Below are 288358 nucleotides of genomic sequence, written 5' to 3' on the forward strand. Positions count from 1 at the left end.
CGGCCCTTCCAAGAAATTCCTGACATGTATGGGTGATAACTTTCTCCTACAGAAAGTGGTGGAAGGAACTAGAGGATCGGCAATCCTTGACTTGTTATTGACCAATAGGGATGGCTTAGTGGATAAAGTGGCAGTTACGGGAACTCTGGGGGAGAGTGACCACGTCATTCGTGAATTCTTGATTATGAAGGAGACAAAAGTCGAGCGTAGCCATACACATACTCAGGATTTTAGGAAAGCTGATTTTAATAAACTCATAACTATAATAAGTAAGGTCCCGTGGCAAGGGAGCCTAATGAGAAAAGGAGTGCAGGATGGGTGGGAGTATTTAAAAAAGGAAATTTTAAAGGCACAGTTACAAACAATTCCAACCAGGAGAAAAGATAGAAGACAACAGAGGAAACCAATGTGGCTCCACAAAAAGCTTAGAGATGACCTGAAAACAAAAAGGGGTACATATAGGAAGTGGAAGGAAGGCCAGGCTACAAAAGAAGAGTACAGACAAGTGGCGCAGAAGTGCCGAAATGGCGTCAGGAAGGCTAAAGCTGTGAATGAGCTGAGATTAGCGAGGGATGCTAAAAGCAATAAAAAGGCTTTCTTCAGATACGTGAGTAGAAAAAGACAGAGGAAAGAAATGGTGGTTCAACTGCTTAACGAGGATGGCAAATTGATAACAGACGACAAAGAAAAGGCTGATTCCTACTTTGCCTCGGTCTTCTCCCAAAAGCGGGTCTATGACCCCCCTGGAAAAAGTGAAGCAGAAGTTGAGGGGGCAGGATTGCAGTTTGAGATTGATAAACAAATGGTCAAAGAACACCTAATTTCCTTGAATGAATTCAAATCTCCAGGGCTCGATGAACTTCATCCTAGAGTAATGAAGGAGCTAGCAGAAGAACTCTCAGAACCTTTGTCTATTATCTTTGCAAAATCATGGAAGACGGGTGAGGTGCCAGACGACTGGAGGAGGGCTAACGTTGTCCCTATCTTCAAAAAGGGCAAAAAGGAGGAACCTGGGAACTACATACCAGTCAGTCTGACATCCATCCCTGGGAAAATTCTGGAGCAGATTATAAAGAAGTCAATCTGTAAACACCTTGAAATCAATGCAGTGATTACTAGAAGCCAACATGGATTTGTCAAGAACAAATCCTGTCAGACTAATTTGATCTCATTTTTTGATAGGATAACCTCCCTTGTGGACTGTGGGAATGCTGTGGACGTCATATATCTTGACTTCAGCAAAGCTTTTGACAAAGTACCACATGACATTCTGATTAACAAACTAGCTAAAAGTGGGCTAGATGGAACAACTATTAGGTGGATTCACAGTTGGCTACAGAATCAGACTCAAAGAGTACTTATCAATGGAACTTTCTCAAACTGGGGAGAGGCAACGAGTGGGGTGCTGCTGGGCTCAGTCCTGGGCCCAGTGCTCTTCAACATTTTTATTAATGATTTGGACGAGGAGGTGCAGGGAACGCTGATCAAATTTGCAGATGACACAAAATTGGGTGAGATAGCTAATACCCTGGAAGACAGAAACAAACTTCAAAGTGATCTTGATAGGCTGGAGTGCTGGGCTGAAAACAACAGAATGAAATTCAATAGGGATAAATGCCAAGTTCTACATTTAGGGAATAGAAACCAAATGCACAGTTACAAGATGGGGGACACTTGGCTCAGCAATACTACAAATGAGAAAGATCTTGGAATTGTTGTAGATCGCAAGCTGAATATGAGCCAACAGTGCGATATGGCTGCAAGAAAGGCCAATGCTCTTTGGGGCTGCATTAATAGAAGTATAGCTTCCAAATCATGTGAGGTACTGGTTCCTCTCTATTCGGCCCTGGTTAGGCCTCATCTAGAGTATTGCGTCCAGTTCTGGGCTCCCCAATTCAAGAAGGACGCAGACAAGCTGGAGCGTGTTCAAAGGAGGGCAAGCAGGATGATCAGGGGTCTGGAAACAAAGCCCTATGAAGAGAGACTGAAAGAACTGGGCATGTTTAGCCTGGAGAAGAGAAGATTGAGGGGAGACATGATAGCACTCTTCAAATACTTAAAAGGTTGTCACACAGAGGAGGGCCAGGATCTCTTCTCGATCCTCCCAGAGTGCAGGACACGGAATAACGGGCTCAAGTTAAAGGAAGCCAGATTCCGGCTGGACATCAGGAAAAACTTCCTGACTGTTAGAGCAGTGTGATGGTGGAATCAGTTACCTAGGGAGGTTGTGGGCTTTCCCACACTAGAGACATTCAAGAGGCAGCTGGACAACCATCTGTCAGGGATGCTTTAGGGTGGATTCCTGCATTGAGCAGGGGGTTGGACTAGATGGCCTTGTAGGCCCCTTCCAACTCTGCTATTCTATGATTCTATGATTCTAAGAAGTGGAACTCTAGTTGGTGCTAGAAAACAGTAATTCATTTTTAAATAATGCATTTTGACCCATAGACTTTCCTCTCCAATTTGTTTGATATAATTGGGATGTTGTATATTTTGAAACAATTGCTGATAACTGTTCATCCTTCTTAAAAAAATCATTTAAAAAAATTAACAGGGTTGACATTACTATTTATCATCATCTCTCTTTTCTTACGAGTGGTAGTCTTTCTACATGAACATGATGGGCTTTACCAACTCATGCTGTCTTTTACTGATTCAGAAATTTCCTGACTATTGAACATGTTTTAAGTGTGACAGCTTTCCTGATATTGGTGTGGATGTATTTTAAGAACATAAGAAGCGCCATGCTGGATCAGACCAAGGGTCCATCTAGTCCAGCACTCTGTTCACCAGCCATCGGTCAGGGATGAACAAACAGGACATGGTGCAACAGCACCCTCCTTCCCATGTTCCCCAGCAACTGGTGCATGCAGGCTTATTGCCTCAAATACTGGAAATAGCACACAACCATCAGGGCTAGTAGCCATTGATAGCCTTTGCCTCCAGGAACTTATCCAACCCCCTTTTAAAGCCATCCAGATTGGTGGCCATCACCACATCCTGTGGTAGTGAGTTCCATAACTTAACTATGTGCTGTGTGGAGAAGTCCTTCCTTCATGCAACCAATTAGTAGGCCTAATTTCTGAATGTTTTCTGTAAAAGAATAAAGAAATATGGTGTGTTGCTGGTGACTAACGGAATACATGTAACTTTCCCCTATTGCCATAGTTCTTTAACTTCCATAGCCAGTGGTGTTAATTTCAGATACACTGAATGTCTCCCGTTCTTTATTTCAGTGATTTTAACATTAATATGTTATGTAGAACAGTTTTGTCTTAATTATGTGCTGTGAAAATCTTTAAAAAAAATCCCTGGCCGAACCACCTAATGAAATGTGCTGCGCACGCCTATGGATATTGATCAATTAACTGAATAACCAGAAAAATACAAAATGTATTAATCAGTTGCATCAATGTCAACACAGATGACTGGAGTTCAGAAATAAACAATAAAAGATCATCATCTTAAAGAACAATTTTATATTCTCAACCATCATGCACAAATCCATGAATGCTACCATTCTGTTTGGTAGCACAAGCCAGAGGTTCCAAACATAAACCATGGGCACATTTTTAAATTTTTAAAGCACAGCTTCTGTGCTTTAAAAAATTCACATATCTTTCCAGCTGTGTGGCTGGGGCACTATGTCAGATGTTTGTTTTGGGGAAAAGGTGGATTCAGTTAGGTTAAAAGCTTATTAAAACTTAATTGCAAAAAAATGTATTTTGAGTTTCTTGACCTTCATATTATATTATGCAATATCATATAAATATATAAAACTATGCATTTTATACCTAACAGTAATTATAGGAATGTTGACAGCACAGGACAGTTAACCCTACCCTCACTTAAAAAAAAAAATCTTTGAAAGTAAGGGTTTTGTGCCTTTGATGTATTGTACTTGGTACATACTCCCATTTAACTCTTTGTTAACTCTTCTCCAACCTGGCACAGACACAGCCATCCTTTCCTTTCCTGCCTTTGTTCTCCTTTCTTCCCCCCCCCCTTTTCTAAACCGTTCCCTTAACTCAATGTAGTTGGAAAGTCACAGAAGCTTAGAAATCGACTCCAGGTGGACTGTGCAGGAAGTTTAACTTGGTATGCATAAAGTGGCAAAGGCAATCAAGCTTTAATTTTCCTAATTAAAAAAGCTGGTGCAGATCGTTTCCAATCCCAGGCGGGGTCTCGGGTTAGTGATTCCCTTCCTGGTGTGATTGTAGGGAAGGGGGCGGGCGGGGCTGCTGTTGCCGCTGCCTGGGGAGGGGATCCGAGGTAGCGAACGTCCTCAGGCCCAGCAACAAGCAGCTGTTTCTCAGGCTGGAGGACATGCGGAAACAAACATTTTAGAATCTTCAGACCCAGCTGATTCCCCCACCCCACCCTGGAGTAAAAACAAACACGGTGTATGTGTGTGTTACACTGCAAGGAAATTCCCAGTTTTATTCCTTCGTTTCTTCCTATCCTTAAAGCCCCGTCATCTCTAATTTGGCTCCTGCTGGGTGGCTGGGGAAGGAAGAGCACTATGAGCTCCATCACACCAGCATTGTAATGCACTCTCGACATGCCTGGTGTCCAGTTTTGCAGTGCAGCACTGACATGATGTTGTACCCATCCTGCTGTGATCCCACTGTTTTCCCCTCCTCTTCCGTTTGGGAAAGTCTGGTTCTTTTCGCCGTGTGCGCAATAACATCGCTGTCACGTTCCCGTGTAATTTCCTTTTTGATGCTATTTCGGATTGTCCTACTTTTCTGCTGGAGGTGTGTCTGTGGAAAGGTGTGTGTGCAGGGTGGTGTTGCTGATGAAAGCAGAGGGCAGGGTGGTTCTTCTCCAGTGTGCCATTTCAATTTCCTTTCTTCATCATTCTCATTGTGAACACCTGCTGAATGGTTGGCACGGAGTTCACTGAGTCGGTCCATCCTACTTTTGGTCCTCCAACTCTGTTTATAAGGATCCTAGGAAAAGCGTTATGTATTCTTTTTCTCTCCCCACGCCTTTCTCCTAAGTTTTACAGTGCTTTCCTTCGTTGAAAGGAGGATAGGTAGACCAGTCTGTGGACATGCAAGGGCTTGGCTTTCCCTAATCCCTTGCCTCATTACACCATTTCAGCCTACCAGAATTGCATTCAATTGCATTCGCGCAGAAATAAAAATAATAAAACATGGGGAAATCAGAATTAGGGGAGGGGAAGGAACCCACGTCCATCTCAAAGTCCTTCCCTGCCACAGCAACCAATGAACTGCAAGGGAAGGAGAAGGGAGGAGACAGGGTGCTATGTTAGCGCTGCAAGCCTGCACAGGTGAAAGGATGCACACACTGAAATCGCACAACAATGCACACGCTTGAAAGTGGTCAGCGCTTGACATGCTGTCAAAATGTAGGCGGATGGTGTGGGGACAACCTCAGGGCGGGGGGGGGGGGGAGAACCCAGTGTGATGGAGCTCTACAAGTTTACTCCCCTTCCTTCCCCACCCATTTTTCCTACGTCAGGAGCAGAGGCATCAGAGCTGGGGGTGGAGCAACTAGTTCACCCCTGTTGCTGTCACCGTACTTACTTTAAGGAAAGGCACTTTTCACATAAAAACGGTTATCGAATCACACTGGAAATTAAGATATGGATGCAGTTGTAAGACGACTTCCTGGAAAGTAAACTTCATCAAAACCTATAAGACTAGGGGAGTCTGTATTTTAGAATGGGAGCGTTAATGTGAAATGCACTCCCAAAATGATATATTTTGTTGTCAAAATTGAGCCTGAAGAAGCCTTAGCTCAACAGTAATCAAACACTAAACTATCTGATCCAAGTACACACATACTTCTCTCTTCATGACTTTGCTCCTTCCTCAAGCCCTTTTTGATCAGTGGTGATCCCAGAGGAAAACTACTGCTGGGGGTGGGGCACGGAGGAGGCCAATGTCATGTCTGGCTTTGTTCCGCAGGTGCAGTTCTTTTAATGTGTTTTCTGCCCTTTGTGCACAACCAAAGAGGGGGAAATGACTCACATGATGATGTGGGATCTCCCCACCCCGCACCCACCTTTCGGCAAAACCCTTGCCAAGAGGAGGGATGGGATGTTGCTGGGCTCTGTATCGCTCTTCAAGGGGCTTCTGCACTTAATTTAAGAGAGACCAGTGTGGCCATTTCTGGAGCCTGTTGCACCTGCTCTCTTGGCGAGAGGGAGAGAAGGGGGAGGTTTTCAGATAGTGCTATTTAAAGCTACTTAAAGTGGCTGCAGCTGCTGCTTTAACAGAGTCAGATCGCAATGATGTGCGGAGCCCAATCCAATCCTCTTTTCCTCTTGCAAAGAGAGGAGGTGGATCACTGGGGGTTGCTTCCTTTAAAAGTGCCCTAATGCAGCTATTTCAAGCATGGCAAATGCTTGATACTATAAAGGTTTTGCTGAACTCATCTAATTCTCATTTTATATACACATGTAGATCTAGAGATGTGTTTTGCTGAGCTTTAGTACCAACACCATTTATACTGCCTTAACTCTGGAAAAAAGGACTGATAATGAAGTAAATCTAGTGTTCTCTATTCAGAAGCCATTTAGTCCCTTGCTCAAATTGTTTTAGTAAGATAAACTGCCTACTACTCAAATGAAACCAAAATAAGATACCCAACATTTTAAATAGTTTTACAATGATGACCAAGACCGTAAGTGTCATTTTCCCCTTTTCAGTTTTTCTTTAATAGAAGAAATTGGAATAAATATGCCTCTTCAGCCTATTCCTAATTTGGTATTTGTAAAGGAAGTCAGGATTCACCTGACAACCCTGCAAGGTAGACTCCTGGACCAAACGTCCTGAACTCCCCAGTTGCCCACCTCCCTGCCCTGTCCACAACTGGGATGAGCCAGATGTTCAGGGGAATAAACCACAGACACACATTTAAGGACCAAATCAACTTTATTGCAATCACTAAAACTAACACGTAAAGCCTTAGTTGTAAAACAGCCCCTTAAAAGAATAGGAAGGGGAAGAATAAGGGAAGGGGAAGGGAAAGGGGTGTGGACAAGGAAGAGTGAGGAAAGAAGTGAGGAAAAGCTCTAATACTTAGCCATTACCCCAAGAAGCATTCATATGACCCCACACCCAGCCGAAGTCTGGCTGGCCTTCTCCAGAATACTCACACACGTTAAAACATAAAAAAACTTTCTAACTTCGGGCAACCTCCGTGGTTGCCACGGACCTGACCTTCCCACTTGACATATGCATGCACCACAAAGGAAGATGAAGGAACTCCATCATAAAGCTTTTCATCTCGTTTTGGGACCCCTGGTCCCATGATCTGAGTAAACCAACCAGTGCCCTTCCCGGGCTATAGCCCACCCAACCCCCGTAGGGGCCAAGCCACCTCTTTTCCCACAGCTGAATCCCATTAGTTTGTCCAAGGCCACTTCAGCTCATACCCTCTTTAATTACCATGTGATAAGAAAGCAGCCAAGTTCAAGCTGCACTGGCAATGCTAGCAAGGCAGGTCAGAAGATGCAGAAACACGTGTTGCTGTTGTTAGCTATTGCCTTGGAGTACATTTCTGTGACTTGAATTCTAAGTATCAAAATTATTGACATGTTTAAAGCTGTACTCGATCAAAATGGAGAGGCGGGCAAGAAATTTATTATTATTATTATTATTATTATTATTATTATTATTATTATTGTTACTCTCATTGTAGACTTAACAAATAGCAGAGGGAGTTCAAGAAAGTGAAAAAAATAGTTTTGAAAAAATAACAACCTGTTGTACTAAAAGTTATGCTTCCAGTCAGACCCCTGAATAGGTAACTATCATAAATCTTCTCAAAAAGTTTACTAAATGGAGATGAGGAAATTTCTAACTATTTGAGTAGAGTTGTAAACATCTCAGATGTCTGCTGAATGCTACCTTGAAATCTGGGTTCTTCTGCAAGAGATTGCTGACAGCAGGAGGGACCATGTGATCATGACAGTTCCTAGGGCAACAGGACTGCTATGCACATTAGCTTTTTAGATGTACACCTAAGATGGTTTAAGTCCAAATGTGGTATGAACTACAAACGGGGGCAAACTTGTACTTGCAAATGTGTATCACACACCAAATAACGGAGCTGTTTCAGGTGCTTAGGAACCTGCTTGGTACAGACCAGTGAGTCAGCAGCTGGAACCGCCACAGGCCTGTTGTGATACATTGGCATTATTTTTTGCAGATAAAATTGTTCATACTCACTCCAATGTGGATGCCACTGTCTTGACAGAATCGGAGATGATTGTAGCCATGGTACTACAATGTTATGGATACTTTTCAGTATGTGCTCCCTGAAGAGTCGCTTGGAGGACTGAGGCCTACCGCTTGCTCTTTAGAACAAATAACACAACATCAGAAGTGAAGTAGCATAGCATCAGAGAAGTGAACCGCCCAGAGAGCTTCAGCTATTGGGCGGTATAGAAATGTAATAAATAAATAAATAAATAAATTAAATAGCATCAGAGAAGCTAAGTAATACAACATTGTAGAAGCAAAGTAGTGCAGCAGTAAGGAAGTGCATAATTACAGCAATGGAACAAGCCTGAAAAAGGAGTGATTTGTGGGGAGGGGCAGCCCCACCCCTTAACCACATCACAGGTGACAGAGGCACGCCTAGGATTCGATGTGGCTGAACAAGGGCACATTGCAGAGGAAGCACCTGGGAGCTGCTTTAACTAATAAGAACAAAGTAAAACAACGCTCAGATACTGTGGCCTTTTGAGATGGAAGCAGCTGGTTGGGAGTACGCTGGCCACAAGAACATTTGCTGCAAACGATCTCACAACATACCCAAGCGTCGCAGGAAATCCCCCATGAAGATAGCCCCATAGAAAAACATTGCCACTCAGCAGAGATTGGCAGAGTAGAAACAGAGATGGATTTCAAAAAACTCACGCACCTCAGTTTGAACAGTCTTTTGCCTGTCTCTCTAGATCCATGGGATCTGGGTTGTTTCCAGCGATGGTAAAATCTCCTCTGACAGAAGCATTTCCTTCTGGCTCAGTAATGTCATTGGGCTGTACAGTACATCATTTATATACTATGAAATGATTGAATTTCTATCATGTACTATTCACATGTGATAAGATGAAGCTGGGCTTACAATATGGATATCAGAACTAGTCAGTGCTTCATTAAGGGATGGTGACTTTGAAGAGGGGTTCTCATATGAAACCAGTGGCAGCACCAGAAAAAAAAAAATTCAGGGGGGGCACAGAAGGGGCAAAGCATATTTCTAGGTGGGCGGGCTGCTGCGTCCCGCGTTTTAAGATCTCTGAAAGTCCTCATCTTGATGACAACGACAATGCTGTGTGCCAAGTGCGCTGCAGCCACATTGACGCTCCTTCCAACCATCTACATCGGAAGGAGCGCAGTTGAGGGCTTTCCAGGTGGCTGGTCCTGGGGGCGCCCCCCTTCTATGGTTAGTGGGAAAAAGGGGGACTGGTGTGTGGGGTTTTTGTTTTGTTTTTTAGCTGTAAATGCGAAGGATCACACTTACAGCGAACTGGGCGGCGGGGGGGAATAAAGAGGGAGGAATGGGGTGCTCCCTCCCTGGCAGGATTTCCAACACCCCTTTAATTTTTAATTATTTTTTTTTGTTAACCTCCTTGTGAGGGTGGTGCACCATGAAAGGTGGGTTAAAATCTCTCAAATAATGAAATTAATTTTAAAAACAACAACACTATGTGGAGCTAGCTGGTTCTTGTATTTTTAATAGCAATCCCAGAGTTGATGGTCTGTATTACTTACTTCCCATTCCCATTCAGGCATGCATTTCAAAGCAATAGGAAGATCTTTGTTGCTGCTGTAAAGCTCATTTTGTGTCCGCCTGGCAAGCTGTGAATAGCCCAGAGAGGCGCCTAAGCATCTGACGATGCTCATAGTGTTATTTCCTGCATTTTATTCTACATTCATAATGATTTGACTCAAGGAGCTCCATCAGATGAGTGTTTTATTCCACACGTTACTGGGCACTCATAGATCCCTCTGATGACCTCATCTTCCTCCCGCCCCTTCTAGCCTCCTTTGCGTGACAGAAAAACCACCCCAGTAAGTCCAATTTATTTTTTGAGATGGAACTTGCCTCTATCCTCTACTGTGTGCAGGAGAAGCAGAGTGATCAAACTGGCCCACTGAGTGGGCCACATGCACATTGTTTACTTCCTCTTTTGAAGTAATGAGGGACAAGCGTGAAGACGGAGAAGCAATGATAAGGGAACGCGATTTCCCCCTGTGTGATGATGCCCTAGGTCAGTGGTTCTCAACCTTCCTAATGCCGCGACCCTTTAATACAGTTCCTCATGTTGTGGTGACCCCCAACCATAAAATTATTTTCGTCCTTCTCTACACGATCCATTGTCATGGAATGGTTTGCTAATGAAAATAATACATAACAATAGCTTTAATAATACAAAAGATGATACATGACATAGTTCAGTCAATACAGTTTCCTAAGACCATCGGAAATATGTGTTTTCCGATGGTCTTAGGCGACCCCTGTGAAAGGGTCATTCGACCCCCAAAGGGGTCCCGACCCACAGGTTGAGAACTGCTGCCCTAGGTGTAGCTCTGGCCCTGTACCTAAATGGCAGGGGCTGTTTCAACACTGCTCCTGAATCCCTGTCCCTGGAATCTCACATTAGTTCTTCTATGCAATAGGGAACACATTGCCCCACTTATGTTTTGGGGCCTATAAATCTTATTACTGGCTGTCATAGTTTCTTGGATTGCATGAGTTGTATTTAGGCATTCATATCTGAGCATGGCTTGGCTCCATGCTGTACTAGTGAAATGCTGGTAGGCTCCACCTCCAATGTTCGCAGCGTTGTCCTGAAGAGCAGAATGGTGGAGGGCAGGAGGCCAAAGGAGGTGCAGGAGGACACTCCAAACTGATCCTTGTCAGTAGTGACGTTAACACTGGACCACCCAACACTTGCCCTCACAAAGCGGGAATGTAGCGTGATGTGAGAGATGTATGGGGAGGTGATAGCAGTTTCACTGTATGTCCTCAAAAGATACTGCATTTCCCCCCTTCTAAAATAACAAGGAAAAGGGGCAGAGTAGATATGAGACAACAGCTGCACGGCAATGGCATCATGTAAAGCTCATGGGAAATCCGTGACAAAGGACGATGATTGCATGAAAAAATGCCCTTCTGAAGGAGCCCCAAATCTCCATCCCAGAAAGTCTAGACTTGTATCCCTACTTGGAAGGAGTAGGTGTTCTTGATATAGTGGGCTTAATGGCCTGTTAGCCTCAGCCCCACCTTGCAACCTGGCGCTGATAGTAGACCTCACTGCAGGGTTGGTCTGTTTTACTGCCAGGATGTAGCTGTTGGAATTTGTGTAATATTAACTTAGCAAGGCACTCTCTTTCGTGCCCCACTCCCATCTGCAATATGGTAATAGTAACACTGGCAGCAAAAGAAACAGATATTGGGAAGACACAGAGGGGACAGAATGCAAGTGAGGGCTTTATCCCACCCCTCAGCACTGAGTATGTGAAGAGGATTTATGAAGGACACTGCAAATGAAAGTCAAGGGACACACTGTATTGATCCAATTCAAATGCCCAGATTGAATCTGTGGTCTAAAAACAATGGCAAAGTACCAGGGAACGAAGTGCAAATAGCCTGTGAATATCCAAAACCCTCCCTGCAGCTCCTGGCAAGTGCAAGCATCCGAACTGTTTGAGTAAAGGGCTTTAGCCACTGTCTACTTCTAATTGATTACTACAGCTGCTCATTTGAGGTGAGGCAACTATGAAACATGTTTTTGCGAACACTGTGGTGAGACTCTTCTTCCAGGCGCAGCATGTGTGATAAGTTAATTTCAGGGAATGTGAAAAGTTCAAATTTTGGGGGCTTCCACACACAGTCTTCGGGGTGCCCCAAAAGCGCTTCAGGGTGCCCCGAAACTCCTAGTGTAGCTACCTGGTCAGAAGAGACGGAGGAAGAGGCAGCGGCGGCGGCGGCGAAAAGAGCCACCCGGGTTGGAGAGCTTGGCGGAAGAGCCCGCCTTCTTCCGCCGAGCTCTCCAACCCGGGTGGCCCTTTTGCCGGCAGCAGGAGGCCGGCAGGGAGTTGGGCTCGGCGGCAAGGAAGCCGCCGAGCCCTGGGAACTTTTCGCCGCTGCCGCCTCTTCCTCCATCTCTTCTGACCAGGTAGCTACACTAGGAGTTTCGGGGCGCCCCGAAGTCTGTGTGTGGAAGCCCCCCAGGTTTACTCCCATGACCATTAGTCCCTACTATCCACAAGCTTACAGCCTAGCTGAAATATTGTTACATGAACATAACCAAACTAATTATAATAACAAAGGCAGCTGGAGACAAATGCCTTTGAATTATTAAATTCTTAGAACACACCAAATAGGGTTTTGCTTCCCTGGAAAGTCATGAATGGAAAGCTCAGTCACCATACCAGCAAAGAAAAGATTTTTACATCCAGCAAATCATGAGATGCTGAAGCAGAAGAGGCCAGAACTAAGAAGTATTATGATCAAAAACACAAAGCCACTGAAACCTATCAAAAGACATTCTAAAATGGTATAGAGAGATGGTTTGGAAAGAAAAACAAATTGGATAGGCATCATAAGCAAGTTGGCATAAGACTGTGGAACCCTTTGCCAAAGTGGCTACTGGGCTATCTTCCTGAAGTAGCTCTCACATGAACAATGGCACCGACATCCATCATACTGACATCAAACTATAGGTTTTTGCATGTAACATCCCAAGCTTATCATTGAGCCTTTTGAATCATTGAATCAGGAGGGAATGGAGATGAAAGCCCAGAGGAAAGGACTACAGGTGAGGGCTCCTGCCCTATGGAAAGAACTGGGAGAGCAGCTGTTGTGGGGCCTGTTATATCTCTTAATAAAAATTCAGGGAGGTCATTGGAACACAAAGTTCATGGCTTTCCGGGTCTTTATATTAATGCTCTGATCAGCATGAAGTCTTAATAAAAGAAGGTAAATATAACTTAATAGGTATAACTGAGATTTGATGTGATAACTCCCATGAGCGGAACATAGCAATTGAAGGATATGACTTGTTCAAAAAGAATAGAAAAGGGTGTGTGTTGGGTGTGTGGGGGGGGAAGGAGGTGGACATATGTAAGAAATGTACATACCTGCACAGAAATTCAAGAGAATGAAAGTATGGTGGGTTAAAATAAATGGAGGAAAGAATAAAAACAATATGGTGGTTTCAGTCTACTGCCAACTACCCAACTAAGGAGAAGATGTGGATGAGGAGTTCAAGAGGAATGGCAGTTCCTAAAAAAAGAGATACTAAAGGTGCAATCAGAAACAATTCCAATGAGAGCAAAAAATAGAAGACAACAAAAGAAGCCTATGCGAGTACACAAACAGCTTAGCAATTATCTAACGGACAAGTTGCTAAAGAAGTGTGCAGGCAGAATTGCAGAGATGGTGTCGAGAAGGCTAAAGCTCAGAATGAGCTGAGGTTGGCGGGAGATGTGAAGAATAACAGAAAGGGCTTCTTCAGATATGTTCGAAGTAAAAGGAGGACAACAGTAGCAGTAGATCAGCTGTGCAGCGAAGATGACAAAGGGCTGACAGGCAACAAAGGAGACACAGAATTGCTCAACTCGTATTTTGCTTCAGACTTCTCCCAAAAGAGGATCTGAGTATTTATGTGCTATACATGGCATATATGACGAACATGCTGAAAGGGTAGGAGTGCAGCTTGAGGTAGACAGAGACATGGTCAGGAACTATCAAACTCCTTAAATGAGTTCAAGTCCCCAGGTCCAAATGAATTACATCCAAGGTTGTGGAAAGAGCTAGCAGATGGACTCTCAGGAGCTCTATCTATATTTGAGAAATCTTGGTGAAGTGGAGGAGGATTGGAGTAAGGCCAGTGTTGTCCCTATTTTGAAAAAAGTGTTAAAAGGAAGCTCCAGGGAACTGTAGACCAGTCAGTCCAACATCAATAGCTGGGAAGATTCGAGAGCAGATTATAAAGTGCCCAATTGCAGGCACCTTGACGCTAATCCATTGATCACTGGAAGCTGGCATGGGTTTGTCAAGAACAAGTCCTGCCGGACTAATCTCATTTCATTTTTCAACTGGAAAACTTCCTTAGGGCGCAATCTTCCTTAGGGCACTGTCTAGATGGCCATAGGATTCTTCGGTTTCTGGGAACTGAGGCCAGAGCCAGGGTGTCGAGGAATAGCATCGCCAAGAAGGGGTGGTAAGAGGCTGTCAGTGGATGTGCCCAGCTCTGGCCAAGCCTGCTGGGACTGCCTCGGCCCATGCTTCTCACCCACCAAGTGCCCCATCAGGAGCTGGGGCTGGGACAGGCACTTCTCCTCCCCTTTGTCAGGTCTGTTTCTGGGCATGTGTAGAGTGCCTCACCTTCCTCCCTCCCTCCGAAGGGTGAAGGCTGCATGTGTGCTTCTCTCAGTTTCTGAGAAAACAGCAATATCAGGATGAGGTGCCTTTGAGCATATTCAGAGTTCAGCCTCTCAAAGACATGCTGTTGTATCTAGTTATGATTTTAAAACCACACATGGCAGGTTTTATGTGGGTTGTTTCCTTACATGTGGAATTGGGTTGACTGACTTTAGGAATCGCAATGGCCACCAAAGCATGCTGGGAGTTCCACCCAGGGCATGCTGGGAGTTGTAGGTGTAAACTTATGTTTTTATTATATTCTTTAAAAAATACTTAAACCCCCAAAATTCATGTTTTTAGATTTTTTTCTGATCCATGTACACAAAGACCTGTCTGGGTGAACAGCATTAAGGCAGTACCTTATGTGGAAGTGGGTAAACATTTTGAGGCATACATGTCACACACTTACTTTCTGCTATATACTTCTGAATGCCCCCAGACTAAAAGATATTTGTTATTTCATCCCAAACAACAGTGTGAAAAAGACTGTACAGGTCTTCAGTAGTTAAGTAAAACCAAACAGAGAGCAAAATTGTGTTGGACTACTGCAAACTTTACAAACTGTTAAATAGAAACGGTTATCACTATAGAAATATAACATTCATGCAAGATAATATATATTCATGTATATTTCTAGTGCCCTAGGACATATTCATGTGAGGGATTATGCACCACTGAAAATTGTTGGGTTTTATCTAATGTCACTCAAGCTGAAAGAACTGAATTTCAAAGGAAAAGAAAGAGGCAAACATCACATTTCTGCTTAACCTAATAATCTGTTTAACCTAATTAAGAGAACAAACTTATAGCAATTGCAGAGGGAATAGCTGATTAGTCAAAATCCATCAATTTTACACCCTGTTCTTGTTACTTTAACTTTAAAGAACCAGACTAAAAATACTTCACATTATTATTAGGCCAAGTAGTGTTATTGAGTCCTTTAAAGAGATGTAGGCTGATGTAGGCTACCTGTCCCAGAGCCCTGTTCCTTGATACTCACAGGCTGCTGGTTCTTATGGTAAAGGAAAGGTATTTTGCATATACTCAGAGGAAGTGCAGTACTAACTGACTGCACTTGAGATGACTTAAAATTTACACAAACTCTCCCGCCAATCTCTCTCTCTCTCTCAAAAGAGGAAATAATAAGAACAGTATTCTCCCCAATTCAGAATTCATCTCAGCCATGAACTCACTAGGAAGCCTGATGGTAACCACTAGCGTTACCATATTTTAGAAACCAAAAAGGAGGACAACATGGCCACCTCCAACGGGGCGTGCCCACCAACATGTCCAGCCCCCAAGGGGGTGTGCTCTCCAACATGCCCAGCCCCCAATGGGACATGCCCACACAAACATGGCCTTGGTTACAGGTCTGATTTCACAGCACACAATTAAGACAAACCTGTGCTACAGAACATCTTAATGTTACTATCACTGGAATAAAGAACAAGTGAAAAATTCAATGTATCTGACATTAACTTCACTCATTCTTACTTTTGTAGCTTTTGCTGTACTTTGAAGCTTTTGCTATACTCTGTGGGATACAGTCTCCCCTTCCCTCAAATATATTTTCTGACTGCAAATCCTTCACTGGATGACCATAGTCTTACCTTTCCTAACATTTAACACTCTTTCCCCATCACCTTTCTCATACCCATACTCACACATTCAGCATACTGCTACCACTGAACAAATGAAGCAGTTGACAAGTACAGAAAAATCTAGTACAACAATCAAGGAACCAAGCATTCAGAAAGAGTATAAACTATTACCTTGCAAATATTAGCCATGGAACAAAATGGACTAAAGGCTAGCACCTCTTAGCTTGTTTCAACTTCAACCAGACATAACAGTCAAAAACAACCAAGAAAAACACATCTACCTCATTGACATAGCGATACCTAATGACAAAAATGTTGCAGAAAAGGAAGAGGACAAGAGAGAAAAATATACACCACTGGCTATGGAAGTTAAAGAACTATGGGAACAGGAAAAAGTTACAATTCTTCCATTAGTCACATCAATCACCAGCATCACATTATTATTATTATTATTATTATTATTATTATTATTATTATTATCAGAAAACCTTCAGAAATTAGGCCTACCAAAATACATGCATGCCAACATCCAGAAAGCAGTTATACTTGAAACATGTTCAATAGTCAGAAAATTTCTGAATCAGTAAAAGACATCATGACTTGGCAAAGCCCATCATGTTCTTCTAGAAAAACCACCACGAGCAAGAAAAAAGAGATAGATGATGATGATGATGATAATAATGGCAACCCTGTTAATTTTTTAAAATATTTATAAGAAGGATTAGCTTCAGCAAATTTTACAAAATATACACGATGCCAATTATATCAAACAAATTGGAGAGAAAGGTCTATGGGTCAAAATGCATTATTTAATAGGAATATCACCTCCAAATCATCCCCCCCAACTCACACACAGAAAATTACCATCCTCCCCACCCACTGCAAACATGCACATTATTATTATTATGGTTATTATTATGATTATTATTTGCATTTTTATACCTCCCAATAGCCGAGGCTCCCTGGGCGATTCACAAAAACTAAAACAATTCAAAGTGTAAAACAAACAGTATAAAAACATGAGATAAAATACACATTAAAATGAATTAAAACATACCATACATGATTAAAACATCCTGAAAACATTATAAAATTTCACTGGATAGGCCTGCCAGAATAGATCAGTCTTTATTGCTTTTTTAAATTCTAAAAGACTGTCAAGTTGACGAATCTCCTCCGGCAGGCCATTCCACAGTCTGGGAGCAGCAGAATAGAAGGTCCTCTGGGTAACAGTTGTTAATCTAGTTTTTGCTAGCTGAAGTGGATTCTTCCCAGAGGACCTGAGTGTGCGGGGCGGATTGTACGGGAGAAGGCGATCCCACAGGTAGCCTGGACCCAAACCATGTAGGCGTCCTCCAACCCTTTTCCCTGGTAAATTGGGGCTCATTCCCGGTTGCCCCAAAGATCTCCATTTTTCTGGAGGTCTCCAGGGTTTTCCAGTGCATCTGGTCACCCTACTGTCTCAGACCTCAATAACAATATGGAAATAATTATACTGACCCACCTTACAGGTTTTTCTAATGCTACTGCTGGCTTTTAAAAAATAAAATATGCTGTAGAAATCCCCATCTGCAGGACATTTACCATATGGATACCTTTAATTATGCCAAGTCTTTCTGCAATATTACTGCACATCCTTACAAGCAGCTGATACTAGCATGGGCAGTCTCCATGCAATTTGGGGTAATCCATGTGGTAAGAACACTGAGAATCAGCAGCAGGCAGTGAGGCAAACTGTCATCATAAACACATCTTAAGACTATTTGAAGTGGGGATGGGGGAGAAATTAATTTTATTCACATCTTAATATTCTGGAACCCCCTAACCCACATGTCCAGCTCCAATACATGAACTGAAACACAAATTATTCTTCAATATTTGCATTTCTCTGTTCTCCAATCCAAAAATGCATATAAACATTTGTACATTGAAAAAATGCATAGATTAGTGAAAAACATAAACCACAACATGTATTACGGGGGGAAAGTTTGCAAAAACTGTGTGTATAAGACAAATGTGCATATAAAGACATGTATATTATAAATGTGCATGAAATGCATATTAATTTTCATGCAGACTTTTAAAAATTTGCAAGCTAATGCAAGAACAGAACAAAACATACATTACATTTGAAAAAATGGGAAATTGAGGGAAACAAATCATAGAATCATAGAATAGTATAGTTGGAAGGGGCCTATAAGACCATCAAGTTCAACCCCCTGCTCAATGCAGGAATCCACCTTAATGCAGGAAACTACCTCAACGCATCCCTGACAGATGGCTGTCCACCTGCCTCTTGAATGTCTCTAGTGTGGGAGAGCCCACAACCTCCCTAGCTAACTGGTTCCATTGTCGTACTGCTCTAACAGTCAGGAAGTTTTTCCTGATGTCCAGCTGGAATCTGGCTTCCTTTAACTTGAGCCTGTTATTCTGTGTCCTGCACTCTGGGAGGATCGAGAAGAGATCCTGGCCCTCCTCTGTATGACAACCTTTTAAGTATTTGAAGAGTGCTATCCTGTCTCCCCTCAATCTCCTCTTCTCCAGGCTAAACATGCCCAGTTCTTTCAGTCTCTCCTCATAGGACTTTGTTTCCAGACCCCTGATCATCCTCGTTGCCCTCCCCTGAACACACTCCAGCTTGTCTTCATCCTTCTTGAAGGTTGACTGATTCATCCATCCCAATTTGATGGCATGTAAAACCTTTAGGGAAGTACAGATTTTGTTATATCCATTCTATTTGTATTTCGTGGATTGGCAAGAGTCTTTCATTCACTATCTGCTCATTGACTGAATTGGATTTTTTTAACCACAATTTTGCTTTACTTAAGCTAATTCACATTAACGCTAATTCATATTAATACTAATGCATACTTGCACAAATGCACTAATCCACATTCATGCTAATGTGATTTAGTGCAAATCTCCCCACTCCCCAAGTGAAAAGCCAAACCGCAAGTCTGTGACTAAGAAAAAACCAGCCTGCTGCAGAATCCACATGTTGGATTCAGAGAAATCTGAACTCCTTTAAATCCACTGCAGATTTCTCAACGTCCCTAAAATTCCATTTACTCTTTTATGGGTTTGTTATTGTTTTTCTCATAAATGTGAAGCTGACTACTCTATACCTTGAAAAATTAAGGCTGAAATGAGGGAGACGTTCAGCTCATACTCTCCCAACCAGAAAGATCTCTATCAAGAGACTTAAATATGCAGTCCCTAATAATGATGCTGCCAAAAGGAACATCTTGAATGGTAAATTATTTAAAGTCAGTTGCCAAAAGCAGAACTGGATTCAAGTACCGAATAACAGAAGGGTTTTTGTTTCATTTTTTGTTTTAATGAGAACTGAATTGTAAAAGCTGTGCAGCTATGTAAGAAGTCAAAGTGGACTGACACTGATCTGGTTCGCATATAACTCTGCATAGTTGAATTCTGGGTTATCATGATGTGTGGACCATGAACAATGCAGAAAAAGAACCCATGGGTTGTGGACTCTGGATTACTTAAACCATTGTTGGTTGCTACATAGGAACCCAGAATCATGGGTTGTGCATGGGTTGTTTCATCAGGCTACAGAGACAGTGGGTAGGAGTGGTAACAAAAATTCAGCTGCTCTATGTGTCCTAACTATAGCACAGTAAAGGCATTTGGGATACAGGGAGAGAGCAGGGAAAGGAGGAGGGAAACGAACAATACTCTCACAGACAAACCCTGGATAGGGCAACAAACCATGGGTTAAATATTCCAGGGTTAGCATTATGTGTGAACCAGGTCATTGTACCATACTAGATAACTACCTGTGCCTTTGACATCTGTGTAACATAAATCAAAAGCTCAGAAAGTGAGGCTTCCTGCCTTACTGTATTGGTATGCAACTTGGAGTGACATAATCTGGTGGTCCCCTATAAAATCCTTCGCCCTAGACAGCACTGAATCCAGACTTTCCCCAGGACTCCCCAAAACACCTCCACCTACTGATTTATAGAGCAGAAGGATTCCCCTCTTTGTAGCCTTACCAGATATGCCAGTCTTCAAATCTACCCAGAACAGAACATAGTTATTTAGAAGTATAAACATATATTTATTGAACTTGTCAACAATCAAAACAAACAACAACTGAATAACTACTACTACAACAACAACAACCTTATATAAAAATATGGTAGTGTAAGTCTTAGTTTTAAATTGAAGCTTGGGCAGTGTAGACATGCAGAAAATTTTGAAAGTTCAAAAACATTCAAAACTTGAGCTTTAATAACCAATCAGTATATTTCCACACCCTGGCCAGGAGCTTGAGGCAGTCAAGGAACTACAGCTCCCACATAGCTCTGTGCTGTGCAGGCAAGCAGGGAGGAAAACACAAAGGTGGGGATGGAATGATGCCTGCCATGTTGCAAAGGTGGCTTCTTTACAGTCCCATTTGTGCAACATAGCTTTTACAGAAATCCTGAGCCACCATTTCTACACAAATGGCGGCTTGCTATGGGGACAGGCTGCTGCTGGACCTGCTCGTTGGGCATGTGGTTGCTCAACAAGCAATTCTGGTGATGGGGTGAGCAGCACTGGAGGTGTGGTGAACGCCCACAGGGACCAGATGGGGATGAATCCATCCATCCCTATTAAAGGCCCATGAACTTTTCAAGAAAAAGGTGATACATCTACCCCACATATGTGTGAACAGTCCCATAAATCCATTTGGCTTAAACCTGTGTGTATGCAGCCACTTTCCCCCTATGCTGAGACCCTTGAGAAGCCTAAAAGCTGTATTGTACTATTTATAATTTCTACAGTACTTCTGTTGTTTAAAGAGTGCATTGCGAGCTTGTGCTTTTGAGCTCCATCACACCAGTGACTTATCACACTCTTGCCATGCCTGGTATGTGTTTTTGCTGCATGGCACTCACATGATGTTGTCCCTGTCCTGCACTAATCTCACTTCTCCTCCTCCTTTTTTCCTCTTATTTTGGGACAGGGAAAGTCTGATTCCCCCCCTCCCTGCACAATAAAGCCACTCCTTAGTCCCATGTATTGTTGTTCTTGTCATTTTAAAGATAAAGAGATTCAAACATCAAGTTTGAATCAGATCTGTTTGTGCCTTGACTTTTAGGGATTTTTAAAATAGAAATTAACAAAAATGTTTACATCTGCATAATTTTTTTAACGATAAAGAGATGAAACTTGGCACCTTGATAGCTCTTAGGGAGGGATTTAGCCAAGCCAAGTTTGTATCAAATCCGTTCATGCCTTGATTTTTAGGATTTTTTTAAAAAAATTCTCCTCAAACCATTCTCCTGATACTCCACCAATGCAAAATTACACCTGTTTGCATTAGTGAAGGATCTGTTTTCCTTTACTTTGATAATGTGCAGCTGTGCATTTCCAGTTCCTAAAAAGAGAGATCTATAGATGGAGAAAAGATGGAGGGTGTTTTCTTACCATCCTATATCAGCCCATCATGCTGGTTAACAGTGTACCAGGCACAGCTATGGATGTTTCCAGGCTGGTGGCTCCTATCCCACTCAATCATTGTTTTTCTAATATAAGTTACATACAGAATTGCAACATAGTAAGGGATCGTAGAAAAGGCCCAGCCTCATTCAGTATCATTACTTGCCCAGGAATTATTACAATTAAAGGTGTGCACCGACCCGCAGCTTCCAGTCAGAAGCCAATTTGGTATTTCAGAGAATGGCCTGATTTGGCTTTGGAGTCCACCACTTCGATTGGGTACTGAACCTGAGCTGAGATTTGGAAAACTGAAGCTTCATGTTTCCCATTGACTATCAAGGGGGAAAAATAGCCATAACTTTTTTTTCTCTTTGTCAGAAATAGATATTTGGAGGCATAGTAACCCTTAGGAGGAAATTATGTCTGTCAAGTAGCAGAAAAATAGGTGCAGATTTTTTTTTGTGCTACATGTTTTTATATTGGATTGTTTTCAGTTTTTTTGCTCAATTAGTTTTGATTTTTTTAAAGGAAACTTTTGATAACCCTTTTCTTGGCAGAATTGGATGAAATGTGCAAGGATAATTGCCCCTTCTGAGTTTACATGAAAAGAAGACGCATTTATCCTCCGATTCTTGTGGATCATTGTTCTGAAAATGACAGACAGGCTAGAAGAGTCCCTATATAAGGAACCTGGATAATTTCAAAAGATTAGATTTTGCAGTTCGTGTGGAAAGGGAGTCCTCACATTTGCGGGGGGGGGGGGGGGAAAGTAATTTGCTTCTCTTTTCCTCTCCCTGACACTGGTTTTTGAGTAATTTGTATAAAATTGGTCCACATCATAGAGGTGTCTCTAGGAAAGAAACCAGAAAGACTTCAGAAGGATAGGTGCAGAGGCCAAGAAGTTGTGATGACTGAAAACCAGCTTGAAACATTTTTGATACAGAAGCCTGGTGTGTTGAATGAATGGTCATCTCATGCTCCCATCCTTGCCCACTACTGAAGCACAATGATTGGACACCCTGGTAAAAGATGTCCTAGGATTAGAAGGTGGATTTGGCAGTCACTCAACCACATGACCTCTATACCCCTGTTCATAAACAGCATTTAGAGAAACCAAACCAAAAGATGCTATATGCAGGAGGCGTAAAGACACCTGGATCTACACTACTGCTTTAAAGCACTTTAAAAAGCTTCATAACAGTTTTGACAACTGTCTATGGAGTGTGTTCTGGGCCCCAACAGTTGTCAAAACTGTTAAAAAGTGCTTTAAAGTGCTTTAAAGCAGTAGTGCACATCACAGCAGTATTCAACAGCAAATTGTGACTTAACTATCCCAGGATTTGCAGTATTAACTTTGGCTCATTTAACTCACAAACAACCCAAAGTATCTAGGTTTGGTCATCACGCTGACAACCTACAAATGGGTCATTTATAGGTTGGAAGCATGGCTCACACACAAACTGTGGGTTAATGTCACTATGACATGTGAACCACCCCAAAGTTTGTGCATCTTCAAAACATGAATCGCCTACGAAGCCTCATTCTAAAGTGGGTTTGATACTATTGGCTTTGGAGGGAAGCCCACTTGGAAACCAACAGAGGCTTCAGGCTTTGCACACCCTATGCCTCCAATGAACGAACCTTAATTCTAAGGCACAAACCATCTTAGGAACTCAAGTGGAAATGTGTCAAAAACTTATTCCTTATTTACCTAAATATTGTTGTTACTGTTATTGCCTTCTCCATGCTAAATATAGACATATATTTGGTTCTCACCAGCTGGTGCTTATCTCATCTGCCCTTGCCCAGCATCTATCCACAGTATTCTACTCAGAATCTGCCAGTGATAATCAAGATGCAGCCTCCAAGTGTTTACAGTTGTCTGGAATGCTGTACTTGATTTATCAGCTCTGGCTATGCCCTGTGTATAACTTTAAAGCAAGAATTTTGTACCTCACTTTTAAATAAAATTTAATGGAGATACATGTCTTCCCTTTTTATATGAGACAGTTTTGATATAGACAAAGAATTCTAAAATCCACCTATATTGTTTGTTATTCTTCCATTTTTCTTCCAGCACCATATGGTTGATCAGTATTATCCCCCCCCCCCATTGCAGATGGGATAATAACATAAGAATATAAGCGCCATGCTGGATCAGACCAAAGATCCATTCAGTGCAGCACTCTGTTCAGACAATGGCTGCCCCCATGGGAAACACACAAGCAGGACCTGAATGCAACAACACCCTTCCACCCATGTTTCCCAGCAACTGGTGTACATAGGCATGTGACCTATGATACTGGAGGTATCACACCCTCAATAATTTGGTGTTTATATCCCTCCATTGGAAGAATTTTACCATTTATTCCTTTGCTTTCTATTCTTTAACCAGTTACTGATCCATAAGTAGACCTCTCCTTTTATTCCATGGCTGCTAAGTTTGCTCAGGAGCCTTTGGTGAGGGGCTTTATCAAAACCCTTTTGGAAGTCCAAGTAAACCATGTCCACCACATCACCCCTGTCTACATCTGTTGACATTCTCAAAAGAACTCTTGGGGGCTAATCTACACCTGCAGCCCTTTCACAACGGAAGAGGAACAACTCGTGATGAACAGCAACAACTACTCAAGGGAGGGCACACTGGTTGCTGACCTCAGGATTGTTGCAAGAGGGGGGAAAACTGTGACAAATCCAGTCAGGGATACCCCAGAATAACTGAGTGGTGGACCTGAGTTCACAGCGGAATCAGCTGTGGATCATGTTGCACGGTAGGGACAACTTCGATATTGTTATGGAATAAACAGCTGGGGTAGACAAGGCTCAGAAGATTAGTGAGACAAGACTTACCTTTGTGGAAGCCATATTGCTTTTTTTTCAGCAGGGCTTGTCCTTTAATATGCTTACTAATTTTGTCTTTAATAATGCTTTCAATCAATATAGCCAGAACAGATGTTAAGCTAACAGTCCTGTAATTTCCTTGATCCCACCTGGTTCCCTTTTTAAAAATTGGTGTTATATTGGCCATCCTCCAATGGCACAGAAGCTGATTTTAGAGACATGGTGCATATTTTTGTTGGGAGGTGAGCAGTTTCATATTTGAGTTGTGTTTTTTTAAAAGGAACTTTAGAATGGATTCAATCCGGACCTGGTGTTTATTAACTTTTAATTTTTCATTAAGATTTAGAATTTCATCTTTTCTCACCATTATTTGCCTCAGTTCCTCAGATTCCCTTTTTGGAATCTGACAGACTCCCTAGGTGAGCTGATGGAGGTGGTCTCGGCTGCAATGCTGAGATCCCCCAGACTGTTGGTTCTGGGGGATGTCAACATTCATGCCGAGGATGCCTCATCCGGGGCGGCTCAGGATTTCATGGTCTCCATGACAACCATGGGACTGTCCCAACATATGTAGCAGAGCATACTCTTGACCTGGTTTTCACAACTGGACATGGAGATGGTGATCTGGAAGTGGGGGACCTTACATCACTCCCTTTGTCATGGTCGGATCACTGCTTGCTGAGGTTTAGACTTACAGCAGCTTTTCCCCTCTGCAAGGGTGGGGGACCTATTAAGATGGTCCGCCCCCGGAGACTAATGGATCCGGATGGTTTCCAAAGGGCTCTGGGGAGTTTTCCGGCTGATAGGGCTGGCTCTCCTGTCGAAACCCTGGTTGATCTGTGGAATGCAGAAATGACCCGGGCAGTTGACAGGATTGCTCCCGAGCGCCCTCTCCTGAGTAGAGCTCGTACGGCTCCGTGGTATACCCCAGAGCTGAGAGCGATGAAACAAAATAGGAGAAGGCTTGAGGGCAGGTGGAGACGAACTCCTGGTGGATGCAATCAAATATTGGTAAGTGCCTATAGTAAGGCATATTCAGGGGCACTGAGGGCAGCAAAAAAACAATACTTTGCTGCCACTATTAAATCTTCAATTTGCCGCCCAGCGGAGCTTTTTAGAGTTGTCCGGGGGCTACTACATGCTGGCCCCAAGGACATGGTAGAATCATCTGAGGCCCGCTGTAATGAATTTGCCAGGCACTTCCAGAATAAAATCTTTTGCATCCGCCAGGACTTAGACTCCAGTGTTATAGCAGGTGAATTTAGTGAGGTGTCCAGAGTACAGTCTTGTCCTGTAATCTTGGATGAGTTTCAGTTGGTACAGCTCAAGGATGTGGACAAGGTGCTTGGACAGGTCCGCGCGACCACCTATGTACTGGATCCTTGCCCCTCTTGGCTAATAAAAGCTAGTAGGGATGGAACAGCCGGCTGGGCCAAGGAGGTGATTAATGCCTCTCTACGAGAGGGAGTGGTCCCAGACCGTCTGAAAGAGGCAGTAGTGAGACCACTCCTGAAGAAAACTTCCTTGGACCCGGAAAATCTTAGTAATTACAGGCCGGTAGCAAATGTTCCATTCCTGGGCAAGGTCCTTGAGCGGGTGGTGGCGGGACAGCTCCAGACACTTTTGGATGAGACTGGTTATCTGGATCCATTTCAGTCGGGTTTCAGGCCTGGTTTTGGCACGGAAACAGCCTTGGTCGCCCTGTATGATGACCTATGTCAGGAGAAAGACAGGGGGAGTGTAACTCTGTTGATTCTCCTTGATCTCTCAGCGGCTTTCGATACCATTGACCATGGTATCCTTCTGGAATGTCTGGCTGAGCTGGGAGTGGGGGGCACTGCATTGCAGTGGTTCCGCTCCTACTTAGCAGGACGGCTCCAGAAGGTGGTGCTTGGGGGACATTGCTCGGCCCCGTGGACTCTTCGGTATGGGGTTCCACAGGGGTCGGTCTTGTCCCCCATGCTGTTTAACATGTACATGAAACCGTTGGGTGTGGTCATCCAGAGATTTGGAGTGTGCTGTCATCAGTACGCTGATGACACGCAGCTCTACTGCTCCTTTTCAACTTCATCAGGTGTGGATGTGGAGGTGCTGAACCGGTGCTTGGCTGTGACAATGGACTGGATGAGGGCTAATAAACTGAAACTCAATCCAGACAAGGCTGAGATGCTGCTGGTGGGTGGTTCCTCTGATCGGATGGGGGGTGTTCAACCGGTTCTGGATGGGGTTGCACTCCCCCTGAAGGAGCAGGTTCGTAGCTTGGGGGTTCTCCTAGAACCATCTTTGTCACTTGAGGCACAGGTGGCCTCGGTGGCACGGAGTGCCTTCTACCAACTTCGGTTGGTGGCCCAGCTACGCCCCTATCTGGACAGGGATAACCTAGCTTCAGTTGTCCATACTTTGGTAACTTCCAAATTAGATTACTGCAACGCCGTTTACATGGGGCAGCCTTTGAAGACGGTCCGGAAACTGCAGCTTGTGCAAAATGCGGCGGCCAGATTGATAGCTGGAACAGGAAGATTTGAGCATATAACACCGATTCTGGCCCGCTTGCATTGGCTGCCTATATGTTTCCGAGCCCAATTCAAGGTGCTGGTTTTAACCTATAAAGCCCTACATGGCTTGGGACTGCAATACCTGATGGAACGCCTCTCCCGACATGAACCTACCCGTACACTGCGCTCAACATCTTAAGGTCCTCCTCCGAGTGCCTACTCCGAGGGAAGCTCGGAGGATGGCAACAAGGGAGAGGGCCTTCTCAGTGGTGGCCCCCGACTGTGGAATGATCTTCCCGATGAGGCTCGCCTGGCGCCAACGTTGTTATCTTTTCGGCGCCAGGTCAAGACCTTTCTCTTCTCCCAGGCATTTTAACAGCATTTTAACAGCATTTAATAACGTTAAGTTTGTTTTAATGGACCCCAGAATTGTTGTTTCTAAATGGATATTGTTGTTGTTTTTATACTGTTTTTATGTTTTTTAAATTTTTTGTATACTTTTAATGTCTACTATTTTTAATTGTTGTAAACCGCCCAGAGAGCTTCGGCTGGGGGGCGGTATATAAATGTAATAAAATAAATAAATAAATAAATTTGAAAACATTAGTTCAGGCACAGGAATCTGACCTATATCTTCTGCAGTGAGGACTAACTCCATAGCCATCCCGCAGTCCAACTGCCTACCTAGCAGGTTTCTTGCTTTTGCTATATTTAAAGAATTCTTTGTTGTTGGTCTCGATATTGTTAGTGATTTGCTTTTCAAAATGCTTTTTTGTATCTCTTACTGCCTTTGTGCAAGTTTGTGCTCTTTTTTATTTTCCTTAGTTGCCTTCTTTTCTCTAATAGCTTTCTTGACACTGTTGTTAACCATGCTGGTGACTTCTTGGACTTGGCGCTACCTTTCCTAACCTGTGGCATACATTTTAGTTGAGCTTCTATTATTATGGTTTTGAGTCACTTCCAAGCATTTTGAAGGGGTTATTTAACCCTCTTGACTCCCCCTTTAACTTCTTTTTCACCAGTTTTAGAGAAGTTTCCTCTTTTGAAGTCAAATGTGACACTGTTGGACTTCCTGGGCAGTTTCCCACTTAAATATATATTGAATCTGGTAGCACTGTGGTCAGTTTTGCCAATTGGCTCAGCAACAATTACCACTTGTATTAGATCCTGGGCGACACCAATTAGAATTAAATTCAGGGTCATCATCTCCCCTCTGGTTGGTTCCTTCACCAACTGTTCTAGGGTACAGTTGTTTAGGGCTTCAAGAAATTTAACCTCTTTCTCATGACTGGAACATGTATTTATCCAGTCAATGTGGGGGTAATTGAAGTTACCCATTCTGAGACCAAGGGATATTGATATGCTTAAGAACAGATTGTGAGTTCATGGCAGAGGCAAGATTTAAACCAGGGACTTTCACACTTTAGAGAAGATTGAGGGGAGACATGAGAGCACTCTTCAAATACTTAAAAGGTTGTCACACAGAGGAGGGCCAGGATCTCTTCTCGATCCTCCCAGAGTGCAGGACACGGAATAATGGGCTCAAGTTAAAGGAAGCCAGATTCCAGCTAGACATCAGGAAAAACTTCCTGACTGTTATAGCAGTGCGACAATGGAATCAGTTACCTAGGGAGGTTATGGGCTCTCCCACACTAGAGGCCTTCAAGAGGCAGCTGGACAAGCATCTGTCAGGGATGCTTTAGGGTGGATTCCTGCACTGAGCAGTGGGTTGGACTCGATGGCCTTGTAGGCCCCTTTCAACTCTGCTATTCTATGATTCTATGATTCTATGAGATCAGTGTCTTATGGATGCTTCCAGGCTGGTGGCTTCTTCAGATTCAGGTCAGGGCTCCTCTATCTTTAACAGTTGTGTAGAAAGGGGAATTTCAGCAGGTGCCATTTGTATGCATGCAGCACCTGGTGAAATTCCCTCTTCATCACAATGGTTAACGCTTCACTAACAATACTAGAGTGACCAGATACAAAAGAGGACAGGTCTCCTGCAGCTTTAACTGTTGTGATGAAGAGGGAATTTCACCAGGTGCTACATGCATACAAATGACACCTGCTGACATTCCCTTTTCCATGCAACTGTTAAAGATACAGGAGCCCTGACCTTCTTTTCATATGGTCACCCTAACAAATTATAACACTGCTAACTTCCAATCTCCATCTGCCCTATTCCCATAGTGGATAGCACACACTTTTTCAGAATCTTGACTAGGAGGACCAGGGCGGTAATATGGGGGCAAGTAAGATTCGTCAGAATCTACCCATATCACAACATACCGAAAAACTTAATTAAGAAAAGCAAAGAACATAGAAACGAAGTCAATGAAATGTGGGTCACCAATGTGTGTGTCAGGAATATAAACTTTCTGTTTCTGTCTTCAGGGAACTTCTTAAGTGTCAGATGAATGCAAATCACCTATTGGTGTTTCCAAACTCTATTTATTAAGTGATAACAAAGAATTAAAAGAAAAATTCCCTGCATCTGAAATGCTCTCTTTACTGGTTGATTTTCTTTTTTAAAAATGTTGGCAAGAAACCATTAAGAAGAAGAGATTGTAATTTATAATTGATGGTTTGCAAGTATCTTAGAACTTAGAGCAATTAGGCCCAAGGTACAATATTATTTATTCATCACCTTCTGGGAACTTACAACTTGGTAAGCCCTGCTATGTTTGTTTCTTTAGCAGAAATGTTTAGCAATGAAGGCCTGCATTATGCTGCAGGAAATAAATATTTCATCATAGTTGTGCTTAATGTAGCCAAGCCATGACATGTTGTGTGGCCAGGGCAGTCGGGCAGGCTGATAAAGCAAAGTGGAAAGAAGGACACGGCATACTACTTTGAAGGTGGTGATGCTTTCTGTTTTGCTTTGACTCCCAGTTGAAAAATAAAAAAAGTTATAGGTGTTTATTTCTCCCAATGCATTGCTATGGGAAAAATGTGTGATCTGAATCATGATTCAGACTAGGCATGTGCTCCGCTCCGATTAGGAGCGGAGAAGCAGTAGCGGATTGGCCTGCTCCGCCTTACGCAGAGGCGGAGTAGAAGTGGACCGCGGACCTCTAGAAGCAAGGCGAAGAGAAGCGACCATTTTTCGGAGCTCCTAGTTCAGGCGGAGCGCTCCGGTCGCCATCTTGAAAACATTTCGCCATAGGATTGCATTGCGGGAAATAATCGCGCATAACTAGGTTGTTTTTGAAGCTATTGTTCTGGAAATTCTTGTGCACAGAGAGTCGTGGATGGGGGTCATTTTGAGACTACTCTCACCTCTCTGCATCATGCGGGTCGCGTGCTATATTTTTTAAAAAATCGGGTCAACAAACATTACAAACAGGGACAGCGCGGGTCAAACAGAGGTTTTTGCCCATAGGATTGCATTGCGGAAAACAATCGGGGATAACTGGGGGGGGGGTTAAGCTATCGTTCTGAAAATTCTTGTGCTTAGACAGTCGTGGATGGGGGTCATTTTGAGACTACTCTCACCTCTCTGCGTGGTGCGGGTCGCGCGCTAGAATTTTTTTAAAAATCGGCAGGAAAAATACCTTTTTCAAAGGGCTGAGGGGCAGAGTCAGCTCCTGGTCATGATCACATGATCCCAAAGTTAGAGGAGGGCATAGGCAAAACAGGTAACTTGGGATTCTGGGAAACTTCTCTTTCTTCATCTGAACGGACTTTTCCCAGTGTTTTTTAACACAGTAGCCCCACCAAATGCACAAACATAACCTGAAATCATATACTAAGCCAAGAATAAGAGATAGAAACACAGCACTGCTACCCACCCTAACTTTGGGGAACAACTGAAAAGATGTGGTGCAAGGGGATGAGCTCCCCTAGGGCATCTCATCGTGGACGTGCCCCCACTCTCTCCTGTACTGGAAGGCCATTAGAGCCTTCCAAAGAGAGTAAAACGGTGGAGCAATGCCTATCATGAGTCGAAGTGAGCGTTTACTTCTTAGTGGTGGAGCGATGCCTATTATGAGTTGAAGTGAGCGTTTACTTCTCAGAGTTCTTGGCGAAGCAATGGCTGTCTTGAGTTGAACTGGCAGCTGCTTCCCTCTCCCCTGGGCACGTCCCCCTATTACTGGTAAAAGACAGATAAAGCCTTTTTTAAAAAGTTCTTCTTGTTGTTTATTCAGCAACACTGCTGCTTTTAATTCCACCCCTCCTTCGTTTATTTGTTTATTTATTCCATTTTATTTGCATTACTGGCTTATCCTTGGCTCACTTCCTTATGCCCCCAGAAATGCCAGCTGCATGCCTGCCTGCCTTCCCTCCCTCCTCCCCTGCCCACCTCGCAGGGATGTTGTGTGTGTGTGGCTTTGACTCAGGGGAGAAGTCCTTCCTGTGCTCACTTGGAGTTTTGGAAGTTCCAAATTTTGCAGGTTTAAGCCCCGCCAAAAAACAGGGGATGATGGGACTGCCTTGAGTCTCGGCGTGCGGCGTATGTATCCCTGGATAAGCTGTCACGGTGGTGAGTTTGAGGGGTTTTTTTAACGTGCAAAATTGACGGAGCTATGGAAAGGGGTGTTGGATTTTCATAAATTCCCCAAAAATCAGGGGATGATGGGACTGCCTTGAGTCTTGGCGTGCGTATGTATCCCTGGATAAGCTTTCATGGTGGCGAGTTTGAGGTTTCTAACGTGCAAATTGACGGAACTATGGAAAGGGGTGTGAATGCAGTGCCTGATTTTCAAAAATTCCCCAAAAATCAGGGGATGATGGGATTGCCTTGAAACTTGGTGTCCATGTGGATACATGGATAAGCTATCATGGTGCTGAGTTTGAGGTTTCTAATGTGCAAATTGACGGAACTATGGAAAGGGGTGTGAATGGGGTGCCCGATTTTCAAAAATTCCCCAAAAATCAGGGGATGATGGGATTGCTTTGAAACTTGGCGTGCGTGTGTATACCCCCATGAGGTGTCATGGTGCCAAACATGAGGTTTCTAACTTGAACAGAAAAAAAGTTGTATAATTTTTTAGCTTTCAATGCAAGCCTATGGGGGGGAAAACGGAGCTCCGATCCGGATCCGGAGCTCCGAAAATCCCGGATCTGCAAGTGAAGCGGAGCGGGGGGTCCGTGCACACCCCTAATTCAGACCTCTGAATTTCGCTTTGGAGCTGGGTCCAAGGCAGGTCAGGGGGTCCGGAATGGTCTGAGGTGGATTGGGGCCGATTCAGAAGCCCTAGTTCTGAGCACTTCTCGAATGTGCTGGGCTATGGCTGGGGCGGGGATAGTCAGACCTCATTTTGGTTGGCTGCTCAAGCCTCACACATCAATTGTTTTATGGCTGGGATTAAATTCCGCACTGTCATTTTAAGAGCGGTTAGCTCATCGAAGAGCTTCTTCACTAGTCACCCCGGCAATACACCATCCATTGTATGCTACACTGTAAACTGTATGAAACACCTAGGAAAAAAATATTTAGAGAAGCTCTTAAGGCTGATTCCTACCCTCAGTGATATGGACAAGGCTCAAAATAAACTTTTGAAGATGCCTAAGATAAAAAAAAAACATCCTGCACCTACCCTTCTGTAATTTAGCAAATAATTAATTATGATGATGATGATGATGGCTCTTTTCTGCCATGTTGGGTACTTTCACAGAAATTGGCAATCAAACAAAAGGGAAGAATTAGCCATTTGTTTTACCCCCACCCCACCCCACCCCACCCCACCATTGTAAAGACCCTCCTTGCACAAAAGTTACAATCATCTGTGAATTTCTTGTGATAGTCAATGAGAAGCAATACATGGGCATGAAGATTTCTGAATTCTCTCTTCAAATTCAGCCATGGGCTGAACTGGGTGACTGCAGAAATGTCAGAGTTTAATCAGGTAATAGCAATGTTATCATGATTAGTAAGGCTGTGCATGGACCCCCCCGATCCACAACTTCCGGATCGGGTCTGCTCTGCCTCGCGTTGATCCGCCTATGCTCCACTCCACTCCACTGCGGGGCTCATGATCCGGATTGGAGCTCCGTGTCCCCCCCATAGACTTGCATTGAAAATCAAACGCCTATAACTTTATTATTTATTTGTTTATTTATTTATTACATTTTTATACCGCCCAATAGCCGAAGCTGTCTGGGCGGTTCACAAAAATTAAAATCATAGTAAGACAATCAACAGGTTAAAAGCACAAACACACAAATACATTCTGGTTCCTGACTTGGAGCTGAGCAGAAGCAGGGAAGAGCAGCTGGCCCAGCTCAAGTAGGAACTATAAAAGTAAGCCAGATTCCCAGGGAGCGAGCGAACAGGAAGAGCAAACAGGAGTTTGACAGGGGGAGTTCGGCAGGGGACGTCAAGGGGGAGGCCTCTAAAAAACAACAACAACAACAACTAAAAAATAAATAAATAAAAATAAAATAAAATAAAATAAAATAATAAAAAAACAACCAAAAGATCTTACTTTCCCTTAAGACATCCTCATACAGTTGTGTATCTTCAGAGAGGACACAACAAAGCAAAGGCAATTCTACTATAATCAAAAAGGAAAAAATCAAAGCAGAAATCGACAATATGGATGGAAAGGAGTCCCTAGAGGTGGTGACCTGCAAAGGGTGTGCAATGTTCGTGTTTCTGCCTGAGCAAGCTGGTGGCACTTTTGGAAGAAAAAGTGAGAGGACTTGAGCGGCGAGTGTCCACCCTCCAAGGAATAAGAGAAGTCGAGGAGTTCTTAGACCGAACGGTGGAACTGCAACAGCAACAAGAAGCACATGAGATTGAAGAACAACAGCCAGCTGAAGCAGAAGTGGAGTATGCTGAGGGGAGGAAAGCCAATGAAGAGGAAACTCCCTGGAAAAGAGTGACAGTTAGGAGAGGAGGAATTAGAGGGCGTTCTGCACCGGTGGAGCCATTGGAGTTAAGCAACCGCTTTCAGCTTCTGGAGAATGAGACTGAAGGACAGCTTGCAGAGGAAGAAGTACAGGAGACACCATGCAACAGTGACCAAGAGGCAGAAGGTAGGTCAACCAAGAAGAAGAGAAGAGTAGTCGTTGTGGGAGACTCCCTGCTGCATGGGATTGAAACCCAAGGATGTCGTGAAGACCCATGGACTCGCCAGGTGTGCTGTCTCCCTGGAGCACAGATTAGAGATGTGACTGAAGGGTTACCAAAGCTCATAAAGCCCACGGACACATACCCCTTTCTTCTCATCCATGTGGGAACAAATGATGTCGCCAAGCAGAGCTACGAAGACATCATTTCAGACTTTGAAGCTCTGGGAAGGAAACTGAAGAACTTTGGGGCCCAGGTAGTTTTCTCATCCATCCTCCCGGTTCTTGGAAGAGGATTAGAAAGGGAAAGAAAAATACTCCGGATGAACGACTGGCTTCGAAGGTGGTGCCGTCGTGAGAGTTTTGGATTCTGGGACCACGGGCTACGCTACTTGGAACATGGACTGCTGGCAAGGGATGGGTTGCACCTCACAAGGGCTGGAAAGAATGAGTTCGGCCACAGCATGAAGAACTTGATCAAAAGGGCTTTAAACTGAATCTTACGGGGGCGGGAGACGTAAATTTTGAGGCAAGAATGGATGAAGGCCAATGCACCACAGTACAGAGAACAGCTCCAATAGTGTCCCAAAATAGTGTCTGCAACAATGTAGGAACAAAGCCAGACTATAAAACACATGGTCTTCGATGTCTATATACTAATGCCCAGAGCATGGGAAACAAACAGAATGAACTTGAACTCTTATTACATGAAGGCAAATACGACTTGAGAGGTATAACTGAAACTTGGTGGGATGACTCCCGTGACTGGAATATAGCAATTGAAGGATATAACTTGTTCAAAAAGAACAGAAGAAATAGAAAGGGAGGTGGAGTTGCACTATATCTTTGGGGACTGGAAGCTTAAGAGGCAGGCTCCTACTACCTGGGTTTTTGACCATCTGATCCAGCCAGGAGAGGAAGGCCTGCAGAGCAAGGGACCAATCAGCGGCTGCTGTTGTCCTGCCTAATCTGCGGAACCTCCAACTGCCTCCTAGCAGACTCAGGCTCCCAGCAAAGAAACATCTCACCCCCAGCTGCAACATCTTTGGGGGACTGGGAGCTTAAGAGGCAGGCTCCTTTGGGGGCGGGCTCACCGCCAAAAGGGGGACTCCAAAGGGGTTTGCCAATTTGGGGAAGCCACTTCAGGGCAGTACACAAGGGTGAGGGCCTGTCCCCTTGTTTGTTTTGTTTTGTTTCTTTTCTTTTCTCCTCCCCCCCCCTACTTTCGGCCTGCTTCCGTTTAGTCGTGTTTAGGGTTCTGCCAGGCTGTCATGAACATCTGCTTTCCTGGGAGTGGAGATGATGAGAATCCGGGAGCAGCCATCACAGTTATACAGGGCAGAGGGAGATACAGGGCGGGGAGACAGCTGCACTGTCATAAGAGAGAGTGCAATGACAGGGTGTTGGTTGTCCCCAAACTTCCCCCCAATTCAAATAATTTGGATGGCCCTGGCAACAGACCTCCTGGGTTGAAATTGCTGCTGGTGAACGCCAGGTCGGTTAATGGGAAAACAACTGCTATCCAGGACTTGATCCTGGATGAGCATGCCGACCTGGCCTGTATCACAGAGACCTGGTTGGATGAAGCTGGGGGAGTTAATCTCTCTCAGCTTTGCCCCCCAGGGTTCTCTGTCGAGCAGCAAGCAAGGCTTGGAGGGCGGGGAGGTGGAGTGGCAGTGGTCTATCGGGATTCCATCCCCCTGACCAGGTGCCCTGTCCCACAGTCTGCAGGGTTTGAATGTGTGTATCTGAAGGTGGGTGCCCGGGATAGAATAGGGATTCTGTTGGTGTACCGTCCACCCCGCTGTTCAACAGTCTCCCTTCCTGAGCTAGCCGGGATAGTCTCAAATTTGGTGTTGGAGTCCCCACGGCTTGTTGTTCTGGGGGATTTCAATATCCATGCTGAGGCTGCCCTGTCGGGAGCGGCTCAGGGCTTCATGTCAGCCATGACAACTATGGGTCTGTCCCAAGTAGTATCTGGCCCCACCCATGTTGCTGGGCACACTTTGGACCTTGTTTTCTGTGCTGGATGGGGTGACAGGGATCTGAGAGTGGAGGAACTTTATATAGTTCTGTTTAGGCATGTGCTCCGCTCCGATTAAGAGCGGAGAAGCAGTAGCGGATTGGCCTGCTCCGCCTTACCCAGAGGCGGAGTAGAAGCGGACCGCGGACCCCTAGAAGCAAGGCGAAGAGAAGCGACCATTTTTCGGAGCTCCTAGTTCAGGTGGAGCGCTCCGGTCGCCATCTTGAAAACATTTCGCCATAGGATTGCATTGCGGGAAATAATCGCGCATAACTAGGTTGTTTTTGAAGCTATCGTTCTGGAAATTCTTGTGCACAGAGAGTCGTGGATGGGGGTCATTTTGAGACTACTCTCACCTCTCTGCGTCGTGCGGGTCGCGTGCTATATTTTTTTAAAAATCGGGTCAACAAACAGGGACAGCGCGGCTCAAACAGCAGTTTTCGGCTTTTCGCCCATAGGATTGCATTGCGGGAAAGAATCGGGGATAACTGGGTTGATTTTTAAGCTATCGTTCTGAAAATTCTTGTGCACAGAGAGTCGTGGATGGGGGTCATTTTGAGACTACTCTCAGCTCTCTGCGTGGTGCGGGTCGCGCGCTAGAATTTTTTAAAAAATCGGCGGGAAAAATACCTTTTTCAAAGGGCTGAGGGGCAGAGTCAGCTCCCGGTCATGATCACATGATCCCAAAGTTAGAGGAGGGCATAGGCAAAACGGGTAACTTGGGATTCTGGGAAACTTCTCTTGCTTAATCTGAACGGACTTTTCCCAGTGTTTTTTAACACAGTAGCCCCACCAAATGCACAAACACAACCTGAAATCATATACTAAGCCAATAATAAGAGAGCACTGCTACCCACCCTAACTTTGGGGAACAACTGAAAAGATGTGGTGCAAGGGGATGAGCTCCCCTAGGGCATCTCATCGTGGACGTGCCCCCACTCTCTCCTGTACTGGAAGGCCATCAGAGCCTTCCAAGAGAGTAAAACGGTGGAGCAATGCCTATCATGAGTCGAAGTGAGCGTTTACTTCTTAGTGGTGGAGCAATGCCTATTATGAGTTGAAGTGAGCGTTTACTTCTCAGAGCTCTTGGTGAAGCAATGGCTGTCTTGAGTTGAACTGGCAGCTGCTTCCCTCTCCCCCGGGCACGTCCCCCTATTACTGGTAAAAGACAGATATAGCCTTTTTTAAAAAGTTCTTCTTGTTGTTTATTCAGCAACACTGCTGCTTTTAATTCCACCCCTCCTTCGTTTATTTATTTATTTATTTATTTATTCCATTTTATATGCATTACTGGCTTATCCTTGGCTCACTTCTTATGCCCCCAGAAATGTCTGCTGCCTTCCCTCTCTCCTCCCCTGCCCGCCTTGCAGGGATGTTGTGTGTGTCTGGCTTTGACTCAGGGGAGAAGTCCTTCCTGTGCTCAAGTTCCAAATCCTTTTTTCAAGTGTGGAAGAAGATTCATATAGGTTGATCTCTACTCCCCAATTCATGGCATGTTGGGATTTCCTTTGAAATGGCCCCATTGAGAGGTCTGCAGGTTTAAGCCCTGCCAAAAAACAGGGGATGATGGGACTGCCTTGAGTCTCGGCGTGCGGCGTATGTGTATCCCTGGATAAGCTGTCATGGTGGTGAGTTTGAGGTTTCTAATGTGCAAATTGACGGAGCTATGGAAAGGGGTGTGAATGGGGTGCCCGATTTTCAAAAATTCCCCTAAAATCAGGGGATGATGGGATTGCCTTGAAACTTGGCGTCCATGTGGACACATGGATAAGCTATCATGGTGCCAAGTTTGAGGTTTCTAACGTGCAAATTGACAGAGCTATCGAAAGGGGTGTGAATGGGGTGCCCGATTTTCATAAATTCCCCAAAAATCAGGGGATGATGGGATTGCCTTGAAACTTGGCATGTGTGTGGACACATGGATAAGCTATCATGGTGCTGAGTTTGAGGTTTCTAATGTGCAAATTGACGGAGCTATGGAAAGGGGTGTGAATGGGGTGCCCGATTTTCAAAAATTCCCCTAAAATCAGGGGATGATGGGATTGCCTTGAAACTTGGCGTCCATGTGGACACATGGATAAGCTATCATGGTGCTGAGTTTGAGGTTTCTAACGTGCAAATTGACAGAGCTATTGAAAGGGGTGTGAATGGGGTGCCTGATTTTCATAAATTCCCCAAAAATCAGGGGATGATGGGATTGCCTTGAAACTTGGCGTGTGTGTGGACACATGGATAAGCTATCATGGTGCTGAGTTTGAGGTTTCTAATGTGCAAATTGACGGAGCTATGGAAAGGGGTGTGAATGGGGTGCCCGATTTTCAAAAATTCCCCTAAAATCAGGGGATGATGGGATTGCCTTGAAACTTGGCGTCCGTGTGGACACATGGATAAGCTATCATGGTGGCGAGTTTGAGGTTTCTAACGTGCAAATTGACAGAGCTAAGGAAAGGGGTCTGAATGGGGTGCCTGATTTTCAAAAATTCCCCAAAAATCAGGGGATGATGGGATTCCCTTGAAACTTGGCGTGCGTGTGTATACCCCCATGAGGTGTCATGGTGCCAAACGTGAGGTTTCTAACTTTCACAGAAAAAAAGTTGTTTACTTTTTTAGCTTTCAATGCAACCCTATGGGGGGAAAAAACGGAGCTCCGATCCGGATCCGGAGCGCCGAGCGGAGCGGAAATGGGCGGAGCGGGGGCGGGGCGAAGCGGCCCGCTCCGAATATGGCGGATCTGGAAGTGAAGCGGAGCGGGGGGTCCGTGCACACCCCTAGTTCCGTTGTCATGGACAGATCACTACCTGGTGGGGTTTAGACTTGCTGGCACTCAGAACCTCTGCAGGGGTGGAGGACTGATTAAGATGGTCCGCCCCGGGAGGCTGATGGATCCGAATGGTTTCCTGATGGCTCTTGGGGATTTTCCTGTTGCCTCGGCAGGTGATTCTGTCGTTGCCCTGGCTGATCTGTGGAATGCAGAGATGGCCAGGGCAGTGGACACGATTGCTCCTGAGCGCCCTCTCTCACGTTGTGGAAAACCAGCCCCCTGGTTTTCCAGTGAGCTGGCAGCAATGAAACGAGTGAGACGGAGGCTAGAGCGACGTTGGCGGAAAACTCGGAGTGAATCTGATCAAACACAGGCTGGAGCCTATTTGAAGGCCTACTCTGTGGCAATTCGGGCAGCGAAAAAACTTTTTTTCTCTGCCACTATTGCGTCTGCAAAGAGCCGTCCAGCAGAGCTGTTTCAGGTGGTCAGGGGCCTTCTACACTCTGGCCCCAAAAAAGTGGTTTCAGACCTTTCAACAGCCTGCTGTGATCAATTTGCCCAGCACTTTGCAGACAAAATCGCTCGGATCCGCTCTGACTTGGATGCTATTGTTGATGCAGATCCAGTGGATGTAACTTTGGCACCTGCTTGTCCAGTATTATTGGATACCTTTCAATTTGCACAGTCCGATGATGTGGACAGGGTCCTTGGATTGGTGAGAGCCACCACGTGTATACTAGATCCTTGCCCTTCCTGGCTTATAAAAGCTGCCAGAGGGGGACTGGCTGAGTGGGTAAGTGGAGTGGTCAATGCCTCCCTTCGCCAAGGAAGGGTCCCAGCCTGTTTGAAGGAGGCAGTGGTAGGACCCACACTGAAAAAGCCCTCCTTGGCCCCCACTGTATTGGATAACTACTGGCCAGTCTCCAACATCCCATTTTTGGGCAAGGTATTGGTGTGTGTGGTGGCCTCCCAACTCCAGGGATTCCTGGATGAGACGGATTATCTAGATCCATTTCAGTCTGGCTTCAGGCCTGGTTATGGGACAGAAACAGCTTTGGTCGCCTTGGTGGATGATCTTCGCCGGGAACTGGACAGGGGGAGTGTGTCCCTGCTGGTTCTGCTGGACTTCTCAGCGGCGTTCGATACCATCGACCATGGTATCCTTCTGGGCCGCCTTGCTGGGATGGGTCTTGGAGGCACTGTTTTACAGTGGCTCCATTCCTTCCTGGATGGACGGACCCAGAAGGTGGTACTGGGGGACTCCTGTTCGACTCCTTGGCCGTTGGCCTGTGGAGTCCCTCAGGGCTCTGTTTTGTCTCCCATGCTATTTAACATATACATGAAAACGTTGGGAGAGGTTATCCGGAGTTGTGGGGTGCGGTGCCACCAGTACGCTGATGACACCCAACTCTACTACTCCTTTCCACCCAATTCCAAGGAAGCAGTTTCTGTGCTAAACTGGTGTTTGTTGACAGTAATGGATTGGATGAGGGCGAACAAATTGAAGCTTAATCCAGATAAGACAGAGGTGCTCCTGGTCAGTCGAAAGGCAGATCAGGGAATAGGGATTCAGCTTGTGTTGGATGGGGTTACACTCCCCCTGAAGACGCAGGTCCGCAGCTTGGGTGTACTTCTGGATTCAGCCCTGAGCCTGGATACCCAGGTTTCGGTGGTGGCCAGGAGTTCATTTGCACATGCCTTGTAACACATGCCTTAGTTACATCCCGATTGGATTACTGTAACGCGCTCTACGTGGGGCTGCCTTTGAAGAGTGTTCGGAAACTCCAGCTGGTTCAAAGAGCTGCAGCCAGATTGTTGACCGGGGCTGGTTACAGGGAGCTTACAACTCCCCTGTTAAAACAGCTCCACTGGCTTCCAGTCTGTTTCCGGGCACAATTCAAAGTGCTGGTTATGACCTATAAAGCTCTATATGGCTCGGGTCCAGGTTATTTGAAAGAACATATTCTCCCTTATGAGCCTGCCCGTGCTTTGAGATCTTCTGGAGAAGCCCTTCTTTCAGTCCCACCTTCTTCACAGGCACGCTTGGTGGGAACATGGCAGAGGGCCTTCTCGGTGGCTGCTCCGGTGCTCTGGAACTCTCTTCCTGGGGAAGCTAGGCTGGCTCGCTCCTTGATGGGCTTTCAGAAGCAGGCTAAAACGTTTTTGTTCAAGCAGGCCTTTGGAGAATAATCCAGCCCTCCATCTATGTTAATGTTTTATAATTTTGTTGTGTATTTTTTAATTGTTTATGGTATTGTTTCCCTCCCCCCCCCCTGTATATTTTAAACTTTATAAGGCCGCCTTGAGGCCCAGCATTGGGCAAAAGGCGGGATACTACTACTACTACTACTACTACTACTACTAATAATAATAATATATGTTAAAAATACCTATCCCTGCACAGGAGTACAGGCAGAGGAGACTGGGAGCCCCGTCGAGAGCGTCTGGATTAAAATAAATGGGGCTAGGAATAAAAAGAATATGATAATCGGAGTCTACTACCAACCACCCAATCAAGGAGAAGATGAGGACGAAATTTTGAGAAACAAATTGCCAGTGTTTCAAGGAAGTGTGATGTAGTAGTGATGGGGGACTTCAATTACCCTGATATCTGTTGGGAGACCATTACTGCCAAAAGCGGCCCTTCCAAGAAATTCCTGACATGTATGGGTGATAACTTTCTCCTACAGAAAGTGGTGGAAGGAACTAGAGGATCGGCAATCCTTGACTTGTTATTGACCAATAGGGATGACTTAGTGGATAAAGTGGCAGTTACGGGAACTCTGGGGGAGAGTGACCACGTCATTCTTGAATTATTGATTATGAAGGAGACAAAAGTTGAGCGTAGCCATACACGTACTCTGGATTTTAGGAAAGCTGATTTTAATAAACTCAGAACTATAGTAAATAAGGTCCCGTGGCAACAGAGCCTAATGAGAAAAGGAGTTCAGGATGGGTGGGAGTATTTAAAAAAGGAAATTTTAAAGGCACAGTTACCAACAATTCCAACAAGGAGAAAAGATAGAAGACAACAGAGGAAACCAATGTGGCTCCACAAAAAGCTTAGAGATGACCTGAAAACAAAAAGGGATACATATAGGAGGTGGAAGGAAGGCCAGGCTACAAAAGAAGAGTACAGACAAGTGGCGCAGAAGTGCCAAAATGGCGTCAGGAAGGCTAAAGCTGTGAATGAGCTGAGATTAGCGAGGGATGCTAAAAGCAATAAAAAGGCTTTCTTCAGATACGCGAGTAGTAAAAGACAGAGGAAAGAAATGGTGGTTCAACTGCTTAATGAGGATGGCAAATTGATAACAGACGACAAAGAAAAGGCTGAAGTGCTCAATTTCTACTTTGCCTCGGTCTTCTCCCAAAAGCGGGTCTATGATCCCCCTGGAAAAAGTGAAGCAGAAGTTGAGGGGGCAGGATTGCAGTTTGAGATTGATAAACAAATGGTCAAAGAACACCTAATTTCCTTGAATGAGTTTAAATCTCCAGGGCCCGATGAATTGCATCCTAGAGTAATGAAGGAGCTAGCAGAAGAACTCTCAGAACCTTTGTCTATTATCTTTGCAAAATCATGGAAGACGGGTGAGGTTCCGGACGACTGGAGGAGGGCTAACGTTGTCCCTATCTTCAAAAAGGGCAAAAAGGAGGAACCTGGGAACTACAGACCAGTCAGTCTGACATCCATCCCTGGGAAAATTCTGGAGCAGATTATAAAGAAGTCAATCTGTAAACACCTTGAAATCAATGCAGTGATTACTAGAAGCCAACATGGATTTGTCAGGAACAAATCCTGTCAGACTAATTTGATCTCATTTTTTGATAGGATAACCTCCCTTGTGGGCTGTGGGAATGCTGTGGACGTCATATATCTTGACTTCAGCAAAGCTTTTGACAAAGTACTACATGACATTCTGATTAACAAACTAGCTAAAAGTGGGCTAGATGGAACAACTCTTAGGTGGATTCACAGTTGGCTACAGAATCAGACTCAAAGAGTACTTATCAATGGAACCTTCTCAAACTGGGGAGAGGCAACGAGTGGGGTGCTGCAGGGCTCAGTCCTGGGCCCAGTGCTCTTCAACATTTTTATTAATGATTTGGACGAGGTGGTGCAGGGAATGCTTATCAAATTTGCAGATGACACAAAATTGGGTGGGATAGCTAATACCCTGGAAGACAGAAACAAACTTCAAAGTGATCTTGATAGGCTGGAGTGCTGGGCTGAAAACAACAGAATGAAATTTAATAGGGATAAATGCCAAGTTCTACATTTAGGGAATAGAAACCAAATGCACAGTTACAAGGTGGGGGACACTTGGCTCAGCAATACTACAAACGAGAAAGATCTTGAAATTGTTGTAGATCGCAAGCTGAATATGAGCCAACAGTGCGATATGGCTGCAAGAAAGGCCAATGCTATTTTGGGCTGCATTAATAGAAGCATAGCTTCCAAATCACGTGAGGTACTGGTTCCTCTCTATTCGGCCCTGGTTAGGCAGTAGCTAAATCCTGTCGTTTCTTCCTGTATAATATTGCCAGGATTCGACCATTTTTGTCTGTCTCTTCTTCCAAGACTCTCGTTCACGCACTGGTTATCTCTCGGTTGGACTACTGCAACCTTCTTCTCTCTGGCCTTCCTTCGTCTCACATCAGTCCGCTGGTCTCTGTCCACCACTCTGCCGCTAAGATCATCTTCTTGGCCCGCTGCTCTGACCATGTCACTCCACTTCTGAAATCTCTTCATTGGCTTCCAATTCACTCCAGAATCCAATATAAACTTCTCCTGCTGACCTTCAAAGCTCTTCACGGTCTAGCTCCTGCTTATCTCTTCTCTCTCATCTCACACTATCGCCCCGCTCGTGCTCTCCGCTCCTCTGATGCCATGCTTCTCGCCTGCCCTAGGACCTCCACTTCCCTTACTCGGCTTCGTCCTTTTTCTTCTGCTGCCCCTTACGCCTGGAACGCTCTTCCAGAACACTTGAGAACTACAAACTCAATCACTGCTTTTAAAACTCAGCTAAAAACTTTTCTTTTCCCTATAGCCTTCAAATATTGAGTTTGTTCTGACTCTATACTGTTAGCTTCTCCCTACCCGGTGCCTGTTTACACTTCCCTGTGCCTGTTTGCATTCTCCTTCCCTCTTTATTGTTTACTACAACTTATTAGATTGTAAGCCTATGCGGCAGGGTCTTGCTATTTACTGTGTTATCTGTACAGCACCATGTACATTGATGGTGCTATATAAATAAATAAATAATAATAATAATAATAATAATAATAATAATAATAATAATAATAATAATATTGTGTCCAGTTCTGGGCTCCACAATTCAAGAAGGATGCAGACAAGCTGGAGCGTGTTCAGAAGAGGGCAACCAGGATGATCAGGGGTCTAGAAACAAAGCCCCATGAAGAGAGACTGAAAGAACTGGGCATGCTTAGCCTGGAGAAGAGAAGATTGAGGGGAGACATGATAGCACTCTTCAAATACTTAAAAGGTTGTCACACAGAGGAGGGCCAGGATTTCTTCTCGATCCTCCCAGAGTGCAGGACACAGAATAACGGGATCAAGTTAAAAGAAGCCAGATTCCGGCTGGACATCAGGAAAAACTTCCTGACTGTTAGAGCAGTGCGACGGTGGACTCAGTTACCTAGGGAGGTTGTGGGCTCTCCCACACTAGAGGCATTCAAGAGGCAGCTGGAGAATCATCTGTCAGGGATGCTTTAGGGTGGATTCCTGCATTGAGCAGGAGGTTGGACTAGATGGCCTTGTAGGCCCCTTCCAACTCTGCTATTCTATGATTCTATGATTCTATGACAATACAATATAAAAAACACAACCAGAATAAAAACCACGCAGCAAAATTGATATAAAATTAAAATACAGAGTTAAAACAGTAAAATCTAAATTTAAGTTAAAATTAAGTGTTAAAATACTGGGAGAATAAAAAGGTCTTCAGCTGGCGACGAAAGTAGTACAGTGTAGGCGCCAGGCGGACCTCTCTAGGGAGCTCATTCCAGAACCGGGGTGCCACAGGTGAGAAAGCCCTCCTTCTAGTAGCCACCTGCCTCACTTCCTTCGGCAGGGGCTCACGGAGAAGGGCCCCTGAAGATGATCTTAAGGTCTGGGCAGGTACATATGGGAGGAGGCGTTCCTTCAAATAACCTGGCCCCAAACTGTTTAGGGCTTTAAATGTCAATACCAGCACTTTGAATTGGGCCCGGACCTGGACTGGCAGCCAATGAAGTTGTAAAAGGACTGGCATAATATGATCTCGCCGGCCAGTCCCCGTTACTAAACGGGCTGCCCTGTTTTGTACCAGCTGAAGCTTCTGGACCGTTTTCAAAGGCAGCCCTACGTATAACGCATTGCAGTAATCCAAACGAGAGGTTATCAGAGCATGGATAACTGTAGCTAGGCTATCTCTGTCCAGATAAGGGCGTAGTTGGTATATCAACCTAAGCTGATAAAAGGTGCTCTTTGCCACTGAGTTCACCTGTGCCTCAAGTGACAGTTCTGGATCCAAGAGCACCCCCAAACTACGGACCCGATCCTTTAGGGAGAGTGCAACCCCGTCCAGGACAGGGCAAACATCACCTCGCCGGACAGATGAACCACCCGCTAACAGTACCTCCGTCTTGTCTGGATTGAGTCTCAGTTTGTTAGTCCTCATCCAGCCCAGGCACTGGTTCAGAACAGTCACTGCCTCACCTGGATTTGATGAAAAGGAAAGGTAGAGCTGGGCATCATCCGCATATTGATGACACCTCAGTCCACATCTCCAGATAACCTCCCCCAGCGGCTTCATGTATATGTTAAACAGCATAGGGGATAAGATACAGCCCTGCGGAACCCCATGGCTTAGGAGCCATGGCACAGAGCAATAATCCCCCAGCACCACCTTCTGGAATCGGCCATCCAAGTAGGAGCGGAACCACTGCAACTCAGTACCTCCAACTCCCAGCTCAGACAACCTATCCAGAAGGATACCATGGTCAATGGTATCGAAGGCCGCTGAGAGGTCTAGGAGAACCAACAGGGTCGCACTCCCCCTGTCTCTCTCCCGACAGAGATCATCCCACAGGGCGACCAAGGCAGTTTCCATTCCAAAACCAGGCCTGAAACCTGACTGAAATGGATCTAGATAATCCGTTTCATTTAAGAGTGCCTGGAGTTGTCCTGCAACCACCTGCTCAAGCATCTTGCCCAGGAAGGGGATATTAGCCACCGGCCTGTAGTTGTTAACATCCTCCGGGTCCAGATTAGGCTTCTTCAGGAGTGGTCTAATTACCCCCTCTTTTAAAGAGGCCGGCACCACTCCGTCTCTCAAGGAGGCATTTACAACCTCCTGGACCCAGCCGGCGATCCCCTCCTTATTTGATGTAATGAGCCATGAGGGTCAAGAGTCAAGCACACAGGTGGTCGACCGGACTTGGCCAAGCACCTTGTCCACATCCTCGGGCCTCACTAACTGAAACTCATCGAATAAAGCTGAACCAGACGGCACTCTGAACACCTCTACTAGTGGAGCTGCATTAAGTGTGGTGTCCAATTCATGGCGAATCTGAGCGACTTTGTCTTCAAAGTGCCGTGCAAACTCGTCACAGCGTGCTACCGAGGGTTCAACTATCTCATGCCCTGGCCCAGAGTGTAACAGGCCACGAACCACTCGGAAAAGCTCCACCGGACGACACTGAGAAGACGCAATGCTGGTGGAAAAGAACTGTCTCTTTGCCACCCTCACCGCCACAGAGTAGGTTCGATAGTGAGCTCTAACCCGTGTTCGATCAGACCCAGCATGAGTTTTCCTCCACCTGCGTTCTAGCCATCTATAACTTTTTTACTTTTAACATAAGAAACCTCAGAATCAGCACCATGAGAGCTTATACATGTATCCACATTCATGCCCAGTTTGAAGCAAATCTGAGCATCCCCTGCCCACTTACGTGCCTCCACTGCTGTCGCTGCACGGACTGCAGCGGTGGCACTGGTGCCAGGTAAGGCCCCCCTCCCCTCTCACCACTTACCTGCCTCCATCGCGGTCTGGTGGCAGTTTCAACTGAAGGAAGGTATCCTTCATCTGATCCAGCATAGCTCTTCTTATGTCATTTGTGTTGATTTTCAGAAATTTTCATCATGCAGTTTGCTTGCAATTAATTTTAATTGAATGGTTAAAAGTGGGAGAGGGGAACCTTTTCCCCCCAGTGTTGATAGACAGGTTCATCTCCCAATAGTGATAAGTGATCAGCCCATGTGAAGCATCCACCAATCCCAATGTTGGAGGGGGGTGGGAATAAGCAAAAAGGGATACTTAGTAACTTTTCTTTCTTTGTGTTTGTTTTTGGACTTATTTCAGTGCGTAGTGGATTAGTGAAGCAGTAGCCCCAGCAAACTCTCACACACAACCTTAAATAATATACAAAGTAAAATAACAGATAGGCAACACAGCACTGCAAGGTACCCACCATAACCTTGGTGAACAACTGAGGCAGGTACGTGGTGAGAATCTACACTGGTGTTATTCTAACGTTTTGAATGGGTTACTGTGACGCATAGTGTCACGTGACCCTAGGTCTCCCACATTGTAAATGAATCGTACTTACAGGTTCTGTTTCTTAGTTCCAGCGTGGCTGCAGATTCATGTGCCTCCTTATACCGGTAATTCGCCTCTCGCAACCCAGAGCTGCTGAGTTTGCTCCGCCCACTTCCTGTTCTCCTTCCTTCGCCCCATTTGCTAACTTATCTGCTACAGCAGATAAATCACACCAGTCTTGTACTGTGCAATCACTGACAATTGTATACAAAGGACTCAGAAGTTTTCCACCTTAGAATCTGCTTTGATTGTGAAGTACTCCCATGCATCCTGCCTTAAAATTTGAATCAAATTGGGTCATCGGTTGATTTTTTATGATTTTTTAAAAAAACATTTCTCCCCTCTTTGCAAAGGAGCTGTAGCTCCCTGCAGGAAAATTAACAAGGGTCCAAAGTCCAAAACTCATGACTAAGAGGGCTTAAATGCGGCTGCTGCTAAAACTTTTCAATTTGGTCTCCCATCCCAACCCTGACCAGACCTGACCCGACCCAGCTTAGCTTCAACAAAGTGGCTGGCTCCTGTGCATTCAGGCAATTCCCTGGGACTTGTGTTGAAATGTTTTGGGAGGGAGTGAGTTTGTGTGTGCTTATGACTATTGCCCTGCATCTTATCTGCTATAGCAGATAAATCACACCAGCCTTATACTGTGCAATCACTGACAATTGTATACAAAGGACTCAGAAGTTTTCCACCTTAGAATCTGCTTTTATTGTGAAGTACTCCCATGCATCCTGCCTTAAAATTTGAATCAAATTGGGTCATCGGTTGATTTTGTATGATTTTTTAAAAAACATTTCCCCCCTCTTTGCAAAGGAGCTGTAGCTCCCTGCAGGAAAATTAACAAGGGTCCAAAGTCCAAAACTCATGCCCAGCGGGGCTTAAATGTGGCTGCTGCTAAAACTTTTCAATTCAGTCTTCCATCCCAACCCTGACCAGACCTGACCCAGCTTAGCTTCAGCAAAGTGGCTGGCTCCTGTGCATTCAGGCAATTCCCTGGGACTTGTGTTAAGATGCTTTGGGAGTGAGTGAGTTTGTGTGTGCTTATGACTTGCCCTGCCCTGCTGGCTAGGAATGAGGCAGGCAGTGGGCGGAGCAAACCCAGCAACAAAAGGATTTAACAATGTGCCCTGCAGTAACGTTGCAGCTACAGGGAACCGATACAGAGAACCACGTTAGAAAGGGACACTAGCAATGTTATAAGACTAGTGTAGATCCGGCCCTAGACAGGACCAGCCAAACAACTGAGAGGTGGTGGCACAGTCCACTGGGCATGTCCACTTTCCCATACTGGTAAAAGTCAGTCTGCCTTTTTGTTCTATAGTAATATTAGTTGTTGTTGTTGTTGTTATTTAAGAATGGCTGTGTAGTCAATCAACTCTGAAGCAAGAAGCACAAAGCTTTACTGTTGTCCTGCTAGCCTCCTATTATTTATGGGATGCAAAGGCATCTCACAGGGCTGGTTTGTGTTTCTGCCTTTGAATGGCCTGGAAACAAGCCTTGGCTCACTTACTTGTGCCTGCAGAGCTGTCTGCTGCTGCCTCTCCTCCTCTGTGCCTGCCTCAGAAGGCCGTTTTGTGTGTGTCTTGCATTGACTCAGGGCATTAGTCCTTCCTTCCTCGTCCTGAAAAGGCCGCTGCATTTTGCTGCTGCCATGATCACTGAATCCTCTGCGACAATGTAGGCTCATTATTACTATTGTTATTGTTATATTGTTATTACAATTCTTGGCTGGGCATACCCTGGAGTGTGTGAACTGTGACAGACCCTGAAAGGGTCATCTATTCAATGGCATCTCTGTTTTAGGTGTTTGTGTGCATCTTGAAAAACCAACACGTTATAGCACTTTGAAATAAGTGGATGGCATGGGGACGGTGTAAAAGCTGGAACGGAAAGGAACAGGCCGGAACAGCCCCATTATATTAAAAAACCATACCAAAAACAGTGGCATGTGTTAGCAACACTTGGGAACAATATTTTAGGACTAAAACCATGCCAATATTATATCACTATTAACCCCAGAACTCCCAAAACAACGTCCGGAACAGAATGGGATGGCCGTTCCGGCCACTACTGAACGAGCGATATCAACCAAACTCACCAGTCATGCATAACTCCATGGCAGGGATGCAATAAGCCACAAAACATGCAAAGAAACTGCGTTCCAATAACCGTTCCGCGCACAGCGCATATTGCTCAATACGGGCAGGGACAGCAGCTTCCAAGTGAAGTATGTTAATCAAACTCACCAGACACACATGACTACGTGAGCCTGATGTAATAAGCTCCAAAAATTGCCCCGAAACCATGTTCAGATACCCGTTCCGGGCAAAAACACGTATTGCGCAAAATGGGCCGTAACAGCAGCTTCCCAATGAGGTAAGTCAACTAAACTCATCAGATGCACATAACTAGGTGGGGCAAATATAGAAAGCTCCAAAAGTTGCCCTGAAGCCACGTTCAGATACCCGTTCCGGGCAAAAATGTGTATTGCGCAAAATGGGCCGTAACGACAGCTTCCCAATGAGATAAGTGAACCAAACTCACCAGATGCACATAACTAGGTAGGACAAATATAGAAAGTGCCAAAAGTTGCCCCGAAACTACGTTCAGATACTCGTTCCGGGCAAAAACACGTATTGCGCAAAATAGGCCGTAACGGCAGCTTCCCAATGAGATAAGTGAACCAAACTCACCAGATTCCCATAACTAGGTGGCACAAATATAGAAAGCTCCAAAAGTTGCCCCGAAACCACGTTCAGATACCCGTTCCGGGCAAAAACGTGTGTTGCGCAAAACAGGCTGTAATGGCAGCTTCTCAATGAGATAAGTGAGCCAAACTCACCAGATGCACATGACAAGGTGGGACAAATATATAAAGCTCCAAAAGTTGCCCCCAAACCACGTTCAGATACCCGTTCCGGGCAAAAACGCGTATTGCGCAAAGGGCCGTAACGGCAACTTCCCAATGAGGTGAGTCAACCAAACTCACCAGACACACATTACTAGGTGAGCCTGATGTAATAAGCTCCAAAAATTGCCCCCAAACCACGTTCAGATACCCGTTCCGGGCAAAACGTGTGCTATGCAAAACAGGCCGTAACGGCAGCTTCCCAATGAAATAAGTGAACTAAACTCACCAGATGCACATGACAAGGTGGGACAAATATAGAAAGCTCCAAAAGTTGCCCCATGTTCAGATACCCGCTCTGGGCAAAAGTCCGTATTGCGCAAAACGGGATGTAACGGCAGCTTCCCAATGAGGTAAGTCAGCCAAATTCACCAGACGCACATGACTAGGTGGGACACATATAAAAAGCTCCAAATGTTGCCCCGAAACCACGTTCCAATACCCGTTCCGGGCAAAAACCCATATTGCTCAAAACGGGCTGTAACGGCAGCTTCCCAATGAGGTAAGTCAACCAAACTTTTTGTATGCCTCTTTGCACATGTACTACGCAGTGGCTCACCTGTCCCTTTCCCAGCAGACATGGTGCCTGTACGGCAGTGGATTGCAAATGAACTTCTCAAGCACAAATCACTTCTTCCACGGCCAAGTTTAATGCAGAGACAGCAGCAGAGAATAAAGAAGCAAATAAATCAGAGAGAAATTAAGCAATTCAATAGTCCTGTTTCTAGAAAATCACCCAAAAGAACATTCTCTACAATCCAGTTCTTGTCTTCAGCAATACAACAGTGTTACACTTCATCTTGGTCTTTGTGCTTAATGGGTGATCAGTGCAAGAAACCCAAGGAGGACACCATGGTTCTGTGCGAGGGAGCATGTCAGGACTGGTACCATCTCTCTTGCCTTGAGATAAATCAAGGTTCTCGTGGTATATTCAAATGTCCAAAGTGTTGTGAGAAATGAACAATCTACACTGTAGGCAAAAAATTATGTTAACAGGTGCTATATGTTAGCATTTACATTTACACACACACACACACACACACACAGAGAGAGAGAGTATATATAGATAGATATTATGTACGTTGTTTTTGTTCTTACGGTTTGTGGTTATTTTTCTTGTATTCATGTTTTCATAAAGAATATGACTAAAGAAGTGTATATGTTAATAAAGCTTCAGAACATCACAGCCAATGACAATGGGTTATACTGAATCAAACAAATGGTCAACCTAGCTCCCTCTTATTCACATGGGGCTAACCTATTCAAGACACCTAACATACAATTAAAAATTGTGTGATTGGCTTTTAAAAATAAATTCCATGTTTGGGGAGGGGAGGGGTACCTGTCAAGATTGTGGAATGTGGGCATTAACGCTTTGTCTCCTGGTGTGATAAGATGACCCGGAAAACCCAGGAGACCTCTGGAAAAACGGAGATCTCCAGGGCAACCGGGACTGGCACCCAATTTCCTGGGGGAAAGGGCTGAGGGGGAAGGCCTCCATGAGCCCTGGAAGGGGTTGGGGGCCGCATTTTTGGACTTCCTGGAACGCAGCCTCCAGTACTCCCATGGCAATCCTCAAAAGACCTGGGCTTTTTTGGCAGAACATTTATATCCCACCCGCCACCCAGAAACACATGGGTGAACTACAATGGTCTTTCCCAATTTTGTAATAACCCTGTGGGATAGGTTAGGTTGAAAGATGTGAATAGCCACAGGACATTGTAAGCTTCATGATGGAATGAGACAGCCCAACCCCAACAATGCCATCATAGACTGATATTTTAAGGACACTACCAAACCACATGACAACTATGGGCTTCTGTAGGAAACCATCTTTGCAGAACTTCACTCTGGATTCTGAGAAAGTTTATTAAATGTTCCAGTTAGTACAATGAAAGTGGTTTATTTGATTGCATTCACACACATAGAAGTTGCCTTTCGAGGCAATTTCCCGACAATAGATAGTGCCTCATTTTCCTCACACATAATTTTCTTTTCCAGCTAATTTTGGGAATATGAACTATGGCCCGGAATGGGTAACAGAACCTGACTTTCATGGAAATTTCAGAGTTTATTATATCTGTCCCATCTAGTAATGTGCTTCTGGTGAGTTTGGTTGACTTACCTCATTGGAAAGCTGCCGTTACGGCCCGTTTTGAGCAATACTGGGTTTTGCCTGGAACGTGGTTTCGGGGCAACTTTTGGAGCTTTCTATATTTGTCCCACCTTGTCATGCGCATCTGGTGAGTTTGGTTCACTTATCTCATTGGGAAGCTGCCGTTACAGCCCGTCTTGCTCAATACGCGTTTTTGCCCGGAACGGGTACCTGAACGTGGTTTCGGGGCAACTTTTGGAGCTTTCTATATTTGTCCCACCTTATCATGTGCATCTGGTGAGTTTGGTTCAATTATCTCATTGGGAAATTATCATTACGGCCCATTTTGCGCAATACGTGTTTTTGCCCGGAACGGGTATCTGAACGTGGTTTCGGGTCAACTTTTGCAGCTTTTTATATGTGTCCCACCTAGTAATGTGTGCCTGGTGAGTTTGGTTCAATTATCTCATTGGGAAGCTGCCGTTACGGCCCGTCTTGCGCAATACGCGTTTTTGCCCGGAACGGGTACCTGAACGTGGTTTCGGGGCAACCTTTGGAGCTTTCTATGTTTGTCCCACCTAGTTATGTGCATCTGGTGAGTTTGGTTCAATTATCTCATTGGTAAGTTATCATTACGGCCCATTTTGCGCAATACGCGTTTTTGCCCGGAACGGGTACCTGAACGTGGTTTCGTGGCAACTTTTGGAGCTTTCTATATTTGTCCCACCTTGTCATGTGCATCTGGTGAGCTTGGTTCACTTATCTCATTGGGAAGCTGCCGTTATGGCCTGTTTTGCGCAATACGCGTTTTTGCCCAGAACGGGTATCTGAACGTGGTTTCGGGGCAACTTTTGGAGCTTTCTATATTTGTCCCACCTTGTCATGTGCATCTGGTGAGTTTGGTTCACTTATCTCATTGGGAAGCTGCCGTTACGGCCCATTTTGCGCAATACACGTTTTTGCCCGGAACGGGTATCTTAATGTGGTTTCGGGGCAATTTTTGCAGCTTTCTCTATTTGTCCCACCTAGTTATGTGCATCTGGTGAGTTTGGTTGACTTTCCTCATTGGGAAGCTGCTGTTATGGCCCATTTTGCACAATACAGACTTTTGTCCGAAACGGGTATCTGAACGTGGTTTCGGGGCAACTTTTGGAGCTTTCTATATTTGTCCCACCTTGTCATGTGCATCTGGTGGGTTTGGTTCACTTATGTCATTGGGAAGCTGCCGTTACGGCCCATTTTGCGCAATACACGTTTTTGCCCAGAACAGGTATCTGAACATGGTTTGGGTGCAATTTTTGGAGCTTATTACATCAGGCTCACCTAGTAATGTGTGTCTGGTGAGTTTGGTTGACTCACCTCATTGGGAAGTTGCCGTTACGGCCCTTTGCGCAATACACGTTTTTGCCCAGAACGGGTACCTGAACGTGGTTTCAGGGCAACTTTTGGAGCTTTCTATATTTGTCCTTCCTTGTCATGTGCATCTGGTGAGTTTGGTTCACTTATCTCATTGGGAAGCTGCCATTACGGCCCATTTTGCGCAATATGCGTTTTTGTCCGGAACGGGTATCTGAACGTGGTTTCAGGCCAATTTTTGGAGCTTATTACATCAGGCTCACCTAGTAATGTGTGTCTGGTGAGTTTGATTAACATACTTCACTTGGAAGCTGCTGTCCCTGCCCGTTTTGTGCAATATGCGCTGTGCGCGGAACGGTTATCGGAACGCAGTTTCTTTGCACGTTTTGTGGCTTATTGCATCCCTGCCATGGAGTTATGCATGACTGGTGAGTTTGGTTGATATCGCTCGTTCAGTAGTGGCCGGAACGGCCATCCCATTCTGTTCCGGACGTTGTTTTGGGAGTTCTGGGGTTAATAGTGATATAATATTGGCATGGTTTTAGTCCTAAAATATTGTTCCCAAGTGTTGCTAACACATGCCACTGTTTTTGGTATGGTTTTTTAATATAATGGGGTCGTTCCAGCCTGTTCCGTTCCGTTCCGGCTTTTACACCGTCCCGATGGCCTGAAAGAAATTAAGTTAGAAGTATTGTGACCCAAGCGTGGCAATGCAAGGTCTGAGTTGTTTGTTTATTCCATGACCAGCTATGTGCTGTACGCTTACCCAGTTTAATAATTTTCTATCTTGAAGTTCCCTGTGTTCATTTTTGAAGTGGTTAACCTGAGAGGAAGATTCTGATTTAGGTTTAACTTTAAAAATTCACCAAAAATCAAGGCATGATCCCATTTCCTTCAAAATTGGCATGAATAAGGATGTATTTAGAAGCTCTCCTGGTGCCCATTTTGATGTTTCTAACTTGAAAACTAAAAAAGTTATAGGCATTTTACATTTTCAATGCAAGTCTATGGGGGGGAAGCGGAGCTCCAGATCCAGATCTGCCACAGAGCAGAGCAGAACAGAGGTGGATCGTCCCAAAGCAGAGCAGACCCAATCCAAAAGTTGCAGATCGGGATCCAGAGCAGATCAGGGGGTCCATACACAGCCCTAGAAGGTGTCCACAAATATGTATCCATAATGCATAAATCCATTCTGAGTTGCAGAAAACTGTTACAATAGGAATATGAGCCTAGGACAAAATAAAATAATAATAATAATAATAATAATAATAATAATAATAATAATCAGGGCAGATAGCTAATATGAAAGCTTCCATCCATTCAGAAAGCCCCAAATGGAGATGGATTATTATAAGAGGGCTCTTCTGCAAGAGTTCCATTGAGTGCTGCATGGAGGAATAACTAGGCACCTACGAAGAGTAAAACCCCTCCCCACCCATAGAAGAAAGATAGAGAAACCTAGAAGATTCAAAGGGAATTCCATGCGTTTGGAAGGATCATTTTAATAAAAGGAAACATGACATCAAAGGCTACAACAGGACATTGAAGTTATAGACTGTTTACTTTTAAGTGAGCCAGACAATTTTGTATTTGCTGTGAAGCAGGCTGATTTTGCATGCAGTTCTATTCCTCTGAACTGCTTGCAATCCCAAGAGACATTTTATCAGGCAAGCATTGTTCTGCCCTCCCAGAACATGACAGACTGCTATTAGATAAAGGAGGAGGTTAATAAAATAGAAATCCAGGTTACAGGCAATGTTTTAGCCTCAGGCATTCTACAAGTTGGTGGAACGGAAATACCAGAGTAGTCAGATGGAGCTAGTCACAGGCAGCCATGCAATTTCTAGCTCAAGGGTGTAATATGCAGATATCATCATCATCATCATCATCATCATATTTATTTATATCCAACCCTTTTCCCAGTACTGGGACTCAAGGCGGTTTACAAGATTAAAACATGTACAATTAAAACATATAAATATAAATTGCAGAAGTTAAAATAGAATTAAACCTACAGTAAAATTAAAAACACGTTGGTGTTTTGTTTTTGTTTTTTTAAAAAAACTATAGCAAGGTTAAAAGGGGGGCTCCAATACATTAACACAGGTTCAGTATAGTTCTAAAAGCCCGCTGAAACAAAAAAGTTTTTGCCTGCCTCCGAAACTGTTGCACAGAGGGAGCCAGCCTAGCCTCCCTGGGAAGGGAGTTCCAGAGCCATGGAGCAGCCACCGAGAAGGCCCTCTCCCGTGTACCCATCAGGTGTGCCTGGGATGTTGGTGGGACTGAGAGAAAGGCCTCTTCAGAAGATCTCAGAGCATGGGCAGGCTCATGTGGGAGAATACACTCTTTCAGATAACCTGGACCTGAGCAATAGAGGGCTTTATAGCTGATAACCAGCACTTTGAAATGTGCCTGGAACCAGACCGGAAGCCAGTGTTTTAACAGGGGAATTGTCTGCTCCCTGTAATAGAATTGTGCTCCTCCTGCTCCTGTGTGCACAGGTGATCTGGGCGGCTAAGCAGCTTTGCACCCAGCTGGCCAGGAAGGGTAAGACAATGAGCCAGCCTCAAAAGCCTCGGGTGGTCAGCTTGAGGAGCAGAGAGAAAAGGCTAGATTGGATACTTAAGGCTGCAGTATCTTTCCTTTTGCCAGCTCTCAAATATTAACCAGTGAAAAGGTTGTTGCCAAATGGGGGTGGGGGTGGAAGGAGAGTGAATGGCTTACTATTGAGTAGATGAGGCTCAAGCGCAGTCCCGGCAAGTCCAGAAGAAGTGGGCAAAGGAACAGGAGTGGGCTGGACTCTGCAGTAAAGAGCACGGAGGGAGCAATTGAAGGGAGAAGCAGGATGCCTGGCGTTCGTCACACACTTTGGCAAGAATCTGATGGCTTGGGCCCCACTTCAGCGGTTTCTTACTGTAAGAGGAAGTTTCCTGAAGGCCATTGGGAAGCAGACGTTTCTCTCTCTCATTAGTGCATCTTCCCTCAGTTGAGGCAAGGCAGTGTAGTTATTAGAGGAGGGAGGGAGGGAGGGAGGAACACACATATTTAGGGTGCGTTGGCTTTGCATTAGGTGGGTTAATTGTGTCAGTTGCTCTCCTAGCTGTAATGGAGCCTGGAATGGAGCACGCACACACACACACACACACACACACACACACACACACACACACACCCTCAGTAGCCACTCCCAGAGCCAACCTTTGGAGGACAGTGATGATTGGGGGCTGGCAGATACATTGGACAGGGTTCAGGCCTTGGAGAAGGACAGAAGGGCAAGGCACTGGGGACCCCAGGTCCTACAAGCAGGGATCTACATAAGGCTCAGGTTATGAGGGAATTCTGGGGATTTTTTGTGCAACTTTCACATTCCATGGGGGTTTGTTTTGCACAATTTTTCCATTCTGCAAAACAAACAGCGAGTGCAAATGCAAGTGCCAGTCAAGGAGAGTTGAGCAGCAAGCTGATGTCTGGCGAATCTTGGCGAGCCTGAACATTGCTCGTTCGCCCACCACTAGTCAAAAATGCTAAAACACTGCTTGATCTTGCATCATGTCTCAAAGTACTGGGTGGCCCTGGCATAGCCCAGGGCCATCCAGAATCCACCAACCTGAAGGGCTGGTGCAGCTGGACTGGAGCACCGTGCAGGCCAGAAGCAAGGATGAGAGGGTTTGGGTGACATGCAGGGGCCCATGTCACACATGGGTCAGCCCTCTTGTCTGGTGCCAGATGCTCACAGAGGAAGCATAGGAGTGCTGAGTAGAGTGCCATGGTTTGGGACAGGGCAGACCAGATCCTTTGCTCCATATGTCACATGTGGGCAATCTATGGATTGCATGCAACCCTGGGCTGAACTTTGTGCAGCCTATGGAGCCCCTTTCACTTTCCCCCACCGGCCCGCTGATCTGCTGTTACCTGCATGATGGGGAACAGGTTGCTGTTTCCCACTGCCAATAGTTAATAGCAATGATCTTGATCAAGATAGTGGTTTGAAAGTGTGAAATTAAATTAAAATTTATTTTGAAATGTAAACTGCTGGAGTGCTTTGGAGGAATAGCAGCAGTACCGACATGTAAGGCTTGGGGAGTGGACATTTATTTTGGGCACATATTCAATTAGCTTGAGGGTTAGGGTTGATCTTCCATGGGGGGGGTGTCACCCAGGAGTGGTGTACACCCCCGCTGTGTTGTGCCTGCCTGTGACTTGATTAGCCCTTCATGCTCAGGGCATGCAAAAGGCGGGTAGATGGAGATGTGGAATGTTCAGGCATTAGGTTAGGATCAGACTATTAAAGTCCATAAATATAAATGTTTGCTTAGCTGTGAGTACATTGTCCTTCCTTTTCTATTCAATGCTTATTTTTAAAGAAAAGTTAGGTCATTTGTGTGTGTATATATATTCATTTATTTTTATTGTTATTTCCAAACATAAAAAACAGACAAGTAAATGAACATCACAAAATCAACACATATACATTTAAAATGGGCTTCTGATTTTCTCTACAGCAGAAATAAGTAACCATAAGTTCTCTTACTCTTTAATCAAAAAAACAAAAAATGAGAAATTCCTCTCTTTTTGATGTCATAACATTTTCGTCTTATTCATTGAATCCACAGGCAAACAGGTCATTTTTTTCTAGACCCCGCAAAAAGTCTATAAGAGGTTTCCATTCAGTTGTAAACATAGATGTCAATTTTTCCTTAATTATTGACGTAAGTTTCACCATCTCTGCCAACTCCAACATCTTCACCAGCCATTCATCCACTGTAGGTACTGTTAATCCTTTCCAATTCTGTGCATATAGTAATCTCGCTGCTGTTACCATATATAGGAATAAGGTTCCATAACTCCTCTCCATTTGATTGTCCATTAAACCCAAAAGAAATTATTCTGGTTTCAATTGTATATTAGTCTTTAATATCTTCTGAATTAAAGAATGAATTTGAATCCAGAAACTCTTAGCTTTTTTACAAGTCCACCATGTATGATAGAATGTTCCTTCTTGTAGTTCACATTTCCAACTAATTCCTGGGACCCCTTTATACATGTTAGCCAATTTTGAAGGAGACATATACCATTTATACATAATTTTATAAAAGTTCTCTTTAAGATTAGAACTTAACGTAAACTTTAAACCTTTTAACCACATATTTTCCCATTGTTCCATTTGTATATTATATCCAAAGTTTTGACTCCATTTTATCATACAATCCTTTACTTGTTCATCCTCCGTCTTGAACTTTAACAAAAGTTTATACATTTTTGCAACAACATGTTCATCATTTGTACATAATTCCCTTTCAAATTCAGACTTGTTTGCTCAAAACCAGAGGTTTTTTTTATCTACTTTAAACCTTTCTGAAATTTGTAAATAGGAAAACCATTAACATGCATGACCTTCTTTTATCAACTCTTCTCTTGATTTTAATTTATCATTCACCTTGCGAAAATTCTAATAAGTCGTGATATGTCAACCAATTATACATGCTTGTCATTTCTCTTCTATGGAATGCCTCTTGTGTTGATAACCACAATAGTATTTTCTGACAAAGCCTAGGCTTGTATTTATTCCATATTCTCAAAATTGCACATATTACATAATGATTCTTAAATTCTACATTGTTAGCTTTATCATACCCCAGATACACATGCCACCCAAATCTCAATTCATGCCCTTCCAGCCCCAATAGTCTTCTATTTCTCAACAACATCCATTCCTTCATCCATACCAAGCAGCAGGCAGAAAAATACAACTTCTGGTCTGGTACACCCAACCCCCCTCTTTCCTTAGCATCTTGTAGTATTTTGTATTTAACTCTCGGTTTTTTTTGCTTGCCATATGAATCTAGATGTATCCTTCTGCCACAGCTTGAATGGTAACTCTGATGTCACCTAGGTATTGTCTGAAACAAAAACAATGTTCTCGGTAATACATTCATCTTAATTGTAGCAATTCTACCCAAGAGAGACAATTGAATTTTCTCCCATCTTACTAGATCTTTTTAAAATTTCATTCCATACTTTAACATAATTGTTATGAAATAACATAGAATTCATATTTGTCAGAGTAATACCCAAGTATTTTACCTTCTTTTCAATCTTAAAAACTGTTTGATCTATTAACTTTGTTTGCTCTTGGGGTTTCATATTTTTCTTGACATCTTTGTCTTCTGTTTGTTATCCTTAAAACTGGCTACTGCGTCAAATTCTTTCAATTTTCTCATTAAGATTTCAATTCCTTTTAGAGGGACTTCCAGTGTAATCACCAGATCATCTGCAAAGGCTCTCAACTTATAAGATTCTTTTAAAATCTTTATTCCTTCAATTCTTTCATCTTGCCTTATATCTCTGTTCAATACTTCCATTGCCAAAATGAACAACAGAGGCGACAATGGGCAACCTTGTCTTGTTCCTCTTTGTATTTCACATGGTTTTGTCAAATCTCTATTAATAATTATTTGTGCCTTTTGTGAAGTGGTTTAACCCATTTTACAAAGTTTACTCCAAAGTTCATTTCTTCCAAGATTTTAAATAAAAATTTCCAATTACGGTTGTCAGAGGCTTTTTCTGCATCTAAAAATATCAGTGCAGCTTGTTTTTCTGGATGTTTTTCCAAATACTCCAAGACATTTAAGACCGTTCTGATGTCATCTCTCATCTGTCTTTTAGGTAAAAAACCGCTTTGACCCTCATGAATAAATTCTTGCAAGATTTTTTTAAGTCTCTCTGCCAATTAGAAGGCCATTTGTGGACTTCTGTTTTAGCCTCACTCATCTCACTTCTAAACCCCTTTCCTGCCATGTAAGCTTATTGTTTTATGTGGCTGTAATGCTTATTGTTGTTTTGTTTTTACAAGGAGAGGAATGATGAGTCCCTGGAGGACTGACTGATTACACCAGGTTCCAAATCTTGTGGTGTACTGTAAAGTATGTTCAATCAACTGGACCAAGATATATGCATGTTTAAAGAATTCCCTTCCCCTCCACTGAAAACTGTACATGTGAGGTTCCAACGTTATTGTATGTTTTTAAATTTGACTTTAAATTTTGTTTTCATAGGTTGTAATTTGTGGTCCTCCAGAGATTTCAGCTATTGAGTACTATTACGTGTGTATGCGTGCATTCAAAATCTCACTAAGCATATCAAATAGCTGATGTGGTTTCTGCAGCTCAGCAACAAAGATGACCGCTATTATAACAATAAGTGATATAGCAATGCAGTTAGGAAATGAAGTCTAGTATAGGAGGAGCTCCGTACATGGTTATTTATTTTGTTCTCACTTCAGCTCTGTGAGGCAGCTTAGGCTTATAATGACTGGCCCCACTGATCACCCAGTGAGCTTCATGACTGAATGGACTTTTGAACCTGGGTCTCTCCAACCCAAATCCAACAGTCTAGTCACCACACCATACACTCAAGTTACAGTGGGGATGATGGTAGCCTTTGTGTTCATTTATGTTTATAGAAAGGAGCCCTCCAGGTGCATTTTTCAAGCTTGATGACAGGAGTAATGCAATCCATTATTTGTTCAGAGAAAGGTTTGGTACCAGGAAACCGAATAGAATAGATAAGTATGAAGAAAGAACCACATTAGAGAATCTGGGGCTTGTCTATGTGCCCAGTATACCCTGCTGTGGCTGTGCAGTGGCACTGCATTGTTTATGTGACGGAGCCACCAACTCACAGCCACTTTGGGCTTTTCCCCTCCAAAATTGGATTTTGGGGGATCATCATTTTACCGCAAATTTTTCAGTTGCTCCGAGGTGACCACACATAGTTTCTTCATCTGTCAGTGGTGGCTTCGGTTCGGGTTAAGCAAACGGGGATTACTAGGAGTGGATCCAAGCGCAGGAACACAGGGGCAGGGGGCAGGGGTGTGCTTGACAAGCTGAATGGCTGCCAGCATTGCGGTTTCTCCTGGTCAGAGAGCCCGTGCTCCCTCCTGCCATGTCATTTCATCAATTTTTCATCATGGCAGTGATGCTGCAGGGTTTTGAGGGAATTGGCTACCCCACCCCCCAGTCCCAAATATCAGAAAACCCATGTAGAAATATGGATGAATTGCATATGCAATATATTCACGAGGAGCTAAAATACCACATTCCAGCTATCTCCAAGTAGCGATAGTATTTAATATCACTTACTCAGAAGGCAGTAACTTGCAATTGTTTCTATGGCTCCTTTGAAGAAGAGGCTGGCTCATGGCTTTTATTTTCAAGGTATGATAAAAAGATAATGAGGTAAGAAAAACTGCCAAGGGACTTAATAAGCCAGGCTAAAATTCCAAATGGCTGGATTTAATGTTTTTAATCTGGGCTGCAGATTCTGAGTGTAGAAAATCCTCAAGAATTAAAACTGTTTATCTCAGGAGGCAAAAAGGAATAATTACACTAAGGTTATCTCAATATAGCTTATATGGAATTAACTTGTGTGATGAATTAGAAATCTTTGAAAGAATTGTAACTGGAGGCTAAAGCCCATAGTTCTAATGTTCAGCAAACTTTTTTCTTTCTTTTTTCAAGCATTTATATAACACTTCGGATTCTATAAAACAAGGACCATGTGTTTTCTTTTCTTCTGCAGAACTGAACCATTGTTACAGAAGTATTTATTGCATTTTTCCCTGCAGAATCCTAATATGTAGTACCAGGTGGATCATAGAATCATAAAATCATAGAATCATACAATAGTAGAGTTGGAAGGGGCCTATAAGGCCACTGAGACCAATCCCACACTCAATGCAGGAATCCGCCCTAAAGCCTACCTGACAGATGGCTGTCCAGCTGCCTCTTGAATGCCTGTAGTGTGGGAGAGCCCACAACCTTCCAAGGTCACTGGTTCCATGGTCACACTGCTCTAACATTCAGGAAGTTTTTCCTGATGTCCAGCTGGTATCTGGCTTCCTGTAACTTGAACCTGTTATTCCGTGTCCTGCACTCTGGGAGGATCGAGAAGAGGTCCTGGCCCGCCTCTGTGTGACAACCTTTCAAGTATATATTTATTTATTTTATTTTATTTAAAGCATTTTTATAGCGCCGCCTCACCATTTCTGGCATCAAGGCGCTTTACAATAACATATAAAACAATTCCGTTAAAACCCTCAACCCACATTAAAATAATTCCATTAAAACCCTCACCCTCAAACCATTAGGAGAGCTATCATGACTCCCCTCAATCTTCTCTTCTCCAGGCTAAACAAGCCCATTTCTTTCAGTCTCTCCTCATAGGGCTTTGTTTCCAGGAACACTTTACCTTCCCCCACATTCTGGGATTCCTTCTTTCAATTTTCTTCTGGACTATCACAAAAGGGGTAAAGTATCCTTTTACTAGGTTGGCTTAACATTTTAGCTAGGCTCAGTTCACACAAAACAGCTGACAAAGTGGTTACACATTTGCTGCTGGGCAGGACCACTTCAGACTATTAAAAAGAATTCTGGTACTTTTTATTGTGAATATCAACAAAACAGAACAGAAAATACATCATGAAAATGAAAGGGAACCCCTCCATACACATTGCATATATAGGATTATCATCATTTCCATTTTATGTACAATTCAAAACAACAACAACAACAACAAAACTAAAAAGGGGGGGGGAATTATGCAAAGGTTTCAAGAAAAGCAGACCAGATACTTTTCTACTACCGGAGTCTACTACCGACCACCCAATCAAGGAGAAGACGAGGACGAAACTTTTGAGAAACAAATTGCCAGTGTTTCAAAAAAGTGTGATGTAGTAGTGATGGGGGACTTCAATTACCCTGATATCTGTTGGGAGACCATTACTGCCAAAAGCAGCCCTTCCAAGAAATTCCTGACATGTATGGGTGATAACTTTCTCCTACAGAAAGTGGTGGAAGGAACTAGAGGATCAGCAATCCTTGACTTGTTATTGACCAATAGGGATGACTTAGTGGATAAAGTGGCAGTTACGGGAACTCTGGGGGAAAGTGACCACGTCATACTTGAATTTTTGATTATGAAGGAGACAAAAGTCGAGCGTAGCCATACACGTACTCTGGATTTTAGGAAAGCTGGTTTTAATAAACTCATAACTATAATAAGTAAGGTCCCGTGGCAAGGGAGCCTAATGAGAAAAGGAGTGCAGGATGGGTGGGAGTATTTAAAAAAGGAAATTTTAAAGGCACAGTTACAAACAATTCCAACAAGGAGAAAAGATAGAAGACAACAGAGGAAACCAATGTGGCTCCACAAAAAGCTTAGAGATGACCTGAAAACAAAAAGGGATACATATAGGAAGTGGAAGGAAGGCCAGGCTACAAAAGAAGAGTACAGACAAGTGGCGCAGAAGTGCCGAAATGGCGTCAGGAAGGCTAAAGCTGTGAATGAGCTGAGATTAGCGAGGGATGCTAAAAGCAATAAAAAGGCTTTCTTCAGATATGTGAGTAGTAAAAGACAGAGGAAAGAAATGGTGGTTCAACTGCTTAATGAGGATGGCAAATTGATAACAGACGACAAAGAAAAGGCTGAAGTGCTCAATTCCTACTTTGCCTCGGTCTTCTCCCAAAAGCGGGTCTATGACCCCCCCTGGAAAAAGTGAAGCAGAAGTTGAGGGGGCAGGATTACAGTTTGAGATTGATAAACAAATGGTCAAAGAACACTTAATTTCCTTGAATGAGTTTAAATCTCCAGGACCCGATGAACTGCATCCTAGAGTAATGAAGGAGCTAGCAGAAGAACTCTCAGAACCTTTGTCTATTATCTTTGCAAAATCATGGAAGACGGGTGAGGTGCTGGACGACTGGAGGAGGGCTAACGTTGTCCCTATCTTCAAAAAGGGCAAAAAGGAGGAACCTGGGAACTACAGACCAGTCAGTCTGACATCCATCCCTGGGAAAATTCTGGAGCAGATTATAAAGAAGTCAATCTGTAAACACCTTGAAATGAATGCAGTGATTACTAGAAGCCAACATGGATTTGTCAGGAACAAATCCTGTCAGACTAATTTGATCTCATTTTTTGATAGGATAACCTCCCTTGTGGACTGTGGGAATGCTGTGGACGTCATATATCTTGACTTCAGCAAAGCTTTTGACAAAGTACCACATGACATTCTGATTAACAAACTAGCTAAAAGTGGGCTAGATGGAACAACTCTTAGGTGGATTCACAGTTGGCTACAGAATCAGACTCAAAGAGTACTTATCAATGGAACCTTCTCAAACTGGGGAGAGGCAACGAGTGGGGTGCCGCAGGGCTCAGTCCTGGGCCCAGTGCTCTTCAACATTTTTATTAATGATTTGGACGAGGAGGAACGCTTAACAAATTTGATCTTGATAGGCTGGAGTGCTGGGCTGAAAACAACAGAATGAAATTTAATAGGGATAAATGCCAAGTTCTACATTTAGGGAATAGAAACCAAATGCACAGTTACAAGATGGGGGACACTTGGCTCAGCAATACTACAAACGAGAAAGAACTTGGAATTGTTGTAGATCACAAGCTGAATATGAGCCAACAGTGCGATATGGCTGCAAGAAAGGCAAATGCTATTTTGGGCTGCATTAATAGAAGTATAGCTTCCAAATCACGTGAGGTACTGGTTCCTCTCTATTCGGCCTTGGTTAGGCCTCATCTAGAGTATTGTGTCCAGTTCTGGGCTCCACAATTCAAGAAGGATGCAGACAAGCTGGAGCGTGTTCAGAGGAGGGCAACCAGGATGATCAGAGGTCTAGAAACAAAGCCCTATGAAGAGAGACTGAAAGAACTGGGCATGTTTAGCCTGGAGAAGAGAAGATTGAGGGGAGACATGATAGCACTCTTCAAATACTTAAAAGGTTGTCACACAGAGGAGGGCCAGGATCTCTTCTCGATCCTCCCAGAGTGCAGGACACAGAATAACGGGCTCAAGTTAAAGGAAGCCAGATTCCGGCTGGACATCAGGAAAAACTTCCTAACTGTTAGAGCAGTGCGACGGTGGACTCAGTTACCTAGGGAGGTTGTGGGCTCTCCCACACTAGAGGCATTCAAGAGGCAGCTGGACCAAGTATGAACTTTTGATTAATCAACTCCTTTTAAAACTAGGACAGGAAATGAGACCATCAAGTAGTGGGGATTTAGGATATAGGAAATCCTGGTTCGACCAAGAGTGCAAGGATGCCAAGAAACAAATTAGAGAGTTGTATAAGGATTTCAGAACTTCTAATGACCACAGCCTTTTGCTGCAATACTCGGAATCAAAAAAAGATCTAGGCAAGCTAATGATAGCCAAGCAACAAAGGTTCTATCAGGATCGATAGGAGAAATTATTACAAGCTGTATTAACAAAAAAACAGCAGGTTATTTTGGAAAATAGTCACAGGATCATTAAGGTTACCGGGAGGAGATTTGGCAAAAATTGCCCCCAATGTTTGGGTTGAGTATTTTGAGGAGACTTTTTTGGATAGTAGCCTCGCCCAGGTTACTGACTTAGATCTGCCTAACTCCGGGATCCCTAAATGGCCACCGGTGGACCCAGGGGAGATTTGCCAGTTAATTGGTTTTTTAAAACCTGGGAAGGCTCCTGGGCCTGATGGAATACCTGCCGAGCTTCTTAATTGTAATCAGGACTGGTGGGCTCAGCTTCTGGCTCCTCTCTTCACAAAGGTTAATAACTCTGGATATCTCCCCAAAGACTGGATCTCTGCAATAATTGTGCCTATATTTAAAAAGGGCGATCCTGATCTTCCGGTTAACTATCGCCCAATTAGTTTACTGTCAGTTATTGGCAAAATCTATGCAAGATATTTAAATAATAAGTTGGAGATCTGGGTAAATTCTCAATCCATTCTGGGTCCTGAACAGATGGGTTTCCGGAAAGGGAAATCCACAATTGAAAACTGCCTGATCCTCTCCCATCTTACTCATAAACAGGTGAACATAGCCAAGGCCAGACTGTATATTGCCTTCATTGATTTAAAAGGGGCTTTTGATTCAGTTAATAGAGAACTGTTGTGGGTTAAACTTACTCAACAAGGAATTGACAGGAGACTTCTCCTACTGATAAAATCCCTTTACTCTAATACATCATGTAGGGTTCGTTGTCCCGGATCAGGGGAATTATCTCAAAAATGCTCTATTAACCGAGGGGTTAAGCAGGGCTGTGTGTTGGCACCTCTACTTTTTAATCTCTTTTTGAATGACCTACCTCCAGCTCTGGAGAATATTAATAGCCATTGCCCAAAGCTGGGGAATAGCTGGGTGCCTGTTCTCTTATATGCGGATGACATGATCCTTATTTCACGTACTCGAGTTGGCCTCCAGAGGTTGCTAAACAGAACTACTGAATATTTAATAACCAATAAGCTGGAGATAAACTATAACAAGACCAAAATGATGGTCTTTGCTAATAGGTGGTCCCCTCATAAGTGGACCCGTAAGGGTAACAAGATCGAGCAAGTGCGGTGGTTTAAATATCTGGGAATTATGTTTCATTATAATCAGTCATGGTCATGCCACCGCCGTGCAGTGGAGAGTGGGGCTAAACTCTCAGCACCGGCAATTTCAAGGTTTTATTACTCCCAGGGCAACCGCTATGTACCAGCAGCCATTACAGTTTATAAAGCTAAGGTGGTTACTCAAGCCTTGTATGGTATTCCAGTATGGGCCAAGGCATTGGGCCCAGCCTTGGAACGTCTTCAATCGGTCTTTTTACGGAAGATACTAGGCATGCCGTGCTGTGTCCCGTACGCTGCTCTGTGCCTTGAAACTGGACTTGTAAGGCTAAACACACAGGCTTGGTTGAGGATTGTGAAATACTGGATTGGCATCCTCTATAAAGCAGATAGTGGTAGCCTGATTTTTCAACTCCTCTCCGATTCAGTTTTGTGTTCAGGGATGTTAGACTTCTATGCCAAATTAAACTTGCTTGGACTAGACCTTTTAAATCTGGGTATGTTAAACCAAACTGAAGCATTCAGGGTCATTAGAGAAAGAACTTTAGATGTCGAGTACCAGGAACTCAACAGTGCGGCAAATACTTCATGCTCCCCACTACATCTACATCTGCCTGTTAAGCCTGGTAAAATGGCTCCTTACTTACAGCTGCTGCACAACCCGCAATTAAGAAGAGCGTTTATGTTAGCCAGGTGCAATGCCCTTCCCTCTGCATTACTAACGGGGCGGTTCAGAGGTATACCATATTCAGCTAGGCTATGTTTATGTAGTGGGGGTTGTATTGAGACCCTGGAACATATATTTTTGCACTGTCCTCTTCACGTATGCCAACGGCAGAGATATTTGGAAAAGATCTTATCAAATTGTCAAGGATCTGCGGGATCTGACATTATACGGACCCTATTATCTGCAGGGGGAGGGGAAATGCTTGAAAACATTGCATTATTTGCTCATTATGTAATGACTTACCAAAGACCAGGAGCTACACCCAGAGGCATGATGGAATAGTTAGCAGGGAGATTAGTACTGTCTACCATACTAGCAGGCTGAATTGCACAATGTAGAGTGCTAGTTTGTCTGGAGGATATTAAGATGTTTTTTTTTTGTATGGTTTGTGGTTGTATTATGCCAATAAAGGTATATTGATTGATTGATTGATTGATTGAGGCAGCTGGACAACCATCTGTCAGGGATGCTTTAGGGTGGATTCCTGCATTGAGCAGGGGGTTGGACTCGATGGCCTTGTAGGCCCCTTTCAACTCTGCTATTCTATGATTCTATGATTCTATGATGTCCATGAGTTTATCCACTTGCAAGTTGCATCTATATAATTCCCATCCAAAAGTTGATAATGTTATTAGGTCCTCAATCCATTGCATTATGGGAGGTGTGCATTTGTCTTTCCAATGTGATTGTATAAGTCTTTTGGCTGTCATAAGGGCTCTGAAAATCCTTCTGTGCTGACCATGTGTTAACTTCCAAGAAGCTAGTAGGTTATTTAGGAAGACGTGGACATTGTTCTATATTTTACACCTTACCCAATGGCTGTTTCAGTACAAAGTTCATCATTATTACCTCCTCCAAAAAGGGGCAACTACGGGTATTGCCAAACCATATGAGTTAAGGAAGCATTAGATGTATTACATCTCCAACATTTGTGGAAGTTAGACAAACCTTTATTGAAAAGGCATTGTAGAGTCCAATAAACCCAAAACAAGAGGTTTTGCTGAATAAGATGTAACCTGAGATCCATAGAAGCTTCAGATATAGAAGTTAGGGCAACCATTCATTGGTTAGGCAAGATAAGGCACTCCAATTCTCTATTCCAATCCAGTCTTAAACTATGGGTATCATATTTACTTACTGCTACTAAATACTAAATATATATGGGACATGGATCAACATTAGGGTGACCATATGAAAAGGAGGACAGGGCTCCTGTATCTTTAATAGTTGCATAGAAAAGGGAATTTTAGCAGGTATCATTTGTATATATGGAGAACCTGGTGAAATTCCTCCTTTATCACAACAGTTTAAGGTGCAGGAACTAGGGGGGGCGGAGCTTGGCTGCCATGGAGTCGGTGAGATTTTTATGATTCTCTAACCGGCCACGCCGGGAAAACCAATTATCTCCTCATTAAAGGGCATAAATCTCTAAACAACATGAAGGAAAAGGACTATGAATGTTAACTGTTCAACTTGCTGATGTCGGAATAAGCTGGAAAGAGATGAGGTGAGATATATTGGATTGTTTATACGCGTCTGTGAAAGTGAAACTGACTGCAGCATCCGGTTGTTGTTGGCGATAATTAAAGCAGTGAAGGGTTTGCTTTTGTAAGACGCGGACTTGATTTATAGCGAATCTCGCCTCTTATCTTCTACTACAAAGTTGAAGGATTGAAAAACTGGCCCCATTAGGAGGAAAATATTTTGGAGCAGTTTAAAGCAGTTATCATCGGCTGTGAGCGAAGGGGGGGTAATCAGTAGTGGAGTGAAAGCAGCATTCAGTGAGGAGGTGAAGTGGATTGTATGGCTTGTTGTGATCCCCTCTAGTGAATGCTGTTTGGATATCTGATGTAATTCCCCCCCCCCGAGAAGAAAAAGTGATTAACATACAGAAGACAAGCTAATAAATATAAACTGATAAGAAAGGGGGCCAAAGCTAAAGATTTATGCCTTATGTCTAACATCAAAAGGAGAATTAAAAAAGAGTGGAAAAAGTTAAGTGTACAGAAAAAACGCCCAAGCAACCATAACCTAGCCCACTTGGAAGGTTCAGTTTCAGAAGCAGAACAGGAAGAGTCAGACCCAGCTCTTTTAGACAGAGGAGAAAAGATGGCGGAAAGGGGGAAAGCTACTGGCAGTCAGCCACCCTCTATAACGGAAATTAGAGCTGCTATTGCAGAAAATAATACAATCATTTTTTAAAAAATGGATCAGCAGAGGGAGTTTTTTAAACAGCAGATGCGTGTCATCACTGATAAGGCTGCGCAGCACTCAAAGGCCATTGTTGATCTTGAGGCAAAAACGGATTTGAACCAGAAGAAGCAAGAGGCTTTTGAAAAATCAACAAATATTCAGTTTAAAGACTATGAATTAAGGCTGATAGCTACGGAGGACCAATCTCGTTGCTCATCACTTCGAATAAAGCATTTAAAGCAGACACAAGGAGAGGAGTTGAGAGAAATCATCTTGAATTGGTTCAAAGAGTTGATGCCTGACCTGCAAATTGAAGAATCTGATATAGATCGAGTTCATAGAGTGGGGGGGCAAAACTACAAAGGGACTAGAGACATTTTGGTGAAATTTGGTAATTATTACAAAAAAGAGCAAGTTATGAAGAAATTGAGATCTATGGCCCAGCTGCAGTATAAAGGCAAATCAGTGCAAATTTATAATGATCTCTCTCTGCATACATTGAATTGGAGACGCAGTATCAAGCCAATAACTGAAATATTAGTGAAGAAAAAAATCACATATTCGTGGGGTTATCCTGTTTTTCTAAGATTTGCATATGGAGGGGGGAATATAGAGTAACCTCACTGGATCAGGGTAAAGAGTTGTTGAAGAGCTTGGGTCTGTTTGGGGAAGCAACTGTGACTGGAACAGGTGGGGGGGGATGAGGCTGGGTCATCTGGGGTGTAATAGAATTGTTAACTGTATTGTGAGATAATTGTAGATAAAATGTTAAGCATAGAAACCTTGCTGGCCAGGCGCAGCACTGCCTCCCCCCCTCCCCTTAAAGTAGATGGCTGGAGTATTAGACTCATAGGGATGTGGGGGGGGAAGAGTTGGGGGGAGGGGAGGGGGGAAGGGAGGAGGGAAGGGGTTGGGGTAAGGGTATTGGGGGTGGTAGTAAGGAGTTTGTGTGTTTATGTTTGTAAATTTGAGTTTCAGAGCACAAGGGATCGGAAGAGACTCCAAAAGGGTGAATATGGATAATAAGATAAAAGTATCAACACTCAATGTTAAAGGTTTGGGGGCAGTCGTGAAAAGGAGGAGAATAGAACAAATGTTTAATAAAGAAGGATCTGATATTATAATGGTGCAAGAAACACATCAAGGCTTCGAAAATGTGAATATGATAAAATTAAAGTGGCTGGCTTATTATGAAAAGTCGTTAGGGACTTCAAAAAAAATGGAGTAGCCACTCTGATCTCAAAAAAAAGTGGATTCATACTAGAAGATATAAAAAAGGATGATAGTGGTAGATATCTTATGATAAAAGGTAAAATTGAAGGAAAGGTATATACGTTAATTAATGTGTATGCCCCAAATGAGAGACATAGAGAGTTTTTTATAAAATTATTTGAAGAAATAGAAGAATTCAAGGAAGGGTATGTTATTTTAGCTGGGGACTTTAATATGGTTATGGATAATAGATGGGCCAGGTCGAACCCCACTAATGTTGAAAAGAGGAACAATATAACTATTTTGAACAAATTTGTAAAAGAAAATGATTATTTAGATTCTTGGCGTTTACTTAACGGGGCTAAGCCTGGGTTTTCGTACTTTTCCCCAGTTCATCATACATACTCCAGGATAGATTATATCTTTGTCTCAAAAGATTTTGCAACTAAGATTTGTAAAATGGAAATGGGGGTAATAAAGGTAACTGACCACGCATTGTTAAGTTTAGAATTTGCAGTTAAGAAGAATTATAAAGAGGCGTACAGATGGAAATTGAATACAAAAATATTGAAATATAATAAAGTGGTAGAAAAAATTCAGAAGGAAATGTCAGAGTCTTGGGAAATTAATGAAAAGGGAGGAACAGCTGGGTCGGTCGTTTGGGACACCATGAAGGCTGTAGCAAGAGGAATTTTAATTAGAGAAATGTGCAGCTTAAAAAGACAACAACATGCAGAGCAGGAGAAGCTAGAGACAGAAATTAGAAGATTGGAGGAAGAATATTGGCAAGGTAAAAATAAATATAAATTAGTAGAAATACAAGCTAAGAAGAAACAATTAGAAAATTTTAATTTAGAGGAGGTTCAAAAAAATTTAATATATATGAAAAGGGAATATTTTGAAAATAACAATAGGAATTCTAGGTTGCTTGCCAGACTCACACAAAAAGAAAAAGGGAGAAATGGGATAGAGGTATTGAAGGACAATCGAGGGAATTATTACCATACAATGAAAGATAAAATAAAAAAAATTCAGAAATTTTATCAGGAATTATATAAGGGTAAAGAAATTCAACAAGAGAAGGTGGGGGAATATATTGGAAGGTTTATAAAGAAGGGAATAAAAATAGAACGTAAAGAGCAAATGGAGAAGGTAATAACTCAAAGAGAAGTTGAAGATGTAATTGATAATTTGAAAGTTGGTAAATCACCGGGAGCAGATGGTTTGGGATCAGAATATTATAAATTTTTTAAAGAATTTTTAATTCCGAAATTAGTGAAACTTTATAATGCTATATTATTAGGAGAGAAGATACCTGAATCATGGGAACATTCATTGATAATATTAATTCCAAAACCAGATAAAGATCTGACTAGTCCTGATTCTTATAGACCTATCTCATTAATAAATCAGGATGCCAAATTTTTTTCATCTATTATGGCTAAACGGTTAAATAAATTTATATCAGAATATATAGGAGAAGATCAATGCGGATTTGTGGCAGGAAGGCAGATGCATAGTTTAGTGGGAAGAGTTTTAAATGCAATAAATGTAATAAAAAAGTCAAATATTAAGGCAGGAATTTTGGCACTGGATATTTTTAAGGCTTTTGATTGTGTGAGCTGGCAGGCATTAAAGATTATTGTAGATAAAATGGGATTTGGAAATAAATTTAAAAATATAATAGAACAGCTATATTCCCAAAATACAGCTGTAGTGGTGGTAAACGACGGACTCACCAAAAAGATACAACTAGCCAGAGGTACAAGACAAGGTTGTCTGCTCTCGCCGGTCCTGTTTGTAATGGTTATGGAAGTATTGGCGAACGCATTAAGGGATGATGAAGAGATAGAAGGAATTGGAGAGGTAAGGGAAATAAAGTTGAATATGTTTGCGGATGATACCTTATTGACTATTAAGAACCCAATAAGAATAATAGATAGAATTAAATATCAACTGAGGGAATTTGAAGAAGTTACAGGATTAAGAATTAATTGGTCTAAATCAGAGATGATGTTGTTTAATTATACTAAGAAGGAAGAAAAGGAATGGGAATATAAGGGAATAGAAATGAGAATTAAGGAGGAGATTAAATATTTGGGAATTAAACTTACAAAAAATTTGGAGAACCTAGAAAAGGAGAATTTAACGAGGTTAAAGAAAGAGGTATTAGAAAAACTGGAGAAATATAAAAGACTAAATTTATCTTGGTTTGGAAGAATAGCTTTAATAAAAATGAAGATTTTAGCTAAAATTAATTTTGTGTTTAGGATGTTACCAATAAAAATTTCAGAAACTGAGATAAAAAGTTGGCAAAATATTATTAATAAATATTGTAATGGAGAAAAGAAAGCGAGGGTAAATAAAAATAATTGGTATCTAAGCCAAAAAAAGGGTGGATTGGGTCTCCCAAATATAAAATTATACTATGTAGCAAATAGATTAAGACACATTGTAGAAGCAATTATAGGAGTAGGAGATTTACATTGGATGAAGGAAAAAACTACAAGTAATATAGAGATGAGTTTGGATAATGTCTTTTTTAAGGAAGGAGGGAGAAAGTGGGTTGGAAGTATAGATAATCCACTCCTGAGGACTCAATGGGAAATTTGGAGTAAATTTAAAGGGAGGTTGCTTCCGAGCAACTCTCCCTTATCACCGGTAATTATGTTAAAGAATTTCCCAGAGGATCTGAAGGGTAGATTGTCTAAAATATTAAAAGAGAAAAATAAAATGAAATTAAAAGATTGGTTAAGAGATATAAAAACAAGAGAAGATATGGAAAATTTGTTAAAGGAGAAAAAATTATCTTGGTTAGAGTATGGGCAATTAGAACAATGGAATAAAAAGTGGATTAAAGACAACAGAGATTGCAGAAAGATGACGAAGTTTGAAGAGTTAATAGTAAATAAGGAAAAAGGTAAAGGAGGTAGTATAGTTTTAAAAGGGTTAATGAGCGAAATATATAAAATATTGTTAGAAAAGGAGTTAAGGGAAAGCTCAGGGAAAATGGTATGGGAGACAGATTTGAAGGTGCAAATAGGGCGACAGAGATGGGAGGGACTATGGAAACAAAGAGTGTTGAGAAGTATGTCAGTGAGAATAAAGGAGAATTATTTTAAAATTTTGTGGAGGTGGTACCTAACCCCGATAAGATTGAATAAGATAAATGATCAGCATTCAGCAAATTGTTGGAGAGGATGTGGGGAAAAAGGAACGTATTTACATATGTGGTGGGAATGCAAATATGTACAAAGACTTTGGAAGATGGTGTTTTTAGAAATCGAAGAAATAGTGGGAATGAAAATAGAACAAACACCAAAGATTGCATTACTATCACTATTTGAAGATCTAAAATGTGGAAAAGAAACTAAAGAGCTGATATCGAGTTTGTTGACTGCAGCACGATTGATGGTAGCTAGGAACTGGAAGATTCAAGGGGAATACTTTATTGAAGAATGGTATAAAGAAGTATGGGATATAGCTATTAATGATAAACTGACTTGTAATATTAAGTGGAGAAAAGGCATAACTAAAATAAATGAGTTTGAAGGAATCTGGAAACAGTTCCTAATATTTGTGTTTACTAAGGGAAGTGGGAAACCGCCAGCGGAAGAAACGATAAGATTTTGGAATCAAGAATAGATCCCAAGGTGGGGGGTGCACTTTTATGTTAAGAATGATTATGTTGTAGTATGATAATTTATAGGTAATATCTATTCAACATATATGTACTCAACGTTTATTCAATGTGTATGTAAAATAATAATAATAATTAAAAAAAAAAGGTGCAGGAACTATGCTAGAGTGACCAGATTTAAAAGAGGGCAGAGCACCTGCAGCTTTAACTGCCGTGATGAAGAGGAAATTTCACTAGGTTTCCCATATATACAAATGACACCTGGGGGGGATCCGCACGTCGTACCCAGAGCGCTTCTATGCGACCCCAGTGCACCCCGAAAACGATCGTCTAACTTGCCTGTAAAAGAAACGAGGAAGAAGCCTCCTTGCCGGCGGCGACGGCTGCACCCATCTCCCTCCTCGCCGGCCGGTGAGGAGAACTCGGTGAAAGAAGGCGGGGTGGAGAGCTTCTTCCGCTCTCCACCCCGCTTTCTTCCGCCAAGCTCTCCTCGCCGGTTGGTGAGGAGGGAGGTGGGTGGCACCGGCGGTGCCGGCGCCGGCAAGGAGGCTTCTTCCTCGTTTCTTTTACAGGCAAGTTAGACGATCGTTTTCGGGGTGCACTGGGGTCGCATAGAAGTGCTCTGGGTACGACGTGCGGATCCCCCCCTGCTGAAATTCCCTTTTCAATACAATTCTAAAGATACAGGAGCCCTGTCCTCCTTTTCATATGGTCACCCTAATCAACATGTCAGTCCAGCTAGTGTTTCTAACAGTGCTGGATGCTCTGAAGCTGTAAAAGCAGCTGGACCAAACTTAGATTCCAGAATTCTGGTACCTGAGTGAATCCTGGGATGGATTGGAGTGGCAATTCAAAGCATCCATAATTTCAAATTCCTAGATTCAGTGTTTTTTTAAATAAACCGTAATCACATTTTTAGGTGTGCAACTTACCTGGTTTCTTTTGTGCAACTTTGCTTCTTACATGATTTTGATATTTTTTGGTAAAAACATGCTATTTATGGTTGTACTAAACTGTTTAATTACAATTCAAGAAGGGAAGACAGTTACGGGAAGATGCATCTCTATTATTTTAGAGGTAGAACTTGTTTGTATGATATCAAAATGCAGGTTTAAACAGGATGTACCAGATAATACTTTAAAAACAACACTCTGCTATACTTCCATGTTTTCTGTATTGTGATTATGTATTTAAGATAATAATAATAATAATAATAATAATAATAATAATAATCTTAAATGAAAATGGCATATGCCTGAATATGCTATTTAACTGCTTTAATAAAAATACATTTCTAGTCCTGGTCAAATGTATTTTTAAGACTCACTTGTCTCTCTCAAATGAGTTCTGCTTTTAATCATGGCATAAGAACCGTGTCCTCCAATCCTCCTGGAGGATTTAACAGGGAACTGCATAAATGATTTCATCTCTTGTTGCAGGAATACCCTCATCCTATTAAAAAGGGAAATATGCAGTGTGCAGAACAGTAAATTGGGAACCTGATACCTTATGATAAGTTTTAGAGCCTTGGTTCACTCTCCTTGCAAAATAACCTTGGCAGCAGTATTTTTTAGAGGTGTGCTCCGCTCCGATTAGAATCGGAGAATCAGAAGTGAATTGGCCTGCTCCACCTTGCCCAGAGGCGAAGTAGAAGCGGACTGTGGACCCTTAGAAGCATAGCGAAGAGAAGCGCCCATAGGAGGAGTGATTCTCTTTTCGCGGCGCAATCCGATCGCCATTTTGAAAAATTTCACCCATAGGATTGCATTGCGGAAAAGAAAAGGGGATAACTGTGTTGTTTTTTAAGCTATCTTTCTGAAACTTCTTGTGCTTAGAGAGTCATTTTGAGCCTACTCTCAGCTCTCTACGTGGTGCAGTTCGCTTGCTAGAATTTTTGGAAAACATATGTAAAAAAACCGGGAAAAGGTACCTTTTTGAAGTGCTGAGGGGCAGAGTCAACTCCCGATCATGATCACATGATCCCAAAGTTGGAGGAGGGGATAGGCAAAACGGGTAACTTGGGATCCTGGGAAACTTCTCTTTCTTAGTTTGAACGGACTTTTCCCAGTGTTTTTTAAAACCGTAGCCCCACCAAATGCACAAACACAACCTGAAATCATATACTAAGCAAATAAATAACAGATAGGAAACACAGCACTGCTACCCACCATAACCTTGGGGAACAACTGAATAGATGTGGTGCAAGGGGATGAGGTCCCCTAGGACATGTGGACGTGCCCTGTGCTGAAGCTAATGCCTGTCATGAGTTGAAGTGAAAGGTTACTTCTTAATCCCCCTCCCCTTGGGCACGTCCACTTCCCTCTTACTGGTAAAAGGCAGACATAGCCTTTTAAAAAAAATTCTTGTTGTTGTTTATTCAGCAGCACTGCTGCTTTTAATTCCACCCCTCCTTTATTTATTTATTTATTTATTTATTCCATTTTACACCCCATAGTCCAAGCTCTCCTGGCTTTTCCTCTTCAGTGAAGTCAGGCAGGCTTTCATTGTGGTTCAACTCCTTGTTGTTGTTGTTGTTGTTATTATTATTGCTATTAATATTAATTAGTACTGCTATTATTAACATTATTATTTTGTTGTTTAGTAATGGCTGTGATCACAATGCAGTCAATCAACTCTGAAGCAAGGATCACAAAGCTTTATTTTTTATTTATTTATTTATTTATTTATTACATTTTTATACCGCCCAATAGCCGAAGCTCTCTGGGCGGTTCACAAAAATTAAAACCACAGTAAAACACCCAACAGTTTAAAACACAATTACGAAATACAGTATAAAAAGCGCAACCAGGATAAAACCACACAGCAAAGTTGATATAGAATTAAAATACAGAGTTAAAACAGTAAAATTTAAATTTAAGTTAAAATTAAGTGTTAAAATACTGAGTGAATAAAAAGGTCTTCAGCTGGCGACGAAAGCAGTACAGTGTAGGCGCCAAGCGGACCTCTCTGGGGAGCTCGTTCCACAACCGGGGTGCCACAGCGGAGAAAGCCCTCCTCCTAGTAGCCACCTGCCTCACTTCCTTTGGCAGGGGCTCATGGAGAAGGCCCCCTGTAGATGATCTTAAGGTCCGGGTAGGTACATATGGGAGGAGGCGTTCCTTCAGATAACCTGGCCCCAAACCGTTTAGGGCTTTAAATGTTAATACCAGCACTTTGAATTGGGCCCGGACCTGGACTGGCAGCCAGTGAAGTTGTAAAAGGACTGGCGTAATGTGATCTCGCCGGCCAGTCCCTGTTAATAACCTTGCTGCCCTGTTTTGCACCAGTTGAAGTTTCCGGACCGTTTTCAAAGGCAGCCCCACGTATAACGCATTGCAGTAATCCAAACGAGAGGTTATCAGAGCATGGATAACTGTAGCTAAGCTATCTCTGTCCAGATAAGGGCGCAGCTGGTATATCAGCCTGAGCTGATAAAAGGTGCTCTTTGCCACTGAGTTCACCTGTGCCTCAAGTGACAGTTCTGGATCCAAGAGCACCCCCAAACTACGGACCCGATCCTTTAGGGGGAGTGCAACCCCGTCCAGGACAGGGCAAACATCACCTCGCCGGACAGAAGAACCACCCGCTAACAGTACCTCCGTCTTGTCTGGATTGAGTCTCAGTTTATTAGCCCTCATCCAGTCCATTACCGTGCCCAGACACTGGTTCAGAACAGCCACTGCCTCACCTGGGTTTGATGAAAAGGAAAGGTAGAGCTGGGTATCATCCGCATATTGATGACACCTCAGTCCACATATCCGGATAACCTCCCCCAGCGGCTTCATGTATATGTTAAACAGCATAGGGGATAAGATAGAGCCCTGTGGAACCCCATGGCTTAGGTGCCACGGCACAGAGCAATAATCCCCCAGCACCACCTTCTGGAATCGGCCATCCAAGTAGGAGCGGAACCACTGCAACGCAGTACCTCCAACTCCCAGCTCAGACAACCTATCCAGAAGGATACCATGGTCGATGGTATCGAAGGCCGCTGAGAGGTCCAGGAGAACCAACAGGGTCGCACTCCCCCTGTCTCTCTCCCGACAGAGGTCATCCCACAGGGCGACCAAGGCAGTTTCCGTTCCAAAACCAGGCCTGAAGCCCGATTGAAATGGATCTAGATAATCCGTTTCATTCAAGAGTGCCTGGAGTTGTCCTGCAACCACCCGCTCAAGCACCTTGCCCAGGAAAGGGATATTAGCCACCGGCCTATAGTTGTTAACATCCTCCGGGTCCAGATTAGGCTTCTTCAGGAGTGGTCTAATTACCGCCTCTTTTAAAGAGGCCGGCACCACTCCCTCTCTCAAGGAGGCATTTACAACCTCCTGGACCCAGCCGGCGATCCCCTCCTTATTTGATGTAATGAGCCATGAGGGGCAAGGGTCAAGCACACAGGTGGTCGACCGGACTTGGCCAAGCACCTTGTCCACATCCTCGGGCCTCACTAACTGAAACTCATCCAATAAAACTGAACCGGACGGCGCTCCGAACACCTCTACTAGTGGAGCTGCATTAAGTGTGGTGTCCAATTCATGACGAATCTGAGCGACTTTATCTTCAAAGTGCCGTGCAAATTTGTCACAGCGTGCTACCGAGGGTTCCACCATCTCTCGCCCTGGCCCAGAGTGTAACAGGCCGCGAACCACCCGGAAAAGCTCCGCCGGACGACACTGAGAAGACGCAATGCTGGTGGAAAAGAACTGCCTCTTTGCCACCCTCACCGCCACAGAGTAGGCTCGATAGTGAGCTCTAACCCGTGTTCGATCAGACCCAGCACGAGTCTTCCTCCACCTGCGTTCTAGCCGTCTCCCCTCTTGCTTCATCGCCCTCAGCTCAGGTGTATACCAAGGAGCTGACCGGGCTCTGCTCAGAGGGAGAGGACGCTTGGGCGCGATCGTGTCAACCGCCCGAGTCATCTCTGCATTCCACAGAGTGACCTGGGCTTCGACAGGAGCACCGGCCATACCAGCAGGAAAATCCCCCAGAGCCCTCTGGAATCCATCGGAGTCCATTAGCCTCCGGGGGCGGACCATTTTAATAGGCCCCCCACCCTTGCAGAGGGGAAAGGCCGCCGAGAGTCTAAACCTCAGTAGGAAGTGATCTGACCATGACAAGGGGGTAGATGTTAGTTCCCCCACTTCCAGATCACCATCCTCCTGCCCAGTCGAGAAAACCAGATCAAGCGTGTGTCCCTTTGCGTGTGTTGGGCCGATGACATGTTGAGACAGCCCCATGGTTGTCATGGCAGCCATGAAGTCCTGAGCCGCTCCAGAGACAGCAGCCTCGGCATGGAAGTTGAGATCCCCCAGAACCACCATCCTGGGGGTTCTCAACACCAGGTCCGAGACAACCTCCGTCAGCTCAGGCAGGGAGACTGTGGGGCAGCGGGGTGGACGGTACACCAGCAGAATCCCTAATCTGTCTCGAGTACCCAACACACAGTACAGACACTCAAGATCAGCACTCGACTGAACAGGAAGCCTAGAGAGGGAGATTGTATTCCTATAGATCACGGCAACCCCCCCTCCCCGGCCCTCGAGTCTGTGCTGGTGCTGCACCGAGTACCCAGGAGGGCAGAGCTGGGTGAGAGCAACCCCTCCCAGTTCCCCCACCCAGGTCTCAGTGATGCATACCAGGTCAGCCCCCTCATCCACAATCAGATCATGGATGAGAGAGATTTTGTTTTGGACTGACCTGGCATTCAGCAGCAGCACCACCAGACCCGAGAGCAAGCTGATAAGGCCGCCAGGAACCATCTGGTTGGGGGAAGGACTAGAAGAGGGGACAGCTGTAAGGAATCTGTCCCCTCTTCTCCTCATCTGGCCTGTTCCTCCCCCAGCACCATACCTCCCCCTACCCGTGACCACAGTTATGCAGGCACCCCCATATTCCCCAGAGCTCCCCAGGCACATATTAAAAATTATTTAAAAATTGATTAAAAGTTTTTTGAAAAATTGCTGTTGGTTGCTGGTCGGCTGGTGTTCTTCAAAACAGGGTGGCTCCTCTGTGCGACGCACTCTGCGCGTCGCCGAGGCGCGCGCCGAGGCGCTGCCTCTGGCCGGCTGCAGCTTTACCTGTAAGCAAGGCGGGGCACTTGTCAGCAGATGTTCAGCAGCTGGGGGAAAGAGACTGCAGAGCCCAGGCTCCTGCAGCCCCAAGGTCTTCTCTCCCCACTGCAAGCAGCAAGCACACCCCACCTTCCCCTGGCCGGCTGCAGCTTTACCTGTAAGCAAGGCGGGGCACTTGTCAGCAGATGTTCAGCAGCTGGGGGAAAGAGACTGCAGAGCCCAGGCTCCTGCAGCCCCAAGGTCTTCTCTCCCCACTGCAAGCAGCAAGCACACCCCACCTTCCCCTGGCCGGCTGCAGCTTTACCTGTAAGCAAGGCGGGGCACTTGTCAGCAGATGTTCAGCAGCTGGGGGAAAGAGACTGCAGAGCCCAGGCTCCTGCAGCCCCAAGGTCTTCTCTCCCCACTGCAAGCAGCAAGCACACCCCACCTTCCCCTGGCCGGCTGCAGCTTTACCTGTAAGCAAGGCGGGGCACTTGTCAGCAGATGTTCAGCAGCTGGGGGAAAGAGACTGCAGAGCCCAGGCTCCTGCAGCCCCAAGGTCTTCTCTCCCCACTGCAAGCAGCAAGCACACTTATCCTCACTTACTCTTATCCTCCTAGCTTCCTAGTATGGGATGCAAAAGAAAAGGCATCTCTCTGTGCTGCTCCCACCTCACAGGGATGGTTTGCATTACTGGCTTTGAAACTATCCTTGGCTCACTTCCTTGTGCCCCCAGAAATGTCTGCTGCCTGCCTGCCTTCCCTCCCTCCTCCCCTGCTCACCTCACAGGGATGGTTTGTGTCTTGCTTTGACTCAGGGAATAAGTCCTTCCTGCGTTCACTTAGACTTTTGGAAGTTCCAAATACATTTTTCAAGTGTGGAAGAAGATTCATATTTAGGTTTATCTCTACTCCCCAATTCATGGCATGTTGGGATTTCCTTTGAAATGGCCCCATTGAGCTGTCTGCAGCTTTAAATCCCTGAGATACTGGGGTGTCCGATATTCATAAATTCCCCAAAAATCAGGGGATGATGGGATTTGCTTGAAACTTGGCGTCCATGTGGACACATGGATAAGCTGTCATGGGACCGAATGTCAGGTTTCTGACGTACAAATTGACATAGTTGTAGCATGGGACTTGATTTGGGGTGAGTTAAAAGGTTTAAGCCCCGCCAAAAATCAGGGGATGATGGGATTTGCTTGGAACTTGGCATGAATGTGGATCTAGATGGCATCTGTGAGGGTGCCTGCTTCCATTTTTTTTATCTCTCAAAATGTCAGAGAACAGTCCATGTCTGAAAATGGGGTGTCCGATTTTCATCAATTCCCCAAAAATCAGGGGATGATGGGATTGGCTTGAGGCTTAGCATGCATGTGTATACAAGAATAATCTATCATGGTGCTGAGTTTGTGGTTTCTAACATGAAAATTGACTGAGATATTGAAAGGGGTGTGAATTGGGGTTATGGGTGGTGCGTTAGAGGTTTAAGCCCCGCCAAAAATCAGGGGATGATGGGATTTGCTTGAAACTTGGCATGAATGTGGATCTAGATGGCATCTGTGAGGGTGCCCACTTCCATTTTTTTTATCTGTCAAAATGTCGGAGAACAGTCCATGTCTGAAAATGGGGTGTCCGATTTTCATAAATTCCACAAAAATCAGGGGATGCTTGGATTGGCTTGAGTCTTGGCATGCGTGTGTATACGTCCATGAGGTGCCATGGTGCTGAACTTGAGGTTTCTAACTTTAACAGAAAAAAAATTGTATACTTTTATGGATTTCTATGGGGGGGGGAAGCGGAGCTCCGATCCGGATCCGGAGCTCCGCAGCGGAGCGGAGCGGAATATAGGCGGAGCGGGGCGGGGTGGAGCGGCCCGATCCGCAAATTGTGGATCTGGAAAAGAAGCGGATCGGGGGGTCCGTGCACACCCCTAGTATTTTTCATCTGCTGCAGATCTATTGAACAAGACTTTTAAAAAGCTAATATGTAAATTTTTAAAGCAAGTTTAAAGCATTTTAATCTAATGATATGTCATCTCTTGTACACATACTTCCAAAAATGCAGCTTCAATGACATATATTTGGCTCTGAAGCTTCCATTCCTCAAATTAGGGTGTGGGTATTGGACACCAGGAGTGGGGAAGGGGGCAGGATGGATTTTCTGACACCCAAGTCACAAAAAATGAAATGACCAATCTATCACACTGCCCTCCTGCACACCAAGCTGTGACGGGGCTGCTGCAGGTTGGGATGGAGAACTTGTCCACCAGGGAGTTTGAACATAGAATAGTAGAGTTGGAAGGGGCCTATAAGGCCATCGAGTCCAACCCCTTATTCAGTGTAGGAATCCACCCTAAAGCATCTCTGACAGATGACTGACCAGCTGCCTCTTCAATGCCTCTAGTGTGGGAGAGCCCACAACCTCCCTAGGTAACTGATTCCATTATTGTGCTGCTCTAACAGGATTTCCCCCCTAAAGTTCAGCTGGAATCTGGCTTCCTGTAACATGAGCCCATTATTCGTGTCCTGCACGCTGGGAGGATCGAGAAGAGATCCTGGCCCTCCTCTGTGTGTCGATCTTTCAAGTATTTGAAGAGTGCTATCATGTCTCCCCTGAGTCTTCTTTTCTCCAGGCTAAACATGCCCAGTTCTTTCAGTCTCTCCACATAGGGCTTTGTTTCCAGAACCCTGATCATCCTGGTTGCCCTCCTCCGAACACGCTCCATCTTGTCTGCGTCCTTCTTGAAGTGTGGTGCCCAGAACTGGACGCAATACTCAAGATGAGGCCTAACCAGTTCCGAATAGAGGGGAACCAGTACCTTGTGTGATTTGGAAGCTATACTTCTATAAATGCAGCCTAAACCACATCACACTGGGCATTTCTACACCAGCCCTATATCCCAGGATCGACCCAGGATCATTCCTGTGCATCTAAATGCCACACAGGGGATCCTGGTAGCAGGCAGGGACGATCCCTCCTTTTTCCTTGGATAACCCTTAGGTGTAGAAAGGGCCACTGTTGGCTCATATTCAGCTTTTGATCTGCAACAATTTCATGATCCTTCTTGTTTGTAGTATTGGTATCCCCCATCTTGCAACTGTGCATTTAGTTTCGTTTTCCTAGTTGTAAAACTTGGCATTTATCCCTATTCATTCTGTTGTTTTCAGCCCAGTACTCCAGCCTATCAAGATCACTTTGAAGTTTGTTTCTGTTATAGAGTGACCATATGACCAGGTTTGCCCGGATTTTCCGGGCTTTTGATGGCAAATCCGGGAAGGGGAGGGGAAATCAAAGTGCAGCTCTAATGGGAATTAACAAAAATGCTTATAACTCTGTCATTTTTTAAGATAAAGACATGAAACTTGGCACAATGGTAGCTCTTAGGAAGGGCTTTAGTCATACCAAATTTGAAACAGATCCGTTCATCTACTGATTTTTTAGATTTTTTTTAAAAAATTGAGGTTTTAAAATTATTATTTTTAAAATCATCATTTTTAAAGTTAAAGAGATGAAACTTTGTACCATGATAGGATTAATGTAGAGCTTTAGCCACACCAAATTTGAAACAGATCTGTTCATCCATTGATTTTTTAGGATTTTTTTTAAAAATGAGGTTTTAAAATTATTATTTTTTAAACTGTCATTTTTAAAGATAAAGAGCTGAAAGTTGGCACCATGAAAGCTTTTAGGTAGAGCTTTAGCCGTACCAAATTTGAAACAGATCTGGGGGCAGTAGCAAACCCTGTTAACAACAACAGCAGCTTGCAATGAGTGAAGATACAGTCAGAAAAGAGATTTGAGGGAAGGGGAGAATGTAACACACAGAATATAGCAAAAGCTTCAAAGTACAGCAAAACCTAAAAAAGTAGGAGTGAGTGAAGTTAATTTTAGATACATTGAATCTCTCACTTGTTCTTTATTTCAGTGATTTTAACATTAAGATGTTATGTAGAACAGATTTGTCTTAAATGTGTGCTGTAAAATCAGACATGTGACCAAGGCTATGTTTGGGTGGGCATGCCCCCTTGGTACTGGACACACCCCCTTGGGGGCGACCATGTTGTCCTCCTTTTTGGTTTCCAAAATATGGTCACCCTAGTCTTCCAGGGCATTAGCTATCCCACCCAATTTTGTGTCAGCTGCAAATTTGATAAACGTTCCCTGCACCTCCTCATCCAAATCATTAATAAGAATGTTGAGGAGCACTAGGCCCAAGGCTTCCATGCATTGCAGGCAATGACCCCAGTGATTGGACTAAGGATGTTGCTATGCTTTTACAGGACAGTGCATTTTGGACCACCCACCTCCTCCAAAACAATGCTAGACTGGAGCAATTGGGGCTGGGGGGCAATTTACTGGGGACACGGGCGGCCTGGCATCTATAGACAAGTGTCATTTCATTCTGGCTTGCTTTCTCAGGAAGTTTCAACTCTCGCAAGACTTCCGGTGAGATTTCTGTGTTTCGGAAGTCTCGCGAGATTTGAGACTGCAACTAGGAAGGTGGGGCATGCTTTCGCACCCAAAACAGTCCAGCCCAGCAATTGCAAAGGGCAGCAGCACCAGCGGCAAAGGTGGCAGTGAGAATGACTGGCAGTGCAGACCAGCATCGGTCTTTGGGGCAAAGAAGGTACATGATAGCGGTGGACTTTCTCCCTTCCTCCTGGCTGGGCCTACAGCTGTGGCCATGGCGCACCCCCTTGCTCCAGCTTGCCCTTGCCCGGGCTTGCTCCCTTCCTCCTGGAGGGGCCTACAGTTGTGGTGCGGCCAACGCCAGTTTGGCCAGGCTTCTTCTCTCCCGGCTGGGCCTACAGCTGCGGCCACAGTGCAGCCAGATGATGCTCCTGAGGGCCGCGTGGGCTTGTTTGTTCCCTCTCACCTGGGCCTACAGATTCTGGGAAGTCAAAGGGCCAATGCAGGGGGGCGGAGCCTGACGGGCCAATGGAACGGTAAGCCTTTTATGAGCTCCTGAAAGGGAGGCCTAAAAGCATCATTAATTCTTCAAATTGGCAAGAGATTTGAGATATGATCATTCTAAATGTTTGGTGAGATTTCTCTGCCAGCGAAAAGCTTTGAACTGTGTTGCAGAGAGCTGGAAGAAGCTATAAATAACTTACTTTCATTTTCATAGAAACGCAGCTCGGACTGCTAACAGTAAATCATAGCTACCGGAGTGCAGAGACACTAACTAAACATATTTTATCAGCGTTTGGAAGATATATAACAGTCGCTTATGTTACTGAGCTAAAGGAAGAGTCAAAAGTGGTGATTTATTGAAGGGACTGACTGACTTCCGCTCAGTAACTAGCGCATCGGAGTTAAATGCCAAAATGTAAAAATAAAGCAAATAATAAAAAGAAATCCACCTGGGCCAGGGGCAGAGTTCATACTTGTGATAAATCACATGCACGTCTAACAAAGGCTACTTCTAGTGAAAGTGAAGAGGAGAGTGATCAGGATTTTTGTAACCAGTGAGAAAAACTTGGAGAAGCTGAAAAAATGGCAGCAAAAGTTGGAAAGAAGCCAGATCCAGCCCTGGAAGAGCTGAAGGAGCTATTTAAAGCTAGCAGTGAAGCAACGCTTAATGAAATGAAGCAGATAAAGGAGGAAGTGTTTTAAAAAATGCAGGAGTTAACCATTTCTGTAGCTAAAACTGAGAAAGATGTGCAAGAAATTAAAACAGAAATGAATCAGCTCTCCAAACAAGTAGATCAGCATGAAAAACAACTAACAGATCATAATCTGACTTTTGATCTATATGAGAAGAGATTGATACAGCTTAAAGGCCAAAATAGACGTGGGACATTAGAATTAAGAATTTTCCAGAAATGCAAGGAGAAAATTTAAGGATGGTTATATTGCGTTGGTTCAAAGAGCTGATCCCAGACTTCCAGATAACAGAGATGGAGATTGACAGAATCCACAGAGTAGGAGGAATCCAGAGCAAAACCAAGAGATATTTTGGTCAAATTTGGTAACTATTATAAGAAGGAGCAGCTTATGAAGAAATTAAGATCAATAACAACGTTGAAGTTTCAAGAGTCAACAGTTCAAATTTACAATGATCTTTGTCAGCAAACTATCAGCTGGAGGCGCAGTGTTAAGCTGATTACAGCAAAGCTTAGGAGGGCGGGTATTGCTTATTCTTGGGGTTACCCAGTATTTTTGAGGTTTACGCGAGATGGAAAACAGCAGAGAGGAACAAGGATTGGAGGTGCTGAGAAGCCTGGGGCTGGATGATGATTCGTTATCCCAAGATGAAGAAGAAGGAGAAGAAAGTCCTGGCACAAGTGGAAAATAAGCTTTTTCTTATCAAAGAGATAATAATAATAGAAGTATGAGTAATTAAAGTAGAAGGCTTGCTGGAAGGGGACCGTGGGCTCCATTTCCCCCCCTTAAGGTTATAGCCATGACCGGGGTGTTAGGCCTATGGAGAATTAGAGGGGGGAATAGAAATAGGGGGAGAGGGGGAAGGGAAGGGGACAGAGGGGGGAGGGGAGGGGTTGGGGGGGAAAACGAGGTTATATGTTATATGTTTAAAATTTTGTTATTGTTGTTCATATGGGTGTGTATAAGGGATCTAAAAGAAGGTAAAAAAGGAATATGGATAAGAAAATTCAGATTTCAACACTCAACATCAAAGGTTTGGGGGCAGTAGTAAAAAGGAAAAGGATTGAGTAATTATTAAACAAAGAAGGTTCTGACTTTATCTTTTTGCAGGAAACTCAGTACAGCACCATGTACATTGATGGTGCTATATAAATAAATAATAATAATAATAATAATAATGGTATGAATGAAATTCGATTGAAATGGTCAATGTTATATGAAAAGTCTTTGGGGACTTCAAAAAAAATTGTGTTGCTATAATAATATCAAAGAGAAGCGGATTTGATATAGAGGAGACACAAAAGGATGAGAAAGGTAGATATATAAAGATAAAAGGACAATTGGAAGGTAATTACAATACTTTAATAAACGTGTATGCCCCAAATGAGAGACAAAAAGAATTTTATAAAGAATTATTTAGGGAAATAGAGGATTTTTAAAAAGGGGTGTGTTATCTTAGCTGGAGATTTTAATATGGTGATGGATAATAGGATGGACAGGTCTAACCCCACTGGATTTGAAAAGAGAAATAATATTACAATTTTAAATAAAATGATAAAAGAAAAAGATTATATTGATGGGTGGTGGTTAGTCAGAGGTGGGGAGCCTGGTTATTCCTATTATTCCCCAGTTCACAAATCTTACTCCAGAATAGATTATATTTTTATTTCAAAGGAATTGGCAACTAAAGTATGTAATATGAAATTAGGGGTAATTAAAGTAACAGATCATGCATTAGTAAGTTTAGATTTTACAGTTAAAAGGGATTACAGAGAAGCAAAAAGATGGAATTTGAATACCAGGATTTTAAAATATGATATGGTTGTGGAGAAAATGCAGAAAGAATTGTCAGAAATGTGGGAAATTAATGAAAAGAGAGGAATTTCAATGTCAATTGTATGGGATACAATGAAAGCTGTGACTAGAGGGATCTGTATTAGAGAAATGTGTACTTTAAAGAGGCAACAAGATATAATACAGGAAAAGTTAGAGGATGAAATTAAGAAGTTGGAGAAATAATTTTTACAAAGTAGGAATAAAAATATTAATACAAGTGCAAGCAAAGAAAAAAGAATTAGAAAATATTAATTTAGAAGAAGTACAGAAAAATTTAATTTATTTGAAACGAGAGTTTTTTGAGAATAGTAATAAAAATTCTAAAGTGCTTGCGAGGCTCACACAAAAAGAAAAGTCAAAGAATTCAATTGGAATAGTAAAAGATAAATTGGGGAAATTATGTAGTACTATGAAAGGGAAAATAAAAGTATTTCAGGAATTTTATCAAGAGTTGTATAAAGAAAGGGATACAAATAAGATGAGGATGGAGAATTATATAGATAGGTATATAAAGAGGGGATTGATAAGGGAGGATAGAGAATTAATGGAAAGGGTTATATCTCAAAGCGAAATTGAGGAAGCTATTGAGAAATTGAAAGGGGGTAAATCTCCCAGGTTAGATGGGCTGGGATCTGAGTATTATAAAACATTAAAAAAAAAATTGGTACCAAAATTACTGAGATTATATAATGGAATAATAGGAGGAGAGAAGATACCACCATCATGGGAACAATCACTAATTATATTAATTCCAAAATCAGATAAGGATTTGACAATCCCCGATTCTTATAGGCCTATTTCTTTAATAAACCAGGATGCAAAAATTTTCTCAGCTATTTTGGCAAGGAGGATGAATACTTTCATAGGGAATTACATTGGAGAGGATCAGTGTGGCTTTGTTGCAGATAGACAAATGCATAATTTAGTTGGAAGAGTTATAAATATGATGCAGGAGGTAAAGAAATCAAAGATAAAAGCGGGAATAATAGCGTTGGATATATTCAAGGCATTTGATTGTGTGAGCTGGCAAGCACTAAAGATGGTAATAACAAGATTGGGATTTGGAGATAGATTTAAAGGCATAATAGAACAATTATACTCTCAAAACACAGCTTCAGTTGTAATAAACGATGGGATTACAGAGAAGATGCAACTGGCCAGAGGAACTAGGCAAGGATGCCCACTCTTGCTGGTCCTATTTGTACTGGTTATGGAATTGTTGGCAAATGTGATAAGAGAGGATGGGATTATAGAAGGAGTAAGTTTAAAGAAGGAAGTAAAATTGAATATGTTCACAGATGATACATTGTTAACTGTTAAGTATCCACTTGAGATAATGGAAAGAATTAAACAACATTTGAAAGAGTTTGAAGAAGTCACGGGATTAAGAATAAATTGGTTAAAATCAGAAATGATGACATTTAACTATACTAAAAAAGAAGTGAAAGGCTGGGAAGGTAAGGAAAAGAAAATGAGAGTTAAAGAACAGATTAAATATTTGGGAATTAAAATTACAAAAAATCTAGTGGATTTAGAAAAGGAGAACTTAAATAAGTTGAAAAAAGAAGTTAAAGATAAAATAGAAAAATATAAAAGGTTAAATTTATCGTGGTTTGGAGAATAGCATTAGTAAAAATGAAAATATTATCAAAGCTTAACTTTATATTTAGAATGTTACCAATAAGAATATCAGAAAAAGAGATAAAAAGTTGGCAGAATATTATAAATAATTATTGTAACGGGGATAGGAAAGCGAGAATAAATAAAAATAGGTGGTACTTAGCACAAAAGAAAGGAGGATTGGGACTCCCAAATATAAAGGCATATTATACCGCCAATAGTTTAAGACATATAGTAGAATGTATAATAGGAGTAGGAGAATTAGGTTGGTTGGAGGATGGAACAAGAATGGACAAAGATTGGAATTTGGAAAATAAATTTTTTAGAGAATGCAATAAAAAGTGGGGAGAAGAAATAGGAAACCCTCTTTTAAAAAACCATTGGGAAATTTGGCGATTATATAAAAAGGAGTTACTTTCGAGTATATCTCCATTAACACCTGTGATAATGTTAAGAAATTTCCCAGGGAATTTAAAAGAGAGATTGAGTAAAAATTTAATAGAGAAAAAAAATAATGAGGTTAAAAAATTGGTTGAGAGAGATGAACATTCGTGGGAAATTAGAAGAGATGTTTAAGGGGGAGAATTTAACCTGGTTAAATTATTGACAATTGGAGCAATGGACGAAGAAATGGGTAAGAGATAATGGAGAGTGTAGAGAAATGACGACATTTGAAGAGTTGATTTTAAAGAAAGAAATTGAGAAAGGAGAAAATAAAAGGATAAAAGGTTTAACGAGTGAAATATATAGAATATTGGTTGAAAAGAGGGAGACAGAAAATATGGGGAAGATGGTTTGGGAAACCGTTTTGAGGGTGCAGATAGGACAGCAGAGTTGGGAGGGAATAAGGAGACAAAGAGTGTTGAGAAACATGTCTGTGAGAATAAAAGAAAATTATTATAAAATTGTATGGAGGTTGGATCTGACCCCGGTGAGATTAAATAGAATGAATAAGCTGAATTCAGCAAATTGTTGGAGAGGATGTGGGGAAAAAGGAACGTATTTGCATGTGAGGTGGGCATGTGAATGCAAATTTGCATGTGAATGCGAATTTTGCATGTGAATGCGAATTTGTACAAAAATTGTGGAAAATGGTGTTTATTAAGATAAAAAAAATTGTTGGAATAGAGATTGAAGAGACACCTATAGTGGCATTACTATCATTATATGGAGATTTAAAGTGTAGTAAAGAGGCTAAAGAACTGATAACAAATTTGCTGACAGCAGCAAGGTTAATTATATCTAGGAACTGGAAGGTTCAAGGAGATTATCATATTGAAGAGTGGTATAAAGAAATTTGGGATATAGCTATTAATGATAAATTGACATGTAATATAAATGTAAGAAAAGGTGTAACAAATGTAAATGAATTTGAGGGAATTTGGAAACAGTTCCTAGAATATGTATTCTCTAAGGGGAGTGGAAAACCACCACCAGAAGAAACAATGAGATTTTGGCAGCAGGAATAGATCCCGAAGAGTGGAGGGGAGCACTTATGTTATGTGATTATGTAAAAATGATAATTACAAATGTGAAACTGTAAGCAATTTATGTAATGATTTATGTGTTTTAATTAGTATTATGTTGTTGTATTTTAAGATGTGAAATCAATAAAAATTATATATATATAAAAAGGGCCAATGCAGCCCCTTCTTTGAGCTGGCCTGCCCAGGCCAGCGCAGCCCCCTCCAGCCACAGCAGCGCGCACAGCTTAATTGGCTGCCTGGGTCTGCCTGGGCCAGTGCAGCCCCCTCCAGCCATGGCACGTGGGGCTTGGTTTGTTGCCCTGGCCTTAGTTGGGTGAGTGTGTGTAGGGAGGGGGATTGCCTTGGGTGTATTTAAAACTTTTATTAGTTTTGTCACTGGTGAATATGTATGTTGGTGTGTGTGGATTTGTATTTTTTTATTTTTGATTGAGTGTTTATTGGGTGTTGGGTTGGTTTTTGCTTTGGTGCGTGTGTGGATGCTGCTGCTGCTGCTGCTGCTGCTGATGATGATGATTTTGCCTTGAGTGAGTGTGGGTGGGCGGGTGTTGTGTTTTTAATGTAATTTTATGCCTTAGGTGTGTGCATGTCTGTGTGTAGATTTATTATGTTGATGAAAGTTATTTTGCTTTGTGTGGGTGGCTGTGGATTATTATTATTATTATTATTATTATTATTATTATTATTATTATTATTATTGCCTGTGGGGGTGGATTTTTATTCAACCCCTGCCCCCTGGTTAAGTGTGGGGGGGGCGGCGGTTGTGGTGTTTTTTAAAAAATTGTCTTGGGGAGGGTGTGGGGTTTTTCCCACTTTGGGTGAGTGTACTGGGGTGTGTAGATTTTAATTTTTATTGCCTTTGGTAAGCCTGTGTGAGGTGTGTGTGGATTAGTAGTAGTAGTGTTGTTGTTGTTGTTGTTGTTGTTTCACCTTGGGTGTGTGTGTGTGAATGAATTTTTATTTTTGCCTTAGGTAAGTGGATTCCCCACCATCTACACCACCATTGCTTTGTTGCTGCAATAAAAACAAACAACCAAATAAAGGGGCTCCAAAACTGCTTTTGTGCTGATGCAGAGAATGATGTTTACGTTTATTATGCTACATGCAAAGGGGTACCCGCTCTCACAACTTTCAGCTCGTTTCCAAACATTGCTTTTCTATATGGCTTTGAGAGTATGATTGTTACACAAATATGCTTGGCATACCTGTATTACATGATTAGGATTATGATTGTGATTATTTCAGTGATTTTAACATTAAGATGTTTTGTAGAACAGGTTTGGTTAATTATGTGCTGTGAAGGCCATGTTTGGGTGGGCATGCGCACTTGGGAGCTGGACGTGTTGGTGGGCATATGGCCTTGGGGGTGGCCATGTTCTCCTCCTTTTTGGTTTCTGAGATTTGGGGCCTTGCTAGACAATTTGGGGCCTTGAGACCCAGTTTCCCTGCTGTGCGTCCACATGACACACAGGGGAATCCGGGCCCAGGCCGCACTGAGGCCTCCTCCAACGCGCCATAAGCAAAGTCGCTTATGGCGCGCCTTTTTCGCAGCCCCGGCCTCAGGCTGGAGCTGTGAAACGTCTAGGAAGGTCCGCGGCTTTTTGCGGCTACTCGATTACTCGCGAGTAGCCGCGAAAAGCCGCGGACCTGGCACAGCGCTCATACGAGCGCTGTGCCCATCGGCCCGGGGGGGGGAAGAGAGGGGCAGGGGGAAGGATGGCAAGGGGGGATGGCAAGGGGGGAGGGCGGGTGAGAGAGCGCCGCGCGCCGCCGCCCGAGCAAGCAGGCGAGCGGCACTTGCCCGGGCAAACATGCGAGCGGTGCTTGCCCGGGCAAGGCCTGGCATGGGGCGGCATTGCCCGGGCAAGCGCCGCTTGCCTGCCTGCTCGGGCGGCGGCGCGCGGTGCTCTCTCACCCGCCCTCCCCCCTTGCCATCCCCCCTTGCCATCCCCCCTTGCCATCCTTCCCCCCCACCTGTTTTAAAAAAGGATTTACCAGTTCGGGGTCTTCGGGCCGCACGCGGCCCCTTTAAACTAAAAAAAAAAAAAAAAAAAGCGGACGCTGCAGGGATCTGACGTCCCTGCGCGTCCGGCGTCTGGAAGCTGCGGCGGCGCGCGCTAACGTCAGCGCGCTGCCGCCCCGCCTTCCTGCCGGGATAAGACGGCAGGTCTAGCAAAGCCCATGGTCAGGCTAATTTTGGATCAACCTTGGAAACAAGACTACAGCACTTGTTTTGGCAGCAATAACCTTTCCCGTCATCACTCAGGCAGCTTTTTGGAATTGCTAGAAAAAATAGTCCCCCTCAGCAAAGCAATGGAGAAATGTCTAGGGAAATTGAAGATGGGTCACTGGTGGAAACCAGCTTTTCAAATGAAGTGACAACTTTTCAAATGTAGCTGGGAGCTCTTTTGCAGCTCTTATTTTAATCTGTGCTTGGGAATAATTCCAGGGCTACCAAGAATCAGCACTTAACAACATAAGAACATTTTGTTTCATTTTTAAAATAGATATTTATCACATTTTCCTTGCTACTTTTTCTATTTCTCACATTTCTTTTCTTAAAATCATATATTCTCACATTTCTTTTCTCAAAATAGCATCTGCCACTCCCTGGATGGTTGTAACGTAACATTTTCTGAGAAACAATTTCTCAGCCTTCTTGTAGTATATTTCTAAGCAAGTGTTCAGTAAAGGAGCCATCATGAAGGAATTACATAATACATTTCCCTACCTGAGATTTGAGGTTCTAGTTATCTTGAAGCAGGGGTTAAGCAATTTCTCATTGATTCTAATAGGAGACACGGTACAATCCTATTTATGTCTACTCAGAATTGCTATTAATGTATATTATTGACTTGAATGTGAGCCCCACAGAGGTAAATGTGTATATGGGATTGCAGCCGTAAGTAAGCACATTTTACTTCTCTCATTGAATTCAGTTGTACTTAAAAGTGATTACCTGTGGCTGAATTGCACCCTCCATATGTGTTAATCTATTCTATCCCTTTATTTTTATCATTGGAATACAGTGTTTGAAACTACTCGATGAGGCAGTTTTAAGTGAATGTGTTGTAAATTCGAAAATCTTTGTTACTGTTAGTATACTTAAATATGCTGGTGTGAAGGTTTGAAGCCTACAGAGGGCAAGGTAATAAACTTAGGCCTAGAGGCCTGGTGTTAATCTGTTAGGAGGGGTATCCATGAGAGAAGTCGTTTCATTTCCCAGTTAAGTTTCATTTCTTTTTTTAAGGTTCAAACAGTACTTTCTGTTTTGGGGAAGAGTGTATAAAAAGAGAAGGGAAGACCAGAGAGAGAGAGAGAGAGAGAGAGTTGCTCAAGGGGTCCAGGACATAGAAGGAACCCTGACAACTGGTGTTCAGTGAGCTCACTGAGCATGTTTGTTTACGGCCTTAGCTAGTCCTAAGGTTTATCCTGGGATCGTCCCGGGGTCATCCCTGTTCATGTAAATGACACACAGGATATCCTGGGAGGAGGCAGGGACGATCCTGGGACGATCCCCGGATAAACCTTAGGTCTAGCTAAGGCCTACAAGTGTTATATAAATGGATTGCTTCTGCTTTGACTTTTCTCCGAAGCTTAGGCTAATATACCAACTACACCCTTATCTGGTTGGTAGCTGGTTGACTACTGTGTGAACAGAGTGCTGGACTAGATGGACCCTTGGTCTGATCCAGCCTCAGGGCTCTTCTTACGTTCTTATGTTCTCATCTGGATGGAGATAGGCTAGTTACAGTTATCCATGCCCTGATAACCTCTTGTCTGGATTACTGCAATGCATTATATGTAGGACTGCCTTTGAAAACAGTTCAGAAACTTCAACTAGTCCAAAACAGAGCAGCAAGACTGTTAACGGAGACTGGTCAATGAGATTGTATTATGCTAGTACTTCCCCAGTTGCACTGGCTGTCAGTCCCCTTTCGGGCTTGATTCAAAGTGCTGGCATTAACATTCAAAGCCTTACATGGCTTGTGGGGAGGATAGCCTCCTCCCATGTGTACCTACCCAGACCCTAAAGTCATTTTCAGGGGTCCTTCTGTTGGAGCCCCTGCCAAAAGAAGTGAGGCAGGTGGTTACCAGGAAAAGGGCTTTTCTGCTGTGGCACCCCAGTTATGGAATGAGCTTCCTAGAGAGGTTTGCCTGGTGCCTGCGTTTTGCTCTTTCCAGTGCCAGGTGAAGACCTTTTTATTTTCCAGCACGTTTTAAGCATTTTACCATTCTAGTGTAAAGCAGTAGAGAAATGAGTACACGCCACCCGGTGGGGGGGGGAGCAGGGAAAACATGCCCTAACATGAAGGAGCTCATTTGCATATAGTGTTGTGCATGCAACAGTCTCTGGCTGCAGAAGGAGGAGCTGAACTTTGACATGGTTAGTGTTGGAGGTGGCTCTCTTTTGCAGCGCACCCCAGTTCCTGGTTTGGGCCTACTAAATCAGTTCTCTTTGCAGCGCACCCCAGTTCCTGATGCTGCTGAATCAGCTCTCTTTGCAGCGCACCCCAGTTCCTGATGCTGCCACCTACCATCCACCTTATTGCATGCCTGGAGGATCCCTATTCATTCACTGTCTCCTGGGCTTGTGAATAAGGCTAAAGGACACAGGCCTCCATCGGCCTACCTAGACCTTGGGAGGGAAATGTGTTAATCAAAAGGTTGTCTCCCATGTTCTATTTTTGTTGCTTGTTGTCAAACTGAATACATACCAGTACTTATACCTCAGGTGTGTGGGTGAGGTTGCTACTCAGACATCTCTAAATTGGTGTCCCAGGTTTCCTGGGTGGGGGCTTGAGCCTGAGCTAACCTTAAGGGAAAAACAAACAACCCCTAGACATAGGGTACCGACCCAAGGGTTACACTAGTTTTTAGCTTGGCTGTTTTGAAACTGCATTGCATTTTAAATCTATGCACTGCTGCTACTTTTTTTTTACTCTGCTTGCACTTTTTTTACTGTAGTTTTAAGCCTTTATATTTTATATTCTATTTTATGCTGTATTTTGTGGTTTTAATTTTTGTGAACCAGTCAGAGAGCTTCAGCTATGAGTTGGTATAGAAATGTAATAAATATGTGGGTATGCACACACAGACACGTGCACCTGTCATTCTCTTTACCTGATCAGGAAATCTGCCAGCAATTACTTATTATTTATTTTAGTGTTTCTATTAATAATGAATTTAGCCATCTTAAAAAGGATGAGCTATCTGCCCTTAGGTTAAATCTAAATTGAAACTACCACTTAACTTGCAATGAATTGCCTGTATTTTGATTAATGGGCTAGATCCAAAGCTGACCTTTTTAAAAGGCTAAATTACTGGATCCCAAGATAGACAAGAGGGCTCTGCTGACAAAGAGGATGTATATTATGTGTGAAATGCCACATTTAGTTAGGCCTCCCCCCAAAAAATCTGGTCACTGCCACCAACCTGCTTTTTGATGAAGACATCTGCAGCTTGTGCATTTTTGGCGATTTTTGAATTGGCCTATTAAAGGCATTCCTTTATATTGATTTTGTAATTTTTCTTATGGCTAAAATGGCTGCCTTTTGTATAATTGAGAATACCAAATCCAACTGTTGAACAGCAGGATCTTACACTGAAGGAAAAGGATTTTGCATTACCTAAACTGGGACTTGATTCTCTGGGGATTCATCCCCTCCAACTACTGGGTAAAACTACTCCATTTTGCTTCCATTGACTCTTTTTTTTTTTACCTAGAAGAGCATCTAAATTTAACTCCAGCTTTGTTAATATAAAGACAGCCAGATTAAGAACACAAGAAGTGCCATGCTGGATCAGACCGATGATCCATCTAGTCCAGCTGTCGGCCAGGGACCAACAAAGCAGGACATGGTACAACAGCACCCTCCCACCCATGTCCCCCAGCAACTGGTGCATATAGGCTTACTGCCTCGGATACTGGAGGTAGCACAGTAGAGCTAGTAGCCATTGATAGTCTTCTCCTCCAGGATGTCTAGCCGGAATCTGGCTTCCTGTAACTTGAGCCTGTTATTCTGTGTCCTGCACTCTGGGAGGATCAAGAAGAGATCCTGGCCCTCCTCTGTGTGACAACCTTTCAAGTATTTGAAGAGTGCTATCATGTCTCCTCTCAATCTCCTTTTCTCCAAGCTAAACATTTATTTATTTATTTATTTAAGGATTTTTATGCCGCCATTCAGCCAAAAAAGGCTCTCACGGCGGCTTACAAAAGTATTTCTTGACAGTCCCTGCCCACAGGCTTACAATCTAAAAGACATGACACAAAAGGAAAGGGGATTGGGAGGGAGGAGGAGGAGGGGGGAAAGGAAAGCAAATTCAGGCACTACAATCTTAGTTGGAAAGTTCAACAGTTACAGTTGACAGCAGGAGGGAGGGGGCTCTCAGTTGGAGCTGGACCCAGGCACGGTGGAGAGGTGCCTGGCTGCTGCTTCCTCCCTCACTGGTGGCCTCTGCAGAGACAGCTGGTAGCAGGAGGGAGGGGGCTCTCAGTTGGAGCTGGACCCAGGCACGGTGGAGAGGTGCCTGGCTGCTGCTTCCTCCCTCACTGGTGGCCTCTGCAGTGACAGTTGGTAGCAGGAGGGAGGGGGCTCTCAGCTGGAGCTGGACCCAGGCACGGTGGAGAGGTGCCTGGCTGCTGCTTCCTCCCTCACTGGTGGCCTCTGCAGAGACAGCTGGTAGCAGGAGGGAGGGGGCTCTCAGCTGGAGCTGGACCCAACATGCCCAGTTGTTTCAGTCTCTCTTCATAGGGCTTTGTTTCCAGACCCCTGATCATCCTGGTTGCCCTCCTCTGAACAGGTTCCAGCATGTCTGCATCCTTCTTGAAGTGTGGTGCCCAGAATTGGACACAATACTCTAGATGAGGTCTAACCAGGGGTGAATAGAGAGGAACCAGTACCTCACGTGAGTTGGAAGCTATACTTCTATTAATGCAGTCCAAAATAGCATTTGCCTTTCTTGGACATTGTTCCATATTTATACCTTACCCAATGGCTGTTTCAGTACAAAGTTCATTATTATTACCTCCTCCAAAAAGGGGCAACTATGGGCATTGCAAAACCATATGAGTTAAAGAAGCATTAGATGCATTACATCTCCAACAATTGTGCAAGCTAGACAAACTCTTATTAAAATGGTATTGTGGAGTCCAATAAACCTGAAACATTTTTTTTTGCTGAATAAGACATAACGTGAGATCCATAGAAACTTCAGATATAGATGTTAGGGCAACCGTCTATTGGTTAGGCAAAATAAGGCACTCCAATTCTCTATTCCAGTCCACTCTTAAACTATGGGTATATAACAATGTAATAAATAAATAAATACACACATTACCTGGCTGGGAGCAATGTGCCTTAGAAATTGAGTCAAACACAAAGCAGCCCTGCAAGGCAGAACCAGACAGATCATATTGGAGAAGTGTGCAGTTGCTCAGGCAGGCAGAGAGGCAAGGAGGCAGCTATGCAGGCGGGCACAGAGAGGTGGGCAAAAAGCAAACAAGCCAGTCCTGTGAGGAGGGCATAGAGGAGAAGAGGCAGCAGACAGCTATGGCCATGGAGCACTGAGAGCAAGTATGCCATAGACTTGTGAGGTTGACCCACCCAGTCCATCTACATCACCCAGGCACCAGGAGAGCAGAGAGGCACGCTGGCCCAGGGAGGCTGGCAGAAAGCAAACAAACCAGCCCTGCGAGGCGGGCACAGTGGCTCGAAACATAGACCATGAGACATGCTTTGGCATCCCCTTAGTAAGAGGCTAGGAGGAGGATTGTTTCAGGGTCCATCTTATTGCACTGTAAGCAGCACAGCCAATCATCATCATCATCATCTCTGTTAATCCTGTGTTTAGTCTCTCAGTGTTTTCTACTTTGTGTGTGTTGTGTGTTGTGCACAAGCATTATACAATAATAAAGCACACATGTATAAAATTCCATCCAAAAACAAGGGTTGAACTGATCTGCTTCAAATTTGGCATGGCTGAAGCCCTACTGAAGCCCTACCATGGTGCTAATTTTCATGCCTTTACCTGTAATTTCACCCGCCCCCGGAAACTTGGTTACTTCTCAAGATGCTAGACCCCAATGAGGAGGTTTGAGTTTGAACTTTAAAAATTCCAAAACAAAAAACAAACAAAAAAGGATGCTTCAACCTTGGCATGCCTAAAGTCCTACTTAAGAGCTATCATGATGCTAAATTTTATCTCTTTTTCTTTAAAAATGACAGCGTATTTTAAAATAATAATTTCAAAACCTCAAAACTTTAAAAATCCTAAAAATCATGGGATAACTATTGTGCTTCAAACTTGGCAGGAATGAAGCCCTACTGAAGTCCTATCATGGTGCCAATTTTCATTTCTATCTGTGCTTGATGAAAGGGAGCCAGGATGACTATTAGGAAAGAGAGTATAAGGGGAGAGAGGAACAGGTTTGGGGGTGGGGATCAGGTGGGAAGGAAGGAAGAAGTACTGGCCAGTATGAAGACAGAGGGGGTCAGGAAAGAGAAAGAGGAGATGGAGACAGGGATTGGATGGGTGGCTTTCTCTCTCTTTCTTACTGCTCTGTAGTTTCTGGGGTTGCCTCTCTATGCAGTAGAGATGTGTAACTCCCTGCCACAATGCACACAGAGGACGACACAACCAGAGCAGGCTAAGAAGCCCCACACTTAGTAGCACCTTTGATCAAGAGGAGCCATACCACACACATGCAGAAGCCAAGGATCTACCAGGGTGCCTGGAGAAAGACCTCCTGCCAGATAATTATTTAACCATTTAGGGGGACAATAAATGTATTTCACTTTCTCCTGTACTCATAGCTCTCAGTCCATTCTCCCACTTCTCTCTCCTCCCAGTTCTCTTTGAGTGTCATCAGATGAGCATTTTATGGCACACTCTTGACTGGCCACTCACAGATCTTTGCGGGAGATTTTGACAATGCTGCAGTCCTCCTGCATGACTCCCACTCCTTCTGTTGTTTTCCTACTTCAAAATACCACCTGGAAAACCTGACTTTTCTGGCTGTAACGCTAATTAGCGCTATTTTCTGCCATGTGCAGGAGACGTTGCGCCATAAAAACGCCCTCTGAATGGGCCACGTGGTCATTGCTTGCTTCATAGACATGCGCACTGGGTGTGCCGAGTGTGCCCAGGAACACCCTAATGTTCCTGGGGCTGCCTCTGCTCCCCTCCCGCTTAAATTGGGTCTTTTAAGGAGGACAGGAAAGTGCTTTTTGGAGCTTCCAGAAAGTGCGTAATTCCCCCAGGCATGCTAGTGGCGGCCGCCATTAGCATGCCTGGGAGAACTTTCACACCCCCACTGTGTGAAGAAAGAGGAAGCTGCTCATCCCTATTGTAGGACAGAAACAGAAGGCAAAGTGACGGTAGGGAAACACAATTCCCCCCATCTAATGCAAACCCCCCATGTGATGATCCTCTTTCCCTCCTGGAGGAAAATCAACCTCATCTTATGCAATTAAGCTTAGACATTTTCCTAAGCCTATTGGCCATGTGCACTGGGGGAGATAACCTTTTGCTCCAACGTGCTCCCCTGCCAATCACCCTCCCCTGCATGACAATTGAGCTGGGTGGGAAAAGGCTTTCCATTGGCACCAGCAGAAGATTTGATTACCGTGTGTGTGTGTGTGTGTGTGTGTGTGTGTGCGCGCGCGCTTGCGCGCTTGAGGGTGGGGTCTAGCCATTCCTCTGCCTTATGGGGCAAAAAAGTGTTAAGATCACCCACTTGGGTGCATGTTTCCCTTCGGGGTGTTCCCCCACTTCTCTCCAGCACTTCATTCTTCCCATACATCTACATGGTCGTTCCCATTTCAAGGAAAAGATCACCCTCACAACTTGCCTTTTGACAGCTGTCAAAAGCAAAGATGAGGGAGCAATCTTTACGGGGATGAGGAAAAGCAACCTCTATTCTAGTTTCAGGATGGGGCACTTTAAAAATAAATCCCATCCCTGTTTGTGTGGTCTAGGATTTTTTAAACTTTTTTTTTAAAGGGCTCCAACCACAATCAAGATTGTGACCAGAACCAGGAAGGATGAGGGCGAAGAGGTGTGTGTGTGTGTGTGACAAAACAGCACCTTGGAGGGGATGTCACTGGCAAGGGGATAAGGGATGAAGAACAGCTTGGCTGTGTCCACAAATGGTCATTGTTGTCCGGCCTCAAGGGTTTCTGCCACTCTTGCTGAGCAGCTTGTTGCTTGATGCCATGTCTGGGTTCACACGACACACCAACCCATTGTGAGCAAAACAACCTCTATTGCAGACCATGGGTTCTCAGAATGGGAAAGCAACCTACCCTGATAAGAAGGGTCCATGTTCAGATGACATGCTAGTAGCCAATGATAGTTTGTTCCTGGAGCTGGCTTGCAACCACCTGCTCAAGGATCTTGCCCAGGCATGGAACATTTTCCACCAGCCTATAATTGTTAAGATTTTCCAGGTCTAGGGAGGACCACTCCCTCTTGCAGAGAGGGTTTAATAAGTTTTTATTAGGCAAGAGGAGCAAGATTCTAATATGGAAGTGGCTACATGAACCTGACCAAGCACCTTGTCAACGCCCTTGACCTGTACCAACTAAGACTCATCCAGGAAAACTGGACCAGGTTGTGCTCTGGATACCACACCAGATTCACCTGGTGCAACCCTGGAGGATGGAAGAGATTTTGTTCTGGAAGAGCCTAGCAAATGTATTACAGCGGGCTTCAGACAAATCTACAGTGTCCTTGGACCATCATGTAATAGTCCCCAGAATCTCCCGGGTGGCAGATAGAGGATTTATAATGTTGTTTCTTTGCTGCCCTAACTGTCTCTGAATATATGTGACTGTGGTGCCCTGCCCACCTCTGTCATCTCGTCTTCACCTGAGATGGCCACAAGCTACCTGACAGGACTATCCACGCCACTAGCACTCAGGACCTACTTCAACACACACACACACATGCTGATGACGTGTGTGAGGGTCTTGGCCTACTGCTGCTGCTCCTGTCTCACCTTTATTCTTTAGACCCCATAGCTCCACCGCCCAGCAACCCGGCCCTCAGTTTCCCATTCCGCTGCCACCATTAACTGTTCTCTCCTCTGTTACTCCTCCACAGATCACACCAGTTGTTTTTAAATGTAATTTGAATTTATTAATGTAAGTACGTGCATGAACAAAAGCTTATTAGTTTCCTCAGTCGAAATGTGTATGGTCACAAGGTTCTAAGCGTATTGGTTTCTGTCAGTTCTTTCTTACAAGCTTCCACAACAGAAGACTAAAATCATCCACTTCTCTCCCTACCCCACTTCTACCCTACCTTTCACAGACTCATAACACCCCCCCACACACACTCACCGTTAGCTCAGACTATATATACCTACATTTCTCCAGCTCCTCCCACTCCCACACAGCCAATCAGCCATTCCAACAGTAAGTTGGACATGCAAATTTGTGAAGTGGTCCATATTTTTAATTGGAATGATACAGAGAAGATTAGTATGGCCCCTGAGCAAAGTTGGACAGATATTACAGTCCCAGAACATATCCCCCTCTCCTTTACAAAATAAAGACATACTCTCTATACATTGTTTTTACTAAGTTCACATAGTTGAGAAATGGAAAGCACTTTTCTAGAAAGTCATCAACAAAAAGCTCAGTTGTTCCTGTTGTGGGGATATCTAGAGCTAAGTGTTGTACGTGGTAATATGGAGTAGAATCCTAGAGATCAAATGCAAGTTTCTATTTTGTGTAAGTCTTTTTTAAAGACTCTCACTCAAATAAATGAAATTAAACTCTAGAATAAGAGTGTGTGTGTGTGTGTCTGTCTGTCTGTCTGCTCATGTGTGTGCGTGCCTGTGTGTTCCGGGGAGGGAGGGAGGGAGGGAGAGGGAGAGAGAGAGAGAGAGAGAGAGAGAGAGATAACATTTTTGAATAATAGACCGTAGTATGCTTTAGAACTAGGTGCCTAAGAAGCAGTTTACAGACAATAATGGTATAATCCATTCACCTTGTCATTCACTTCCAGCTCCTGTCAATCTAGGTTTAGTGATATTCTGAGCACGAGGATATATGACATTGATAATCTTATCTTTCATGGATTTGGATAGCTTTTCTATGCTTATAAATAGTTTGTCTACAGCAATCTCAAGGAGGCTTAGAACTCTGCTACATCTCCAATAGACAGTGATATCTTTAACCTACCCAGGGAAAATATATTGCTGGCAGTGTCTTGCCTCAATCCAGCCAAAGTTAAATGTGCTTTAGCCCTGTTGATTGTAAGATTGTGCTCAGCTGACTCCATAAAAGCAATGGCACAGCCAGCCCAATCTTACGTTTCTTCAAAAGGAAGGCCACCAGGTATAATGGGTCTTACTTACAGTACATGTGCTTAAACTTCCAACTTTGTTATATATTTTGTCTTGATTTCCCCCATAGTCCGCGTCAATATCCTGTGGTTCAGCTAGGGGCAAAAAAGACCAAAGGGCCTCTGCAGTGGAGTGGAGGGGAGAATGCCCTTCCAGAGAGAGAGCAGAATCAAACTCGTTTTATTTCAGTAGTCAAGATGGCGCCATGGATTAAGTGAGTTTAAAATGCAAAAGTTCACATGGTCAGAGTCTTCTAACAGGGTCAGCAAACAGTTTTGATGTGTTTCCTTGCTCTAAGACATCAGGAAAGTAGAAGCTCTCGAGCATGGAATGACAGGGACAATAGAAAAGAGAAATCTTAATTATGTGCTTCAGTTATGTGCTTTAGTTAATTATGTACTTCAGTAGAGGTAATACATGTGGCTAACTCAAGGGGTCCTTATAAGGCCATTACGTCCAGGGACTAAAATCACCCAGGTGCACCATTGTCAATAACAAACAAGTTCATTACGTTTACAAAAAACAAAGGCCTTTGCTAGGCCTACCTGAAAATCCAGGGGAGAGGAGGGGAGACCTCCCGTTGTGAATAACCCAAGATCTCGCCCTCATTTACTCGCAAGGCGCAACGAGCTGAAGAGGAGAGGCATCGCGCCCACCATTTAATTTTTTTTCTTAAAGGGCCAGTTGCGCACGAGCGCTGGAGCGGAAAGGTAAGTTGGTTTTTTTTTTTAAAAAAAAAAAAATGATTTCCCTGCTCCCCACACCCTAGCCCCAATGGGCGCAGCTCCCAAAGAAGCTGCGGAAACGGGAAAAGCCGTATGGGCCACACGCTCCTGGTCTTGGACTCAGCCTGAGACCGCAGGAAAAACCGGGCCCAAAGTGTAGGGCTTTATCCTGGAGTCAGGGATGGATAATCCCTCCTTGAGCCCGGGATCCCCTGTGCGTCATCTGCACGCACAGGGGCGATCCTGGGTATCAGGCCGGGATAACCGCTGGTCTAGCTAGGGCCAGAGACAGCTATGCAGGACATAAGAAAAAAATAATCCAAAATCCATATAGTGAAATAATGTTCTTAGGCCAACTCTTTTTCTTCTTTCCTTTCTTTCTTTCCTTCTACCCAGTGGTCCTGGGGCACTGAAACCTGAAACTATTGCATCACCTGGCAGATTTGTAATGTCTGCAGCCCTGCCTCCTGTCATGTTTATACCTGTTCCATCTAGCATTCACACATGCTGGCAAGCTGACACAAAACACTCACATCAGTGAGACTTCTTTTATTGAGGAAATCACACGGTAGACAAGCTTAATGGTTACAGAGTCTCCAAAACACACTTAAAGCTGAATGATGGTTAGAAAGCGTTAGGCTCTTTTTCTGAAACAATCCTTAAGGCAAACACTTGGAAAGGGGGAGGTGAATAAGGTACACCAGTAACCGCTTTGAGCTTCTACAGATGCCGCAGACGCTGCCACCTCAAAGGAACATGGCCAATCCCCTAAAACAAAGTCCCAGGAAAGGTTGCTCTGAGCCACCAGAGCCGGACAGAGAGATCCGTCACACACTTGTCAATCTTTGCCTACCACTACTGAGCTGACCCTGTTACCATGACTTCAGGAAAGGTTAAACCTCAGGCCCAGGAGTCCCAATCTACTGCTAAGGACTGGGAACTTCCTGCCGCCTGAGTCTGGCCACAAACACAGAATCCACAGCATATGCAAGTCCAAGTCTATGAAAAGCCTCACTACTTTTCATGGCACAGTTCTTAAATATCCAAAGTCCAAATACCAAAGTGTCCATGTGCAGAGTGCTTTCCAAGTCCCAAGCAGAGATGGAATCCAAAGCAGGAGGCAGGTCAGGCGTTGCGCCGAGAGACAAAACCTAGCAAAGCTTTTTCAGCTTTGCACCAGCATTCAAAGCCACTTGACAGACAGGTCCTCTGACCTGTAAATTGTGCCAAGAGGGTGGGATGTTACAACCCACTTTGAAGAGCGCCCCCCCCTTTTTCCAAAATACTCTGAAGTTCCCAAAGAACCAGCAGCTTCAAGGCCGAGACAGGGAGTGAACAAGCTACTCCCATGGGAACTTCTTACAGAGATAAGCTTGCAGAGACATCTGACATTCTCAAACTATTTCTGAATAAATCTTCCCACTAGGTACAAGGCTGGCCTTGTACCTATACCTGACACCTCCTCCATTATCATCTTAACACTCTGACAGCATCCAGTCAGTCTTCCCCCACATCTCTTCCCCCTTCCACCCCACCCCTGGCACCAACCTGCTTTTTGTAACATTTTGCCTGGTGGAAAGATCTTGAAAGCTTGCACATTTTGGGTGATATTTGAGTTGGCGTAATAAAGGTTTTCCATTATATGGATTTCATTATTTTTAGTTATTCTTTTTAAAAACAAACAAACAATGAAGATACAAATTCAAACATGCATGTTATCTACAATGTTCTGGAAACTGTACATATTTGTTTAGTGATTCCACAATTGGATTTTTTGGATGTGCATTAGAAAGCTTCTTGAAACCATGCATCATTTAAAAATCAGTTTTGGTCCCTACAGTTTTTTAAAGCTCTTCTGATAATGCATTTTGAGGAAGTGAAAGAGCTCCCATGCCTGTAAGCAGCATTAAGAATCAGGGTTATTATATAATGTTCCTAGTTCTGATGTAATAGAGAACTAGGGAAAGTAATCCACAGCTACATTTAGTATTACTTATGTATTGCATTTGTATGCCACTCTTCCTCCCAGGAAAGCCATACATGGCTTTCTCTCCCGCCAACCCTGCCACCTTTTATCCTCAGAGCAAATTAATGAGGTAGGTTAAGGGGAGAGACAATGACTGGCCAAGATCACCAAGGACTTCGATATCATCATCATCTGCTACCACTATCACTACTACAAGTGGAACCTGTGGGGCCTTCCTGCCAAGGTTTCTATCTACTCCATTCCAGCCCCCTTGGTTTTGCACCCCACTTCCCTACCCTGCAATACCCTGCCCTGCAATTCTTATTCAGCAAAACTGTAGCCTGATGGGGAGGCTTGTTGGGGAAGGGCTGAAGAGAACGGCATCCTGTGGGGGGAACCAAGCCATTTGCCCATCATCTTAGAAAGGAAAGGAACCTCTCGTGCAAGCACTGAGTCATTACTGACTCTTGGAGGGACGCCAGCTTTCACTGACATTTTCTTGGCAGGCCTTATAGCGGGGTGGTTTGCCGTTGCCTTCCCCAGCTGTTGGGAAAATGTAATATATGAAATGGCAGAAAGAAACTGCCATTCGTGTTTCTCCAGGCTTGAGGCATATCAGCTGTTGTTCATTTTGGAGGCTTCAACTCCACAATAATCTTTGGAGGTGTCTAACCCACAATAATTGACTGGGTTCAGCCGACTTGTCGTTTGTTGTGTTTCTTCTGTCAAACCTATTGTGAAAACAGGATAATAATCCGGAGACCTGTTAAATTCATAACGCTGATAAGAATTAAGAAAATAAACAAACACAATCTTGTACTAGAAATATAGTTGAAACAGTACTACTTTGATGTCATTACCAGCACTTGACTGTATCTTAAAACTGTGACTGTGATATATGTATATTATGTATTAGAAAGTATTTATTATAAAAAGATGATTGTCTTAGGAGTAAATTGTATGCACAGTTGCCATCTATGATCATGCAGGTGATGCAGTGGAGAGTGGAGCCAGGTAGCTCAGTGGCTTCAAAAGTGCAATTGCTTGCCAAGGAAACCCATCTGCACCATGGAGCCAGCAGGATCGCAGAGCAAACGGACCCTTCTGAGCCCCCAGGTGCTGTCCTGTCATGCCAGCCCTGCCTCCACTTGTTCTGTTGTCATTATGTGTACTGCTACTTTCTCTGCACCGTGAATCTGTCCTGACACGCTTTCATACTGGTAATGAATGATGTTATTTCAAAGAATTCAATAAAACATCTCCGTCTGCTGTTGGAGTTATTCTCTTTATCTTTGGGTTGGGTGGGTCTTACAGTATTTTTTTTTAAAAGACAGTGTTGCTTTTAAGCCTTTGAAACCATTTATTCTGTGTAATTTCACGCCAACCCCCCCCCCCAGGTTAACCATACACACACACTCCTCTTAGTCCCCCATCATCTAACAGAAACCATGGAATGCGTTCCCTCCATCAACTCCCTTGGTTTTTAGAAAGAGTGTGAAGATGCAGCTTTTCAAACTAGCCTTTTAAAATGTGTTTTAATGTTTTAATTGTTTTTACTGTTTTCAATGTTTTTGCTTTGTTGTTGCAAAGTTTTATTGTTTATTATTGCACTCTGCCTCACTCACATTTTAGCAGTGATAATGATACTAATAACAGCAATAACGTCAACAACAATAACTTATGCATAATGTCAGAGACCATGACTAGACGAGGCCTATATCCTGGGATCGTCCCGGGATCATCCCTGTGCATCCAAATGACACACAGGGGATCCTGGGAGCAGGCAGGGATGACCCCTCCATTTGCCTGGGATAGTCCTTAGGTCTAGCCAAGGCCAGGGATGCTACTACAGTTCCAGTAATGATCATGATAATGATATCTCTTCAAATACTCTGTAGTAATCTGACCATTATGGGGTTAAATTTAGAACCTTTTACGATTACAGGCTTCAGCAAGGCTCCACCCTTAGACTCCCCCGTTCCTGCCCAGAGTATGATAGGAAGCCATTTTCTTATTCTGCCCTAATTTGAGTATGCATTTTATTTGTATATTAAAAGATTTCCTATCAAAACACAGAAAAATGTATGTGAAAATTATAAAATACTTTCCAAAAACTACAAATATTTAAATCATTCAAAGTATATAAACAATGCTTGGAATAGAAATCTGAAAAGGATGAAGTAAAAGTAGTGAAGACAAACTATTCTTTAAAGGGCAGCTTTAGCTATGTGAATATGCAGCTCAAGGGGGTATATCTTTGCTATTCAATGTCACCTGCCCCAGGTCACTGCGTGGTTACTGTATGCCTTGTATCCACCAACCTTTACCACACACTAGAATGCATGGCAATAACAACAGTAACAACAACAACAGCCTGTACAACACTGTCATTAATTCAGACACTGAGAACATCCATAGTAGAAAATCTTACCACTTGGTAAACTGGTAATATGCACTCGAACCAAGGTGATGATCCTCTGGTGGACCACATAATTGTCAATCTCATCAAGTAGATCATGGGTGCCAACTTTCCAATTATTGGCTGAACAGGTGTCCTTTTTATAGGCAATTATTTGTATTACTTTATACAATAGTTTTATTCAAAAATGTATGGATGTTATTCTTAGCTTGTAAATATAACATGTTTATATTATATAAAAACATGTTTATTTATATATAACATGATTATTTGATATATTATGAACAGACTCATCCGGAAAAGTGACATTCAAAACAGATGATGAAGGTGATGGTGATTATGAGGACCTTAGAGTTCTAAAAAGCTCTTGACAAAAGTCCTTCACCAAAAGCTGCTGAATAAACTTAGCAGTTTCTGGTTAAATAACAGGAAACAGAGAACAGTATAGAATCTACATGGGAGCCCCTTTTGTTCTGAGGCACTTCAAAGGCACTTGCTGCTGTGTGGGAACACATTGATGAATACAACATAGTTCCCCCTTTGTATTTATAATGCAATCAAGTGCCACATACTTGATTGCCATTGTTGTAATTGTAGGGAAAGTAGAAGGAGTTTGAAAGGCCACTTGTGTTTATAGCACAAACACAGGCCACAATGTGGTGCTGCAATTGCAGAAGGGGGAAGTCCTGCTTCCATTTCAGGTTACTTTAAAAACACACACACCATCCTCTGTTAAATACATACACAGCTATGCAGAGATACGGGTTTTAAAATAAAGGTTGTAGGTGTGCATTGAAACATAGTCCTGGGCTGGCACGTACACACACCCATAGGCTAACCAACTACCTCTGGCCATAGAAGCAGAGGAAATGCAGGACAACCCATGGATTTCATGCCCATAAATCTCTTCACCCCTCCCAATCACTGAGATCAAAGGAGAAAGTGTGTGTGTGAGGGGGGGGGGGAGTTGCAAAAGAAGTTCTACAGCTTTGAAACTTCTCCCATTGCTAAGAGTTATAATAATAATGGTGGATTGGAGCACACATAACTCAGTAGCATATAGAAACCACAATCACTGAAAAAAGTCATAAAATTGATCTGGGGGGGGGAAATGGAATATTGAGGGAGAACTAGCATCAAGGCAATGGTTTGGGGAGTGCATTGTGTGAGTGAGCCAGATGTTACAGTACTGAACTAAAATGCTAGTGTAGATTGGCTTTAGGATTAAATGGACAGTTGTCATAGTGGAAAGAAATAAACAGCTCTGCATTGGGACTGTAAATTAAACTGCATAAATCCTCTTATAGAATAATTTATTCATAAATTGTCTGGAGTCAGTGTAGAGATGTGAAGGCCTGGGAAAAAACCGGAAAAATTCAGAAAACAACAACAACAACAAAAAAACAGTTTTTCTCCATTTTTTCTGAAGCCTCTTTTGGTGTCCCCCCCAAAAAAATTTTTTTGGAAAAAATGACGAAAAAACGGAGTACGGGATGTTTAATTTTAGCATGATGAAAAAAATGTTTAAGACAAGGTGTTCAGATATTTACTTCTCCAAATGATTTCTAAAAACTGTACAGTATCAGATTATTACAATGTCTGTGCACTAAGGACAAGCAAGTCCAAGGTTGCAAACTGAGACTACAACTCTCAAATGCAAGAGCAAGATGCATTTCTGCCTCTAGGGGGCACTGCCATTGAAGCAGAGACTGAAACTAATCGGTCAGAAAATGAGTCTGATTAAATTTCATGCATATTCATTGAATCTTGGTTCCCCCTTTTTTCTGTTATGGGAATGGGTGCTTTATGTCTTGACTCTGGAGGACTAGCAGAAACATAAATAATTTTCTTTGTTACTAATGTTAGTGGTTTCTTCTTGTTGTTTTTTAAATTGATTTTTTTTGCCTGCTTTTCATAAACTGGCAAAATCAAAGAGGTTCCTTACAGTTCAGGAGCTTGTAGCTCCATTTGTTACCAAAAAAAAAAAAAAAAAAAAAGTAAAAAAGTAAATTAAATTTGCAGTAATTGTTTGAATACACTGTACTTTTAATATACCAACTTGAGGGGATGGTATTAAAGGCAAAACTGAAGGACTTTGGCCACATAATGAGAAGACAGGATAACCTGGAGAAGAGGCTGATGCTAGGGAAAGTAGAAGGCAAAAGGAGGGCCGACCAAGGGCAGGATGGATGGATGATATTCTGGAGGTGACGGACTTGACCTTGGGGGAGCTGGGGGTGGCAACGGCCGACAGAAAGCTCTGGCGTGGGCTGGTCCATGAAGTCACGAAGAATCAGAAACGACTGAACGAATAAACAACAAACAATAATTTTATGCCAAACCAACTTGGACATAATTACATTTTATGTTACTAAAGTAACAAAGGTGACCTTCAATCTGTAAAAAGTGCTAATATTGCATTATTTCAATTTTTCCAAAAATTTCCGTTTCCCCCTGAAAACAACGTTTTTTTCCCCATGGCTTCAAAATTTCCCAAAATTTTACATCTCTAAGTCAGCGTGGGTTTGCAGATAACACCCAAATACTCTTGATGGTAAAAATGAAGCATGCCTCTAAGTGCTCCAAAAGGGTCTTTCCAAACTGAGCAAATGGGCAGTAAAATGGCAAATGCTGTTCAGTGGAAGCCTAGTAATGCACACTGGAGCATGGACAAAAGCAGCAGCAGTAAAAACAAACAAAATGGAAGGGATGGCACTGGAGGGCAAGTACTGCGGAGGGGTTGTGGTCCTAGGGACCAGGGGGTGCGGAGTTCCTTCCATGGCTTCAGGGAATTAATGTAAAGCCCCTGCTTGTCTCTGCAAAAAGTCTTCACCTGCAGGTGGAAAGTGGAAGCTGACATCAAGGACCATATAAAGAAGGTCTCTTTCTCTCTCTTTCTCCGAGATCGCGGCTGCAACAGGCTTTGTATGGAAGTATCAGTACAAGGAACTGAGCCTGGAAGCATCTTGGTGGCCAGTGCAGCTAGATCAAAATTGGCTGTGAGGAGACATGCAACAGCCTTTTGCAGTAGCTGAAGCTTCCAAGTGAACTTCAAGGGCAGCCTGGAGGTTATGAAAGCAGCGCGTTCGCGTGGCAAGTCCCCCTCGGTCCAAGGAGGACATTGTGCTTTGCATACATTGGGTGTGTTGGGGGCATTGGCCTTCTCCCGGCCTCTTAACTCGACAGAAAGGCATTCCGGCTCCCTGCGGGCCACATCCCCGCTCCCAGGCATCCACAAGCCGCAGTCTTGCGGGGTGGAAGGCAAAGGAAGGGGAAACAGCGATGGAAGGGGTTCCCTGAATCTCTTGGAACCCAGCTGCAGTCGAGCCAGGCGGCGTCCGCGGCTGCAGCTCGGAGGTGCTGCATCTCTCAGGGAAGGAAGGGCGAGACCGTCGGGTGGCGGCAGGGCGAGCGGGCTGGGTGAGAACGCCTCCTCCTCGTCCTCGTCCTCGTTTCTCCCGTTGCCGATCTTCGGAATGCCTCCCGTGCCTCAGAAGGAAAGCGAGGCCTGCCTCCCTCAGGTAGGCAGGGCTGTTTCTTAGCTGGGGATCCCCGGGCAAGCCCCCGCCCCCGCCGCCCTCCCGGGTCTCCCGTCCGTGGGCTCCGAGGGCACCCCCGCCGAATCGCCTCTGCCCTTCCAGGGAAGCGATACGAGGCCGGCCGGCCGGCCGCCCTCCTGCCCAGCCGGGCGCGCCTCCCTCCCCGCCACCCCCCTTTCGAAGGAGCGCCCCCAGCCCCAGGCTCCGCGGAAGGCACGTGCCCCCCGCCCCCGGCGTCCTGAAATCCAGCCGCCCTCCCCCTGCCCCCCCCCGCACGGCCGCATCAGCCCGGAGTGGGGGAGCGCGGCCGAAGCCCCCCGCGCGCAGCGTCGTCCCCGAGGAAGCGCAGCGGGGAGCGGAGCGGGGTGCAGAAGAGGGAGGCAGGCGAGCAGAAGGGGGGAAGGGAGCGAGGGAACCCCAGGGGAACCCCCTCCTCTCTCCCTCCCCCCGTACCCCGCCAGCGCGGGCGCGCGCGCGCGCTCCCGCTCCCACTCGCCCCCGCCCGCTCGCTCGCTCTCCCCATCGATCACTCTTGGGCCGCCTTGCTGCAACTCGCTGCAGTGCTTCCGCGGAGTGGCGGCGCGCGAGGCAGGCGCCCCGGGAGCGCAGCGGCCGGGCGAGGAGCGCTCGATGCCCCCCGCGCTTTCGAAGAAGACGGCCGGGCGCAGCTGCGAGCTGGCTCGGGCGGCGGCGGCGGCGCGGGCGGCGGAGGCGGAGGAGGAGGAGGATGCTGCGGCAGGCGATCCACCGCGGGCTCCGGTCGTTCTGCCGCCAGCTGGGCTTGTTCGTCAGCCGGCACCCGGTGTTCTTCCTCACGGTGCCCGCAGTCCTGACCCTCATCTTCGGCTTCAGCGTCCTCAACCGCTTCCAGCCTGAGACGGACCTAGAGCTGCTGGTGGCCCCGAGCCACAGCTTGGCCAAGATCGAGCGGAGCTTAGCCAACAGCCTCTTCCCGCTCGACCGCTCCAAAAGCCAGCTCTATTCGGACTTGCACACCCCGGGGAGGTATGGCCGGGCGATCCTCCTCTCCAAGCCCGGGGCCAATGTTTTGCATCAGGCTGAAGGACTGCTGCAGATCCACCGAGCCGTGCTGGAAATGAAGGTGAACCACAAAGGCTATAATTATACTTTTTCCCATCTGTGTGTGTTGAGAAATCAGGATAAGAAATGCGCGCTGGATGATATAATTTCAGTGCTAGAGGATCTGAGGCAGGCTGCCCTCTCCAATAAGACAACAGCCAGGGTGCTACTCAGCTATCCCAACACTAAATTAAAGGTATGCTCTTAACTGCATGCTTTTGCCAATTAAAGAGGCAGCACTTCATTTCTTGCCCTAAACAGCAAAGAGAAGCATCATGGTCGTGTTTTTTGTTGTTGACATTGCTTTTTTTAAAAACAAACAAAAACAAGGCGCCCAATGACATGCTTCCACTTGGGGATATTCTGGGGGTGAGGATGGGGTGGGGGAGGGAGAGGGGGAGGGAAATGGGCAGTTTGTAAATAATCCGAAAAGTAGCATAAGGTTCTGCAACACTATTTGTACTAAAGGGTTCATTCATCACAGGATAACTAGCAGGGCTACTGCATCAGGACACACGCGATTACCTAGAAAAGGTCATCTTTTCTTTTTGGCAAACTCTCCTGGCATGAGGATATAGCCTTCGGGCGGCCCAGAAGAGGCTTCCTCAAACGTAGAGAGCCTGTATTGTGCTAATGATAGAAATATTGCAGTGATTCTAGGAATTGTATTCATCAGTTGCATACCTAGTGGCAAGTCCCAGGTCAGAATGACCAGTCTTGACGCTGGGAATGGGCCTGGCATACTGGATGCAAAGCAATTTTTGAGAAAAAGCAAAATGAAAGTGGGAGACTGAAAGTTTCTCTCCCCCCACTCCCCAGCTAACCAGTTAAAATATCTCATATCTCAATGAAAGAAATGCTCTCTTGTTATCTCTGAATCTCAAAAATATGACTGTGGACTTTCCTTTTGTCTCAGCAAAATTTCTCCACTCTTGGACATTTTATTTCAGGATGCCTCTTTAAAGATGATTTAGAAACAGCAGGTAGAATTACAGGTAGAATTTATAATCTTTGATATCAATAGGAGTCCTACCATTAATATCAGTGGAATTGCAGCCTTTACCTAGATTGTTTGAAAATAACTGCATAGCTTATTGTTATCTTCATCAGTAGCCTTCAGCCTTTTCAGATCTTTAGCCCAACTTTTCCTGGATGTTTCTTTCTGCCATTTCATATATTACGTTTTCCCATATGGGATAATGTTCTGCATGGCAATTCATCTCCATAGGAGGAAATGAGGATAATGTCTGAAGTGCAGTGAGAAAAACTCCCCATGCCACACTTCAGATATCACAATATTCTTGCATTTTCTTTCACATCAACTGATTTCCTGTCTGTTGAGAAATTCTTCTCCAGGTGCCTACAACATCTAAGAAAAAAATGTAACATACAAGATGACCCTTTCTCTAAATTCTCAGACTGAGGATTCTAGAGTGTCTTAATGCTTTTTTCTAATTAATACACATGGATTTGCCTTTGCTGGGCAGGAAAATATTAACTTTAAACCATCAGACAACTTGTGCCTTACTTCTTCAGTGAATCTTTCTTATTGATTAGATATACAAAATAGGTCTGTAACTATAGCAGATTTTGCGTCCTGGAATTATATTTATCATCATGGGATGGCCCCAATATTTCATCAGCTCACACAGTGAGGACTTACAGCTGCTTCTATCCTCCATATGGGCTTGTGGCCCTATTGAAGTGGTCTGGCCTCAGAGGGATTCCTGAAGGCCCTGGGAGAATTTCCAGCCTGCACCACTGATTTCTGTGTGGAATAGAGAAGTGACTTGAGCAGTTGACACAATAGCTCACAAGGACCTCCTGCTGCTGTGCCATGCTCCGTCTGCAATTTGCTCATTTCACTATGGAGCAGGGTACAACGAAGCAGGTAGCAAGAGGACTGGAACGCACTTGGTGAAAACTCCATGTAAAAGTGACCACATACAGATAAGGGCACTTTATCATGCCTGCTCTGTGGCAGTGATGGTGATGGAGAGACAGAATTTCATCCCTCTTTGCATTATCAGGGAGTCTTCCAGCTAAGCTTTCCCTTGTGGTCCAGGGATTGGCTTACAGGAGGTAGTGCAAAAGCACACTAAATACATGTTTGTAAGTTGTTGTTGTTGTTTATTCGTTCAGTCGCTTCCGACTCTTCATGACTTCATGGACCAGCCCACGCCAGAGCTTTCTGTCGGCTGTCGCCACCCCTAGCTCCCCCAAGGGTAAGACTGAGAGTAAAATCACTAACCTGCCATGACCTAGGTGACACAGGTTTAACAGATCTGCTAGTGAATGCAACCAGAGCATAACTTTCCATTGCTGGAGCCCGAAGATGCTTGGAGAGATTCAGCCGACGCCATATACTGAACCCATGGCCCTCCAGGGCTGAAAATATCCAGCAGGGTGCGCTCATCCAGCCAGGCCCAGGAGTTAACTAATTCCTTCTTTTGAGAGCAGGTAGCCCTGACCACTTGACAGAGGTAGCGTGAAGCCTCTCCGAAAGAAGCCTTCCCTGGACCCCCACCCCACAACCGCAGCTTGTAATAACTGTTGGTCAGTTACAAATATCTCTTTCTTGGGTAAAGTGCTTCAGTGAGTGGGGGCCAGACAACTCCAAACTTTCCTGGATAAAATTCACCTAGCTAGTCCCATTTCAGTCTAGTTTCAGAACTGGTTTTGGCACCGGAAACTGCCTTGGTCAACCTGCTTGATCTTTGGCCTATGCATGGAGAAGGACAGGGTGGTGTGTGTGCAACTCTTTTAATTCTCCTGGAACTCTGCCTGAGCCCCCTGAGTTGGGAAAGGTAAACACGGTGCTCTGGCACTCCTACTCTGGTGCTTATACTTAGAGTGCTAATTTCAGACAGTAATACTGGGGGCTGGGGGCAGGGGTTGGTGCTCAACCTTCTGGCACTTACGTTATGGGATCACACGCGGTTCCATTTAGTCCCCTGTGCTTTTCAACATATACATGAAATTACTTGGGAAGGCCTTCCAGGAATGTGGAATGAGAGGTCACCAGTATGTGGCTAACAAACAATTCTATTCCTTATATCCTTCCATGTCAGGTGAAGTAGTGGAAGTACTGAGCTGCTCTTTGGAGACAGTTAATCCTGACAAGATTAAGGTAGTCACAACAAGATTTGGCTTGTGAGTAGCTGATTTCTCTGTTTGGGGAGATAGGGTTCTGCTTCTGCTGAAGGATCAGGTTCATACTTTGTGGTGGCCTGGATCCAGCTTCTCTGGAATGGAGCACCCTTCTCAAGTACAGGTATGGCAACTGCATTTGGCCTTCGATAGGCGTTGCCTATCCATGGCTATTCATGCTCTGATAACATCCAGGATTTACCACTGTAATGGCTATAAACACAGCTACTAGGCTATTCTCTGGGACTAGGTAATGGTAATCATAGAATCATAGAATAGCAGAGTTGGAAGGGGCCTACAAGGCCATCGAGTCCAACCCCCTGCTCAATGCAGGAATCCACCCAAAAGCATCCCCAACAGATGATTGTCCAGCTGCCTCTTGAAGGCCTCTAGTGTGGGAGAGCCCACAACCTCCCTAGGTAACTGATTCCATTGTCGCACTGCTTTAACAGTCAGGAAGTTTTTCCTGATGTCCAGCTGGAATCTGGCTTCCTTTAACTTGAGTCCATTATTCCGTGTCCTGCACTCTGGGAGGATCGAGAAGAGATCCTGGCCCTGCTCTGTGCGACAACCTTTTAAGTATTTGAAGAGTGCTATCATGTCTCCCCTCAATCTTCTCTTCTCCAGGCTAAACAGGCCCAGTTCTTTCAGTCTCTCTTCATAGGGCTTTGTTTCCAGACCCCTGATCATCCTGGTTGCCCTCCTCTGAACACGCTCCAGCTTGTCTGCGTCCTTCTTGAATTGTGGAGCCCAGAACTGGATGCAATACTCTAGATGAGGCCTAACCAGGGCCGAATAGAGAGGAACCAGGACCTCACATGATTTGGAAGCTATACTTCTATTAATGCAGCCCAAAATAGCATTTGCCTTTCTTGCAGCCATATTGCACTGTTGGCTCATATTAAGCTTGCAATCTACAACAATTCCAAGATGTTTTTCATTTGTAGTATTGCTGAGCCAAGTATCCCCCATCTTGTAACTGTGCCTTTGGTTTCAATTCCCTAAATGTAGAACTTGGCATTTATCCCTATTAAATTTCATCCTGTTGTTTTCAGCCCAGCACTACAGCCTATCAAGATCACTTTGAAGTTTGTTTCTGTCTTCCAGGGTATTAGCTATCCCACCCAATTTTGTGTCATCTGCAAATTTGATCAGCGTTCCCTGCACCTCCTCGTCCAAATCATTAATAAAAATGTTGAAGAGCACTGGGCTCAGGACTGAGCCCTGCGGTACCCCACTCGTTGCCTCTCCCCAGTTTGAGAAGGTTCCATTGATAAGTACACTTTGAGTCCGATTCTGTAGCCAACTGTGAATCCACCTAATAGTTGTTCCATCTAGCCCACTTTTAGCTAGTTTGTTAATCAGAATGTCATGTGGTACTTTGTCAAAAGCTTTGCTGAAGTCAAGATATATGATGTCCACAGTGTTCCCACGGTCCACAAGGGAGGTTACCTTATCAAAAAATGAGATCAAATTTGTCTGACAGGACTTGTTCTTGACAAATCCATGTTGGCTTCTAGTGATCACCGCATTGATTTCAAGGTGTTTACAGATTGACTTCTTTATAATCTGCTCCAGAATTTTCCCAGGGATGGATGTCAGACTGACTGGTCTGTAGTTCCCAGGTTCTTCCTTTTTGCCCTTTTTGAAGATAGGGACAACGTTAGCCCTCCTCCAGTCATCCGGCACCTCACCCGGCTTTCATGATTTTGCAAAGATAATAGACAAAGGTTCTGCGAATTCTTCCGCTAGCTCCTTCATTACTCTAGGATGCAGTTTATCGGGTCCTGGAGATTTGAACTCATTCAAGGAAATTAGGTGTTCTTTGACCATTTGTTTATCAATCTCAAACTGTAATCCTGCCCCCTCAACTTCTGCTTCACTTTTTCCAGGGGGGTCATAGACCCGCTTTTGGGAGAAGACTGAGGCAAAGTAGGAATTGAGCACTTCAGCCTTTTCTTTGTCATATGTTATCAATTTGCCATCCTCATTAAGCAGTTGAACCACCATTTCTTTCCTCTGTCTTTTACTACTCACATATCTGAAGAAAGCCTTTTTATTGCTTTTAGCATCCCTCGCTAATCTCAGCTCATTCTGAGCTTTAGCCTTCCTGACGCCATTTCGGCACTTCTGCGCCACTTGTCTGTACTCTTCTTTTGTAGCCTGGCGTTCCTTCCACTTCCTATATGTATCCCTTTTTGTTTTCAGGTCATCTCTAAGCTTTTTGTGGAGCCACATTGGTTTCCTCTGTTGTCTTCTATCTTTTCTCCTTGTTGGAATTGTTTGTAACTGTGCCTTTAAAATTTCCTTTTTTAAATACTCCCACCCATCCTGCACTCCTTTTCTCATTAGGCTAATTTGCCATGGGACCTGACTTATTATAGTTCTGAGTTTATTAAAACCAGCTTTCCTAAAATCCAGAGTACGTGTATGGCTACACTCAACTTTTGTCTCCTTCATAATCAAGAATTCAAGTATGATGTGGTCACTTTCCCCCAGAGTTCCCATAACTGCCACTTTATCCACTAAGTCATCCCTATTGGTCAATATCAAGTCAAGGATTGCCGATCCTCTAGTTCCTTCCTCCACTTTCTGTAGGGGAAAGTTATCACCCACACATGTCAGGAATTTCTTGGAGGGGCCACTTTTGGCAGTATTGGTCTCCCAATAGATATCAGGGTAATTGAAGTCCCCCATCACTACTACATCACACTTCCTTGAAACACTGGCAATTTGTTTCTCAAAAGTTTCATCCTCGTCTTCTCCTTGATTGGGTGGTCGGTAGTAGACTCCGATTATCATGTTCTTTTATTCCTTGCCCCCTTTATTTTAATCCAGATGCTCTCGATGGGGCTCCCAGTCTGATCTGCCTGTATTTCTGTGCAGGGATAGGTATTTTTAACATATAGTGCAACTCCACCTCCCTTTCTATTTCTTCTGTTCTTTTTGAACAAGTTATATCCTTCAATTGCTATATTCCAGTCATGGGAGTCATCCCACCAAGTTTCAGTTATACCTATCAAGTCGTATTTGCCTTCATGTAATAAGAGTTCAAGTTCGTTCTGTTTGTTTCCATGCTCTGGGCATTAGTATATAGACATCGAAGACCATGTGTTTTATAGTCTGGCTTTGTTCCTACATTGTTGCGGACACTATTTTGGGGCACTATTGGAGCTGTTCTCTGTACTGTGGTGCCTTGACCTTCATCCATTGTTGCTTCGAAATTTACGTCTCCCGCCCCTGTAAGATTCAGTTTAAAGCCCTCCTGATCAAGTTCTTCATGCTGTGGCCAAACACATTCTTTCCAGCCCTTGTGAGGTGCAACCCATCCCTTGCCACTAGTCCATGTTCCAAGTAGCATAGCCGGTGGTCCCAGAATCCAAAACTCTCACGACGGCACCACCTTCGAAGCCCGTCGTTCATCTGGAGTATTTTTCTTTCCCTTTCTAATCCTCTTCCAAGAACCGGGAGGATGGATGAGAAAACTACCTGGGCCCCAAAGTTCTTCAGTTTCCTTCCCAGAGCTTCAAAGTCTGAAATGATTTCTTCGTAGCTCTGCTTGGCGACATCATTTGTTCCCACATGGATGAGAAGAAAGGGGTATGTGTCCGTGGGCTTTATGAGCTTCGGTAACCCTTCAGTCACATCTCTAATCTGTGCTCCAGGGAGACAGCACACCTGGCGAGTCCATGGGTCTTCATGACATCCTTGGGTTTCAATCCCACGCAGCAGGGAGTCACAACGACTACTCTTCTCTTCTTCTTGGTTGACCTACCTTCTGCCTCTTGTTCATTGTTGCATGGTGTCTCCTGTACTTCTTCCTCTGCAAACTGTCCTTCAGTCTCATTGTCCAGAAGCTGAAAGCGGTTACTTAACTCTAATGGTTCCACCGGTGCAGAATGCTCTGTACAGCACCATGTACATTGATGGTGCTATATAAATAAATAAATAATAATAATAATAATAATTCTGCTCCTGTCACTCTTTTCCAGGGAGTTTCCTCTTCATTGGCTTTCCTCCCCTCAGCATACTCCACTTCTGCTTCAGCTGGCTGTTGCTCTTCAATCTCATGTGCTTCTTGTTGCTGTTGCAGTTCCACCGTTCGGTCTAAGAACTCCTCGACTTCTCTTATTCTTTGGAGGGTGGACACTCGCCGCTCAAGTCCTCTCACTTTTTCTTCCAAAAGTGCCACCAGCTTGCACTTGTTGCAGGTATATGCCATGTTGAGCTCAGGCAGAAACACGAACATTGCACACCCTTTGCAGGTCACCACCTCTAGGGACTCCTTTCCATCCATATTGTCGATTTCTGCTTTGGTTTTTTCCTTTCTGATTATAGTGGAATTGCCTTTGCTTTGTCCTGTCTTCTCTGAAGGTACACAACTATATGAGTATGTCTTAAGGGGAAGTAAGATCTTTTGGGTTTTTTGGGGGGGGGATTTTGGTGGTGGTTTTGTGGGTTTTTTTGCTCTTTACGTTTTTCTTTGTTTTTCCCACCTCTTTTTTTACTTAGAGGCCTCCCCTGCCGAACTCCCCCTGTCAAACTCCTGTTTGCTCTTCCTGTTCGCTCGCTCCCTGGGAACTGGCTTACTTTTATAGCTTCTACTTGAGCTGGGCCAGCTGCTCTTCCCTGCTTCTGCTCAGCTCCAAGTCAGGAACCAGAATATTGCTTAAGTGGCCCAGGATTGGGCAAAAGGCAGGATACAAATAATAATAATAATAATAACAACAATAATAATAATAATAATAATAATAATAAGAAGAAGAAGAAGAAGAAGTTTTAAAAAAACAAAAACCTGCACCATTGCTGGTCCATTTCTAAGCACCATGCAAAGTATTACCTTTAGACCCTTACACAGCTTGGGACTAGTTACTTTTTAAAAAATTGTATTTTATTATTTTAGGTAAAACAATACAAATAAACAACAGTTCCCTCTCCCCCCACATGAGAGTACCACTGACAAATATGGATAACAAGGACAAAATAAAGTTTCCAGTAACAATGAAAAAAAAGGGGTCTTCCACCAGATAAATAAAAGCAGTGTTCCAAAGATCACCATGTGTGGCTGGAGGTCGATATCCATGTTCCTTAGTAACCACATAGGAAATAAAATTAAACCAAGTTTTATATATAAAAAAGTGATGGTGGTTGTGTTACTTCTTCAGTTCTGGGTTTCATTTGTTAATTTATCCATAAGAGCTGAGTCCCAAAGCTGTGCCAGCCAGATTTCAAATAGATTTCCATCCAGGGATGAGTTACTTGAAGGCTGCCAACCTTGTTATCTTTTTCGCATCATGCAAATATCTTTTTGTTCTCACAGGGTTTTTAAGTTGTACATTTTAAAATAGGAAACTGCTACTATCATCACTGGTCTTTGTTTTGTATGATTTTGTGTGGTTTTATAATGATTGTATTGTTATGCTATTCTTGTTGTAAACTGCCCTGGAAATTGTTTGACTGAAGAGAAAGAAACAAATGCAGTGCCCAAGAAATAGTGGCAGGCGCTGTGCTCCATCCGTCTTAGCATGATTGTGTGTTCATGCTGCACATCCTTCCATGTGACTAGCATGTTTTGTGTGAAGAAATAGCGTAGCGACTATTAAAACTAGACACATGAGTGGGTAGGTTATTTCATGGATGTAAGGAGATAGCTTAGAAGGGAATTAACTCAGTTTAAGAGGAAAAGTTGGTTAACTGGCAATGCAACTGGTTGGTATCTGCATTTTAGAACTTGGAATCCAGCACTACCTCTATAGGGTGGTTTACCTAGTTGTGTTGTGCTGCATCCACATCTATTTACTATTGTGAACAACCAGTTGTGGCTTGAAGATGCATGTCTACATGTGCTACTATGTTTGGAGTCAGATGTCTTCTCTTCACACTTTTATGTCTTCTCTACAGCAAACACCAATATGCCTGTGGTAAACATAACTTCAGAGTAAGGTGAACTGGCCTTAGGAATGGAGTTCTCAGTCTCCAGGGCCCTTTCTACACCTAAGGGTTATCCCAGGAAAATGGAGGGATCATCACTTCCTGCTCCCGGGATCCCCTGTGTGGCATTTAGATGCACAGGAATGATCTCGGGACATAGGACTGGTGTAGACATTCCCCAGGTATGTCTACAGAGAGTAGTACAGGATACTGCCTTGGCTGCTCTATATGATGACCTTTGCTGAGCACAAGACAGAGGGAGTGTGACCCTGTTGATTCTCTTGGACCTCTCCACAGCTTTCAACACCATCAGTCATGGTATCCCTCTAGGTAGGCAGTCTGAGTGTTGGAGGTACTGCGTTAAAGTAGTTCCTCTCCTGCTTGGATGGTCTATTCCAGAAGATGATGCTGGGGGATTATTGCTCTGTGCCTTGGCAGTTATGCTATGGAATTCCACAGGGACCCCATGCTGTTAAACGTACATGAAATCCAGAGATGTGGATGACACCCAACTCCTATCTTTCCTTTTCATAGAATCATAGAATACTAGAGTTGGAAGGGGCCTAAAAGGCCTTCGAGTCCAACCCCTTGCTCAATGCAGGAATCCACCCTAAAGCATACCTGAAAGATGGTTGTCCAGCTGCCTCTTGAATGCCTCTAGTGTAGGAGAGACCACAACCTCCCTAGGGAATTGGTTCCATTGTCGTACTGCTCTAACAGTCAGGAAGTTTTTCCTGATGTCCAGCCGGAATCGGACTTCCTGTAACTGCAGCCTGTTATTCTGTGTCCTGTACTCTGGGAGGATTAAGAAGAGATCCTGGCCCTCCTCTGTGTGATAACCCTTTAAGTATTCTCACTGTCAGATGTTCCAGTCAAAAATGTTGTACAAAAACATACTTCCGGTTAAACAAAGGGCAGCCTAGTTCAATTCAGACATCCATGCTCAATGCACAGGCCTGGGGTGGTGGTGGTGGTGCAGTGACATAACTTTGGGGAATGTCAGTGGCATGGCCTCACCTCCATTTGATCGTGAGCCCTGGATCAATCTCTCCAAAGACCAGACAATATTGTCTAAGGAATGGAGGCTGCCAAAAGCTGGAAGCAATCCTCAGTGACATGCACCAATTTACAGCATTTATTTATTTAAAAGCATTTTTACTCCATTTTTCCCTCTGGGAACCAAAGATGGCTCCCAACCAAAACCATTAATTTGACAATTGAAAAATCCGGGCAACATAAGAACAATATAAGAACAAAAACACGAAACATTAAAATACAAAGGGGCTTCTCCCCGTGGGGCTTTTACCCTGTGATTGAGATTGGTTACTCATGGAAGTTTGCAGGTTCTTTACATGATGTCATCAACTTCAATCACTCCTCCCGTGCTTTCCAATAATTTCTATGGCTTTATTTGAAATGGAGATAATGAGGTGCTAAAAAAGTATTGCACTATAACAGCAATTCGATCTAGCATGTTTATAATGAAACATATAGAACTTGCAGATAAAGGCAACCACTGGGGGTAGGGGATAGGGAAGAGGAAGCATGTGTGAAGGAGCCAGTCTTAATCACACAACAAATCTGGAAGCAGAAGCCTTGATAACGTTACGGGATTAAAAAACAAACAAACCTGGTGTGGATAAGTCCAAAAACAACAGCAGAGAATAAAAATGCAATACCAATCAGAATATTTAAAATACTAAAACAGCAACAACCCCAAAACACCAAAAACAAACAAACAAAAGACACCACCCCACAAACACAAGCTACAATTGCACACCATTTGCCTTCTTGAAAAGGAAGGCCTTTTGGAAGTGATTTGACCTCCTGAGGAAGGGAGTTCCTTAGCCTAGGCACAGCCACCCCAAAGGCCCTCACTGTCAGCAGCTTCTTTTCTGGCAGGATGGAGGCCGCTCTTGTACAGGAAAATCAGGTACTTCGGGACCAGGTGGCTGAACTCACTGCTGCTATGACTGCCCTACAGGATCAATTGACGCAGCTCATGAATAGGCCACCGCCTCCTCCAATGCTACCCAAATGTACGTGCCCTATAGCACCCCTTGAATAGTTTGATGGCTCTCCAGATAATTTTGCAGCCTTCCTGGCCCAATGTGAGTTATATATGCCATTATGTCCAGAGGATTTCCCCACCAAACAGGTCCAGGTGGGGTTCCTGATGAGTCTGCTTACTGGCCTCACTGCTAAATGGGCAACCCCTTTCCTGCTGCAAGGTAACCCTCTCCTTAACACTTATATGGAGTTTGTGACAGAGTTTCAGGCAGCCTATGAGGATCCCCAGAAGGCAGAAACTGCCAACTGGAAGATAAGGTGTCTCCGACAGGGCAAGGACACTGTGGCCTCCTCTACCAGCTCTTTCCGCTTAATGGCTCAAGACCTCAACTGGAATGAAACTGCTCAGATGGACCAGTTCCAGGAAGGGTTGGCTGATGAAATCCTAGATGAGCTGGCAAGGGTGGATAGGCCTAAAACCTTGAAGGACCTGATCCAGCTATGTCTACGGATTGATGGGAGCTTGGAGAGTCGCAGATCAGCATGGCGAACAACCCCCTCACAAGGAGCTACATGCTCAACTACTAGTCTTCAGACCTTGGCATCTATGGTGAGTCCCACATCAATGAGCGAGGAGCCTATGCAGTTAGGAGGAGCTTGACCACGTCTGACTACTAAGGAAAAAGAATGGTGGTGTCAGGCGGGACTGTGCTTGTATTGTGGGCAGGCCAGGCACTTTGCCAGAACCTGCCCAGCCAAATGCCTACATCCTACGGTTTCAGGAAACATGCAGGCCCAGCCCTAGATGGAGTTGTAGGACTGGGTTGGGGATCCTGTATGTCACCCCAGACTCCAACTAGACTTTCTTGTCAACCACTGTCCCTGGTTGTGACATTGCAACACCCTGACCAGATCACAATCGAGACTACAGCCATAATAGACTCTGGAGCATCCAGCACCTTCCTGGACATTGCCTTTGCCTGTAGGCATGGGATTCAGCTGAACCCTCCTCTTGCCATTGAAATCATTGATGGGAGGCCCTTGACTTCAGGACTTGTGACTCATGAGACGGAGCTGCTGATTCATAGAATCATAGAATCGCAGAGTTGGAAGGGGCCTCCCATCGAGTCCAACCCCCTGCTCAATGCAGGAATCCACCCTAAAGCATCCCCGACAGATGCTTGTCCAGCTGCCTCTTGAAGGCCTCTAGTGTGGGAGAGCCCACAACCTCCCTAGGCAACTGATTCCATTGTCATACTGCTGTCGTACAAGTTTTTCCTGATGTCCAGCTGGAATCTGGCTTCCTTTAACTTGAGCCCGTTATTCCGTGTCCTGCACTCTGGGAGGATCGAGAAGAGATCCTGGCCCTCCTCTGTGTGACAACCTTTGAAGTATTTGAAGAGTGCTATCATGTCTCCCCTCAATCTTCTCTTCTCCAGGCTAAACATGCCCAGTTCTTTCAGTCTCTCTTCATAGGGCTTTGTTTCCAGACCCCTGATCATCCTGGTTGCCCTCCTCTGAACACGCTCCAGCTTGTCTGCATCCTTCTTGAATTGTGGAGCCCAGAACTGGACGCAATACTCTAGATGAGGCCTAACCAGGGCCGAATAGAGAGGAACCAGGACCTCACGTGATTTGGAAGCTATACTTCTATTAATGCAGCCCAAAATAGCATTTGCAGCCATATTGCACTGTTGGCTCATATTCAGCTTGCAATCTACAACAATTCCAAGATCCTTCTCGTTTGTAGTATTGCTGAGCCAAGTATCCCCCATCTTGTAACTGTGCCTTTGGTTTCAATTCCCTAAATGTAGAACTTGGCATTTATCCCTATTAAATTTCATCCTGTTGTTTTCAGCCCAGCACTCCAGCCTATCAAGATCACTTTGAAGTTTGTTTCTGTCTTCCAGGGTATTAGCTATCCCACCCAATTTTGTGTCATCTGCAAATTTGATCAGCGTTCCCTGCACCTCCTCGTCCAAATCATTAATAAAAATGTTGAAGAGCACTGGGCTCAGGACTGAGCCCTGCGGTACCCCACTCGTTGCCTCTCCCCAGTTTGAGAAGGTTCCATTGATAAGTACACTTTGAGTCCGATTCTGTAGCCAACTGTGAATCCACCTAATAGTTGTTCCATCTAGCCCACTTTTAGCTAGTTTGTTAATCAGAATGTCATGTGGTACTTTGTCAAAAGCTTTGCTGAAGTCAAGATATATGATGTCCACAGCGTTCCCACGGTCCACAAGGGAGGTTACCTTATCAAAAAATGAGATCAAATTTGTCTGACAGGACTTGTTCTTGACAAATCCATGTTGGCTTCTAGTGATCACCGCATTGATTTCAAGGTGTTTACAGATTGACTTCTTTATAATCTGCTCCAGAATTTTCCCAGGGATGGATGTCAGACTGACTGGTCTGTAGTTCCCAGGTTCTTCCTTTTTGCCCTTTTTGAAGATAGGGACAACGTTAGCCCTCCTCCAGTCATCCGGCACCTCACCCGGCTTCCATGATTTTGCAAAGATAATAGACAAAGGTTCTGCGAATTCTTCCGCTAGCTCCTTCATTACTCTAGGATGCAGTTTATCGGGTCCTGGAGATTTGAACTCATTCAAGGAAATTAGGTGTTCTTTGACCATTTGTTTATCAATCTCAAACTGTAATCCTGCCCCCTCAACTTCTGCTTCACTTTTTCCAGGGGGGTCATAGACCCGCTTTTGGGAGAAGACTGAGGCAAAGTAGGAATTGAGCACTTCAGCCTTTTCTTTGTCATATGTTATCAATTTGCCATCCTCATTAAGCAGTTGAACCACCATTTCTTTCCTCTGTCTTTTACTACTCACATATCTGAAGAAAGCCTTTTTATTGCTTTTAGCATCCCTCGCTAATCTCAGCCACTTTGAAACAATATCTCTGCTGCTATATTAATTTTCAGCAAGATAATTGGTGGGAACTACTACCCCTGGCTGAGTTTGCCTATAATAACTCCCCCCCCACATTCCTCCACTCAGCAGACACCATTTTGCCTATTATAGGTACCACCCTCAATTCTTTCCAGGCTGTACACTCTCCTTCCTCTGAGGACATGCCAGAGGCAGCATTGCAGAGAGAGAGAGGCCCTGCAGCTGAGGAGGATGCAGCCCCCCTCGGAAAAGCCCCGTGAAGGACATCCTCCTCTACCTCCTATCTCCAATGAAGCAGACTCTGAGTCAGAAGTAAGTTGTCCACCCAGCCCCCGGGAAAGAAGGAGACTGAGGCATGCAGAGCAAGATGGCCAGTGAGAAGAAGTCTGCAGCTGCAGAGACATAGCTCTGTGAATGCTGACCTTAAATTGCTGGCTGAGCCGAAAGGCTCAGTAATAAGCCACAGCTGGGGATGGGTGGTCCGGGTTGAGGCCCAGCATAAAAGGAAGCGTCGGGAACCAATTGGATGCTGGCAACAACCCTCATGAAGTTGCTAGTTCTGCTGCTTGCCCCGTGTCTTGTGACCTTGGAATCAATGTGAGTTTGACCCCAAACTGGACTTTAGACCTCCTCTATACCTCTCTGCTATCTGGACTGTGAACAATTTGGCCTCTTGGACTTCTGTAAGTTAACTTTTTGCTGCTTAGCAACCAGGAGCGTCACAGTTGGCTGCATTCCTGGAAAAGGCTGATAAGCTGGCTGGTTTCCCAGGAAAGACGAGACAACTAGGCTGAACATGACACTCAGCCTAGTTACAGCTAGATGCATTTTTGGGGCTCTTGGGATTATCCTTAGATGCCCTTTTTTATATGTTCCAGTAGATGGGCAGGCTTGTACAGGAGCATTCAGTACTGTTCACTACTAGGGACATTGGGTTGGATTCAGAGTTGAATTTACTCATGCAGAAGGTGTCCTCCACTTATTGTTGGGTACCATGCACTAGAGTTGAATAAGAAAAGTGAAATTAAATCCAAAGACGTTATTCTTCTTCTGCAAAAGTCTTGGGCCATAGAAGCCTGAGCACTGAGTGAACTCTTGCCCATGCCATTGTGCAAGCATGGCAGAACAGCACTAGCTCATGGTTCTCTGGTATAACCTAGTACATAGGCCCAAAGTCAACATTTGATATGATTTAGTAGGCTTGTTCTTAAATGCATACACTTTAACAATTTAATTTTTGTGAACCTCCCAGAGAGCTTTGGTTATTGGGTGGTATCGAAATGTAATAAATAAAATGAAGTAAAGAATTAAATATGTCAGAATCATGTAATGCAGTCTTTCAAAGAGCCGTGTCTCAAGTGGTGTAGGACTTTATAGGTCATAACCAGCACTTTGAATTATTCCTGGAAACAGACTAGTAGCCAGTGAAGCTGTTGTAAGAAGGGAATCTAATGGTTCCTATAACTAGTCTTCATCAATAGCATAGCTGCTGCATTCTGAACCAACTGGAGTTTCCAAACACATTTCAAAGGCAGCCTCATGTACAGCATGTTACCATGGCCAGATCTGTTATGTCCAGGAATGGGCACAGTTTGCACACTTTCCTTTGCTCTGCAAATGCACTCCTGACCACTTCTGAAACCTGGACATTGAGGTTTGGGGCTGCATCTAGGAGTACACCCAAATTATGTAAACCGTGTCTTCAAACCCATCCAAAACAGTCTGAATCCCTATTTCCTGAACTGCCTTTTGGCTGACCAGGAGCTCCTGTCTGGTGCAGATAAGTCTCAATTTATTTGCTGTTATACAGTCCAGTCCATTATTAACATCAAATACTGATTTAGAATTTGGATGGCTTCCTTGGATTTATATGGAAAAGAAATATAGAACTGGGTGCCATCAGCATACTGGTGGCATCAAACTCTGGCTCACCTTCCCATGTATGTATTAAATAACATAGGAGACAAAATGGAAGCTTGTGATAAAGCTGCTACATAAATTTGCTTTAAATCTGACTCTCAAATGTCATTCCAAGTGCCATTCCAATGTCCTTCTTTATGGGCTCACCACAGTCCACCTTTGGACTTGTTTTGCCATTACAGTGACATATCTCAGCATGAATTTATAACATGCTGCTTGATGATTTCCTTTGCAGCTGCCCTGGGGCCACTCTATCAAATCTAACTTACATATTTATGTGAAGCAGGAATTATTCTCCACAGAAGGAAGAGAAATTACAAGCCAGGTTACCGCAAAACATATTGCCTGACTTTGGCAGCTTGTAGAATAGGGGCTGCTCTGGCATTATGGAGTTAAACTCACAGGATCTCAAGGCACACATTCCAGCATTTACTGAGTGCCATTATCTGGCCACGTATACACTTCGTCAATGGTTTTTATCATGTATTTTAATCTTTAAGGTAAAATACCTGGCAAAACTTTGCAAAAGCATCCCACCCCACCTTGCAGAGCCCATTCACCTCCTTGGAATACATCTGAGTTGAGGGCAATGAAGCAAGCTGGGAAATGATGGAAAACTCGTCCCAAATCTTTGTTGTTTATTCATTCAGTCGCTTCTGACTCTTCGTGACTTCATGGACCAGCCCACACCAGAGCTTTCTGTCGGCCATCACCACCCCTAGCTCCCCCAAGGTCGAGTCTGTCCCAAATCTAATCAAATACAAATAAGAGTTCATTTTTGAGCCTTCTCTGTGGCAGTGAGGATGGGGAAGAAGCGAATTTCTCATTCAACATCATTGCCTCTCAGTGTTATCCAGCTGAGCTTTTTTGGGGGGGCCTTTTGGGCTGGTGGGAGATCTGGTAGAACCCTCAGTAGCATGCTGCAACATGTTTGCAAAACATTTGGAGGACTTAAACACCACAGTTTAGGTAATTCAATACATGAAGGTATCCAGGGTACTGCCTGTTTGGATATTGTTGAATGACTTTCAGTTTTTAGGGCCTAAGAATGTGGACAAGCTGCTTGGTAAAGTTTGACCAACTACCTGTTTGGTTGACCCTTAGCCCTGTGGCTTATTACATCTAGTAGGGAAAGGATGACTGCCTGGATCTGAGAGGTTATAAATTCCTCCTTATGGGAGGGGAGGGAATGGTCCCAGACTCCTTAAAGGAGGCAGTAGTGGGACCAATTCTGGGAAAGAAATCCTTAGAACTGGAAGATTTGAATAATTATAGGCCAGTGGTTAACATCCCCTTCCTGGGTAAGTTGCTCAAGTGGGTGCTGTCCAAGCAAATCCAGACAGTCTTGGATGAAACAGTTTTCTATGTCCCTTTCAATTGGTATTGGCTTGGAAGCTGCCATGGGTGTCCCAGGGGAAGAGTTTTGCCAAGAGAGAGAGAGAGAGAGAGAGAGAGAGAGAGAGAGGAGGCGTATAACCCTGTTGATTCTCCTGGACCTCTCAGTGGCTTTTGATGTCATTAATCTTCTGGTATCTTTCTGGTGATGTTGCCTGAGTTGGGTCTGGGTGAAGAAGGAGTTCTTTATTGTATCTTAGCAAATTGCCATTATACACAAACATAGAATAAAACATGGGATAAAACACTATACAATTTAAAATTCCACCAACAAACCATTAAGAGTTGAATAGTTTTCCATACAGCTTTTTGACTTTGTGGCCTGTATTTGTAGAGCATTGACAAGGAATTTGGCTGTTCTAAAGGATACATACTTCTCAGCATCAGACAATAGGAAACAAGCCTTAACGAAGGATGGCCCTCCCTTTAACAATCTTAACAACAGATTAATGTATTTGGTTCTGAGATCATTATACACAGAGCATTCTAGCAGTACATGAGTAGTATCTTCAATTGATACTAAATTGCAACTGCATACTCTATCCTTCTTAGGAACCCCCTTTTGCTGACCTACCCAGTCTGCCAATGGAAGAGCATTTAATCTTGCCTGAGTGAAGGCAACCCTCATTTTAATATTTGGTAGATCTACCAGGTATTTTGGAAAAGATAAATACAAGGGAATATAGGAAGCATAGAGACTATTAGATTGGCAAGTCTTGGGCCATAGCTAGACCTAAGGTTTATCCCAGGATCATCCTGGGTTTGTCCCTGCCTGAGCACTGGATGCCCTGTGTGGCACTTAGATGAACAGGTTTGATCCCAGGACAATCCTGGGATAAACCTTAGGTCTAGCTATGGCCTTGATCTCAGCCGCCTGAGATTGCATTTCAGTATCCTTAAGCCTTTGGAGCACTAAGATTTTAGCTCTATCATGACCTTGGGTTAAGAGGAAAGAGATAGAGAATCCCAAATTCATGGCAACCAGCTGATTTTATGCTTCCATGAGTTTGAGCCCATCTCTTCCAAAACCGTCAAAAGAAATTCTGATACCTGCTTAAAAATGATTTTTAACCAAAAAAGCAGGGCTAGTCTGAGAGCTTCAGCTTTGATTGTCATCACACCCAGTTCTGCACGGAGCAATTCTAATTTTGTAGAGATGGGGACTGCAAGGAGTCTACGCAAAAAATTATTTTGAGCTCTTTCTATTGGGTCCAGGTTGGCTAAAGCCCACAGTGTTGCTCCATATAGCAATTTTGGCAGAACCCTGATCCTGTACAATTCTAAAGTGGGCTGAACCAGGTTTCCCCCTTTTGTACGATAGAATCATAATAGTCCATTTAAAGTTCTACCTGCTAGCAAGGTGCTGGATTGAACCTGTGAAGACCATGTGCCTGTCCATTGAAATACCACACTAAGATACTTAACAGAAAATACTTGCTGCAGTTTATTCCCATCAAGTGACCAGTTATGTATTTTCTTAGATTTACCAAATACCATAACTTCTGTTTTTTGGTAGTTGATAGAGAGGTGCTCATTGTTGCAATATAGACTGAACCTGTTTAACAATCAACGCAGGCCCAACTGAGTGTGGGAAATCAAGATTGCATCGTCTGCATAAAGGAGGATAGAATATTTCTGGTTTCCTATTTTAACTGGAAAATAGTGGTCACCTCTCAAGAACTCGACTACATCATTTATAAATAAATTGAAGAGAAGGGGGGCAAGTAAACACCCTTGTCTTACTCCTTTTGTGACTGGAACAGAGTCAGATAATTGACCTCCATCAATTCTAATTCGCAAAGATGTTTCCGAATATAAAGCCATTATACATTTTAGAAGCTGTGTGTCAATTCCCATGGATTGTAATTTGCTCCAAAGGCGTTCCCTGGGAATAGAATTGAAAGCAGTTTTCAAATCAATAAAGGCCACATAGACATGCTTTACAATTCCGGACAAATATTTATCAATTATACATTTCAGCATAAAACAATTACCTAGAGTTGACTGACCTGGGTGAAAGCCAGCCTGTTCTGGAGCAAGCAACGCATGATCTTCCACCCAATCCTCCAGTTTATCAAGAAGAAACCTGGCATAAATCTTCCCTGGAACATCTAATAAGCTAATTGGCCTATAATTTGCTGGATCATTTCTAGTAGAGGTGTGCTCCGCTCCGATTAGAATCGGAGAAACAGAAGCGAATCGGCCTGCTCCGCCTTGCCCAGAGGCGGAGTAGAAGCGGACCGCGGACCCTTAGAAGCACGGCGAAGAGAAGCGCCCATAGGCAGAGCAAAGATTCATATTTAGGTTTATCTCTACTCCCCAATTCATGGCATGTTGGGATTTCCTTTGAAATGGCCCCATTGAGCTGTCTGCAGCTTTAAATCCCTGAGATACTGGGGTGTCCGATATTCATAAATTCCCCAAAAATCAGGGGATGATGGGATTTGCTTGAAACATGGATAAGCTGTCATGGGACCAAACATGAGGTTTCTGATATGCAAATTGACATAGTTGTAGCATGGGACTTGATTTGGGGTGAGTTAAAAGGTTTAAGCCCCGCCAAAAATCAGGGGATGATGGGATTTGCTTGAAACTTGGCATGAATGTGGATCTAGATGGCATCTGTGAGGGTGCCTGCTTCCATTTTTTTTTATCTGTCAAAATGTCGGAGAACAGTCCATGTCTGAAAATGGGGTGTCCAATTTTCATAAATTCCCCAAAAATCAGGGGATGTTGGGATTGGCTTGAGTCTTCGCATGCATGTGTATCCCTGGATAAGCTATCATGGTGCCAAGTTTGAGGTTTCTAACATGAAAATTGACAGAGATATCGAAAGGGGTGTGAATTGGGGTTATGGGTGGTGCGTTAGAGGTTAGAGCCCCGCCAAAAATCAGGGGATGATGGGATTTGCTTGAAACTTGGCATGATTGTGGATCTAGATGGCATCTGTGAGGGTGCCCACTTCCATTTTTTTTATCTGTCAAAATGTCGGAGAACAGTCCATGTCTGAAAATGGGGTGTCCGATTTTCATAAATTCCACAAAAATCAGGGGATGCTTGGATTGGCTTGAGTCTTGGCATGCATATGTATACGTCCATGAGGTGTCATGGTGCCAAACTTGAGGTTTCTAACTTTAACAGAAAAAAAGTTGTATACTTTTTTGGATTTCAATGCAAGCCTATGGGGGGGGGGAAGCGGAGCTCCGATCCGGATCCGGAGCTCTGCAGCGAAGTGGAGCGGACTATAGGCGGAGCAGGGTGGAGCGGAGCGGCCCGATCCACAAATTGAGGATCTGGAAGAGAAGCGGAGCGGGGGGGTCCATGCACACCCCTAATTTCTATGCCCCTTTTTGTAGATTGAGACTACAATAGCTGATGACCAACTCGGAGGTAAAATTCCGGTGATGTTAATTAAGGAGAATAACGATGCAAATATTGGGGCCCACCAGTCAGGGAATGCAATAAAGTGATCTGGTGGGAGACCACCTTCTCCAGGAGCTTTACCATTTTTTAGTTTTAGGATTAGCGACTTGGCCTTATCTACTGAAATATTATCCCAAGAACGTTCCCAATTACATTCAGTATAATCTGCAGAAGAGGCAATAGGAAGATTGGGCTCATTAAATACTCTCCTAAAATGGGTTTCCATTCGATCTTAGGAATAGTTCCTTCAAGAACAGGAGCTGATCCTTTTTCCAACCTTGCAAGTATATCCCAGAATTTACTTGGGTTCTTTTGCAAGAGTGCAAGGCCTAATTCCTTCCACTGTTCCTCATAATAAATCTTTTTCTCTCTCTCGGATTAATCTTTTATACTTTTTGCGCATTTCATAAAATTGAGAGGGGATTGTAGAAGAATTACTGGTACGATATGATCTTATGACTTTTCCCATCTGCCTTTTTAGATTCCTGCAGTCTTCATCAAACCAGACATTATCCCTTTTGATTTTATAATTTTCTGATAAGGATATCTTTTTTAAGAAAAATGGTTTGAGTGAATTTATTAGTTGTCCATATAATTGATTCATTAATTCAATACTGGACACTTGGAGCAGATCATTTCTTAATTTCAAAAATTCTTCTGAATAAAGCCTCTATTCCAAATCTGCTTGCAGCAAAGGATTCCATTTAATCCGCTTGTCTGATGTTAGTAGAGTTTACTCAAAATTGTTTTATACTTTGAATGGTTTTAATTTTTGTGAACCGCCCAGAGAGCTCCGGCTATTGGGCGGTATAGAAATGTAATAAATAAATAAATAAATAAATGAGTGTCAGAATTTGTGGGAACACTGTTAGACCACTGTAATGAAAAACTAAGTGGCTGGTGATCCAGCTACTGAGTCTACTGTGAGAGATAGAAATGTTGATCGAAAGGGATAAGAAATCATCATGTAATCCACAATACTCGCACCAAAGTTGCTTATATAGGTAAACTCTCCTTTTGAATTATCTAGATGGGAGCCATTAATTAATACTAGATTTAATTTTATTGTTGAAACAAAAAGGATAAGGCCAGAGTCATTAATCTTCATGTCTTTGGATTTACGGGTTTCCAAGTCTTCCCATAGCTCAATTAGACTTCCTAAAGCCTTAGCAATGGCCTGGTTAGTTGGACTTATGCATGCATTGAAATCACCAGTAACCACTAGTGGGACTAAAGGGAATTCATGCTCGAGCTCACCTAAGTAATCTTCTAACTTGTTCCAACCATCTACATCATAATATGGCAAGCTTCTAGGAGGAACATAGATATTAACAAAAATGCAGGAATGCATTGCATTTTTATTAAGGATGGCCATGGCACATGGAGCCAACCCCTTAAGCTGAATAATTGAGGCTTGAAAGGAAGTAGATATTAATATAGCCAGACCTCCACTAGGTCTACCACCCTTGGAGGAAGACAATGCAGGGGTATCCAGGTAACCAGATGTCCTGCATTAACCAAGTTTCTTGAAACAAGAGAATTTGGAAATTATTTATGTAATATATATAAAAAATCATTATCCTCTAATTTGTTCCTCCAGCCAGCCAGGTTCCAAGACAAACAGGGAACTCCAGCTTTTAATTGTATTGGTAGTCATTTTTGAGTTAGAGCTTCCATTTCATAGAATCATAGAATAGCAGAGTTGGAAGGGGTCTACAAGGCCATCGATGTCCTTCTCTGAGGTTACTATTGGCCCATTCGCTAACAAATAAGGATTATATTTTGGTTGGTGTATTTCTACAAGAGTAGTAACTTTCCTTATAGCCTTTGCTTCTCCTAGTTCCTGGGGCTCCAATTTTCTCATCTCTAGCCAATTAGCTGTTGTTTGATGTGATTGATTAGACACCGCGTTTCTATTGTTAGGAGACATCTCAAGGGAAATCAACTCGGGGCAGGTTTTGGTTATATTGCTTTCCTGTTGGACTTCTTCAACTTTTCTACACTTCAGGAAGGGGTGGATCTCCACTCCCACCTGTGCCAGACAGCGAGATGAGGATGTAGTCCTTTAAATGGCTATGCCTTTATTTAAGCAGGATCTGGCGCTCTTGACCAGGGGCTGCTGGTTTACTAGGTCCCATGGTCCTCTCTCTGTGTTAAAGTATGAACGTTTTTGTGTATAAAAATTCCTCCTCCCATGACTTTTGAATCTTTCATGGAACCAGTTACATTTGGGAAACTTGCTGGGGGAGCATCCTGTCTATGTAAGTCAGAGCAGGCCTTCTCTCCATCCTGAAAATTAAGAACTTCTGGGTCAGTTTTATCTGCCTGGAGTTCTATGGAATTCTTGAACTTATTCATCTGGACCTGTTCTACTCAGCAGAATATCTTGCTGGGCTGAGGAAGGGAGGTTACAAAAGCTATCTATTAATCCAGTCTCTTCCGGAGGAAAAAAAATCATGTGCTAAATTCCTTCCATTTATAAAAGTCCCTGTGCTGGTGGAGCTTTGCTGTTTTCCCTTACTTAGAATGTTCTTAGATAGTTGGTCTAGGGCTACGGTTCTGGGTTTCACATCTGAGCTCAGCTCCACTAGGATACCAACTGGTGGTTCCACTAATGCTTTGTTTAGTAACTTTGGGAACTCAGTACTTGAAAGTACCAGAGATAAAGTGGGACAGGTGTTTTTAAAATGCCTTTTGGTTCCTATACCCTTCCTTGCCAGGATGTCTCTAGCACTGCATATTTCAGCTGCTATACTTCTACATGCAAAGGTTACAACTGCATGGGCTGCATTATAACTGTAAAAGAGATATTCAACCTTTGTAATTTCCTCAATTGTTAAGGGAATGGATATAACAGATGGCATCAATTTTGAAAAATGTAATTTATGTTCTGCCTGAGACAAGTGGCCTGTTGGTTTTGGGTAGTTAATGAATACCAGGTTATGCTGCATTAGCTGCAATTTCCAAGACTTGTTATTTGGTGGAAGGTCTTGTGCCATTTCCTGTTTAGTACCATCAAAGGGGACCAACGTTGGCTTATTTGGGAATTCAGCTGTGGACCAAGGGTCCTGAGCCACATCTATCATGGCCTTTGAAATATGGTGGGGTATATTGGTCATTAGGTTTGGTAAATTGCATCTTTTTGGCTCTAACTTGCCCTGGGCCTGACTGTTAGAAGAATCCTCAGGTTTATCCTTCTCATCTAATACTTTAAATGACCTCTTAAAATCCAGTGATGATGTTTTCTTTGAATGGGACGAGCTTTGGATGTTTTTACTTTTCTTTTTTGAGTTTTCTACAATTTTCCTAGATTTTATACCCCTTTTAGCATTTGTTCCTTTTCCTTTCTTGGTTTTAGACAGTGCCAGGGGAGGGAGTTCTTTAGTAACTTCATCTGGAAGGACAAGTTGGATCTTTAAACTGGATTCATTTGTGGATGGGGCATTGAGAGTTATTTCCCTCTTTGTCATTACATTACTCAGCACAGCATTGGTTTAAGTTGTTAGTAAGTCCTTGCTCTCTGCCAGAAAGTTTTTTATCAGGGCTATATCCTCTGACCAAAGAGAATACAGTTGTCTTATCTGCTCATGCTGACTACTAAGAAGACTTTTTGGAAGGGAGGAGCAATGGATGTCCTCATTCTCTTTGGCTGAGAGAGTCATCATATTATGGGAGGGAGATACTGGTATAGAATGATTATTTGCAAACTTCACTGAGATTTTGTTTGTGGGGCTAAGTAGTTCATTTGTTTTGCTATGTGGAGAGTTGGGTGAGGGACTAAGAGAATGTGTTTGTCCTTCTGCTCTTATAGTACCCTCCACAGAAGCTATTTCCAAAGCTAAACTCCAACCATCTTCCCCCATATCCAAAGTCTTCACTAAACAATGAGGACCCATAGACCAGTCAAGAGTTTCATTGTCTGGGGCCTCTTGTTGGTCAGCTTTATTTTCGGCAGAGAAGAAATCCGTAATCTTAGATTGATTTTGAGCTTTGATATAAGTTTTGACATCTTCTGTCACTGAAATTAGACCTACCTGTCTGTACCCCACTCTGGTAAGAACCATTTATTTATTTATTTATTGAATTTCTATACCGCCCAATAGCCGAAGCTCTCTGGGTGGTTTACAAAAGCTGTCTTGTACTCAGGAACAAGGATCAGGCTATGGCTATTTACTCTGTTTAAGTTTCCTATATGCAGCTTGGAGAAGATTGAAACCAATTTGCTTGTTAGGGAGAGGATAGTAAAGCCCCAGTAAAAATGTTATCCAAGCCCAAGTAACAGAATGTTGAGAAAGATTAGTCAGAATTCCTTTGTTCAACCACAGGTAGTCAATACTCGGTTGGGGCCCTATTATATGGGTATAAAAAGCAGGGGAACACACCCCAAACCCTAACAAACAAACAAAAGCAACAGTAATAATGATAATAATAACTCAAAGAAAGTAGTAACAAACAACACAAGAGCAGCAGATCACCACTAATGCTAATAAATGTTTGTAGCAGTTTGGGCAATAAAAACAATTAAAAACTCAGTAAAACGATTAAAAAACAAAACCAGTCTTTAGGACTCAGAAAGCCATGCTAAAATGCAAAGCTAGTTTGGAAAGGCCCTTGATGTTATGGCCCAAACCTCACCCCGGTTTTAAAATTATATTTTAATTAATAAGCCAACTTCTGGCGTGTTCTGATCCAAGTAGATTCTGAATCATTTTATCTCACCCCATTAATGTCTTGGTCTTTTCAGCTAAGCTACTGCACAGGTATATGTTGACCCTCTAAGCGAATTGGATGGTCCAAGAATAGGAGTTGGCAGAATGGTTACTTGGGGGGGATCCGCACGTCGTACCCAGAGCACTTCTATGCGACCCCAGTGCACCCCGAAAACGATCGTCTAACTTGCCTGTAAAAGAAACGAGAAAGAGGCATTCTTGCTGGCGAGGAGAGCTCGGCGAAAGAAGGCGGGGTGGAGAGGAAAGGAAAGGAAAAGGAAAGCGCGCGCCGGCGAGAGAGCGAAGAGGGCACAGAAGAGCGGCTGATTTCCCACTTGTTTCCCTTCCTCAAAGGACCAAAAGCTGCCAGTTCTCTTCCCCACCCCACCGCCACCGCCACCCGCCGCCGCCCCCACCAAAGGCTGAGAGGGAAGGGATGACGGCGGCGGCTCGGGTTAGAAAAGAGACGCGTCTCTCAAGGTGGAGACCCACACACCAACACACCGCTCGCCTCTCCCTTTCCTATTCCTTCTTCCTGTCTCCCGGATCCAGCACCTTCCCCTCCGAAAGGGGCGCTGGAGCCGGCAGCGGAGTCATGCCCCCTCCGTTGAGCTCTCCTCGCCGGCCAGCGAGGAGGGAGGTGGGTGGCGCCGGCAGCGGCGGCAAGGACGCATCTTCCTTGTTTCTTTTACAGGCAAGTTAGACGATCATTTTCGGGGTGCACTGGGGTCGCATAGAAGCGCTCTGGGTACGACGTGCGGATCCCCCCTTGATATCCGACTCCTTAAAACTTTAGAGTCCTATTGCTGTTAATTCAGTGGGTGATGGCAGCTACTAGGATAGGATGATGATGATTAATATCAATATTAATAATAATGAAGTTTATTTATTACATTTCTATACCGCCCCATAGCTGAAGCTTTCTAGGTGGTTCACAAAATATTAAAACATTAAAAATTGATATACAAAATTGAAAAACATAAAAACAGACATCATACATAGAGACAACATACATCTAAAAACAACTTTGAACTTCCAGCCAAACCTAAAAATAGATTTGGCATTGATTAAAAATTCAACATATGCTGCTAAATGCCTGGGAAAAGAGGAAAAACTTGACCTGGCGCCAAAAAGATAACAATGTTGGCTCCAGGCGGGCCTCATCAAGGAGATCATTCCATAATTCAGGGGCTACCACGGAGAAGGTCCTCTCCCTTGTTGCTGTCCTCTGAGTTTATCTTGAAGTAGGCACCCACTCAACTTACATGTTGAGCATAGTGTATAGGTAGGTTAACACAGCCTTAGTCCCTGTGGCAAAGCTAGAGCAACTAGTCACCAATTGAATTTGGCTTGCCTTGAGACACTTTTGGAGGCCAGGTTAAGAAGATAGGCAAGAACTCCCAGAAGGTCCCCAGTTACCTTGCAGGGCACTTAACATTTTTCTCAGTGCCATTTTCCCAATCAAAATGCTGACACGGCTGCTGTTTGCCCAATGGGTGTGGGTGGTGGATACTGTAACCCAGAGGAATTCTCATAAGATTTGATGGTGTGGTTATGTTACTCTTGTCTGTCTCACTCAATAATAAATCTGGATACTTTAGCTCAGTATAATTGTCTGACCTAGAAGACTGAGGTATAAACTCTACTGCTAAGTGAATCTACTCTTGGCTGTTGTACACTGCAGTCAAAAATAAACCATACTGTCAAAGACCAATTGACATTGTATAGAAAGAACCAGGAATGCCTGTTTATCCTTGCAGAACGATCATGTGCCAGGTCTGAAGCTTTGCTTCAGAAAATTCATCTACAAATGGAGTATCTGTCTATGCCAGCAGTTCTGAACTGACACAGTCAGCAGCAAGAGATGTCCTGCTGTATGTTATCCTGCACTGTCATTATCACCCAGGCCAAAAAAACTTCCATTCCTCTGATTACAGCCGACTGATCACTTCTAGAGAACCAGAGTAAAGGTGTGCCCACTGTCCCTGCATCCATTATCACAGGTCTATTTATGTCCTGGGAAAGTGGGAGATATTTGGGGACTTTTGTGGGGTAGGTGGAATTCTAAGTGTTCTGGGGTGGTATCTTACCCTGAAATATGAAGTGGATGCATGCCCCCCCCCCCCCATTTTACTTTTGCAAATCTTGTGGATGCTTTGAGCAGCTGCTGGGCTAGGACACAGCAGTCTGGTGGTGTTCCCAGGACACATATGCCACTGGGCACTATGTTATGTCGTGACTTTTAATGGATACATCAAAGACCATAAAATGCTTCTATATTGTGGAATGGAATGTGTTAGAATTTTATCTAAGAAGAGATAACGATATTTTCACAAAATGGGCAAGTACAAGAACAAGGATGACATAATGTTCTACTGCATGATTCTGATCTTAGTATTCATTAATCTGATTGATAGAATTTGCATGCATGGTTTACTTAAATATTACTGAGAAATAATTGCATCCTACTGTAGGAATCCTACTTGCTACACAGGGAGAGCACCCTCTGTCCATCCCAGAGACACAACCAAGTGCATAGAACTGTGCTTTGGCCTTGCAAGTAAATTTCTGATAAGTGGCAAATATAGGAAGCGATGATAAATATAAAGAAGTTTATATAATTATAAACAAACTAAAATGTTTACTAGTGTGTATGGCTGTGACTTCTTGCTGTGCATGCAGTGTGATTGCAATGAAGTAAAATTTCCCACAGCATCTGAACAGGCTGATGTACTTCTGTAAATTTCCTTTTTAAAAACCAAGGACATTCTAGGATTAACACCACCCACTCACCCCCAAACCCGTTGGTTTTTAACCTTTGGCTTTACTTCCTGAATGGTGTGAAAGTTAAGTCAGGTGTCTTTACTAACCATTCCCATGTGGGTTTTGTTAGGGTATATAAGTGAATTTGTAAGCTCTGTAACTCTTCTCTTAAATCAATGGTTCTTTGACCTTGAATTTCTTCCCACAACCAATACCTTCATAAGAAGTAAGCCTCTGCAGTAAAGTCAGTGTAATCAAGGGCTGCACAAGTAATCACTTTCTGAAATATCCTCTCAAAGTGGCAGATTGGCAATGGTCAGCATTTGCTTTTCTGGAATGTGTAAGACAGCAGTACAGACAAATGTATGTGAAATTTATCAGGTGTCTGTGTTTGGCTGAGTGAGCCCATGATGGGGAATGACATGCCCATTCCAGAGGAGGACTGGGAGGCAGCAGTGGGACCTAACCCTAAGCTAGGGCTTGCCCGGGTGGCCTTGGGCAGGCAATTGATCTTTAGAACATAACACTGGAGGGCACTGGAGGAAGTGGCAAGTGTCCCTCTGTGTTTTGACCAATCTGCTATTGAAGATTGTTTTGAAGTCTGGATCACATGAAGTGAGAATGCAGGGGAGGTGGAGGGAAGGGGGGGATGTTTGAAACAGTTCTAACTCATACATACATGGTCTACATATGAAACATTAGAGATGATGAAGAAAATTCCCAGTGCCGACTCAAGATCACTTTATGTGGATTAGTTCATCTTTTTACATTTTTCAGTGTTTTGTCATAATCACATCTGGTGAAGCTGTTTGTAGATAGTTTCTCTGACTGAGGAGGTGGTGGTAAGGTTGTTCTGGAGAGAGTTGTACTTGCACTCACCCTAAAGCATGAGGTTTGCTGTTTGGGGGTGCTGGTTTTGGTTAATGGTGTCACATCTGTGCTGTGCATCACCTTTTACTGATGTGTCAGCTGCAATCAGGGCCAGCCCTAGGATAAACAGTGCCCTGGGTGAGGAGTGCCTTTGGTGCCCACCTTGTGAGTTTTGCAGGGCCCCACAGAGGATTTGTAGGGCCTGGAGCAGGTGTGATGTCAATCAAGAATGACACTACTCAAATCCTTGATCTCTCAGCCACTGTGCTACAGTCTGCACAAGCCAAAGTTCAAAAAGCTGCATTCTGAGCAGTGGCAGTGCAATATGCAGCACAGGTGAACTATCACATTTTTTACTTTTATTTTTGTTTTGTTTTGTAGCAGTTCCTATCTTTTGGTAAGCATTTAATTTTTTCCCCCAGAATATCCATTATTTTTATCTTTAAAAGTAACAGAGAATGGGTCACGTGCACGTTGTTTACTTCCTCTTTCCTCTCCCTGAGAGAAAGAGGAAGTATGGAGCAACAAAAGCGGGGGCAGAGAAGCGACAGCAGGCAAGTGTGATTCCACCCCCACCCCCACCCGGTCTAATGGAGCTCCGTGTGACCAGATGTTGTTGGACTGCAACACACCTCTGAGACAAATGAGATGATGATAATAATAATAATAATAATAATAATAATAATAATAATAATAATGAAGAATGGGAAATTAAATGAAAGGAGATACTAGAAGCAAAATGCTTGCAAATCCGAGTCACAGTATTGTAAACTGTACAGTTTTTTTCCTTTAACTTTCACACAATTTATTATTTGTTTATTTTTATTCATTACATTTATATCTCAACTTTTCTCCAAGGAGTTCACAGTGGTATGATTGTCCTCCATCCTTTTATCCTCACAACAACCCTGTCAGGTAGGTTGGTGACTGGTGCAATGTCACCCAGTGAACTTCATGGACAAGTGGGGATTTAAAGCTGTTTTCCCCCAGTCCTAGTTTGACACTGCAACTGAGCACTGGGCAACATTTTTTAGACTGTGGGCACATTTGACAATTTAAGAAATTGTCCTGGTTACCATCACAAAATGGCTGCCATGGGAGGTGTGACAAAAGAAAAGTAATCTTTCCCAAAGACTGAGTACAAGGCAAGGGTGGTGTCTGAGCCCCAACACACTAAACAACTGCTTTAAACCCACAGTTTTCAGTGCCACCAGAAACCTATTTTACCACAATGCCAGCTGCCAGTAAGAAAATGTGTTATTTAGAAAAAAGAAAAAAGTGGGACAGATAGAGCCCCTTGGTGGGTGCTAAGGAAGGTGTCTGGAGGCACTTAGGTGCCAGTGGACACTACGTTGCCTACCCTTGCATGACACCACACCACAGTGGCTGTCCAGGGCTCTTCAGGATGGAAGAAGCCATTTTGTTGGTCAAAATAAAATGTGCCAGAGAATAATTCTCAGTCATTAGCTAGCTGCAGCAGTGGCAAAAGGGTACAGTCCCTGAATTTCTTTCCTTGTCCTGCTCTCGGCTGCCAACGATTTTTTGGACCTGGTGGTCAACGCCTCCCTCCTTGCTCTGGAAGGCTGACCCGCCCGATCTACACCAAGGAGGATATAACACTTTAAAAACATTAGGAAAACGGTATATATAATGTGCTCTGGGCCTGAACAGTTGTCATAACCATTATAAACCGTTATAAGCAGTAGTGTAGATCCTGCCCCATTTGCCTTATCTGAGCTATTGGAAGAAGGATGGAATAAAAATGTAATCAACCTCATAAGGGAAATAACATGCATAAAGGGATCAGAGCCTGAGCAAGTCCCAAGCTCTTTCCTAGTGACTGTGGCTGCCCACAGAGTTATTTAAAGCTGACGTATAGACATGAGCTGCAGCCCTCCCCTTCTCCCTCTGAGGTATGACTTTGAGCTTTGGTCAAATTAGCTAGAAGTGTGGCAACTAAAGAAAAGGTGTACGAATTAACAGCTGTTGGGCTTGAATGTGGGGGTTGGGAGCGCTAAGAGTACTTATGTATTAATGGGAAGAAGTGGCATCTTCTAGCAACCAAATAATAATTATTTTTTAAACCCTTATCCTCAGGATGGAAGAAGCAGTTTTATTGGTCATCAGCTTGGTGGGGTCATGGAATTGCCAAACAGCAAGGACCAAAGGGTCAAGTCGGCCAGAGCCATCCAGATCACTTACTACCTCCAAACTTACCATTCCGCAGCTCAGGACCTCATTGGTGAAAAATGGGAGACTGAATTTTGCAACCTGATGCACAAGCTGCAGCTGCGCCACGAGGACCTTCAACTCTATGCCGTCGCTTCCTTCAGCCTGTGGAGGGACTTCCACAAGACCAGCATCCTGGCAAGGGGCAAGATCTTGGTGAGCCTCATGCTCATTCTGATGGCTGCGATCCTTTCCAGCTCCATGAAGGACTGCCTTCGCAGCAAGCCCTTCCTCGGGCTCTTGGGAGTACTCACTATTTGTATCGCCAGTGTCACTGCGGCAGGGATATTTTTCATTACCGATGGAAAGTACAACTCGACTCTGTTGGGAATCCCTTTCTTCGCAATGGGTAATTATTTATCTTCATAATAATAGGATTAGTGGGTTTAATGACAGGATTGGAAATTGTGTCCTGTGCTTCTAAAGTACAGGGTTTTATTTATTTATTTATTTACCTTCAACATTTTTTTTATCTTGTTAAATTGATCCATCTCTTTGCCAGGAAAAAAAAAATCCCCAAACAAATGATTGTTAGAAACTCGGCCAATATGAGAGAGGTGTTTTATTGATCCCTTTTACAAAATGAAGGAGAAACTGTTATTGAAAACTAGTCAGCTCAGCAGAGAAAATAGATAGTTGCTGAACTGGTTTTGATGGGGGGCTGATAAGAAGGGCAAAGGTGGGGGAGGGGAGCTGTATGTACAGGGAGGGAAGGAGGCTGGGGAAAAAGGAGAGAAAAGTTTAACAGCATCTTCTCAGCTAAATATTTTTTATAATAGTTACATGTAGAGAGAAGGATTCGAGAATGGGGTAAGTGGACTGTAATTTGGAGAGGAGATTAACATTCTATTCCTCTGTATGTTTATTTGGAATAAAGTCATACTGAGCTCAATAGGATTTACTTCTTTGCAATCTGATCCTGTGCATGCTTACTCAGAAACAAATCCCAAAGCACTCCAAAACAAGTGTGCACAGGACTGCAATTTAAGTCTGCGGCTGTACATATCCTTAACTAGGAAGCAAGTCCTTTTGAATGTTAGTGAGACCTATTTTTGAGTGAATATACTTACCATCACACCATCAATGCCAGAGGTTTGCAAGAATGTGAACAAATGGTCTGTCATTATAAATTATGCATAATCCCCAGTTTTCTGAAATTAAGAAAACTGCTAAAATATTGCAATAGGCTGTAATGTGATAACATTCATTTCAACTAAACTGCAAACATGAAGAAGCCATTGATGCATTTGATAAAGTGAAATTTATTTGGGTGGCTTTTCTTTTCTTTTTTAGTTTAAACTAATTGATCATCATAAGTAACAAAACAAATAATAGTTACAATCAAAGGGGGTGGGTTTCCCATTAGACTATCACCAGATGTGAATTAAGAGAGCATATACTGCACTGCAGAAGCAGAACCTGGCTTTCAGAAGATAAAATATTGGGCTTAGCTGCTGCCACTGCTTGTCCCACCGGTGAAAAGCTCTTGGCTAGATATGGCCTTCAAGTTGTTATCTAGGTCTGTGTATGTATTTCGGATTTGCTTTCAAGGCTTTATTACATAAGGTTTGAAAATTGGCAAGAGGGCGCCTCCAACTTTTCCTGCTATCTCAGAGACCTGGGGGGATTCCACACGTCGTACTCAGGGTGCTTCCATCCGCCCCCAGTGTACCCCAAAAACGATCGTGTAGCTTGCCTGTAAAAGAGACGAGGAAGAGGCGTCCTTGCCGGCGCCGGTGCCGCCACCCACCTCCCTCCTCGCCGGCTCGGAGAGCTCGGCAGAAGAAGGTGAGGTGGAAAGCTTCTTCCGCTCTCCACCCTGCCTTCTTCCGCTGAGCTCTCCGTCCCGGCTGGCGAGGAGGGAGGTGGGTGGTGGTGCCGGCGCCGGCAAGGACGCCTCTTCCTCGTCTCTTCGCCAGGCAAGTTACACGATCGCTTTGGGGTTGCACTGGGGCCGCATGGAAGCGGCCTCAGTACGACGTGTGGAATCCCCCCAAGACAAATTTGGTCTGATAGATGAAACCTAAGGTGGGGAATTTCAGTAACAGGCATCCTGTTCAAGTTCTATGATAGACTAGTTGGGTAATCTTAAGAAGGACATTTTTGTTTTCTAGTGTTGAATATTTCTATGGGTTGGGGATAGACTTTAACAAGTGCTCAATTTGAAGACTGTTCATCTGAATTGTTTGCACACATTTTATTTTCACCCCAAACCCCCACATGACCTACAAATATACTAGGTGAATTCTCGCAACCTACCTGCGGAGAGGGTCTGTCCCTAATGCCTGCCTGAGTGGCATAAATCAATGCGAGTGATTGTATTCTGCTCATAGGACACACCTAATTAAAGGAAATAAAAGAATGATTTGAGGAAAGAATGATTGCATGCATTTACAACAGAAACATAGCTGCTAGCAGTTTGAGCTTGTGCTTCTGCTTTTGTGGAAGTAAGTATAAAAGGAGAACTTGTACATTTCTACCCACAGGAGGAAGTTCATGAATTGGAGATGTATTGGGCATCTCATTGGGAGCGTCATCAGATGGGGGGAGGCTTTTCGCGTTTCCCTACCATTGCTATGGCCTCCTGCTGCTGTCCCACAATAGGGACAAACAGCTTCTTCTTTCTTCACATGGGGAAGAAAGAGGGAGCAAGCAATGACCACGTGGCCCAGTCAGTGGCCGTTTTTATTGCTCTGCTTTTCTTGCACACAGCAGGAAATGGCAGCAAGTTTTGTTTTAAAAAGATAAGTCGGATTTTCCAGGTCTTTTTTTGCGATGAAAAAACGAGCGGAAGGCTTGGGAGGCACATGGGAGGCGGATTGCATCACCTAAAGGATGTGTGGAAAAAGTGAGTGGGCAGTAATACATGTACAATAAAACGCTTGTTTGATGATCCCCTGGGAGAGCTATGTGCAGATTTCCCCTTTATACTATACGCAGAGGCATGAACCTTAATATTGTGGCCCTTAGGCATTCACTGTTTGATGCTTCTCAGCATAGTTCAATCAATGATTTCTCTTTATTTGTTTATTTATTTGTTTATTTATTTACAAAATTTGCATACCACTCCATATCTGAAACAGATTCCAGAGTGTTGAACGTAAGAACGAAAGCAGAGACCTACCTGTATTCAGAGGATTTTTAGCACCAGGAATGAGTTGGAACTGTGTTCAGATAAATTGAAAGACTGGCCTTAAGAAAACATCAGCAGAATCCTCATTTGCCTATGGAAATGTGTACTTCCAGAGATCGGATAACAGTGATTAAAGCACTGCAGTCCCTGGCATGACACCCCACAGGTGTCATGCCAGGTCCCTGCCCCCGCCCAATGCTTTTTAAAAATAAATTCTACATTTTTATTTAACTTGTCCTGGCAGCTGTAGCCCGGCCACATCCTTTTCCTCTCCCCAGAATACCTTTGGGCCCAATATGGGCTCAGAGGTATTTTTGAGGGAAAGAAGAATGAAGACAAAATAAAAATGGAGGGCAACAAAGACTTCTAAAAATCCCTCTCAATAAATAAATACAAGAGATGAAAGAAAGGAAAAGGCTCCCTTCTGCTTCTTGCTTGCCTTGTCTGCTTGGGGGTGGGCTGCAGGGCTCATAGGGAGTGCGGTGGCTGGTTTTGGAGAGACCTGCAGGACAACAGGGGGACACTGGTGGGAAGAGGATTGGGTTAGAGAGGATTGTGGGGTGACCTGGGGGCTGGCAGAGAAAGCTGTGGGTGGACCAAGTGCGAGTTGTGGGGCACTGGAGAAGGTTGTGCGGGTGTGGCAGCCTTTTTGAAACCCATGACACTTACTTAAAGTAGCAAATGTGTCAACCAGCCTAAAATGGTGAGGGACCCCTGTTATAGCATCAAAAGTGTACACAATCGTTTTATAGAGTAACATAAGCAAAGAAAACTGATACCCCTTTTCCAGGGAGCCTTTTGATAATGGGATTCACTAACAATGTTAATGGGAACAGAATGCCATTTATTTTACCTACTGTATTTCTTCGATTCTAAGACACACTTTTTTCCCTAAATAAACAGCTCTAAAAATGGAGTGCGTCTTAGAATCGATGGCGTCTTAGAATCGAAGCAATATGGTAGATGCAAAAAGACTCTATCCTATTAAAAAAGGGTCTGAAACATCCATTCTCTCTAGCTTTATTGCTTTTAGAAAGCTGAGTAAGCAGGGCTTTTTAAGATTGCTTTGCAGGCTGATTGGGGCCTACAGCGCGCCCCTTGCAGCTCCGGCTCCCGTCAGCCACGCCGGAGGTTAGAGCCAGCACCTGGAATCGGGCTCAGAAACATACAGGCAGCCAATGCAAGTGAGCCAGAGTTAGTCTCATATGTTTGAACCTCCTGGTCCCAGTTATCAATCTGGCCGCTGCATTTTGCGCTAGCTGCAGCTTCTGAACCATCTTCAAAGGCAGCCCTACATAGAGTGCTGTGCCTACACACATATTCCCAGTATTTAGGATATACAAAGTTATGAAGAAGGCCTTTGTCCTTGCTTTTGTCCTAGGCAGGCTAAGCGTCTTGGCTAATCTGAATCATTTAAGGAACTATTCTAGATCTGCTGCTACTGTGGAGTTGGTTTAATTTATGAAAACTGTCACTCCCTGTATTTAAAATGTAGCAATGCATATCACATTAAGCACAAGCTCATTTAGGCTGAAAGGTGCATACTTCATGGCAGGGATAATCTAGCTGTGTGTGTACATCATCCTTAATAGGGGGGTGCCAACCTAGCCATGAATTCTTCCTAATGCTAGCAATTCGGCAGCATATCTTGACAGCTCCTTCCATCACCTTTCTACTTACAAATGTGTTGCTTAACTTCTTCCCTGATACAGTTCACAGCCACAATATCAGGATCTGCTTTAAATAATGTTAGCCAGGGAGCAACTCTTACAAAGTGAAGTAAGATTTCAACCCTAAGGATTCTTACTAATAAAGTAACTCCCTTTGGACTCAGTGGAATTTACTTCTGGTTAACATGCTGAGAATTAGGCTGGCAGTAAAACACTTAACCAGGGTATCTGTATAACAAAATATCCTGTTGTCTTCTGTCTATATCCATCAAATCATGGGAATGTATATGGAAATGTGATCACTAAACAGGGGTGTAACTTTGTGGACCAAAAATGACCACCCTAGCTTCACATTTCAGTTAGCTTTACGTTGTTTGTTTGGGGGATTTATGCCTTTCCTTCTCCCCAGATGCCCAGAGTCCCTTTGCGCTTCCTTTTTCTTTCATCCCTTGAAGCCGTTACTTCTGCCCTTACTTTCGCAAGTTCTGCACAGTTCCTGAATTGTGTTTCCAGGCAGTACCTGTGAGGGTTGTTGCTCAGTTCTGCATCAGTCACCACTTTCATTGGTGACTCTTTGCTCTCAGACCTGTAAAGCGTGGGAGGTTTTGCCCCTTTCCTTAGTGTGACATACCTTGGTTGCTAAGGGCATTCAGACAGGTGTGAAAGCCGGGCTCTCCCCTTCTGCAGTTCATTTATTTGTTTGAACATTTCTATCCCATATGTACAAAATTAGTAGAACATAAATCAAAACAATGAAATGGCTAAATATATTTTAAAATGTCAACAATAAACCATAGAATCAGCTTCAGCAGCAGAAACGCTTCTGTTCCAGTCAAAAACACCATCGATCAAGCACTGGCCCCCAGTGTCTTGAGCTGACACTGACAATAACTACCAAAGTGGAGGTCACAGAACCTCCATGCTCACCCTGGACCCAATCCCTGAATCAGGCTTGCCCTGGCCTTTGCTCTACTGGCACCTGTCAACAATCCAGCATTATCCAAAGAACACAGCCTATCTAAACCCCAACTTCCAATTTATTTATTTATTTATTTATTTAAAGATTTTTATGCCGCCATTCAGCCAAAAAAGGCTCTCATGGCGGCTTACAAAAGTATTTCTTGACAGTCCCTGCCCACAGGCTTACAATCTAAAAGACATGACACAAAAGGAAAGGGGATTGGGAGGGAGGAGGAGGAGGGGGAAAAGGAAAGCAAACTCAGGCACTACAATCTTAATTGGAAAGTTCAGCAGTTACAGGTGACAGCAGGAGGGAGGGGGCTCTCAGCTGGAGCTGGACCCAGGCACGGTGGAGAGGTGCCTGGCTGCTGCTTCCTCCCTCACTGGTGGCCTCTCCAGAGACAGTTGGTAGCAGGAGGGAGGGGGCTCTCAGCTGGAGCTGGACCCAGGCACGGTGGAGAGGTGCCTGGCTGCTGCTTCCTCCCTCACTGGTGGCCTCTCCAGAGACAGTTGGTAGCAGGAGGGAGGGGGCTCTGAGCTGGAGCTGGACCCAGGCACGGTGGAGAGGTGCCTGGCTGCTGCTTCCTCCCTCACTGGTGGCCTCTGCAGTTACAGTTGTTAGCAGGAGGGAGGGGGCTCTCAGCTGGAGCTGGACCCAGGCACGGTGGAGAGGTGCCTGGCTGCTGCTTCCTCCCTCACTGGTGGCCTCTGCAGAGACAGTTGGTAGCAGGAGGGAGGGGGCTCTCAGCTGGAGCTGGACCCAGGCACGGTGGAGAGGTGCCTGGCTGCTGCTTCCTCCCTCACTGGTGGCCTCTCCAGAGACAGTTGGTAGCAGGAGGGAGGGGGCTCTCAGCTGGAGCTGGACCCAGGCACGGTGGAGAGGTGCCTGGCTGCTGCTTCCTCCCTCACTGGTGGCCTCTGCAGTTACAGTTGGTAGCAGGAGGGAGGGGGCTCTCAGCTGGAGCTGGACCCAGGCACGGTGGAGAGGTGCCTGGCTGCTACTTCCTCCCTCACTGGTGGAATGACCCATCCAAACTCCTGCAAGAATGTTGAATGGGCAACCAGCCCTCCCAGCCTCACAAAGGGGTGGCAAGCCTGCATTAGGCACTCTCAAGAGACTAACAAGACTTTTTAAAACATGGCCTTGCCCAGCTCATGGCTTGATTTACTACTTCTATTCATGAATCCGAATTTGCTGCTCCTGGGGGCAAATGTGTAGCCAGTGAAGTAATGTATACATTAAAAAAAAACACCTCACTTTCATGGGGCAAATGCCACCTGAAACCGCATTATTTGGGGGTTGGGTGGACAGAGTCCCACAAGCAGAGCAAAACATCATCAACTGGCGAAGGAGTAGAGACTTGTTTCCTGCCCTCTCTCTGCTTCTGTGCTCAGTGAAGTACAATTGAAGTCAATGAGTTACTTCCGAGCAGACATGTTTAGCCTACCTCATGTCCATCCTTTCTTTCTGGGAGTAAGGGTCACCTGGGGTGATCACTTTTTAAACTCACTACACATATGCACAGCCCCCTCCCCTTGTTCTGGTTAGGATTTCCCATCAATAGAGGCTGTCAAGTCGCAAGGAAGTGAGATGGAGCGTGTGCCACTAAATTGGGGCCAAGGGACAATAAGGACAATGAGGAAAAGGAAAGAGGAGACCACGTGGCATTCTCATCCCCCTCACCACCCAGCTGACTCCGGGGAATTCTTAGCCCCCTGGTGAGATGAGGGTGGACAGCAGGGAGAAGTCAGGCCTGACAATCCCCACCCTTTGGTCAGTGGCTCTCACTGAGAGGCCCTGAGTGGGCTGTGCTTTGTGGCCCCTGTTTCAGCTGACATGTGCCATGGCTGCTGCCTCTGCAGTGGCTTCCTCTGCTGGTCATGGGGACTTTATGCTCCTAGGAGTGTCCTGGCTGAGCTCCTTCTAAGCAGCCACTGCTGCAGAGAAGCGTGCAATGGAGGAGAGGCAGAGGCAGCCAGTGGCTTCTGCACACATTCGATGATCCGACGATTTAAGTTCTTCCGACTCCTCACTTCTCTCATACTCAGTGCAGTTGAAGGCAATGAGTTACTTCCCGGTAGCCATGTTTAGCCTTGTGTCCACTCTTTTATGATTCCAATCAGTGCCACTCCCCAACCCCCCAAGTCAGCTGAGGTCACACAGACTCCCAAACTGCACTGAAACTGTGATGGAAAAATCCACCACAAAATGAGTTTGCAAAAAAGTGGGATTGATGGCCTGAAAAGCCATGCTAGCTATGGAGAGGGGCATGCATCCTCTGCCTCGATCGTCTGGGCAGCACAGTAGAACTGGAGAAAATGCTCCCTGTAGACGGGCCCATAGGAAGCTGCCTTATATTGGTCCGTCGAGCTTAGTATTGTCAACACTGACTGGGAGTGGATCTCCAGGGTTTCAGGCAGGATCTTTTCCTACACCTACCTGGAAATGGTGGGGAGGGGGCCTCAGGTAGTGAGGGTTGCCGTATTCTGAATCCACAAAACCGGGACAAATTTTTTGGGGGGCGGCGGGGGGCTAGGATTTTTTTAAAAAAAATATGAGCAATATGTAAAGGTCTAGGGAAAGCCCAATTTTTCAATTAAAACTTCAACAACTGTAAAACCAGACATCGTAAATTCACTACAACTTACTTCCAAGTAACAGATTTGAGGCTTGCAACCCAAATCCAAGGAGGTAGATTGTTGAAAGGTGATTTTTCTTGTCCCCCACTCGCTCCCTCCCTCCTGTCCCCCACAAAACTCTCTTCCCCCACAAATAACCCAGCAGCTCCGCCCCGCGCTTACCCCAAAGGTCTGACCACAACCAGCCAACCTCACCAAACTCCTTTGCATTGCATGGGACTCAGGTAGCCCGAGGAGAGCAAGTGCGCCTTTCCTCGCTGTTGTTCCTCTTCTATGTATCTGCAGGCGCAATCAGGTGAGTCATGGTGAGTGACTCAGATGAGCCTGTGGAGGAGCTGTGATGCTCTGGAAAAGGTGCCAGATTGATGCATCTTTTTCTCTGCTGTTGCCGCTCCACTGAGCAGGCTCAAGGCACCATTTTGGTGGTCAGAATTTCTCTGGCCAGCTGGACCAGGAATCCGGGATTCTTGCCCAGCCGGTCAGGACATTTCAGAATCTCTTGAAAATCGGGACATTCCCAGTTTTCCAGGATGTATGGCAACCCTAACCTCAGACCCTCTGCATGCAAAGCACGTGCTCTACCCACTGAACTACAGCCCCTCCCTAATAATGTAATTTGTTTGAATCCAAATCACACGAAAGTACATTTCAAACTCCTCATTTCATTAATGCAGCTGCTTGCTAAGGATATATTCAGTCCAAAATTGTGAGCAGCGTTTAAAAATAACTATTATAAAATAACAAATAAAATTTGTAAAGTACACTTGTGGAAGCTTACTACATTTTATAAACTTTTCCTAGACAATTCTTTCAATCCCATCCTATGTTGAAAGGAGGAGGGCCTTCTCTGCTGTGGCACCCCGGCTGTGGAATGAGCTCCCTAAGGAGGTTCGCTTGGCACCTTTAGATGCCAGGTGAAGACCTTTTTATTATCCCAGCATTTTAACAGTCTATAACTAAATTTTAACTTGGTGTTTTAAATTTGTAATTTTGCATTGCTATTTTTATCTGGTTGAGCTTTTATATAGTATTTTATACTGTTGTTTTATACTTTGAATGGTTTTAATTTTTGTGAACCGCCGAGAGAGCTCCGGCTATTGGGCGGTATAGAAATGCAATAAATAAATAAATGTTTCCCAGTGTATTCCTGAGCTATGTGTAGGCATCAGTTTTGTAGAACTGCCAAAATATACTGCCTGCCAGTAAGCTTCAAGATGGTTCCAAATATTTTTCCCGACTTGCTATGGACTGCTGCCAGCAAAGCCACCATATAGCCATTAATCTCTATGTCCTGCTTTCTCTATATAATAGTGATGATTGTGAGATGCCACGAACAAAAATACCATTTTTTTTACAAATATTTACAGTGTTAAAAATCTTGGCAGAATTTAGGTGAATTCTGGATTAGAGTGACCATGAATCCTACTTTACAGAAGACAGTCTGAGGGGTGTATTCTTATTTGGATGGTTTTAAAAGGAGGTTGGATAAATTCCTGCAGGAGAAGGCTATCAATGGCTACTAGTCCTGATGGCTACGTGCTACCTCCAGTATCAGTGGCAGTAAGCCTATATACACCAGTTGTTGGGGAACATGGGTAGGAGGGTGCTGTTGCACCGTGTCCTGCTTATGGGTTCCTGGTCAACAGCTGGTTGGCCACTGTGTTAACAGAGTGCTGAATTAGATGGACCCTTAGTCTGATCCAGCATCAGGGCTCTTCTTATGTCCTTATTAAGCACAGGGGGTGTCTGTGAGATTTCCTATTTCATTTTGATTAGTTCCCCTAAACAAGAAAGCTATTTGTTTATTAACAGAGTCTTCTTGAGCTGGTGTTGCAGGCTTCTAAATTCTTGCCAGCACTTGCTCATTGTTTCTTCTGGCTCTAAACCATTTAATTCGTTCAGTTATTCTTCTTGAGGCAAAAGCAGTGACTATGGAAGAGAGAGGAAGAAGTACTGGGCAAAGGCAATGACTGGGGAGAAGTTCATTGTTTGGTTCTGAGGACTTGCCCCTGTTGGGTCCTTCTGGGCACAGTAAAGAGCAGCTGTTGGCGGGGGGGGGGGGTAGTTGGACAAGGCGTATCCTGAAGAAGCCACCAGTCAGGGAAGACAAGGGGTGAGGGACAAGCTTTGGCACGTTCAAATGGTAGTTGAGGTTCCTAGAATCATAGAATCATAGAATAGCAGAGTTGGAAGGGACCTACAAGGCCATCGAGTCCAACCCCCTGCTCAGTGAAGGAATCCACCTCAAAGCATCCCTGACAGACAGCTGTCCAGCTGCCTCTTTAAGGCTTCTATTGTGGGAGAGCCCACAACCTCCCTAGGTAACTGAATCCATTGTCGTACTGCTCTAACAGTCAGGAAGTTTTTCCTGATGTCCAGCTGGAATCTGGCTTCCTTTAACTCGAGCCCATTATTTCCTGTCCTGCACTCTTGGAGGATCGAGAAGAGATCCTGGCCCTCCTCTGTGTGACAACCTTTTAAGTATTTGAAGAGTGCTATCATGTCTCCCCTCAATCTTCTCTTCTCCAGGCTAAACATGCCCAGTTCTTTCAGTCTCTCTTCATAGGGCTTTGTTTCCAGACCCCTGATCATCCTGGTTGCCCTCCTCTGAACACGCTCCAGCTTGTCTGCGTCCTTCTTGAATTGTGGAGCCCAGAACTGGACACAATACTCTAGATGAGGCCTAACCAGGGCTGAATAGAGAGGAACCAGGACCTCACGTGATTTGGAAGCTATATTTCTATTAATGCAGCCCAAAATAGCATTTGCCTTTCTTGCAGCCATATCACACTGTTGGCTCATATTCAGCTTGTGATCTACAACAATTCCAAGATCCTTCTCGTTTGTAGTATTGCTGAGCCAAGTACCCCATTTTGTAACTGTGCGTTTGGTTTCTATTTCCTAGATGTAGAACTTGGCATTTATCCCTATTAAATTTCATTCTGTTGTTTTCAGCCCAAAATATGACTTTTACGTACGGACAGCAGAGCTCCCTTTGCTTTATGATGGAAGTTTGCACTGCTGGTTTACTAGATTATTTTCTTTCAAATATCCAAAGTTATTTGGAACAATGAAAGCCAGTTAGATGTAGTTATTAAGAGCTCTGCGAAAGGACTCCCTCGTTCAAATCTCAATTCAATTATAGGGCTCCTGTACATTGGACTGGGGGAGGACTTGTAATGTTGTTTCATTAAGGTTACATCAACTGCAACAATCTATGGTATTCATTGTACTTCTTTGGTATAATAGTCTGTAATCTTAAAATGTATATAGCTTTCCTCCCGAAAGTTTTATGATCTTATTGAGATTCTAATGCTTTTGATAGCTCAGAACATGGTGACATTCATTTCCTTGGTGGTTGTGTTCAGGAAACTGCTTTACTAATAGGAGGGCCTGTTTAGGATGTAACTTTTATATTCTTTGATTTATATTTGATGTTCGAACTAGGCATTTGTGTGAGCAGCATTTATTGGGTCTGGTTGACGAAGGGAGGAGAAAAAATTAGACACGCGGGCATAGCTGGATAATAAATTGGCCACAACTTTGATTGAACAGGCTTGGCAGCAGCATAGGGCATTTATTTATTTATTTATTTATTTATTACATTTTTATACCGCCCAATAGCCGAAGCTCTCTGGGCGGTTCACATGGATCCTGTAAATGCCTGCTGACCGATTCCCTTCCTGGCCGGTATGCCAGGGGCACTGGTGGTGGATGGTAGGGCCAGGGGCACACCCTGGCATGGACCAATAATGTGGACCCCTTTCCACCAGCTCGCATCCTCCATGCTGGTCTGGTCTTGGTGCCATGTCCCCAAGACCCCTTACAGGAATCCTGACCATGGGGAAGCAGGGAGGCCAATCCCACTCTTCCTTACCAATGGATCCAGCCCAATGCCTGTCACACCACAAGAGGCAGGGGAGGGGTGTCCCTTACCAGCCCCATCTTACTGCCACACCTATTCAGGTTGCAGCCAATTTCCATCTACAATGGATTATGTAACCCAAACTCTATCACTTGCAGTAATTTACTCTCATTTGCTTGCTGCCTCAGTTTGCTTATGTATGAAATAGGTTTCCTGGTCTCCCATCTCCCTTTAGTTTAAATTTTGGAGAAGTGGGCTTGTCTATAAATGCCTTTCTCTGTGTTGTGACATACCCTGGATAAAGTGTGTGTGCACGTGTGTGTTTTAAGATATTTTGCCCCCTGGGATTGTGGGCCACAATTCTGACATTTAATACACTAGCAATATTAAATGGATGGTGAATGTGAAGTTCAGGTTAATTCTGGTTAACTTTGTATGAATTACTAGACAGCATAGCCTGATCCTACTCAGAAGTAATTCCCACCTATGTTCAGTGAGGCTTTACTCCCAAGAAAGTGTAATTGGATTGCAGCCCATCTGCCCTATTGAAGCATTACCCTCTGCCAACTCATCCTTTTGCACTTTTAGCCTCACATGTCAGGAATCTTCTGTCTGGAATGGGAGTCATTAATATTCTTTTGCAAATGGAAACTGAGGATGGGTGGTGATAACAATAAGTGGCAGCAATCCTATGTACACATAGTTGGAACCCTTGGAGTAAATCTCATTGAACTCTCTGGTACTTAATTCTGAGTAAATATGCATGGCCTGCACAGCATCACTCCAGGGTCTTTGAAGAGAGGCTGGAAGTTTACAACTGCCTTGCCACAGTATCTCACTGGCAAGTCTCCCATTAAGGTATTTCCATTTTCTCACCAGCAAAATATCTCAACCTATGCCAATATAAGTGAAATTTTCTAAAACCTTTGCTGGGTCATCATACTTGGGATCAGGAATTTTGAGTCATGAAGGAAACTCTTTCCCAACTTAGTTAGTAATTTTTAGCCGTCCCCTGTGGTATGTGGTTTGTCTCGCTTGCTTGCGTTATTTGTGCCTATTGCTCCTTAGTGCAAAGGAAAAGCAGGTCTCTAGCTGGTGTTAAAAGATAATAATTCTTTTTTTAAATAATGCATTTTGATCCATAGTCCTTCCTCTCGAATTTACTTTGATATAATTGGCATTATGTACAGTATATTGCTGATAATTGCTCATCCTTTTAAAAAAAATCAACAGGGTTGCCATTATTATTCTCTCTTTTCTTGCCTTGTGGTGGTTTTTCCAAATGATCATGACGAGCTTTGCCAAGTCATGCTTTTACTGATTCAGAAATTTCCTGACTATTATACATGTTTTAAGTATGACTGCTTTCTGGATGTTGGTGTGGATGTATTTTGTTAGGCCTAGTTTCTCTGTAAAAAAATTTTTTTATGTGACTGATGTGACTAACAGAATAACTGTAACTTTTTCCTTTTGCCATAGTTCTTTAACTTCCATAGCGAGCAGTATATATTTCTCTCTCTTTTCCTCTTCCTTTTCAGCAACATTTTTGTCATTAGGTATTGCTATGTCAATGAGGTAGGTGTATTTTTCTTTTTTGTTTATGACTGTTATGTCTAGTCGATTTCAAAGTATTGTCTTGTCCCAGAATTGTTCTGTCCCAGCAAAATAATGTATGAGTGCACAGCGTGGTTTGGCTTGACTTATTTGACTGTGTCTGGATCACCTAGGCTCTGAAAGCATCTTTTTGGAGAGCACCTACTGATTGCATGATCCATGAGGCCAGGTTCTGTGAGTGCATAGTTGTCCTTGAGAGGAGGGGCTTGCACTTGCTAGAGTAAGGTGAACAGGTGTGAAGAAGATGCAATGTTACATTTTACTGAAATTAACAGGACTTATTTCTGAGGTTTATTTGGGCAGTTTTCTTTGGGTCTCTGATTGGGATTTCTGTTTTCTGCACACTGTGGGCATGTCTACACCAGGTAAGGGAAGGGGGAGGATCTTGTGAAATGCTGATGACCAGATCCACCCCCTGGGTTCACACGCAGTGCATGACATCCAGGGAGGAAGCAGGATATCGCGGCCACCATTTTTTTTTAAAAAAGGACAGGAGCTGGAGCACACCTGCGCTCCAGTGAAAAAGTGTTGTTGTTTTAAAAAAGCCCCCACCCTGCTCCCCCCACCCCCGATGACCCTGGACTCTACCGAGCCCAGCTACTTACCTCTGATGACCCCTGCTACTCATGGGGAAGAGGGAAGGAGCCAGGATGGGTGGCCACACCACCCGCAGTCCTCGGGATCATCCCGGGACCGTGGGAAAAACCGCAAAAAAAGTATATGGCAATATCCCGGGGAAATGGAGGGATCATCCCTCCCTGCTTCCGGGATCCCTTGGCTGTTGGGGCCAGAACTTTTCCTTGGGAATTCTGTTTGTGCTCAGAAACACAGCTCACAATGCAAGTCTTACTTAGTAGAGTAAGTTTATTAGCTTCAGACTTTTTTACAGTTCTCTGTCGTGCAGAGTGACAAAAGCTATACACATATACATATATATATACAGTTTTTTTATCTATATTACATTCAGCTGTGTTTAGGCTAACCTAGCCTCAAGGATCTTTGGTATATTCATATCATTAACACCATGATATTTTAGAGAATCCTGGCAAGGTTCCCAGTACAGCTTCTATCTCAAGGTAACTGCTCACAGATAGTCTTCCTCTGTTTAGCCTTGAGATAGCCACACACACAATTTTAATGACTACGCAAGCCTTTTACTTTCTTAAACTTAACAGTCCTCCTCTTGTGTATGTTGTTTAAATTGTGTTACAATTAAGGCCTAGCTTTAAAAGCATCTCCTTGTGTTTCACCATTGGTAGTGGCTCTGTGAATAAATCAGCCAGCATCATTTCAGATGGACAATATTCAAGTTTAATCCAACCCTTCTGGATTATGTTCTTTTCATGAGAGTAACGGACATCCACATGTTTAGTTCTTGGTTTACACCTTTCAGATGTAGCCATACTAATACAGGCCTGGTTATCCTCAAATATGTTTACTGGTGTTTTTATTTCCAGCCCTAGGTCAGCAAACAACTGTTTGTACTACTCAATTTCATTACAAGCCAGAGATAAGCTGATATATTCTGCTTCTGCACTGGAGACTGCTACACAATTTTGTTTTCTTGTATACCATTCAATCAAAGATTGATTATAAAAGAATACTGCTCCACTGGTAGATTTTCTATCAATTGCATTAGCCCAGTCAGCATCTGCATAGATACAGAAATCTCCATCTTTGTGTGCAGATATTTCCAACTTGTGGTTGATTGTACCTTTTAGATATCTCAACACACGTTTTACAGCTGTCCAATCAGATACAGAAGGCTTTGTCATTTTTCTGCTTAAACGATTCACAGCAAATATAATATCTGGTCTACTCAGGTTTGCTAGATAAAGTAAACTTCCAATTACACTTTGATATTTCTGTATATCTTCCATTTCAGTATTGTCAATCTGTTTTTGAAAATCAGTGACCATGGGAGTGGCAACAATTTTACAATTCTCCATGCTGTGTTCTTCCAGCAATTTTTTTATTTTGCCAACTTTGGTCAATCAGAAATGACCCTGTGTTGGAGTCTTTTGAGATTTGCATGCCCAAATAACTTTTCACTGGACCAAGGTCTTTTAACTCAAAATGTGGGGGGCGGAGCCAGCAAAAAGATGGATCAGTAGGGCATTTATCACCTAAAGCTAACGGGCTGAGAGTGGCGAAGAATTGTATGTGAAGCTTTGAGCTAAAGGCGGGGGGGGGAAAGAATAAACTATTTTAATATGCGAAATGGACAATTAGGCTGTAGAAAAGCGGGGGCCTGGAGAAGTGGATTTCTCTGAGCACTGTCCCTGATGGAGCGTGTTATCTTGAAAGGAAAAGTTTGTTGGAAGATAGCCAGCGTCAGGAGAGTGATTGATGGTGATTGCCCCATTTCAGTAATTACTGTTTAACTATGGTAATAAATCCCCCGCCTGTGTGCTCAGATGCGTCACGGCAATTGTTCTTGCTGAAAGCGAAACTAAGAGAGCAGCCCGTAAACAAAGTAAAGTCAAAGCCAATTTATGACACCAAAAAAGAAGAAACAATTTGAGAAGCCTAAGTGGCAAAGGAAACATCCGTCTAATAACACAGCCTCGCGTCTCCAAAAATTAACTGATTCAGACAGTGATAGCGAGCAGAGTGAGCAGAGCCAAGGAGAAGTGGAAATGGCCGCCAAAGCTGGCATGGAGCCAGACTCACAGCCTGCAACGATTGCAGAAATGACAGTTTTATTAAAAGGCATGAAAGAAGCGATCTTTGGAAAAATTGAGGATGAAGCTGGAAAAATAAATAAGTGTGTGGATAAATTAGCTGCAGAGATTGCTAAGAATGATAAGCAATTAAAGTTTCTCAAAACAGAAGTGGACCAGGTGAGAAAGCAAGTGCAGCAGATGCAGGAAGAGCATGAGTTAAAATTTGATGACCATGAGAAGAGATTGATTTCTTTGGAAGATCAAAGCAGAAGATCATCACTCCGCCTTCGTAATTTTGTGGAGAAGAAAGGGGACGACCTCAGAAAGATCTTGCCTTGAGTTTAAAGAACTGGTCCCAGCCCTGGAAATTGGAGAAGATGAAGTGGAGCATGTTCACAGGGTTGGAGGCTACAGACGCGGTTCAACTCCAAGAGATGTCTTGCTGAAATTTTCAGATTACTTCAAAAAAGAGCAGCTGATGGGTGAGCTGAGATCATCGGGAGAGCTGAAGTTTCAAGGAGTTCCAGTGCAAATTTATAATGATCTATGTCAACAAACTTTAGAATGGAGGCGCAGCGTCAGCGGAGTTGAAGAAAAGATCGATAACCTATGCTTGGGGGTACCCAGTCTTTTTGCGGTTTACATATAAGGAGAAATATTATAAAGTTTTTTCTTTACAGCAAGGTTTGGAGCTACTTGAAAGTTTAGATTTGGGTCCCCGAGATGACGTTGGCGATGGTTCAAAGGAGGATGACAGTGAAGAAAGAGGAGCTGCAGGGGGTGGGATGTAAATTGGATAACATTGAGATGATAAGTAGTATTGAATTAATTAGAAGCCTTGCTGGTTCTGTATTCCTGGCTCACTTCCCCCCCCCCAGGGATAATAATTAATGGCCGGAGTGTTAGACTCCCGGGGAATTAATGGGGGGAAAAGATATGGGAGTGAGGGAGGGGGGGAGAAGATTAGTTGGGTGGGAGGGAGGGATTTGAAAGGGGGTTTATGTTTTTATGTATGTAAATTTGAATCTCAGCACACAAGGGATCGGAAAGAATATCAAAGAATTAAGTACGGATAAGAAGATAAAAATCTCAACGCTCAATGTCAAGGGTCTGGGGGCAGTTGTGAAAAGGAGGAGAATTGAACAATTATTAAATAGAGAAGGTTCTGATATTATATTCTTGCAGGAAACGCATCAATGTAACAATGGGACAAATGAAATCCGTCTGAAATGGTCAGTCTATTATGAAAAGTCGTTGGGGACCTCAAAAAAAATGGAGTGGCCATTTTGATTTCAAAAAGAAATGGATTTACCTTGGAGAATATTAAAAAGGATGGGAATGGTAGATATCTTTTGATTAAAGGCCAAATTGAAGGGAAAATGTATACTTTGATTAACGTTTATGCACCAAATGATAAACAAAGAGAATTTTATGAAGAGTTATTTAGAGAAATAGTGTTAGGAATGTGCTCTTGGAGGTTTCCTCAGATGAGGAGGAGGAGGAGAGCATTTCTGCAGGAGAGGGAGTGTCGGCTCCCACAGTCGAGCCAGAGATGGGCTCGCAGAGGGAGGAAGGTTCCGGAGAAGAAGAGGTGCCAGAGGCACAGGTGGACCAGGACCTAGCCTTGCCTGAAGTTCCTGGGGAGGTGGATGGGGAGCTGCCCAGTCCTCGGGAACGCCGACGGCACAAGCGAGTGGCACAATTGCAGTCAGTCAGAAGGAGTGTGCTCGTGCACAATCGGCTGGAGAGGAATGCGTTGCTTAAATAGCAGCCTAATGTGATAAGCACAGCTGGGAGAGAGGGCGGAGGTCCGCTGCCTGAAGTAGAAAAGGAGGAAGCGGGACGCCTTGCACTTCCTGGCAGACACCTGGATTAAATCCTAGCAGCCAGCCTGTTCTCTGCTTGGACCCTACTGCATCAGACCTTGCTTCCATCATGTGGATTCCGCACTCGACCTTAGCCTGGCTGACAATGCTTCTTTGTCTCACTCCTGCCCCTTTGACTCTGGACTGGCTTCTTCGTCTTGCTCCTGTCTTTGACTCTGGACTGCACTGACAACGCTTCCTGGTCTTGCTCCTGCCGTGGACTTTGGACGGGACGTACCTTGCTCTTCTCCTTGTGACCGGACCAGCGGACCACTTTCCTGGCTTCTGTTCCTGTGGGTTATTTTGAATTCGGGCTCTGACAAACCTCACACAGCTCCTGTTTCAGAGGCTGCTACTCTGATGCTGGAAACCTGACCTGGCTGCTCGTTAATCTCTTGTTGTGCTGGCTAAGAGATTTATTAGCCGGGTAATTGACTAATAAAACACTTCACAGCAGATATCGTGTGGCTGCATTTCTAACAAATAGAAGAATTTAAGGAAGGATATGTTATTTTGGCTGGAGATTTTAACATGGTTATGGACAATAGAGTAGACAGGTCAAACCCCACTAATGCAGAAAAGAGAAATAATATTACTATTTTAAATAAATTAATTAAAGATAAGGATTTTGTTGATAGGTGGAGAGTTCTTAGGGGGGCGGATCCTGGTTTTACTTTTTATTCTCCAGTCCACCATACATATTCTAGGATAGATCATATCTTTGTCTCTAGAGAGTTTGTAACTAAGCTATGCAGAATGGAACTAGGGGTAATCAGAGTAACAGATCATGCATTGGTAAGTTTAGATTTTACAGTTAGTAAGGATTACAGAGAAGCGTTAAGGTGGAGACTGAATACTAAGATATTTAATCATACCAAAGTGGTTGAAAAAATGCAAGAGGAATTGTCAGAAACCTGGGAAATAAATGAAAAGGGAGGAACAATGACGGCAGTTGTTTGGGATACCATGAAGGCTGTAACAAGGGGGATTTGTATTAGGGAAACGTGTAACTTAAAAAGACAACAGGATGTATTGCAGATTAGTTTAGAGAAAGAGATAAAAAATTTGGAAAAAAAATTATTGGCAAACTAAAAATAAACATAATTTAATAGAATTACAAGCAAAGAAAAAAGAATGAGAGAATATAAATTTAGAAGAAGTTCAGAAAAACTTAATTTGTATGAAAAGAGAATATTTCCAAAATAGTAATAAGAATTCTAAAATGCTTGCTAAACTCACACAAAAGGAAAAAGCTAAGAATGGGATAGGATCAGTTAAAAATAAGCAAGGGAATTATTGTCACATAATGAAGGATAAAATAAAAAAAAAATCAGGAATTTTACGAAGAATTATATAAGGAAAAAGATACTCAAAAGAAGAGGATAGAAGTGTATGTGGATAAATATTTGAAGAAGGGATTGGAAAAAGAGCAAAGAATTAATGGAAAAAACTATATCTCAAAGTGAAATAGAAGAGGCTATAGAGAAGTTGAAAGTGGGTAAATCACCTGGGGTAGATGGTCTAGGATCAGAGTATTACAAAGTTTTTAAATCATTATTAGTGCCAAAATTATTGAAATTATATAATGCTATATTGGAAGGTGAGAGGATTCCAGAATCATGGAAGCACTCGTTAATAATTTTAATTCCGAAGTCGGATAAGGATTTGACTCTCCCTGATTCGTATAGACCGATTTCGTTAATAAATCAAGATGCAAAATTTTTTTCAACTATTTTGGCAAAACGATTAAATAAATTCATAGCTAAATATGTAGGGGAAGACCAATCTGGATTTATAGCAGGTAGACAAATGCATAGTTTAGTGGGAAGAGTTTTAAATGCAATACAGGTGATAAAAAAGTTAAAGATAAAAGCAGGAATTTTAGCGCTGGATAGTTTTAAGGCTTTTGATTGTGTGAGTTGGCAAGCATTAAAGATGGTTTTAAATAAAATGGGATTTGGAAACAAATTTAAAGCTACAATGGAGCAGTTATACTCCCAAAATACAGCCGTAGTGGTAGTAAATGATGGAGTTACGGATAAGATACGACTAGCCAGAGGGACAAGACAAGGATGTCCACTCTCGCCTGTCCTGTTTGTATTGGTTATGGAATTATTGGCAAATGTAATAAGAGATGATGGGGAGATAGAAGGGATAGGTCGTATTAATAAAATAAAATTGGACATGTTTGCGGATGATGTTGTTAACTATTAAAGATCCAGTAGGAAAGATGGAAAGAATTAAACAGCAGTTGAAAGAATTTGAAGAAATTACTGGGTTAAGAATAAACTGGGCAAAATCAGAGTTGATGTTATTTAATTATACTAAAAAGGAGGAAAAGGAATGGGAAGGGAAAGCAACAGAAATGACAATTAAAGAACAGATTAGATATTTGGGAATTAGGATTACTAAAAATGTAGGAAATTTAGAAAAAGAGAATTTAAGTGGTTTGAAAAAAGAGATATTAGAAAAATTGAAAAAATATAAAAGACTGAACCTTTCATGGTTTGGAAGAATAGCATTAATAAAGATGAAGATTTTACCAAAGATTAATTTTGTTTTTAGGATGCTACCAATAAAAATCTCAGATATAGAGTTAAAAAGTTGGCAGAATATTATAAATAATTATTGTAATGCAGAGAAGAAAGCCAGGATAAATAAAAGTAAATGGTATTTAAGCCAAAAAAAGGGAGGATTGGGACTCCCAAACATTAACTTATACTATTTAGCAAATAGGTTAAGACATATTGTAGAAGCAATTTTAGGGGTAGGTGATTTAGAGTGGATGGAGGATAAAACTATAAGCTATATAGAAGTAAATCTGGACAATGTATTTTTTAAGGAAGGAGGTAAAAAATGGGTTGAAGATATAGGTAATCAGCTCTTGAAGTTCCATTGGGAACTTTGGAGCAAATATAAAAAGGAGTTGCTTCCAAGCAGCTCCCCTTTAACACCGGTAATAATGTTAAAGAATTTTCCTGAAGATTTAAAGAATAGATTAAGTAAAGTTTTAATAGAGAAAAACAAAATGAAATTAAGAGAATGGTTAAGAGGGATGAATACAAGAGAAAAGATGGAAGCGGTTCTAAAAGATAGAAAATTAACTTGGTTAAATTATTGGCAATTGGAACAATGGACCAAAAATTGGGTAAGAGAAAATGGAGAGTGTAGAGAGATGTCGAAGTTCGAGAAATTAATTGATAAAAAAGAAATTGATAAGGGAGAGAATACAGTGACAAAAGGTTTAATGAGTCAAATATATAATATACTACTTGAGAAAGGTTCGATGGATAGTGTAGGAAAATCGGTTTGGGAGACAGATTTGAAGATACAGATAGGACAGCAGAGTTGGGAAGGACTATGGAGACAGAGTGTTGAGAAATATGTCAGTGAGAATAAAGGAGAATTATTATAAAATTTTATGGAGGTGGTACCTAACCCCGGTGAGATTAAACAAGATTAATAATCAGCATTATGTGCAAAAGTTGTGGAAGATGGTGTTTTCAGAGATTGAAGAAATTGTTGGAATGAAAATAGAAGAAACACCAAGAGTCGCATTACTCTCACTGCAAGAAGATTTTAAATGTAGTAAAGAAATTAAGGAATTGATAACGAATTTGTTGACAGCAGCAAGGTTAATCTTAGCTAGGAACTGGAAGATTCAAGGTGATTATTGTATTGAAGAATGGTATAAAGAAGTGTGGGATATTGCTATTAATGACAAACTGACATGTAATATTAAAGTGAGAAGAGGTATAGTAAAAATGAATGATTTTGAGGGAATTTGGAAAAAGTTCCTAATATTTGTGTTTTCTAAGGGAAGTGGGAAACCACCAGCAGAAGAAACTATGAGATTTTGGAAACAGGAATGAGATCCCGAGGTGGGGGGTGCACTTTTATGTTGAGTATGATTATGTTAACTCAGAGTGTATGTATTATGTTCTTTTTCTTTTAATTGTATTGATGTAGGTAAAAATTCAATAAAAAATTATAAAAAACTCAAAATGTGTTTGCAACTGGTTTACAAATGTGTTTTTCTGTTCTTCTACATTAAAAATAAATAACAGATCATCTACATAAATCAGCAAATACACTACATTTGAATCTTCCTGTTTTGTGTACAGACATTGATCAGCTTTGCTTTGTTTAAAACCCATTTTGATCAATACACTGTCCAGTTTTTGATTCCAACACCTTGCTGCTTGTTTTAAGCCATATATGGATTTTTTCAATTTACATACCAACCCTGGATTTTTAATAAAACCTTTTGGTTGGGTCATGTATATTTCCTCAGTTAAATCTCCATATAAGAAAGCTGTTTTGATGTCAAAATGAAATACATTCAATTGTTTTTCTGCTGCAATTTTTAACAAAAGTTTTACACTTGAGTACTTTGTTGTAGGTGCAAAAACAGCTTCATAATCTACAAGGTATTTTTGAGCAAAACCTCTTGCCACCAATCTGGCTCTGTAACATTCCACCTGTCCTTTCTCATTTTGTTTTACTTTGAATACCCATTTACTAGTAATGGCTTTATGACCTTCAGGTAAAGGTACTAGCTCCCACGTTCCATTTTTCCCCATTGCCCTGATTTCTTCTGACATTGCTTCATGCCAGCCCTGAGCCTCTGTAGGTTCCATTTCTTGAATCTCCTCAAATGAGGTAGGTTCATAGGCTATCAGTAAAGCTCTATGAGAAACCTGTTTACTTTGGAATTCATCTGAATAACGAATTGGAGCTTTGCGGTCCCTCTCTGAATGTCTTGGCACAGTTTCACTTTCCTCCACAGTTTCTTCCCCCTCCCTCTCTTGCTGAGATAGCTCAGGAATTTTTTATGTGTCAACGTCTTTCTGTTCTACAGGCAAACTTACATATTGTTTTGTTTCCTGCATTTGTTCATGGAAAACAACATCTCTGCTCACAATTACACTTCTGTGATATGGAGACCACAAACGATAGCCTTTTGTTTGTGTATCATATCCCAACAGTTGACATTCCAAACCTCTTTGTGCTAGTTTTCCTGGTTTGTTTTCTTTCTGAACATGAACAAAACATTTACTACCAAAAACCCGTACATGTGATACCCTTGGTTTTCTGTTATAAAACATTTCATATGGAGTTTTTCCATGTACAGAGTGGTAAAGTCTGTTCAACAAATAGTTTGAGGTGGTCAAAGCTTCTGCCCAGAACAAGTTGGACAAACCTGACTCTCTCAGTAGAGCCCTTAACATGTTTTGCAAGGTTCGATTTTTTTCTTTCTGCAACCCCATTTTGAAATGGGGCAGTGAGGTTGTGTTGTATACCCTCCTCACTGAGGATTTTTTTAAACTGGTTGCTGAGGAATTCACCCCCCCCTATCTGTTCGTAAAGTGGCGATAGGTTCTTTGAATCTATTTCCAGCCCACTTCACAAAAGCTTTGAATTTATCAAAAGTTTCACTCTTATGTTTTAACACATACACAAACCCAAATCTACTGTAATCATCAACAATAGACAAGAAAAATCTGTTCCTCCCTTGACTTGTCTCAAAAGGATCTACAAATCTGCATGAATTAATTCAAATATTTTTGCTGTTGTTCTCTCACTATGTTGTGGAATGTTTGATTTATGACATTTGGTCTCACTACATACAGTACATTCTACAAAGTTAGAACATGGTTTGATTTTCACCCCTTCACACAATTCTGGTATCTTAGAAATTGTTTTATAGTTGGCATGACCAAACCTTCTATGAGTCAAATGGATGCACTCTTCGTGTGGTTTGCAATTGGCTACTGTTTTTGTAGTGACTTTGCTGGCAACAACTTCATTTTCTTTACAAGTATTAATGACATAGAAGGAATCTTTCATTATTCCCTGCACACACACTTTGTTTCCCTGTTTTATTGCACAATTTTCTTCAGTAAAAGAAACCTCATACCCCGTGCCTGTTAACTGTGACACACTTAAAAGGTTTGTTTCCAATTCTGGTACATATAAAACATTTTGTAGTTCAACTCCCAGACAATCAAAATATACATTACCCACACCACATATCTGGATTTTTGTTCCATTTCCAAGGGTAACACATTGTTGCTCTGGAGTAGAAGTTTTCAAAGAAACAAATGAAAATTTGTCTTTTGCCATACTTATTGAAGCCCCAGAATCCAAAAACCAAGGATCCATTGTCTCTTTTACTCTTGCAAGAAGGCATTTCTTTGTTGATTCAATTCCATTCGCGCTGTTTTCTTCTCTCCACTTTGCAGTCGGCTGCTTTTTCTTCTTCTTGTTGCAATCCCGCCTTAAGTGTCCTGTGGAACCACAATTAAAGCATTTCCTTGCCTTTAATGCAGACACCACATCAGGAGATTTATGGCTTTGTTGAAAATCAGCCACAGGAAGTTTAAGAGTTTGTTGTTTTGATGCTTGTCTTCGTTCATAGGTTTCCAGTAGTTTCCCAGCTACGTATTCAAGGGTTAAATTTTTCTCCTCTTGACTTTCCATCATGGTGACAACCGCTTCGTACGATGGATCAAGGCTTGACAGAATCACATAGACTTGATGTATATTTGTAAACTCCATCCCTCGTGCCCTGAGTTGATTGAAGATTTCTCTCATGGCTTTTAAGTGGTTTGGCATAGACTCCCCTGGTTTCAGCTTCGTTCCATACAGCTTCCGGGTCAGAATTACTTTACTGCCCGCTGTTTCTCTTTGATATACAGCTTGTAGTGCATTCCAGCACTCTTTTGATGTATTCAAAAACTGAATGAAAGAAATCTGAGAGTCTTCCACAGCTAATGCAATAACTGCCATCGCTTTTGCATCATCTTTAAACCATTTAGCATTCTGTGGATCTGCTTCATCTGGTGGATCCTCTGTGACTACATCCTACATCCTACAGACTACAGACTACATACTACATCCTCTGTGACTACATACTACATACCCTACCCTGTGCCTGCTTTTTACCCTACCCTGTGCCTGCTTACCCTACCCTGTGCCTGTTTGCATTCTCTTCCCCTCCTTATTGTTTTACTATGATTTTATTAGATTGTAAGCCTATGCGGCAGAGTCTTGCTATTTACTGTTTTACTCTGTACAGCACCATGTACATTGATGGTGCTATATAAATAAATAAATAAATAAATAATAATAATAATAATAATAATAATAATACAGTTCAGCCTGGATCAGGTACATTTGCATTTTGTAAGACCATAACACATAATTAGAGTCATTAAGCTTTTCCATCAGTTGATGTAAACCAGACACACCAGCCCCCGCTATTCCCTCTGCTTTAGGAATTGGTATCTCACCATCCTCCTGCTCAGAGTCCTCCTCAAAGGCAGCCGATTGAGAGTTTTTCTCACTCTTCAGCACTGGCTTTAGCTTGATGTCTTCCTCCGTCAACAGTATTCTTTATTTTAGCAGACTCCAGGTTCTGGTTCTGATTCTGCACCATTCCCAACAGGTTCTGGTTCTAATACTGGCTATGCTGGGCCCATAACCTTTGTTGGGGCCAGAACTTTTCCTTGGGAATTCTGTTTGTGCTCAGAAACACAGCTCACAATGCAAGTCTTACTTAGCAGAGTAAGTTTATTAGCTTCAGACTTCTTTACAGTTCCGTGTCATTGTGCAGAGTGACAAAAGCTATACACATATACATATATGCACAGTTTTTTTAATCTATATTACATACAGCTGTGATTAGGCTAACCCAGCCTCAAGGATCTTTGGTATATTCATATCATTAACACCATGATATCTTAGAGAATCCTGGCAAGGTTCCCAGTACAGCTTCTATCTCAAGGTAATTGCTCACAGATAGTCTTCCTCTGTTTAGCCTTGAGATAGCCACACACACAATTTTAATGACTACGCAAGCCTTTTACTTTCTTAAACTTAACATTGGCATCATGTGGAGGCACAGGGATGATCCCTGGGATATCGCCTGGTGTAGACATGCCCTGTGTAAATTCAGGATATATTTGGATAAAAAGCAGGAAAGATCCTTGTCTAGCACTGTGATACTGGGCATCCAGTCTGGCCTTTCTTTGTATTGCTACTAACTATGGTCTTGTTTACATGGCCAATGAACCAGAGGTAAAATGACAGGTTTTTTAGATTAGTTTTTCATTGATAAACCAGAAGTTGAAACAAGCTAAGAGGTACTAGTGAGAAGTGGCTGCAACAACAAACCTTTACTCCAGTTTGTTCCATGGCTCATGTTTGCAAGGTAACAGTATTTTATACTCTTTCTAAATGCTTGGTTGCTAGTTTGTTGTACTAGATTTTTCTGCACTTGTCAACAGCTTCATATGCTGAATCTGTGAGTATGGATATGAGAAAGGTGCTATTAGGAAAGATGTGACTACAGTCATCCAGGGAAGGACTTGCAGTCAGAAAATGACCCCCATCCACGACTGTCTAAGCACAAGAATTTTCAGAACGATAGCTTCAAAATCAACCCAGTTATCTATGGGCGAAATGTTTCAAGATGGCGATCAGAGCGCTCCGTGGAAAGAGAAGCGCTCTGAAAATGGTCGCTTCTCTTCGCCTTGCTTCTAGGGGTCCGCGGTCCGCTTCTACTCCGCCTCTGGGCAAGGCGGAGCAGGCCAATTCGCTCCTGCTTCTGCACTTCTAATAGGAGCGGAGCACATGCCTACTGGATATTTCCAGATCAGTGAACTGAAAACAGCAGAATGAAGAACCCAACCCACATGTGATTCTATAGGGTAAGAGGCATGATGCATTGAGAGAAGGGGTTTCCTTTGAAGCATAAAGATATCTGATAGAATCTCATTTGAAGTATTTGAGCCACCATTCAATACTATTTGTAAACCGCCCAGAGAGCTTCTGCTATGGGGCGGTATAGAAATATTATTATTATTATTATTATTATTAATAATAATAATAATAATAATAATAATAATAATAATAATAATATATCATGGATTGTAATTGCATTAGGGAGCTTTACATGTTGCAGCTGCACTTTTTCCATTCCTGGTTCATCATTCTGGGTATTCAAACTACTGTTAATGAAGTAAAAGTCTGATTCTCTACAAAACACTGGGTGGTTTCATAGGGACTTACCAAATATGTGTAGCATTCAATATATTTTGAAAACACATACACAATAGTGCCAGTCTCTAGAAGTGCTGAGAGCTTCCCGGCGTCATATGAGTTAAGAGTGTGCACATCGCTCTTCGTGACCTACATGCACATCTACAGTGAGGGATGTCATAAATAACTGAATAAGGCTGCTTGCAAAAGCCTGCTTTGCCCCTCCCTATTCTTGCCTTTGGACCCTACAATCTCAGCATCCCTGACAGCAGGAGGGAAACAGACCGGAACAGCATTGTATTCCGAGCTGGGACACTGGGGCCTTGTCGTCTTACCATCCATGGGAAAAGGATGCTTCACTGGGAGCTGGAGCCGCTGCTGCCGCCTCTGCCTTCTTCTGCTCCAGATAAATGGTGGGAGGGACTTTGAGGGACTAGGGAGGCAGGGGAGCCTTTGGGAAAGAAAGGCACCTAGGTAGAATGTGTACACCTCATGAAGAGCAAATGGTTGCTTTGGCTATTATCTGAAAGTAGGGCACGAGGATGCACAAATCCTCTTTTTGAAGACTCTGGGTAAAGTTTAGGGATGGCAAACTTCCCAAGTCTCCCCTCAGCTCATATTCGGAGCCAACCGGATGGAATTGGCTCTTCCCTGACAACTCCCCACCGTCACCTGGACATCCTGCCTATACCTCTTTTTCTTGTATTGCAAGCAGTAGCCGTATGGTGATCAGGGAGTGGGAAGAGTTGGAGATTCCCCCTCCCCCCTCTGAACTCCATTACCCTGCTGTGCTCCAGAGTGTGTCAGGGTTTAGCGAGTGGACCGACTACAGCTTCCATGGGCCACTGATGGAGACATGAGAAAGAAAAGGCTCCTTCCTCATTCTTCCTGGGTTGTCTCTGCTGGTACTGCATTGTTCCTGCTTGCAAGTTAAGTAAAATGGAAGGGGTGCTCTGGGGACGGCCAAAGTTCTCCTCCCCTTTGAGGTGACCCTCAAGAACTCTGGGAGTTTGTTTCCAAGTCAGGCTCAGATGGACTTCTGAGGCACCTCTAGTTATGATTCCTGCATTGAGCAGGGGGTTGGACTCGATGACCTTTTAGGCCCCTTCCAACTCTACTATGATTTTATGTCTAAACTCTCCATGTTTGCTAATAGAATATTGTCTGCTGTCATTCTTTGCAATCTATTTAGATGGGGGGGCGGTTGCAAAGGAAAATGAGGCTTTTAAGTACATAACTATATTTACAGACTTACTGGCTACAAACTCTAGTCTTTTTTGTTTGAAGTAACCCCTTTGAGAACTACAGAGCCAGATATCCTAGCACCATCTCTTTACTTGGAAAAAAATGTTTTGTAAGTCTCCCTGGACCATCTGTTCAGGCTGAAGTGCTGTGTATAGATCATTCTTGTTGAGGTGACATGGAAGAATCATAATCCAGAGTCACCTTTTTGCCTCGTTCTGTTTGCTAATCTAGTTCCTCAAGCAGTCAAACGCAAGTAATCTTCTACATGACAACAAAGGCCTAACAGCTGTTCCCAGAAGAGAAGTAGCAGCAGCTGCAGCAAGGTTACACTTCCAAGAAGCCTAATCTGCACAACTGCTTTAAAACGATTGGATAGTTCTGATGTTGAAGATGTTTTTCCTCCTAAACCTTCTCCCCATCTTTCATTCTCTCTTACTGTCAATGATGTTACACTTACTCCAGTCAAGGAAGCTTGTAGTCTTGGCTTTATATTTGACTCCTCGCTCTCCTTTATTCCTCATATTGAGGCAGTTGCTAAATCCTGTCGTTTTTTCCTTAATAATATTGCCAGGATTCGATTATTTTTGTCTGTCTCTTCTGCCAAGACTCTTGTTCATGCATTGGCTCTTTCTTGGTTGGACTACTGTAACCTTCTTTTCACTGGCCTTCCTTCTTCTCACATCAGTTCGTTGGTTTCTGTTCACTCTGCTGCTAAGATCATCTTCTTGGCTCGCCGCTTTGACCGTGTTACTCCACTTATGAAATCTCTTCATTGGCTTCCAATTCACCTCAGAGTACAATATAAACTTCTCCTGTTGACCTTCAAAGCTTTTCACGGTCTAGCTCCTTCCTATCTTTCCTCTCTCATCTCACTCTATTGCCCCGCTCGTGCTCTTTGCTCCTCAGATGCCATGTTTCTTACCTGCCCAAGGGTCTCTACTTCCCTTGCTTGGCTTCGTCCATTTTCTTCTGCTGCCCCTTACGCCTGGAACGCTCTTCCAGAACATTTGCGAACTGCAAGTTCAATCACAGTTTTTAAAGCTCAGCTAAAAACTTTTCTTTTTTCTAAAGCTTTTATAACTTGATTTTGATCTTACTTTTATACTGTTAGTTTTACTCTACCCTGTGCCTGTTTGGTGCATTCTCTTACCCTTCTTATTGTTTTATTATGATTCTATTACAATGTAAGCCTATGTGGCAGGGTTTTGCTATTTTATTGTTTTACTCTGTACAGCACCATGTACACTGGTGGTGCTAAATAAATAAATAAATAAATAAATAAATAATAATGTAGAGTGGGGAATATCCCTAAATGGCTCATGTGATTTGCTTATGGAATATTTAATTCCAATGGCTGGGAAGGTGTGTACTGCTTCTTTCCTGTTTTGTACCAGGCCTGCCAAAAGTGACTATGGCAGGAAGCCCTCTGCTACGATCAAGCGCAATCTTGAATGGGCCATCACATCTTCTTCCTGGGTTTGCTACCAGCTATACACCACAGTATATTTATTTATTTATTACATTTCTATACCGCCCAATAGCCAGAGCTATTATTATACATGCAGTATACATGCAGTTGGGGGTGTTTGTATGTGCATGTATTATATGCACACATATATTATAGATGACTCCCACAGTATGGGCACACATTTCAATATGACCAGACAAATGTATTGTCCAATCATCATCATCATCATCATCATCATCATCATCATCATCATCTTACATTCTTCTGTAGCTTTTACACTCACCGCAGTGACTTAGAAGAATTTAGTGCATCTTATTTCATCTTACTCCTGCTTAGTAAAACCTCTGAATCTACTAATTTAGTTGAAAGTAATTTCAATAGAGCTGTGCACATGTAGCCTCTCAAAATTCTCCACCTTATTTGTGGGTAGAGAAATTTCACCAAATATCTCAAGGGAGAGGAGAAATTCCCTAATAATTTCTCATAGGTAGGCATCATCTTTAGCAAAGGTTGTAGAACCACGGTGGCAAAAGCATCGACTGTGTCAGCAGGTGGGCTTCTGTTTTGCACCCTCCACAATATCCATATACCTGGCATCACTCCAAGGGATTGAGGAGGGGGACCTGCAGCCACCACAAATATATATATATATATATATATATGGTGAAGAAAATATGGAGAAAATTCTGAAAACTGCCCTTTTATTTCTAGGGGGTAAGAAAAGAAAAAATCTAAGGAATTTCCTGAAAGTTTTCTTCCCATGAAAAGAAAATTTTCTGCCTCATTCTCAGGGCATTTTATATTTTATTTTGAATGTGTGTTGGCGGTGTTTTTGACCTTACCTAATCATTGTGAGGTGGCTGAGGGTAGTGTCTATATTTTTATTTCTATTACACATCTCACCATTGTCCCAGGCTGCCTGCACTTCCTGATCTGAAAACGCCCTATAGGAGGAATAAATTTATGATGCCTTTCCTTGGGTGGGAGGTGAGGGAAGCCGAGGAGGCTACAGAGACATACACACTCCTTAGTCATCTCTTAGGAAAGGTAAGCACAGAAATCCTGAACCAAACCCAAGTGAATTTCTCCAAATTTTCTTCTCCTTTTAATTTCTTTTTGAAAGCAACTCCTTTTATATCAGATTGAAGGAGAGTGGTCAGAATTTTCGTGGGAGAAATGTTTGGCACAGCACTAAATTTCAAATTGATTTCTACTCTTTGACTTACAGAAATATGAAAATTCATTATTGAAAGTATGTCAGCCACAGCTTTTTTTTCAATTGAGAACCAAGCTTGGGCCAGAACAAGTACTAGTAAGCAGTCTTAAATTGTTCTGCCCGGTAGACAGATGCACACATTAATAGGCAGAGTTTTGAATGTAATACAGGGGATAAAAAAGTCAAAGAATAAGGCGGGTATTTTAGCGTTAGATATTTTCAAGGCTTTTGATTGTGTGAGTTGGCAAACTTTAAAGTTGGTGTTAAATAAAATGGGATTTGGTATTAAATTCAGAGCAATAATAGAGCAGTTATATTCCAAAAACACAGCCGTAGTGGTAGTAAATGATGGAATAACGGATAAGATACGACTAGCCAGAGGGACAAGACAAGGATGCCCACTCTCGCCAGTCCTGTTTGTATTGGTGATGGAATTGTTGGCAAACGCAATAAGAGAAGATGGGGAGATAGAGGGGATAGGTAGCAGTAATAAAACAAAGCTGAATATGTTTGCAGACGATACATTGATGACTATTAGAGATCCTATAGGTAAAATGGAAAGAATTAAACAGCAGTTGAAAGAATTTGAAGAAGTTACGGGGTTAAGAATAAATTGGGCAAAATCGGAATTGATGTTGTTTAATTATACCAAAAAGGAAGAAAAGGAATGAGAAGGGAAGGCTTCAGTTCTGAAAAGTAAAGAGAAAATTAAATATTTGGGTATTAAGGTTACTAAAAATTTAGAAGATTTGGAAAGTGAGAATTTAAATGGATTGAAAAAAGAGATAGTAGAAAAGTTAAAGAAGTATAAGAAACTGAATCTTTCTTGGTTTGAAAGAATAGCTTTAATAAAGATGAAAATTTTACCTAAGATTTTTTTTTTTTTTAGGATGCTACCAATAAGAATTTCAGATTTAGAGTTAAAAAGTTGGCAGAATCTTATAAATAATTACTGTAATGCTGAGAATAAATCAAGGATTAATAAAAGTAAATGGTATTTAACCCCAAAGAAGGGTGGATTGGGTCTCCCAAACCTTCAGTACTATTATATAGCAAACAGGTTAAGACATATTGTCGAAGCAATTTTAGGGGTAGGGGACTTAGAATGGATGGAGGAAAATACATTAGGTAATATTGAGTTGATTGCAGAATGTATTTTTTAAGGAAAAAGGGAAGGATAAATGGTTTAATGATTTAGATAATCACTTTTTGAAGTTCCATTGGGAACTTTGGAATAAATATAAAAAGGAGATGCTTTCAAGTAATTCCTCCTTAACACCGGTGATAATGCTAAAGAATTTTCCTGAAAATTTAAAGAATAGACTAAGTAAAGTTTTAATAGAAAAAAATAAAATGAATTTAAGAGAATGGTTAAGGGGGATGAATACAAGAGAGAGGTTGGAAGAAGTTTTAAAAGATTTGAAATTAATGTGGTTAAACTATGGGTAATTGGAACAATGGACTAAAAATTGGGTAAGAGAAAATGGAGAGTGTGGAGAGAGGACGAAATTTGAGGAATTAATCGAGAAAAAAGAGATGGACAAGGGACAAAATACAGGGACAAAAGGGTTAATGAGTCAACTATATAATATATTAGCTGAGAAAGGAGTGTTGGACAGTGTCGGGAAAGTGGTTTGGGAAACCGATTTGAAGATACAAATAGGACAGCAGAGATGGGAAGGACTATGGAGACAGAAAGTGTTGAGAAATATGTCAGTAAGAATAAAGGAGAATTACTATAAACTTGTATGGAGGTGGTACTTAACTCCGGTCAGATTAAATAAGATTAATAAGCAGCTTTCAGCAGATTGTTGGAGGGGTTGTGGTGAAAAAGGAACGTATTTACATATGTGGTGGGAGTGTAAACATGTGCAAAAGTTGTGGAAGATGGTGTTCTTTGAAATTGAGCAGATTGTGGGATTTAAAGTAGAGGTTACACCAAGGATTGCATTACTCTCACTGCAAGAAGAACTTAAATGTAATAAAGAAGTGAAAGAACTGATAACTAACCTGCTGACGGCTGCGAGGTTGATTGTAGCTAGGAACTGGAAGACTCAAGGAGACTATTGTATTGAAGAATGGTATAAAGAAGTGTGGGACATTGCTATAAATGATAAATTGACATGTAATATTAAAACGAAAAGAGGTATAGTAAAAACGAATGATTTTGAGGGTATATGGAAAAAGTTCCTAGAGTTTGTGTTCTTTAAAGGAAGTGGGAAACCACCAACAGATGAAACTATGAGTTTTTGGAAACAGGAATGAGATCCCGTGGTGGGGGGAGCACTGTTATGTCTAGTATAAATATGTTTAATAGGTTAAATTTGAATATATGATATTAAGGCAATTTTATGTTTATGTATTAAGTGATTTTATTTCTTGTTTTTTGTGTTTGTTGTATATTGTTTAATAATAATTTTTTTAAAAAAAATTAAATTGTTCTGCCCAATAATGTCAACATGAAACACAATGGTTCATTAATTTATACGGATATGAGTGGCAGAGTAAATAGATTGACAGAGCTTAACCTCTTGATGAATTCAGCCATTTTGTATTTGAATCATAGAATCATAGAATAGTAGAGTTGGAAGGGGCCTATAAAGGCATCGAGTCCAACCTCCTGCTCAATGCAGGAATCTATCCTAAAGCATACCTGGCAGCTGGTTGTCCAGCTGCCTCTTGAATCCCTATAGTGTGGGAGAGCCCACAACCTCCCTAGGTAACTGATTCCATTGTTGTATTGCTCTAACAGTCAGGAAGTTGCCACCTGTCTGTACTCTTCTTTTGTAGCCTGGCCTTCCTTCCACTTCCTATGTGTATCCTTTTTTGTTTTCAGGTCACCTTTATTTTTGTGTGTGGAGCCACATTGGTTTCTTTTCGCCTTGTTGGAATTGTTTGCAACTATGCCTTTAAAATTTCCTTTTTTAAATACTCCCACCCATCTTGCACTCCTTTTCTAATTAGGGTCACTTGCCATGGTTCTGAGTTCATTAAAATCAGCTTTCCTAAAATCCAGAGGACGTGTATGGCTGCACTCTGCTTTTGCCTCCTTTATAATCAAGAATTCAAGTAGGATGTGGTCACTTTCCCCCAGAGTTCCGTAACTGCCACTTTATCCACTAAGTCATCCCTATTGGTCAATTTCATGTCAAGGATTGCCGATCCTCTAGTTCCTTCCTCCACTTTCTGTAGGAGAAAGTTATCACCCACACATGTCAGGAATTTCTTAGAAGGGCTGCTTTTGGCAGTATTTGTCTCCCAACAGATATCAGGGTAAATTGAAGTCCCCCATCACTACTACATCACATTTCCTTGAAACACTGGCAATTTGTTTCTCAAAAGTTTCATCCTCGTCTTCTCCTTGATTGGGTGGTCGGTAGTAGACTCCGATTATCATGTTCTTTTTATTCCTTGCCTCATTTATTTTAATCCAGATGCTCTTGTTGGGGCTCCCAATCTCATCCGCCTGTATTTCTGTGCAAGCATAGGTATTTTTAACATATAGTGCAACTCTGCCTCCCTTTCTATTTCTTCTGTTCTTTTTGAACAAGTTGTATCCTCCCATTGCTATATTCCAGTCATGGGAGTCATCCCACCAAGCTTTAGTTTATTTGCCTTCATGTAATAAGAGTTCAAGTTCGTTCTGTTTGTTTCCCATGCTCTGGGCATTAGTATATAGACATGGAAGACCATGTGTTTTATAGTCTGGCTTTGTTCCTACATTGTTACGGACACTATTTTGGGGCACTATTGGAGCTGTTCTCTGTACTGTGGTGCATGGGCCTTAATCCATTGTTGCCTCGAGTTTACGTCTCCCACCCCCGAAAGATTCAGTTTAAAGCCCTCCTGATCAAGTTCTTCATGTTGTGGCCAAACAGATTCTTTCCAGCCGTTGTGAGGTGCAATCCATCCCTTGCCAGCAGTACATCTTCGTAGTAGCATAGCCTGTGGTCCCAGAATCCAAAACTCTCATGTTGGCACCACCTTCGTAGCCACCTTCGTTCACCCGGAGTATTTTTCTTTCCCTTTCTAATCCTCTTCCAAGAACTGGGAGGATGGATGAGAAAACTATCTGGGCCCCAAAGTTCTTCAGTTTCCTTCCCAGAGCTTCAAAGTCTGACATGATTTCTTCGTAGCTCCGCTTGGCGACATCATTTGTTCCCACATGGATGAGAAGAAGGGGGTATCTGAGCTTTGAGCTTTGGTAACCCTTCAGTCACATCTCTAATCTGTGCTCCAGGGAGACAGCACACCTGGCGAGTCCATGGGTCTTCACGACATACTTGGGCTTCAATCCCACACAGCAGGGAGTCTCCCACAACAACTAGTCTTCTCTTCTTCTTGCTCGACTGACCTTCTGCCTCTTGTTCACTGTTGTTGCTGTTGCAGTTCCACCATTCTGCCTAAGAACTCTTTGTCTTCTCTTATTCCTTGGAGGGTGGACACTCGCCACTCATGTCCTCTCACTTTTTCTTCCAAAAATGCCACCAGCTTGCACTTGTTGCAGGTGTACGCCATGTCGATCTCAGGCAGGAACATGAACATTGCACACCCTTTGCAGGTCACCACTGCTAGGGACTCCTTTCCATCCATATTGTCTATTTCTGTTTTGTTTTTTTCCTTTCTGATTATAGTGGAATTGCCCGTGCTTTCTCCTGTCCTCTCTGAAGGTGCACAACTATATGAGTATGAGAAGAAAAATATTTTTTTCTTTGTTTTTTTTGTTGGTGTTTGTTTTGTGTTTTTTTTTTCTTCTTCTTTGTTTCCCCCCCCCTTGACCTCCCCTGTTGAACTCCCCCTGTCAAACTCCTGTTTGCTCCCTCTGATTGCTCTCTATCTGGGAGCTGGCTTCTTTTTCTAGCTTCTAGTTCAGCTGGGCCAGCTGCTCTTCTCTGCTTCTGCTCAGCTCCAAGTCAGAAAGCAGCTTTGATGTTCCTTTGTTCATGGACAGCCACTTTAAGATCAGTGACAGAGCGGCCTAGGAGGTTGAAGTGCTCCCCTATTGGGTTCTGCATATTATTTCTGATGTGAGATTTGTGTCCATTTATTCTTTTGTGTAGGGACTGGCCGTATGTCCTATGGAGAATGCAGAAGGGCATTGCTGGCAAATGGTGGCATATATATCACAGTGTAAGATGAACAAGTGAATGAACTCCTCAAATTGTGGATATTGTTAGGTTCTGTAACAGTATTGTTACAGTATTGCCCGAGATGTGATTGGGATAGTTGCCACAGAGTCTGGTCCTCATGCCTGTATCTCTGTGGTGACGTCCATTGTTGCTGCTGGTCAGTATCCTTTTTAGGTTTGGTGGCTGATTGTAAGTAGAGGCGTTCAGAGCGCCGTCCGGCTCAGTTTTATTGGATGAGTTTCAGTTATTGAGGCCCGAGGATGTGGACAAGGTGCTTGGCCAAGTCCGGTCGACCACCTGTGTGCTTGACCCTTGCCCCTCGTGGCTCATTACATCAAATAAGGAGGGGATCGCCGGCTGGGTCCAGGAGGTTGTAAATGCCTCCTTGAGAGAGGGAGTGGTGCTGGCCTCTTTAAAAGAGGCGGTAATTAGACCACTCCTGAAGAAGCCTAATCTGGACCCGGAAGATGTTAACAACTACAGGCCGGTGGCTAATATCCCTTTCCTGGGCAAGGTGCTTGAGCGGGTGGTTGCAGGACAACTCCAGGCACTCTTGAATGAAACGAATTATCTAGATCCATTTCAATCGGGTTTCAGGCCTGGTTTTGGAACGGAAACTGCCTTGGTCGCCCTGTGGGATGACCTCTGTCGGGAGAGAGACATGGGGAGTGCGACCCTGTTGGTTCTCCTGGACCTCTCAGCGGCCTTCGATACCATCGACCATGGTATCCTTCTGGATAGGTTGTCTGAGCTGGGAGTTGGAGGTACTGCGTTGCAGTGGTTCCGCTCCTACTTGGATGGCCGATTCCAGAAGGTGGTGCTGGGGGATTATTGCTCTGTGCCGTGGCTCCTAAGCCATGGGGTTCCGCAGGGCTCTATTTTATCCCCTATGCTGTTTAACATATACATGAAGCCGCTGGGGGAGGTTATCCGGAGATGTGGACTGAGGTGTCATCAATATGCGGATGACACCCAGCTCTACCTTTCCTTTTCATCAAACCCAGGTGAGGCAGTGACTGTTCTGAACCAGTGCCTGGGCACGGTAATGGACTGGATGAGGGCTAACAAACTGAGACTCAATCCAGACAAGACGGAGGTACTGTAAGCGGGTGGTTCATTTGTCCGACGAGGTGATGTTTGCCCTGTCCTGGACGGGGTTGCACTCTCCCTAAAGGATCGGGTCCGTAGTTTGGGGGTGCTCTTCGATCCAGAACTGTCACTTGAGGCACAGGTGAACTCAGTGGCAAAGAGCACCTTTTATCAGCTTAGGCTGATATACCAACTGCGCCCTTATCTGGACAGTGATAGCCTAGCTACAGTTATCCATGCTCTGATAACCTCTCGTTTGGATTACTGCAATGCGTTATATGTGGGGCTGCCTTTGAAAACGGTCCGGAAGCTTCAGCTGGTACAAAACAGGGCAGCCCGTTTACTAACAGGGACTGGCTGGCGAGATCACATTACGCCAGTCCTTTTACAACTTCATTGGCTGCCAGTCCAGGTCCGGGCCCGATTCAAAGTGCTGGTATTGACATTTAAAGCCCTAAACGGTTTGGGGTCAAGTTATTTGAAGGAACGCCTCCTCCCATATGTACCTACCCGGACCTTAAGATCATCTACAGGGGCCCTTCTCCGTGAGCCCCTGCCAAAGGAAGTAAGGCAGGTGGCTACTAGGAGGAGGGCTTTCTCCGCTGTGGCACCCCGGTTGTGGAACGAGCTCCCCAGAGAGGTCCGCCTGGTGCCTACACTGTACTGCTTTCGTCGCCAGCTGAAGACCTTTTTATTCACTCAGTATTTTAACACTTAATTTTAACTTAAATTTAAATTTTACTGTTTTAACTCTGTATTTTAACCTTATATCAATTTTGCTGCGTGGTTTTATCCTGGTTGTGCTTTTTATATTGTATTTTGTATTTGTATTTTTAACTTGTTGGTTGTTTTATGATGGTTTTAATTTTTGTGAACCGCCCAGAGAGCTTCGGCTATTGGGCGGTATAAAAATGTAATAAATAAATAAATAAATAAATAAGTATAGCCTTACCACTCAAGGCCTACATGAAAGAAGTGTCATGGTCCAGGATAGGCTGTAAATCGCTGATGATAGCTTTGAATGGCTTTAGCTGGGTTTTAGCTGTAGGTGACAAGTGGCATTCTGTTTTCTATCCTGGGTACTAGACTGATTCTGTTGAAAATAAAGATCAAAGGGATTTCTTGATATTGAAATGAGATGGAAAGGAAGAGAATGTAAAGCAGAACTGGGTATGTTTAATGATTACACAGTGGGAAATCTTCTATGGCTTCTTTTCATGCCTCTTTTTTTTTTTTTAGTATTGTTTGCTGTTAGTAAAGCTTGATATGAAGTCCCAGATCAATGACTTCTTCCTTGAAGAAGCGCAGAGAGAAGTGTGTGTGTGTGTGTGTGTGTGTGAGAGAGAGAGAGAGAGAGAGAGAGGATGAATTGTTGTATGAAGGAGAGAGAAGGTATGTCCAGGTAGACCTAGGGAAGAATCCTGCCTGAAACTCTGGGTAATGGCTGAAAGTCAGTGTTGACAATACGGGCCTAGATGGACCAATGGTTTGACCCAATATAAGCTAGGTATGTCAAAGAAATCTGCGACAGAACCGTAAATGTGTTTGGACTTGCATGGATCCAACCCATGGATTCCTCAGTGGACCAGCTTTCCCCCTGTTGGGTGGACTCCACAGACTTGCAGACTGTTTTTCTAACCTTAGGGAATTTTGTGTAAATTTTGTCGTAGAAAAATATGCAAAATAAATAAATAAAACAAAACCACTCCAAAATGTGCATTTCTGTGTATAGGCTAAAATGTAAAAATGCGCATTTGGGGTGAATTTGCACATTTTCACATGCGCAAATTCAAAAACTAAAAACCCTAACCCAATTCCATTGGTGGGCAGATAATGGAATGAAAGGCACCTGACAATTGCAAAACACAGACGCAACAGATTTTGCACTATCTGTACTTCCCTAATATAAGCCAGCTTCCTATGTTCCTAAGGAGAGAGAGAGTGGAAGGGGTCCCTGCCAATGCTTTGGCTGAGGTGCAAGCTACCACTGGTAGGCCAGCCCCCAGCCACTTGCCTACAAGGGAGTCTACCTTTCAGTCCCACAAAACTTCCTGACTGTTAGAGCAGTACGACAATGGAATCAGTTACCTAGGGAAGTTGTGGGCTCTCTCACACTAGAGGCATTCAAGAGGCAGCTGGACAACCATCGTCAAGTATGCTGTAGGGTGGATTCCTGCATTGAGCAGGGGATTGGACTTGATGGCCTTTTAGGCCCCTTCCAACTCTGCTATTCTATAATTCTATGAAAGATTGCTCACCCCTTCATTAAAATGAAAAATGAATCCCTATTATAAGCCATTTGGGGTTTTAAAGATTAAATTGAGCCCAGAAAGTTGTACTCTATCTTTGTATAAGGAATTTTTTGAATTTACAGAAAAGAAATGTTACCTTACCCAGAAAACAACAGAATTTGAGAAATTAAATTAATGCACCCAGGAAACAGACATTATCAAAACATGTTAAAATAGGTACGTGTCTTATTGAGTATGTAATGAAAAATATAGTTCTTTTTATGAAAGGCTTCCAATTCTTAATATGTATAGTATTCAAATAAAATCATTTTAAGGAGTTTAAAATTGGCATTGATCACCCTAGGAAATGCTTAATGTTTAAAGTACAAATAATGAAAACACATGTTTTTGTCAGGATACTAAATCTTCATATACGGTGGAATTTTGCAAGAGCTCTAAAATTCTGGCGTATAACAGTAAATATTGTTTCTGAAAACTTGTTTTGGTCACTCTAGATTAGGGTGACCATATTTTGGAAACCAAAAAGGAGGACAACATGGCTGCCCCCTAAGAAGGCGTGCCCACCTGAACATGGCCTTGGTCACATGTCTGATTTCACAGCACACAATTAAGACAAACCTGTTCTACATAACATCTTAATGTTAAAATCACTGAAATAAAGATCAAGTGAGACATGCAATGTCTCTGAATTAAACTTCACTCACTCCTGCTTTTGCTATACTCTGTGTGATACAGTCTCCCTTTCCTTTAAATATCTTTTCTTACTGCAAATCCTTCACTGGATGACGATAGTTTCACTTTTCTTAACATTTAACACTCTTTCCCCATCACCTTTCTCATATCCATAATCACAGATTCAGCTTACTGCTACCACTGAACAAATGGAGCAGTTGACAAGTGCAGAAAATCTAGTACAGCAAACTAACATTCAAAAAGAGTATCAAATCCTATTACCCTGTAAACATTAGCTATAAAACAAAATGGACTAAAGGCTTGTTGAAGTCATTTCTCTTAGTTTGTTTCAACTTCATCAGCCATGTAAACAAGACCATGTTAGTAGCAATAGAAAAAAAAAAGGCAGAGCGGATGCCCATAATCACAATGCTAGACAAGGATCCTTGCCTCCTTTTATCCAAATATTTCCTTAATTTACACTGCCCCAGTGTGCAGAGAACTGAAATCTCAATCAGAGACCCAAAGAAAACTGTTGAAAGAAACCTTAGAAAAAAATCCATTTGATTTCAATAAAGCTTACTCCCAGATAAATGAATATAGGATTGCATCCTCTTCATACCTCTTCACCTTATTCTACTGTAACTAGCAAGTGCAAGCCCCTTCTGTCAAAGGCAACTACACATTCTCACATAACCTGGCCTCATGGATCATGCAACCAGCTCTCCAGAAAGATGCTTTCAGAGCCTAGGAGATCCATACACACACAAATAAGTCCAGCCAAGCCATGCTATACTCTAAAATATTAAATTGCTGGGACAGAACAATTCTGAGACAAGACAATACGTTGCAATTGACCAGACATAAACAAAAATACAACTACCTCATTCACATAGCAATGTTGTAGGAAAAGAGAGGAAAATATACACCACCGGCTATCACAAGACAACCCCCATGACACAATCTTAGAATCTTACCAGCACTGCTGCCAACTCGCTGCTCCTTCGTTTTCATGCCGCTGCCTGGCATTTTTCTTGAATAATGCTGCATCCCCAACACCTTCTTCTTAGTGCCGCTGCTGGCAGCATGCGGCACAGGTGTGCGGTGTGCTGCAGGCTCCCCTTCTTCTTCATGCTGCCGCTGGCAGCGGGTTGCACAGGCTCGCGTGTGCGCTGCAAGCCCCAGCCCCTTCTTCTTCATGTTGCTGCTGGCACCGGGCGGCACAGGTGGGTGGCGCGCTGCAGGCTCCCCTTCTTCTTCATGCTGCCGCTGGCAATGGGTGGCACAAGCAGGCGGGTGTTGCTGCGGGCCCCAGCCCCTTCTTCTTCATGCTCCCCTTCTTCTGCATTCTTCTTCATGCACCAGCTCCTCCCCACTGGGCGATGCAGGCCTTCTCCTCTGTGCTAGCACAGCTCCACGGCGCACATGTTCCCGGAAGTCCGAGAAGGCGTGCAGTGCCCCCCCCCATGTCACTGTGTGGGGTGGAATGTAAGGGTAAGGCAAGAGTAAAGGATTTAAAGAAGGATTGAACAAGTACATTGGAAAGATAAAGGGATTTTTTGTATTTTTTTAATTAGTGGGGTAATAGGAAAAACAGTAAAACACACAATAACAGCAAAGGGGAAGTGTGTGGGGGATGAGTACAAAATATGCTTGGACCTTGGATTTTAGGGGATTGGATAGACAGTGAGTAACAAGAAAAAAATAGCACAAGGGAACAACAAGCAGAGAAAATGTAGAGACACTGAGACAGGCTGCAAAAAGCAAGCATCCCCCCCTCCCCCCCCCCGTCTCTCTCCTTCCAATGCTGCAGGAGCTAGCAGAAGGAATGGCTTCTTCTAGGGCAAGGACAAATTGATAAAGCATTTTTCAATCCCTCCCGCCAAGCACTGTGATTGGAGGGGGACAGGGAGACCACTATGGCTAATCGGTTAGCCACAGATGTCAATCTCAAAGCTACCCCTCACCCCTCTCAGCGTCTTCCTTATATGGAGAAGTTTTAAGTTAAATGCAGTAACATTGTTTAAAATCAAAACAAGCCTCAGAAAGCCTAAAAACCCTGTCAAATACCTTTGAAGCAATTCGAAACTCCGACGGAACTCTGCTACACTTCGAAGGCATTTGACGGTTTTTAAACCGTCCCCGCTCCGCTATGCGAATACGAAGCCTCAACAGAGCTCCGTTGAACCTTTGAATTTGTGGAGTGGAGTGCACAGCTCTACTCTCTAGGGTCAAGATTGTTTTCAGTACTGTATAAACAGATTCCTTGTAAAAAACTCAATTGAATGAGTATTTCCATAATTCGTCAACAAGGTGTTGCCAGTCTTCTCCAGCTTTCCATAGTTTGAAGACGATCTTTTCTCCAGACAGAAAGACCCATGGGTTATCATGTTGTCTGAATACAGCTGGTATTCCTGTGGGTGGCTTGTTAACCATGCAGTGGTTTTTTTTTTTTCTTGAACCAACCCCCTTTGAAGAACCCATGGCTTGTTGGGTTGTTCAGGGTGATTAACAAACCACACTGCGTGGTTAACAAGCAATCTTGTGGAAAACATGCTGTGTTCAAACAACACAATAATCCTCGGTTCAAGAACAACCCACACTGGGTGAGTTACCATGTTGTGAGAACCCAGCCATAAGTAACCACACGTATGTGTTTTTTTCAGTTGTCCTTTTGCACACCTCAAACAAATCAGTTTTATTTATATTCATTCAATGAGTAGTAGTATATAAATATTGCTAATAGTAATATCCTATTATATATTGAATACATTAAAAATGGAAGGGCGTTATTGACGCAGCTACTTTCCCACAGTATATTAGTACTTCCCCTGCATCCTACATGCTTTCAAGATACTTGGATACATCTTGACAGTCTTATGAGAATATAATACCATCATTAGACTGGGTTGGATCCAGATTTAGTTAGAGTAGGCCCAATGAAATAGAGACTCAAGTTAGTCATGACAGAGCATGTCTTAGTCCCACTGATTTCAATGGATCTGCTCTGATTAAATCTGGATCCATGCTATTATCTTTTAGAAGTTTTCTTTGGAAGTCGCATCCAATTCACCCTCATTGTATCTTTACATATAATCCACTGAGTATCTTACATAGAGATTAAAATTTCTTTCTCAGATTTTTTTCTTTATAGAATTGCTCGTCATATATTTATTTTAGCATTTTTATCCTGCTGTTTAGCCAAAAAGGCTCTCAAGGTGGCTTACGAAAATATTTCTTAAGACAGTCCCTTCCCACAGGCTTACAATCTAAAAAACATGACACAGAAGGTAAGGGTGTTGGGAGGGAGGAGGGGAGAAAAAGAAAAGCAAATTCAGGCACGAGTTTCTTAATTGCAAAATTCAGCAGTGACACTTGGGCCACAGCTAGACCTAAGGTTTATCCTGGGATCCTCCAGGGTTCGCCCCTGCCTGAGCACTGGATCCCCTGTGTGTCACCTAGATGAACAGGTTTGACGATCCAGGGATAAACCTTAGGTCTAGCTATGGCCTTGGCAGCAGGAGGGCGGGGGCTCTCAGCTGGAGCTAGGCCCAGTCCTGGCTGCTGCTTCCTCCCTCACTGATGGCCTCTACAGAGCTAGTTTTGTAAATCCCCAATAACAAACCTTCCCAAAACAGGTAAAAGATCTACTGATATGAATCCCTTGAATAACTGAAACCTTTTGAAAACTGAATATACTTCCTTTACCAATGAAAATGGGCTATAGTTTTCCATACCTTAGAAGGGTTGCCAGGGACCAGATATGATTGCTTACATACTGGATCCATTCTTAAGGTTGCAGTCCTCTACGAACTTACCTGGGGCTAAGCCCCATTGGGCCTTAATCCTAAATAGTCATGTATAGGATTGTGCTGTTAACATATCATCTTTATTGCCATGCATATATCTTAAGCTTTCTTATATAATTATATGTTTGCAGTCTTAAGGAAGGTGCTTTTCCATCAATTTCCCCATTAAGGAATCTGAAGTTCTCTCATGATATTTAAGTCAGATTGGTTTAGGTCATATTTCTCTGTACAATGCAGTGTAAGGGCTGTATTTATAGAGAGAGTTTTAAATAACTCAGCTAACTGGGGGTAAATGCTACAGAATGCTTTCATGAAGAAAAGTACTGGATTTAGTCATTATTCCATTCAGCAACCTGCATGAGCCCCGAGAGCCAAGATTATATTACAGCTGTGATTGATTAATAATACAGAAGAAATAATACTCAAAGTTTAAGAGCAAAAGTGGAACAAATTATCATTACTGCATGGGTGACTTTTGCTACATCAAAGGAAGAGATTACTTGTTCTTGCTCTTCAGTTGCAGAAATATTTTTTAACATTATTATTAAGTAGAGGCAATTGCGATGCAGGCAGCAAGTTGCCTAGGATATGGATTTTTTTAAAATGAAGAGGGTGGAACTGGAAGAAAATAACATAAGAAAGCTTAGTTAACTATCAGAGGAAAAATGTAAGACCTAAATAGAGCAGAAGATTTTTTAAAAGTAATGATGCTTCCAAAATTGTCCTCATCCTAATATCCCCTACATTTTAGAATTCTGAGTTGCCTAGTCTTATTCAAAGAACCAATACGTAGAGAGCATGAAAGAAAGATCAGCAGCCTGTGTTGATGTTGACATTGAAATGCCTCCCCCAGAGAAGGGAGCCCCTCCTTTATGGAACTCCAGGGCCTTGTCTAGATACTCTCTATACCCTGTCATGGCTGCACCGTTGCATTAGTTGTTTATATGATACAGCTGCCGACGCGGAGCCACATCGTGCTTTTTCGAATATGGCACAATAGTTTACATTGCTCTGATGTCACCACAATACTTCTCACTTGTAGTATTGCTGAGCAAAGTATCCCCGCATTTGGTTTCTTTTTCCTTGGTGTAGAACTTGGTATTTATCTCTATTAAATTTCATTCTGTTGTTTTCAGCCAAGCACTCCAGCCTATCAAGATCACTTTGAATTTTGATTTTGTCTTCCAGGCTATTAGCTATCCCACCCAATTTTGTGTTATCTGCAAATTTGATAAGCATTCTCTGCACCTCCCCCCAGTTTGAGAAGGCAACATTGATAAGCACTCTTTGAGTCCGATTCTGTAGCCAACTATGGATCTACCTAATAGCAGGTCCATCTTTCACACTTTTAGCTAGTTTGTTAATCAGAATGTCATGGGATACTTTGTCAAAAGCTTTGCTGAAGTCAAGATATATGATGTCCTAAGCATTCCCACAGTCCACGGGGGCGGGGGGGGGGTTACTCGATCAAAAAATGAGATCAAATTAATCTGACAGGATTTGTTAAAGATAGGGACAACATTAGCTCGCCTCCAGTCATTCAGGACTTCACCCGTCTTCCATGATTTCACAAAGATAATAGACAGTGGTTCTTCTGCCAGCTCGTTTATTACTCTAGGATGCAGTTCATCGGGCCCTGGAGATCTGAACTCATTCGAAGAAATTAGGTGTTCTTTGACCATTTGTTTATCTATCTCAAGATGCAATCCTTATTCCACCTCCCTTTATATTTCTTCTGTTCTTTTTGAACAAGTTATACCCTTCAATTGCTATCTTTTATATGCCAGACTTTCTGCAAGGTATAGTGCATGGTATTCAGCATTTATCATTTGTCCAAGGTTTTTAAGGCATATTCTAATAGCAGAATGAAAATAGTCATGAAGTCCAAAGCTCTCAGTAACTGAGCCTACTTTAATGCCTGAATTCTTTAACATCTTTCTTTAGGTATGAAAAGTTGTTGTATAGCAATTGTAATTGTGTTAATTAGTTTTTAAAAATGCTTCCCTGTAGGCAATACTAGTGGCAATTGCAATGGCCAGCTGTTTCCATGATTGCCGCAGTTGTACCTATGCCTTTGTGATCATGGAAATGGCTGATGGCTGCCATAGGCTCTCTGTGCGTGTGCAGCCTGACTCACCCTAATGGTCCTCCACACAATTCCGTACATAAACCAGATAGCATGCAGACATCTCCTCCTCATATATGCAGCCACTGGCCCTACTCTTGACACCTGCATGCTTAATGTTAGTGGCAAGTGTGCGTAGGTCTAATATGTCTATAAATATTCTAAATAAATAATAAATAAATGTCTTTGCCAGAGTTCCCAAGCACGGGGAGGAATTGCAGCCTGCATTTTGCCTCAGCTTTCAGTTAACTTGTATCCACAGAACAGCTGCAAGTCAGAAAGTAGAACAGAGAATTTCTAATGCAGTGTTTCCACCCCAGAAACAAGATAACTGTGGTCAGGGCTCCAAAATTTGCATCCTTAGTTTCTAGAAGAAACACTCTGTGAACAACACCAGTTGGCTAGTTCATCACTAACCATTTCTGCTTCCAAAGTAATTTTTCAAGTTAAAGTAAAAAACAGACCTGGTTTTTATTAATGCAGTGCTGAACAACTGTTTAGAGTAACTTTTAAAATGTTTGGCATGTTAACATTTGAAATGTAAGCAATGTGAAAATCTCTAGGCCCAATGAGTTTTCAATGACATCCCTTATAAGTGAGCGGTTTGTTCATGTGTGCTGCAACTGCTTTTGCCTACTTGGATTGCTAAAATAAAACCCTGAGACAGGTTCGCAGATGTCTCCAGAGGCCTTTTTCCACTAAAGAAGTGCACTTCTGCTGGATGAGGTTTTGCTGCAGTTCATTTAATGTTCCTGTGGTAGAAGCCAGGCTTTTAAATTAGCCATTTTGTTAAAGTATTTGTGACTGGAAATAGCAGTTCTGCCTTGTATGCATTTTAAAGAAAGTCATACAGCAGGCATCAATATACATTTAAAGATCTAATTCCATTAATAGGTATGAGGCATATTCCTGACACCCAGTATCAAGGAAACATTGCAATTCAAAGTCTATCTCATTATCTTTGAAAACTCTTCAGCATGATCCAGACAATGCTACATTTTTTTAACATCCCATTCCTATGCATGTTTACTCATATGTAAGTGCCACAGACTTTATTGGATTTGTTCCCTATGATGTTTGCCTAAGATTTCACCTGTCCATTTATTTCATTAGGCAATGTAAACATACTTTAACCATCAAAGGGAACTTTCAGGTTTGGAGGGTAGAAAACAGTGAATATATCCCTCATGCCGCTGGAGAATGCTCTCTGCCACAGGGACTCCTGGCTACCAGGCTCCAGGGCCTTATCTCCTGAGCCAAGAGGCCAGCAGGTCTACTGCCAAAGTTGCATGCTGTCCCTAGAGGTACCACCTAGGCAGCATTACAAGGCCCACCAGCTTATTTGGGAGACCCGAGAAGCAGGCTCTGTGAAGCCTCCATCTTACGGCTTGCTCTTCAGAATCAGCAACTTGTATCCTGTTGAGAAGATGATCTGCAAGACAGAGTGCTTGCTCTCTGTCTTCTCCTACAATAGCTACTGCTTCAGAAGAAACCGGAACATTTGCCTCGCTAGACTACTTGGCTTACCTCTGGCTCATCTGCCTACTAGCCCTGTCAATATCATCATTACATATCATAGACTAGGGGTAAGCAACCTGCTGATCCCTCCTCCAGATGTTTTAGACTTCAACCCCCAGAATCCCTGATCATAGGACATGCTAGGTAGGGTTTGGGATTTGTAGTCCAAAGCATTCAGAGGGCATCAGGCTGCTGACCCCTTAGACTATGACACTTTTATCTGCCCCCCACTTGGCTGATGGCCTGCTTCCCCTGACCTTCAGAGCTCTGTTCCTGTTATAATTTGGGATATTGCCTCCTTCCCTAGGGAATCGTGATGAAATTAACTTCTGGCACAGCACAAGGCTAGGACTACAGTGTGTGTGCAGGGATCTGCCAGCTTTTGTCTAACTAGACACATTAGCCCCAGTCTCTCAGGTTCCAGTTTGAACACCAAAGTCTACCCATCATGGAGTACATAAGCATCTTCCTCCCAAAGACAATGGTTATGACTCATTCTTATCGATTAAGAAGTAATGCCCTGAACCATTCTCTGCCCAATGGCTCCACCCAGGAGAAAACCATCAAATCCCTCTCAGTTCATGTAGCAAAGTAAGTACCACCCTAAACATGGTCTTCTACCACTTTAAGATTCAAAGCTTTCTTAAATTGCTCTACATCACCCAACTTTGCTGAATCAGCCAGCACAGGGTACTCAGTGCTTTAGGAGAGAACTATAAACAAGGCTTTGTTCTCTCTACATCTGGGTCAGCATCTGTGCTCTGCAAAAAGAAGGCCAAATCCAATAGGCAATCCAAGTAAGCAGGCACATGGTCAAGCACAAAGGTTTCCATGCAGTAGGGGATCAGACTAAGGCAGGAGTGGTCAAAATGCAGACAGAGATCAAAGCACAATATTACCAAACAAGAACATGATTTCCAGAAGAGAAGGTCTGACACACATAAACAGTCAGCTATAATAGACAGTCCAAGAAGCTGGGTCAAGCAGAAATCCAAAGATCAGTGATACAGAGGTTCACAGGAACACAAAATTGTGTTTTCCAACAATAGCTAGGCTGAAACTGAAGGCTTATGTAGCCATAGATTCTTGAGCCCCACCCAGCGCTCAGCTGCACTTCATTACGGGTCTTCTGGCAAAAGTCCTACTCAAGAGGAAGACTTTGCTCCTGAGGAGTTCTTTCCTCTTGAGGAGTCCTCCTTTGCAATTGAACACTTCTTCTCAAAGGATCCCTCTTGGTCTGCCTCCTGAGGTGACAACACCTCAGAGGTAGAATTTCTATCCTTCTGCAGAGAGAGACCTGTGATCCCCTCCACTGACAGCCCTGACCCCTGCCCAGAACTCCTGACATGGGTGGTTTTGGGGCATGGTCTGTCTCTGGGAGCTCTAGCTCCTCAAGGGAGACTTCTTCCAGCTGGGGCGTTACAAGATCTGTATTTCCTATAATGAAGCAAGAGGGTGGATTTGATGGCCCACAAGACCCCTGCAAGTCTACAATGTTTGTATGTGTTCGTGACCAAGGCTATTGTGATTCCTTTTAGCAAAACTGGGCTTAGGTTGTGCATATATGAGGGCAACGAAGAGGATGGCTTTGGCTGAGGAGTAATAAGCGTAGCTGTATAAGGCACAGATGGGGAGCATCTGGCCCTGTAGATATTCGACTCCAACTCCCATCATCCCCAGGCACATAGCCAGAGTGCTCAATGGTAATAGAATCATAAAATCATAGAATAGTAGAGTTGGTAGTGGCCTATAAGGCCATTTTAAGTCCAATCCCCTGCTCAATGCAGGAATCCACCTTAAAGGATACCTGACAGATGGTTGTCCAGCTGCCTCTTGAATGCCTCTAGTGTGGGAGAGCCAAGGCAATTGGTTCCATTGTCGTACTGTTCTAACAGTCAGGAAGTTTTTCCTGATGTCCAGTCGGAATCTGGCTTCCTGTAACTTGAACCTGTTATTCTGTGTCCTGTACTCTGGAATGATCAAGAAGAGATCCTGACCCTCATCTATGTGACAACCTTGTAGTATTGCTGAGCCAAGTATCCCCCATCTTGTAACTGTGCATTTGGTTTCTTTTTCCTAAGTGTAGAACTTGGCACTTATCTCAATTAAATTTCATACTGCTGTTTTCAGCCCAGCACTCCAGCCTATCAAGATCACTTTGAAGTTTGCTTCTGTCTTCCAGGGTATTAGCTATCCCTTCCAATTTTGTGTAACCTGCAAATTTGATAAGTGATCCCTGCACCTCCTCATCCAAATTATTAATAAGAATGTTGAAGAGCACTGGGCCCAGGACTGAGCCCTGCGGTTGTTACCTCCTCCCAGTTTGAAAAGGTACCATTGATAAGCACTCTTTGAGTCTGATTCTGTAGCTCTTCTTTTGTAGCCTGGCCTTCCTTCCACTTCTTATAGGTGTCCTTTTTTGTTTTCAGTTCATCTCTAAGCTTTCTGTGGAGCTACATTGGTTTATTCTGTTGCCTTTTCCCCATTATTATTATTATTATTATTATTATTATTATTATTATTATTATTATTATTATTATTATTTGTATCCCACCTTTTGCCCAATGCTGGGCCTTACAAAATTTAAAACATACATTGGGAGGTGGGGAAACAAAACCATAAACATTTAAAACACACAACAAAATTATAAGACATTGACATAGATGGAGGGCCAGATTATATACCAAAGGCCTGCTGGAACAAAAAAGTTTTAGCCTGCTTCTGAAAGCCCATCAAGGAGGGAGCCAGCCTAGCTTCCCTGGGAAGAGAGTTCCAGAGCACTGGAGCAGCCACCGAGAAGGCCCTCTCCTGCGTTCCCACCAAGCGTGCCTGTGAAGATGGTGGGACTGAAAGAACCTTCTGAATTTTTTTTTAAAAAAAAATTGTATACTTTTAATGTTTACCATTTTTAATTGTTGTAAACCGCCCAGAGAGCTTCGGCTGTGGGGCGGTATATAAATGTAATAAAATAAATAAATAAATAAATAAATTCTCCAGAAGATCTCAAAGCACGGGCAGGCTCATAAGGGAGAATACGTTCTTTCAAATAACCTGGACCCGAGCCATATAGGGCTTTATAGGTCATAACCAGCACTTTGCATTGTGCCCGGAAACAGACTGGAAGCCAGTGGAGCTATTTTAACAGGGGAGTTGTAACCAGCCACGGTCAACAATCTGGCTCCAGCTCTTTGAACCAGCTGGAGTTTCCAAACACTCTTCAAAGGCAGCCCCATGTAGAGCACGTTACAGTAATCCAATCGGGATGTAGCTAAAGCATGTGTCACCGTGGCCAGGTCAGACACCTCTAGGAACGGGCGCAGCTGGCACACTAGCTTTAACTGTGCAAATGCACTCCTGGCCACTGCCGAAACCTGGGTATCCAGGCTCAGGGCTGAATCCAGAAGTACACCCAAGCTGCGGACCTGCGTCTTCAGGGGGAGTGTAACCCCATCCAACACAAGCTGAATCCCTATTCCCTGATCTGCCTTTCGACTGACCAGGAGCACCTCTGTCTTATCTGGATTAAGCTTCAATTTGTTCGCCCTCATCCAATCCATTACTGCCAACAAACAATGGTTTAGCACAGAAACCGCTTCCTTGGAATTGGGTGGAAAGGAGTAGTAGAGTTGGGTGTCATCAGCGTACTGGTGGAACCGCACCCCACAACTCCGGATAACCTCTCCCAACGTTTTCATGTATATGTTAAATAGCATGGGGGACAAAACAGAGCCCTGAGGGACTCCACAGGCCAATGGCCAAGGAGTCGAACAGGAGTCCCCCAGTACCACCTTCTGGGTCCGTCCATCCAGGAAGGAATGGAGCCACTGTAAAACAGTGCCTCCAAGACCCATCCCAGCAAGGCGGCCCAGAAGGATACCATGGTCGATGGTATCGAATGCCGCTGAGAGGTCCAGCAGAACCAGCAGAGACATACTCCCCTTGTCCAGTTCCCAGCGAAGATCATCCACCAAGGCGACCAAAGCTGTTTCTGTCCCATAACCAGGCCTGAAGCCAGATTGAAATGGATCTAGATAATGCGTCTCATCCAGGAGTCCCTGGAGTTGGGAGGCCACCACACACACCAATACCTTGCCCAAAAATGGGATGTTGGAGACTGGCCGATAGTTATCCAATACAGTGGGGGCCAAGGAGGGATTTTTCAGTGTGGGTCTTACCACTGCCTCCTTCAAGCAGGCTGGGACCTTACCTTGGCGAAGGGAGGCATTGATCACTCCGCTTACCCACTCAGCCAGTCCCCCTCTGGCAGCTTTTATAAGCCAGGAAGGGCAAGGATCTAGTATACACGTGGTGGCTCCAGGGCCGGTGCCAGACTATTTTGCGCCCTAGGCAAAGTAGCTACTTTCACCCCACCCCCCAAAAACATGCCAACTTTGATTTTCAAGAACATATGTTTCCTGGAAAAAATAAGAAGCACAAAACTTTAAACTGCTAAATTTATTTTAAAGTGCAAGAAATATGTCATGCCAATTATAGCAAACAAATTGGAAAGGAACGTCTATGGGTCTAAAATGCATTATTTAATAGGAACATCGCCTCCAAATCATCCCCCCCAACTCACACACACGCGTGCACACACACTCAGCATTACTCACTCCAAACAAACACACCGCATGAACACATGCATTCACTCAAAGGCCCCATGCACCCCATTCACCCATACATTCTCTCTCTCTCTCTTCTGGGTATGTTCCGGAAGTCTGAATGTGGAGCTGCCCCACCCGCACCCCAGCGTCCCTGGCTTCGGTTCAACTGGGCGGGCGCAGGTGAGTCCTGCGCTGCACCCAGCGCCCCTCTTAGCTTGGAGCTCTAGGCGGCCGCCTGAGTGGCCTCTATGGTAGCGCCGGCCCTGGGTGGCTCTCACCAATCCAAGGACCCTGTCCACATCATCGGACTGTGCAAATTGAAAGGTATCCAATAATACTGGACAACAGGTGCCAAAGTTACATCCACTGGGTCTCAACAATAGCATCCAAGTTAGAGCAATCCGAGCAATTTTGTCTACAAAGTGCTGGGCAAATTGGTCACAGCAGGCTGTTGAAAGGTCTGAAATCACTTTTTGGGGGCCAGAGTGTAGAAGGCCCCAATTGTGCCTTTAAAATTTCCTGTTTTAAAAACTCCCACCCATGTTGGACTTCTTTTCTGCAGGGCTTGTCCTATATTCTCACTAATTTTATCTTTGATAATGCTTTCAATCAATTTCCCTGGAACAGACTTTAAGCTAACTGGCCTGTAACTAGTTTTCTATTAATTCCCTTTATAAGTGTTAAGTTATATGATAAGCTTGTTACAAGTAACCTCTTTTACAAGTATCTTTTCTGAAAAATTATTCACAGGAACTTAGATTTATTAATTGAATTATTTTCAATTATCAAATTATAAAATGTCTAGCGTTTATAAATATTGGAAGCAGAGAGGTAATTATCACAGTATTCCAGTTCACAAGATTAAACAGCCGGCCATGGTGGGCTTCGGTGTGTGCCGGTGCATGCAGGTGGGTGGTGGTGGTCATTTTTGAATATTCAATACCCAGCAATGTAATGAGAACCGAGGCAGCGGTCGTTGTGCAGGGGTTAAATAACCTTTGCATAATCCATGGTCTGCTTTGTGGACTGTTTCGATAGTGTGAACTGGGTCATTGTATTATGAGAGATCTCCTCCCAAGAAACAAATCCTGTTGCTTTGGTTATGTCCTGAAACTAATTATGCTTTTCCCACCAGGAAAAATCACCTAGAGAGCAATCCTATGTATCTAGGGCACCATATGAAGCTGTGGATCACCTCCTTTGTGCCCATAGACAGAACTTTGGTTCCCTACCCTCTCTCTTAGGTGGTCACAACTGTGACTTTGTCATAGCAGCCGGAGAGGAAGAAAAGGGGGCATGCCAGTGGGCAAGGAGGGGAGAGGCTGGACATTGGATATTCCAAATGAAATACACATGCACACACCATGCCTGCACTGGCACATGCCAAAGTCCATCATGGCTTAGCTGTGTAATGGCCTCTCCAGTCCCCTCCCCACCCACCAAAAGCTAAGCCAGCTGGACAGGCTCAGAGATCTTTTTCTGTTTTAACTGGAGGATAAATTGCCTCCATCCTCCTCTTGCCCTGCCCGGCTCTTGCTGACAGGATATAGGGTAGCCAGAGGGCTCTGAACCATCTGGAGCTCAACTCATAGGATTGCACCCCTAAATTAAGACCTCTATAAAATCTAAAGTCCCTCATAACAGATATATATATAGTTCCATTATTTAAAAACCTGACATGAGATCAATTTTTGCTTTACTATAGTTTTCAGGGTTTTTTTTTCCAACCAAGGGAAAGTGAACAAGTATCAGCCCTTGTTCCAATAAATTGCCAGCCCCACATTTAATTTGTGAGTACCATAAGTTTGGCCAAGAGATCTCTAGAGCTTCATAATAACAGAGGGATTAGGGAAGACCTTTGAGGACAGTTTCTGCATAGTCTGCAGTTGTCACCCCAGACATAATTAACTAAAAGCTTTATCCAGCACCGTAGCTCTCTGTAATCAACTAATAGCAAAGTTATCATCATCATCAACAACCAAAAAAAACCCAGAGTATTCCCATTCTTGTAGCTGTCAGGCCTGGTCCTACATCAGTTTGCTGCCTGAAGTGGGGCAGCAAATCCCCCCCCCCCCCCGCCCAGTGAAGGTGCATATACCCCAGGCCAACCAAGTATTTTGGCATCTGAGGCAACCCCCTTCCCACACAGACACACACATACAAATTTACCTCTGCCCCTGCTTGGCAGTAAAAATTCAACAATAATATATTAATTAACTTACGATTTGGTGCTCTTTAAGGACACTTAAAATTTAAGGACACTTTAAGGACACTTATCCTTCTGCAAGAAACACACCAGAGAATGGATGGGGTAAATGAAATATGCATAAAATGGTCAGTTTATTGTGAAAAGTCGCTGGGGACTTCAAAAAAAAATGGAGTGGCTATATTGATTTCAAAAAGAAGTGGATTTATATTAGATACTTTAAAAAAGGATGATAATGGTAGATATCTCATGATAAAGGGACAAATTGAAGGCAAAGCATATACATTAGTTAATGTTTATGCCCCTAATGAGAGACATAGAGAGTTTTATATAGAATTATTTAAAGAAATAGAAGAGTTTAAGGAGGGATATGTTATTTAAACTGGGGATTTTAATATGGTTATGGATAATAGATTGGACAGGTCAAACCCCACTAATGCTGAAAAGAGAAATAATATTACTATATTGAATAAATTGGTAAAAGAAAAAGATTTTGTGGATTGTTGGCGTTTACTTAGTAGGGCAAATCCTGGGTTCTCATATTACTCTCCAGTTCATCATACATACTCTAGGATAGATAACATTTTTGTTTCAAAAGAGTTTGCAACTAAGATTTGTAAAATGGAAACGGAGGTAATAAAGGTAACAGATCACGCATTGCTAAGTTTAGAGTTTACAGTTAGAAAGAATTATAAAGAAGCGTTTAGGGGGAAAATGAATACAAAAATATTGAAATATAACAAAGTGGTAGAAAAAATGCAGAGGGAACTGTCAGAGACTTGGGAAATTAATGAAAAGGGAGGAACGGCAAGGGCAGTTGTTTGGGATACCATGAAGGCGGTAGCAAGAGGGATTTGTATTAGAGAAATGAGCTTGCAGCTCAGGAAAAGTTGGAGGAAGAGATTAAGAATTTGGAGAAAGATTATTGTCAATTTAAAAATAAACATAAATTAATAGAAATACAAGCAAAGAAAAAAGAATTAGAGAACATAAATTTAGAGGAAGTTCAGAAAAAATTGATTTATATGAAAAGAGAGTACTTTGAAAATAGTAATAAAAATTCTAGATTGCTAGCCAGACTCACACAAAAGGAAAAAGCTAGGAATGGGATAGGAATATTGAAAGATAAGCAAGGGAATTATTGTCATATAATGAAGGGTAAAATAAAAAAAATTCAAGAATTTTATCAAGAATTATATAAGGAAAAGGATACTCAAAAAAAGAAGTTGGAAGTTTATATAGAAAAGTATATAAAGAAGGGAATAAAAATAGAACATAAAGAGTTAATGGAGAAGGTAATAACGCAAAGAGAAATTGAAGAGGTAATTGAGAATTTGAAAGTGGGTAAATCACCTGGGGTAGACGGTTTAGGACCGGAATATTATAAGGTTTTTAAAACGTTTTTAGTACCGAAATTATTGAAGTTGTATAACGCCATATTGGAAGGAGAGAGGACACCAGAATCATGGGAACATTCATTGATAATTTTAATTCCAAAACCAGATAAGGATTTGACTGTCCACATGGATGCCAAGTTTCAAGCCAATCCCATCATCCCCTGATTTTTGGCGGGGCTCTAACCTCTAACGCACCACCCATAACCCCAATTCACACCCCTTTCGATATCTCCGTCAATTTTCACGTAAGAAACCTCAAACGCGGCACCTATAGACCTATTTCACTAATAAATCAAGATGCAAAATTTTTTTCAACTATTTTAGCAAAACGGTTAAATAATTTTATAGCTGTATATATAGGGGAAGACCAATGTGGATTTGTAGTAGATTTGTAAAATGCACAATTTAGTGGGAAGAGTTTTAAATGTAATACAGGGGATAAAAAGATTAAAGCGGGAATTTTGGCACTGGATATCTTTAAAGCTTTCGATTGTGTGAGCTGGCAGGCATTAAAGATGGTTTTAAATAAAATGGGATTTGGAAATAAATTTAAAGCTACAATAGAACAGTTATACTCTCAAAATACAGCCGTAGTGGTAATGAACGACGGAGTTACGGATAAGATACGACTAGCCAGAGGGACAAGACAAGGATGTCCACTCTCGCCTGTCCTGTTTGTAATAGTTATGGAATTATTGGCGAATGCAATAAGAGATGATGGGGAGATAGAAGGAATAGGTGGTATTAAAAAAATAAAATTGAATATGTTTGTGGATGATACTTTGCTAACTATTAAAAATCCAATAAGAAAGATGCAAAGAATTAAACAGCAACTGAGAGAATTTGAGGAAATTACTGGGTTAAGAATAAATTGGTCCAAATCAGAGATGATGTTATTTAATTATACTAAAAAGGAAGAGAAGGAATGGGAAGGAAAGGGAATAGAAATGAGAGTCAAAGAACATTAGATATTTGGGAATTAAAATTACAAAAAATTTAGAGAGTTTAGAGAAGGAAAATTTAAATAGCTTAAAAAAAGAGATTTTAGTAAAATTGGAAAAATATAAAAGATTAAATTTATCCTGGTTTGGAAGAATAGCATTAATAAAATGAAGATTTTAGCAAAGATTAACTTTGTGCTCAGGATGTTACCAATAAAAATTTCAGAATTAGAGATAAAAAGTTGGCAAAATATCATGAACAACTATTGTAATGGGGACAAGAAAGCGAGGGTAAATAAGAATAAATGGTATTTAAGTCAAAAAAAGGGAGGATTGGGTCTCCTAAATATTAACCTATATTTTGTAGCTAATAGGTTAAGATATATTGTGGAAGCAATTATAGGAGTAGGAGATTTAGATTGGATGAAGGATAAAACCACAAGTAATATTGAGATGAAGTTGGCAAATGTATTCTTTAGGGAAGGAGGAAGAAAATGGGCTGAAAGTATAGGTAATCCGCTCTTGAGGTTTCACTGGGAAATTTGGAGTAAATATAAAGGTGAGCTGCTCTTGAGCAGCTCCCTTTTATCACCGGTAATAATGCTAAAGGATTTCCCGGAGGAATTAAAGAGTTGATTAAGTAAAGTTTTAATAGAAAAAAATAAAATGAAATTAAGGGATTGGTTAAGAGAAATGAATACAAAAGAGGATTTGGAAGAGGTTTTAAAAGATAAAAAATTAACTTGGTTAAATTATTGGCAATTAGAACAGTGGACCAAAAAGTGGGTAAGAGAAAATGGAGATTTTAGAAAGTTGACGAAGTTTGAGGAATTAATAGTTTAAAAAAAATGATAAAGGAAAAAGAATAGCGTCAAAAGGGTTAATGAGTGAAATATTACACTGTGCACAGTCTGTAGGAAAACAGGCAGAGGTTTGGGGTGCAAGGCTACAGAACTGTATTTAGCTTGCACGCTTGAAAATTGTACAGATTCTAGCCTTTGCAGTGTTAATCTCGAAGTCTTACTGGGGGAGTTTGGGTGTGTGTATGGATAAATCTCTGTAAAAATATTTCTCTTAAGACATTGTCAGGGATGTCTGTCAGGGATGCTTTAGGGTGGATTCCTGCACTGAGCCGGGTGGTGGTGGTTGGACTCAAAGGCCTTGTAGGCCCCTTCCAACTCTGCTATTCTATGGTTCTGTGTGTCTAGATATTAATTTTAAACAGTTTTAGACTATTTCTATTATAAGTAAAATGATTCAGACTTTCTTTTTAAAACAAACAAAAGCAGGCATTAGTTTGCAGCAGAAATGTCAGTATTTAGAATAACAGAATAGCAGAGTTGGAAGGGGCCTACAAGGCCATCGAGTCCAACCCCCTGCTCAGTGCAGGAATATAGTGGCAGTTTCTTTCTTTTCCACTGGAGATTGTATTAGAACCTCATCTTTGCTTAGGTGAAGGAAAAGCAATTAAGTTAAAATAATTTATATATTTATTTAAGCACTTCAATTTTAACTGTAGCAATATTCTTCCTTCAGGAAACATTACTTCATAGACCACCATGATCCTTCTAGACTCCCTTTGCAGCCTTTTTTATTTTAAAGATTAAAATAAAAGGCTGTTTCTCTAAGGTTTGAGAAGGCTTTCTTTAAAATACAGTCTTTCTTTAAAAATAGGACACTTTAGACATGTTTAAGTTCTATAGAGGAACCATACTTGTCACATAGGAATCCATGTGATCTGAGGAACTGAGTAAGGGAACCCTGGAGACAATTTAGACTGACCAAAACCCTATTCCCCCTTCTGAAGAGGTCTGGATTAACACTATTCCCCCTTCTGAAGAGGTCTGGATCACATCTCTAGAAGCTGGCTTCTCCGCTTCCTAGAATTTGGGATTGTAAAGATTACCCCCTGATTAATTTATTTGTTTATTTATTGCATTTACATACTGCCCCATGGCCAAAGCTCTCTGGGCAGTTTACAAAAGTTAATGAGCTCTTCATTCTGAAACATGTTGGGCATAATAATAATTAAAATAATACATTGAAAATATTTTCTCTTTTTGCATCCTGTTACTGGAAGCATCACTGGGGTAAATGAAGAAATACTCTTAAGTCCATAAGGGTGTAATCTTATGCATGTTGAGAGGGGGTGAGGCCTACAACTGCCCGCAAGACTGGCTGAGGAATGCTGGGAGTTGTAGGATTTTTACTTTTCTGTCTAAAAATGCATAGGATTGCACCACTGGGCCAGGTTCAGATATTATTTAAACCTTATATTCCAGTAATGAGGTATGATACTTGTAAATGTATTGTAAACCACCCAGAGAGCTTTGTCTATGGGGAGGTATATAAATGTAATAATAAATAATGATTTATTGCTAGTTTTGCAAAAAAAAATTCATACCAACTTTTTATCATGGGATGTCTGGATCACTTTGTCAATGGAATAAGTTTCTAGGTGTTCAGCTATACATTGGGGCACTGAATAACTGCTGAGAATAAGTTTGATACAATTCTGAAAGTTACTGTACCATTTCCACCCTTATAAATAAACGCACAAAACTGTCATAGCCCCCTGAAATACAGCAATACATTTTTAATCATAGAATAGTAGAGTTGGAAGGGGCCTATAAGGCCATCGAGTCCACCCCCTGCTCAATGCAGGAATCCACCCTAAAGCATACGTTACAGATGGTTCTCCAGCTGCCTGTTGAAGGCCTCTAGTGTGAGAGAGGCCACAACCTCCCTAAGTAACTGGTTCCATCAATCTTCTCTTCTCCAGGCTAAACATGCCCAGTTGTTTCAGTCTCTTCATGGAGTTTTGTTTCAAACCCCTGATCATCCTGGGTGCCCTCCTCTGAACCTCTCCAGCTTGTCTCCATCATTCTTACTATATCAGCTATATTGGAACATTGAGAGAAAATGGCTGCCTCCTCTAGCAAATATTGTCAGTGTCTTTTCGCGGGTGCGTTAATGGATTACTCTAAAGCCTCCGCCTCCAACCCCAGCGTCCTGGCTTCGAAGCCTGGAGCGGGCGGTGAGCAAAGGGAGGTAATTGAGCGCGCAGCGGGCGAGGGTGTGCAAGCTGCAGAAGCCCTGACCTCTTTTGTATCTGATTACTCTAGTATAGCTCTTGCAGCTTGTACTGTTGTGATGATAAGGGAATTCCACTAGGTGTCATTTGTATATATGGAGAATCTGGTGAAATTCCCTTTTCATCACAACAGTGCAAGCTGCAAGAGCTATACTAGAGTAATCAGATACAAAAGAGGTCAGGGCTTGCACTGTTGTGATGAAAAGGGAATTTCACCAGGTTCACCATATATACAAATGACACCTGGTGAAATTCCCTTTTCTATGCAACTGTTAAAGATACAGGAGCCCTGTGCTCCTTTTCATATGGTCACTCTACAGGAGCGAGACATGCTAAATCCAGCAGCGGGTTGTGACTCCGAAGTCAGTGGGGTGATGAATCCGCTCTGGGTTTCAGCCAGAACTCTAAAGGAGCTTTTCAAAGTGCTGCACCTATTTGGGGGATGGGGGTTCCACGCCTTGGAGAGCTCCTTTGGAGTTCTGGCTGGCTATAACAGAAACTTGACACGGATTCATTGCCCCACTGACATCGGAGTCACCACCACCACCCGGTGACCATTTGAAAAGGAGGACAGGGCTCCCGTATCTTTAACAGTTGCATTGAAAAGGGAATTTCAGCAGGTGTCATTTGTATGCATACAGCACCTGGTGAAATTTCCACTTCATCACAACAGTGCAAGCTGCAGGAGCTATACTAATCAGATACAAAAGAGGTCAGGGCTTCTGCAGCTTGCACTGTTGTGATGAAAAGGGAATTTCACCAGGTGTCATTTGTATATATGGAGAACCTGGTGAAATTCCCTCTTCATCACAACAGTGCAAGCTGCAGGAGCTATACTAGAGTAATCAGATACAAAAGAGGTCAGGGCTCCTGAAGCTTGCACTGTTGTGATGAAGAGGGGATTTCACCAGGTTCTCCATATATACAAATGACACCTGGTGAAATTCCCTTTTCATCACAACAGTGCAAGCTGCAGGAGCTATACTAGAGTAATCAGATACAAAAGAGGTCAGGGCTCCTGCAGTTTTCACTGTTGTGATGAAGAGGGAATTTCAGCAGGTGTCATTTGTAGGCATGTAGCACCTGCTGAAATTCCCTCTTCATCACAACATTGAAAGCTGCAGGAGCCCTGACCTCTTTTGTATCTGATTACTCTAGTATAGCTCCTGCAGCTTGCACTGTTGTGATGAAAAGGGAATTTCACCAGGTTCTCCATATATACAAATGATACCTGGTGAAATTCCCTTTTCTATGCAACTGTTATAGAAAATAACAGTTATATAACTGTTATATAACAGTTTCTATGCAACTGTTATAGACAACCAACAACAACTGTTGGTTGTTTTATGATGGTTTTAATTTTTGTGAACCGCCCAGAGATCTTCGGCTATTGGGCGGTATAAAAATGTAATAAATAAATAAATAAACTGTTAAAGATACAGTAGCCCTGTCCTCCTTTCCATATGGTCACGGGGGGGCTGGTGACTCCGATGTCAGTGGGGCTATGAATCCGTGCCAAGTTTCAGTTATAGCCAGCCAGAACTCCAAAAAGCTCTCCAAGGTGTGGAACCCCATCCCCCAAATAGGTGCAGCACTTTGAAAAGCTCCTTTAGAGTTCTGGCTGAAACCCAGAGCGGATTCACCACCCCACTGACTTCGGAGTCACAAGCCACTGCTGGATTTAGCATGTCTCGCTCCTGTAGAGTGACCATATGAAAAGGAGCACAGGGCTCCTGTATCTTTAACAGTTGCATAGAAAAGGGAATTTCAGCAGGTGTAATTTGTATGCATGCAGCACCTGGTGAAAATTCCACTTCATCACTACAGGAGCCCTGCCCTCTTTTAAATGTGGTCACTCTAGTATAGCTTCTGCACCTTTCACTGTTGGGATGAAGATGGAATTTTACCAGGTTCTGTATGCATACAGATGACACTTGCTGAAATTCCTTTTTCTATACAACTGTTAAAGATAAAGGAGCCCTGTCCTACTTTTATATGGTCACCCTAGCCATATGGAAAGGAGGACAGCGCTCCTGTATCTTTAACAGTTGCATAGAAAAGAGAATTTCAGCAGGTGTCATTTGTATATATGGAGAACCTTGTGAAGTTCCCTCTTCATCACAATAGTTTAAGTGCAGGAGCTATACTACAGTGACCGCATTTAAAAGAGGGCAGGGCTCTCGTCATCCTTTACAAAAAGCCATGAAATTCAATGAACAAAAAACCTACGGTTTATAAAACAACGTTAAGGACGTACACTTTTCCACCAAGCACCAAAAAGTGTGGAAATTGGGAGTTAAGTCTCACCAGCCTTAATGCCACATCCTCCCTAAGGAGGCAGAAAGTACCAGTGAAATTCTCATTCTGCCAAAGCAGATAAACCATGAGGACAGGATGGAGAATAGGATATGCAGAGGTGACTGTGGGGTTGTGGAAAACTGATGACGAACAACTTAGAGCCACCTACTTCTTTTTTTGTTTAGAGCAGCCCTTCCCCAACCTGGTGCCCTCCAAAGGTGTTGGACTGTGACGATGAAGCAGGTGAGAAACCCCCCCCCTCCTGCGTGACCCTGCTGCCAGGTAAGCCCCAACCCACTTATGTGTTCCATCGTCACTGGGCCCGGGCTTGAACTGAGCGCACTGGTCCATCCGGAAACTCAATTCAAGCCTGGGCCCGGTGACGACGGAGTAGGTAAGAACGCCCCCTCCCACCTGGGCCCTTACCTGGACCCGCTGCTGTGCAAACTGCGGCGCCAGCTCCAGGCAAGCCCCCACCCCACTTACCTGCTCTGTCATCGCTGGGCCCCAGCTTGAATCAAGCGCCCTGGTCCACCCGGAAGCAAGTCCGCACCTGCAGCCTTGCTTCTGGATGGACTCGGGGGCTCGATTCAAGCACGGGCCAGGCCATGACGGTGAAGGTAAGTGGTGGGGTGGGGGGGGCTTGCCTGGCGCTGCCACGGCAACAGTTTGTGCAGTGGCGGCTCCAGGTAAGGGGCCAGGCAGGAGGGTGGTTGCCTGGAGCTGCCGCACTTCGTGCAGCGGTGGCAGCAGGTCCAGGTAAGGGGCCAGGTGTGTGTGGGTGTTCTTACCTGCTCCGTCGTCGCCTGGCCCAGGCTTGAATTGAGCCCCTGGGTCCACCCAGAAGCAAGGCTGCAAGTGTGGCCTTGCTACCGGGTGCACCAGGGCGCTCAGTTCAAGCCCGGGCCCAGTGACGACAGAGCAGGTAAGTGGGGTGGGGTAGGGGGGGTTGCCTGGAGCCCCCACCCTACGTTCCCCATCCTGCTGTCTCAACATTCCTGACCATGGGACATACTGACTTCCAATGATGGATCGTCGTAGTCCAACACCTTTGGAGGGCACCAGGTTGGGGAAGGGCTGCTCTAAACAAAAAAAGAAGTAGGTGGCTCTAAGTTGTTCGTCATCAGTTTTCCACAACCCCACAGTCACCTCTGCATATCCTATTCTCCATCCTGTCCTCATGGTTTATCTGCTTTGGCAGAATGAGAATTTCACTGGTACTTTCTGCCTCCTTAGGGAGGATGTGGCGTTAAGGCTGGTGAGCCTTAACTCCCAATTTCCCCGCTTTTTGGTGCTTGGTGGAAAAGTGTACGTCCTTAATGCTGTTTTATAAACTGTAGGTTTTTTGTTCATTGAATATAGGATATTGTGGGAGAAAGGCTCGATGGATAGTTCAGGAAAAATGGTTTGGGAGACAAATTTGAATGTACAAATAGGACAACAGAGCTGGGAGGGACTATGGAAACAAAGAGCGTTGAGAAATATGTCAGTGAGAATAAAAGAGAATTATTTTAAAATTATATGGAGGTGGTACCTAACCCCGGTTAGATTAAATAAGATAAATAATCAGCACTCAGCAAATTGTTGGAGAGGATGTGGGGGGAAAGGAACGTATTTACATATATGGTGGGAATGCAAATATGTACAAAAATTGAGGAAGATGGTGTTTTTGGAGATTGAAGAAATTGTGGAAATGAAGATAGAACGAACACCAAAAGTTGCATTGCTGTCACTATTTGAAGATTTAAAATGTAAAAAAGAAATTAAGGAATTGATAACGAATTTGCTGACTGCAGCAAGATTGATTGTAGCTAGGAACTGGAAGATTCAAGGAGATTATTGTATTGAAGAATGGTATAAAGAAGTATGGGACATAGCTATAAATGACAAATTGACTTGCAATATTAAATGGAGAAGAGGTATAGCTAAAACAAATGATTTTGAAGGAATCTGGAAACAGTTCCTAGTATTTGTGTTTTCTAAGGGAAGTGGGAAACCACCAGCAGAAGAAAGTATGAGATTTTGGAATCAGGAATGAAATCCCGAGGTGGGGGGTGCACTTATATGTTGATTATGTTATATAGATACGATATTAATGTTAATCAATATTTATGTAGTATGTTGTTTTCTTTAATTGTAATGGTGTATGTTTAAGTATTGTAGAAAATAATTTTTTTTTTAAAAAAAAGGACACTTAAAATCAGCTTCTTAAGGCAGCCACTTCAGTTTGCCTAATGGTACAGCTGGCCCTATTCTAGCAAACTACTAACATTTGAAATGAAACAATCTTTCTTCTTTGAGGTCTCTGTGCATCACACATATGAGCTTTGTGCCTGTGCAGAGCTTGTATCGTGTACTTCTAAAGCTGAAGGAAACGTTTTGGTGGGAACCATCCCCCCAGCGCCACTGTGCATATGCCCTGGTTTCTGCTTAAACCCCCAGTTCTTCATCGACCACCATTGCAGCAGCGTCATATGAAGGGACTTCCTTTTCAACTTTACAATTGTAGAACGCTTCGTTGGATCCTTTTCATTTCAGGAGATCGCATTTAGCAATTCACCCCAAGGGCGTAAGGCGCTATTTAGAAAGTGTGTCAAGTGCGGGGGAACCCCCCCCCACACACACACACACAGACAGACACTCGCTCTGCCTTATCTGTCTTGGTTAAGTATACAAGACTGAGACCTGCCACCATTGCATATCTTTTACCAAGCAGATGCGACGGCATAGAGCGGACAGACTTAGGGTGATCATGAGGGGAAAAGCCCTTCAAGCAGCTGACGTCCCCCGACGCTCAGACGAGCATAAGCACAGCTCTATGGTGGCTTCCCATATCTAGTATCACTCCAGGATATTGAGGGGAAGGAATCAGCCATTGACAAATAACGGTGAAGAAAATGTGGTGAAAATTCTGATAAGAGTCCTTTAATTTCTAGGAGGTAAGAAAAGAAAAATCTCTGGAATTTCCTGAAAGTTCCCCCACCCACTTCAGTTTTCCTGCCTCATTCTCAGGGCATTTTATAATTTATTTTGAACATGTGTTGGTGGTGTTTTTGACCTAACCTAATCACTGTATGGTGGCTGAGGGGTCTGTCTGTATATTTCTTTCTATTATACATCTCACCATTGCCCTACAGTCTCTCAGGCTGCCTGCACTTCTTGATCCGAAAAGGCCCCATGGGACGAAAAAGTTCACGATGTCTTACCAAGGGCAGGAAGTCGAGGAGGCTACCAGAGGGGCACACACACACACACACTCCTCAGTCATCTCTTAAGTAAGGTTAGGTACAAGAACCCTGAACCAAACCAATGAGAATTTCCCCCAAATTTCTTCTCCTTTGAATTTCTTTTTGGAAGCAATTTCTTTTCTATCAAATTGAAGGAAGATGGTCAAAATTTGCATAGGAGAAATTTTTGGCACAGCACTAATATGCTCTCTTTCTGGGGCTGCCCTTAAGGCTGCTCCGGAAACTGGAGCCAGTGCAGAACGCAGCAGCTCAGCTGTTCTCAGTTGCTGCTTCTTTTCAGCATGTAACTTCTTTGCTGAGGGAATTGCACTGGCTACCTATTGGCTACCGGGCCAGGTTTAAGGATTTGTTACTAGTGTACAAAGCCCTAAACAACTTCGAACCAGGGTACCTGAGAGAGCGCCTTCTCCCTGATCACTGGGGTCGTTGGAGGGCATGCTCCAATCACTGAGGTCTTTGGAGGGCATGTTCCTGGTAGTTCCACATGGGCCTATGGCCCAATTGGAATCCACCAGGAGAAGAGCCTTTAGTGTAGTGTCCCCTTCTCTGGAACTCTCTGCCCCTGGAGGTCAGGCAGGCGTGAACACTACGCTGCTATCTGCGCCACCTGAAAACAACTCTCAAGCCTTCCTCTACTGACTAGCCACTACTGTGCTCTTCGCTCTGATGCCATGTTTCTCGCCTGCCCAAGGGCCTCTACTTCCCTTGCTCGGCTCCGTCCATTTTCTTCTGCTGCCTCTTATGCCTGGAACGCTCTTCCAGAACATTTGAGAACTACAAGTTCAATCGCAGCTTTTAAAGCTCAACTAAAAACTTTTCTTTTTCCTAAAGCTTTTAAAACTTGATGTTGTGCAGACTTTATACTGTTAGTTTTACCCTACCCTGTGCCTGCTTACCCTACCCTGTACCTGTTTGCCTTCTCTTCCCCTCCTTATTGTTTTACTATGATTTTATTAGATTGTAAGCCTATGCGGCAGAGTCTTGCTATTTACTGTTTTACTCTGTACAGCACCATGTACATTGATGGTGCTATATAAATAAATAAATAAATAAATAAATAATAATAATAATAATAATAATAATAATAATAATTTCCTTTTAAAAAAAATCTTTCTTTTACTGTTTCTACCTATGTTCACCACTCTGGAATCTGTGTTAGATAATTGAGTGGTATATAAATATTGAATAATAATAATAATAATAATAATAATAATAATAATACTGATTGGAGAGTCCCTAGTGAAATGTGCCCTATGATTAGAGGATGAACCTGTCTGTCACTCAATTCCACCTGATTCTGTGTTCTAGTAGTGTTACTCTCATTTCTCTTTATTAAAAATTGACCTGTTCAGATGACATGCCAGCCCACTGTGGATCACTCAAAAATGCGATCCATGGCGGGTTAACAGGTGGTGTGGTGGATGTTAACACCCAACCCCCAGTGGTTGAAATACCCATGCCCGCTACCTACGTTCTGCAGCAGAGTTAGCGGGCATCCATGGTGGTTCCCTTGTTGTTTGATGGGAACTCCATGGGGTACAATGAAAAAATTAAGAAGTCAGTAACCACAGAGTTTGCTGGCAAGAGCGGCCAACTGTTCTGGTGATGGTCTTGCCAACGTGGACTTTTTCTGTGGTTGTGTACCCCATTGGGTGACTGGGGTGGCGGCTGCGGCCTGATTCACATCGTGGTGCCCAGTGGGATATACTGGTGCTGCAGTGGAAGGTGCAAAAGTATCCACGGAGTGGGGAGGTGTAAGTAAACCATGGTGCTCTGCAGGGTAATGGTTATGTGACAGGTTGCACATATTGTTGTTTTACTATCCCTCCTCACTCCATAGATACTTTACCCTCCCTTCCCCCCATGATCATGTGAACAGGGCCTTTATGTAATGATAATAAACCATTTGAGTTAATTTAAAAGTTAATCTGACTGAGAAGGTAGTTTAGCGGAAAGCCTAATATCCACATAAAGAGAAATATCACCATGTTTCTGAACTGCTGCGGCATCTTTAATATAGTCATTATGCCATAAGAGGTATGACCATTGCACTTTCTATGAAGAAGGGCATTTTTTAAAAAAAGTAAATGTAAAAGAACATCACATGCAGAAGGAACATGTGAAACATGCAAAGATTACAGAGAAAATACATTTGTACCCATGAGCCACATAGGTTACATGCAAAGATTATAATATGGAAGGTAAACTACAGTTTAACTCTTGCAGAGGCCTATTAGAATACAATATTACCCACCAGTCCAAACTAGTTAATGCAGTGTTGAAAACTTTCAACTATATAGCAGGGTAGTCTAAACTTTTAGAGTAAAGGAAGGAATAAGGAAAAGGAAAATTATAGCTACCTATTCCAAGCAGAGATCTGAAGAACAAGCTTAGACGTAGAATGGAGAAGATCTCTCTCAGGGTCCAATATATAAGGCTCAGAAAGTCCAGATAGGAAAATTAATCCAGGTTGAAAGTGACGACAATGAATGTTGAAAATGAAAAAGGCAGTGAAACATAAACCTTATCAGTAAGAAAATAGAGGGGGAAATTGAATCAAGTTGCTCAGAAGCTAGGCGTCTAGAAATCCCCATAGTTATACGCAATTTATATTGAAGATATAGGAAAAGGAAAGGAGAGTTTGGGGTGATCTGAGGCCTTGCAGAGTGACTGAAGTATGCCTAATACCACTGGCACAGCTGGATGATATTTTTAAAAGCTATTCTATTTTGCTTATTTTCTTTATTTTCTTACATTGTTGTAACCAATTACACAAGTTAATCAAGGAGGTCTTACTGAGCAAACAGAATCTACAAGTTCATTGTTGATTTAAAACTATTACCTTTCTCCTAAAAACAAAACAGATAAATTTGTTTATCCACTGCTCCCATACTTTCTCTTGGCAAATAAAAAGCAAAGCTAATTTTAACTCCCTGCTGCTGTCTTGCTTCCTGGCTGACTGTGCTTACTGGCCTGGCAAAAAGCAAAAGTTAATTCATCCATCTCCCAAAGCACAATGGATGCCCCATTTAGGCAAAGCAGCGGGAAAACTGAAGTCTGTTCTGTTCTACCTGTCCTATTCTATTCCTGTAAGAAATCAATGGCAAAACTCATATTGAATTTAAATGAGAAAGATTGAAGCCCTCATGTATTGTGTAGCCACCAATTTAAAATACAGTTCCATGTTACTTGTACAAATAAAGGTCGAAAATACCTTCAGTTCATTGCAGCCATTGAACAGCTTGCTATATCATATCATGTGAAAATTCTCTTTAGAATTTCAGAATTGTTGAATAAGAATCAATGCTCCAGCTTTTATGTAATTGGAGTGATTCATAGCACAATCCTATTCATGTCCCCTAATTCCCACTGAGCTTAATGGGATTTATTCTCAGGTAAATTTGCATGGGATTGCAATGCCAACCACAGGATTTCTCCTGATTCCACTGGAGCTATTTATGAGGATAGTGGTACCTGTCTTAGAGTATGAGTTTATGTGTTAATAAGGAAATATGCTCTTCATGCCACTTGTGTGTTAGATATCTTCTGTGATATGCAGGACGTGTAGCCTAAAGAACTGGGTTGTAAGTTAAACAAAAGCTTTAGGAAACAGATGTTGTGGATTACAGCTCAGTTCTACAAAGCACAGCAATTCCTTGGCAGGGGTCCACAAATTCTGGCTGGCCTTGGTAGCTAAGCATTTTCTCTATTAGCCAGTTGTGACTCCAATCCTGCAACCATATGGTATACATTTTCAATGCTGATATCAGTTTCATCAGTATTGAATGTAGTTATAATTCAGGTTTTTATCTAGTTTATTGGAGCCACAGATAATGTGAATCAGAAAAATAAGAGTTAAATGAAAATCAGGGGGTGGGTTATTCTAAACTTAATAAAATCAAAAGGATTTCAACAACCTTCCTAGAATTTGCACATGCCAGAAAGAAATATATATTTCATATACCCTGAAAATTTTAGGAAAATTGGTGAAAGATTGAGGGTGAAGGGGGGGGGGGAGAAAAGAAAAATCTCTCAGTCACACAAACGTGTTTGTTGGCAAGTGTTTGTGCCCGTCATGTTTAAAAACACTATAGGCCCCATAAACTCTGGAAATTACACATTTCCCCCTTTTGTATTAACGGTGACTGCAATTAACATGGAAGGAGGAAATACGCAATTTCCCGAGCCTTGGGAAATCGCATGTGTGTGTCGGTGCCCCTTCCCCCCGTGCCAATGGGGGACTTAAAATCCCTATTAACACAAGATACAAAGTACATGGGTGCAAAATCTGTAAAAAAAGGAAAGGAACCTCTCGTGCAAGCACTGAGTCATTACTGACTCTTGGAGGGACGCCAGCTTTTGCTGATGTTTTCTTGGCAGGCCTTATAGCGGGGTGGTTTGCCGTTGCCTTCCCCGGTTGTTATTACCTTTCCCCCAGCTAACTGGGTACTCTTTTTACTGACCTCGGGAGGATGGAAGGCTGAGTCGACCCGAGCCGGTTGCCTGAAACCAGCTTCCGCTGGGATCGAACTCAGGCCGTGGAGTTTCAGCTGCAGAAACTGCTGCTTTACTGCTCTGCGCCACATGAGGCACCTAAATCATGTAGTAAAAGCTTATTTTTTAGATTTCGCTTAGGGAAGAAGCTAAGATGTATATTTTCTGCATATTTTTCCACATTTCGCTATGTGATACTGATTTTTGATTGCTCATACCTCTATTGAGGTGTAAAACAATAGTACACATACACGTACACATACATAAGAACATAAGAAGAGCCCTGCTGGATCAGACCAACGATCCATCTAGTCCAGCACTCTGTTCACACAGTGGCCAACCAGCCATCAGCCAGGGAGCAACAAGGCAGGACATAGTGCAACAGCACCCTCCCACCCATGTTCCCCAGCAACTGGTGCACACAGGCTTACTGCCTCGAATATTGGAGAAAGCACACAATCATCAGGGCTAGTAGCCATTGATAGCATTTGCCTCCAGGAATTTATCCAAACCCCCTTTAAAGCCATCCAGAGTGGTGCCCATCACTACACCTTGTAGTAGTGAGTTCCATAATTTAACAATGTACTGTGTAAAGAAGTACTTCCTTTTATTTGTCCTGAATCTCCCACCAATCAGCTTCATGGGATGACCTCGGGTTCTAATATTTTGAGAGGGGGGGGGAAATGCCTCCCTATCCACATTCTCCACACCATGCATCATTTTGTACACCTCTATCATGTCTCCCCTTAGCCTCCTTTTTCCCAAGCTAGACAATCCCAGTTGATGTAACCTTCCCTCATAGGGTAGATGCTTCAGCCCCTTCATCATTTTAGTTGCCCTTTTCTGCACTTTTTCCAGCTCTATAATATCCTTTTTTAGGTGTGGTGACCAGAACTGTACACAGTATTCTAAGTGTGGTCGCACCATAGATTTGTATAAGGGCAGTATGATACTGGCTGTTTTATTCTCATAATAAATAAATAAATTCCTTTTCTTATAATGCCTAACCTAGAGTTTGCCTTCTTTACAACGGCCGCACACCGGGTTGACATTTTCACTGAGCTGCCCACCACAATTCCAAGATCTCCTTCTTGTTCGGTCACCGCTAGCTCAGGTCCCATTAGGTTATACTTGAAGTTGTTTTTATTTTTGGGGGGCCCCAATGTGCATCACCTTACACTTGCTTACATTGAACCGCATCTACCATTTGGATGCCCACTCTCCCAGCTTGGAAAGATCCCTTTCCCTTTGTGTTTTAACAATCTTAAATAATTTTGTGTCGTCGGCAAATTTGGCCACTTCACTGCTCATTCTTAATTCCAGATCATTTATGAACAAGTTGAAAAGAATTCGTCCCAATACTGATCTCTGTGGGACCCCACTATTTACTTCCCTCCATTGGGAAAACTGAGCATTTATTCCTACTCTCTGCTTTCTGTTTTCTAACCAGTTACTGATCCATAAGAGGACCTCTCCTCTTATTCCATGACTGCTAAGTTTGTTCAGGAGTCTTTGGTGGGGGACTTTATCAAAAACCTTTTGGAAGTCCAAAGAAACAATGTCCACTGGATCACCCCTGATTACATGTTTGTTGACCCTCTCAAAGTAGATTAGTTATTATTATTATTTATTTATATAGCACCATCAATGTACATGGTGCTGTACAGAGTAAAACAGTAAATAGCAAGACCCTGCCGCATAGGCTTACATTCTAATAAAATCATAATAAAACAATAAGGAGGGGAAGAGAATGCAAACAGGCAAAGGGTAGGGTAAACAGGCACTGGGTAGGGTAAAACTAACAGTATAAAGTCAGAACAAAATCAAGTTTCAAAAGCTTTAGGAAAAAGAAAAGTTTTTAGCTGAGCTTTAAAAGCTGTGGTTGAACTTGTAGTTCTCAAATGTTCTGGAAGAGTGTTCCAGGCATAAGGGGCAGCAGAAGAAAATGGACGAAGCCGAGCAAGGGAAGTAGAGACCCTTGGGCAGGCGAGAAACATGGCATCAGAGGAGCGAAGAGCACGAGCGGGGCAATAGTGTGAGATGAGAGAGGAGAGATAGGAAGGAGACAGAACTTGCCTTTCATCTGTCAGCACAGTTCCTTTCAATTACATGAACCTTTAAAGAGCTAGGTTCTATTCTATATATGATCCAAGTAAAATAATTGGACATGATGGCTGTTGGTAATGAGTAGTGGGGTTTTTGCCAGGGGTGGGTGGGTGGGTTTATACTTAAATAGTGTAAAACAAGGGTGCACAACCTTTTTGGCTCCAAGGGTCACATTTATTTATTTATTTATTTATTTATTGCATTTATATACCGCCCCATAGCTGAAGCTCTCTGGGCGGTTTTCATAAGATAAAACATTTAAAAACAATATACAAAAATTAAAAACCACAAAAACATGCAACATTACTCTTTGCACAGATCTTTCAGATGCTTTACCAAATCATTTTTCCGGTGGTAGCTTTTTCCACAGCGGGGACACTGGAAGGGCTTCTCCCTGGTGTGGACACACTGGGGTATGAGGAGCTCCAGCTCCATCCACAACTGCTTCCTGCACTCGAGGCACGTTGGCTGATCTCCGGTGTGGACTTCCTCGTGTCTCTGGCACCTCCGGTACTCCCAGTAGCTTTCCCCACAGTACCTACACTTGAACGGTTTCTCGCCCATGTGGGTTTTCTGATGGGACTGGAGGCTGCACTTGGTGGTGAACTTTCTCCCACACTCGACATAGGAAAAGGGCTCCTCACCTGGGGTCTGCTGGGGTGGAGCGGGGCTGGAAGCCACACACACACACATATAATTCTTACCAATTTGATCCTTTTACCACCAAATGCACAAAGCACAGCTCACTTCTTTGCGTGTCTACTCCAATGTAAAACCCAGTGCTACCATTTTCAGGCATATGCAAAGCACAGCTCGATTCTAAAATTTAAAAGTTGAAATATCTTTGAATTGTTCTCTCCAGTCACTGATGAGAGGGAACAAGGGGGGTTCCCCTGCTTACTGCTGAAGAACTCCCCCCTTTCTTTGGTCTTTCTGAGGTCCCCCTTTCTGATCAGCTGGGCTGTGGGAAGAAGTGGATGGGGGGGGGCACAAAATCCACTGCTGAGCATCACTTGTGACCCACAAGTTGTGCACTGCTGGTGTGGAATAGTCGAAACTGTGTAATATTCAAATGTGAGAAGGTGCCAAAACAACTCAACAAATGTGAAGTATTGTGCATAAAATAAAAGAGATGAAAATGAAAGAGAACGATTCTATGACAGTACTTTTCGTTATTCCAAAATGTTGAAGAGTAGGTTGTGATTCTACTGGTCTGTTAAGGACTAGCAAAAATAAAAAGCAAACAAACGACTACCATGTTTAACCACTCCCAAAGGCAACAACCACCCCATTTTTAGACCTGTCAGCCATGGACTATAAAGGCTAACAATGCTTTTCTGGCATGAGTTGTCATAGGCAAACTTACTTCTCAGATGCAGTTTTACAAACTGCATCACTGGAACTCTCTGCTTTCAAAGTTGAAGAGGGCAGGTAAACAAGCAGCAAAGGGATGGAGACAATCTTTCAATTTCAATTTTTCAGTTTCTCATTTTATTTATTTATTTATTGCATTTTTATACCGCCCAATAGCCAAAGCAGCCTGGGCAGTTCACAAAAATTTAAACCATTCATAGTATAAAACAAACAGTATAAAAACATGATATAAAATACAATATAAAAGCACAATCAGGATAAAATCAGCAGCAGTGCAGCAATACAAATTCAAAATACAAATTTAAAACAGCAAAGTTAAAATTGAATTTATAGACTGTTAAAATGCTGAGAGAATAAAAAGGTCTTCACCTGGTGTCTGAAAGCATATAGTGTAGATGCCAGACAAATCTCCTTAGGGAGCTCATTCCATCCTCCAGTTCATTCCACATCAAGTTGAAATTTTTTCTTTAAGTCTGCATGGAAATTTGTATGTGTTTTTGCATGGATATACATTTCTATATAAACCTTTGTCTAATATAGCAAGCAATTTTCTCTTATAAAATGCTTTTTGTATGTTTCACTAATATACACATTTTTGTCTGCATATTCTTGATTTTTGTATTTTCCTTTTTCTCAGATAACTTTAGTGCAAAAAGTACAAAATCTGAAATCTAGTTCACATACTGATTCTGCAAGTGTGCATTTGAGAAGTCCATATTAATGTGCAAACTGAATGAAATCCTCCCCCTTCTTTAAGCCCCAGGGCCAGGAGGCTGCAAGAATTTTTGCAATGGGCCTGTTAGCAGTGGGGCCATGGGCTTTGGCAGCTGCTCAGCCATGCTGATACAGGCCTAGATGTTCATTGCAATCCGATGCAGACTTACACTGGAGTGAGCTGCATTGAACTCAGTGGGACTTCCTGTTGAGTAAGCACAGGATCAGGCTGTAAAACGCTTTAAGCATTTGCTTTCAAATAACTGCTACTATTTTAAGATACTTGTTTTGAATTGTTAGTCCCATCAAAGAAAGTGAAAAATATCCAGCCTTGCCCTATGCAATTGCTTCCCTTGCTTTATTGATTTAGGTCCAGCAGTTTGAAATGTTAGAACCTGAAGTATTTCCTCAAGTCTGACTGACTGACTGACTGACTGACTCTCTCTCTCTCTGTCTCTCACACACACACACACACACACACACACACACACACACACACACACTTCACTTTAGTCTTAAATGCCCCTTCCCCTCCTCCTTGCTTTTAGATTAGAATCCCCCCTATCTCTGATTAGCAAAGGTCATTGTTCCCACCCCTTACTCACATCAATGTTTACTTCTGAGTAAATTGCCAAGCTTTACAATGACCAGATGCAAAAGAAGGCAGGGCTCTTGTGAAGAAGAGGGGATTTCAACAGGTGTTACTTTCATGACAAGCGACACCTGCTGATATTCTTTCTTCTACACAACTATTGTGTAGAATAGTCTTTTGCACCTGGCCACCGTTCCCAAATGCCTGCACCTCTCCAGTTTGGGAACTTATGCTACTCACTCAAACAACTTTAAAGGCTGCCTGAGGCTCATGAGTTTTTATCAACTCATTCACCCTAGTCAGAGCGGAGGAAAAAGACTCTCACCAGAGCCATGAGAGGCAGTCATCATGGTGTTCTTTGTGAGTGGGTTCTGGAATCTAGCTCAGAAGATTGAGTAAGAAGGTGTTAGTTCAAGGGCACAGTTATGCTCTCACACTGTAGTTGTGTAGATAGTTGTCGTTTCTGTGAGCAAAACTAATGAAAAGAAAAGAAAGGAGGACTCTATGCCAATAACTGATATAGAGCATCCAAGTCACTTACAAAAGTGATTATAATAAATTAAGTATTACCATTTTACACCAATTATCCATAGATTCATAGATCACTCATAAGTACAGTCAAAGAAGGTGATCAGTGAAAAGAAATTAATATATTTCCTCATTATCATTGCTATAGGTCATGGAACGAAAGGAGTGTTTGAGCTTCTGTCAGGATGGCGCCGAACCAGAGAAAATTTGCCATTCAAAGACAGAGTTGCAGATGCCTACTCCGATGTAATGGTCTCCTACACAATGACAAGCTCTTTGTACTTCATAGCCTTTGGCATGGGTGCCAGTCCTTTCACGAACATTGAGGCTGTGAAACTCTTCTGCCAGAATATGTGCATCTCGATCCTGTTGAACTACTTCTATATCTTCTCCTTCTTTGGCTCCTGTCTGGTCTTTGCTGGGCAGTTGGAGCAGAATCGTTACCACAGTATCTTCTGCTGTAAAATCCCCTCTGCAGAATACCTGGAAAGGAAGCCTGTTTGGTTCCAAACCATGATGAGTGATGGCCACCAACACTCTTCACATCACGAGACTGATCCATACCAGAACCATTTTATCCAACATTTTCTACGGGAGCATTATAATGAATGGATTACCAACATCTATGTTAAGCCATTTGTGGTGATACTGTATCTCATTTATGCTTCTTTCTCTTTTATGGGCTGTTTGCAGATCAGTGATGGGGCCAATATTATCAATCTTCTTTCCAGCAATTCTCCAAGTGTGTCCTATGCTCTCATTCAACAGAAGTACTTCAGCAATTACAGTCCAGTGATAGGGTTCTACATCTACGAGCCTCTCGAGTACTGGAATGGCACTGTACAAGATGACTTAAAGAAACTGAGTGAAGGCTTTAACACCTTGTCCTGGCTTCAACAATATTATCAATATCTGAGAGCTGGAAACATTAGCACCACCAATCAAAGTGACTTCCTTAGCATCCTCCAAAATTCCTTTTTAAGAAAGCCAGAATTCCAGCACTTCAAAAATGACATCATTTTCTCCAAGGCTGGAAATGTGAATAGCATAATTGCTTCCCGCATGTATCTTGTGGCTAGGACTAGTGAAAAAACACAAAGAGATGTTATAGAGTTACTGGAAAAACTAAGACCGCTGTCTCTGAAACAGAGCATCAAGTTCATAGTATTCAACCCTACCTTTGTCTTCATGGACCAATACAGCCTATCAGTAACTATGCCTGTCTTGATTTCAGGCTTTGGCATCTTGCTGGTGTTGTTACTTACCTTTTTCCTGGTTATTCATCCTCTGGGGAACTTCTGGTTAATACTTACTGTCACTTCAATAGAGTTGGGTGTCCTGGGCTTGATGACTTTATGGAATGTAGACATGGATTGCATTTCTATACTGTGCCTTATTTACACTTTGAATTTCTCCATAGATCACTGTGCACCCTTGCTTTACACATTTGTACTAGCGTCTGAGCACACCCGAACTCAGTGTATAAAAAGTTCACTTCAAGAACATGGAACAGCCATTTTGCAAAACGTTACTTCTTTTCTTATTGGGTTGGTCCCTCTCCTTTTTGTGCCTTCAAACTTGACCTTCACACTGTTCAAATGCTTGCTGCTCACTGGCAGTTGCACACTCCTGCACTGTTTTGTCATTTTACCCGTCTTCCTAACATTTTTCCCACCCTCCAAAAAGCACCACAAGAAAAAGAAACGGGCCAAGCGAAAGGAGCGGGAAGAAATAGAATGCATAGAAATTCAAGAGAATCCTGATCATGTGACGGCCGTCTGAATGTCACACGAACATATGTGGGTTTTTTATTACTAAAACAAAAAAAGTTACACAGAGCTGCAGGGAAAGTAGAGTAAAGATCACCGCTGCTTGTGCTAGCCCACGTGAAAGAAGACAAAGGGAGCCCAAGAAAGGAGTATTTATGACACATGGAGGTGAAAGTGTTGTTAAAATAATAACCATTAAAAAGAAAAAATGTGGGGGGGGGAACACTCCATACTGTTCCCCCCTTTAATCCCATCACTTCCCCAAGGGAAATGTGTACTGGCAGTTTTATCAAAAAGAACATTTACCAGGTTTGGCTTAAGCTGCCAATAAAAAACGGACACAAGGCTTTCAGAGTAGAAAAGGCAACAAGAAAATATAGTAAAAATCATATGACTATAATTTCTGGACATATCTATTTTTTAGAGGTTGATCTAAGTAAAACCTATGCAGTTGGGAAAGTAGATACTCAACCAAAGCCAAAGTTCTTCCCTACTCCAAGACACCATTATCTCGCTACATGCCACAGTTGAAAATGGTATCATTTGTTCAGAGTGTAAATGTACACTCTCCTACAAGTACTATATGTATGGTGGAGGAATTTACTAGACAGCATTAGCTTTTATAAAACGGCATTTCACAACGCAGCTAGTACAGTTAGAGTGATACCTGGAACCAGGGATTTTTACAACGTAGTATACTTGAATTTTGTGAAACGTCCCAGGTCTCAGCCACTGCAGTGCTACCTATAATTACTGCAGTGCTGTCCTTTTGCTTCCTACACGTTCTCTGTACCAAGATTAGACACAGAATACTAATCAGGCACATGTGTCAACAGTAACGATAGATCACACTCCATAGACACAGCATGGTGATCATTTTTTGTGCCTGAAGTACTGAGCACACAGCTGTGGTAAAGCACTGTGTATGAGGTTCAAAGTAAAATGATACCATTTTCCCCTTGAAATATTCTCCAAACTGCATGTGCTTTACATCTCCTTTGGCAAACTGATCAGTCAACTATGCCTTTTGTCACAAGGAGGAAAAAACATTTTAATGCGAGTTATTAAACTTAAAAGCATCAGGCTGTTTAGGAAATTGGTTTTATAAAGCATTACTATTAAATGCCTGAAAGAATGTCTGTGACAAAACAAAGCTTTATGGCTGTTGAGAATTATAGATGAATGCAGTAAATTTGTCTCTTACTGCATGAGATTAGAGTTATTGTAACAAAAGGGTAGACCCTGCTTTATCAAGTGTACATGCTTAGAAGCAGAACAGGTGGAATGGAAAGAGAAGGAGCCAATAATACTCAGTTGGGGTGAAATTTTGCCCTGAGTTAAGCCACGTATTTTTCTCTTCCATTTTAGAAAGGGTTTGCTTTATGCATTCTTGAATGCAATCTAGCCTTGCATAAACAAGCAACGTCTTCCTGAAAATATATCCTGTATATTATGATCATTGTGTAAAAGAAATATCAAAGGGAATGCGGGAGGGTTTGGTATTCTTGATTCCTTTCAAAGAGCTTGGCTCATTTTCAGAGCATAATTAATAGCCCTCCCATGTGTGTAGCTGTGCATGTGAGAGGGGACGGATGCAGAGGTCAGTGGAGCCCTCCTCACTTTCCCTGGCTGGCCCTTAAATAACTTGTGATGATTACCTTGCGAGCAAAGACCTGGGGAGGAGAAGGGATGTTCAGATGAATAGGTAGAAAATATCCCTGGTCCTCCCACTGAGAGCAATGTGATCACTAAGGGCAAAGCTAGGGGTGGGGGAGAAGAGGACTCTATTGACCCCTAAGCTGATTTGTACCCCGGTTGCAGCCAGGCCCATGTTCTTTGTTGTAGTTGTTAGCCTTTCTTACATGACACCAGTTCGGTAAACAGATTTTGATTAGGTCGTTATCCAAAGCTATATTCTCCAAGAATATAGGATATACTGAGATGCAGACACTGATCCCACTAACATTTCTTCTGACTGGTGGTAGCAGCAGCAGCAATCCAAGATTGCAAGTAGAGGGTCTTCCCCAGCACAGAGCTCCCTTTTCCTGGAGATGCCAGGGATTGAAACTGGGACCTTTGTCATGCAAAGTATGTTGTGGGGAACTATGTCCTCTCACGTGTGTTTTCCTTCTCCATTAATTTATATTTGAGGATAATCATCTCCTAAAAAATGTAGCTGGTTTCAAAATTCCCACGAATGTCTTTTGTTTCTACAGTAATACTTTCCTTGTAATGGACCTTGTGTTCATGTTTCGAACAGCACTTAAATGTTATATTTTGGTTCACCAAACCTTTCGAATCTTGAATTTGAATCAAGCTATGTGTCGAAGTTTTGCCATTCCAAAATCAGGAAGAAGATGGAGACTCTATGCTAAACCAGATTTGGGATATATATATATATATATATATATATTATATGTCAGACTCTCCCGTCTTCCTGAACCCATACAGTAGAAAATGCACATACAGAGAGGGCCCAAGTATAGGGAGTTGGGATGGCAGAAAGGGGACACTTTACCCAGCCCTGACAATCCAAAGTGACCCAACCCCACCATCATACATTGCCTATAAGCACATTGCCATGATGAAAACATGGAGGCTAAATTCCAAGTCACACATTCCCCGTGTCTGTATTTCCAGTATCTATATCTTGTATGATCCTGTGGCATTTGCTAGAGCCAATCAAAGGCATTGTTAGAACAAAGCAAGCTGAAGGGTGAATGGCCGGCACACAGGCATGCAATATATTTGTTCAGGAAATGCTAGGATTTGTAGTTTGAGAGACAGGGCGGCATATTTCTCTCAGTCAAGAACTACCATAACTAAAGTGATCTTTAGATACTGCATGTATTTCCTGTGCATCAACAGGAAGAGGCAATGAGATATGCCAGTAGGAGCAAGGGATGAGCACTATAATAATCTTGTACACTGCCAGCCAAACTACATGTGACGCAAAATGCATCTTTAATTTTTTTTTTTTTTTTACAATTGCAAACAATAGTCACAGGGCGGTGGGCCGGCGGGACCAGAATCAGGACCATGCAGGCAGGAAAGGACACCAGTGGGAATTACCCTGCAAAGTGCAGCTTTAGGAACAGGCAGTTTTCACTGGGACCATGGCAAGGAGAAAAGGATGCGCCCCCTCCCCACATCCCATGGTCATGATCCCGATCCCTGCAGCTGCTAAATGTAATTGTAAACCATTCAAGCCACCCATGTGCTATACTCTCACATGCAGGTTGGTTCTGAGATTCCAAGTAGACCAATGTGGCTGATAGGAGTGACAGGCTTCAATGCATATTTATGGAAATGAGTTAGCCCTCCAGTCACCAGATGCACACAAGAAGTGATACTAAATACCCAGGGACAAGGAATTTTGTCAGCATATTCATGTGTAACTAGGATTCATACCCACCATACTGCCATTATAAATACACATCAGGCATCCAGAAACATAAGGAACTTAAAGAAAGCTGAAGGACCACCCTTTTTTTCAAAACAAACTGGACCTTTTGTGTGTGAGGGAATGCACTACCACTTTGTATTGGGCCCAAAGAAATGAGCGTGGTCAGTTTATACAGACCCAGAGACAGGGAAGGCAGCCAGCCTCCCGCATCTCAATTAATTAATAATACAAAGATGTCCTTGCAAGAGGACAAATGGAAACATCCTTTACAAGATACCAAGCCAGATGTTCAATTTAAAATGTTTAATTTTATATTAAAATGCATATCTGTTTTAGCTATCAGTTGGCCAGAGCAGGCATCCTAACATCTGCTATTGCTATTAGAAGGAAAACTTCCATTGGTAGCTTTCCTTCCAGAGCAAACGGCAATAGTGTGTGTGTGTGTGTGTGTGTGTGTGTGTGTGTGTGTATGTGTGTGTGTGTGTGACTGGTTTTCCACTCCCACTGGGATTCCAATCCAGATCAGGATGCTTTGCCAACTATTATACTTTTTTAAAAAAACAAACACAACTGATAATTGTGTGAATAATGTTACACTTTGTTTGGACATGACCTGGGATTCAGGAGAGAGCATCTCTCGCTGTCCAGCTTGGTTGGGTGACCAGAACCCAGCTCCAAGCAAAATATCAGTTAAGCCATGGCTTCTTGCTCTTCCTTGCCCACATACCTTAAAGCAACTGTCAACTGGTTCTGCCATCATCACCAGTCATGCTCTACCTTACAGGCTAGGTACATTGCAGTGACGTCAGTGAGTTTAGAATTGCCCAGGAGTGTTTCCTCTTGAGCTGCTAAGTTATGAGAGGTTGGTTTAGGTAAAACTCTCTTCTTCATTAAGGATGGCTTCATGTGTTCACCAGCTTAGCCTAACCTTCTCTCTCAAGCCATACTGAACCTGCCTGTGATACCGGCATTGATTCAGGTCCTGCCACAGTTCAGCCCTAGATAACCAACCTGCATTCTGACAGGAAATCCCCACCATCTATAGCTTGAAAGTAAACTAACCTTTCAAAAAGGTTCTGGTGTATGACTCTAAATCCTAAATAGGCTCTCTGGCGACCTTCAAACCAATCATGTCAGAAAGTAACAAAAACCAGTTACTTTCATGAACATGTCAGTGTAGCTGGCCAACAAATGCTGGCACATTGTCCCTATTTGATCTATCTGCCAGGGAAGCCCCAGAATTTAGTCTTCCTATGAAATCTACCTGACAAGCCCTCCTTTGAACCTATGCTCTGTTTCCTGACTTGGAGCTGAGCAGAAGCAGGGAAGAGCAGCTGGCCCAGCTCAAGTAGAAGCTACAAAAGTAAGCCAGTTCCCAGAGAGAGAGCGAACAGAGAGAGAGCGAACAGGAAGAGCAAACAGGAGTTTGACGGGGAGTTCGGCGGGGGAGGTCTCTAAGAAAAAAAAGAGGGGGGAAACAAAGAAAAACATAAAGAGAAACCCACCCACCCCACAAAACCAAAAAAAAAATAAAAATCTTATTTTCCCTTAAGACATACTCATATAGTTGTGTACCTTTAGAGAGGACAGGACAAAGTAAAGGCAATTCCACTATAATCAGAAAGGAAAAAACAAAGCAGAAATAGACAATATGGATGGAAAGGAGTCCCTAGAGGTGGTGACCTGCAAAGGGTGTGCAATGTTCGTGTTTCTGCCTGATCTCAACATGGCGTATACCTGCAACAAGTGCAAGCTGGTGGCACTTTTGGAAGAAAAAGTGAGAGGACTTGAGCGGCGAGTGTCCACCCTCCAAGGAATAAGAGAAGATGAGGAGTTCTTAGACCGAACAGTGGAACTGCAACAGCAACAAGAAGCACACGAGATTGAAGAGCAACAGCCAGCTGAAGCAGAAGTGGAGTATGCTGAGGGGAGGAAAGCCAATGAAGAGGAAACTCTCTGGAAAAGAGTGACAGTTAGGAGCAGAAGAACCAGAAGGCATTCTGCACCGGTGGAATCATTAGAGTTAAGCAACTGCTTTCAGCTTCTGGAGGATGAGTCTGAAGGACAGTTTGCAGGGGAAGAAGTACAGGAGACACCATGCAACAATGAACAAGAGGCAGAAGGTAGGTCAACCAAGAAGAAGAGAAGAGTAGTCGTTGTGGGAGACTCCCTGCTGCGTGGGATTGAAACCCAAGTATGTTGTGAAGGCCCATGGACTCGCCAGGTGTGCTGTCTCCCCGGAGCACAGATTAGAGATGTGACTGAAGGGTTACTGAAACTCATAAAGTCCACGGACACATACCCCTTTCTTCTCATCCATGTGGGAACAAATGATGTCGCCAAGCAGAGCTACGAAGAAATCATTTCAGACTATGAAGCTCTGGGAAGGAAACTGAAGAACTTTGGGGCCCAGGTAGTTTTCTCATCCATCCTCCCGGTTCTTGGAAGAGGACTAGAAAGGGAAAGAAAAATACTCCGGATGAACGACTGGCTACGAAGGTGGTGCCGACGTGAGAGTTTTGGATTCTGGGACCATGGGCTACGCTACTTGGAACATGGACTGCTGGCAAGGGATGGGTTGCACCTCACAAGGGCTGGAAAGAATCTGTTTGGCCACAACATGAAGAACTTGATCAGGAGGGCTTTGAACTGAATCTTTCGGGGGTGGGAGACGTAAACTCGAGGCAACAATGGATGAAGGCCCATGCACCACAGTACAGAGAACAGCTCCAATAGTGCCCCAAAATAGTGTACACAACAATGTAGGAACAAAGCCAGACTATAAAACACATGGTCTTCGATGTCTATATACTAATGCCCAGAGCATGGGAAACAAACAGAACGAACTTGAACTCTTATTACATGAAGGCAAATACGACTTGATAGGTATAACTGAAACTTGGTGGGATGACTCCCATGACTGGAATATAGCAATTGAAGAATATAACTTGTTCAAAAAGAACAGAAGAAATAGAAAGGGAGGTGGAGTTGCACTATATGCTAAAAATACCTATCCCTGCACAGAAATACAGGCGGATCAGACTGGGAGCCCCATCGAGAGCATCTGGATTAAAATAAAGGGGGCAAGGAATAAAAAGAACATGATAATCGGAGTCTACTACCAACCACCCAATCAAGGAGAAGACGAGGACAAAACTTTTGAGAAACAAATTGCCAGTGTTTCAAGGAAGTGTGATGTAGTAGTGATGGGGGACTTCAATTACCCTGATATCTGTTGGGAGACCAATACTGCCAAAAGCGGCCCTTCCAAGAAATTCCTGACATGTGTGGGTGATAACTTTCTCCTACAGAAAGTGGAGGAAGGAACTAGAGGATCGGCAATCCTTGACTTGATATTGACCAATAGGGATGACTTAGTGGATAAAGTGGCAGTTACGGGAACTTTGGGGGAAAGTGACCACATCATACTTGAATTCTTGATTATGAAGGAGACAAAAGTTGAGTGTAGCCATACACGTACTCTGGATTTTAGGAAAGCTGATTTTAACAAACTCAGAACTATGATAATGGCAAATGAGCCTAATGAGAAAAGGAGTGCAGGATGGGTGGGAGTATTTAAAAAAGGAAATTTTAAAGGCACAGTTACAAACAATTCCAACAAGGAGAAAAGATAGAAGACAACAGAGGAAACCAATGTGGCTCCACAAAAAGCTTAGAGACGACCTGAAAACAAAAAGGGATACATATAGGAAGTGGAAGGAAGGACAGGCTACAAAAGAAGTGTACAGACAAATGGCGCAGAAGTGCCGAAGTGGCGTCAAGAAGGCTAAAGCTGTGAATGACCTGAGATTAGCGAGGGATGCTAAAAGCAATAAAAAGGCTTTCTTCAGATATGTGAGTAGTAAAAGACAGAGGAAAGAAATGGTGGTTCAACTGCTTAATGAGGATGGCAAATTGATAACAGATGACAAAGAAAAGGCTGAAGTGCTCAATTTCTACTTTGCCTCAGTCTTCTCCCAAAAGCGAGTCTATGACCCCCCTGGAAAAAGTAAAGCTGAAGTTGAGGGGGCAGGATTACAGTTTGAGATTGATAAACAAATGGTCAAAGAACACCTAATTTCCTTGAATGAGTTCAAATCTCCAGGGCCCGATGAACTGCATCCTAGAGTAATGAAGGAGCTAGCAGAAGAACTCTCAGAACCTTTGTCTATTATCTTTGCAAAATCATGGATGATGGGTGAGGTGCCGGACGACTGGAGGAGGGCAAACGTTATCCCTATCTTATTTATTTATTCATTTATTTATTACATTTTTATACCGCCCAATAGCCGAAGCTCTCTGGGCGGTTCATCTTCAAAAAGGGCAAAAAGGAAGAACCTGGAACTACAGACCAGTCAGTCTGACATCCATCCCTGGGAAAATTCTGTAGCAGATTATAAAGAAGTCAATCTGTAAACACCTTGAAATCAATGCGGTGATCACTAAAAGCCAACATGGATTTGTCAAGAACAAGCCCTGTCAGACAAATTTGATCTCATTTTTTGATAAGGTAACCTCCCTTGTGGACCGTGGGAACGCTGTGGACATCATATATCTTGACTTCAGCAAAGCTTTTGACAAAGTACCACATGACATTCTGATTAACAAACTAGCTAAAAGTGGGCTAGATGGAACAACTATTAGGTGGATTCACAGTTGGCTACAGAATCGGACTCAAATCAATGGAACCTTTATTTATTTATTTATTTATTTATTTATTTATTTATTTAAGTATTTTTATGCCGCCATTCAGCCAAAAAAGGCTTACAAAAGTATTTCTTGACAGTCCCTGCCCACAGGCTTACAATCTAAAAGACATGACACAAAAGGAAAGGGGATTGGGAGGGAGGAGGAGGAGGGGGGGGAAAGGAAAGCAAACTCAGGCACTACAATCTTAGTTGGAAAGTTCAGCAGTTACAGTTGGTAGCAGGAGGGAGGGGGCTCTGAGCTGGAGCTGGACCCAGGCACGGTGGAGAGGTGCCTGGCTGCTGCTTCCTCCCTCACTGGTGGCCTCTCTAGAGACAGTTGGTAGCAGGAGGGAGGGGGCTCTCAGCTGGAGCTGGACCCAGGCACGGTGGAGAGGTGCCTGGCTGCTGCTTCCTCCCTCACTGGTGGCCTCTCTAGAGACAGTTGGTAGCAGGAGGGAGGGGGCTCTCAGCTGGAGCTGGACCCAGGCACGGTGGAGAGGGGCCTGGCTGCTGCTTCCTCCCTCTCTGGTGGCCTCTCTAGAGACAGTTGGTAGCAGGAGGGAGGGGGCTCTGAGCTGGAGCTGGACCCAGGCACGGTGGAGAGGTGCCTGGCTGCTGCTTCCTCCCTCACTGGTGGCCTCTCTAGAGACAGTTGGTAGCAGGAGGGAGGGGGCTCTGAGCTGGAGCTGGACCCAGGCACGGTGGAGAGGTGCCTGGCTGCTGCTTCCTCCCTCACTGGTGGCCTCTCTAGAGACAGTTGGTAGCAGGAGGGAGGGGGCTCTCAGCTGGAGCTGGACCCAGGCACGGTGGAGAGGGGCCTGGCTGCTGCTTCCTCCCTCTCTGGTGGCCTCTGCAGAGACAGTTGGTAGCAGGATGGAGGGGGCTCTCAGCTGGAGCTGGACCCAGGCACGGTGGAGAGGTGCCTGGCTGCTGCTTCCTCCCTCTCTGGTGGCCTCTGCAGTTACAGTTGGTAGCAGGAGGGAGGGGGTTCTCAGCTGGAGCTGGACCCAGGCACGGTGGAGAGGGGCCTGGCTGCTGCTTCCTCCCTCTCTGGTGGCCTCTGCAGTTACAGTTGACCTTCTCAAACTGGGGAGAGGCAACGAGTGGGGTACCGCAGGGCTCAGTCCTGGGCCCAGTGCTCTTCAACATTTTTATTAATGATTTGGACAAGGAGGTCCAGGGAACGCTGATCAAATTTGCAGATGACTCAAAATTGGGTGGGATAGCTAATATCCTGGAAGACAGAAACAAACTTCAAAGTGATCTTGATAGGCTGGAGTGCTGGGCTGAAAACAACAGAATGAAATTTAATAGGGATAAATGCCAAGTTCTACATTTAGGAAATAGAAACCAAAGGCACAGTTACAAGATGGGGGATACTTGGCTCAGCAATACTACAAACGAGAAGGATCTTGGAATTGTTGTAGATTGCAAGCTGAATATGAGCCAACAGTGCAATATGGCTGCAAGAAAGGCAAATGCTATTTTGGGCTGCATTAATAGAAGTATAGCTTCCAAATCACATGAGGTACTGGTTCCTCTCTATTCGGCCCTGGTTAGGCCTCATCTAGAGTATTGTGTCCAGTTCTGGGCTCCACAATTCAAGAAGAATGCAGACAAGCTGGAGCGTGTTCAGAGGAGGGCAACCAGGATGATCAGGGGTCTGGAAACAAAGCCCTATGAAGAGAGACTGAAAAAACAGGGCATGTTTAGCCTGGAGAAGAGGAGATTGAGGGGAGTTATGATAGCACTCTTCAAATACTTAAAAGGTTGTCACACAGAGGAGGGCCAGGATCTCTTCTCGATCCTCCCAGAGTGCAGGACATGGAATAATGGACTCAAGTTCAAGGAAGCCAGATTCCAGCTGGACACCAGGAAAACGTCCTGACTGTTAGAGCAGTATGACAATGGAATCAGTTACCTAGGGAGGTTGTGGGCTCTCCCACACTAGAGGCCTTCAAGAGGCATCTGGACAATCATCTGTCGGGGATGCTTTAGTGTGGATTCCTGCATTGAGCAGGGGGTTGGACTCGATGGCCTTGTAGGCCCCTTCCAACTCTGCTATTCTATGATTCTATTATTCTTAACAGCATACAAGATTAGGCAGCAGGAAAGCTAAACCAAACTGTAGCCCAAAACCAGGCTATAATGGTGATGAGAAAACTGATGAACTAGGCCAAGCAACCCTGGCCTTCTCCAGGGACTCTAGGTAACTGTGCAAGCAAGGCCAATTGAGCCTTCCATCCTCCTCATCCAAGGATATGCATATGCAAATATATATGCATAGATGGCAATTTAGAAATAATTACTATATTTTAGATGAAAATACAATGCATTTCACCATAGTAGGGAAGCCAGTAACCCACGTACCTCCTCCATCTGCTGTGCAAGTGCAACATTAGGGCTCTTTCACTCCGTTCTTATGATTCTTTATCTTTAACCCAGACTTTCCTTCAAATAGAGGGCGGTTCTCTATAAAGTAGGACCCATGGCCACCCTAGCCTGGCTGCTGATCCAGTTTCAATCTGACCATGCTCCCAACCAGGTAGGAGGCTTTATTTCTGTTCATCCAATTAAAAAGAAAGTAAAGCAGGTCCTAATCCTACCATCAAAGTCATTGCCACAAACTGAGCATGGGGGAAATGGTTGGTTTTAAAAACACTGAAGGGCCCACAGATAGCCTCAAGCAGAATATATGCTAGGGAGTAGCCACCTTCTGATGCTCAAGGCCAACTCTCAGGCAAGGAGAATTTGCTCAGCCTTCTTGCCACGAATAGCATGCCCATTTATGGCTCCACAAACAAAAGGGAGCAACGCGTATCTACACCAACCAGTAAGGCTCCCCTACCCAGCTGCCCACTGGCCCATAATCATGCTCCTGTCTCAGGGTCACAGGCTCCCAAAAATGTCTTGAACCAAGACAGGAGATGATATATTCATCCCCAGCTCCTTATTCCCTCCCCCATGAATCAGTCATTAATTGTGGTGCACATCAATGCTGCCCTTATCAGCTATGCAAGGTGGCATGACAGCCTGATGGCTCCCTTGGGCCCATCACTGCCTAAGCCCATGGGTACACCTCTGCCTCACAACTGGCTGTGTGGCTGCAAATGCAGAGCATGGGCATTCCCCGTGGACCCGTTCCAAGTGGGCCAGTGCTGAGGCTCTGAATGTAGCCATTGATGCGGCCTGTTTTGCCCTTCCATGCCACGGCGCAGGCCCCTTGGAAGAATGCTACCCTGAGAGGGGTGGGGCTGCATTATAAAGTCCACACGTATATGTCTGCATGCAAACATCCCATTGTAAGAGACCTAGATGAGACCCGCCATGAACCGGTGTTTCAACCCACCCCTGCATGCATGTGGCAGAGAAGGGTTGTGGTGTTCTTCTTAGCTCTTACTATATTTGGCCTCATTGTTTTCTTTCCTCTTTTGAGTGGGCTTTTGCACTCTCTCTGACAATGAGTGTGTGTGTGTGTATGTGTATATATATATATTTAAAGCCAAAACTAATTTTACAATTTAATTTTAAAAAACTCCATGTGGGAGACTCATAGATCCCATTGTGGCTCACACAAAATATCAGTTTGATTACGAAAAAACTGAAAATACTTTAAAAGCCAGGTATCCTGCAGTTCACATTGCAAAACACACTACAGATGGCAGGGAGGGAGAGATCATTATACCATAGAAAGGTTTGACCATACCGGCTTGTTCCCAAACACATCTCTGGATCGTGCATTCTGAGGTTTTCACTTTGTCACTTCCGCCATTATCTCAAGCTACAGAATTCTGTTTGGGAGATGTGTATCTGGTTTCTACTTACTAATTCATCTAAATCTAGCACATAAAAACCCTTCTAGATCCAACTTGATGAACCAGGACGACATCTCGGGGGGGGAAAGCTGCAAAATACATAGAGATTGCTAATTTCTCATTGGCAGCTAGCCTAACAGGGTGCTAGTGCTAGATATTGCTAAGCCCCAAGGACTTTTATTCACACTTAAACTAATAATAGATGGCATATATTGCTGCTTCGGAGAAAGTCATAAGAGAGAATACTTTATGTATGTATATTGAAGGTCACATTCTGGAAAGAAAGTTGGTTGAGCAATAAAATCACATTCTCAGGAGATTGTATGAGTCCTAAAGATCCAAATATGAAGACCAGCCCTGCATCCAAAGGTCCAACAAGGTCCTGGCATATCATCATCATCATCATCATCATCATCATTTACATTTCTATACTGCTCCATAGCCAAAGCTCTCTGGGTGGTTTACAACAGTTAAAAACATTTAAAAATACAATATGCAAAACATAAAAACAAACAAACAGACAATATACACAGAAACATACATGCTAGTCCTATTATCAATGTATTTTTAGAATACATTGTAAACCGTCCAGAGAGCTTTGGCTATGGGGTGAATAATAATAATAATAATAATAATAATAATAATAAGGAGGAGGAGGAGGAGGAGGAGGAGGAGGAGGAGGAGGAGGAGGAGGAGGAGGAGGAGAAGAAGAAGAAGAAGAAGAAGAAGAAGAAGAAGAAGAAGAAGAAGAAGAAGAAGAAGAAGAAGAAGAAGAAGAAGAAGAAGAAGAAGAAGAAGAAACATTGTAACCTTTCCTTGTGATTGATAGAATATTTTATAGGTCTGTTTCCCAGTTCAGGTTGTTTCAGCAAATTTGAGGGGGGGAGAGGGATGGTGAAACTCCCAAAGCAGGATTGGGGAGGAAAGGTTATGCCCTCTTGCTAAATATGCCGTTCCTTACCCCAGACAAGAAAGGGGGAAGCAACTAACAAGCCGTCTCCACCTTCACTTGTAGCACTACACAACTAACATAAACTCAACAGGGGCCTGCCTTCACAGCACTGCTTTGCCACTCCTTCTCTTGAAACCCCGCATTATCACTGCTGTGGGGTGGAGATGGAAAATCCCCACACCAGGAGGAGTACAGGGTTTTCTGGCAGTTATCCATGTACTGGAGACCACTACCATCCTCTTCCCAGCAACCAATCACCGGTCGCCATCCACCCCGGAATGTCCCCCAAATCAACTATGGAACACGGTCACATGACCTCCCTTTGAAGAAAAAGGTTGGGGTAAATCCCCAACTTTTTAAAAGCACAGCTTTGGGGAAAAGCCCTGTGGTGACTGTGAACCAATGGCTGAGTTGTATAACCAACACAACACCAATTCACAGTTACTGGGGCTTTGAAGACAAATAGACAGCCCCCAGGCTTCCTTCATTCCCCTATAATAAGTTTGATTATTTTTGTCCTCACCCCACAAATTGGTAAAATGACCTGTCCTCCCATTATACCCATGTGAATGTGATGGTGAATTAGGAAAATAGTTTCTTGCATTTTAGTATTAAACAGGAAATTTGTGGGAGTAAAAATGGGGACTGTAGAGAAGTGGAGAGAGACAATGGCCTTAGCTAGACCAGGCTTTATCACGGGGCGAACCACGGGATTGTCCCTGTGTGTCCACATGATGCACAGGGCATCCTGGGAACAGGGAGGGATCACCCCACCCTTGCCCCAGGATAGAGACCTCCCCTTTGGGCCTGGGTTTTCCACAGTCCCTGGCTCAGCCCGAGACTGCGGAACGTGTGGCCCGTTGCCATGGGTTGACCCGGGCTTCACGGGAGCCGTGCACAGGGTGCAGTGCTCCTCAGGAGTGCTGCGACCATCGGGGGTAGGGTGGGGGGAGTGGGGAAATTAATTTAATTTTAAAAAACACCTTTCAGCGCTTGAGCGCTCCTGCTGATTTTTTAAAAATGGCGGGTGCGACACCTCTCTTCCTGAGGTTGTCACACCTCACGTGTAAACGGAGGCGGGATCTCGCGTTAAACACAATGCAAGATCGTCCCTCCTCCGTCCTGGATTAAAAGGTAGATCTAGCTAAAGCCTCTATCAGCATTGCAATCTTTATGAAAACACCATTGCTGTGCAAAACTTTCATTTAAAATTCAAATTCAATTGAGTGAACAGAGCAGAGAATAATTTCTCCCTATATGCATTCACATTGATTGGTTGGACAGATCAACGGATTCACCAACAAAATGTAGTATCTAGGCAGCCACTGGTAAGTGTTGCCTTTGGGTATAGCACATAGGCTGACTAGTTGTTGTTGTTGTTGTTGTTTTTAATTCTATGACCTTTTGATGGCCAGCAAAATATCTGCATTTTCTTTGGAATTTGGTTCTACATTCACATGTAACACTACGCCAGGATTTGTTTAGCCTAATTGTGGTTCGTTTTGAGGTCCAAACCTGCAATATAGCACTTACCATTACTTGGGCTGCAATCTTATGCACACTTACCTGAGATCTAAGTTGCAATCCTATATTCACTTACCTGAGAGTAAGCCCCATTGAATACAGTGGGCCTTCTGAGTGAACATGTGGGACTTATTTCAGAGTAATTGTGTTCCATATAATATTATAAAAGTAGAAACCTCAAACCTACTGGATAACCATTGATGACTGCTATCCTTTGCCCTGTTACCTGGAAGTAAACCCCACTGAACTCAATGAGACTGATTTATGAGTAGAGATTTTTAGGACTGGGCTATAAAGCTTTTAGATGAAGAGAATGACCCAGGCAACTTTGTATTATTGTTATCAGTGGTTTGGTAACATTACCAAGATATCCAGGTCTGCATGTCATGATAAGCCACCATGGGTTAAATTATCCATGGGGTTCTGAGATGTGTGCCAGCTGCCATTTTGAATATGCAAACCTCAGTAGAGGCACACTGCAGCTTGTCATGCCATGCAAAAACAGGTATCATGGGTTATTTGATGGTTCAACAACCCTCGGATAAGCCATGGTTTGTTCTAGAGTTATCTAAGGATTGTTTAACCTTTATATAACCCACAATGCCTGGGTTTGCACCACATGCTAAGCCATGGCAAAGCTTAGCTGAGATCTAAGTTGCAATCCTATACTTGTATATTCAAAATGGCAGCCAGCTCATGTCACAACGCTCCTCAAGTGAATTAACTAGGGATGTTGGAGAGATTCAGTTGAGGGTGGAGCTTGATGAGCTGGCTTGACTCCCTAGACTTCATTCTGTGTTCTGGCAGCTGGCCTGACTCAACGTACAATGAGTTGGGTCAGCTGGCAGGATTTCCATAATTGGGGGTGTGGGTGTAAAAAGACATTTTTGCCTGTTGCAGGCATAAATTGAATAATTTGTACAAATTACGGTCACAATTTGTGCAAATTATGGAATTGGCAGCTGTAAATTGCACAAATTATACAAATTTGCACTGTTTGTGGCCATAATTTGCACAAGTCTCTAGTTACGAAAATTATGGCCAAGATCCCCCACAAGGCATAAATTGTCTTTGGAACCCAGGAAAACTGCACAGAGCAGCAAAAACAAGCTGTTGTTGTTGTTGTTGTTGTTGTTGTTATTATTATTATTATTATTATTATTATTATTATTATTTACATTTTTATACTGCCCATCAGCAAAGGTCTCTGGGTAGTGCACAATTAAAAAACATAAAATATAAGAAATATAGATAAATTTAAGACATTAAAAGTTAAAAAGGCAATGTGTGAAAAGATATGTTTTCAGGAGGCGTTTAGAAGACGTTATGTTTTCCACCTACTGAACCATATGGGGGAGGGTTTTCCAGAGGGTGGGTGCCACTACAGAGAGGGCCCGCCGGTGAGGTTCTTCACGGCGACATTTCATTTGTTTCGGAATGGCCAGCAGGACCTCCTCTGAGGATCATAGTTGTCATCTGGGTGTATATAAGGGACGGCGGTCTGCTAGGTATGCTGGTTCCAAGTTGTTTAGGGCTTTGTAGGATAATAGCACCTTGTATGTGGCTCATTAGCTAACAGGCAGCCAGTGCAGTTCTTTTAACACAGGTTTTATATGAGCAGAGCTGGGTGTCTCTGTGAGCACCGTCGCTGCTGCGTTCCGTACTAGCTGCCCCTTGTGAACCACACACATGGGTAGCCTCACATAGAGCACATTACAGTAGTCTAATCGTGAGGTTACCAGTGCATGAATGACCGTGGCAAGGCTATCCCTGTCAAGGAACGGGTATAGTTGTACAAACTGAAGTCGGGTGTGCCATGAAAGTCTGGCGATCCCAAACAGTTCAGAAAAAGGAGAAATGGGTTCTCAGGATGCAAAATGTTTAGTTTTTACAAGCCTGACACATTTTGGCCTGTTCAAAGGCCTTCCTCAGGGGGCTGTAAAATTAATAATACAATAAAATACATTAAGATAATACATAATATAATATGTTTAGGTTAAGCACATTGCCCCAAGGACCTATGCTAATATGTATTATATATTTTTTTAACATAACCCAGTGGCACGAGGGCCTATATGTAGTTGTGATACATGGAAACACTTAGCAGAGCTCCAGAAAATGAACAAAGAATGTAAGGATGGATTTGAAGATTACTCTTTCCAGTCGCCATAGATGATTACAGGAGACAAGTCTGCAGAAGAAATTCTGCAGACACTATCTAACAATTAAGGATTTGTATATTGTACTTTTATTACAGTTTTATATGATTTTAAATAATATTTCATGTTAAAAAGTTTGTAATACTCACATATGGGCATAGGCCCTTGTGGCAATGTGCTTAACCTGAACATATTGTATGATGTGTTATCTTAATGTATTTTATTGTATTATTAATGTTACAACCCCCTGAGGAAGGCCTTTGAGTAAAGTACAGGCTTTGTGAAAATAAACATTTGCATCCCGTTTCTCCTTTTTCTGACCTGTATTGGATGCACTCTCTTCGTTTTTCATCTCAAAGAGGGCCAGATTTTCCAGTGATGGACATCTCCAGAAATAACCATGGTGTCTTACCATAACCATGAAGTGGTTACCATGAAGTGACCCATTAAGTCAGACTTTTGATCCATCTAGTCCAGTTGTTAACACTGACTGGCAACAGCATTCCAGGATTTCAGGCAGGACTCTTTCTCGCCCTTCCTTTGGCATGCAAACAATGTCACATACGAAGTTGTACAGATTTTGTCACATCTGAAGCCAGTGGCCAGACATGCAGAACGATGACCCTAATGTTGGTTTGTTGTTTCCATGTCTTTTCCTTGAAAAATCTATAAGAAAAGTAGATGATTTTAATGAGTTTTTCCATAAGTAATTCTCCTATTTATCATTACGTATTTTCCCTTCATTTTCCTTTGTAATATTATACACTAGAAAATTGATCCAGCTTTGCACAGGTTGGAATAGCCCTTAGTTTGGTAGAGTGAAGCCTTCAGGTAACCTTACACAACTGTCAGAATTGGACACAATGTACCTGGACCATCTGAGCGAAGTCATGCCTGCTGACATCACTAGGTAGGGCCTCTTGCCATAGTGCATCCCTATAACCCATCAAAGAAGAGGTCAGTCCAATCTATTTCCCTGAGGGAGAGTTGTCCAGGGGTGGGGGTGGGGGCAGGCTTATAACTCTTATAGCTCAGCCTGCTATTCTCCCCAGGCTTCCAGTTATATGGACAACAAAGCAATGAGGTGGTTAGGGAAGCCTGCCCCTAGTGTCTGAAGGTGTCACTGCAAACTCCAAGCACATGGACACATTTAAATTAATTAAAAATAACTAATGTGTTATCCCCATCTTGTAACTGTTCACTTGGTTTCTATTTCCTAGATGTAGAACTTGGCATTTATCCCTATTAAATTTAATTCTGTTGTTTTCAGCCCAGCACTCCAGCCTATCAAGATCACTTTGAAGTTTGTTTCTGTCTTCCAGGGTATTAGCTATCCCACCCAATTTGGTGTCATCTGCAAATTTGATAAGCATTCCCGGCACCTTCTCATCCAAGTCATTAATTAAAATGTTGAAGAGCACTGGGTCCAGGACTGAGCCCTGCGGTACCCCACTTGTTACCTCCCCCCAGTTTGAGAAGGTACCATTGATAAGCACTCTTTGAGTCCGACTCTGTAGCCAACTGTGAATCTACCTAATACAGTAGTTGTTCCATCAAGCCCACTTTTAGTTAGTTTGTTGATCAGAATATCACAGGGCACTTTGTCAAAAGGTTTGCTGAAGTCAAGATATATGACGTCCTCAACATTCCCACAAGGGAGGTTACCCAATCAAAAAATGAGATCAGATTAGAGTGACAGGATTTGTTCTTGACAAATCCATGTTGGCTTCTAGTAATCACTGCATTGTATTCAAGATGCTTACAGATTGACTTCTTTATAATCTGCTCCAAAAATTTCCCAAGGATGGATGTCAAAGTGACTCTGTAGTTCCCAGGTTCCTCCTTTGTTGCCGTTTTTAAAGATAGGGACAACGTTAACCCTCCTCCAGTCGTCCGGCACCTCACCTGTCTTCCATGATTTTGCAAAGATAATAGACAGTGGTTCTGAGAGTTCTTCTGCTAGCTCCTTCATTACTCTAGGATGCAGTTCACGGAGCTCTGGAGATTTGAACTCATTCAAAGAAATTAGGTGTTCCTTGACCATTTGTTTATATATCTCAAACTGCAATCCTGCCCCCTCAGCTTGTGCTTCACTTTTTCCAGACCCGCTTTTGGGAGAAGACTGAGCCAAAGTAGGAATTGAGCACTTCAGCCTTTTCTTTGTCATCTGTTATCAATTTGCCATTCTCATTAAGCAGTTGAATCACCATTTCTTTCCTCTGTCTTTTACTATTCACGTATCTGAAGAAAGCCTTTTTATTGCTTTTAGCATCCCTCACTAATCTCAGCTCATTCTCAACTTTAGCCTTCCTGATGCCATTTTGGCACTTCTGCGCCATTTGTCTGTACTCTTCTTTTGTAGCCTGGCCTTCCTTCCACTTCTTATATGTAACCTTTTTTGTTTTCATGTCATTACTAAGCTTTTTGTTGAGCCACATTGGTTTCTTCTGTTGTCTTCTATCTTTTTTCCTTGATGGAATTGTTTGTAATAGTGCCTTTAAAATTTCATTTTTTAAATACTCCCACCCATCCTGCACTCCTTTTCTCATTAGGCTCCCTTGCCACGGGACCTTACTTATTATAGTTCTGAGTTTATTAAAATCAGCTTTCCTACAATCCAGAGTATGTGTATGGCTACACTCCGCTTTTGCTTCCTTTGAAATCAAGAATTCAAGTATGACGTGGACACTCCCCCAGAGTTGCTGTAACTGCCACTTTATCCACTATGTCATCCCTATAGGTCAATATCAAGTCAAGGATTGCCGATCCTCTAGTTCCTTCCTCCACTTCCTGTAGGAGAAATTTATCACCTACACATGTCAGGAATTTCTTGGAGGGGCCACTTTTGGCAGTATTTGTCTTCCAACAGATATCAGGGTAATTGAAGTCCCCCATCACTACTACATCAGACTTCCTTGAAACACTGGTAATTTGTTTCTCAAAAGTTTCATCCTCGTCTTCTCCTTGATTGGGTGGTCGGTAGTAGACTCCAATTATCATGTTCTTTTTATTCCTTGCCCCATTTATTTTAATCCAGATACTCTCGATGGGGCTCCCAGGGTCATCCTCCTGTATTTCTGTGCAGGGATAGGTATTTTTAACATATAATGCAACTCCGCCTCCCTTTCTATTTCTTCTGTTCTTTGTGAACAAGTTATATCCTTCAATTTCTATATTCCAGTCATGGGAGTCATCCCACCGAGTTTCAGCTATACCTATCAAGTCGTATTTGCCTTCATGTATTAAGAGTTCAAATAGTATCAATTATATTATAAAGTTTATTTGATGATATCATAATATAATAGGACCACTGAACACAATGCAGTAAAAAATAAGTACTTTTAAATCCCATGCTTAGCTTTTCCATTTAAATAATGAGGGCTTAATGGTGCTTAACTTTGGTTATATTACACCATAAATGAACCTTTTTTCCTTTAGAGGGGAAAGATAAACCATAAGACTCATTTTAAAGCAAAACAGTCTAGACATAGTTATATATGAAAATATTATTAAGATTTGCTAGCTAGTTTTGTTAAGCCAGATTGTCCATTAGGTTAGCATTTATAGTAACACAGATCTGAGGATAATGTAATGACATGATTTTCATGTGGATAACATATCTTTAGGCTGCAATCCTATACACACTTTCCTGGGGGCAGGTCCCACTGAACTCAATGGGTCTGATCTCTGAGTATATATGTATAGGGTTTGAAAAAAACTTTTAAAAAACCTTTTTAAGCCACCTTTGTGGTTAAAACCCCATCAGTACATTGTATTGACTTAATACAATCTGATACAATAATAAAAATAATAACTAAAAAAAAATTAATCCAGAAAATACTAAAATCCAGTACGTAACAGCAGCTACAAACAATACATAACAGCAGCTTTTTCTCAAGAAAAAGCAAAAACAAACAAACCCAAACAAGTCTTCAGGGCTTATCCAAAGGCCTGCAGTGATAGACCCCAGATTAGGGTGACCATATTTGGGAAACCAAAAAGAGGACACACCATGGGGTGGAAAAGCAGCTTTCTGGGGCCTCTGGACAGCACCTCATCCCCCACCACCTTAAAGGTCCTGATTGGTGCAGTGCAGGGGTGGCAGGAAAGTGCACTTCCCTGGACTTCCAGAAAGTGGCTCCGTTCAGACAACACACTAAACCATTAACCATTTTGTGGTTAAGTAGCATGGTTTAGCGCGTTGTCTGAACGGGGCCATTGTGTCATTCACCACCACCATTAGCATGGTGAGGAGGAATGATGTGCTTTCCGGAGGCCTTTTCTATAATGTGTGTCATTCCCACCCCCACCTCCACCACCCGCTCCAATCGAAGCCTTTTCTATAATGTCCGGGAATGACAAGCTTTCCCCTTTAAGGCCCTGATTGGAGCAGTGGAGGGGGGAGTGAGGTGCCTCCAGAAAGTCCGTCATTCCCCTGTCATGGTAATGATGGCCTTCAAGGGGAAGCTATGTCATTCCAGGGCATTATAGAAAATTACAGAACACTCCCCCCCCCAAACAACAACAACAACCCAGGATAGAACAAAAAAACAGGACAAAATCTGGAGAAAATCTGACCCTACGATGGTAAAAGTGTGAGGCCACTGTAGAAAAGGCCCTCTTCCCAAAGGTGAACAAATGAGAAGGACCTCCATTGCTGATCATAAAGTACATGCAGGTTGATACTGGTGAAGCCCTTCAAGTAATTGTTTAAGACTTCAAAAACAGCACTTTAAATTGGGCTCATAAACGCATTGGCAACCAGTGCAGCTACTACAATATTGATGTTCAGTGGCCTCAATCTACACCAGTGCTATTAGAATAGAACTGCACTGTTAGATACCCACAGTTTTGATTTCGTTGCTGCAATATGAAAAACAACCATCAGTAAACTCTGAATTAAACTGGAAATATCTAAAAATTAAGTTTTATTATCAGAGATAACATCATGCTTGCCCATTCATTGGCACATTCGTATTTATTTTGGTTATTAATTTCAGTGATGAATTTATTACCCGTGGAGCAATAAGCAAGATGCAAATCAGTGCTTATAAATTAATTTATTCACTTTTTGTAATGCTAAACATCATTTTTTAAAAAACAACAACAACTAAGTAACTAACATAGACCTCAGCATGTCTCCTCAGATGTAAGCACCATTGAGATTAATTTTTTGTATCCTATCTTTCTGCCAAAAATATCACTCAAGGTGGCTAACAATAAAACCCAGTTAAAAACAAAAATCTTAACTGAAACTTTGCATAAAAACAAATAAATTAAAAACACAATTAAATGAGTACAAATGGGGCTTACTCTCTGATAAGTGTGTGTAAGGATTACATTATTCGGGGGGGGCACTCAAGAGAATGGTGGAAAATATTTTAAAGAGTCTGAGAAATATATTTGGAATTTAGCTTTGTCTGTCTCTAGAGGGAGAAAGGTGCCATTTCCTTTTAAAATCAACATCTTCCTTTCGGCAGAGCTGTAGTTTGACACATGGAACTCCTCCACATCAGCGCTCTTCTTTCTGCTGACTCCTTAGAGGGGGAGCGGGCGTGTTCTATGCCTGTAAAGAGATGTACACATGGAAATTCCTCTTCCCATGAAGTGCATCGGTACATCTTTGCATAAGGCTGCAAACCTATGCACACTTACTTGGGAATAAGCCTCAATGAACAAAGTGAAACTTACTTCTGAGTAAACATGTATAGGATTCAAATGCACAAGACCTTTATCTGTCTGCTAGAACACTGGTGGGCAAAGAAGTACTGGATTGGGGCAAATATAATTAAATAGCAAGTCATTTAAACATTTTTGCCATGGATATTCTCTAAAGACATCTATTGGATAGAAATATCTGCTTAGGTTTTGCTACACCATTATCTTGATAAACAAGTCTTTCATCTGTGTTTTGGAAATATAATGGCAATCAGAGCTGAGTGGGCAGGAAGTTTCATTCTGTTTCCTGACTCCTAGCTGAGCAGAAAAGAGGAGCTGCCCCAGCTGGACTACAAGGTACATAAGGAAGCCAGCTCCCAGAGACAAGTGATCAGAGCAAGCAAACAGAAGTTTGTCATGGGGAGTGTAATGGAAGATGAGACCAAGGCAAGGAGGCGAGAGGCCTCGAGTAAATCCAGGGGATTGCTACGACATTACACCTTTACTAGGCCCGCCGCATAAACCCTTCTCAGGTCAAGCATCACTGCTTGAAAACCCAAGGGAGGGTTAAATAAAACCTTTCCCCTAGCTATGACAAAAACAGGTTAAATATAGGATCTGTTTTTAAATGTACTGTGGGTATATTCTGGTGTGGGTGTTTGATAACTGTGAGGCAGGTAAATAACGCCAAGCTGACATGTGGTAATTGGTAGCTAACAAAATAATATTAAGTTTATTGTCATGTTAAAAGCTTTAAATGAAAATATAATGCTTCCAATCCTGCCCAATCCAAACTCCCCCCACACACCAACCACCTCTCTCTCTCCCCCCAATCCTAAATCCCTAGCAATTAATCTCCTCTCACTCCACAAACAATTCTAATCTCTACTTCCAACAACAACATAACCCAACACACTAACTTACCTAACTCCCTCAGTCACTCTTTATATACTCCTTGCCGCCACCCTACCTATTACATCACAAACCACACCCACTCAGTTCTAACTTGCCATACTCACCAGACATACTAATGTAGAAGCATACAGGATACTCAATTGTGGGGTAATGCCACAATTGCCTATTCAGAGATGCCATTTGCTTGCCATGTGCTCCTGAATGGTAAGTCAAGGGGCATGTCCTGAGAGCTGTTGCTGGGCCTGAAGGGGTGTGGCCTGATTGCTCTCAGCAGCTGAGTGGGTGGGGAGTCTCATTCCTGACTCCAAGCTGAACAGAGAAGAGAAGCTGCCCCAGCTGGACTACAAGCTACACAAGGAATCCAGCTCCAGAGAGTGAGTGATCAGAGCAAGTGAGATCAGCAGGTGAGATCAAGGGGAGGTCCCTAACAACAACAAAATTGTTTTGTAAGATACACCCATATAGTGTGTGACTCTGTTACTAACCTTCAGGGAGGACAGGACAAAGCACAGGCTATTTCAGTACAATCAGAAGAGTAAAACCAAAAAGGGACTATGGGTAGAAAGGATTCTCCAGTGGTGGGGACCTGCAAGGTGTGTGCAATGTTTGTGTTCCTGCCTGAGATCAATATGGTGTACACCTACAACAAGTGCAAGATGGTTGCACTATTGGGAGAAAAAGTGGGTGTACTTGAGCTACGAGTGTCCACCCTCCAAGGAATAAGAGAAGACAAAGAGTTCTTAGACAGAATGGTGGAACTTCAATTGGAGAGAGAAGCAACTGCAAGTTGAAGCAGAAGTGGGGAATGCTGAGGTGAGGAAAGCCAATGAAGAGGAGTGCCACATATCCTTTGCTTCTCAGCCATGTGGGAACAAATGATATTGCCAAGCAGAGCCATGAAGAAATAACATCAGATTTTGAAGCTTTGGGAAGGAAACTCAAGAACTTTGGGTCCAGATAGTTTCCCCATCCATTCTCCCAACTCTTGGAAGAGGAATAGAAAAGGGGGGGGGGAATAATCTGGGTGAAATTGAGGGGTACAAAGGTGGTGCGTATGTGAGGGATTTGAATTCTGGAATCAAAGGCTACACTACTTGGAAGATTTATTTATTTATTTATTTATTTATTTATTTATTTTATATACCACCCCATAGCCGAAACTCTCTGGGTGGTTTACAAAAGTTAAAAACAGTGAACATTAAAAAAGTATACAAAATTTAAAACCATCTAAAATATTTTTTAAAAACAACAGTATCCGTTTAAACAACAACAGTTCTGGGGTCCATTAAAAACACAAACAAACTTAGTAGGGGTGTGCATGGACCCCCGCTCCGCTTCTCTTCCAGATCTGCGATTTGCGGATCGGGCCACTTCGCTACGCCTATGTCCGCTCTGCTCCGCTGCGGAGCTCCGGATCCGGATCGGAGCTCCTTTCCCCCGCCCCCCATAGGCTTGCATTAAGCTAAAAAAGTATACAACTTTTTTTCTGTTAAAGTTAGAAACCTCAAGTTTGGCACAATGATACCTCATGGATGTACACACGCACGCCAAGACTCAAGGCAGTCCCATCATCCCCTGATTTTTGGGGAATTTATGAAAATCCAACACTCCATTCACACCCCTTTCGATAGCTCCATCAATTTGCACGTTAGAAACCTCAAACTCGCCACCATGACAGCTTATCCAGAGATACACACGCACGCCAAGACTCAAGGCAGTCCCATCATCCCCTGATTTTTGGCAGGGCTCTAACCTCTAACGCACCACCCATAACCCTAATTCACACCCCTTTCGATAGCTCCGTCAATTTGCACGTTAGAATCCTCAAACTTGCCACCATGACAGCTTATCCAGGGATACACACACACGCCAAGACTCAAGGCAGTCGCATCATCCCCTGATTTTTGGGGAATTTATAAAAATCGGGCACCCCATTTGCAGATGTGGACTGTTCTCTGACATTTGGACCGATAAAAAAAAAGAGAAGTGGGCACACTCACAGATGCCATCTAGACCCACAATCATGCCAAGGTACAAGGCAATCCCATCATCCCCTGATTTTTGGCGGGGCTTAAACCTGCAGACAGCTCAATGGGGCCATTTCAAAGGAAATCCCAAGATGCCATGAATTGGGGAGTAGAGATCTTCAACCTAATATGAATCTTCTTCCACACTTGAAAAATGGATTTGGAACTTCCAAAACTCCAAGTGAGCGCAGGAAGTACTTCTCCCCTGAGTCAAAGCCAGGCACAAACCATCCCTGCGAAGCGGGCAGGGGAGGAGGGAGGGAAGGCAAGCAGGCAGGCAGCAGACATTTCTGGGGGCATAAGGAAGTGAGCCAAGGATAAGCCAGTAATGCATATAAAATGGAAATAAATAAACGAAGGAGGGGTGGAATTAAAAGCAGCAGTGTTGCTGAATAAACAACAAGAAGAACTTTAAAAAAAAGGCTATATCTGTCTTTTACCAGTAAGAGGGGGACGTGCCCAGGGGAGGGGGAAGCATCTGCCAGTTTGACTGGTCCTAGTAGTGACCAGTCTTTTAAGAAGCTCAGTTCAACTCATGAAAGGCATTGCTTCACCACTTTGGAGGGCTGAGACCCAGTGTTAAGAAGTAACGCTCTCACTTCAACTCATGAAACGCATTGCTCCACCGGGTTACTCTCTTTGGAGGGCTCTGATGGCCCTCCAAGTACAGGAGAAAGTGAGGGCACGTCCACATGGCATGCCCTAGGGGAGCTCATCCCCTTGCACCATATCTTTTCAGTTGTTCCCCAAAGTTAGGGTGGGTAGCAGTGCTCTCTTATTATTGGCTTAGTATATGATTTCAGGTTGTGTTTGTGCATTTGGTGGGGCTACGGTTTTAAAAAGCACTGGGAAAAGTCCTTTCAGACTAAGAAACAGAAGTTTCCCAGGATCCCAAGTTACCCGTTTTGCCTCCAACTTTGGGATCATGTGATCATGTGATCCCTCCTCCAACTTTGGGATCATGTGATCATGAGCAGGAGTTGACTCTGCCCCTCAGCCCTTCGGAAAAGGTATTTTTCTCGCCGGTTTTTTAAAAAATTCTAGCAAGCGAAGCGCACCACGCAGAGAGCTGAGAGTAGGCTCAAAATGACCCCCATCCACGACTCTCTAAGCACAAGAAGTTTCAGAAAGATAGCTTCAAAAACAACACGGTTATCCCCTTTTCTTTTCCGCAATGCAATCCTATGGGCGAAATGTTTCAAAATGGCGATCGGATCGGTCCGCGGAAAGAGAAGCGCTCCAAAATGGGCGCTTCTCTTCACCTTGCTTCTAGGGGTCCGCGGTCCGCTTCTACTCCGCCTCTGGGCAAGGCGGAGCAGGCCAATTCGCTCCTGCTTCTACGCTTCTAATCGGAGCAGAGCACATGCCTAAAACTTAGCATATGTTGTTAAATGCTGTTAAATGCCTGGGAAAAGAGAAAATTCTTGACCTGGTGCTGAAAAGATAACAATGTTGGTGCCAGGCGAGCCTCATCGGGGAAATCATTCCATAATTGGGGGGCCACCACTGAAAAGACCCTCTTCCTTGTTGCCATCCTCCGGGCTTCCATCAGAATAGGCACTTGGAGGAGGACCTTAGATGTTGAGCACAGTTATGTGTAGATTCATGTCGGGAGATGCGTTCCATCAGGTATTGTGGTCCAAAGCCATGTAAGGCTTTATACTGTAGGTTAAAACCAGCACTTGAATTGGGCTTGGAATCGTATAGGCAGCCAATGCAAGCGGGCTGGCATCGGTGTTATATGTTCGAACCTTCTGGTTCCAGTTATCAATCTGACCACTGCATTTTGCACAAGCTGCAGCTTCTGATCCATCATCAAAGGCTGCCCCACGTAGAGGGCATTGCAGTAATCTAATTTGGAAGTTACCAGAGCATGGACGACTGAAGCTAGGTTATCCCTGTCCAGATAGGGGCGTAGCTGGGCCACCAAACGGAGTTGGTAGAAGGCACTCCGTGCCACCGAGGCCACCTGAGCCTCAAGTGACAGAGATGGTTCTAGGAGAACCCCCAAACTACGAACCTGCTCCTTCGGGGGGCGGTGCAACCCCATCCAGAACAGATTGAACACCCATCATCCAGCCAGAAGAACCACCCACCAGCAGTATCTCAGGCTTGTCTAGATTGAGTTTCAGTTTATTAGCCCTCATCCAGTCCATTGGTGCAGCCAGGCACCAGTTCAGCACATCCACAGCCTCACCTGATGAAGATGAAAAGGAGAAGTAGAGCTGCATGTCATCAGCATACTGATGACAACGCACACCAGATGGACTGCTGGCATGGAAAGGGTTGCACCTCACAAGGGCTGGGAAGAATGTGTTTGGCCACAGCATGAAGAACTTCGTCAGGAGGGCTTTAAACTGAATCCTATGGGGAAGGGAGACATAGGTTTGGAGGCAATGGACGAAGGCTTATGTAGAGAGAACAGCTATAATAGCTATAGTCTTCACAATAGTATAGAAAAGAAGCTAGATTATAAAGCACATAGTCTTCGATGTCTATATACTAATGCACAGAGTATGGGTAACAAACAATGAAATTCATAGGTATAACTGAAACTTGATGGGTTGACTCCCATGACTGGATACAGCAATTGAAGGGAATAATTTGTTCAAAAAGAACAGAAGAAATAGAAAGGGATGCAGAGTTGCACTATATGTTAAAAATGCCTATCCCTGCACAGAAATACAGGAGGATGACTCTGGGAGCCCCATTGAGAGGATGTGGATTAAAATAAATGTGGCAAGGAATAAAAGAAACATGATTATCGGAGTCTACTACTGGCCACCCAATCAAGGAGAAGACGATGAAACTTTTGAGAAACAAATTGCCAGTGTTTCAAGGAAGTCTGATGTAGTAGTGATGGGGGACTTCAATTACCCCAATATCTATTGGGAGACAAGTACTGCTAAAAGCAGCCCTTCCAGGAAATTCCTGACATGTGTCAGTAATAACTTTCTCCTACAGAAAGTGGAGGAAGGAACTAGAGGATCGGCCATCCTTGACTTGATATTGACCTATAGGGATGACTTAGAATCATAGAATAGCAGAGTTGGAAGGGGCCTACAAGGCCATCGAGTCCAACCCCCTGCTCAATGCAGGAATCCACCCTAAAGCATCCCTGACAGATGGTTGTCCAGCTGTCTCTTGAAGGCCTCTAGTGTGGGAGAGGCCACAACCTCACCAGGCGAATGATTCCATTGTCGTACTGCTCTAACAGGAAGTTTTTCCTGATGTCCAGCTGGAATCTGGCTTCCTTTAACTTGAGCTCGTTATTCCGTGTCCTGCACTCTGGGAGGATCGAGAAGAGATCCTGGCCCTCCTCTGTGTGACAACCTTTTAAGTATTTGAAGAGTGCTATCATAACTCCCCTCAATCTCCTCTTCTCCAGGCTAAACACGCCCAGTTCTTTCAGTCTCTCTTCATAGGGCTTTGTTTCCAGACCCCTGATCATCCTGGTTGCCCTCCTCTGAACATGCTCCAGCTTGTCTGCGTCCTTCTTGAATTGTGGAGCCCAGAACTGGACGCAATACTCTAGATGAGGCCTAACCAGGGCCGAATAGAGAGGAACCAGGACCTCACGTGATTTGGAAGCTATACTTCTATTAATGCAGCCCAAAATAGCATTTGCCTTCCTTGCAGCCATATTGCACTGCTGGCTCATATTCAGCTTGCGATCTACAATAATTCCAAGATCCTTCTTGTTTGTAGTATTGCTGAGCCAAGTATCCCCCATCTTGTAACTATGCCTTTGGTTTCTATTTCCTAAATGTAGAACTTGGCATTTATCCTTATTAAATTTCATCCTGTTGTTTTCAGCCCAGCACTCCAGCCTATCAAGATCACTTTGAAGTTTGTTTCTGTCTTCCAGGGTATTAGCTATCCCACTCAATTTAGTGTCATCTGCAAATTTGATCAGCGTTCCCTGCACCTCCTCGTCCAAATCATTAATAAAAATATTGAAGAGCACTGGGCCCAGGATTGAGCCCTGCGGTACCCCACTCGTTGCCTCTCCCCAGTTTGAGAAGGTTCCATTGATAAGTACTCTTTGAGTCCGATTCTGTAGCCAACTGTGGATCCACCTAATAGTTGTTCCATCTAGCCCACTTTTAGCTAGTTTGTTAATCAGAATATCATGTGGTACTTTGTCAAAAGCTTTGCTGAAGTCAAGATATATGACGTCCACAGCGTTCCCACAGTCCACAAGGGAGGTTACCCGATCAAAAAATGAGATCAAATTAGTCTGACAGGATTTGTTCCTGACAAATCCATGTTGGCTTCTAGTGATCACCGCATTGATTTCAAGGTGTTAGTGGATAAAGTGGCAGTTACAGCAACTCTGGGGGCAGTGACGACGTCATACTTGAATTCTTGATTTTAAAGGAAGCAAAAGCAGAGTACACGTACTCTGGATTGTAGGAAAGCTGATGTTAATAAACTCAGAAGTGTGTAAGGTCCCACAGCAACTGACCCTAATGAAAAAAAGGAGTCCAAGATGGGTAGGAATTTTTTAACAAAGGAAAATTTAAAGGCACAATTACAAACAATTCCAACTAGGAAAAAAGATAGAAGACAACAGAAGAAACCAATGTAGCTCCACAAAAAGCTTAGAGATGACCTGAAAACAAAAAGTGATGCCTACAGGAAGTGGAGGGAAGGCCAGGCTACAAAAGAAGAGTACACAGAGCACAGAAGTGCTGAAACGGCATTAGGAAGGCTAAAGCTGAGGATGAGATGAGGGTGTATAGTAAAAAACAGAGGAAAGAAATGGTGGTTCAACTGCCTGATGAGGATGGCAAATTGATAACAAACAACAAAGTAACGGCCGAAATGCTGAATTCCTATTTTGGTTCAGTCTTCTCCCAAAAGCGGGTCTATGACCCCCTTGGCAAAAGTGAATTACAAGCTGAAGGGGCAGGATTGCAGTTTGAGATTGATAAACAAATGGTCAAGGAACACCTAATTTCTTTGAACAAGTCCAAATTTCCAGGGCTCAATGAGCTGCATCCTAGAGTAATAAAAGAGATGACAAAAGAAATCTCAGAACCACTGTCTATTATCTTTGCAAAATCATGGAAGATGGGTAAAGTACCAGGAGGAGGGTTAATGTTGTCCCTATCTTCAAAAAGGGCAAAAAAGAGGAACCTGAGAAATATAGACCAGTTAGTCTGACATCAATGCCTGGAAAAATTTGAAACAGATTATAAAGAAGTCAATTTGAAAGCACCTCAAAAACAATGCAGTGATTACTAGACGCCAGCATGGATTTGTCAAGAACAAATCCTGCCAGACTAACCTGATCTCATTCTTTGATTGGGTAACCTCCCTTGTGAACTGTGAAATGCTGTTGACATAATGTATGTTGATTTCAGAAAAAGCTTTTGACAAAATACCAGATGACATTCTGATCAGCAAATTAGTTAAAAGTTGGCTAGATGGAACACCTATTAGGTGGATTCACAGTTGGCAACAGAATCGGACTCAAAGAGCACTTATTAATTGGTTCCTTCTCAAACTGTGGTACCATATTTAGGCCACTAAAAAAATCATGTAAGACTAAATTATTTAGGCACAGAAACATGGCCTGGTTTTCAGACATTTTCAGCATCCAGCAACAGCTCCTCCTATCTGACTACCTAACCTTTTAAAAATTAAGCTATTTATGCTGCACATATACATGGGAGTAAATTGAGCTCAGTGAACTTACTTCTGAGTAGACATGTATATGATTGCACTGTTAATGGCTTATGTGGGTAGCTAATAGAAGATACAAAGAGCCATAGTTCCCCTGATTAAAATGCACTAGTCATGATTCTCCCAACCCCATTACTAGCTATGTTTAATGACCAAGTTCTACATTTTCCATGCAGCTAAACAAATTGTTCAGTTATTTATTTATTTGCCCTCATGTGTGTGTGTGTGTGTGTGTGTGTGTGTGTGTGTGTGAGAGAGAGAGAGAGAGAGAGAGAGAGAGAGAGAGAGATTCTTCAATGATATAGGCTTTAACTAAATAATGTTATAGCTGCCTTGAAGATTTATATTGAAAGAAGGACTGTAAATATTGTAAACACATTTTGAAAAAGCCACCTAAGTTTGAGGATAGGTTTCATGCTCTTACGTCAAAGGTGTCCACAAATGAGTGCCCTATTCCTTCTCCAGGTTGGAGTAGTAGCTGTGGGCCAGTGCTAGGGTGACCATGCTCCCATCTATATAACAACGGGATTGCTCCTCATTGAATATAAACCCAAATTTTCATTGATTCGAATCTAGGCAAAGAGTGTCACACTGCAGCACAACAGCAATTTATCTCCTGAATTTTTTTGTAGTGCAGTTATTAATGCACACATGCACACATATGAAGATACAAAACGTTAAAGCTTTATCTGCAGAGCTCCGCAGATTCATATAAGAGAAAAACCGAGTGGGGAAAGGAACGAGGCAGCAGAGGAGGATGCAAGTGGGGGACTGAACACGTCTCCTCCCTCTTGCTGCCCGTTCCCCACTCTTTCTTTTAATTTTAGAAGCTCCATCTGCAGACCTCCACAGATTCATATAATTCAACATGAAAACAATGGGAAGGAATGAGGCAGACAGAGGATGCGATAGGTGGGAAGGCAGGAAATCAGCCAATCACTTTGTCCTGCCCTCAAAGTTATGCCCACATTTCAAAATGCGATTTAACTCCCCCAATGACACATAACTCTAACGTGGTGCAAACTCGAAGGTTGATCCAAAAGTTGTGGTAAATCGCAACTACAAATGTGTGCATTATTGCATTAAAAATCTGGCACTGCAGCAAATGGGTGGCTGCATCATGTGTCCTGAAACGTGAATCTGCGCATTTAGGTCGGGGTAAAGAAGCTGTATAGACATCCCCCATGTGAAAAGGAAGAGAGCAGTCCTGTATCTTCAACAGTTGCATAGAAAAGGGAATTTCAGCAGGTGGCAGCACCTGGTGAAATTCCCTCTTCATCGTAATTGTTAAAGCTGCAGGAACCCTGCCTTCTTTTGTATCTAGTCACTCTAGTATAGCCCATTCCAAGCATTTCCCCACTACCCTGCCACTGTCCCCAGTCTTCCCCATAGCCCATTTCCTTCCTTTGTTACATTTATATACCGCCCCATAGCCGAAGCTCTCTGGGCAGTTTACTAAAGTTAAAAACAGTAAACATTAAAAGTATACAAAATTTAAAAACATAAAAACAACAGTATCCATTTAAAAACTACAGTTTTGGGGGTCCGTTAAAAAACAAACTTCGCGTTGTTAAATGGTGTTAAATGCCTGGGAGAAGAGGAAAGTCTTGACCTGGCACCTGAAAGATAACAGTGTTGGCGCCAAGCGAGCCTTTGAGAGCCACCCCGTTTTCTTTCCCCAAAACTTACATTCCAAAGGCAGCCGTGAAAGGGAGGGGGCACTCCTTAGGCCTTCATTTGGCTGAAAAGCCTTACAGAAAACTCCCAAGGCTTTGGGCCGTTAGTAGAGCTATGCAAGCCCCCTGCGGCTTGTGTCAGTCTTCGCTTGGAAAGAAAGCTACTTTCCAAAGCATTTGAAGGTAACTTTAATTATTTCCAATCCAAAGCCAAATTTGACTGTCCACCAAACCCTCTCCAACCCACCACACCTTAAGTTTTAACCCAATTTATATGACCAGCATGGCCAAATGTGTCAAGCAGCAGAAAAGAAGGAAGTTCCTGTCACCCCCTCCCCAGTACTTCCATGCTGCTAAGCACCACACATGGGGGCTGTCTTTGAGGCACTGGGTTGGTGCATTCTCGCTGGTGTGCGGTGGTGGCAAGTCATCCTAATGAGGGGAGGTAGCATTAGCCATTAGGAGGTCACCTTCCACCCGGGAAGGCTTCCGGAGCAGCTCTGAGCAAGGACAGACCGGCAAAAGAGCCGGGGGCCCATCTCGTTCTGGCTAGATAAGTCAGGGTAAGTTAGGGTGACCGTATGGAAAGGAGGACAGGGCTCCTGTATCTCCAATACTTGCATAGAAAAGGGAATTTCAGCAGGTGTCATTTGTATATATGGAGAACCTGGTGAAATTCCCTCTTCATCACAACAGTTTAAGCTGCAGGAGCTATACTAGAGTGAGCAGATTTAAAAGAGGGCAGGGCTCCTGCAGCTTTAACTGGTGTGATGAAGAAGTTTAGAGATTAGGATTTCCTTCAGAGATTTTGACAGACTAGGGTATTGGGGTGCTGATCCTTTACTTTTGTGGTGATTGAATGCCTATGGTGCTATGGGGTTAGAGAAGACTATATCTTATCACTCCCAAATAATGGGCTGGTGAAAAGATTTAATGGTACCTTGAAAGGAAGGGTTGGCACATTCAAGAGGCAGCTGGACAACCATCTGTCAGGGATGCTTTAGATTCCTGCATTGAGCAGGGGGTTGGACTCGATGACCTTGTAGGCCCCTTCCAACTCTGCGATTCTATGATTCTATGAATAATTAAACCTTATGTGTGTCGGTAGCAAAGTTTCTCCCCGGCTGGAGAGAACACAGCTAGAAAGATTTTACGTGCGGAGACACAACCAGAGACAGACCACAGCAGACAGCAATTTTTCAATAACGTTTTACTGAGGCATTAGACTTAGGTTGCTCAAAGATATTTACAGCACAGCATTTCATACTCACAGTACCAATGACAGCATTTACACAGGAGAGAAGTGAAGGGGCATTTTTACACAAGACTTATATACATTACATTATCTATTCAGACAATTTAGCTACTGATTAGCACTGATTGACATTTAGACCACTCCTGCCAATGCTCAGGCAATTAACCTTGACATTTGAGTAGTCTTACGAAATCTCCTGTAAGTCTTGCATCAGGGAGGGTGAGCCTAAAACTGTGGACAATGGAAATCCAATCCCGGACAATGTGAACATGAATCCTAATGACTGGGATGAAAAACTGTCACAACTGCTCTTGAACCCCACTAGCCAATACCAACTCAGTAAAGAAGCTCAATGACCATGAAGTTCTGCCACTAGTACAGCTAATACCAGCATTAAATATATTTTACTGAACTTTAATGAGGGCAACTCTTCCCCATTTCACTATAGGTCAAATGCCTCACTCTGAGGAAACATAAGGAAGTGAGCTCCCAAACAGCAAGCAATCAGATTGAGTGAAAAGGGAGAGCAAACAGGAATTTGTCAGGGGGAGTGTAGTGGAAGAGGAGAGAGGCCTTGAGTAAATCCAGGAGGCTGCCTATTCAAAGCTGTCATGTGCTCCTGGGAGCTGTGATTCAAGGGTCTCATTTGTATATATGGTGGACCTAGTGAAATTTCCTCTTCATCACCACAGTTAAAGCTGCAGGTGCCCTGCCCTCTTTTGTAACTGGTCACTCTAGTATAGCTCCTGCAGCTTAAACTGTTGTGATGAAGAGGGAATTTCACCAGGTTCCCCATATATACAAATGACACCTGCTGAAATTCCCTTTTCTATGCAAGTGTTAAAGATACAGGAGCCCTGTCCTCCTTTCCATATGGTCTAAATGCATATGCTCAGGGTTTGTTTTTTCAGTCATGTTTGGCAAACAGTTTTGTTGTTATTATTCTAACATTTCAGGAATGTAGAAGCAGTTGAAAAGCACTGAACAGTAGTTGGTTACAAAGATAAATGTTAGTTGTGTGCTTCACAACTGAAGTAATATACATGACTATCTAAAGGGAGAGCATTAGGCCATTAAGCCCAATGTCTACCATTAGCTGCACCACCACTGCTAACAAGGTGTGGATCTACACTTCTGCGTATATCGTTTTTTTGAGCCTTCGTAACGTTGTAACTTGTATCGCTACCTTGTATACCGTTGCTCAGTAGTGTTACTTACCTTTTCTTGTAACGTTGTTGCAGAGCACACTGTTCATTGCCCTGTGTTGGTGTTGTTTCTTCTCGTTTCTGTGATCCTTGCAATTCCCAGACTGTCCTTTCTCTGCGCCTCCCACTTGTTTTTGTATTTTCCGTGCCTCTCTAGCTAACATTCCTTTATGCACATGCTCTTAATTTCAAATCTTTGTGGCAGGAGTTCTTCAGAGAGAGTGGTTTGTGGATTGTTGGAGTTGTCTGTCTCTTGAGGAAAGTGTAGGGATGCCTGGTGAATGGAATGTGTTAAATCTTTCTCATTTTTTAAACATTATTTCCGTGGCATTACATGCAACCTACCTCGGGTAAAAACGTGTTTTTTTAAAATATATATATATATATATTAAAGGATGCGCATATGCGCATAATTTAATTTATTTTTTTAAAAAAATTACATTGAGTATGCGCAACCTTTAATAATTTTTTTTTTTAAAAAAAAACATTTTTACCCAAGGTAGGTTGCATGTAATGCCATGGAAATAGTGTTTAAAAAATGAGAAAGATTTAACACATTCCATTCACCAGTTCTAACAATGGTTACTGAAGGTGCGTAGAGGAAGTTACATCAGACAGGAAGCCCGGTGAGGGATCATGTGACATTAGTTTCGCAATGCGACACAGAAGACATTGTAACAACGGAGCACATTGAAAGAATTCTAAATAACGTGCTTTCGTTATAACAGAAGTGTTATAACGAAAGGTAAAATGGTACAAAACCTTTCTGTATAATGTTATAAGGAACACATCACATGATCACTGACATCATCCAGAGCTATCTATAACATTACAGCTACAGCTATGTAGATTCAGCCAGTGTAGCACACACACACAAAAAACCAACCTAAGAAAAACCAGGGGGAAAGAGGCAGCTTCTCCATCCTCAGGCTGCAGGATAACTTGCACCACTCCTGTTCCAAGCTCTACTGCAATGGGACAGCCCTCCTTTCTCCCCTCTCTCCACATCTTCCACTTTTCCTGCCACGATCACTGAATCTGTGAGGGAGAATTATTTTTAGGGATGGGTAGCACTGATGAGGAAAGAAGCCACCAATTCTGCTCAAGGCTGGGTGGAGAAGAACTGAGGGGCTTGAAAAGCAGGCTATTACCCACCCCAATTCTCTTCCAAGCTTAGGGAATCTTACCAACTTCTCAGTAGCCCACTATGACTAGTATTTGAAGCACTTGGTGAATAAAATTCCTCATATCTGTTACAACCTGTTATTCTTCAGATAATCCATGCTGCTTATGCATGTTCATATGGCTGTTTAATTTGTAAAACCTGGATATAGACAGGATTCTTGGGGTGATCCGTACCATATGCATGCTCAGCTCGTGTCCTTTCAGTCTTACGTTACCTGCCAGGACAGGGATCACCTTTGGGATGTATAAATTAGGGAGGGCAACCTCTGGCCCACACAGGGACCCAATCCAGCCCACACAAGGACCTACCTTGCCCTTCCTGGGTGGGGGCAGTGCAGATGATGGGCATGGGAGGGACTTCCAGTATTAGGCTGGAGCTCCATGATGTCATCCAGCCTGCCACTTTGGTCTGGGGCGGGTGGGTAATTCAGCTCCCAGACCAAAAGTTGGTGCCTGCTGTTGGTATAAATTAAGGTGTCTTTAGGTGACAGTGTTTTGCAAAACGAGGTAGTGGGGTTCAGCCTTATTCTAATTCCAGCAGAGTAACAAACAGCCCGTCTCTAATATTCTACATTTAGGCAAGGAACTGAAGTGTGTGATCATGGCCCAGCTCCAGGCTTTCCTGGAGTTAACAGATTATGTGGATCTATTTTAATCCAACATCCAGCCTATTTTTGATACTGAAACTGTGTTGGCTCCCCTAGTGGATGACTTGCCCTGAGCAATGTATGCATAGGTGTGCGCAGCACATTTCATTAGGTAGTTCGGTCAGGGATTTTAAAAAAAGCGTTTCAGAGCACATAATTAAGACAAACCTGTTCTACATAACATCTTAATGTTAAAATCACTGAAATAAAGAACAGGAGACTTTCAATGTATCTGAAATTAACACCACTGGCTATGGAAGTTAAAGAACTATGGCAATAGGGGAAAGTTACATGTATCCTGTTAGTCACATTAGTCACCAGCAGCACATCATTTTTTTTATTCTTTTACAGAAAACATTCAGAAATTAGGCCTACTAATTGGTTGCATGAAGGAAGGACTTCTCCACACAGCACATAGTTAAGTTATGGAACTCACTACCACAGGATGTGGTGATGACCACCAATCTGGATGGCTTTAAAAGGGGGTTGGATAAGTTCCTGGAGGCAAAGGCTACTAGCCCTGATGGTTGTGTGCTATCTCCAGTATTTGAGGCAATAAGCCTGCATGCACCAGTTGCTGGGGAACATGGGAGGGAGGGTGCTCTTGCACCATGTCCTGCTTGTTCATCCCTGACCGATGGCTGGTTGGCCACTGTGTGAACAGAGTGCTGGACTAGATGGACCCTTGGTCTGATCCAGCATGACTCTTCTTATGTTCTTAAAATACATCCACACCAATATCAGGAAAGCTGTCACACTTAAAACATGTTCAATAGTCAGGAAATTTCTGAATCAGTAAAAGACAGCATGAGTTGGTAAAGCCCATCATGTTCATCTAGAAAGACCACCACTTGTAAGAAAAGAGAGATGATGATGATGATAAATAGTAATGGCAACCCTGTTAATTTTTTAAAACAATTTTTCTAAGAAGGATGAACAGTTATCAGCAATTGTTTCAAAATATACAACATCCCAATTATATCAAACAAATTGGAGAAGAAGGTCTATGGGTCAAAATGCATTATTTAAAAATGAATTACTGTTTTCTAGCACCAACTAGAGTTCCACTTCTTCCTTTGCACTACTCAAGCAAGCGAGCCAAACCACATACCACAGAGGATGACTAAAAACAACTATCTATATCTATGTTGGGAAAGAATTTCCTTCATGACTCAAAATTCCTGATCCCAAAATTCCTGATCAGCAAAGGTTTTGGGAAATCTCGCTCATATGGACATAGGTTGAGATATTTTGCTGGTCAAAATTACCATCAGTAGAACTCCAATGGAAATACCTTAATGGAAATGTCTTTGTGACTTTTAACAATTTTACTTTGGACTTTCAGTCTAGAGAAACTGCAGGTGGATGATATGAAATAACTAACTATTGGAGGAGGGAGGACACCTTGCTCCGAGCTCTCGGAACTACAAACAATTATTTTAGTATTCTTTTTTTAACTCGACCGATTTTAGCTCTCTTTTTTCTTACAAGCCTTGAACATTTTATCTTGTATTTTTTTTAAAAAAAAACAAAAAAACTGGCAGCCTCTCAGAAGGAGGAAGGCTGTGCGGTATTTTGACCTCCTCTGTTTCTATATTGCAGAGTTGTTGTTTTTAACTTTTTAACTTTTTAATGTTTTACTTGCTGCTGTGGAGCCGTGGAATTTTAATCTTCTGTACCTGAAGCTGGGCTGTTCTCTAACAAGTAAGGAGCAGCAAGTAGAGGGTTCCCTGGCTGTTTTGACTCCCTTGGATATCTCTAGAGAAGCTCCCCCGCATACCAAACCTCTCAGGTTGTATCGAGGAGATAGAAGAACCAAACAAGAACCAAAGAATTAAACATGAAATAAGAGAGACAGGAACTTGGAATTAAAAGAAGTAAGACATCAAAGAACCAAAGAATTAAGAAATTAAGAAACAAAGAAGAAGGAAGGAAACGGATAAAAAGGCAGAAGCAAAACAAACAAACAAAACAAAATATATGATTACCAGTAACTACGCTATGCATAAATCCTTGTCGTAAGTGATCCCACTCTCTAGATGCTGATTCCCCCAGGTGTGTTTAATGGCAGGACGTCAAGTCCAATTAGGAGTTAAGTATTGGGAGGTTCTGAAGCATTAAAGTTGTTAATCATCATCTAATCACTAACTCTTAAAGTTAGTGAACTGCCCTCATCTGCTTACAGGGAGACTGCTCTGTCTGTTAGTAAGCCAGCTTATCTGCAACTTGGACTGTTTCTTCCTGCTGCCCTTAGAGCTACCACCATTCAGACGTAACAAAAAGGAATCGCCGAAAATACATCGGCCATCAGTTACTGGATATCACTTCTTGTGCCTCACTGGGCTCTTTCCAGCTCCCTGACTGTGTGCAACACGATAAGGAGCACAATGGTCCTCACCAGGGACGGATATAAACAACTAGGTCTGGTCCCAGTGACTGAAGATGTGATCTCCTATACTAAAGCCCAGAAACAATTAAAAATTACTAACTTTTTTGCCACCAACTCTGAGGAAAATCCCAATCCAACACCTGAGACAAAGACTCCTGATTTGGAGGTCTTAGACTGGTCCCTGGGTCCTCAGAGTATAATGAGGGTTATGGAGTGGGAAAACCCAGAGGAACGTAGATGCAGTTTAGCCGCAGAACTTGCATCTGTGGGGGCTCCCCTTGCAGAGACTAGACATACGTCTCACGCATCTGAAACTCCTCAAAGCAGTTCTACAAGTCCTGTCATACCAATCGGCCGGGATGCATTCTCGGACAAGAAACTCGATTCTTTACCTTCATATCGAAACACTCACTCTATCTCTTCTGAAGACAAAGACCTCCATGCAGTAGTCAATTTGCTTAACAGCCAACATGAGCTGACCAAGAAACTGTTTCTGAATTGGGCTGACGATATATCTTTGATAAAGAAGTTTCTATCAGAATGCAAGGAGCTTCTGACTACTTTAACAGTCTTTGCGCTTGGCAGATCTAAAGAAGGAATCCAGGGCAAGTCAAGTGAAACTGAAATGAAGACTTCTGGAAAAAAATCAACACCAACCTCCAACGTCACATATGTCAGCGGGCTCTCTGCCAAAGATCATCCAAATAGGGAGGTTAATAAAAACACTCACAATATGAAGAGTGATGATGAAGCTGATGTTGATGAAAGTAAAGATAATAACAAAACAGTCAAGTTCAGCGGCAAACGTAAACTCAAAACTTCAAAGGTCCCAATTTGTAACACAAAGAAATAAAAAAATATAAAAACCCTTCCTAGTTCGAGAAGCTTACCCAAAATGCAATTTGATAGATTATTTAAGCTATTGGAAGAAAACGAGAATGGAAGGGACAGGAACCCACAGGGAAGCCCCTCGAGATCATGTAAAAAAATTAAAAAAACAAATAAGGACTCTGCTAATAGGGCCTGCCTGGAACAGAAACCAAATGCTCTTTGCCTTCAAACCCCTGTTTCCATCAAAGATGTGACCCAGGATCCCTGGTCAATCTCACATCTCCCAAAAAAGGTAATACCTATTACCTCAGCGGTACTGGAGTTCAATCCAAACTCGAACTATAACTTAGCTAACAAACCATGGCAGCTTCAGCTTCTGAAACAGAATCGAGTTTTTTCCAATTACCCGAAGCCCAAGGGGTGCTTAGCACAATCAGAAGGTATAATACACCTTATCCCAGGTTATAACAGCTTGCACCTCACTACAGCTTAACTCAGACTCGGTCCTTAAAGTAGAATATATCTTTTATAACTACCACTCAGCTCGAGCCATTGTAACATTTGTGTCTCCCAATATAGCTTCCAGAATCTACAAGGCTAAAGAAACATTCCAAAGGATTGGCATGAGGGTGAGCAGGCATTTTGAGGACGTATCCCCAGTTTTCTCTTTAAGAACCCATTGCTTCCCCAGACTTGCTAACAATGTTCCACCGGTAGGGGAACTGATTGATCTAAATATGTCTGATGATTATCCCCCTACTCTCTGCCAATCATTCGAAATTAACCATAGTGTAGGCTTCCCAAATGACTATAACAAAATCGACTGCATTAAGAAAATTACACCAGACAGTACCAACTCTGTCAACAAGGACCTCTCACCCGAAGAAATTCAGCTAATTGACAGCTATGACGCCCTACCGGTGCAAGAACAACATAAGATTTTACTGAGACTTTCCAACCTTAGAAAGCTCCTTATGCACAATAACCAACACAATACAAAGTGCCTAACGACAATCAGCCCAAAATCCCCTGATCGCTATGCTGTCGTGGAAGCAATTCCAGCAGAGGATCACTGTGATACGTATGAGGGTGCGCATCGAACATGCGATCTGCAGCAACCGTATTCCAAGGGAGGCGTGGCTCTGAGCCCCAAGATTGTGATATCAAAATCCTGCAATCTACACCAAAACACAGCACTTGGCAGTGTGGGCAATAGGGAGCCCTTAGCTGATCCACACAGGTGTACTAAAAACGACCCTAAAAGTAAAATCTTAAGTTCAAATCACTTATCTTGGTCTAACTCGAAACAGCCAGAACCCCATGAAGGTGTTTCCTCAGATCCTATCAAATCATGCAAGCTAACCAGGGATCTACCCAGCCCCCAAGTAAACTTTCCCAACGGCTGTATCCTGGAAAACCTGGAAGGAATCCTGGACACAATCCCCGAGCAAGACTGACAAGGAAAGGGGAAAATAACTCCTCCCCTAAAACTCCTCTCCTGGAATATCGCTGGGTGGAACTCTAAAAGTGGGAACCAAAGTATTCTCGACTATCTGACAGACTTTGATATTGTCCTGCTACAAGAGACTTGGTGTTGCGAGCACATACATGCGAATGGATTTGTATCCTTTTGTCTTCCTGCACTTCCCAATAAAGGCAAGGGTAGAGCAAGCAAGGGGCTGAGTCTCCTGATTTCATCCTCCCTCGATGCCAAAACAACAGAGCTGCCTAGCTGTGACTCCTCTGTGCTGGCCCTGATCCTGGAACTGAGGGCCTTTAATTTGACCCTACTTTTATTTAATGTCTATTTTGCTCCAGCAACTTGCAAGGAGGAGGCAATGGCTTCGTGGCTTAAAGCCGATTGCTTCTATCTGGAAACGATAGCCAAATATCCGCACACCTACCCCATCATTGCAGGAGATTTAAATGCAAGAACAGGAACTTACCTAGTGGACCCTGCCAACTGCGGTGATAGCTTGATCGCAAGCAAGGAGCAACTTAGAGCCAACGTACGTCATTCTAAGGACTCATTTGTAAACCCTGCTGGGCAATGTTTGCTCCAATTTGTCTCAAAAAACGCTCTGCTTATCTTGAACGGCTGCTGCACAGATGATAACTGGGGTGAATTCACATTCATCTCCTCCGGGGGGGCCAGTGTGGTCGACTACATTTTAGTCCATAAGGACCTGAAAACCCTGGGGTGTAACCTCCGAGTTGCGGAACGTTTTGACAGTGACCATCTGCCCCTAGAGCTTTCTCTCCATATTCCAGGGCCTATTAGGATGGAAGCGAAACATTTTCCACTCTCCAGCCCACCCTTTGCTGTGTGTGCTAAAAAGCTCAAACGGACAGACAAAACGGCACAGGCTTTTGATCGGCTAGTCCTCTCTCCCAGCTATAGGAATACTATCACACGGATTTTAGTAGACGCGCCCCCTGAGTTGGGAATCTTAGCCTACGAGGAGCTAATGCAGGACTTGTACTCCTCCCTCCTAAACAATCTCAGCAACCCCAAATGCAAGAGAGCTCATACTAATAAATGGTTTGATTGGGACTGTGTAAACCTTAAAAGAAAAATTCAGCTCACCTACCGCTCCTACCGTGAGAATAATGAACGCCAACTACCACGCACATACTATGAGTTAAAGAAAAAATACAAGAAGCTCCTGCAACACAAAAAAAGTGAGGCAGACAGGGAAACCTGGCAACTACTGATAGGGGCTTCCATTTCCAACAATTGTAAAACCTTTTGGCAGATAGTATCAGGTGCCCTAGGTAACAGCAATGGCAGCATGGAATGCCATATACCGGCTGAAATCTGGAAGAATCATCTCCATATAGCCTTTAGTGACAGCCACATATCAAATTCTGATCCGAGACTGCCACCTGACTCCCCTAACTGGCCCAATGTCAATATCAGCACTGTAGAGGACTTAATACTACAGTTAAAGTCAGGTAAGGCTCCTGGACCAGATGGCATCCCCTCAGAGATGCTGAAAAGCAACATCAGCTGGTGGACTGCCTTGTTAGCGCCTCTTTTCTCCTTAATAAATAAAACTGGGTTAATTCCCGCAACTTGGCTAAAAGCCATTGTCATTCCAATATATAAAAAAGGACCCAAAGATGACCCATCCAATTATCGACCCATTAGCCTCTTATCTGTAGTTGGTAAGGTCTATGCCAGTTTCTTGGCCTTGAAACTAAAAACATGGATCCTTGATAACAATATCTTGGGAGAAGAACAGATTGGCTTTAAAGCAGGCTGCTCTACTCTTGACCATTGCCTGGTACTGGCTCACCTGGTTCATAAATATTCTACACCCAGTGGAGGCAAATTATTCACCGCTTTTATTGATCTCAAATCTGCCTTCGATTCAATATGCCGAGCCCATCTTTGGAGCAAACTGGAACAGCTTTCTATCGAAAGCAGGCTTCTGTTCCTGATTCAATCTCTGCATCATAAAACATCTGCCCAGGTTCGTTGCAGTAGACAAGGACATCTCACAAATGAGATTGTAACTTCACTTGGTGTCAGACAAGGATGTGTTCTCGCCCCCATCTTGTTCAACCTTTATCTGGCAGACCTCCCTGTCTGGTTGGCGTCATTACCATCGCATGCACCCAAGATTGGTTCAACAAAAGTTTTCGTTCTTCTCTATGCTGACGATGCAGTTTTGATCTCCCAGACTCGACTGGGCCTCAAGAGACTACTAAATGGTTTTGCCAAATACTGCGAGAAAAATCTGCTGACAATTAACTATTCAAAAACCAAAGTGGTAGTTTTTGCCAGGAGGAAGGTAAGATTCCCCTGGTCCATGGGGGGAAACAGAATCAACCAAATTGACGCATATAAATACCTGGGCATATGGTTTCATGAAGCTCAAAACTGGAGGGCGCATGGCAAACACACCAAGAGTAAAGCTGAACAAACTATTGGTGCGTTATCCCGTTTCTTCTTTGCGAAAGGTGGGAAATATAGTTTCTCAGACTCTATTTGGAGCTCCAATATGGTTCCCACACTTCAAAAGTTCTCTTGAAGGAGTGCAACATTTCTACCTCAGGCTATTATTATTATTATTATTTATTTATTTATTTATTTATTTATTTATTTATATAGCACCATCAATGTACATGGTGCTGTACAGAGTAAAACAGTAAATAGCAAGACCCTGCCGCATAGGCTTACAATCTAATAAAAACATAGTAAAACAATAAGGAGGGGAAGAGAATGCAAACAGGCACAGGGTAGAGTAAGCAGGCACAGGGTAGGGTAAAACTAACAGTATAAAGTCAGAACAAAATCAAGTTTTAAAAGCTTTAGGAAAAAGAAAAGTTTTTAGTTGAGCTTTAAAAGCTGCGATTGAACTTGTAGTTCTCTAATGTTCTGGAAGAGCGTTCCAGGCGTAAGGGGCAGCAGAAGAGAATGGACGAAGCCGAGCAAGGGAAGTAGAGCCCTTGGGCAGGCGAGAAACATGGCATCAGAGGAGCGAAGAGCACGAGCGGGGCAATAGAGGAGAGATAGGAAGGAGCTAGACCGTGAAAAGCTTTGAAGGTTAACAGGAGAAGTTTATATTGGATTCTGAAGTGAATTGGAAGCCAATGAAGAGATTTCAGAAGCGGAGTAACATGGTCAGAGTGGCGAGCCAAGAAGATGATCTTTGCGGCAGAGTGGTGAACAGAAACCAACGGACTGATGTGAGAAGAAGGAAGGCCAGAGAGAAGAAGGTTGCAGCTTATATTTGAAGTCCCTAGATGTGTTTCTGGTGCTGCCCTCAACTTGGAGGCTGGACTAAGTACACTTAAATGCCAAGCTTGGATATTCACCATACATTATTGGCTCCGCTGTCACCTAACGCTCACTCCCAACTCCTTGGTTACCAAAGTCCTGTTAGAACCCTCCGAATCTCACTGGTCTAGGGCAGTGGTGCAAAAAGTAACCTCAATAGGGCTATCCCCTTTTTTCCTGCTATCTCTGGACTTGGACAGCGCTAAACAGATCACCAAACAGAGACTACTGGATATAGACCACCAAGAGCTCCGGGGAACTGCCTGGGGACCATGTTCCCCCCAATCATTGGGTCTCCTAGTCCCTTCTTGCAAAGATGGAATGCCATACCTGGGTTGGTTAGCCATTCCCAAATACAGGAAAGCATTCACCCTAGCAAGATTTAACGTCCTCCCCTCCAAGTTGCTGGAGGGCAGATATAAGAAAATTCCATCCAAAAACAGATACTGCCCATGTAATAACATTGAGGTGGAATCCATTCTGCATGTGCTCTTCCATTGCAATTTTTACCAACAGGCAAGAAAAGACCTATTATGTCCTATTATGCAACGTCTCCCTGGACGATCCCCTGAGTCACTCCTGATTAGTCTACTTCAGGGCTCCAGTAAATCTACCACTGAGCAGGTGGTCAAATTCCTGAATTTGGCCATCCGCACCAGATCGCTTATGGATGTTGATTGCGCTTAAATCCACAGATTAGCAATTTTATTATCTATATATCCCTCCCTTTTTCACTATGCTAGGCCCCAATAACCCAATTCTGTTCCCTTTTCAGAAACCAACAAATAACAATCTAGTATCTTTAGTGATTTTGTAACACTCCTTCTTTTTTATCCCTACTCTGTATTGTTCTATATAATGGTGTATCCTCTTGTTTTATATTAGTCTGTTGACTGTAAATAAAGAAATACAATACAATACAACTAACTATTACAGGAGAAGTGAAAAACCCTTCTCCATCCCACACCCCAATTGGCACAAGAGCTAATAGTTAAATAAAAATATATATCAGTGAATTCGTTGGAAAACCTTAGGAAAATTTAAAGCAGTTCTGTGATTTGTATCACTGATACAGTGTGCTGAACTATCCTTGTCATTTTATGAAAGGGGTATGAATTTATTTATTTATTTTTAGTTCCTTCTATTTTATTTCTATGGGGAAAATAAATGTAATGAAGTCCAGAACTCAGATGCAAGGAATGAAAGGGGGGAAATCAAGTCAGGGGTTTGGATTTTTAAATTGTTGAGGGGGGAATTTACAGACCTGATAGTCCCCAAACTTTTTGGCACCAGGGACGGGTTTCGTGGAAGACCATTTTTCCATGGACGGGGGGTGGGGGTGGGGTGCGGGGATGGTTTTGAGATGATTCATGCACATTACATTTATTGTGCACTTTATTTCTATTATTACATTGTAATATATAATGAAATAATTATATAACTCACCATAATGCAGAATCAGTGGGAGCCCTGAGCTTGTTTTCCTGCAACTAGGTGGGTTAGGCTGAGAGTCTGTGACTGGCCCAAAGTCACCCAGTGGGTTTCAATAGCCAAGTGGGGACTAGAACCTAGATCTGGCAAATCCCAGTCCAACACTCAAACCACTATGCCACACTGGATTAGACAATGGCAGGGCCTGTCCCCATAGAAAATAAATGGAGAACCTCCAGCCCACAGGCTGGATGCAGCCCCTGGGGGTTTCCATCCCTGTGCAAGCAAGCTTCTTTACTGTTAACTCTGATCACTGATAAGAGGATATTTAAAAGCATTTAACCTTTAAATATCCTGCAAAGAATGGGATAGTTGCAAAGATTTTGAGCAGTGCCTTTTGCAGGCAAGAGAGATGCTGCACAGAATTAAGATGTGCATTTTACAGACCAGAGAACTGCTTACTTGTGAGTAGACATGCAGAGACTTTGAATTTGGGATGCTCATGTTGTGGAGTAAGTCCATTTCACCCTTCTTTTGCATTAATACGCATTTCAATCATTAAAAATAAATACATTCAAATATCTATTTTAAACATGTTTTCCCTCAAAACATCCATTTTGATACTTTTTTTGCTTTGAGAACTGTATTGGAAAACTTAGGGGGTTCAAAAGCCAATATTTGAGAGACGCCAATACAGTCAGTGTGTAGAATTCAAAATCATCAGATTCCTCAAGCATTCCTAAGCATACCTTTTCATTCAACTTTCAAGATTCCAAATGCCTGAAATTAACTGTGACATGATAGTACATCAAATATGCATTTTTATTTAATCTTCACTCAGTTATTCTTTAAAAAAATTATCAAATGTGCTATGCAAAACCAAAGGCAAACTTTACATTCCATTAGTTATTTCCATGTGAATTAGATGCTTTTGTTCATTTTGATGGAATAAAATAAATGTTAAGACTTCCTTGGACTTTTAATTAGCTCCAAGACTTTCTTTCCCTGGTTATAGGATAGATGCTGTGATCCAGCAATTCAGTTGTTCTTAAGGAAGCTATACACAATATAGAACTTAAGCATTCATAGAATCATAGAATAGCAGAGTTGGAAGGGGCCTACAAGGCCATCGAGTCCAACCCCCTGCTCAATGCAGGAATCCACCCTAAAGCATCCCTGACAGATGCTTGTCCAGCTGCCTCTTGAAGGCCTCTAGTGTGGGAGAGCCCACAACCTCCCTAGGTAACTGATTCCATTGTTGCACTGCTCTAACAGTCAGGAAGTTTTTCCTGATGTCCAGCTGGAATCTGGCTTCCTTTAACTTGAGCCCGTTATTCCGTGTCCTGCACTCTGGGAAGATCGAGAAGAGATCCTGGCCCTCCTCTGTGTGACAACCTTTTAAGTATTTGAAGAGTGCTATCATGTCTCCCCTCAATCGTCTCTTCTCCAGGCTAAACATGCCCAGTTCTTTCAGTCTCTCTTCATAGGGCTTTGTTTCCAGACCCCTGATCATCCTGGTTGCCCTCCTCTCAACACGCTCCAGCTTGTCTGCGTCTTTCTTGAATTGTGGAGCCCAGAACTGGATGCAATACTCTAGATGAGGCCTAACCAGGGCCGAATGGAGAGGAACCAGTACGTCACGTGATTTGGAAGCTATACTTCTATTAATGCAGCCCAAAATAGCATTGGCCTTTCTTGCAGCCATATCGCACTGTTGGCTCATATTCAGCTTGCGATCTACAACAATTCCAAGATACTTCTCGTTTGTAGTATTGCTGAGCCAAGTATCCCTCATCTTGTAACTGTGCCTTTGGTTTCTATTTCCTCAATGTAGAACTTAGCATTTATCCCTATTAAATTTCATCCTGTTGTTTTCAGCCCAGCACTCCAGCCTATCAAGATCACTTTGAAGTTTGTTTCTGTCTTCCAGGGTATTAGCTATCCCACCCAATTTTGTGTCATCTGCAAATTTGATCACCGTTCCCTGCACCTCCTCGTCCAAATCATTAATAAAAATGTTGAAGAGCACTGGGCCCAGGACTGAGCCCTGCGGTACCCCACTCGTTGCTTCTCCCCAGTTTGAGAAGGTTCCATTGATAAGTACTCTTATCAAACTTCCTGACTGTTAGAGGAGTGCGACAGTGGAATCAGTTACCTAGAGAGGTTGTGGGCTCTCCCACACTAAAGGCATTCAAGAGGCAGCTGGACAACCACCTGTCAGGGATGCTTTAGGGTGGATTCCTGCATTGAGTACGGGGTTGGACTAGATGGCCTTGTAGACCCCTTCCAACTCTGCTATTCTATGATTCTATGATTCTATGAGTCCGATTCTGTAGCCAACTGTGAATCCACCTAATAGTTGTTCCATCTAGCCCACTTTTAGCTAGTTTGTTAATCAGAATGTCATGTGGTACTTTGTCAAAAGCTTTGCTTATGTCAAGATATATGACATCCACAGCGTTCCCACGGTCCACAAGGGAGGTTACCTTATCAAAAAATGAGATCAAATTTGTCTGACAGGACTTGTTCTTGACAAATCCATGTTGGCTTCTAGTGATCACCGCATTGATTTAAAGGTGTTTACAGATTGACTTCTTTATCATCTGCTCCAGAATTTTCCCAGGGATGGAAGTCAGACTGACTGGTCTGTAGTTCCCAGGTTCCTCCTTTTTGCCCTTTTTGAAGATAGGGACAACGTTAGCCCTCCTCCAGTCATCCGGAACCTCACCCGTCTTCCATGGTTTTGCAAAGATAATAGACAAAGGTTCTGAGAGTTCTTCCGCTAGCTCCTTCATTACTCTAGGATGCAGTTCATCAGGCCCTGGAGATTTGAACTCATTCAAGGAAATTAGGTGTTCCTTGACCATTTGTTTATCAATCTCAAACTGTAATCCTGCCCCCTCAACTTCTGCTTCACTTTTTCCAGGGTGGGGGGAATCAACTTGGAAAAATTGTTCTTCAATCAACTGCCACCCTAATCAAATCATAAAATACTTTCTTCTTTTTTTAGGGAGTGGTGGTTTGGGAGTCATGTGGTGCTTAATTAGAAAAGATGCAAAATTTTGGGCCTATCTAAACATTTGATGGGGGACACCAAGGCTAAAATATTACCATCTATTTTAATGTATTTTCCTAATAGGAATGTGCACCTTCAACTCAAAGGACTTATTGCATCCATTACAGTGGGATTTGGATGGGAGTGCCATGCATTCCATAAGGCTTAAGAAAACAAGAACTGTGCAACTGCAGTGCACTGTGGATCACACCCACTCTATATTTTGGACAGTTTTGTGAATTAAAAGGAAGCCCACTCTCATTTGTGTGAATTTTGTATTTCACTGATTAGCTGTTCCTTATGTCATAGCACAGAACAATGAGCAGAACACCCTCCAGTACAAAACAGCTGTAGGGAAAGTAGTGAGTTGTATTGATTGAGTCAAATTCTAATTAATGCACATGTCTTTACATTATGTTACAGGATTCATAACAATAATGTCCCTTTATTATTTGATTGTAACCATTAGCTGTTTGGCTCATTTAAAATAGCCTATGAATTCAGATCATGAGTATTGTCTTTTGAAATGTTACTATAAACTTATGTACGCTATTACTAGTGACTAATATGCATTTTATATTAGAAATTATAGATTGGGAGATGAAAACCTGATGTATGCTGTTAATAATTTACATTTTTAAATTATGTTTATGTTCTTAAGAAGAAGAAACCCTATTCTATGTACCTTGCTAAGATTTATCAGCTTGTATAATTTTGTATCAAAATAACAAACTGATTTTTAATTAAAGTTTTGTAAAATAACAAATATGTGCATATATTATTTCTTTTTTTGGGGGGGGTGTCGCTGGTAGTTTTCCTCACCTTGCCTGGAGATGGTCCTGCAGCTACTGCTGGCTGGCTGTAATTTACATGGTATAAAAGTTGGCCGGAATGGTCTCTTTATTGAAAAAAAGCGCATGCTAAAAATAATGGCACTCGAGAACAATATTTAGAGACACTTGAGAGCAATATTTTAGGACTGAAACTCCAATAATAATAATGATGATAATAATAATAATAATAATAATAATAATAATAATAATAATGGCCAAAGTCAGTATTCTGTATTGCCCTTGTCTTATTATTGCCCAAGGTGTGGAGAGAACTTGAGTTCATCTTCCACCTCAAGCAAATCAAACCTAGATGTGAGTGAGGTAGTTAGCACCCAAGAGACTCCTCAATATACTTTCCCTCTACCTGGTAATACTTGAGGGGTTGGTTTGGGGGAGTCCTCCCTTTCTTACCTTGATGCCACATGGTGCTCACCAGAAGAGTGCTCAACCCATATTGTGCAAGTTAGTTGTGACACCACATAGAGTCTAACTAGCAAAATTACCCTAGCCTGACCAAATAGCCATGACTTCCGATCCCCAAGAGTAAAAGTCAATGAAAACAGGACCTGTGTCCAAGACTAGTCAGGGACTGCTGATTCCTCGGTGGCAACTAGCTAGTCCTGTACTGTCTCTAATTGTAGTGGGAGGGCCACATAACTGCTGACGTGGAGCAAGTTTATATGTCCATTCCTCTCAGCAATTGGCTGGGATACATGAGTGTACACCTTTCTTCCCAACCCCCTTGTGCCAGAACAAGGTTATTCCCATCCACTTTCTGAAGATGTGGAGAATGTCAATAGTTGTATTTACATCAGAGAACATATTCATGACCAAAGATGGTGATACATTTATCACCAACAGAAAAGATTGGGTATATAACCAATTACAATAGTTCTCATATTATCCTCTCCTGTCCAGGATAGGTACCATACATTATAACTGCTAATATACCAGAGTCAGCATACTGCTCTGTTTTAAGTGGGATAATCTCCCCTGGATGTGCAAATAAATACAACCAATCATGGGCATTTGCAGAAAGGGGCAAGAGGGGCCAATTTCCCCCTTCTCCTCTGGAGGAAACTCTCCAAATTCCCAGCTTTCATTAAGAAGAAGGATGCCTCTAGCCCTTGTAGGACCTGAAGCAAAATACGTAGCCATCATTCTGCCCATTGTTTTGTGAGAAACGATTCTGTTCCCACCTTTCAGTGTTTTTAGCGAATGAACAAAGTCATAGCAATAGTTAACGCACCCGATTATCTGGAGGAGAAACTTGTTGGTTCATATTAATTAATTGCATTTATATACCGCCCCATAGCCGAAGCTCTCTGGGCGGTTTACAAAAGTTAAAAACAAATATACAAAGTTTAAAAACATAAAAAGCATAAAAACACAGAATCTTTATAAAGTCCTTATAATTTTTTAAGTCTTTTGTGGGCCTTCCCTAGTATGAAGTAATTTCAGTCTCATGAAAAACAAGTTAGAAATCCAGGAGTTTAATATAGCTGAAATTGGGTGGTAGCCTGTCTACCAAACAGCAAAAGGTAGCAGGGAAGACAGGAGTTCATGACCTTTCTAACTCAGGTCTTGTTAATATATTTTTTCTGAGTTTATAATTAAAAAACACCCTGAGAATGCAGACAGATAAAGTTAATCATTATTATACCCATATTGCAGGAGGCAGAGTTGTGGCTGAGAAAGGGTGAGCTACACAAGTTGCCCACTGTGATTCCCATTGTATGTCTAGGGTGGTGGTTGTGGTGGAGGAGGAGGAGGAGGAGGAGGAATGTATGCCAACACTGCAGTGTAGTTCAGTGTCGTTATCCAGTCTCCTGGTGTGTTGGCGTTTTAGGGCAATGCAGATGGAGCTGTGATGTTGATTGTAGCAGCACTGCAATTTATTAACAGCTAAATGGGATTGTTGTGATATATGAAGAGAACCTGTCATTTTTAGCTTTTGCAGGAGGCCCAAGGTGAGCCTCTCCCCATCTTTTGGTTAGTGCCAGCCTTGAAGTTGAGACTGCGTGTCACACAGTTCCTCAAAAGTTACTGTTTTCTCGTATATTGTAGTAGCAAATAGCCCTGTACCTGAATCCGTTGTACATTGCCCGTAGAGCAGAGCCTCGGAATGGACTGCAGGCTGAGCATGTCACTTCCTACCCCAGTATAGACATGCTTTTCACCCTTGCAGTGGCCATTGGCCAAAAGTTTAACAGAGTCAGGAAAATAATTGATGGTTCCACCTATAAGTGGAGAAACATTGTTCAGACACCAGGAGGCTGCCCATATGCCAGTGGATTATGGCTGCTGCCATAAGCAAAGCCCCACACTTTTGCTGTGTTGGGGTGGGGGTGGCTAATCCCAACGTACAGTGAAAGCATGGGGTTTCTGGTGGCTGGCTTCACCCTCTGCCCTCTGCCTGGGTGAATGGTGACAAATCAGGGGTCACCCTCCACCTAGCCACGCCTCCACTTTGAGGCTGGAGGGAGGTTTAGATAGCTGAAGGGCTGTGTTCATCTTGCTCCATCCTGAAAGGGTGAGTCCCCAACTTTGAAAATGTGGAGTTTTTCTGGAAAGCCCCAATGTGGCTCCATAGTGGCTGCTGCGATAATAGAATCAACGCAGGGCCACTGTGGAGCCAACTGGTGGGGGCTTCCAGAGCATATAGACAACCCCCCAAGTCTACCCTTTGAGGAACAACAGAAGGGGAGACCTGGCATGCAAATTTCTCAGAGGCCAGGTCTATCTGTCTTGGCAGAGACGGTACCCAGGCCTTGTCACTGCTCAATCAGCAGTTTTATGAGACATAATGAATCTGTTCTCTGATGCTATTAGGTATTTTTTTAAAAAGATATGCAACAATACACGAAATGTGCAGTTCCAGGGAAAACATGCAATTCCAAAAGTACACTTCTGCAATTCAAAATTCAAGCCACACAAAAGATGTATTGTTAGTGTATGTAAAAAAGTGGCTGACAATAGGGCTATGCACGGACCCCCACCCCCTTTTCATTTCGGAGCCTGTTTTGGACCTTCTGAAACAGGCCTGTTTCATTTTGGGTTGTTTTGGGACCACCCCATTTTGTTTCAGATCCGAATCCGAAGAAAACGTCGGACCTCTGAAATGCTATTCGGACGCCATTTTTTCCATTGACATGCATTGTCTGAAAAATCGCCTATAACTTTTTTATTTTTAATGATAGAACAATGAAATTTGGTGAGCTTACAGATACTTTGGAGTTGCTTATGCATGTCCAGTTTTAGACAGATATGTACATCATTTTTATTGCAATGATTTTTTTTAAAATGTGTGTTCCAGTCATTTCAAAGTGCTATAACTTCCTCATTTTTCAAGAAAAACACATACAACATTGCATCATGATAGAACCTAAGCAGGGCTTGATGCAAGGCAATTTTGAAGCACATCTGCTGATTTTTAGTATTATTTTAAAGATTTTTAAGACCATCCCCCCATTTACAAAAATGCATTTATCTCCGTCACTTTTAAACACATATCTTGGCAATTTGATAGATTCTAAATATATCCTTAGGCATGGCAATTTTGAAGCACATGGCTTCATCTGCTGATTTTTAGGATTTTTTTTAAAGTTTGAGGTTTTAAAATGTTTTTTAAAAAATACGCTGTCATTTTTCAAGATACACACCTGCAACTTTGCAACATGATAGAACCTATGTAGGGCTTGATGCTTGGCAATTTTGAAGCACATAGGTTCATCTGCTGATTTTTAGTGATTTTTTAAAAGTTTTACCATTTCCCCTTTACAAAAATGCATTCAAGGGAAGACACATGCAAACCAGCCCTGCGAGGTGGAACAGGGGCTGGTGAAACTTAGAGAGGGAGCCGTGCTTTGGCACCCCCTTCATGGGATCCCTTCAGGGTCCCTCTGATTGCACTGTAAGCTGCCCATGCCACATTATGACAATAATGATAACCACAACAGTGAAGAATAAACAATCCATTGTCCATAGAGAAACCATACTTGCCCCTAGGGATCCATTGCAAAGCGCTTGCCCATAGCAGTCTATAGGACAGAATTGGCCTATGTTTCCCTATGGGCAAGCGCTTTGCAATGGATTCCTATGGACAAGTATGGTTCCCTATGGGCAAGTACTGTCCTTTGTTTTAGTATGTCCCAGAGATAGATGCATTTCTTAAAATAGGGTGGTGGTTTTTTTACACATTCGCCAAAAATCACTGAATGCTTCGATTTGCTTCAAACTGGCCATGCATGTGGATATATGGATAAGCTCTCATGGTGCCAGTTTTGAGGTTTCAAATGTTAAAAGTGACGAAGATGTAGAAAAAGTTTGTTAGTTGGGGTTAGGGTTAAGGGTTAAAAAGTTTTAAAAATCAGGGAATGCTTGGACTTCCTTGAAACTTCGCATGAATGTGGATCTAGGTGGAAGCTGGGATGGTGCCCATTTTAAAGTTTGTATCTTGAAAAATGACAGATATTTGCATTTCTTAAAATGGGGTGGGGGATTTTTACATATTCACCAAAAATCACTGGATGCTTGGATTTGCTTCAAACTGGCCATAAATGTGGATACATGGATAAGCTGTCATGGTGCCAATTTTGAGGTTTCCAACATTAAAAGTAAAAAAGTTATAGGCATTTGATTTTCAATGCAAATCTATGGAGGGAAAACACGGAACTCCGATCCAGATCTGGAGCCCCGCCGTGGAGCAGAGTGGACCATAGGCAGATCGGCATGGGGAGGAGTGGACCCAATCCAGAAGTTGCGGATCGGGATCCAGAGCGGATCAGGGAGTCCGTGCACAGCCCTACTTATTAGTGCAATTCAGAAACAATGAAAAAGAAAAAGATGGGAACAAATCAGTGCACCAAAAGGAGGCAATATAAAACCCTCTCCCTTTTAAGCCTTGAACAGTGCCCCCCCACCCTTTTCAACACTTCCCCAAGTATCCAGATTTTTCAGAAATGGAATTGATTGGCTCCTCTCTTCTCTCCATTTTTGCAACTCCTTTTCAGAGCAGTTATTGCAAGTTGCACAAATTTACCTTCCATTTACTTCCCAGTCTTTAAATTTCTGCAAATATTCTGGATAATTTAAAATACAAAATAATGCAAAACAACCACCACCACCTTACAGGATGGCTGAATGGGACGGAGCAAATGGTGTAAATGACTTACACCAGTACACCCCACAGTGGGGGCCCATTCACTCCATCCCATGCAGCTGCCTTCTATTATCTATCTATCTATCTATCTATCTATCTATCTATCTATCTATCTATATCTGTCAGGAAGATTTTGCGCAAATCAGCTGAAACACAGTAACTACTTTGAAAAGGAGCCACTCCAGCTGTGATGTTTAGCCTGGAGAAGAGAAGATTGAAGGAAGAAATGATAGCACTCTTCAAATACTTAAAAGGTTGTCACACAGAGGAGGGCCAGGATCTCTTCTCAATCCTCCCAGAGTGCAGGACAGGAAATAACGGGCTCGAGTTAAAGGAAGCCAGATTCCAGCTGGACATCAGGAAAAACTTCCTGACTGTTAGAGCAGTACGACAATGGAATCAGTTACCTAGGAAGGTTGTGGGCTCTCCCACACTGGAGGCATTCAAGAGGCAGCTGGACAACCATCTGTCAGGGATGGTTTAGGGTGGATTCCTGCATTGAGCAGGGGGTTGGTCTCGATGGCCTTGTAGGTCCCTTCCAACTCTGCTATTCTATGATTCTATGATTCTATGGCATCAATACCGCAAACAATAGAGAACTAAATAAAAGTCAAGCAAATGAAGCCAACTGCCTCCAGCCTGGCCATCTCCTTACAGTAAGGTAAGCATTGCATACTATGAAATTTCTCCAAAGTTCTCACTATTTCTTCAGAGGAAGCAGAAAAACCCCTGCCTTGTGGGGAAGTGAGGAGGGGCAAAAGTCCAGGGCTGTGCCTTGATTTTGCACATTGGCGCTGCGAGCCTTTGATCCCTCGCATTTGCGTTCCTTCCGGCTATTTGCACAGCAAGGAACACAAGGGTGGGGCTTGCTGCCACTCCCGTGCACTGCCACGCATCATTGCATGGACGCTGGGGCATGTCCGCACCCCCCCATTTTTTGAACTTTTTTTTTTTTTTTTTACTATTTTAATGTTTGTGTGCATCTCTGGTGTGGGAGAGATGCGGAGGTGTCATTTTATGGGCACTGGGGTGTGTCTGTGCCCCCCACTTTAATTTTTTTCTTAATGTTTTTATGGCGGGCATCCCGGTACCTAGAGGGCAAAGCCACTGACACTTAACATGAAAGATTGAGAGTTCTCCACTGGGATGGAAAATTCATTTTGCAGAATTAAGGGCGTCATGTTAAGCTACACTGGAAGAACTTGCAAAGCAGGTTCTTAATGGCTTTGCTGGAACCATTGTTTGAAACGGAAGAAGAACACCATGCTTATAAATGTCAAAATAGTAAAAGTAAAAAACAAAAACAAAAAACTTTAAAACGTGTGTGTGTTGGGGGTGGGTGGGTTGCAGACTGCCAAGGAACAAAGTCAGCAAGTGGCTAGCAAAAGCCCCTAAGCCCTGGCAAAGGCACTTGGTAATGCAACCATCAAATGACACTGGCCCACCCGCTCCCCTGTCCAGCCAATGGTGACCAATCAGGGATTGCCATCAGCTGGGGCATGCCTCCATCACAGCTCCAAAGCAAGGTGAGAGATGGCAGGTGCTGTCGTCACCTTGCCACAAGCAGAAAAAATTGTGGTAACTACCCTGGATGGCTTCATTATGGTGGCTGCGTCATATAGATGACCTGCCGTCACTGTGGATCCACCGTGGGGCAAACCTCCCCCCATCAAGGCAAGCCCTAGGAGGGGATTCTGCACAGCACTAGTTTTGTCATTCGGTCCCTGATTCCATGACATCAGATTCAGTTCTGTGCCGACCCTTTTTGTGCTTCCAATCATGTATGTACAATGCTACTAGTACATACTATTCTGAGATGGCTGCCAATTTTGATACTTCCAAACTATATATTTGGAAGATCAACTATTGGTAGCTCCTGTTTATAGAGGATTCCCTTGGCAATCCTAGGACGTTTCTTAGTGCATAATAATTCAGAAGATACCTTCTGCCCCTTTTTAAAGAAAAATTTTGCAGTCTAGTGGAAACTAGAGAACTAGAGAAACAAGAGATCTTAAGGATCTTTGCTCTTACTTTCCAAGTGGTGGGGAAAGGTCATGCAAGGATCATGTATCGCACATGTAGTCACACTCTATGTATGTATATTAAGGTGGTTGTCAGAATCTAGCCCTATTCAGACATTCTCATCATGTGTAAACTCTACATGTGAAAAAGAGAACCAAGGTTTTTTTTAAAAAAGAAACTCAATTACATGTTGACTATCCTACCCTCTCTCCAATGTATTTGCATCTGCTTTCTTGTAAATTTATCTATATGATAAATGGGATTATAAATTCTTAACTAATGGTAATCATGATTTCTTTTCAAAAATCAGGTTTCTAAAAACTTTGGGAGAGCTTCTGCGGTAATCAGAACTTGCCCCTAAAAATACTAAAAAATACAAGAAATTCTTTTCCCATTACTATTTTCTGTTAAAAAAAATCTTACCAAAGAGAAGAATAACATTTATTAATCTGCTTGTGTCCATGGGGGAAATGACTCTGTTCCAGTGTTCTTTCCCCCCCACCCATTTTTTATCATATATAACGTTTCTATTGATGCTAAAACCATTTAGTTTGATTTGGGGGGGGGGGTAACGTAATTGTTTCTATCTGAGTACATCAAAGGGGGAAAAGATTTGAGTTAAAGCCCAAAGCTTTACTACAGAGCTTTATGCTAATTTTTCAAGAAACATCTAAGAGATACATTATTGCTCAATTGTTTTGTACAATTCATTTCATGCTGTAACTTAGGGTGACCTCTGAGAACTGAGTAAAACAACTGAATCCTGAAGCAATGGGTCACTGAAGGAGTTTTCCTGGGCTGGCTCCAGATTCACACTTCCCCACCCCCTCCTTCAAATGGCAGCCCCTCCGCTCCCCTGTACAGAGAGTCAGGAAACCATGGTGACTGGGGTGAGCTGTGGGGGAGGGGGGAATCTCCAAAACTCAGGTGGAGGGACTTTCCGTAGGTGGAGCCCCTTCCTCTTGGGGTAGGCAGATCCTCAATCCAATCCACTATGATTATTTAAAAAATGAAATTTTAGCATAAAACAGAGCTGGCTTCTTCCATGATTAAGAGTTGACACACACTTACCAGGGAGTAAGGACCACTGCACCGGTGCATAAGAGGGAACTGCGAACCGAGCAGCAGCAATATTCAGACACAGAGGAGATCATACCTTTAAATTTAAAATTCATATTTAAATAAGTAGTAAATAGGGATGTTGGAGAAACCTGCAATGGAACCAAATGAGTTTGGATTTTTATGAATCCAACCCACAGATTCTGCAGTAAACCAGCTTTCCACCTGTCAGGCAGATTCCACAGATTTGTGAACCATTTTTTTAAAATCCTTTGGTAATTTTGTGCAAATTTCATTGTAGAAAAATAGACAAAAATTTTAAAAAATCCAAAAATGTGCATTTCCCCCCATAGGCTAAAGCATAACCTACCCTGTGCCTGCTTACCCTTCCCTGTACCTGTTGGCATTCTCTTCCCCTCCTTATTGTTTTACTATGATTTTATTAGATTGTAAGCCTATGCGGCAGAGTCTTGCTATTTACTGTTTTACTCTGTACAGCACCATGTACATTGATGGTGCTATATAAATAAATAATAATAATAATAATAATAATAAAAATGCACATTTGGCGGGGGGTGATTTGCACATTTGGGAGGGGGAATTTGGACACTTTTGCATGTGTGAATTTGCATAGATTTGCATTTGCACAAATTCAGACATGCAAAAATTAAGGAACTAAAAAAAAATCTGACTCCATAGCCAAAAGGTGCCTGATAAACCATGAAACACAGATGGAACAGATTTTACACAATTCATGCATCCCTAGTACTCACTAGGTATCAGTTCATGAGCCTCCTTCATTCATTCCTAACTTCTCTGGACTCACCTCCCAATGAATTTGGCTCAAACCCCTTCTGGATTGGAGCAGTCACATCTGCTGCAGCTTCCCAGATTCATGCCATTGACAGGTGGACCTCTCCAGCCAATAAGTAATATATTCACCCCCAGCGGGTCATCAATACTCACCTCTCTTGTTTAAGATGTAGCTCCTGACTTGCAGACACAGCTTTGTGTACTTGGCTACACGTTTGAGCATTGGGAATGGGGACTTGTCTGGGCCTCCACCATGGGTTGAGTTTCATTTGGCTTGGCAGGAGGGATCTGCTGTGGAAATACATCTGGCTGATGGTTGCTGGGGAGAATGTTTTCTGGGGAGAATGACCTAGGAGCACAGAAATACCATGACCTCATCTATGTGCCCCAAGCAGACATGGAGTGGCTGCAGGGGCAGTTCCCAGCATAATAATTTTTTGGTCTGGATAGGCAGGTATTGCATTGGGTGTCAGACCTAGCCAAGATTAATCTCTCATGGAAGAATGTGAACAATTGGCCCATATCAACCATGTTATGCAAATGAGGGATTAACTAAAAAACACACACTTTTATCCAGTCTTCATCCTGTTACAGCACAGGATAATTTAAGGCAACTCAGAAGGAGCATGTAGTTTCAGGTAAGTCCTACAGGTAAATATCTAAGAGCGTCATCAGACGGAGGTAAATCACGTTTCCCTACCGTCGCTTTTCTGTCCCACAGTAGGAATGAACATCTTCCTCTTTCTTCACACAGGGAAGAAAGAGGAAACAAACAATGACCATGTGGCTCATTCAGTGGGTGTTTTTATTCTGCTGCTTCTCCTGCACACAGCAGGAAATGGCGGCATGTTTCGCTACAGCCGAAGAAATCAGATTTTCCAGTTCTTTTTTTGCAATGTGAAAATAAGCAGGAGTGGGAGACATGTGGGAGGTGGAAAGCGTCATGAAAAGCACCCGCGAAAATCCATGGGTGCCCAGCAACTAGCATGCTATAAAACGCTCATCTGATAATGCTCTAAAGGCAGAAATTGGGGGGGACATCCTAACCAGGCTTGGAGGTCCTGCTGAGGTAGATTCTTGATTAGCCACAGCGGAGCCTGTGTGAGTGGGGCTATTTATTTATTTATTTATTACATTTTTATACCGCCCAATAGCCGATGCTCTCTGGGCGGTTCACAAAAATTAAAACTACTCCATGTAACTACTATTACACTGAAAAGCTTCCCTAAGAGCATCCAATGCTCATTCAGCTGGATACAGTCCACTCTGGGATGGGATGTTGTTGTTGCTTTTCAAGCTGGGCTATTTTCCCAACCATTTTTGTTTTCTGTGCAAAGGCTGCCTTGCCTCCGCCCACCCCCACCTCTCTCTCTCTCTCATTTGCCTCTCCTTCCTTGATGCTGTCACAACAGCCGTAAATTCACCTTTGCCTCTTTTCCTCCTTCCCAGTCCATCTCTTCTTTCCCAGCCCCTTGTTTAAATCCCTCTGTGACCCTTAGTAGCTCCACTGATGCCACTTTGTTGCTCCCAGCCAGCTTCTGGGTTGGCCAGTGGTTCCCTGCTAGGCACGCAGCAGCCTCCAGGGCCTACCACCAATTTGATAACGGTCTCATGTTGGGTGGAGGAGTCAGCTAGGAGCACCCAGATCCACTCTGTAGCCAACGGCTTTTCTAACTTTTCATCAACTTTGTGGTGTTCAACCTGTCATAAATTATTTACTATCTTCCATGTGTTTTACAGTCTCACTGTTCTAGAATTCCCAGTAGCATTACTTAAATGCATCAGAAATTACTTTCACAGCAAACCATAAATAAATGGATGCATTGCACTGCAAAATAACTATACCTTTTCAAGAACAAAATCCTCCCAGATTTTAAACTGAATGTTAGCAACAGCCCACATATAGCAGTAAGGCATTAAGGTGGGAGTAGCCACAACCTTTTATAGGAAGGAATGACATTTATCTCCAAAATTAAAAGAGACATCAAAAAGGATCCTGAAATAGGGAGAAATTGGTAGCTTTGCTCTTGTTTAGCATGTTGCTTTTTCATGTACTTAAAATTGTCCATTAATTGTATCAAAAAATAAAATAAAATGGATAGCTACAAAGGCCCTTATTTTTTCCCAATGGAATGGAATGAAAGCAGAGCCTTTCAAATGGCCCGCAGTCAACCCCTATATATTCTTCCAATATTCTTACACTGCTTCTCATTTCCCAAATAGGACATAATTTTCTTTATGCAATATTTGAATAAGAAAAAGCCTCACTGACACTCAAGCTCCAAGATGTCTCAGAGAACTGACTTTGCCAGCTGCAAAGCAGATGAGCAGTTATTAACTGGTTCTCCCGGTTCTTGGAAGAGGATTAGAAAGGGAAAGAAAAATACTCCGGATGAACGACTGGCTACGAAGGTGGTGCCGATGTGAGAGTTTGGGATTCTGGGACCACGGGCTACACTACTTGGAACATGGACTGCTGGCAAGGGATGGGTTGCACCTCACAAGGGCTGGAAAGAATGTGTTCGGCCACAGCATGAAGAACTTGATCAGGAGGGCTTTAAACTGAATCTTACGGGGGTGGGAGACGTAAACCTTGAGGCACAACAGTACAGAGAACAGCTCCAATAGTGTCCCAAAACAGTGTCCGTAACAATGTAGGAACAAAGCCAGACTATAAAACACATGGTCTTCGATGTCTATATACTAATGCCCAGAGCATGGGAAACAAACAGAACGAACTTGAACTCTTATTACATGAAGGCAAATACGACTTGATAGGTATAACTGAAACTTGGTGGGATGACTCCCATGACTGGAATATAGCAATTGAAGGATATAACTTGTTCAAAAAGAACAGAAGAAATAGAAAGGGAGGTGGAGTTGCACTATATGTTAAAAATACCTATTCCTGCACAGAAATACAGGCGGATGAGACTGGGAGCCCCATCGAGAGTATCTGGATTAAAATAAATGGGGCAAGGAATAAAAAGAACATGATAATCGGAGTCTACTACGGACCACCCAATCAAGGAGAAGACGAGGACGAAACTTTTGAGAAACAAATTGCCAGTGTTTCAAGGAAGTGTAGTGATGGGGGACTTCAATTACCCTGATATCTGTTGGGAGACCAATACTGCCAAAAGCAGCCCTTCCAAGAAATTCCTGACATGTGTGGGTGATAACTTTCTCCTACAAAAAGTGGAGGAAGGAACTAGAGGATCGGCAATCCTTGACTTGATATTGACCAATAGGGATGACTTAGTGGATAAAGTGGAAGTTACGGGAACTCTGGGGGAAAGTGACCACATCATACTTGAATTCTTGATTATGAAGGAGACAAAAGTTGACGACATACACGTACTCTGGATTTTAGGAAAGCTGATTTTAATAAACTCTGAACTATGATAAGTAAGGTCCCATGGCAAGTGAGCCTAATGAGAAAAGGAGTGCAGGATGGGTGGGAGTATTTAAAATGAGAAAAGGAGTGCAGGATGGGTGGGAGTATTTTAAAAAGGAAATTTTAAAGGCACAGTTACAAACAATTCCAACCAGGAGAAAAGATAGAAGACAACAGAGGAAACCAATGTGGCTCCACAAAAAGCTTAGAGATGACCTGAAAACAAAAAGGGATACATATAGGAAGTGGAAGGAAGGCCAGGCTACAAAAGAAGAGTGCAGACAAGTGGCGCAGAAGTGCCGAAATGGCGTCAGGAAAGCTAAAGCTCAGAATGAGCTGAGATTAGCGAGGGATGCTAAAAGCAATAAAAAGGCTTTCTTCAGATACGTGAGTAGTAAAAGACAGAGGAAAGAAATGGTGGTTCAACTGCTTAATGAGGATGGCAAATTCATAACAGATGAAAAAGAAAAGGCTGAAGTGCTCAATTCCTACTTTGCCTCAGTCTTCTCCCAAAAGCAGGTCTATGACCCCCCAAGAAAAAGTGAAGCAGAAGTTGAGGGGGCAGGATTGCAGTTTGAGATTGATAAACAAATGGTCAAAGAACACCTAATTTCCTTGAATGAGTTCAAATCTCCAGGGCCCGATGAACTGCATCCTAGAGTAATGAAGGAGCTAGCGGAAGAACTCTCAGAACCTTTGTCTATTATCTTTGCAAAATCATGGAAGACGGGTGAGGTGCCGGACGACTGGAGGAGGGCTAACGTTGTCCCTATCTTCAAAAAGGGCAAAAAGGAGGAACCTGGGAACTACAGACCAGTCAGTCTGACTTCCATCCCTGGGAAAATTCTGGAGAAGATTATAAAGAAGTCAATCTGTAAACACCTTGAAATCAATGCAATGATCACTAGAAGCCAACATGGATTTGTCAGGAACAAGTCCTGTCAGACAAATTTGATCTCATTTTTTGATAAGGTAACCTCCCTTGTAGACCGTGGGAATGCTGTGGACGTCATATATCTTGACTTCAGCAAAGCTTTTGACAAAGTACCACATGACATTCTGATTAACAAACTAGCTAAAAGTGGGCTAGATGGAACAACTATTAGGTGGATTCACAGTTGGCTACAGAATTGGACTCAAAGAGTACTTATCAATGGAACCTTCTCAAACTGGGGAGAGGCAACGAGTGGGGTACCGCAGGGCTCAGTCCTGGGCCCAGTGCTCTTCAACATTTTTATTAATGATTTGGATGAGGAGGTGCAGGGAACACTGATCAAATTTGCAGATGACACAAAATTGGGTGGGATAGCTAATACCCTGGAAGACAGAAACAAACTTCAAAGTGATCTTGATAGGCTGGAGTGCTGGGCTGAAAACAACAGGATGAAATTTAATAGGGATAAATGCCAAGTTCTACATTTAGGAAATAGAAACCAAAGGCACAGTTACAAGATGAGGGATACTTGGCTCAGCAATACTACAAACGAGAAGGATCTTGGAATTGTTGTAGATTGCAAGCTGAATATGAGCCAACAGTGCGATATGGCTGTAAGAAAGGCCAATGCTATTTTGGGCTGCATTAATAGAAGTGTAGCTTCCAAATCACGTGAAGTACTGCTTCCTCTCTATTCGGCCCTGGTTATGCCTCATCTAGAGTATTGCATCCAGTTCTGGGCTCCACAATTCAAGAAGGATGCAGACAAGCTGGAGCGTGTTCAGAGGAGGGCAACCAGGATGATCAGGGGTCTGGAAACAAAGCCCTATGAAGAGAGACTGAAAGAACTGGTCGTGTTTAGCCTGGAGAAGAGAAGATTGAGGGGAGACAGGATAGCACTCTTCAAATACTTAAAAGGTTGTCACACAGAGGAGGGCCAGGATCTCTTCTCGATCCTCCCAGAGTGCAGGACACGGAATAATGGACTCAAGTTAAAGGAAGCCAGATTCCAGCTGGACATCAGGAAAAACTTCCTGACTGTTAGAGCAGTACGACAATGGAATCAGTTACCTAGGAAGGTTGTGAGCACTCCCACACTAGAGGCCTTCGAGAGGCAGCTGGACAACCATCTGTCGGGGATGCTTTAGGGTGGATTCCTGCATTGAGCAGGGGGTTGGACTCGATGGCCTTTTAAGCCCCTTCCAACTCTGCTATTCTATGATTCTATGATTCTATGTTTAGCCTGGAGAAGAGAAGATTGAGGGGAGACATGATAGCACTCTTCAAATACTTTAAAGGTTATCACACAGAGGAGGGCCAGGATCTCTTCTTGATCCTCTCAGAGTGCAGGACACGGAATAACGGGCTCAAGTTAAAGGAAGCCAGATTCCAGCTGGACATCAGGAAAAACTTCCTGACTGTTAGAGCAGTGAGACGGTGGAATCAGTTACCTAGGGAGGTTGTGGGCTCTCCCACACTAGAGGCCTTCAAGAGGCAGCTGGACAACCATCTGTCAGGGATGCTTTAGGGTATATTCCTGCATTGAACAGGGGGTTGGACTTGATGGCCTTGTAGGCCCCTTCCAACTCTGCTATTCTATGATTCTATGGTAAACATGCCAATGGTAGGCCAGCTTTGTTGACTCGTCTAGGGAGTCTCTCTCTCTCTCTCTCTCTTTCACTCTCTCACTCACACACCCACAGTGTCTTGTTCTATAATTCTATCTTTGTTCATGAGCAATATCTAGTATTGGGTTGAATCAAAACGAAACCTCATGATACCTGCAATGCTTTTTACTTGAGTCCACCTGTGAAGTGTTTGGAAACCTCAGTTTGTGCAAACTGTAGCAGATGCTTGGGGTCACCTTTGCAGAGCATATTACTGGTGTTATATGAGTTGCTTTGATTTCTAGTTCATTTCCTGGCACAATTCAAGGTATTGGTTATTACCATATAAAGCCCTAAATGGCTTGGGGCCAGGATATTTGGAAGGCTCTCTTCTCCTATATGAGTTTGGCCACTCATAGACCATGCTTCACATCCTACTGCCTGCACAGTTTCGGCTGGCAGGCATATGTGTTCAAAGGTTATGTAACTTCCTCCCCAGAGGAAGTCAAAACTTTTATATATTTTATTTCGATAAGTCACCTCAGGAGACCTTCTGCCCTGCTGCACTTTGTGAGAATGTTTTTAAAGATTTCAAAATTTCTTATAAAACTATGAATCAAATTACAATATATAGTAATTTGATTCATAGTTTTATATGTATATATATATATATATATATATATCCTCTAAATTTGATTGTATAGGCAATAAACCACTATTGAAATGTTAAGAATACCATAGGTGTTGTAACCCATGTGAGTTTGGTTTTGTAAATAAGTTTTAAAACGGTGTTAATCTGATTGATTGTAGCTCCTGAAGAAGGATTATTTCTAATCTGAAACGTCGAGCATTCTAGACAAGAATTATGAAAGATTTTAATCATTTTTATTGGCACCAGAGCTAGTCTCTCAATCCGCGCCTGAAAGGCAGCCAAGAAATATTTTAAATAATAATTTTAAAAATTGGCACTCTCTCTCTCTCTTTCTCTTCTGATTTAAACAAGCTGTGAAGACATTCTTGTTTTGGGGGTGCCTGGCTTGTTTTAATGTCATTGTGGTTCACTTTGTTGTTGATCCTCTTTCTTTTCACACTTTTTAATATATTTTATTTTATTGTGAATTTATTGTATATTATCTTTTTAAAATTGTTGCATGCCACTATGGAGCCCTTGTTCAAAAAGGGGGGAATACA

General features: G+C 43.0%; 1 protein-coding gene and 1 non-coding gene across 3 annotated transcripts; both read left to right on the plus strand.

The window, feature by feature from the left end:
- The first annotated feature begins 102743 nt into the window (after window positions 1-102743).
- Window positions 102744-102853, plus strand: LOC134393877 (U6 spliceosomal RNA). Its single transcript, XR_010025144.1, has one exon. It is a non-coding gene; the product is annotated as a U6 spliceosomal RNA (small nuclear RNA).
- Window positions 102854-113032: 10179 nt separating this feature from the next.
- PTCHD4 (patched domain containing 4) lies at window positions 113033-222059 on the plus strand. 2 transcript variants are annotated; one of them, XM_063115908.1, is made up of 3 exons: window positions 113033-113596; window positions 144569-145049; window positions 220426-222059. In XM_063115908.1, exons 1-3 carry the CDS (start codon window positions 113048-113050, stop codon window positions 222057-222059), a joined length of 2664 nt encoding a protein of 887 aa, XP_062971978.1. In that variant the 5' UTR covers window positions 113033-113047. The 2 variants fall into 2 exon arrangements, with proteins under 2 accessions (XP_062971978.1, XP_062971979.1); XM_063115909.1 differs by having other exon boundaries at window positions 113041-113422.
- The last annotated feature ends 66299 nt before the right edge of the window (window positions 222060-288358 follow it).

This window comes from Elgaria multicarinata, chromosome 2 (genome assembly GCF_023053635.1).
Source record: "Elgaria multicarinata webbii isolate HBS135686 ecotype San Diego chromosome 2, rElgMul1.1.pri, whole genome shotgun sequence".
In the NCBI taxonomy this organism is placed as follows: Eukaryota; Metazoa; Chordata; class Lepidosauria; order Squamata; family Anguidae; genus Elgaria; species Elgaria multicarinata.

Bases quoted from the DNA above. Each gene is read 5' to 3' on its own strand.
- PTCHD4 (XM_063115908.1), top strand. From the start codon at position 113,048: ATGCTGCGGCAGGCGATCCACCGCGGGCTCCGGTCGTTCTGCCGCCAG. The intron at 113,597-144,568 runs GTATGCTCTTAA...CCTTATCCTCAG, and splicing joins ATCCCAACACTAAATTAAAG to GATGGAAGAAGCAGTTTTAT. The intron at 145,050-220,425 runs GTAATTATTTAT...TCATTGCTATAG, and splicing joins AATCCCTTTCTTCGCAATGG to GTCATGGAACGAAAGGAGTG.